The 266479-nt window shown below is 47.0% G+C and overlaps 4 protein-coding genes and 1 pseudogene across 4 annotated transcripts; 4 read left to right on the forward strand and 1 right to left on the reverse strand.

The window, feature by feature from the left end:
- The first annotated feature begins 76787 nt into the window (after positions 1-76787).
- Positions 76788-87370, forward strand: Aldh1b1 (aldehyde dehydrogenase 1 family member B1). The gene is made up of 2 exons (XM_027930940.2): positions 76788-76891; positions 84582-87370. Exon 2 carries the CDS (start codon positions 84592-84594, stop codon positions 86143-86145), a length of 1554 nt encoding a protein of 517 aa, XP_027786741.1. The 5' UTR covers positions 76788-76891; positions 84582-84591; the 3' UTR covers positions 86146-87370.
- Positions 87371-93978: 6608 nt separating this feature from the next.
- Igfbpl1 (insulin like growth factor binding protein like 1) lies at positions 93979-119044 on the reverse strand. The gene is made up of 5 exons (XM_027930812.3): positions 118360-119044; positions 101840-101949; positions 101019-101129; positions 98598-98751; positions 93979-95863 (listed from the first exon to the last, which is right to left on the reverse strand). Exons 1-4 carry the CDS (start codon positions 118802-118804, stop codon positions 98602-98604), a joined length of 816 nt encoding a protein of 271 aa, XP_027786613.2. The 5' UTR covers positions 118805-119044; the 3' UTR covers positions 93979-95863; positions 98598-98601.
- Positions 119045-131479: 12435 nt separating this feature from the next.
- On the forward strand, positions 131480-173839 carry LOC114089277 (stimulated by retinoic acid gene 6 protein-like). Its single transcript, XM_027931079.2, has 18 exons — positions 131480-131633; positions 145594-145669; positions 146826-146926; positions 150329-150459; positions 152588-152708; positions 154167-154212; positions 155119-155247; positions 157060-157130; positions 158380-158491; positions 161016-161169; positions 166054-166129; positions 168268-168349; positions 168483-168531; positions 168956-169073; positions 170102-170221; positions 171913-172076; positions 172802-172948; positions 173525-173839. The coding sequence occupies exons 1-18, from the start codon at positions 131614-131616 to the stop codon at positions 173671-173673; spliced, it is 1866 nt and encodes a 621-aa protein (XP_027786880.2). The 5' UTR covers positions 131480-131613; the 3' UTR covers positions 173674-173839.
- Positions 173840-176035: 2196 nt separating this feature from the next.
- On the forward strand, positions 176036-178093 carry LOC114089119 (epsin-1-like; annotated as a pseudogene).
- Positions 178094-181616: 3523 nt separating this feature from the next.
- Ccdc180 (coiled-coil domain containing 180) lies at positions 181617-243586 on the forward strand. Its single transcript, XM_034635963.2, has 37 exons — positions 181617-181685; positions 183042-183232; positions 186664-186752; positions 188157-188266; positions 189870-189998; positions 190074-190184; positions 190307-190402; positions 192184-192347; positions 192988-193107; positions 195927-196006; positions 197110-197198; positions 198225-198347; positions 200149-200322; positions 202275-202390; positions 203872-203998; positions 205539-205578; positions 205687-206168; positions 207261-207493; positions 210831-211006; positions 212286-212466; positions 213344-213490; positions 215513-215657; positions 215823-215939; positions 218322-218420; positions 220129-220248; positions 221912-222081; positions 222331-222383; positions 222512-222590; positions 224208-224285; positions 228192-228258; positions 229034-229175; positions 237138-237298; positions 237868-238005; positions 238539-238650; positions 241111-241216; positions 242304-242439; positions 243415-243586. The coding sequence occupies exons 1-37, from the start codon at positions 181617-181619 to the stop codon at positions 243544-243546; spliced, it is 4902 nt and encodes a 1633-aa protein (XP_034491854.2). The 3' UTR covers positions 243547-243586.
- Positions 243587-266479: the final 22893 nt, after the last annotated feature.

Raw genomic sequence — 266479 nt, forward strand, 5'->3', positions numbered from 1 at the left:
GTCTCTCAAAGGTTGATGTTCTTAGGGCCATCTTTTTTGTCTGTCCATCCATCCACCCATCCATCCATTCATCCATCCGTCATTTATCTATCATCTATCTATAATATCAGTCTATATCTCCCAATCTTCTCTATCTGTCCACTTCCTGAGTCATCTCGCTCACCCCCCACATCCTCTATTACCCCACATATGTACAGATACTCTCTAGAACTCTGGACTTATTTGTCCACCTTCCTACATAACTTTTACACTTAACCTCCTGCAGAGATTTTTCTCACATGGTGAATCAAGAAGCAGGCAGTGTCTGGCATTGACGTAGCTCAAGCATGTCGGAGCTAAGTGTCTGTGGTCCTCTTGGCTTTTCCCTTATGGTTGCATAAGGAATAGTGCTGGCCATCCCATCTGCCTTCCAAACAGGAAGAAAGGGGACATGGAGAAGTGAAGAAAAAGCCCTGGTGGTGTAGGAACCTCTTCTAGAATGCTCCAAGAAGTTCCACCCATCAGCTTCCTGGTCCATCACCTGCTGGGTGGGTGAGTCTCCTGTCTGCTTAGAGTTTGAGCGGGCATGTTGCTATCCCCATGGTGGAAACAATAAGGAACCAGAGGAGACCTCTCCCTAGACCTAACCCTCGACCTCTCCTCTGGCTGCTTCAGGCTTCGCCCACTCCCAACCTTCAGCCCCGCCCCTCTGGGCCGTCCTGGTGAATCCCTGCCCACAGCAGAATGATCTTCCTAATGCAAGACTCTAGTGGGTCAGCCTCACAGGCAGCCTCGCAAGGGATCCGCCCTAGATGCCCGAGAATAGGGTGAAATTCTCAGCCTGGGATTGAAGACCCCAAATTCTGGAGAATTAGTATGATCTCCAGGAACTAAAAGTTATTTTTTGCTGCAATGTTCCTGAGAGATTTCAGCAGCCATCCTGGAGAGGGAAGGGGGGCTGATAATGGGATTTAACAAGCACACACCTTAGCTCCAGACTGCCCAGATAATGAATAGAGAGGATTCTCCAGCTCACTGATTTATATTGTTATGGTTCCTTCCACAGACCAACGGGAGCATCTTTACATCTCCCGACTTCCATATTTGCTGCGGCAAGGAAATCACATTTTTCATGAACCATGGGAATTACTGAACAGGGGTTTAGTTTTATTTGTTGAGGATTGAACCTGGCCACTTCTATCTAGGCTGAGTCCCGCTGTTATGCACAACTTCTCATCCAGAGAGACGCCATGGAGAATAAATCAGGACCAGGACTCAGTGTGACAGCCACAGTCTGGCAGGGCCCCGGGGCTTGGGGGTTAATGGGGTCTCCCGGTAGGGAGGAAACTGCTGCCCGCTGGGCTGAGGAGACGAGGTGAGGCTGAGACTTTGAAAAATGAGTGGAAGAATTTTGTCACTTCATAAAACCAGTGTCAGTGGGTGAATCATAAACCATCCAGGGACTGAGAGGGCCAGCAAGTCCTCCACCAGGGGTGAGCTCTGGGCCTCCTAGCCTGAGGGCTGTGGCTAGGTTTTACAGGGCCATGAACCCGTGAACACGTGTGTAAATTTCTCTGTGCATATGTGATTTCCCTGGGGTTATTTACGGTTCATACCTTTCATTAATTCTCAAAGGTTAGGAACTGCTGATCTGGCTCAACCCTTTTATCATACAGCACAGAAAATTGTGGAGTCTTGGGGAGAGAAGGGATCAGTCACACTCCCCTACTGAAGAAAAGACAAAACTGGGTTTAGGAATCAGGAGACTCAGCTTCCTATTAGGATGGACCAGATCTTGGCTGTCTGACCTTGGGCTGGTCACCTCACTTCCCTGAGTGTTTTATTCCATATGCACTTAAGGAGTTGTCGAGGGGGTTGAAAAAGGAGTTCATGAAGCCAGGCATGGTGGCACAAGCCTGTAATCCCAGCAGCTCAGGAGGCTGAGGCAGGAGGATCGAGAGTTCAAAGCCAGTCTAAGCAAATTAGGCGCTAAACAAATCAGTGTGACCCTGTCTCTAAATAAAATATAAAAAAGGACTGAGGATGTGGCTCAGTGGTTAAGTGTCTGTGAGTTAAATCCTGGTAACCCCCTTCCCGCCAAAAAAAAGTTAATGAACTTCAGCACCTACTCACAGTAGTGAGTAATTGATGCTCAATAAATATTCTTTGAATCACTGAGTTATTTTGAACATCATTTTTTTTAACTATCTTCTATTCATTCAACAAATACTTTTTGTGTATGTGTGTGTGGTGATGGGGATTGAACCCAGGGCCTTGTTCATGCAAGGCGAGCACTCTACCAACTGAGCTATATTATAGCCCAGCCCTCAACAAATAGTTGAACAGTGAAGAAACTAAACCACTGTCACTGTTGTCACAGTGAGCTCTGAGAACATGGGTTCAAAAGGTGGGGGAGGGGGAGAATGAGGAAGGGCTTCCCAAAAGAGGCAACAATTAAGCTGAGGCCTGGAAGAGAAGCAGGGGTTGGCCAGGAAAGAGAGAACTTGGGCATCATCTGAGGAATGGCATATGCAAAGGTCCAGGGGTCAAAGAAGTGCAATTCTTCAGGGAGGCCTAGACCAGGTTTGCTGTTTCAGTGGCTGAAGCCACCCTGAAAACAGACACAGCCAACGCCTCTGCATCCCCTTCTCTTACCACCAGTTGATCTTTTAATCCATTTGTTTAGCATTGGCCCCTTTATACATGAACATTTCTCCTCCCTGTCCATCTAGAGGTGTGGCCTCCCTCTAGCTGGCCTCCCAGACTCTCACAGCTCCTTCTCTGTAGAGGAGAGGAGGGTGGATGGGCTAGTGACTTGTCTCGGGTGATGCTGGGATAGAGCCCAGGCGGGGCAGTCTGGAGAGCTCTTGTGAGGCAGACCATCACCGGGTGGCTTGCTGGACGCCCTGGGCCCCTGCCCAGCCAGGGACAGACAGCCTGAGCGGCCACCTCAGAGGTGATTAATGCGTGCCTCTCTTTGGCTGGCCCTGGGTCTGCAGCCAAGTGCTGCTGTCATCTCTTTATTCTTGGGCTCCGCCATTATTGAAAATCAATAAGCCATCCAGGCCGAATGAAGTTCAGCGACTGGGACTGAGTCCATAAATCAAATAAAAACTAAATTATATTTAAAAAGGGAAATAGGCAGAAGAAGCCTGCTTTGGTGGGCAGCTGGAGTGCCTGAGAGTAGGTTATCACCGAGGCGAAGAGAGCAGCGTGACTGGGAGGAAGGGCGTTAGGACAGAAAGGGCCTCTGGGAGCTCCTCACCCAGCCTCCTTGTTTTCCAGATAAGAGGAGGGGAGCCAGACCAATTTCCCTTTGGCCTCACAATGAGAGGAAGAGCTGGCTCCAGAGCCCAGCGTTGGGCCTCCCCAGGGCCCGTGGGTATTTTCCCTCTCCCAACTGGCCTCAAATCAATTAGAAGTGAGCCAAATTGAAGTGAATTTAAGAAGAATGCAAAGAGAAAGGGCTTAGTTTTTCATGCCGTCTAATCTATCAGCCTTTTCCTTTATGATTTCTGCTTTTTATATTAGGCTTTCAATTCCTCAGCAAAGATGTCCATGTTCAGCCAGAGAGCCACCAGAATAGCTCCTGAGCTCACCCAGGGCTGGGAACTGTTCCCGTTCCCCTCAACCAAGGTAGAAAGGCCTCCTCACACACCAGATGCCAACCAGGATCCTCAGAAGTGAAATTCTCACTAGTGAGATCGGATTTATCTAAAGGCTGCTCTGGATGCCTCGAAAGGGTCCAATTGGTTTGTGCTCCAGAATAAACTTCAACAGTATAAAAGGAATAAAATAAAATCCAGCCATCAACAATGTGAAATGTACACTGTGTAACATTCGAGAAAGAAGTTACCACACAGGCAGAGAAGTAGGAAAATACAGGCTATGACCACATGCAAAACTAATTAATAAGATTAAACGGAGAAATGACCGAGGGGACAGAATTAGCCGACGAGAACATTCAGACAGCCATAATGATCCCTGGGTTCACAGGTTCAGAGGGAAATGTGACCCTGATAAAGAGAAACAGAGGTTTTTAAAATTTAAGACCCAAAAGGACCCAATGTGATATATTTATGCAAGTAATACTACTGAGTCTTGACACTTGAAACATCATGGACAAATCTCGAAAACACTGTGCTCATTACCATTAAGAAATGCTAGAAAAGGTAAATCTATAGTAATAGAAAGCAGATCAGTGGTTGCCTAGGGTGGAGTGTGGGTAATTGTAAAGGGCATAAGAAAACTTTTAGGAGTTATACTTTTATCATAATTGTGGAGGTGATTACAATACCGAATACTTTTGTTGAAGCTCATTTTGTTGGGGGGATAGGGGTGAGGTTATAAAAGGGCAACATGAAGACTTGAAAATGGCAAAACTCGTCAGGATCCCAACTGTGATGATGGATACACCAACCTACACATGACATAACATGGCACGGAACTAAACGCACACATGTGGATAAACACAGTACAGCCGGGGGCATTGGGTGAGAGAGGAGGATGTGCTCACTATCAGTGTATCCCAGCTGTGATTTTATATTACAGTGTTAAAACAAGTTAGCATTAGGAGAGACTGGGTAAAGGGTACCTGGGACCTTTCTGTAATATTTCTCCCAACCGCTTGCAGATTTACAATTACCTTAATAAAAATTTCAATGAACAACTCACCCTCTTATACAAAGAGAATTGCTAAATTTTTGAGTGCAAATCATTCCTCAATGAAACTGATTTTAAAAATATTATTTATGGTCCTATAAAATGAAATTATGTTTCTCCTCATAACCTGTTCTTCCCTGTCTTTAAGAGGACTTTTGCAGCTGGGTGCAATGACAAAAATAATGTGGCCTGTAATCCCAGCGGCTTGGGATACTGAGGCAGGAGGATCACGAGTTCAGAGCCAGCCTCAGCAATTTAGCGAGGTGCTAGGCAACTCAGTGAGGCCCTGTCTCTAAATAAAATACAAAACAGGGCTGGGCATGTGGGTCAGTGGTAAGTGTCCCTAAGTCCAATCCCTGGTACCCCCACCCCCAAAAAGAGGACTTTTGAAACATTGATATGGACTATTATAAATTAGGGATGTGTAGGAGATCTTTTGTGGTACTAAAGATTGAATCCAGGGTCTCATGCTTGCTAGTGACTATGTAGGTCACTGCAAGGGGGTGCACAGGAGCATCCTTCCCAACCCTCCCTGCTGCCAGGGCCTCTGACCAGCCAAGTCCATGAAGCTGCCTTGATCAGGGCCATTGATATGAAAATGTAGAACCCTTGAAAAATCCTCTCCTGGCCATGAACTGGGGCTCTATCACTGATCTACAACCCCAGAGCCCCTGGGGATGCATTTTATTTTATTTTGAGACTGGTCTAGGCTGGCCTGAAACTCGCAAACCCTCTGCCTCAGCCTCCTGAGCAGCTGGAATTACAGGCAGGTGCTACCACACCCAGCTCTGTATGTTTTGTTTTATTTTTTCTTTAACTCACAGTGAAAAATGATGGCTGGTTTTTCTATTATCCAAGGATAACTGGAAAAATTGTGGGATGCACCTAAGTTTTCATCCAAGGAGTGGAGAACCCTTGGACACATCTTGAAACCTTAGTAAAAAAAAAAAATTAAATGAACAACTCATTCTTTATAGGAACTAATTCAAAAGGACAGTGGGGAGAAAGAATGAACTTATTTTCTACTTGTATCCTATTGAATTTGGTCTGTTCAACGAGCCAGCTATGGTTTGTGACACTATGATGAGAAGATGTACTGTCCCATTACTACTTTTGAGAATTTAAAAAATTTTTGTCATGGCCTAACTTATCCCCTTGTAATAGAGATTTATTCTTTCTTAGCTATTCAGTACCTGGACCCCCTTTCTGTGTTTGGCATTAAGCAAGCCCAACACGGACCTTTATTTTCATGAGCTCTGCATCTGCAGATTCAATCAGCTCTGGATTAAAAAAAAAAAAAAGAAATCCTCTGTACTGAACATATACAGACTTTTGAAATCTGGTTATTACTCCCTGAACAATACAGCACAACTGCTATTTACATAGCATTGACATGGTATTAGGTTTTAGAAGTAACCTAGAGATGATTTAAAGTACAGAAGGGTCCATGTAGGTCACTGCACGGAGGTGCACGGGAACATCTTCCCAACCCACCCTGCTGCCAGGGCCTCTGACCAGCTAAGCTCATGCAGCTGCCTTGAGCAGGGTCATTGATATGAAGATGCAGAAGCCTTAAAAAATCCTCTCCTGGCCATGCACTGGGGCAACACTGAGTTTCTGGGAAAAGAGAAGCCGTGACAGTGGCAAGAAACCTGGTGACCACTGCGTAGGTGCCACATCCAGGCACACTGGTGGTGGGTCCTCCCAGGCTGGTTCGGGTGATGAAGTCCTGGCGGCTGCCTGGTCTCCCTTTTCAGTGCCTGCTTTCCAATTCTTATTGAAATTCTTTCTGACAACATCAGTGGAGGAAGACAGACAATAAACATGATAAATAAATTACACAGTACACTTGAAAGTAAGAAATCCTATAAAGAAAAAAGAAGATCAAGTATGAAAAATAGGAAGTTCTGGGGAGCTGAAGCAGAGTGGTCCGGCCTCACCGAGAAGTGACATTGAACAAACTCAGAGGAGGTAGAGAATGGGTCTGTGGCTTTCCAGAGGTCCACAGGAACAAATGCCCCGAGACAGGAAGGTCTGGAGGACCAAAACCCAAAGGAGACACCTGTGGTTAGAGTGGTGAGTGTGCACAGAAGATAAGATCAGGGATGTCACAGGGAGTCAGGCACAGGGGATCCTAGGAGTAATTATAGAGACCTTGATTCTTGCTGAATCACAAGGGTTTTGAGCAAAACCCTGCTGTACTCTGCCTTATGTTTGAAGAGGGCCATTCTGGGCATCCATGAGTAACTGGGTACAGACAGATTAGAGTAGGTGTAAGAAGACTAGGTCATAGGCACTGACCAAGCAAGAGAAGGAGGCAGCTTACACTCAGGTGGTAGGGTCAATAGGATTTGCTGCAAGGAGTCCAAATTGAGTCCCAAGTTCTGGCCCAAACCACTGGCAGATGGAGCTGTGCTTCACAGAGAGGAAGCATGGTGTGCAGGTGGTTTGGGGGAGGTGATGGACGTCAGAAGTTGTAAACAGCTCTCTGTGCTGGACCGAATTGGTCTCTCTACTCCACTACTGCAAAAATTCACATGTTGAAGCCCTAACTCCCAATAGGATTGTATTGGGAAGCAGGGCTTTTAGGAGTGAGGTTCAGGTGAGGTCATGAGGGTGAAGCCCCCGCGATGGCTTTGATGTCCTTATAAAAAGAGATACCACAGGGCTCATCCGTTCTCTCTCTCTCCCCAACATGTGAGGACACAGCAGGGCCCTCACCAGCACCTGGCCATGCAGGTACCTTCATCTCAACTTCCAGTCCCCAGAACTTTGAGAAAGAAGTTTCTCTGGGGTGAGCCACACTCTCTGTAGTTATGGGAGCCTGAGATGACACACACACTTTGACATCCAGGTGGAGATGCTGAGTCGACAGTTCAAATTCCAAGGGTGGGTCTCAGGGGCAACTTGGGGTGTGGATGTGAATTTGGGAATTGCCAACAACTAGACAGTATTAAAGCCCAGAGGGTGTGAACAGGGATGGTGGAGAAGAAACATCCAAAGACCCAGCCCTGGGGCACAGCAGCTCTACCAAGTTGAAGGAAGAAGAGGAGGCAGAAAAGAAGATAGAAATAGCTTCCTGCAAAGGGGAAAGGGCAAGAGTGGTTCCTGGAGACCAAGTGTAGGCAGATGCTCAGTTGTGTCAAGCACTGTGGCAAAGTGGTGGAAGAGGATGAAGAATTTACCATGACCCTTCAAAGCCTTGAAGGTTATTGGCAAGGTCATATCTCGCCAATTACCTCATAGTATGAGGTCTTTCCCCCCAATCTTGTCGGGTGTTGATAGGTCATTGTTGCTTTAGTCCCCACCCTAGAATTTCCATAGCTTAGGGTCGGGCATGCATTAAGTACAAAGATGTTGATGGGGTTGGAGGGACTGAAGGTGGGGCTGCTCCCCAAAGCAGCCCTTGTTAGTGTTGTGTGCCTCTGGATTTGTGCAGGGCTGGCGTGAAGGCTTCCCGTTTGTGTTTCAGGAGATGAACTGCAGGAGGAGTTTCCTCCCTCTGCTTTCCCTGTCTCAGGTGTGTGGACATCCTCTCAAATCCCAGAAATCAGTCTCCTGCCCACCTGGGTCTGCTGAGCTCTTGGGAGGGATGCTGTGACCTCATCATTGTGTTAGTGACCATATGGGTTGGGTGGGAATGTGAAGGGGAGTTCTAACCAGGTGACATTTTAAACTGGAAATCTCACTTAGAAATCTTAGGCTTTTTTTCAGAAAGGCCAGATCACCTCTCTTCAAATTCCTTTGTGTCTGAGACATGGGCTCTGCCGATTTCAGACCTGCTGGCCTCCATCATCGCATGGGCCAATTAATTCCTTATGGTAAATCTCTTAGACAGATGATAGGCAGGCAGGCACATACATAGACAGATGGAAAGACAAACATCTCCTATTGGTTCTCTTTCTCTAGAGAATCCTGACTAGTACCATGAGCAAAAATAAAAGACCCAGGGACTCTGTCAGTGGGGCACTGCCACGTGGCCTGGGTACCATAGGGCTCCTTGGCTCACTGCCACAGGTGGCCATACACCTTGGCCTCTCAGCTTCTGGTTTTCTATCTCATCAATGAGAGTTGGACTGGATGATCCCCAAGGGCCCTTTCAATTTGAATATTCCAAGTGCCCTCAGATGCTGGGCTGTACTGAGAAGAGAACAGAAAGATGCATTTCCACCTTCCAGATTCATGATGGGCTGTGTCCACTCCATCCCCCACCCCCACCCCTGAAAAAGATAACAGCGGATGCAGGCAAGGATGTGGGGAACTAATCAGGAGAAGGCGTTCTAAGCAGAGGGAACATGTGCAAAGGCACTGTGGTGGCACTTGCCATTTGTCTTCAAGGAAGAAAGGGGGCTCTGGGTGGTAGGATCAGTAGACTGTAGAAGGAGGGATTTTAACATGGTGCAGCCCTTCGTGGTTTCTGAAACCCTTTCACACCCTCCACATAACCATCTCATACAAGCAATATTTGTACGTTTATTTTACAGAAAATGAAACTGAGGCTCTAGGGCCACACTGCTGGAATTCAACAGGGCTGATATTTGTGGGGGGTTTTGCAAAGGTGAGAATAGAACCTAGGGCCTCTTTTACACCAGCAAATGCTTGCTCTACGGCTGAGCGCTTCCCCATACCACGGAGCCTTGGAGGCTGCATAACTGAGCACATCCGGTCACCGATTTTGCATTATCCTAATGACAAATGAGTATGTAATTCATTAGCCCAGCCACACTGTCATTCTGATTCCACAGTCAAAGTGAGGGAAAAACCAATCCATCACTATTTGATCCGAGGTGTTTTTATTTTGATCCCCCTCCCGTGGCCCCCTGGGAGAGCCTGGAAAAGAGCGTGTTTTGATTCTAACAGCGCTGTGTACATCCGTGCCAGCCTGCCTGTGCACAAGGTGAAGGGGAGATTATAACTTCATTCTCGCTTGGGGGCAACTGGTTATGTCTGGAAACATTTTGAACATCCCATAAAGCTCATTTCTTTTGCAAATGAGCCAGATAACACAGAGCACTTCAAAGTGAAATTCCGTTGGGCTTTCCATCTGGCTGGCCTCTGGGGGAATGCAAAGTTGTGGGCTGCCTTTGTTAATCAGGTCCTAGGAGTTAGGATTTTATGCTGAAATACAAATAACCATGCATTTGTGGGGAACAAAGCCAAGATATGATCTCAACTACATTTGGATTGAAATTTCCCACCTCCTGCTAACACTCTCCACTATCCACCCAGAGAGCAGGGAACATTCTCTTGCTCCCAGCTGTGCCCCTTCACCTCTGCACCTAGGAAGGCAGGAGAGGTTAGGCATAGCCTGCTCACCCTCCTTGGAAGGCTGTGCACTCTTCGCTAGCATCCTTGTCCTTTGAGACTTGCTGCCCCCTCTGTGCGTACTCACAGGTCTCCAGAGCACAGGTCCCTGGAGAATCCTGCAGAGCAGCTCAGCCCACTCCACCCTGCTCCTAGTGGAGAGGCCGGACAGCTCAAGGTCCCATTTCCAGACTCCTGGGTGGCTGAGTCGTGGGTGTAGGGTAGGTGCCATGCATTGGGTAGATTGAAGGAGTTAGAAGTCAACAGTGATGAAGATGGCTTTTCCTGTGAGCTAGATCACAGAGCCATGAGGTTTCCTGCAGCTGTGTTCCCCGTGCGATCTCTAGCTTCCCGCTCTCCAGAGCCTTCAGCAGCAGCGGCAGCAACAGTAGCTGTCCTACTTTGGTATAGGCAGCACCCTCATGGTGCTCTCAGAGGCGATAGCAACCTGTGGGCGTCCTGGTGTCCTGAGTGGGTGATCCATGTTGTCCTGGGAGCTCCTGGTGAGCTGGCAGCCCAATCCAACCTTCTCACAGCCTGGGCAGCACCCAACATCCTGGTAATGCCCTTCCTGCCCAGTGCCCCAGCAGTGTGGCTCCCTGGCTGAACCTCTGGACCTACCTTTCTCAGCTTTGATGGAAATTTGGTTCTCTCCTAAATACTTCTCAAGATTTTTTTTTTGTCTTAAGATGTTTAGGGCAGGGAATTTGCCTGTCCTGAATTTTTGTCTCTGTTTCAAAGTTCTATAATAGCATCCACTCAGCCACCTCTGGTTACTCCTTCACCATGGGAATTAGACAGAGTTCTTTTGGGAAATAGAACCAATAGGACGTGCCCATGCACGCGCACATACAAGTAGCACACAGGTGGTCCCCAACACAGGGTGGTTTGACCTATGGTTGTCAGTTTGACAATAGCGTGGATGTGGTTAGCATTCGGTAGAAGTCATACTTTCAATTTTGAAATTTTTTTTCCTGGGCTAGCCATATGCAGTACAATGTTCTTTCTCGATGCTGGGCAGTGGTAATGACCTCCGCTCGCAGCCAGCAATCACAAGGGGAAATAACCAAGACTCTCCGTACTGTGTTCTGTGTACTGTGTTACTGAGCCATGAAGACTGGTCCATCAAGGTCTCCAATACATTTCCAGATTCACCATATTTTCAACCCATGGTGGATTTACTGCATTGTAACCCTATTGTGAATTGGAGAAAGATGGGGCGGGGGAATGTCATGCATGTGTAAAGAAAGAGAGAGATTTTAAGGACTTGGCTAGCCCTTTCCTGGCTGGGTCCCACAGAGACTGCTCAGCCTGGCTGTAAGACTGTCCCCAGCAGCTCCCTCTAGCTCTGGTGGACTGAAGTGTCTGCTGTGCAGAACCCTGAACTATCACCACCCTGGGTTAGGGAAGGATCAAGGGACTGGTTGTCTATGGGACATGGCTCCAGAGAGGGCCAGAGTCACCATCAAAGGGCTGTCCCTGGGGTGGGCCGAGCAGAGGGCCGTTCTGTCCACTTCTCCTGGAGACTCCCTGCCCCCCACCTGCTGTGCCGCCCTGTCAGGACAGTGCAGCCTTCACGGTGCTGGTGGCGGCTGTTGACCTCAGCTGGTGCTGCCGGGCTGGTGCAATGTCGGTGGGTATGCGAAGGGGGAGGGGCTGCCCTCACCCTATCCCACTGCAATTGGCTTGGCACCACTGAGAGTAAGAAGGGTGTCCCTTACCCACCACCTGCACCCCAGCAGGTTTGTCATCTTCAGAGAAGCTCCTCTCCCTTAGACCAGTTTCTGACCCTGTTGCTCCTCTGGCCATCACAAGAATTGTTGAGAGTCTCAAGGAGAAAATGGAGAGTGAGCAGAGGTCTGGCCTTCTCGTATCTTCTTTGAGAACCAGGGTACTGGGTTGAAGGGCACAGGTTTGGAGCCAGACCTGGGTTTGAATCCTGGGATGCCCAGAATGTGTGTGGTTCTCTCTGGGCCTCAGCTGCTTGGATTGACAGCGGCTGGCCAATGCCCACCTGCCAAGACCGTTTTGTGGATAGAGTGAGAAGGTCTTAAAGGAGGACTCTGCTATGCACACCCACAGCCTGGACCCACAGGAGCACTGGGGTGGACCAGGAGGCACCCAACACTGGGATTGCATCAGACAAAGCATGTGGAAGTCACTGTGTGGCACTTGGCATACAGTAGGTACTTGGCACTGAATGGGCAGAGGATATGCAGCAGAGAGAACCACACCAGGCAGCCAGGCTCCCTGCCTCTCAGGCTGGGCTTGTTCCTCTGCTGGCCCTCGGGTACCTTGCCAATGTCAGCACTATGGAAGTCTCTGGCATTCCACCCTCACTTTTTCCTCTACCCAGCGGTGGGACCTCAGGCAAGTCATAGCTCAGGCCTCTGTCTCCCTTCGGCCACCCACAGCTTATGACTCTCAAATGTCAGCCTCTCAGGTATCTGGTGCCCTGGTCTCCTGGGCATAAATCATGAGGAAACTCACCCATGGCCTCAGAGTCCTGCTGACCTTTATGCATGCTAGCCCCGTGGTACTTGACCTTAGCAGAGCCTTGACTGAGCATGTTCTGTCTAAATTACCTCTCAGAAACCTAATTCCCAGGTTGAGCAGAAATCTATGCAAAAAGCCCAAGGATGTGGCTTGATCGTGGAGGCAGTGAACATAGACACCATCCACAGCTCTTCTCCCCACCTGTGTCTGACTCCTGGCTCCTTAAGCCACCAAGCGAGCAGCCACACATCCATGCAGAAGCATCCTTTCTCCAGCTTGCTACGACGTGAGCTTGGGACTTCCGGCCACCCCCACACCCACATTGTTTCAGAGGCACTGTGGGGTTGTGCCATAGTTAGGAATAATGCATTTAATATAACCCACAAAAAGAGCCGGGAGCACGTCTTGGGTCCCCAGCGTTGGAGCAGACATCTCTCTCATGGATGCCTGGCTTCAACTGCTTCACTTTCCAACAGCTGCTCTGGCATAGCAGGAACACGCCGACTGGCAGGAGGTCAAAGATGAGCTGAAGGACTTCCAGGCGCAAAGGACAAAAGACTCCAACATGTGAAGGGGGGTGAGCCGAGCTCCCCAGCAGCTGACTGAATGACCTGCCTGTTCAGCTGTGGGCACGTGGGGAGATAGAGGGGGCTGTCGCCTCCCAGCCTGGGCACTGGAACTTTCTGGGCCTTGATATGATCTTTTGCTGGTTCACAGTCAGCAGCCAGGGGCTGATCACAGATCCTGGGGGCCGGGAGTGAGAGGGACTCATCTGCTCCGACTCCTTGGCTTCAGACACTGAGGCTCAGCAAGGAAGACACTTGACTTCAAATGTCAGTGTCCAAAGGCTGAGCCCGGGAGACTGGAAGATAAATAACGCAAGGACCATCTGCCCAGCCCAGCTTCTCTCAAGACAGCACCCAGCTCCAGCGTCTGGTGACAGCGTGAAGGCCCAGAGGAGGTGTCACTTCTCCTGATGGCATCTTGAATATGACAAACCCCAGAAGGAAATCCGCAACCCCTCCCTCCCTCTGTCCTTCCCTCGTCCCTTTCTCCTTCCTTTCCTTCCTCCTCTTTCCCTCCCTCCCAAACTTCTCTCTCTTTTTCTTTCTTCCTATCTTAAAAAAAAAAAAGCCAAATCATTTCAAAAATATCCAACCTCAAGAATTGCCCGAGACATCTGGACCTCTTTAAAAGTTATTACAATTTCAATAAATAAGACGTATTTTAAAATATGTAAAACTGAGATTCCATTTTGTTAAGATCAGTCACTCATTAAAGAGCCTTTAAGATCATTTCTATATTATGACTTTTTTTTTTAAACCAAGGTAAATTTCTGATTTTAGTTAGATCATTTCCATATGGTTCTCCATAATTACATTCATTTGATGCTTTCTGAAGTCTCATAAATATCACTGAAAATATTCATCCCTTTCTGTGAGCTCAGGGAAGCCCATATTCAGGATGCATTGAGCAAGTACATATTCAGGGAAGAGGACAAGGAGTGAGGAAGCCAAGACACCATGTCGCACAACTCAGAGGTCCCTGGATTCCAAGACTTACACTCCCAGCCATTCTATTTCTTTAGCAAATTAGAAAGTTCTAATCACCCTGCACCCACACCCTGTGGTCTGAACCCATGGGAGCGTCTAAGGAGCCAGACACAGGGTGGGTCAGAACTGTCCTGCCTGACCTGGTGGACCCAATGCCCGCCCTCAGCTTCCCAACCAATGAGCTCAGACCTGGTGGTCTCTGGCCTTCAGTGACAACATGTGAATAGAGTAGGGATGAGCCAAGCTCTTTATGGAAGCTCTCAGCCCTGACACTCTCAGCTGCCAGACTCAAAAGGCAAAGCAACACCAGAGCTTTCCGCTCCGTCAGCCGTCAGCCGAGCAGGTGGCCCGCTTGCTGGGCCTCGGTGGCTCCTCCTGCACTCTCGCTTGGTTGGCGATGTCGGAGGATGGCTTGGGAAGCAGCTCCAGCAGACTGGCCTCACAGATGAATTCCCCACTGCCGTGCCAATGGGAAGCCAGCAGAGGCGGGTGGCCAGGGTGGACAGCTCGGGAGGCGGAGCAGGTGGCCTTGGCACAGCAGGTCTGGGCGAGTGGCGTCTGGGTGTTGTTCTGGGGGCTGTCAGGCGGTTGGAGAACGAGCAGGGAATGCAGGCATGATGTGCTCAGCCATGATGGGGAACCATGGTGGGGGGGGTGCGTGTCAGGCAGGCTCTGGGGGGCCCTGGGATTGCTGCCCGTGCCCTGGACAGTAGGCAATGCAGTTAAATAGTCAGGGGCCAAGCTCTGTGTGCAGAGGGGGGCTGGCCTGCCAGACAGGAGGGGATGAATGACAGGAGGTCACCTGCCCGAGGACAAGGAGGCAAGGGGGGGAGACAAGCCCTGAGTGGAAAGGGAAGGACTCAGGGTTGTATCAAGGCCCGTCCCAGTGACCCTGCCCATGTTCTCATCCCTCTCTGGGCCTTGTTTTCCCAGGCAATGTGAAGGGGGTGACTGCCCCCACCCCGTTCTGTCCTATCCACAGGAATCCTGTGAGAAAGCAAAATAATAAGCCAGAAAATGGATGCCCAAGGGCTTATGAATGGCCAGGGCTGGGCTGAGCCTCTCCATCCTCCCTGGATGCCAGCCTGTGGTCACTCCATACATCTTTATGACAGAATTTAGTAGAGGCAATAAGTTGGGAAGTGGTGGCTGTACTTCCATACCACTCACCTGGAAAAAAAATTATGAAAGACTTTAAAATGGGAAAAAAAGAGAAAAGACCGCTGGACGTACTTGTAGAACACTTTTGGAGTTATCTGCTCCTCTCATTGTTTCTGAGCTAACTCACAACTTCATAAATCATAGAGAACCAATAACAGTGCAAATGATTCCTGTCCATAGAAATGCAAATGAATTTTGTCCATTGATTGATTATTGCTGCGTAGATATTGACTACTTTCGTACCTAGTTCGAGATCCTTGACTGCCTTTGTGTGCAGTTCTGTTTGAACTGATCAAAACAGATGATGGGTTTGCTCATTCATTAAGTGAGTTAATAAAGTATTTGACCCACATTCATGTTATATTTGTATGAGAATCGTCCTCTCCGTTTTCTAATGCTGCAAAACAAATCATAACAAGTTTATCAGCTTAAAACAACACTCATTTTTCAGTTCATAGCTCTGTAGGGCAGAAGTCCAAGCAGGACATGACTGGATCATCCATTCTGGTCTGAGTCTGCACTGCAGACTGGAGTCTTTGGGGAAAAAGATTGACTTCTGAGCTCATTCAGGTTGTTGGCCAAATTCAACTCTTGGAGGCTGTAGGGCCAAGATCCTTGTTTTCTCTCTAGCTGACAGCTGTGGCCACACTCAGCAACTAGAGGCCACCCCTGTCCAGCAGCCATTCATAGCAGCACTTTGCTTTCTTCCTGGCCAGATGGACTGTGTCTCAGTGGCTTCTTCCTCTGTGGTCAGCCACCCTAAGAAAATGCTCTGATTTTGAGGGATTAGCTGATAAAGTCAGGGCCACCCAGAATCATCTCTCTTTTTGCCATATAACATAGCACAATTACAGGAGTGATATACCATATTCATAGACTCCACCACACTCCTCAGGAGGACATTATGTAAGGGTGAGGGTTACCGAGGGTTACCTTACAAGTCTGGCTACCACAGTCATGACTTTACCCTTAATAAAATCCTTTAAGACAATTTACACAAAACCTGAAAGATCTTTAAAAACGAGAACAGGCTGGTGGAGACTATGAAAGGGGTAAAGCCCTCTGCTATAGGTCACCTCTTGGTGCTGCCATTGACTTAAGCCTTTACTTATTTTAAAGGTCAGCTTGACTATAGTCAATTTTTGACTGTGTTGAGTTTGGCTGTCTCTTCAACCAGATTTGGAAAAACAGTCCCTAGTCTTACTCATGTCTTACCTGTTTTGTAGCCCTAAAAGCAAGCTCTAGTGAGTGGTTTGTGGTCAGCGTGGGTATTAGGCTGTTTTCTGTTGCTGTGACAAAAATACCCGGAGCTGAGTATTGTATAAAGTAAAAAGTTTTAGCTATAGTTTTGGAGGCTAAAATTTCTAGATTGAGTGGCCCCATCTGTTCAGCCCCTGATGAAGGCCTTATTAGAAGGGTCACGACATGGTGGGGAAGCAAAGAGGAAACTGACCATGTGTAGAAGGAGTCCAGCACCCAAAGTGGACTTACTTTGTAACAACCCACTCTCAGGAGAACTCACTCACTCCAGGAGACCAGCATAGTCCCTTCTGTGAGCTGTACTCCATGTGACCTATTCACCTTCCACTAGGCCCTACCTCTTACAGTTTCCATCACCTCTCATATCACCCCACTGGGAGCCAAGCTCCTAGCACTAAACCCCAGGGGGGGCGGGGGCAAACTTTACCCATATCCAAGCCATAGCAGGATATACTATAAAATATTTTATATTATAGTTAATATAAAAATGAAACTAACAGAAGAGTATCTTGAAGAAAGGGATCCAGAGAGTTTCCAACAATGATCACAGTATTGGTCAAATCATGATACTGATCATTAGACCACATTCCCAGAAATGGGACAGAGTGATTCTGATTCCTGTTTGCTATGACAGTTCAACTTCAGGGTGAGCAGAGAACATGATAGAGCCACTGAATTTTCTATCTGATTTACTCTGTGGCCTCTGCCTCAGACTCTCTGTTGGAGGAAACTCTGGAACCCCTCCCCCATCCCATCTTTGCCTCTGAGCTTTAGCATATGCTGTTCCTTTTGCTTGGCATTTTCCTTCTCTTTAACCTCCACAAAGAGACTTCTATTCATTCTTTAACAACCAGCTCAAATGTCACGTCTTCTGAGAAAACTTCCTTCAGAGGCATCACAGCATAGCAGTGGAAATGGGCTTTGAATGGCTGTTGGAATTTTGCTTCTGCTCTTTCCAAGCTGTGCAGCTCCAGACAAATTACAAACATGCTCTGAGTCTTTCCTCATCTGTGAAATGAGTGCAATGCAATCCTTGATGGTAGAGCCCTTCTCAGTGACTGACACACAGAGTAATTACCTGCTCAGAGACCATGTGTGTGTGCTTGCCACGTGCTGAGCACTGCTAAATGCTTTATATGCACCTTTTCATTCAGTTTGCCCAATGACCCAATAAATTATCATCCCATTCTTCAGATTAAGAAGCTGAGATTTGCAGCTATTATGAAGACAAACAACAATAAGTGTTGGCGAGGATGTGGGGAAAATGGTACACTCATACACTGCTGGTGGGACAGCAAATTGGTGCAGCCAATATGGAAAGCAGTATGGAGAACCCTTGGAAAAGTGAGAATGGAACCACCATTTGACCCAGCTATCCCTCTCCTTGCTCTATACCCAAAGAACTTAACAGCACACTACAGGGACACAGCACTTCAATGTTTATAGCAGCATAATTCACAATAGCTAAACTGTGGAATCAACTTAGATGCCCTTCAATAGATGAATGGATTAAAAATGTGGCATATATACACAATGGAATATTACTCAGCAATAAAAGAGTATAAAATCATGGCATTTGCAGGTAAATGGATGGAGTTAGAGAAAATAATGCTAAGTGAAGTTAGCCAATCCCCAAAAAACGAATGCTGAATATTTTCTCGGATATAAGAAGGCTGATTCATAGTGGGGTAGGGAGGGGGAGCATGGGAGGAAAACTCTAGATAGGGCAGAGGGGTGGGAAGGGGAGGGAGGGAGCATGGGGTTAAAAATGATGGTAGAATGTGATGATCATTATCATCCAAAGTACTTGTATGAAGACACGAATTGGTGTGAATATACTTTGTATACAACCAGACACATGAAAAATTGTGCTCTATATTGTAATAAGAATTGTAATGCTCTTTGCTGACATATATAAATAAAAAAATTAATTAAAAAACAAAGAAGCTGAGATTTAAGAGGCTGAACCCAGTCTTATCTGTCCCAAAGCTTGTGCTCTTAACCGTGATGCCATATTGGTTTTTAGAAGTCACACAAGCAATTGTCTTCTGCCTGTCTTCCCCACCATGCCCACCTCTGGACTATCACAATTGCACGCCCCTTCTCTGTGTCCCCATATATCCAGTATCACTGTATGACCACGAAAGACACAGTGTCAGTTCTTTCCATATGTTTCTGTCTCCTCCAGCCCCCAGCATGGAATCTGACCCAGAGCTAGCATAGAGCACCTGTTGTGCAAATGAATTAATGAGTCATCTTGAGGTTTGTTTGTTTTTTGTTTGTTTGTTTTAGTAAGTGATCAGAGTAAGATTTATACAATGAAATGACTCAGAGTCACACTTTAAAAAGAGAGTCAGGACTGCCCCTTCCACTCCTCTCTCCCCTCCTATCATGGCTGTATCTCAGCCGAAGCTACAGGCCCCATAGGAATCCAGCAACAGGCAGATGAAAACATCAAGGCCGCCCAGCTTCACGCCAGACCCTGGAATTTAATTTAACTGCTACAGACAGTGGCGTTGACATGCTCCGGGGCTCCCAGAGCAGCCTGGGGACAGCTGGGAACGGCTGTGAAGGGTCTGATTCACACCTCCGAGTCCCAGGGGAACCGCAGAGGCAGGTTCCTGGAAACCATTCCAGGCAACAGCTCTCAGCTTGGGAGGGTGGCTGTGGTCACCCAAGGAGCCCCTGTGGAGCCCAGGGATTCCCCCAAAGGCACAGGCCTTCCCAGCTTTGATGAGCAGCCTTCAGGACGTTAAGGACACAAGTGACTGCTGCATTCAGGGCTTGAGGGCACCCTCTGCCCTCTCCCACTCCTCGGGGTGCAAAGCCACAGCTGAGGGGAGACAGGGCATCCAAGGGCTCCTGCCAGCTCTAGATACCGTCCCCACTTTGTCATTTCTATATTAAATTCTGGCTTTTTCATATTAAACAGTGACTATTTTTAGATTAAACTATGACTCTTCCATATTAAACTCTGATTCCACCAGCAGATAGTTCAGTGACAAAAACAACTTTTAAAGCGAAACAAATACGGAACACATTTTTTTGTGATCTTTTTAATAATTTTCTATTAGCAGCCGAGTTTCGCCCTGACCTCATTTCATTTATCGGTTAAAATTACACTTTCTAATTCACCATGCGTTTTGGTTTATAGGCCGAAGAAGCACTTTGGAGCTTTTCTCTCTACCTGGGCCTGGGAATCACATTTTCTGTGCTTGCTTATTTGACAGCACAATGAACTCCCGTCAATTCGATGAAATGGAAAGACGTGTTTGTTTATTGAGTACTTATGGTAGCCAGGGCTCTAGGGTGAGTGATTCCTGGAGAAAGAGTTATGTTAGGAAGCAAATGTAGCCTCCAGTAACTCGTGATTAACTAAAGAGTGAAATCATTAACAGATCATTAAAAACAAGGTTGTAAAATGAAAATAAGGAAAGGAAGAATGAAAGAAAAGGTTTAACTACATAAATATCTGAAATGTCAGGGAGGCAAAAGACATCATCAATAAAACTAAAGTGCAAAATGACCAATTCGAGAAGAGCATTTTCCACATTTACTACGTATTAAAGGTTAATCTTGTTAGTGTATAAAGAACTTTCTACAACTCAATTAAAAAGGAAAAAAAAAAAAAAAACAACCTCATGGTAAATGTGAAGACTTGAACTAGAAATTCCCTTAAAAGACACCATGCTGAAACTAATGAAGAAACACAGAGTAAGACAACAAGAATATATTTTCATTTATCAGATTAGCAAGATACTGCTAAAGATTAATAAAACTTAATGTTATAAGGGAAATATATATTCACTTGGGAAGAGGGTAAATTGGGACACCGTTTTAAAGGCGATTTGGCAGACTCTTATCAAAGACTAAAATGTGAATCTCCATTGACCCAGACATTCCATTTCTAGAAATTTATTCTGCAGACTTCCTCATTAAACTGCACAAAGATACACACGTTCAAGGTTGTTCGCTGCCAGCTGTTTCTGCAAGTGGGAAATTTGAAACATATGTCCAGTAAAAGATGTGCTAGATGAATTAAAATACAGTCATAAAAGGTAAAGTGTCTATGTTAAGAAGGATTGATATGGAAAGATAACAAAGTATATTAAGTGAAAAAGCAAGAAACTGGATAGTATGTATAACATATTCACAATTATGCAAAAAGCTGAGACATAGGTATGTATACATATGCCTACGGAGGCATATGCATTTAGAAGGTCTGGAAGGACAGACACTATGGCAGTGGTTGTTTTTGAGGAGCTACAATCTTGAATGGCTCTCAAGATTTACTATGTGTATCTCTTTTTTGTTTGAATTATTTATAATGAGAGGAATTACAAAAGTTTCAAAGAATGTGCTCTAACTTGCTTTGCTGATTCCTGTCTCCTAAGCCTCTTCCCAGACACCGTTTGGCTCACCATGTTGATTTGCTGGGCAAAGACTGGTGGGTGCTGCCCCATGGTCCCCCGGAAGACTCCTAGTTGTCTAGTTCATGTGATAAGTTGATTATGAAGAACACAGGAGGAATTGTGGGGAGGGAGCTGGGAGGAGGAGAGTGGTTGTGGACCTGTCCAGGGAGGTGCCCGGAGACACTGATGGAAATGGTCGGCAGACAGGTGATTGTCACGCTTAAAGTCTGGGAGGAGCTCTTGGGAGTCCTCAGCTTGTAGGTGACCACTAAGGATGGAAGACAGAGAGGTATACAGCAAGAGGAGAGGATGCCTCTCGATGGGTACTTTAGAGCCACACTGGCCATCTTTCTGTGCCTCCAATTCATCCAACTTAGGCATTTATATAATTTGAGACTTTATGTTTTTCGCATCCATTTTTCTTTTATCACTGGGTAATGACCACGGTTAACCCTAGTAGTGCTTTTGACACTAATTTTGTCTAAATATCTATGCTGCCTTTCTTTTGGTCAATATTTGCCTAGAATAGATAGCATAGGGCCTACAAGAATTTCAATCTAAGAATGTCTGTTGTCTCATCAGATAGTTTATTCTATTTATATATATTGTTTCTATATATCCAAATATGTGAATTTATATTATCTTATTTAAGGCTTTTCCTTAAAGCCTTTTCCATGAATTATTTTTCCTTCTATCCATGCTATCCATGGGATTGAGTTTTCTTTTATTACATGTTTGCCTGTCAATCATTCAGAGATAACACATACTGTTTGTATTGATAAACCTTGAATTTTTTTTTTTTTTTTTGGTACCAGGAATTGAACCCATGGGGCACTTAACCACTGAGCCACATCCCCAGTCCTATTTTGTAATTTATTAGAGACAGGGTCTCACTGAGTTGCTTAGGGCCTTATTAAGTTGCTGAGGCTGGCTTTGAACTCACGATTCTCCTGCCTCAGCCTCCCAAGCTGCTGCGCCTGGCTCCTTGATTTTTTTAATATGCATATTGGATAAAATTAATCACTGTATCTTCTTTTCAGAACTTGGTTCTATCCCGCCCCTCCCATTTTATAGTTGTCTGGCACCTTATAAGAGGTACCTTATAAGGTGCTCCAGATTATAATTAGCATCGCATCCATTCAGTGCAGGTTTAGATTTAACTGCACATTTACTCTTTTGTTTCTGACACAGCTTCTTACATTCTACTTCTCTTTTCTAGGTTTAAATTTCTTTTTCTTGAAATATATTCTAGCATAATTCTTGCAGAAAGGGTTTATCGGAAGTAACTCTTAGTGTTTCTCTGAAAATGCTTTTATTTCAACCTCTTTTGCAGTCTAATTAGTTTTAGGTTTGGGGGGGATTTTTTTTTCTTTGTTTGTTTGTTTGCTTATTTTTAGTGGATGGGTGTGTTACAGAATTGTAGAATGATCCCAGACAAACAGGAGTTGTGGTAGTTCATTACCACTAGATCTGCCTTATAAGAAATGCGACAGAAGGTTCTTCAAGTAAAAAGAAAGGAAGGCTGACAACATGAAGCAGAGGAAAGTATAAAACTCACTGCAAAGGTAAGAATGTAGTCAAACTCAGAATAATACTACAGGGGCGCTGCAAAAAGAAATCCTTTTAACAGTATAAATGCTAAAAGACAAAGGATTAAAAATAATTATAGCTATAATAATTTGTTAATGGATATATGACATACAAAAAGTATAAATTGTAATATCAAAAATAAAACATAAGGGGGAAGTAAAAACAGAGATTTTGGTCAAAATTAAGTGGTTGATAGTTTAAACTGTCAAAATTATAATATATTTATGTAAGTCTCATGTCACTCACAAGAAAAAAAAAACCTGTAGTAGATATGCAAAGGAAAAAGAACCAAAACATACTACTACAAAGAAAAATCATCAAATCATAAAGGAGGACAGCAGGAGAGGAAGAAGGAACTACCACAGTCAGAAAGCAACTAACAGATGTCAGTAATACAGTCTTACCTCTCAACAATTATTTTAAACATAAATGGGTTAAATTCTCAAATCAAAAGAAAAAGTGACTTTGACTGGTTAAAAAAAAAAAAAAAGCAAAGACCAAGATTCAGCTTCATGCTGCCTCAAGGGATTTACTTAACCCCCAATCCTGTGATTGGAGCCAGGGCTTCACACAGGCTGCACAAGCACTCAACCACTGAGCTACATCCACAGCTGAGAGATTGACTTTAGATTTAAGATGATCATAGGCTAAAAGTGAAGGTATAAAAAAAATTACTACATGTAAACTAATCATCAAATAGCAGAGATGGCTATACTTTTTTTTATATCTTTATTTTATTTGTTCATTTTTATGTGGTGCTGGGGATCAAACCAAGTGTCTCATGCATTCTAGGCAAGTGCTCTGCCACTGAGCCACAGCCCCGGCCCAAGATGGTAATACTTATATTAGACAAAATAGACTTAAGTAAAAAACTGTCATAAGAGACAAAGAAGGTTATTATATAATGATAAAGGAATCCATTCATCTAAAGGATATGGCAATATAAATAAATATGTACCCAAATATCATAGCAAATATTAGCAGAACTGAAGGGAGAAATAGACTGTACTGCATTAGTTGTAGGGAACTTTAACATCCCACTTTCAAGAATGGACACATCTCCCAGACAGACTTGAACAACACACCACCCTGGCAGACACACACGGAGCTCTCCATCCAACGACAACAGAAGATCCGTTTTCTCTCTTGCACACACAAAACATGCTCCAGGATAGATCATATGTCAGGCCACAAAACAAGTCTTAGCAAAATTAAGAAAACCGAAATCACATCCAGTATCTTTTTTGATCACAATGATATAAAACGAGGAACAATAGGGAAAAAGTGGAAAATTCCCGAGTGTGTAGGAATTAAGCCACATACTTCTGAACAACCCAATGGGTCAAAGAAAAAAAATCAAAAGGAAAATAAAAAGGTAACTTCAGACACCAAAGTTTATAGGATGCAGCAAAAACAATTTAAAGAGTGAAGTTTTTAGGGATAAAAGAAGGGAGCTGGAGGCATCCCACTACCTACTACAAAGCTACAGTTATCAAAACAGCATGACTGTGGCCCTGACAAACACATAGACCAAGGGTACAGAATAGAGAGTCCAGAAATAAATCCACACATTTCTGGTCAATTCATTTTTGACAAAGGTGTCAAGAGCACACAATGGGGAAAGGGCAGTCTCTTCAACAAATGGTGTTGGAAAAACTGGATGCCCACATGCAGAAGAGTGAAATTGAACCCTTAGCTCACATCATGTTAAAAAATAAATTCAAAATGGATTAGAGACTTAAATGTAAGGCCTGAAACTATAAAACTACCCAAAGAAAACTTCTTTTATTCCGTGGGTGGGGGGCAGGTAGTAGTAGTACTGGAGATTGAACTCGGGAGTGCTTTACCACTGAGCCACATCCTCAGCCCTTTTTATTTTTTATTTTGAGACAGGGTCTTGTAAGTTGCTGGGGCTGGCCTTGTGATGCTCCTGCCTCAGCCTCCAGAGAGACTGGGTTTACAAGTGTGCACCACCACACCCAGACAGAAAAAGACTCTTAACATTGTCTGGGAAATTATTTTTTGAATGGAAGTCCCAAAGCCCAGGTAATAAAAATAAAAATGGGCAAATGGGGGGCTGGAGATGTGGCTCAAGCGGTAACGCGCTCTCCTGGCATGCATGGGGCACTGGGTTCGATCCTCAGCACCACATAAAATAAAATAAAGATGTTGTGTCCACCGAAAACTGAAAAATAAATATTAAAAAATATTCTCTCTCTCTTTCTCTCTCCCACTCTCTCTCCTCTCTCTCTTAAAAAAAATGGGCAAATGGGACTGAATCAAATTTAAAAACTTCTATACAGCCAAAGAAACTATTAACAGAGAGAGGAGACAACCCACTGGATGGGAAAAAAATATTTGCAAATTATACATCATTAAGGAGTTAACATCCAAATATATATAGGAAACCCAGACAATTGAATAGCTAGGGCCAGGCATGGTGGAACAAGCCTGCAATCCCAGCAACTCAGGAGGCTGAGACAGGAGGATCGCAAGTTCAAAGCCAGCCTCAGAAATGGCAAGGCACTAAGCAACTCAGTGAGACCCTGTCTCTAAATTAAATACAAAATAGGGCTGGGGATGTGGCTCACTGGTCAAGTGCCCCTGAGTTCAATCCTAGGTACCAAAAAAATTTTTTAAATGGGCCAAGGGCTAGGGTAGTGGCTCTGTGGTAGAGCACTGGCCTAGCACATGTGAGGCACTGGGTTTGATCCTCAGCACCACATAAAAATAAATAAAATAAAGGTATTGTGTCCACCTACAACTAAAAAAAAAAATTAAAAAGTGGACAAAGGACTTAAATCAAAAGACAAAGAGTGACTCTAAAGAAGCCATAAAAAGACCAACAGTCACATGAAAAAATGCTCAGCATCACTAACCATCAGGGAAATGCAAATTAAGAGTACAATGAGGTATCACCTCACACCTGTTAGAATGGCTGTTATCCAAAAGACAAAGATGACAGGTGTTGGTGAGGATGTGGAGAAAAGGGAACTCTGGGACCCTGGGACTGCATTGAACCCACCTGGACAATCTCAGATAATCTTCCCATTTTGAAGTCCTTAACCCTAACCACATCTGCAAAGTCTCTTTTGTCACATAAGGTAACAAGTTCCCAGGCTCCAGGGATTAGAGTGTGGACCCCTGCCAGGGGCCATGCTCCTGCCCAGCTCAGTAAGTATTCTAGCCACTCAAATGAGTCCAGATAAAGCGCACGGGAGCGGTCAGGGAAGAAGGTCCAGGTGTTCCCCAGAAGGAAAGGGAGGGGAAAGCCCAGAGCCAGATGCTGCCGGAGTGCATTTGGAGAATGCAAGCAGTTCGGTGGTGGGTGAACAAGGGGGCGGGGTTGAGATGAGGGCAAAGATGGTTTATAGGCATCTTAGGAGGGCCTTGAACCCCAGGTGCGGGCATTCTCTCTCTAGGCACAGGCTCTGAGCAGGATGCAGGTGGAGATGCGCACAATCCTGAAAAGTAAGCGTGGCGGCAGGATTGGACGAGGGGTGCCCGTGGTGCCTCGTGACACCAGTCAACCCACTGAATTGGTCTGTGAGGAGCTGGGGGCTAGGGCAAGAGTGGGCACACGTCAGCTTCTGTCCTTATGTTTTCTCTCTTCAGGTCTCTAAAGCCAACATTCCGTAAGAGCCCCCTGGGCTGCATGTTGAGGGAAGCAGTGGTTGGAAGACAGAGTAGATCACTGTAGAAGGAGGAGTCTCACTTTGCCCCTCCACCACAGAGGGGAAGGGAGCAGACCCCTGGCAGCCGTGGCACTTGGCTATTAAGAACCTGAAGGTAGGGGGGGCTGGGGATGTGGCTCAGAGGTAGCATGCCTAGCATGCCTGAGGCACTGGGTTCAATCCTCAGCACCACATAAAAGTGAAATAAAGGTATCACATCCACTAAAAAATAAAAACTAAGAACCAACAAGCCTGGACGGGAAAAAACCAGCGAGGCTGCCGCGTCCTATTCCAGAGTGTTTAGAAACCTTCTCAAGACGATGGGGGTGACACCTTGGACGCCAGGGAAGCGGCCTTGGCTCTGGAGAGTAACCTAAATCAAGCCATTTTGGATCTTTGTGCTTTGGGTTCTACCCACACAGACCCACATCTCCCTGACTTTCTGGAGAACCACTTCCTTGATGAGGAGGTGAAGCTTATCAAGAAGATGGGGGGCCACTCGACTAACCTCCTAGTCTCTGGTGGGCCCCCAGGCTGGCCTGGGCAAGTGTCTCTTTGAAGGACTCGCCCGCAAGTGTGACTAGAGGCCTGGGGCCTAGTGGCCTTTGATGGGGCTCCATGGCATCTACAGGCATCAGGACTTTGGCCTGAGCCTCTCCCTCTAACCCCTGGGCAGCTTTTTAACCACCGTGGAGCCCCTCCCAAGCCTTGGACCTAATAAAAATAAAGCTTTTTTTCCAGCAAAAATATAAATAAATAGATGTTAAAAGAACCTGGGAGTCTGGGGCTGGACTGTGGCTCAGTGATAGAGCACTTGCCTAGCATGTGTGACACACACTGGGTTCCCATCCTCAGCACCACATAAAAGTAAATGAACAAAATAAAGGTGTTGTGTCCATCTACAACTAAAAAAAAATTCAAAAAAAAAAATGACCTAGGAGTCTGCCTTCCAAGACTGGACCATATGATGATGAAGGACATTTAGAGTTGTTCATTGGCAGGGATCCATCCATGGACAGTCATCCCTGGCCAGACTGAGACTGAGTCCTCCACCCTGCTTCATGACCTTCTGCAGCTGCTCCATGCCTGCTCATTTTCCAAACACGTTCCTCTAGCTTCCCATTAATTCTGTAAACCCAATTATCCTTCCAATAGATTCTTTAAAATAGATTTTTGCTAAAGCCTAGTTTATTTTGCTTGCAATGGGGAACTTAGATGGAGTCGGTGACTCTTGCGATAAGCCTGGGTCAAACTAAAGAGTCCACCCCAACTCCTAAAGGACCCAGATTCTCTAGAGAAGGACATGGGCACCAACTGAGGATGCAGACCGACCTCTGAGTTTCTCATCATCCAGAGACACTGGTTCTCATCAGCCCAGGTACCAACAATGAAGATGTCCCTTCACCCCCTGCACCCAAGTCCTTGCCGGGGCATCTTGTTGCAAGATGCAGGCATGAGTTTGTGAATCAATTGCAAATAGCACCTGCACGAGTGTTATGGTTTAGATGTAAGGGGTCCCCCAAAAGCTCACATGTGAAAAGAAGCTTCAGAGGAGAAATGATTGGGTTATAAGAGTCTTAACCCCGTTAGTGAATTAATCCCCTGATAGGGTTCAACTGAGTGGCAACTGAAGTAATAGGGTGTGGCTGGAGGAGGTGGACATTGGGGTGAGGCTTTGGGGTGTATCTTTGTATCTGGCAAGTGGAGACCTCTCTCTCTGCTTCCTGACCGTGATGTGTGCTGCTTCTCCCCACCATCCTCTTCCACCATGATGTTTAGCCTCAATTCGAGCCCCAAGGAATGGAGCCAGCCCTCTATGGACTAAGATCTCTGGCACCTTGAGCCCTTTACAGTTGTTCTGATCAGGTCTTTTAGTCACAGCAGCCAAAAAGCCGGCTAAAACAACAAGCCTTGTTGTAAGCCACTGGTACACCTGAGACAGTCTAAGGGTCGTCCTCTGCTCAGAGAATGGTCCCTGAGTTAAGGTCCCCAGGCTAGGCTTTCTTAGCCCATCTGCCCTACAAAATGTGTGTTCTCTTCCAAGTTGGAGTCACGTGCCCTCATCTTTGGAGGTTGCACTTGGGGTGCTGCTTGGGCACAGAGTATTGTCACCCCTGAGCCGCTCTAGTGATTAACAGATCACCTTCCTGAGCCTCAGCATCCTTCTCCAGACAACAGGAGAAATAAAACTGTATCTCGAGAGGATTGTGACACTCAGATGATCTAATGGATTTTTATTTTTTAAAAAGCATTTTTGAAAAGAGTAAAGAGCTAATACAGGCACTTGAAAGTAAAAGTATGCCATTCAATGTTCTGCAATAGGAAACCAAGTAACAAATTTTCCTTCTGTGACTTAGTTCGGGGTGAGGGGAACTATTGTTGCAAAAAAAGTGATCCATGTGGTCCCCGCTCTCAGAAATGAAAGACGATAGCTCTAGTAGCCAGAGCTCCTTTATAGGCAGTGATGGAAACCCAAGTTGAAGTGGTGCAAGTCAGAAGGGGGATTTATTGGCGCATGCATCCGGGAGAGGGCAGGGGCCAGGCTGGGCTCAGCAGTGCCGGGAGCCAGGGATCAATCCATCCATCGACACCTCTGTCACTCGGTCCTCCAGCTCTTGCTCTGTGTCTCTCTGCATATTGGTTTCGTTCTCTCCATCTGCAGAGGTGTTCTCCGCATGTGGGGGAGGAGCGAGTCAGGGTTTCCAACTCTCCAGACTCTTCAGCTGAGTAACCGTAGAAGAAAAGGAATCTTCCCATCCATCCAGCTGAAAACCAAAAACTCAGATTTGTCAGTCTAGACCAAAGTTTTTAGCCAGGGAAACAATATTTGATGTGTGACAGAGTGAAAATAGTCTCCTGATATCCATTCTCCCCTTCATGCTGGAACCTCTGTTTCTGAGATGGGCACAGCGTCATCCAGTTAACGCATTCCCTAGGCTCTCTTGCAATTAGGTGTGGCCAACTTGTGTCCAAGTTCTGATCAATGAGATGTAAGTAAAAATATCCTGGAAACTCTTAAAAGGGAAAGACTGCTCTTTTCTCTTCTCTCTTACTTTGTTATTACTTGGCATGTGGGTGTGATGGCTAGAGCTCCAGCAGCTATCCTGTACCATGAAGTGGCTTTGATGATAGAGGCTACATACAGAGGAAGAATAAGACCAAACAAGCCTGGGTCCCTGATGCCATGTCTGTTCCCTACCAACCTTGAACTGCCTCCTCTATACAGCTTTATGTGAGAGAAAAAAAAATACTTTTATCTAGTTTATTGTGGAGTCTTTATTTGCAGCCCAATCTAATCTTAAGTGATAAATAAGTCAGGTTAGAGGGAGAGTAACTTAGATAGAAGAGGCTGGGGGAGAAAACGTCCCATGGAACACAAAGTCATAGCTGTCAGATAGCCTAGTGTCTCCCTTTCTGCGGTGACTGAGGGATCTCTCCACAGCTGTGGGAGTCTGCTGTCCAGGCTCCCCGCAGCCTCATTCTGAGATGTCCTCTTTTCAATTCTTTGGTTAATGCCAGTCCTTACAAAAGTAGGCAGGGTGTAAAACAGAATCCACCTTTTCAACCATGTGCTCAGGAAGCCCTGCTCCCCTGAGGGGCTCTGGTGTGGCCCTGAGCCTGGGAGACGCTGCCTCCTCCCTTCTTCGAGACTCACAGGAGCACACTAAAGGCTCTGAGAAGTCTTTCCATTAAAGAAACCTGATTCTTTCACACAGCTTTTCCCATGTCATTTTGCTATAGAAAACACCTTCCTCTTCACTAACACCTATCCCACAGGGAAAGATGTTTTGGGAAATGCTGGATTAGGTCAGCCATGTAAAAGCAGTGGCCGTGACCGCGGATGATGTGTGGGAGCAAGTGACGTCACTGCACCCTCCAGGCCTGAGGACCCGCTTAGTGCCTTGGTGTCGGTTCTACCTGGAACGTGAAGTCCTAGCTGTGGCCACGGTGGGACCGTGACCTCTTTGGTCCTGGACCCTGTGTTCCAGTGTTCACAAAGTCAGTCCACTCGCTTTGTCTTTTCATCTATGGGAAAGCTGGGGGCCGTGCTGAGCTTGTTGTTCATAGGATGAGCAACCAAGAGAAAGCCCTCCCGCTGGTTGCTCCTGCAGACCCAGCCCAGGGTGGGGCTGAGGGAGGCAGACGGCCACCTAAGACCTTCGCATCATGCTCTCTGTGGTCTTGGCCAGACGGAAGCCAGAGCCCCCTGGATTATCATCTCCAACCACCATAGAAACGCCAACCCTGCTCTGGGGTGGAGTGGCCGGCAGGCCATGGCTGTGTCTTACAGATGGGCACCAGCAGATGCCCTGGGCCTGCCGGGCTGGGGGTCCTGGGTCCTCGTCCTGCCAGCTGCTGGGAGGAGATTTCCAGCTCTGCTTTTCCCTGTCTGGGAGCACAACTCTGGCTGGAGCCTCCCCCACAAACTGACAGACCGAGGGCTGCCAAGGAGAGGGACTGAGGACCAAGTGAGGGAGAGAAATCCCCGAGGCCCGTCTGCGGGGAGAGCCCCCTTCCCTTCTGTCACGGAGACAGGCGGCAGCAGGCGCCTTCTGCTCTTCTTCCCAATCAAACTTCTCCTCCTGCTGCTCCCAGATATCCAGATCCTTGGGATCTGTCTCATTGTACCATGGACTGGCCTTAAAACCAGAAGGCCTGCAGAGGAGGGCCCTGGATTGTGGGGCGGTTGCAAGGAAGTCCCTTCCCTTCCTGGACCATGGGGGTGTGAGTTCTTAGGGGGAAATGGGTGAGAGCCAGTGGGGCACATGGCTGGGGGTGGGGAGGGGCTTACAGGCAGTTTTAAAGGTCTCCCCCTCCCTCACTTCCAGCTTATTTTAATTCTCCCAAAGCAACTTTCCTACCCCCAGGTCTTTCTTAAATATAACTTGATGCATCGAGCCAGCGGGACTTTCACGACGTCCACATCTAAAATGGAGCTTCACGTAAGCAGGACAGAATCCTGACGTAGGCAATTCTGGAATCCATTTTCGGTAGTGCAAGAAGTCCATCCTTGGAGAGGAGCTCTGTGATCTGTGCTTTCCAGGGGGACTAGGGAGTGGGTTTTGTTTTGTATTTTGTTTCTCCAGGAACCTGTTCCTATCATAGTTCTGTGAAAGATTATCCTGGACCAGGTACAATTCACTGCCTTTCGCTATGGGGATTACTGGAACAAAGAGAAGCCAATTCCCAAACTGGACTGACTTCATATGCTGCAGAGAGAGAGGAAGAGCCTAGAGAGAGGAAGGGAGGGAGGAGAGAGGGGGCGAGGGAGAGTGGGAGCCAGCCGGCGAGACTGAACCAACAGTGAGCGGGGAGGATGGGGAAGACAGAGTGATTGGTTTTCAGATCTGTCCTGAACCTCTAAATTTTATTCATAGAAATCAGAGCCAGTCTGGGCTGTGAACGCAGCAGGTCATAAAACCACCGGCTGGCTTTTCCTGAGCTCTTAGGCCGAGCAGGGCTCACAGGCTGTAGGGAGATCAAACCCTGTTTGCATACAAGGACTCGCTTTCTCCTTTCTTGATAATAAAATCCAGAAATGGACTCGGAGTGGGTTTCAGTGTTCCTGTTGCCCAGGATGCCCACTGCTCTCAGTTGCCTCTGGGGATCCCTCCTCCCCAGCACAGCACAGCCTAATTCCTCAAATGCAAATGTGACCAGAGGCCTCGGGATCAAAGCCTTGTCCCTCTGACTGCCACAAAAAGTGAATCCCACCCTTGAGTAAGGTTCCCTCTGTGCTCTCAGCAGACCCAGAAGAGAGTGGCTATCTCTTTGGCCCAGTCTCCATCAGGAGGCCTCCTGGGAAGAAGGCCCCTAAACTTGAACGCAGCCAAATCCCTGACTGAGACACAACTTCAGGGGTCCCACGTGTGCTTATTCATCAGCCCCCCATATAAGCTGGAACATCCAGACTCCTCAGGGAACCCAGACAGGCCCAGACACTTTGAAGTCACTTAATGTTCAATGCATGTTACCATAGTAAAGGCTCTGAGGAGTCCTGCATGGAACCGCACACTTAACATTGTTTAACTAAGTGATTTTTATGCTTAACTGACTCTGGGCCACTTTCCCATTATCCCTGAGTGTGCTGGAAGCATCCCCTGCCATGCCCAGACCCGACAGGATCCCCAGAGGATAAAGGGAGTGTCTGATTCAGCTTTGGGTCTGCAGAACTTACCCTGGACCTGGACAAGATTCATGTGGACTAATAAATGAACGAATCAATGGATAAATGAACGAATTAATGAAATCATCTTTTTTTTTTTTTTGCCCAGGCTAAACCTGGCAATATTAACTGCATGCCACTCTTTTCCAGAGCAATGAAGTCTGTGGCCAGGGCACAGCCTTGTTAAGACCAAGCTCCTCCCCCCAGTATTTATACCAGTTATAAACTGGCAGGCCTTGAACCAGATCTGTCTAACATATGTGTTTGGCTTGGCTGGCACAGGGCTCATTGTTTCTCATGCCTGCTGCTGGGGCCTGGGCTCTGCTGCAGCCAGATTCGGCCTCTCCCTCACCTGCCCCAGCTTCCCTCCACATTCACGTCACCTGCTAAGCTCCTGAAGGCTTTGAGTTTGCCATCCCATGTTTAAATCTTCTTGGGAAGCTGCTTTTCACTACGATCATGAACATCTCTCAAGTTTGTTTAGAAGTGGATTTTCTCAGGTGAGAATCATGCAGACCACTTGACGCTTGACACCCATTTGCCATGAAATGCCTATGGGGCCACGTGCGGCCCAGGTCCTGGTACATTTGAGGCCACCCCTGAGCCAATACGGAAAAGCAGGGAAGCTGGTCTTGACCTTGAGTTCGTCTTCCCAGAGCTTCTAAATGTCGGTGGGAATCAGAGACATCAGGAGCTTGAGCAAACCCATGTTTGCACAAGGTCAGGCTCCACCTCCAGGGGCTCTGGGTGGGCAGGTCTGCCAAGGGGCCCAGAAGTTACTTTCCTGAATGAGTCCCTGGCTGATGGCTCAGGGACCACACTTTGAGACCTGCTGCTTTACATTTACAAAGCCCCTTCAGAATCATCATTATATTAGACCCCGGCAACCAGCCTAGGAGGTGAACAGGGCAGGAATGACGGCTCACAGGTGACAACTCAGAGAGGTTAATTGATAACTCAAGGGCACACAGCTTGACATGAACAGAAGAGGTCTTCAAACTTCCTGCAGGTGAGGATGCAGATGAAAGAGGTCCAACATCAGACTTGGGACTCGGGAATTGGACAGGTGACCCACAGAGCTAGCGTCTCAGGATGCTACTGTCGGCAGAGAGAAGAGAGGAGCTGACAGCCTCCCTTGGTCCCTCTCAGCTCTGGGACTCCACTGCGGCTCCATGTGGACAAGAAGGGAGAGGGTCCAGAAGAGCCCATGCACGCCACCCCCCCCACCAACTTTGGCCCCCATACTTGTCCCAGGCAAGGAAGGAGGGGAACAGAGAGTCCCGCTTCCTCAGAGCGAAGACGCCCCTCACTCCATTCTCCGTGTAGCCGCAGAGGAGGAGTGAGAGACGGGCACAGACTGCGGGATCTGGGAGGGAAGGGGGAGCACGGACCATATGGAGCAAGAGTGACAGAATTTGGCAGTGCAGCCTCCACAGATGGGCCTGCTTACGTCCAGACGCAAGCTGAGGCCAAGGCCTGAATCATCTCTCTAGCAATTTCTTGTTTCCAAACACGTCTTTTGAAGAATGCGGGGATGCTCTGTGCATGTATCAGAAACCCCTGCTGGGAGCAGACAGACAGACAGACAACAGAAAAGAAGGGAGGTGGGACAGAGGGGAACTTGAGTGGGGTGAAAGTCCAGGAAGCCGAGGGGGGTGCTGTGGTTGGGTAGCATGGAAGAGAGGTGGCAGCAAGGGCGTAACCTATGCTTCTCGGGGGGTCCTACAACCCTAGAATGGAGTCAGTGTCACCAGCCACCCCCATGTCCAGGAGGCAGGACTGAGATAACGGAGGTGAGGACTTGCTCAAGGCTCCTGCCTGGTGAGTGGGACGTGACTCACGAATGGACGTGACTCACACCCTGTGCCGAGAGCTAAGATCCTTGACTCAGTCCCCTGGGTGGTCCTTCTGCCCTAGCACCTCGGCATGGCCTTTTAGTAGGTTACTGGGACCTGGCAAGTGCTCCCCAGGATGCTCCTGCTTCATGATGAAGTCTGAGCGGCTCTACCTGACGTTTCAGGCCCTGCAAGCGAGGCTCTAGCCCCCCTTCCACCCTCATGTTCACCCCTCTCCCACATGGCCCAAATCAGGAGAGTCACTGTCCCCGAGCATCTCAGTGCTGCCTGGCCTTGGGCGCCGGCATGGATGCCCTCCAGCCATGCCACCCTGCGGTTCTTCTGTGTGGTCTTTTCTCCTTGTGTCTTCTCTCCTTGTTTAACGATCTGGTCCTCAAGGTCATGCTCTTCCTCCTCCTGGCCCTCCCCTGCACCGTAAAGAATATCCTCACACATGACGTGGGTACCAGCTGGAGAGTGCTTCCCGTGGCCAGGCGTCATGGGGTGGAGACTAGCTCCATGCCAGACCAGCCCAGAGAAGGAAGGGGCCTGCCCAATATCACACATCTGGCTGTCACAGCAGCAGAGACTAAATCCAGGTTTCCGGCCCCCAGGTCTGGGTTCTTTCTGCTGTGTCCTGGCCCTTGTGAGGTGGGCAGAGCCAGTATTCACGGTGCCCGGTCCTCCAGCTGAGTCAGAACTGTAATAAGAACAGCATGAATCTAGAGGGCCATTTTGGGGGGAGGTTTTGTTTCAGTTTTAAGTAGTCTACTATGTGCCAGCACATGTTGGGCAATTCGAATTTTCCTCTAGTTCTCCCAATAGCCCCATTTTACAGATGAGAAAACCCAGGGCAGACTGGTTTACTTGGCTATCCCAGGCCACCAGACCTATCCACTGAGAAGTCAGATGAGAACTGTGTTCCCCAAGTCCTTCACCAAGGTAGTCATAGTGACAAAAAATGCTTCCCATGGACACAGCAGTTTACAGAGCTCTTGCCCTCTGCCTTTGTGTCTGACCGTCCTCAATCCCTTGGGCTGAGTATTATTAGCCCATTTATACAGATGGGAACATGGAGAGTCGAGCAAGGAGTGGGCCAGCTCACATCACAGATGTGTGAGTCTTCCATTGCTGTGTACCCAATCACCCTAAGACTAGGTGCTTCCAGAAGCAGCCCTGTCCTTCAGAGGTCTCCAGCTAATGGGGGAGAATGTTGTGCCTGTGGTAGATGCCACATTAAGACCCACAATGCTCAGTGCCATGAGACAGGGACAGGGTGACCGATCAGGGAACCCACTCTCAGGGAATTGAAGACAATGAAACAGGCTGGACCAAGGCATAGGAGTTTACCCATGCAGCCCCGAGCCCAGGAGGACCTGGGGAGGGAGAAGGAGGACAGAGGAAGCAGCTCTGGGAAGGCGGGTTTGGGAGAGGCGGTGACCAGGGCTCTGGCTGCAGGTGGGTGCTGCCCTGGAGGCCCCAAGAAAGGAGGGTGGGGAGGGCAGAGGATGGCGAAGGGAAGCGGGGACGGCGGGGGAGGCATCGGAAGATGATGGAAGGTTTTCATAACGGACGAGCTGTGATGACTGCCGGGCCTGAGAGGTCAGAGGGTCCTGGTCACCGCCTGCCAGGACCTCCCCGTTTACATTATGTCTGGTCCTGATCCTTTATATTACATTTCCGGATCACCCACTCATAAATCCTCCTCCTGCCTGGGGCCGGGAGCCCTCGAACAGAGAGCAGCTTTGATTTACAGACAGGACTGGCAGGAAAGGGGGAGCAAGACTACCCGGAGAAGAGCACGGGCTTCCCTGGGGGCAGCACTGTAATTAAAACAGAGCCATTGCCCTTCCTGAGAGCCTTCCTGGAGCACGCTGGGAGGGCAAGATTGCTGACCACCACCTGGGCATTGGTGCATGGGCCACACGTTACCCAGAACCAGGAGGAAGGGTCCCAACTCAGATGCACACCCATGGCTCCAGCCAGCTGTCCACAGGGGTCCACAGCAATCCCCACCTGCTAGGAGCATGTCCTGCCATCTCCATTAGCTGGAGACCTCTGAAGGACAGGGCTGCTTCTGGAAGCTGCCATGCTTCTGCCACCCCCTTGGCACCGGGCCAGTGCTCACTGGTGATGGAATGATGGGTGGAGAGGGCCCTGGGAGAACGGCCCTTGAGGGGAAAGGACGGTGCTCCCCTTCACCCCTCCTGTGAAGCTCGGTAGCTCCATGTCTTGGCTCCCACCCACCACTGCCTCCTTCTCTCTTCCTGGAAGTCGCTCCCAGGTCAGCACCCAGCTCTGCCACGTGCAGCATGCTCCAGGCACCTGCTCTAAGCCCCATATGTGCTTGGGAGACAAGGAAGGACGCAGAAGGCAACAGAGGCTCGCCCAGAGCGAAGCCATCGTCCCCGACACACATGGGACCGCAGTAAACGCCACCTCCCACTCTCCCGCTGTCTATCTGACCCAGCGTGGGTGACCTTGGGGTCATCTCTGATTGCTTCTCCTTCAGCCTTTTGCCATCAGTGCCACGTGCGATGAGTTCTTCCATCTGTTGAAAGTAGTTTTCACACGCGCACACGTGTCCCCCTAACAGCCACTGCCCAGTCTGGCCACCAGATATCTCCTGCTGGTGTCCCTGCCTTCACCTCACCTGCTGATCCTATTCTCCACTCCAGTGATCAGTGTCATCATCCTTATTAAGTCACTCCCCTATTCCAAAATATGTCCTGGCTCCCCATTGGGTAAGAGACCAAGGTCACACTCCTCAGCCCTGAGTCTACCATCCTGTGGGCCCCACTTCCCCAGCTGTCCACCTACACTCTGAGGGCCACTCACACAGGGTCCCCAGACCCAGAGTTGTTCCAGTCCTTTCCTGTTGGTCATGCGGTTTTCCACTGGGGACGATTTTCTCCCTCATCTCTGCCTGCCTAGCCCACTGTCCTGCAGGACAGCTCAAAGGCCACATCTCCACAAAGCCCTTTCTGACCACCTTCCGGAAGGCCTCCCAGCTGCCCCTTCCCGGGGCCAGGGCTGACTCAACTTCCAGAGGCTGCTTAGGAAAGACGTCTCTGTCCGGCCACCCCTCCCTCTGGGCCACCCCTCCCTCTCGCGGCTGCTTCCTGGGTGCAGGGACAGCCTCAGTTCCCCCTTCCAAGCCCACCTCCTGCTGCCGCTTTGCAGAGAAGACAAAGACAAAGGCGTCCCTGGGGGAGGGGAGGTGCCTGACAGCTCTGTCCCAGCAGGCTGTGCTCCAGGGAGGTTCTCACCAGAAGGCCCCTGCTGGGCCTGAGCCAGGGGGTGTTTGCAGGCCCAGGGGCCCGTGTGTATGTTGGGGGGCGGGGACTTGGCAGCAGCCTGTGTGGCTTCTGATAGCTCTAGTTCTGGTTCCCTGATGTCTTTGTTTGGAATCCCTGGGCCACTGCTCACCAGGAGACCGGGAGGGTGGGGCAGCTCAGAGGCAGGGCAAAGGGGCCCCAGGAGACCCACTCCCTCCTTTACAGGGAAACCTGGGCAAAGGAAAGGGCCCTTTTGTGATAGTGCATCCTCCACTAGGGGCACCGCTGGCCATGTCCCTGGACTGCCCACTCTGAGACCTCTAAGGCCTCTCCACCTGTGTTATTATAACTCCTTATAGGAGAGGAAACCGAGGCTCCTTGGACTCTGGCTCCTGCTGGTCAGTCTTTCCCTGTCCCTGGTCCTGCATCCCCAGCCTCTCTCGCCCTCTGGACTGCTCCTTCTCTTCAAACAGTCCCCTGAAGTCCGCCTCCCCCTCCCTCCCATCCCTAGTGCTGTCCCCACCAAGGACACCCCTAGGGTGGAATTCAAAGCCCACAGCCCTCCTCCTGGGCACCCATTCCCTGTCATCCCCGCCACCATTCCAATCTCTCACTCATCCAGCTCCAAGGGACAGCCCAGTTTCCATTACCACCTCTGAGTGACCTTGGGTGTGACCTTTACCCTAGTGTCTCCTCACCTGAAATGAATGCAGTGGTATCTATCTCCCAGCAGGTGGGTGACTGATGAACCTAAGTGCTCAGAGCAGGGCCAGAAATGGGACAGATCTGCGGAATGTGGCTTGTACAAGAGGGCTACCCCGGCATCTGAGTAAGTGTCACAGCCACAGTGGCTTCTGCCCCACAGACCTTTCCTTGTGTTGACTCACCTTCCCAAGGCAGCCCTGGGTCTCCTTGCCAGGATCCTCCTAAATACCATCCCCTAAATGCCACAGACCCCTCCTACCCCTCCTCCTGCTTGGGCATCTCAGCCACAGGTCGCTTCTGTAGCTTCACCCCACTGCATCTCTCTGCTGGGCCCTTCTTGGTCCTCTCAAACACCTCCACCCCACCCTCTCCAACAGCCGAGAGGCCAGAGGTGGCAAATTCCCAAAGGTCACAACCTGCATGATTCCATTTATGTAGCATCTTTGAAACGATGATATTTTAGGGGTGGGGAAGACATTGGTGGTTGCTGGGAAGAGTGCTGGACTGGAGGTAGGGATCATTATAAAAGGGTATATTCGTTTCCTATCGCTTCTTTAATGAATCAACACACACTTTAGTGGCTTAAGACAACACAAATTTATTCTCTCACAGTTCTGGAGATCAGAAGATCAAAATCGGTCTCACTGGGCTAAGGGCAAGGTGTTGGCAGGGCTGGTTCCTTCTGGAAACTCCAGGGAGACCCCACTTCAGCGCCTCTTCCAGCTTCTGGAGGCTGCCTGCATCCTCGTGGCCCTTCCCACGTCACTTAGGCTCTCGTAGTTTTCATCACCTTCTTGCCTACCTCTTACAAGAGCTCTCGTGGGCCAGGTGTGGTGGCACACGCCTGTAATCCCAGCGGCTCAGGAGTCTGAGACAGGAGGATCACGAGTTCAAAGCCAGCCTCAGCAACTCAGCAAGACCCTAACCTTACAAAAAATATAAAATAGGGCTGGGGATGTGGCTCAGTGGCCAAGTTCAATTCCTGGTTACCCCCGCCCCCCCCCCCCAAAAAAAAGAGCCCTCATGATCACATTCAGGACTGGTTACTTCCATAACCCAGGATAATCTCTCCATCTCAAGAATCCTTAATTTACTCACAAATGCAAAGTTCCGATTGCCATATAAAGTCACTCATAGATTGCAGCAACTGGGACATGGCTCTCTAGTGGGATGGTGGTGGCTGTGTTATTTAGCCCACCATAAGGACAACACAGGGACCATTGTGGTGTTGGAACAGTTTGGTGTCTTTGGCTGTGGTGTGAGATACACAGACCTTCACGGGGTAAAACTGTATAGAACTTAATATACACACTTGAGAACACATGAAACTGGTGAAATTTGAGTAAGAGTTTGTGGTTATATCAATATCAGTTATCCTGGTTGTGATATTATGCTCTAGTTTCGAAAAACATCATTATGGGCAGGGGGTGGGGGGGCGGGGGTGGGGGAAACAGTTGCATTATTCATGCAACTGGATGTAATTTGCAGCTATCTCAATAAACATTTCAATTATTAAGAAAGTGCTTAAGCAAGGCTATGGTAGACACCATGTGGTTCTCTCTCAATGCACCTTCCTTGGAGTCTCCTGTCCTGACCATGCTGGGAGGGCGGGCTCTCAGCGGTCAGGTGTCAGGAGGTGAGCTTACTCTCTGGGCTGCAGGAGGCTGAGCTGGGAGGCTGAGCTTGGCACCCGTTGGGCCCATTAGAGCTCATTCCAGAATTGGGACGCCCTGTCGATGTTATGGTTGTGTCACACATAAATATGACACTTTGGGGGTCCATGTTCCAACCTGCAGAGGGAAGAGTGGAGGACACGCAGTCACAGACAGGTGGTCACAGCCCCTGTGCAGATAGAAGCAGATGTGTGGGCTGGACTCAGCAAATGTCCAGCTTCCTGTCAGCTTTCCACAGCCTGCTTCAGTCCTCTCCAGGGGTATGAAATGATCCAGCCTTGGATTTCATGAGATTGTTTGCATCCTGGTACCAGATCCCGTCTCCTGTCCCCTAGCCTCCAGATTTCTGTGATTTACAACCAGGACTCTGAGCCACACGCATTGTCCCAAACTCCAGGTCCCTGTGCCATCCCTTCAGGGCTCAACCCAGAGGATGGAAAAGTTCTTTTAAAATCTTTGACGTTAAACCTCACTCCGGCCCCGAGCCTGTCTGGCAGCACTTGTCAGTGTAGTCTATACCGAGAGGGGCCTGTCAGCTGCCCCAAAGGCTCTGAGCTTTTCTCCTGTTAACTAGCATCCCCCACAGCAGGCACACAGTAGGTGCTTGACACCTGTTGGTGGGACCAGGAGGAAGCTGTCCTGAGCATCCTTAGTCTGGCCAAGGACAGTCTGAGAAAATTGGGTGAGCCCCAAAACCTGTCACATCTTAGAGAAAAGGAGAGTGAGAAGAGCCCAAGTCAGCTCCCCCAGGCAACCAGGAAACAATTTGCAAGATGGAATTCAACAAGCAATGCCAACAAGATCATAATGACCGTATTTATGGGAGACTGTGGAGGCCCGTCCGCGGGTTTTCATTATCGTGTGTACAAATGTGATCGTCCCGCGCGCCCGCCTCCCGCTCCAGGCGGCAGCTGTTGGCTGGTGCATGGTAATTTGATGTAAATTGCCCCCAAATATGGTAATTCCCTCCTCTGCCAGGGGAGTTTGAAGTCACAGACCTGGAGAGGTTGGCAGCAGATGTTCTCTTACTGCTCTGCTGACTGCTGGCGTGGTGGGAAGAGGGCAGCGGACCCAGAGACGGCCACTTCCCCACCTCCGCCCTGCACGCCGATGGTCCACCTGCGCAGAGCACTGGCCTCTGGGAGCCTCTGGGAGCCACAGCTGTAAAATAGGCATCATGTCCTCCCTACTTTCTTTGAGGAAGCGGAGAAAATATGCCCAGAGCAGCCAGGATGGTGCTTTCATCAATATTATTCTTGGGGACCTCAATAGCACCAGTTATGGGGGCCGTTGTCAGTGACCAGCATCGTGCTGTGGTCCTCAATGATGGGCACAAAGCAGAAAGAATAAGATGATTACAATAAATAATAAAAGTGAATGGCTGGGAGGGAACATCTGATGGACAGACTGAGGTTTAAGGTCCTTCGAGGCTGAGAGCTCATTGGAGTTTGTAACAAAAACATCAATACCTCAATATGCAAACGAGGAAAAGGTACAGACAATTCATTCCAGGGCAAGACAAATAGTGCCCACAAGGAAAGATGTGTTTTTCTTTTTAAATCAATCGTGAAAGACATCACATTAAAACAACCTTAAGATGACTTTATTCCCACAAAACAGGAAAAATATTACAAAGAGAATACCTGGTGCAGGTCATGTTTCCAATGGAAGCGAAATACCCTGGTAGTGAGGTGGCAGCCGCCTGGCATGGACATTTTCTAAGGCTAACTAACAGCTTGTACCAAGACTTGAATCAAGGTAAATGGGCCAGGCAGCTCACTATTGTGAATTTCTCCCAAAGAAATTTTCAATAGAAGGGAAAAGGCAAATGAACAAAGATGCTGTGAAGACATTTGAAAAACAGGGTAAGCCAAGAGTGATGGTGTAGGCCTGTCACCCCCGCAGCTTGGGAGGCTGAGGCAGGAGGATTGCAAGGTCAAGGCCAGCCTCAGCAACTTCGTGAGGCCCTAAACAATTTAGTGAGACCCTATCTCAAAAAGTAAAATCGGCTGGGGATGTGGTTAAGTGGTCCTGGATTCAGTCCCTGATACCAATAAATAAATAAATATTAAATAAATAAATAAAAGAAAAAGCATGTACCATCCATTGATGGTGGGTAGTGAAGCAGTCATGGGGCTTCTACCTGAAATATTCCTGAACCACTTGGAGGGGCACACCACATGGAATCAGGCTTATGGATTTTTTTATTATTATTATTATTTAAAAAGAGAGAACAAAGGCTATTTATAACATGGTGGAGGCCGCCTGCCCGTGTGCCTTGTGTGAGACAAGGAGGGCGTCCATGCAAAGAGGAGACACGGGGCTGGGGCTGGGGCTGGGGCTCAGCGGTAGCACACTTGCCTGGCATGTGTGAGGCACTGGGTTCGATCCTTAGCACAACATATAAACAAATAAGTAAAATAAAGATCTATCAACAATTTAATTTTTTTTAATTGAAAAAAAAGAGGAGACACTAGGAGCGGCAGAGTGTTCTGCACAGAGGGAGGCTCCCCTGACTCATGAGATTTCTGCCTTTCAGTCACAAAAGGTCATCACAGAGCAGCAGCCCATGGCCTTCGAAGGACTCTGAAATGTGAGCCTAGGGTGTGGGGGAAACTCATCTCAGAGAAGCTCCTTCTTGTGCTCAGAGCCTTCAGGCCGTGGCAGGGCTGGCTGGTGAGGTAGTGAGCTCCCAGGGTCTGGGGGTATGCAAGCACAGGCTGGAGTGGAGTGTGGCTGGGCAGCGGGAATAGATGTCACCTAAGATGGCAAGGTGACCCTGGTAGCAGGCTTACTCACATCAGCCCCTCTAGGCAAACATCCCCCAAAGAGAAACAAGGCAAGTCTATTTATTCATGAAATTCAGGGAAGGAAAGAAGGAAGCAGAAGAGAAAGAAGGAATGGGAGGTCAGGAAGTAGAGGATGGACGGAGGAGGAAGAGGGTGGCTGGAGGGGGAGGGGCAGCAGGGCCTGTCACAGCTAAGCAGGGACCTAATCCCTCCGTAAACACTGGTAGGAACTTCTCTTCCTAATTGAAAAGCCCATGTGGGCTGATTAATCCAGTCCATGTTAATGAGACCAAAACACATTAAAGCAGGTATTGATTCCAGTCGTCCCCACGCCAGGGCTGAGGACACCAGGGGGAGGGTATTGACGGGAGTGTGGCTGGGGTCGATCCTGGCCCGTGGCTGGCATCTTGCTGCTCGTGGGCTCAAACCATTCAGTCCCAGTCCCAGTCACACACCGAGGTCTGCAGGAGTTTCATGGGGGACAGTGCACCCTCTGTCACTCCCATAGTCAGGACCAGAGCAAGTGTGGCTGAGAACGAGTCACGCATGTTTCTTTTGCCTGTTTGATGACTTTGAAGAAATCACGACCAAACCAAAGCTGGGCCTTTTGGGAGGGCAGGGGCCAGGCGATGCCCAACCAATTCTTGTCTCCTGCTTGTGACTCGTAACCCCTCCTACAAAAGGGAGAGCCTCTCATCCTCAGCCTTGCTCTTGACAAAAAGTCCCTGTCACACAAGCAATGGAGGCCCCAGAGTCACACAGACCTTGTTTGTGCCTTAGCGTCACTCACCTGGAGACCTCACCTGGTGCCTCAGTTTCTCTGCCCCCAGTATCACTGTCCCTCTCAAGGGCTTCCAGATAGTCCCTTCTCTTTTTTTGTTTTTCTTTCTTTGTTTTTGTCGAGGGGTGTACCTGGGATTGAACACAGGGCACTGGACCACTGAGTCACATCCCCAGCCCTATTTTGTGTTTTATTTAGAGACAGGGTCTCACTAACCTTGCTTCACGCCTTGCCGTTCCTGAGGCTGGCTTTGAACTCATGATCCTCCTGCCTCAGCCTCCCGAGCTGCTGGGATTAGAGAATATTCTTTCTAATATACAGTCCTGGTCCGGTGAAAGAGCGGAGGCCCACGTAGCCCTCCTCTGCTCTCAAAGAAGAGATTTGCAGTGAGTTTGCATTCAAGCCAGACGTAGCCCTCCTCTGCTCTCAAAGAAGAGATTTGCAGTGAGTTTGCATTCAAGCCAGACACCTCGCCTGGCTGTTTTCAGGAGGCTGAAGGGGTTGAAATGTCTGTTTTCCCCAAGGCAAGTTGAAAGAGCTGGCCTCTGACAAGGTAGTAATACATCTGTGTTTACAAGAGAGATAAGGGGGATCTGGCAGCTCTGGGCCTCTGTGGCCACCTCTCAAAGGTGTCACCTCCAAAGATGGTCAGAGGTGGAGCCTCAGAGGCCAGCAGCCTGCACCTGGCCACGGCCCTGGGTGCTGGGCTCTTCAGGATTCCATCTCTTGGGCCCCGACCTTGGCGTGTGTAACAGACTCTGGAAGGAGGCCTGGCCTGTTGAATGGTTGCTTAATGGATGAAGCTCATTTCCTCTGGGCCTTTCTATGACGCTCAGCTGTCACAGAGACAGAACGTTTAACATGGACTTGCTGTTTCCATGTCCTGAATGACCATGTGGCCCTCCTCCTCCTCCTCCTCCTCCTCCTCCTCCTCCTCCTCCTCTTCTTTGAGACCTTTCCCTAGGCCCAACTTGCTAGTTTCATGTGTCCGGTTCCCACCCTCCTGCATCCATGCAGATCCCAGATCAAAGCTCCTGTTGTTCCCAAACAACAGGCTTCTTTGCTCTGAGCCTTTACCTAGAATGTTCCTCTGGCAGAATGTCCCTCCCTGACCTTCCCTGCTTGTCCTGTAAGATCCTGCCTCTTCCCTGTCTAGGCAGACAGAACTGGCACCTCCTCTCTGAGCAGCCTTTGAGGCCAGCACTTAAACAAGTGGAGGATGCCCTATCAGGCTGTAAGGGCCCTGAGACGGGGCAGGGGCTCAGCCTGGTGCCCTTTGGGAGGGATGGTCAGGGAATGCTGGGTGGATCTCCAAGTCCGGCAGGGGTGAGACTTGATTCTTGCTTGCAGATGGTACAGAGGGAGAAGACAAAGCTGTCATTCTCCTGAGTGTGTCCCTTTTCCACACCACCTCCCATGCTCTTGGGTGACACCAGCAATGAGCCGTGTGGAGAGGCTCTGGCATGCAGCTGTCAGGGTGGGCTTGGAGGCCCTGTTCCCACAGTGGGCTCTGGGCACGGACGGCCCTGTTAGCCAGACAGCCTGTCCTGGCAACTGGACAGTGTCATCAGCAAAGGCCCAGGGCTTGGTCCCCAGATGGCTTGTTCGAGGGCCCTGTGTGGATAAGAAGATGGGAAGGAAGGAAGAATGCCAGCAGGAACCCCAAGGCCCTGGGTTTTTATGGAAGTGGAAAAACACTGAAGGGCTCATGAGGGATTTCTTAGTCTGGATCTGTCTGTGGTTTACAGCTGGGCTCTGGGATGGCTGGTCCAGCCCCGTTTCCAGGTCTTTGGGCAGCAGGGACCCAACTCAGCCCCGACACGCTGATCCCACCCCTTCCACCACCTTCCTCCAACCCTGCTTGGGCTGCTTCTTCTGGAGGTAGGGAAAGGCTGTCCACCCAGACCACCTGCTGTGCAGCCAAGCAGAGGGGCAGGAGAGGACATGGGGGACAGCACTTTATAAGACAAAGCCCAGAGTTCCAGGGAAGGAGTGGGTTCAGACTAAGATGGGTACAGACCCTGAGGGACAACCGGGCACTTCCAGAGAGCTTTTCCTTTCAGACGATGAAGATTTCATGAGAAAACTGAAAAACCCAAGAAGTCTGTCTCTGACCATGCCATTCTCTTCGTCCAACTGTCTCCTGAAGAGAAATAAATCCAGACCAAAGCCAAACTGAACCACCTGCAACAGGAAGCTGAAAATAGAGGGGAGATGAATTTGGAATCAGCCCTTATCCCTGGATGCATCCTCCACCATAATATGGGCCAGAAAGAAGGACGCTCTGTGCCCTGCGAAACTGTCCAGTCTCAGGACTCAGGTGCCATCTACCCATTTAGAGATAAGGAAAGCAAGGCTCAGAGAGTTGAAGTCACCTGCCCAAGGTCACACAGCCAGTGGCTGAATTGGGCTTTAAATTAAGTCCATCTGGCTGATCACTGTGCTATACAATCTCCGGCTGGCACTGGTCTGCTTGTAAGCATGTCCCCTGTAGTGGAGTCCCCCTTCAAGGGCAAGAGCTCTGTGGCAGAGCTCAGGCACAGGGCAGGAAATGGTGGTGGGATGGAATTAACTGCATTTCCACCAGAGCCCACCCGACACTTGAAGTTGATGGACAGGTGATCCCCATTTGGGCCCTGGTGTGTATCATCTCAGCAGTGGCTCTTGGGGAGTTGGGCAGACAGGCAGAGTGTTTCAGTCCCAGCAGGAGGCACAAGGGCAGACTCTTAGAAGGAATTAATAATATCCAAGGAATTCCACTGGAACAGTGGGGGGGAATAAAGGTTCTTCAAAGAGGGCCTAATAGCAAATTTTCTGGATTTTCCAGCTAATTTGAAGGTACCTACTTGGAACATTTTCTTGTCAAAAAAGATTTTAAAATACATTCATTCAGTGTGACATGATAATTGGGCCTGGCTGCCTGATGAATGCCTTTTATCTATTCCTGAGCTATTGTTCCCTGGGATCGAGCTGATGGGCTGGAACGGGCACTTTGTTAAATGCACAAATAGAGTCACTTGCAATGATTCCGGTCACAGGAGGCAGCGGGGTCTCGGAGGTGCAGCGGAGGGGTGGTGATGATGAAGTGTCAGGGAAGGAAGGAACCTGGGAGGTCAGCAAAGGCAAGTTCCTCATGGTCCACCTGGGGAGACCCAGGTCCAAGGAGGAGCGGGGACCTGCCCAGTGTCGCTGAACATGGAGGTGGCAGAGGCGGGACTTGGACCTGCGTGTCCTGAGTGGGCTCCATTCCTGCCCCCCCCCCCCCCCCGCCTCCTGAGGATTGTGAAGAGAGAGAGAGAGAGAGAGCGACAGTGTGGTCCGCACAAAGCCACCCACGCTCACGGGATCCTCCCGCGCCCTCTCCTCTGCTTCCTGGCAGGGCTTGGCTGGCAGACTGGGCTGCATTTCTTTTTTTTTTTTTTTTTTTGGGCTGCATTTCTGACATCTGACTTTTCTCAGCGATGCCATGCTGCTATCAAATCAGCTCTTTTCTCTCTCTCGCCCCATTTTTTAATGTTTTCCTTTATTTTAATGCCTTTGTCTTATCAAAGGCAAATTTCCAGCACTGGCCATCTGATAATCATTTGCAAAGGCTCCATCTTGCTTTATCTCCCTTTCTGAGAAGCAAGGACTTGTTTGGATTTATTATTCTTCAACTTTACATGATTTTTTTTTTTTGGCTTATCTTGATTTTTCTATTGAAATTGCATCAGATTTTTTTTTTTTTTAAACAGATCTCTTTTAGAGTGGCTGGGAGCCTTCCATATGTTAATGAGGTGTTTGCAAAACTGTAGCTTAGGTTTTCTGCTTTGTCAGAGCAGGGCTACTATTTTTCTCTTAAGAGACCCTGTGTATTATCTGAAATGCCGTTCATTAACATTTAAGGAATAAAACAGTTCCGTGGAGATTAAGAAGTTGACATTTCCATTGTTTTCCTTAGAAAACAACACAATGTTAATCATCCCTTCAGGGACTGCCTTTCCCACAAAAAGTGAGACAACAAAGACCCAGGCTAGGAGCACATGTATGTGCACATGTGTTGGTTGTTATGATGTGTCTGTCCGTCTGCCTTTTCACGCTTAGGTCTCTGTATCTGAATGCGTATTTATGACACTGTGCACGTGGCTATGATTGTCTGCCAACGTGTAACTGGCCATATGCATGTCTGAGCGAATGGTCTGAGTGTGTGTGTGTGTGTGTATGTGTGTGAATCTGTGTGGATCTGTGTGTGCCTCTGAAGGAATCTACTGCATATGGCCATGTGACTGTGTTCATGAGTATGTTTGCACACGTGCTAGTGTGTATATACACAGATACACAGATGTATGTGGGTGTGCATGCTATGTGGGTGATTTGTGAGTTTGTGCTTGCCCCTGTGTCTGGATGTCAGCACCGAGTGTGGCTGTGTCTTTGTCCCTGTTTCTCTGCTTGTTTGCTGGCTCTGAAGATGCTCAGGTGTCAGCAGGCAAAGCCTCCTTCATAAACATGTACACAGCACCCTCCAGTGGACGTTGGTGGAAAGACTGCGGCAAACAAAACCAGCCGGGCTCTACGTGGCATGGGGGTGAAATTTTCAGGTGGTCCTTGAGCAAGCAGGGAAGGGCCTTGCTTCTGCAGTCAGCCCGCGCTCACAGAGAGCTTCAGCAGCAATCAGTTGCCTCCTCTGGTTTGGAGACAGAATCACTGGGTTTCCACCTAACCAGGAAGGTGACCCGCACATAATCAGACTGCACACAGGAGCCACCCCACTCAGCGCCACGTTTCTGGGCCCCTAATTTCTCTATGGCCTCTGTTCTGTCCCATGCCCTTGTACCACACCAAGACCCCCTAGTCTGAGAACCAGGGTCCCTTCACCTGAGAAGCTGTGTTGGTCTCCTGTTGCTCTTGTAGCACAGACTGCCCTGACCTTAGTGGAAGTCCGACATCTCAAGTGGGTCTGCAGGGCTGGTGCCTCTCCTGATTCCCTCGTTCCCTTAGAAGAACCCTCGGAATTATATCTGGCTCACCTGGACAATCCAGGATGATGTCCCCATCTCAAAATCCTTCCTTCACTCCATCTGCAGCCTCTCTTGCCTTGGAGGGTAACATGCACGGGGCTGGTTACTATGACTATATAATAAGTGAGGCCAGTGCTAGAGTCTGGATCTCGAGTGTCTCCAAAGGCCGGTGTGTTAAAGGTGTGGTTCCCAGCCCGTGGCACTTTGGGAGGTGGTGGGGCCTAGTGGAAGGAAGTTAGGTCATTGGGAGTGTGCCCTTAAGAGGGACATTGGGACCCTGGTCCCTTCCTCTGGCTTTGTTTTGCATCTCAGTTGGCAAACAGGCCTCCTCTGCCATGTGCTCCCACCCTGATGTACGATGCTGCCACAGACCCAAAGCAACAGTAAACTTTTCCTCCTTTTAAGTTGATTATCTCAGATATTCTGTCACAGTGACAGAAAGCTAGCCCAGCCAGTAAGGTTAGATCATGTGCCCAAATCACACAGCTGGGAAGTGGAAAAGACAGATTTTTAACCCAGAATTTACAAACTTTGAAAACATGTTCTCCTCCCCTAGAGGACATTTTTACAAGGACCAAATCCCCACTTTACAAATGAGAAAATGAAACCTAGAGGCAGAACATTTGATGATAATTTGATATATATCAATCAATGTCTTGAGAAAAATGTGGGCTTAGGAAGAACCAAGTAGTCATGGATGATCCAGGGTATAAAAAGTTTTTAAAAGTCAGGTGTGTTGAGGTTTTCCACACCATAAAATGGGTGCCCAGTTCTGTGGCTGCCACTACAGTTAGGAAACCGCATGTTTCCATCAGCTCCAATGCTACCTCCAGACTCTTCAAACTCCTCCACCTCCCACCTCTGCAATCTAGGCACATTTTATTCTCTTTAGTTTTGCTTTTCCTAGAATGTCAAAAATGGAAGCATAGATGGTCTTTTAGATCTTTTTTAATGGAGTCATGATTTACATAAAATAAACCAGCCATCATTTACATATAATATTCACATATAACGCATGTGTGATAAATACATGCTTTGGGAGTGTAGAGTTCTGAGAGTCTTCACACATGATCATGTAACCATCACCACAATCAAGACACAGAACTATCCTCGTTTTGGTGGGGGGTGAGTGGAGGTACTGGGAATTGAACCCAGGAGACCTTTACCACTGACCTACATCTCCAACCCTTTTTTTGTTTTATTTTTTGAGACAGAGTCTCACTAAGTTGCTCAGGGTCTTGCTAAGATGCCCAGGCTGGGCTTGAACTTGTGATCCTCCTGCTTCCTGAGTCACTGGAATTACAGAGATGCACCTGGATTTTTTGAATTTTTTATTGGTCCATAATAATTACTCACAAAAGTGGGATGCATTGTGCCGTGTTTGTACACAGACATAAGACCCGGGACTATTCTATTACCACAAGAAATTCTCTCTTACAGTGTTGCTCTGAGCACTCTTCTCATCCTGGCAAGTAAATGATCTGTTTTCTGTTCCTATAATTGCATCTTTTCCAGGAGGCCACCTAGATAAGATCATACAGTCAGTCCCTATTTGAGTCTGCCTTCTCTCTCTCTCCATAATGTATTTGAGACTTCTCCATGTCCTTGCATCTCTATAGGTCATTCCTTTCTCTCCCAGAACAGTGTCCCATCACATGAAAGCCCTGCAGTTTGTGTGTCCGCTTGAAAGACTGACTACTTCCCAATGTGGCAATTATGAACTATCTGCTGTATGCAGTGCTTTGATAATATTTTGCTAAGGATTTTTGCATCTATATTCATGAGGAATTTTAGTAGTTTCCCCGTTTTTTTTTTTTTCTCTTTTGATATCAAGAAAGAATTGGGCTTCGAAAATGATTGAGAAGTGTTTCCGCCTCTTCTATTTTCTGTAAAAGTTTGTGTGGAATTGGTATTATTTCTTCCTTAAATAACTTGGTATTTGAATTCACAATGCAGCCATCAAAGTCTGGGGTTTCCTTTGTTAGAGGGTTTTCGGTTTGGAATTCAATTTATTTAACATGTATAGGGCGATTCTTGTTATTGACTTCTTGAGTGAAGCTTTGGTAGTTTGTGTCTTCCAAAGAATTTTTCTGTTTCATCTAAGCTATTAAATTCATGCTAACATTGAGGAGAAATCAGTGCTGGATTAACCAAACACATGAGTGAACGGCTCACCTAAGGAGATCACAGAGAACAGAAATCCTGGGTTAGAAATGGTCAAAACGTCGTGCAAAACCTTATGTTTTTTGAAAAGGTAGATCAAAAGATAGACCATAATTGAAAAGTACAATTATGCATGAAGATGTAAAGCAAATTCTTAATATAAAATATTGGAAATCACACAAGTGAAAAAGTAAATATGGTATATTCACTTGATAGAATACCTATTATTTAAACAGTATAAAAATACGCATAGCAAAATCTAGGAAGAAATACAACAAGAGTATAATAGTTATTTTTTGAGGCTTGAGTCTATCATATGGAGTCCTTTTCTCTTCTTTTCACAATCCTTTAACTTTCCTGTGTAATAGTTTTTTAAATATTTATTTATTTAGGTGTAGATGGACACAACACAATGCCTTTTTTTTTTTTTTATGTGGTGCTGAGGATTGAACCTGTGTCCCGCCCATGCTAGGTTCTCGCTCCACCACTGAGCCACAATCCCAGCCCCTCCTGTGTAATATTTTTAATGGGGAAAACCTATTAGGAAAAACCAGCAATTTCTTCCACCTCTAATGGGACACATTAGAGTCCCTCTAAAAAAGAAGCAATGGCCAGGCACGGTGGCACACAACTGGAATCCCAATGACTCGGGACTCAGTATCACCTCTGGCCATTGACACTCTGCCCCTTTGGTCTTTTCTGGGGCTCCACCACCCCATCCCTACAGGCCCACCATGAGCACTACCACCCACAGCTCCCTTCTTCTTGGAGACACCCCCCCCCCATGGGCATCCCCCTCCCATGGACGTCAACCCTGTAGGGAGAGTTTGAGACACTGATCCCTGGAAGGAAGGCTCTGTGACACTGCATCGTCCTCACCGGTGCCACCTCTAGGACTCAGGGCCTCTCTGGGTCACTAGATTAGACCCCTGGAGCTGGAACCTTGGCCAGGCCCTGACTGATCAGTATGAATCAAGAGGGAGGAGGGGTGTGGGGGAGGGGATAGAGGGCGGGGAAGGGAAGAGGAAGGAGAGGAAGAGGAGAAGGGATGGGAGAGGAAGGAGAGGAAGAGAAGGAGGGGAAGCGGAAGGGGAGATGAGGAAGAAGAGGAGGCGGACAGAGGAGAGAAAGAAACTCGTGGGAGGAGGAAGAGGGAGGCGGGGTAAAGGAGGGTAAGGGACAGGAATGGTCCCTAGAGAGTTAGGTGACAGTGCTCCTGTCCTTTCCCTGGGGCTATAGGAAGCCCATCCACAGGAGATGTCTGGGCCTGGACTTCCTCCTAGGATTATCCTTCCTCCCAGTGTGATGGCTGCGTCTCCAGAATCAGGCCCAGGACAGTTACATCTTCCTGAGCTCAGTGTTCCCAGTGCCATAAAAACAGTGCTGTCTCCAGCTGAGCCTAGCCCTGCACAGCAGTGGACACTGACTGGGCTTTACCATGACCTTGCTGCCTCACCTTTCATCCCAGGACAGAGTCACTGAAAAAGGATCCTTGTCCTTTTACCTGGGCTATTTTTGCTAGAGGCTGTTCCCCGTAGTGTGGAAACCAGGGGGTCTTGCTCACAGGGTGTCTCCTAATCCCCTGGCCTGGGCAGGGAGACCCCAACTCTGTATCCCCTGCTCCACGCTTTCCTGCTCCAGGGCCCCTAGGAGAGTTCGTTACATAATTTGCAGCGTCCTGTGCAAAATGAAAATGTGGCATCCCTCATGGAAAAAGTAGGAAAAAAGTAGTTAAAGAAGCATTAAAAGCACTTTAAAAAGAGTAGAAAAGCACTATTGAAAAAGTACTAAAGTATAAAGTTTTCCTTTTAAAATATTTTATTTTGCTGGGCTGGGGTTGTGACTCAGTGGCAGAGCACTTGCCTAGCACTTGTGTGAGGCACTGGGTTCAATTCTCAGCACTGCATATAAATAAATGAATAAAGGTCCAAAAACAACTAAAAAATTTTTTTAAATATCTTATTTTTAATGTGATCTTTAAATGCAACTTATATGTAGAGTTGATATAAGTATTTAAATTAAAGATGTAATTTATTTTGCATATCATAGTTATGTGTAATATTTAATTTACAATCTCTATAGAGAGCAGATGTAAATAATTGTTGGATGGGTGGATTGGTAGAAAGTCAGTTTATTTTTTTGTCGGTGGTACCAGGGATTGAACCCAGGGGCACTCTACCCACTGAATTTCATCCCCAACCCTTTTTACTTTTTATTTTGAGATAGGGCCTCGCACTAAGTTGCTGAGTTTGGCCACAAACTTGTGATCCTCTTGCCTCAGTTTCCCAAGTCCCTGGGATTATTGGCATGCAACACTGCTCCGCTGCCCCCTTCTAACTTGTTAATGCCCATTGGTCACCTTGAGGATGTCCTTTAGAATGCTTACCACCTTTATACCAGTGTGTGTGCTCTCTGACAACTGGGAGAACAGGGACCAACCATATCGGTCTTGCTCACTAATCAGATCCCAGCATTTGGCACAGAGCATGGGGGACAGTAGCCCATAGCAGATATGGGTAGAGGAATTTGTAAATGAATAAATGAGTCAAATGAACCAATGCACTTCAGGCAGAGAGAAGGCTGGGCTGTCACACCTCCAGGCAGCCTCTGAGCCTCTCATCACCCAGATGCAGCTTCCCACATTTCCCAGCAGCTGTCAGGCCATCAAAACAGACTCCGGTTTTGAAATAAGAGCAGGAAGTTGAATGTTGAGACTAAACAAAGCAGCAGTCTGAGCCAAACCTGTCTGGAAGCAAGCTGCTCTGCCCTGCCATCAGCCTGACCCCTCAGAACCTGCAGCCAGGTCTGTCCCACAGCCAGCCCTCAGCTTCCAGAACCCACACCCAGCTGGGGGCTTCTGGACACTCACCATGGCTGCCCACATGGCTGGGGCAGACCACTCCACTAACACACTTGATCCTGGTCCTGAGAGTGGAGGTGGAGAGAGGTCTGCATTCAGCAGTGGAATGAGAGGAGGGAGGAAAGGAGACCCTGCCCTCTGGGCATCCATCAGGAGTCCAGGAGCATGGCTTAGTGCTACAGCACCTTACATGTGTCATCTTCCTTACAACTTATTAGAAATCTCAGAGGAGCCAGGCACTGTGGCTCATGCCTATAATCCTAGTGTCTCAGAAGCCTGAGGCAGGAGGATCGTGAGTTCAAAGCCAGCCTCAACATCTTAGCAAGGCCCTAAGCAACTCAGTGAGATGTCTCTAAATAAAATAGAAAAAGGGGCTGGGGATGTGGCTCAGTGGTTAAGTGTCCCTGAGCTCAATCCCAGGACAAAGAGAGAGAGAGAGAGAGAAGTCTCAGAGGGCAAAGGTCACTATTCCCTTTTATAGGTATGGAAAGTGAGGCTCAGAGAGGTTACTAATTTGCCAGGGCCACAAATGTGGCCTGTGGCAGAGCTGATTTGAACCCAGCCCTGTCTGACTTCAGAGCTGAAGCCTCACCTCAAGCTGTGGAAAAGAGGCTGTCGGTCCCAACTCATCTCTCTCACGCATGAGAAAAGTTCTCTCCTCTTCTTCAGTGCACAGAAGACACCACCAGGACAATTCACCCATTTTTTGTTTACTTGTATCTGTAAGGGTAGCATCAGTATGGAGGGAGCAGTGATGAGTTACTAGCTGCCTGCTCCTGGTGTGAACTGCTCCAGGCCATGGGCTCCCCCTCTGCAGTTGGGCTGGCCTGCCTGCAACAGGTGGGGAGAGTGGTCATGTGGGATTCAGGGTCACTTCAGAGGCTTCCCTGACTCACTGTGTTACTGAGCCATATCCCTAGCTCTTTTTTTGAATTAATTTAGAGACAGGATCTCCCTAAATTGCTTAGCACCTCGCTCTTAAGCTGAGGCTGGCTTTGAACTTGCGGTCCTGCCTCAGCCTCCCCACCTCTGTTAAATACAGAGTCCTTACTGCCCAGCTTTGAGTGTGCGGATGGAGAAACTGAGTTCAAGAGCCAGAAGGGGAATGTCCAGGAGCCAGTTAGAAATGTAGCCAGAGGAGTAACATCCGGCTCAGGAACAAATGTGGTTCCCAGCACCACCAGTCTCACCAAGGTCCCCTGTGAAGTGAAGGTTAGGGCAAAGGGGAAGGCGGTGGGGGTGAGAGAGGCAGGTTTTAGAAGGCGCGGATCTTGCTAAAAGGCGCTATGGGCCACCCTGGATACAACTGACTGTCCTCATAAAAGAGGCCCCACACACCCTTATGTCCCCAGCACCCACCCACTTATCTGAAGACCCTGGTGTAAGGAGTGTGGGCAATCTGATCCTACAGCAGGTGGCAGCCTTGTGCCTTCGATAGTTCATGTGCTCTCCCTGGTTCCAACCCTTGCTCTGCCACTGAGCTTGTGGACTTGTGAGTCCTCTTTTGTAAAATGGTGGTTTCTTTGTAGAGTTCATGACTATAATGCACGCAGTACACCTAGACACACCTCGTGCTCATGAAAGAAGAGCCTTTGTTCAGGACTGGAAATGGGCTTCTTGGTGCTCACTCCAGCCACCTCCCAGGGCTGAACTTGAAGCCTCTGATTGGTCTGCACAGTAGAACACCCCCCAGGTGGTTCTAGATTCCCAGATCTAGAACCCAGGAAACCTGGGTCAATTCTAGGTCTGTCTGACATGGGGCCCTCCTGGAGGACCTCGGGGCAGAAGGGAGGAGGCTCATGGTGGGCACGGTGAGCCCGGGCGGGCTTGCCAGTCTGTGACAGATTTGGGAAGGCACAGGACTGGGAAACCAAGGCGGCGGGGTGGGGGGCATGCCTCCTGACCTAGGTCACTGCCAGGAGAGGACTGGGGGGTTGGAAGGCCCAAGGAAAGCTGCTGAAGCAATGACGAGGGACAGAGCGGTCCCTTTGTGAGAGTCCAGGTTCTGTGGGCACAGAAGTGAGCCTTGGGCTGAAGTTGGAACGCCTGGTTTTGATCCCTAGCTCTGTCAGGCGGGCACGGTGACCTGGGCAGATTCCTTTCTGTCTTTGGGTCTCCGTTTCCTCTTTGTAGACTGAGAGCGGATCTCGGAACTCCTCAAGGCTCTTCCCTGGGCCTGCAGCCTCCAGAGGTGGCCCAGCCCACAGCAGGAGCCTGTGAAGTGCTTACAGAAGAGTGAAGCCGCAGCTGGAGGGTGGGGATTAGGGCCAGGCAGGGGGTCGGCTTAATGGAGTCACGCCCTGGGATCTAATGCTGATTAGGCTCCTGATTATTGTATATTTACAGCCCTGTTTCTCTTCACCAGCAATTTGCAGACATTTATGAGTCAATCCTCCTGGTGTTCTGGGGAGGTAAATAAGGAGGGTGAGGCCTGTTTTACCAGCTTTGGGGGTGGGTATGTGGTGGGAGTGGAAACTCACAGACTGCAGTCGTCTGCCTGAGCCAATCCTGTGCTCTCCAGCGAGAGAGATGTCGAGAGTGCTCTGGGCTCATGGGCTGCTGGGTCATCTGAACTCTGTCCACTAGAGAGACTGGAAATGGATGGCCACAGAGAAACACTAAGGCCTGCAAAAGATGTTTGAAATTTGTAGTTAATATTTAAACATGGAACAATTTGGAACAGTGAACTAGCACACAGCTTTGAGGGTGTAATGGATACACCCACCCATGAAAGGGGTAGAAAATTGCTGAAGGAATACTATCCAGCACTGGGCACAACAGCCACCCATGAAGGAATCTCACATGATGCCGAGTAAAAGACTCAAGAAGCAATGCCCTGTGATTCCTGGTTGTAGACTCCCATTTATGCAAAGTGCAAAACCCTGGCTTATCTAATTCAAAGGCAGTCATAGAGCCGGGCACTTGCTGCGCATGCCTGTAATCCCAGCACTTGGGAGGCTGAGGCAGGAGGATTGTGAATTCAAAGCCAGACTCAGAAATTTAGTGAGGCCCTAAGTGACTTAGTGAGACTCTGTCTAAAAATAAAATACATAAAATAAAATAAAAACGGCAGCAATGGTTGCCCTGGGGGTGTGTGAGTGGAGGAGAGGGTGATTGGAAGGGCCCCTGGGACAGGCAGGGGCTTCTGGCTTCTCCATTCTGTCTCTGGACCTGGATGCTGGTCTCACTAGCGTGTTCATTGCAGAAAAATCCTTGAGCTACAGTTTATGATGCACTTTTCTCTATGTTCATCTCACTTCAATGAGAAATTTTTAAACAGCATGAGTGCTTATGGAGATACCTCAGAAAACTTGGAATGGAACCACCATTTGACTCAGCTATCCCACTCCTCGGTTTATACCCAAAGGACTTAAAAGAAATCAGCATACTACAGTGATGCAACTGTTACCGCTGTTGACTGGTGACGAGTTCTTGCTTCCCCAATGTTGAAGAATAACACCAAAGAAGCACGCCGAGGCAAGGTCAGAGTAGAAATTAGAAGTTTATTAAAGGACAGCAGAAAAGACTTCTCCCGGAGGAAGAAGGGGACCCAAGAGGTGGAATCCGTGGAAGGGATGTTGTCTCCCCTTTTTATAGTTCTTTCAGTGATGGAATGTAGGTGGGAAGGCCCGAGGGGTGGGACACAGGTGGGCCAAAGAAGTAATCTGGTCAGGAAGGACTTCTGAGTCAGCACCTTTTTGCTGGGGGCTGTTCATTAACATTTCTTTGAGGTGGACTTTGGCCTAGGGCCTTTTCGGGACTTCATTAACATTCCATGAGTTGTCCTGCGTTTCCCGGAATCATTGCCAGCATGGCCTGCCTCCATTTTAGATTTCACTCGGCATTAGACCCGATTTATCTAACTACACTGACTACCTAACTTTAAATCTGGCTTCACAACCACATCAATATTTATAGCAGCTCAATTCAGAATAGCCAAACCATGAAACCAACCTAGATGCCCTTCACAGAGGAATGGATAACAGAAATGTGATAAATATACACAATGGAATATTACTCAGCCTTAAAGAAGAATGAAATGGTGGCATTTGCAGGTAAATGGATGGAATTAAAGAATATCATGCTAAGTGAAATAAGCCAATCCCCAAAACCCAGAAGCCGAATAAACATTCTCTCATAAGCGGATGCTGATCCATAGTGGGGCAGGGGGACAGGGAAGATTGAAGGAACTTTGGTTCAAGGGGAGTCAGAGGAGGGGTGGGGTTTTGGGATGGGAAGGAGGATAGAAAGAGACAGACATTATCACCCTATATACATGTATGATTACACTAGTGGAGTGACTCTGATCCATGTACAGCCAGAGGAATGAAAGGTTATGCTCCATTTGGGTACAATGTGTCAAATGCATTCTACTGCAAAATAAATAAATAAATAAATAGCCCTGATTTCTGACAACCCAGATGTCCTGCGTCTCTGGAGAATAAGGAGTGCTGCCCACACTGGCCTGGCTGTCTGCAGGAAGCATTCTTCCCTCTGAGAGGTCTGTGAGCTGTCTGCCAGCACTGTCCTCGCCCCTCCTCCCCTCCTGTCACTCAGGCTGGGGCTGGTGCTGTTGATTGTCCCAGTAGCACTGTTTTTCTCAGAGACATATTTCTCTGCACCATCACATCTCTCAAAAACAGGAGGAAGGGCTGGGGTGTAGCTTAATGGTAGAACCCTTGCCTTGCACATGTGAGGCCCTGGTTTCCGACCTCAGCATGTGTTGAGAGCCACAGTTTAGTGGGAATGATGCCTGGCATTTTGCCAGAGGGAATGGTTGAAAGGTGACCCTGCTCCAGGAATAGGGCGGATCCTGCTGGGAATAGGGCGGCTCTGGGATTAGGGTGGATCCTGCTGCCTCGGGCGCCGGCTGCTTTGGAGTTCCCGTTGAGTTCTCACGGGGTTCTGGGAGAATTGGCGCGTGGAGCCTGGTGGAGGGAGTGTGTTCCCGGAAAGTGTGTGTAGAGTGCCGGTGAGAGTTCGGGAATAAAGATTTGCTGTTTGAACCTACAAGGTTTTGTGGCGGCTTGGTTATTTTGTGCCCAGCCAGACTGCGGCATTTGGTGGTCCGTGCGGGGAACGTCTGAAGCTTGGGGGTAAGTGAAATTGCTCGCCCCTGAAGGAGAGCAAAAGAATGGGTGACCATTTCAAAAAACAATGTGTTCTTGTTTTGATTTATTTTGTTTTTATTTCAAGTTGCCTGTCCCTAGAACTTTCTCAGGCAAACTGGGGAAAATGGTTGACTCAAGGTTTGAAGTTGTTCACCCCTGAGGAAGAGAAATTGTTACAGGAAGGAGGCACCCCAGTAAGACCAAGAACAGTTAAGGCATATGTTGATACAATACAAAAATGTAGCCCATGGCTTTTTAAAGACGAGTTATTAAGTATATCACAATGGGACCATCATGGTATCCTGTAAAAAGATTTTTCTTCAACAAGAAAGAGATGGCTAGTTCTGTTCACTACACGTGTCTAAGATCTTGGTTTTTACAGACATCTAATTAATTTACAAAGCTAAAGTGTTGAAACATCAACCACTAAACATAAAATCAAGTACTCTTTACTTATGAAGTTCCCTAAGGTAATATATTTAAACATTATGTGTGTTTTCATAAATTGGTAAATGGAAAAAAAGGTTTAATATTGCTTTGTGTCTGTGTCTTTGCTGAAACAAGGTTACTAAGAGTTAAGATTCTATCAGGTGTAATTTATATACAAAGAGTATAAGAAGTTTCAGTTGGGTTTCAATTATAGTATTATAGTATCATAAAAAACATGAAAGTATTTCATCTTATTAAAATGGAGTAATTTGTCTAAATTCAGAAATTTTATAAGGGTCGTTTCAGAATGTGAATTTTTTAAAAAAGGGTTAATGGCTAGAAAAGAGATATAAGAAGATTCAAGATGTGGAAATATATTTTAATATAAAAGGTTAAAGGAAAAAGAAATGTTTCTAGATGAGATAATCTTTGTGTGGTAAAGTAAAAAGTTATAAAATTTCTAAGTAAGTTACAAAAGGCTTTAAAAGGAGAGCTCATCAAACTATTAAAATGTACTTATTAAAGCAAAAAGAGGGAATTGGGAAGGGGTATATATCCCCCAAAGATAAATTTAAAATAACCCTTTTTACTCTAAACTTTTTAAATTTGGATTCATCAGGGCTTAGTGCTGCGGAAAGGCATATGTGTCCAAAAAATGTACATAAGCCTAAGGTACTTTGGAAGGATACTCTAACAGGACAATGGAAAGGTCCTGACCCAGTGATTGTCTGGAGTCAGGGGTCTGTTTGTGTGTTTCCACAGGGAGAACAGCAGCCGATTTGAATTCCAGAGAGATTAACTAAAGCGATTCCTACAGACCAAAAAGAAGATGATTTGGCTCAAATCCATAACAGCTGATATTCAGAACTCCAGTTTGGCTATCCTTACATCTGCGACAGTGATTCTCTGACACCTGGAGGCTATGAATAATGAACACCATTAAGGCCTATTTCAAATGTAAGAAACCTTAGGGCTTGCTTGTGGAAGTAACAGACTCATATGCAAGTAACAGGAAGAAGGATGGGATATCATAAGAAGAGTCAAACCCAGGTGGTAACCAGGATGCCTTTTTTCAATATCTATTTTATTATTGCCTTTTCCCACATCATGAAGTTTTATTTTATTTTTTGAGCTCATGCAACCTAGATTAATGTTTTTCTGATCAGTTCTATTTTTTGACTGTGGAGTTTTTAAACATTACAATGGAGATTTCACCTGTGTAAAACTACAAGGCCTTTACTATTGTCTTATGTGTTGTATGTTATGTGTGCACACTTCTGTTTTGTGTTGTATGTCTGTATGTGCATATGTCCATATATCATATATGAGGAGCGCTCATGAATAAATGGATCCAAATATTTTTTTTTTTTATTCACGTGATTTAAATGGTTTGATTTAAATTAGGTAAACAGCTGTTGAGGATTGTTTTTAAAGGTGGTTAACAGATCTGTTTGTTTACTTTCACCTTTCCTTTTCATTATATTTAATAATTCTGTTCAGGATAATGTAAATTGTTCAGAAAATTGTTTTCTTAGTGCCTGCTGGAATGTTACATAATTTTTTTTTAGCCACCATTGCCAGAATTCCTATCTTCATCCCAGTGCCGGTGAAGACAAAGATAAAACTAAGCTACAGCTTCTTCGATAGCTATCACAGTAAACTATATAAACTGATGCATCAATGAATAATAACTCAACAAGTAATGCTCAATCAAGAAGTCGATTTACTTTGGGAGGAAATGGACATATTGATGGATTCCTCTGCTTTGAACTGCTTGCAGAACTTGCCTGGACTATGTATCACTTGTTTGCATTATGAACTATCTGTTGGTGCAGCAAATTGTGGTAGTGCTGGGTGTCACCGGTGGTACAATTTTTCCAAAAAGAGCCATCATTTGGCTTGGTGCCGTGGCATTTTGCATCCTCCTCCCTTATGCTTGTGATGGTCTAAAATTTGGGGGCCAACAGAGGTGAGGCAAAGAACCTCACCCCCCCACTGGCACCAAGGCCAAATTTGGGGGCCAACAGAGGTGAGGCAAAGAACCTCACCCCCCACTGGTGCAAAGGCCTATCCACAAGTATGGCTGTATGCTGGGCCGGTAGTCAGTGATGGGTATGATCCAATTGCAATGGTACCAACCTAAGACAGGAGGCTCATGCCTTGAGGTCAGCTCATCCGATGACGGGTAAGGACCATATGTAGTATTAGACAACCTAAGACAGGCATGGTCCCTAAGCCACATGCTTGTTGTTTAATTAAACAGAAGGGGGGAGATGTTGAGAGCCACAGTTTAGTGGGAATGATGCCTGGCATTTTGCCAGAGGGAATGGTTGAAAGGTGACTCTGCTCCGGGAATAGGGCGGCTCCGGGATTAGGGCGGATCCTGCTGCCCCGCTACTTTGGAGTTCCCATTGAGTTCTTGCCGGGTTCCAGGAGAATTGGCGCATGGAGCCTGGTGGAGGGAGTGGGTTCCCGGAAAGTGTGTGTAGAGTGCTGGTGAGAGTTCGGGAATAAAGAGTTGCTGTTTGAACCTACAAGGCTTTGTGGCGGCTCGGTTATTTTGTGCCCAGCCAGACTGCGGCAAGCATGAAGGAAAAATAGGCCAAGAGGGCCACATTCTCCAAGAGACAACCAGAAAGATGATTCTCTTTTTTACCAGCTGGACTAGGTATCATCAACAAATAGAAGTTGTATATATCCAGGTATTGGATCCAACGTTTGATGTTTTGATATATGTATGTGTTGTGGAATGATTGTCTCACTTCCCTTCCTCACATTGTTACCCCCCCAAAAAAAACACTTAAGATCTCCCCTCTTAGCAAATCCCTCTCTTTGTTCTTTTCTTCCCTCCCTCCCTCCCTTCCTCCCTTTCTCCCTTCCTTTTCTTTTTTGCAGTGTTAAGGACTGAACCTAGGGCCTTGTGCTTGCCATATAACACTCTACCACTGATCTACCTCCCAGATCTGTTCTTTTTAAATTTTCCTAAGTTGTCAGGCTGGACTTGACCTTGAGATCTTCCTACCTCAGCTTCCAGAGTTGCTATGATTACAGGCCTGTGCCACGGCACCTGGCTGTAGTTTCAAATATATAATACATTATTGTTAACTGCAGTCAGCATGCTGTGCATCAGGTCTCCAGAACCTACTTATCTTTTTTTGTGTGTGGGGGCGGTTTGAACCCAGGGACACTTGACCACTGTGCCACATCCCTACCCCTATTTTGTATTTTATTTAGAGACAGAGTCTCACTGAGTTGCTTAGCGCCTTGCTTTTGCTGAGGCTGGCTTTGAACTCATGATCCTCCTGCCTCAGCCTCCTGAGCCACTGGGATTATGGGCGTGCACCACTGAGCCCGGCCAGAATTCATTCATTTTGTAACTTCAAGTTTGGACCCTTTGACCAGTATCTCCCCACTTCTCCCACCCCATCCCCTGCTAACCACCATTCTTCTCTGTTTCTGTGAGTTCAACTTTTTCCACATATAAGGGAAATAATGCAGCATTTTTCTTTCTGTGTGATAGTGGATGAATAAGAATTGTGGGTATATATAAACACTGAAATATTATTCAGGAAATTCTGGCATTTGGGACAACAGGGATGAACCAGGAGGACATTATGCCAAGTGAATTAAGCTGGAGAGAAGATCCTTATTTGCAGATGTAAAGAGCAGCCCCCTGGTACACAAGCCCGTGTCACTACCAGCTCACCTGCCAGCCTCTGAACACACTTTGGTTTGCAACCTCTGTTCTACAGTATCCCTGCAGACGGTTTGTCCAGCTTTATTTGCATGCTCTGAAGCCTGGGAGCTCATTCCCTCCCAAGGCAGTGTCTTCCCTCCAGGGTAATTCTGCTGGTTACAAATTACTTTCTCAAGTGGACTTGAAATTGAGGGACTCGTAGATGGTCAAAGACGGACAGGGCCTGGAAGACTTCCAAGCCCAGAAGTCTCACCCTGTTTATCCCCAGAGGCTCCTGTCATTACCCATTGCCTAGAGCTCCTTTCTGGAATAGATTTTGACTCTCAGGTTACATTTATTTCCTTCTCACCTGAGAGGACATATTTCTAAGTGACCGGATCCTCCAAAATGTCTCAATGGGGAACCACTGGTCTAGTCTAGTCCCCTGGCTTTAGCTGACATCTAGGGAGGAGAAGTTACACGTCCAATGTCATATAGCAATTGTTTGGGGAAAACCAGGTCTAGGCTGTATGAGAACCTGCAGCTGAAGGTCAAAGGTGGCACGAGACTCAAGAAGGAGACTGACAGACCCAGGATTGCACAAAGCACAATTTCTTGGGGACTTAAAAGAGAGAATAAGTCTTAGATGGTAGCACCCCAAGGCAAGGGTTTATGTGCTACGTTAGACAAAGGTGGGCTGCAGCCAACCAGAATATACCTAGCCTTTCTAAAATCTGTTAATAATCCATGTCAGTTAAGAAATGTTTAGTACAGTGTTCAGTACAACCCACTCAGCTGACTGTCTTAATGATTTTGTCCCACAGGGCTTGGTAGGTGCGTCAAGGTCACCTGATGGGCAGCATGACTGCTATGACCAAGATGGCTTCAGTCATGTCAAGTTAGATCCTCACAGTGACAAAACCTTAGCAGATATGAGCTCTCTGACTGGCACATCTGACAATTCCCCTCCTCATTTGTCTCAGATTGTTCTCATGTCACCTAAACGTAGCAGACAGCAGATGGGAGAATGACAAGGCAGGGGTGAACTCTGAGGGAGATGAGGAGAGAAAGGTGTCCAGGGCAGTCAGAGGCTCTCAGAGAGGACCAAGGGCAGGCAGGCCAAGTGCCCTGGGTGTGGTGTGGTGGGACAGATGTTGGATGGGGACTGAGAGGGCAGGCAAATAAAGGGATCATCACTCCTTCAAAAAAGCTCTTTAGCAGGCACCGTGGTCCACACTTACAATCCCAGTGGCTCAGGAGGCTGAGACAGGAGGATGGAGAGTTCAAAGCTAGCCTCCCAGCAACTTTTGCAAGGCCCTAAGCAACTCAGCGAGATCCTGTCTCTAAATTATATATATATATATATATATATATATATATATATATATATATATATATATATATATATGAGAGAGAGAGCGCTGGGGATGTGACTCAGTGGTTAAACACCACTGGGTTCAATCCCCAGTGCCAAAAAAAAACCTCTTCATTGCTGCCCATAACTACTGACCCCAACTGCCTGCCCTCCATACTCTCTAAGATCTAATCACTCTTCTCTGCCTAAACCCCTCTTCCCGCCATCCCCTTCTCACCTCCAGGTCTTTTCTCCACTGTCCCTCAGGCTGATGTTCTGTCTGCCCCACCCCCCACCTCCCCAATTCTTCTGCTACTCCTCCCATGTATGTCAGGGAACACATTCTAAGTGGGTCTGTGACCTGTAATGTGCTGGTCACTTTTTAAAGCCGCGGACCTTTTCGTACTTATCATATCTCAAAAGTTGACTCTTTTTATCCATAATTTGCAGACAAGGAAATGATGGCTCAGAAAAAGTTTTAGTAGATTTCAATTTTTTAAGGTCACAAAATACTGTGAAGAAATGAGCCTGAGACCCCAAGTCATCAGGCTTCAAGTTCAAGGTTCTTTCAAATATACTTCAAGATCCTGCTTTTCTTTTGAAAAAAATATTCCCAACCAGAGGACCTTGTATATTTGCAAGGAAAGCATAGCTGTAGGGAAAATGCACCCAAATAGGAAACCGTGGTGACCGTTGCATAATTTTTATTTTCCTCTTCACTGTAATTTTTTTTTCAGTGTAATCTAATTTTTCTACAACAAGCATGAATTACTTCTATAATTAAAGTATGCGGAATACTTCATTGAAAGAACTAAAGATTACAAATACTAGAAAAAATCAGGCTGAGAATATTAATTATATTTAATCATCTGTTGCTGCATAACAAATGATTCCAACTTAGCCCCTTTAAATAGCAGTCTCTGAGGTCAGGAATCTAGGAGTGGCTTGTCTGGGCAGAGCTGGCTGCCCCCTGGGGTTGTGAGCAAGCTGTTGGTCAATACTGTAGCCACCTGAAGTCTCACCTGGGCTGGAGGATGCACTTCTGAGTTCATGGGAATGTCAGCAGCCTGGAAGGAGGTTTCAGCTTCTTGCCATGTGCCCCTCCAAAGTTCACTTGGTATGTATCATGTAATCTCAGATAGGACATGCTCCAACACCATGAGGGACGGAGGTGCTGTTAGTCTATTGCAACTGAACTCTTCTCGGAGCAGTCTCTGATCTCTTGTAGGCTTTTCCCAATAAATCAACTCTCTCTGGTACTGTCTTCAGGCACTTTCTTTGGCTTATCTGCAACCTATCCCACTGCTCTGGCACAACTGGGCTATGGACATGACACAAGTGTCCTTATAGAAAGATGCAGAGGAGGAGTTGACGCAGATAAAGAAAGCAATGTTAAAGTCCAGCAAGACCCTGGGCTGCTGGCTTTGAAGATGGAGGAGGGAGTCAAAAGCAAAGGGATGCAAGAAAAGCAGCTCTAGACACTGAAAAAGGCAAGAAAATAGATCCTCCCCCAAGCCCTGGGAAGGGGCAAGGTCCTGCCCACACCGTAATTTTGGCCCAATGGAAAGTATTTGAGGCTTCTGACTTCCAGATGTGTGTTGTTTTAAACCACAATCTGTGGTGATTTGCTACAGTGGTGATTGCAACGGAATTGCAAATGAATACACTGTTGCATCTACTTGGTACCATCAGCAAAGTTTAGAGCAGGAAATAAACATCGCTGGTTCCAGAGTTGGACCTGCTAGAGATTTTGGGCTTCCTAAGTTTGTTTTGGTACTGAGGATTAAAACAGTAAGCTACTTCCCCAGTTCTTTTTATTTTATTTTTTTATTTTGAGACAGGATCTGGCCAAGTTGCTGAGGCTGGCCTTGAACTTGGATCCTCCTGTCTCAGCCTCCTGAGATGCTGGGATTACAGGCATGCACCATCATATCCAACAGAGCCCATGTTATTAAGGGAGAAAGTATGTAACAGCAGAGCTCAGATTCTCTTGGGAGCATGATGAATTACACTGTTTCCAGTATGTTCAAGTGAGATCCAGTGGAGTTAGACCTCCTGGGGCAGAACCCACCACTTATTTGTGGTCTGAAGTGGAGCAAATTATGCAACCCCATCTTAACTCTGGCATACATCAGAATCACTGGGGCACTTTACATCATACCCACAGCCAGGTCCCAGACATTTCATTCACCACATCTGGATGGGACTTGGGGATCACCTCCCTCAGGTGATTCTAAAATGCAGCTGGGAGAGCATCATCTGCACCTGTCTGAATCTGTTTCCTCCTCTAAGCTGAACTGCTTGGGAGGTCCACTACCCATGGGTGCAATAAGCCTTAAAGGAGGTGATCTGTACAAGCCCTTAACACACAGTAAAACCTCAATAAACATGCATTACCGTTACATTTTAATCTGGACAAATGGATCGTCTTTTCAGCAACCCCTGCTGTATGTTTTCTTAAGTTTCTCAGAATGAGTCAGATGGTTCAGTAGGTCACTGACATGGTGACATTTTCAGGTACACTGAAATCAAGCATTTCAGACCCCAGGGGAACACAAGGCAGGGTCTAGTCAGGAGTCTGTATCCCCCGGGGTTTCTCAGTGTGGTTCCAGAGCCAGCACAGTGCAGGCCATGAGCCAATGTCACCTTGGCATGTATCTTGCTCTTAAGTCACCTTAAGGTGGCAAGAAATGCCCCAAGTGTATTCTGCAATGACAGGCAAACCAGCCTCTTAAAAATCCTCCCTCTGGGTTCTCACAGCTAAGAGCAGAAACTTAGTTTACTATAAACGCCACAGTTTCCTGAAGGGGTGCCCTTGAGTTATTTTAAATAATTACTTTCCTCTTCTATGCTCAGAGGTATCTCTGCTCCTCTGCTAGAGAGAGAGAGGGAGCTGCCTTGCTTCAGAGAGCTTTGGGAAGGGAACCCAGGGGGCTTTGAGCCCAGAGAGCAGGAATCAGGGGAGTAGACAGGGCCAGACCCATGTTTTTGGGGACTGAAGCCAGTACCATTGTGGGAGAGGTACTCTCTTCTGCACCCCATGCTCTATGAAGTAGAGGATGGTAATAATAATTGTAAGAAGGTAATCATTACGTAGGTTTGCACACACCGGTGAAGGAACAGCCTAATACAGCCCACTCACTCCTTAGTCTCCCTCCCGTCATCTGCAATCATTTTGATGCACAGGATCTGAGACACAAGCCTCCACAGGCGCAGGACTGCCTGCTTCTTATCACCCCTCTTCTTTCCTTTCCCTTTTGCTGGAAAACAAGATTGAATGATCTTTTCTTTTTCTCTGGGTGTTGAGATTCAGGAAGGCTGTTCAATAAACACCTCTCTTAAAGGCATTGATCTGTCCCGCAGGCAGGAACTGCACCTCCCAGACTGCAGATACCACAGCTTCCACTGAACCTTGCCCTCTGGGTCCCTCTGCCTTCCCAGGAGCCTCTTCTGCCCTGTACCAGCAGAACCCGAGTCATTGCCACACCCAACACCAGGAGAATAATAAATAAGACAGCAGTGAAAGTGGGCTTTCCCCGTGGGTCCCCTCCTGGATCACACGGTCCTCCCTCCTCCCTGGGGGCTGTCATTCCCCTTTTCTTGGGGGATGTTATTTTTCATATCCTTGAATAGGCAGGAGCCACTGAGCCCAGCCTCAGATCTTCTTGTAAAGGAAGCGTGTTAAGGGGTGGGAGTGGGAAGGTATGTAAAAACGACATCAGTCTGGTGATTTCAAGGTGACTGCTGGTGGTCTGGTCAGTCTCTTGCTCTTAAGTCACCTTAAGGTGGCAAGAAATGGTCCTCAGACTGATGTGGTTGTCATTATTTAATTCATAAATAGCACTGAAAAGTCCACTAAATTATAGGATCCTTAATATATCATATCTCTTCTTGCTTAATCAATTAATTGCAGGGTTGATTCACAGTTATATACAGATTTCCCAGGAACTGGGGAGGCCTAGAGAGAGACTGGTTAGGGAATGACAGGTCTGCAAAAGTATGCAGAACTTCTGAATTCAAAGCTCTTTCCTTGTCCTTCCTTTACGTCTCCTTTCTACCAATTTTATCCCTTCAATCCTACCTCAGAGGAATCCTCTATAGATGGGCTGCTCATCTTGGATGATGCACTCAAGCAGGGATCTTGGGAACCTGATTTGGGGAAGAGACATGACACCACCTCAGTTTTCTCCGCTAGCTTGCCTAATACTTGAAAGCCTGGCACTGATGCCAAGTTTTGTAACCCCAGCAGCACTACAGATGAGCCAATCACAGTGTCCTTATCTGTTGATTAAAGCTGATAACCCTTGTTCTCACAGCAGAGTCCAACAGGTCAGTGGCAGAGCCTCCTAGTTAACCCCAGTGTGTCTTTCCACTGAGTCACAGAAATAGAAGCCCCAGTATTTTGGCCACCCAAAATAAGAACTACATTTCCCAGACTTCCCTGCAGCAATTTGTACCATGTGACTGAACTTTGGCCAATGGGATAAAAGTGAGTTTGGGGGCCCTTCCTTTGAAGCAGTGGGCAATTCCACTTGGCTCTTTTCTCCACCCCTCGCTGCATCCTGCTGCCTAGAAGGTGGGTGTGGTAGCTGTCATTTTGAAGCACCCCACTGCTAGGGATGAAAAGGAGAAACTGGAAAGTGTGCGTATCCTTGAGAATCATGGAGCTAGCTCCCTCGACTGCTAAACACTGGGTTTCTTGTACTTATTTAGAGAAATCAACTACCTTTTGCAGTAAGCTATTGCTATTGGGGTCTTAGGATGTGAACATAATCCTCACTCTCAGCCAGGAGATTTCAGTGAAACCAAATGGTTCTCACCTAACCAAGCCACCCTCCTGCCTTAATGTCCCTCTGGGTCTCCTCAGGGAAACAAACAAACTTGTTAGCGTGACATACCAGGCCTTTGTGGTCTGCCCACCATGTACTACTCCAGTTTAGGCCCTCATGTTAGTCATGCCCCAGGCCCCACCTGGAAGAGCTGCTCCCCGATTTCCAAAGCACCAAGCTTCCTCTCACTCCTGCCATCTGCACCTGCAGCTCTGTCTTCTAGAAATACCATTTCTCTCCCTCATTCAGTTTTCTGAATGAATTCAGTTCCAGCCTCACTTCCTCCAGGGACCTTCGCCGACTGAGTTTTTTGGTTCATTTTGCTCTTTGGTCCCACTTCCTGTTCCCCTGCTCTCTTGGCACCGCTGGGCTTTCTCGAACTGTCAGAGAGAAACTTGCCAGGTTCCATGTCTGTCTGCCTCCCCAGTCTGTGAGCCTCCTGAGGCCGGTGTCTGCCTCATCTCTGGCCTGGCGCAGGGCCTGGCCTAGGCGGGTTGTCAGTCACAGGAGCTGAGTGGAGGCAGGCACTGTGGATGGCAGACGCTTGCTAATGTGGAACCTGCTGCCTGGTGAGGGACAGCGATGAGGAAACTGTCTTTGAACCTGAAGGAGCTGGCTAAAGACAGAGTGGAAGGCAAGGGTGTCCTCAGATGCTACTAACTACCGGTTCCCCCCTCTGGTCACCTTGACATCATCCCTGCTGGATCCCAGAGGCCCTGTGTGTTCCTTGGCAAATCTGCACTGCGAGACATTAGCGGTGGGCAGCATTTCAAGCTGGCTCAATCAGCAAATGTGTGAAGATACACTGGGTCCCTGCCAACACTTTGTACTTCAACCAGCGCTTCCTAATGGCTCCTAACCAGCCGTGATAACAGGCTGGGAAAGTCAGTTAACTGAGTTTCACAAACAACGTGCATTCAGGGTCCAAAGTGTGTGGCTCAAGGTCTCTGCTAACAAAGAACATTATGTAACAGCTGGACAACAACTTACTCGGGTCTGGTCCTCCTGTGGCTCTTTGGTCCTTTTCATATTCCCCTCTTCTTACAATGCAAAGACCCAGCTAAGAGGGAGGAAGTCGCCCAAGGTCACACAGAGGGGCTGGAGAGGGGACTAGGATCCAGATGCTCTGACATCTAGCTTCCTGCCCTTTGTACTGCACCCGTCCATTTGGACATTGCTGTTCAATAATTAACTTTGGATTTACATAATGACAAGGACCCCTTGAGCCCAATCATGATGGTCACAAAGCGGGGGAGATCCATACAGAGCCTCTGAACCAGGAGGACACATTTTACTCATTTGGTAACATCATATTTTCTTAAGCTTCTTATTATGAACAAGTTAAACTATACACACAAATAGGGAGAGGGTATAATGAATCCCTTTGTGCCCATCAGCTGCCAGCTTCAGTAATTAACAACACCTGCTGCTCTTGGTGCCATAACTTGCAGTCTTATTGCCTCTTAGGAGCTAGAAGAGACATACACTGCAACCAGAGTGACCTCTTCAAATCGCAAAGTGGGTGGTGTCACCCTCCCTTCCTTCTTCCTCAAAGCTCTTTAGTAGGATGCTCTGCTCTTGGCATAAAGATGGAGCAGAGCACCCCGCCCCTCCTGCTTGCCACCTGGACAGCTTACCTCTGAACTTCTAAGTGAGATAAAAATATTTTTTCTCTGATTTAAGTCCATAATATTTGGAATTTTCTCTTGCATTGATAATTCTCAAACCTGGCTACACATTGAAATCCAAGGATGAGCTTCAAACAAAACAATCAAATCATAAAACCAGGTTCCACAGCTGGGATCCCTGTTGGCCTGGAGCAGGATGTTAAGGTTTCAATATGAGGTGTCATCCTGCTTCCATCAGGGATGTTCAGAGTTGAAATGACTATATTATGAGGGCTGTAATCTAATCAGTGGATTAATCCATTTTATAGATCAATAACTCGAAAGGCCCGCTGTACTGGGTGGTAACTGTGGACAGGTGCAGAAGGCTGAAGGAAGTAGGTCACTGGGTGTGTGCCTGCCTTTGGGGTTTATGTTGTCCCTGGAAGTGGAGGTGTCTCTTGCTCTGCCTCCTGGCTGTCATGAAGTAAGCAACTTTCCCCCACCATCTCCTTCTGCCATGATGCTCTACCTCATGTCCTGGGCTAGAGCTACGGAATCGGCTGCCATGGACTGAACCTCTGAAACCATGGGCCAAAAGGAACTCTGCCTCTTCTAAGTTGTTCTTGTCAGGTTTATTTGTCACCGAGAGGCAAAGCTGACTAATGCCTAGAGCTCAGGCACCTGAGTTACCTTTTTTTTTTTTTTGGTACTGGGTCTGAACTTAGTCTGAACTCACTCTAATCATTAAGTTACATCCCCATCCCTTCTTTAAAGTTGTTTTTAAATTTGAGACAGGGTCTCACTAAGTTGCTGGCCTCAAACTTGTGATCCTCCTGTCTCAGCCGCCTGAGTTGCTGGATTTCAGGGTGCACCACCACACCTGGCTCCCTGTGTTTCTAAAAGCTTCTCCAGGAGATACTAACGTGCAGTGCAGCTGAGAACCACTGCTCGATTGCATATGTCTGAATTGATTCTGATGGATACATGGCTCAGCTGAAGGTCATCCTCTCCCAAAGGATTCAGGGGGGAACTCAGCGCTTCCTCCTCTGCTTCCACAGCTTGGTGCTTGCTAACCTCTATCATTAGAAGGAGTCTGGCAGTTTATTGCATTCATTTGGCTTGGATCAGCTTCCCCACTGTCCTCTAAGCTCCTCCAGGGTGGAAGCCTGTGAGATTTATGCAGGGTGCCTGACCCACGAGTCAGAGCTCCTATCTGGCCTCTGCATGGTGTAGCCCCTGCCTCTTCCATCACCCCTGGCCCCCTCATTCTTCTGGCTTCTGCCATGCTTGTCTTCTTTCAGTTCCTTGCCTGCACCTCACTCCTCCTGCCTCATGGCCTGTGCATGTGCCTGTCCTTCTACCTGCCTTTTTGACCCCTACTTGTCCTTTAGATCTCACCCTCTACTCATTTCTCAAAGCATGATCTGGACACCAATAGCATTAGCTTCACTGGGGAATGGGCTGGAAATGCAGAACATAGGCAGGTGTGGTGGGGCATGCCTGTAATCCCAGCAGCTCTGGAGGCTGAGGTAGGAGGATCACAGTTTCGAGGCCAGCCTCAGCAACTTAGTGAGGCTTTAAACAATCTAGTGAGACCCTGTCTCAAAATAAAAAATAAAAAGGGCTGGGGATGTGGCTCAGTGGTTAATCCCTGGTACCAAAAAAAAAAAAAAAAAAAAAAAAGAAAGAAAAAAATGAAAAGAAAAAAAGCAGAACATAAGGCACTTACACATAACAAGCTTTAACAAGTTCCCCAGAATATTCAGGATATCACGATGGAAGTTCTCCCTCAAAAGTATGGCTGGGGTGGAGGTCGGAGCAGTGAAGTACTATTTGCAGGGGGAAAAAAAAAAGTGTGATGTTGGGCAAACAAAACAGAAGCTGTCCACTAAAATTATGGTGTGTCTACACAACAGAATGCTGCTGGCCACCCATCCTGCCCTGTGTAGGCCAGGAGCTGCAAACTCAAATGCTTGCGAGGGCTGTGAGTGAGTGAATTAGTGTCTTAGTTTCCTATTACTTAGTGGAACAGATGTTCACAAACTCTGACTTAAAACAATATGAATTAATTATTTTACAGTCCTGGAGTTCGGAAGTTTGAAATATGTCTCACTTGGCTGAAATCTGGGGGTTGGCAGAGCTATGCTCCTCCTGTAGACGTGGGAGAACAGGTCCCCTAGCCTTTTCCAGGTGTTCACATTCTTTGGCTTGTGGCTGCATCACTGCAACCTCATCTTCTATCACCACATCTCCCGATTCCCGATACCCTTTGATCAGTACCCTTGGGACTATATTGGGCCACCCATATACTCCAGAATAACCCCCCACTTCAAGATCACTAGTTGCAAGGTCCCTTTTGCCATGTAAAGTAACATATTGATAGGTATGGTGAAACCAGGTATCAGGGCTTTGGTATCTTTAGGAGGCCATTATTCTGTCTACCACAATCTTGAACGTGACGTGAAGCCAAAGGGAGAGGCCTGTGGGGAACTGGAGAGTGAAGGCCTTATCTAAAGGGGGCAGCTGTTACCCACATCCCTAACTGAGCAGCTCACATGGGAGTGTAGACCTAGTAGGTCAGGTCTTCCAAATTTTCAAAGAAAACTAGGAATGTAAATTTTTAATGTGAAATATCTCGATGTTTAGCCTTAGAAAGCATAGAAGGGAAAACAGTAACGACAAACCCCCCACAACTCTGCGGGGACAATCAGAGCCTGTGAGCTGGCCAGATGCTCGGGTGGCAGCTGCAGCCTCTGATCTGGAGTTTCCTCACCGGGACAGCAGGGGCATCACTGACCTATCCTGTGTCGGTGGGAGGAATGAGTGGCCTACGGGAAGCCCAGGCCTCCCAGGCCCCCAGGGCAGGGTGGGCATTTCCCCTCTGTTTACTGCCCATGGTCTTCCCTTTATAATTTCTCCCTCTGACCTCTACCCAAGTCCCCTCAAACTCCACCCTGTCCTTCCTCCAGGATGGAATGTCCCAGGCCACATGTGGCACAGTCTCCCTCTAGGACTCAGTTCATGCACAGTGTGTAGCTTTTCTCCTTGACCCTAACGGGAGGAGGGAAGCTACCATCAGAGGAGACCTGTCAGGGCTGGGACATCTGCTCTGCTAGATGCTGCATAGTATGTAAACACTCAAGCCCCTGCTGCCCCCCACCACCCCATTATGTCAGCTGGGTCTTCACAGTCTCAATGGTTGTGTGATCAGGAAAACAGAAGCTGCTGTAGGTGTTCTGAGCAGGAAGAGATTTAATACAGGGAATCAGACTTACAGAGGGCTGGAAGGCTGGGGAGGCAAGGGCAGGAAGCCATTTTCAGGACATCTGGAAATGCTGGGATTTATGGGGGAGCCTCCACCAGTGTCCTGCCTATAGCCCAGAACTGGATGCTTCTTATCTGGAGAAACCCAGCTGTACAGATGCCCACACACTTGCCACGGGCCCTGCATCCCTGCTTTGTGTGCTTGTGCAAGAAGCTGGCTCCTAATCTGAACTGGATTCTAATATCCAGTGTGACCTTAGGCAGATCCCTTTCCCTTTCTGGGTCATAGTCTTCTCAGCTATAAAATGGGGTACAGAAGGAGAAAAGAGGAAGATAGGTAGAAAGAGAACAGAGTTTGTAGCCAACACGCAGGGCTGGTTTTGTTTGACAACCTTCAGACTTTGGTCATTTTTAGATGGTGTCAGCTTCCCTCAGGGGCTGAGGAAACAAACATACATTTAGGTTTGGTTTTAAATTCATCTTTACTTTTCGATGCCCAATTCCCTGCAAATCTAGCCAAGTGCATAGTGCTGTGTGATCTTTTTCCATCTTCAGTTCAAATACAGATAATGAGTATACTCAGTGTACAATAAATAGGACAGTTCACGTGTTTTTTGTTTTTTTTTTTTTGAATCTGGCTGATCTGTTCCTCATTCTCAGAGCTGGAATTTTCTTCAGCGATTTCCTAGACATATAAGGTTCTAAAATGCTGAGGAAGAGAAGTAGTTTCCCTTCCCCCATCAGCCTAGTGTAAACACACCCCTGCTACACTGACTTGTTATCTCACTCTTTCCCCTTCAAGCTTTCTATTCAAACACCCACAGTGGCTCCAGCCCCAATATCCATTACAGAGGTTCTGATTTTTTTTTCTCCCTAATTAAAAAGCTGAATCCAACACATTCCTGAAAAGTAGTCAACACTCCGCATCCGATGGAGTCCTAGAATCCCCAAAGACCACTTAGGCCAGCGCTTCCCAAATATGGTTGCACATCAGATGCACATAGGGAGTTTTTTTTAAATTCCCAGGCTCTAACCCATACCTAATAATGGCTGAGGGCAGGGCCAGGTGATGGTTATCCTTTTTTAAAGCTCCCCATGCTATTCGGATGCACAGCTAAACTTGGGAGCCACTTATATAGTCCAGTCCCTATGTGATACTCCCTTCCACAGGCTTCTGCCAAATGGCTTCCTACCCCTCTTTGTCCTCCTCCAGCGATGAAGGGCTCCTTTCCTTTCAAGGCAGCCCTCCTGTCCTTAGCCAGCTCTGCTCCACCAGGAAGTTTTCTCTCTGCTTCACTGTAACTCCCCCTCACTGATCTGGTTTTGCCTTCTAGGATCCCACAAATCCTGTCTGGTTTTGTCCTTCAGAGAGGGTACATCTTGTCCCTCGAGTTGTGAAGGCCAACACCCCAGGTTCTTCTGCTGTTCCTCACAGACACAGCCCCCAGCCTTCCACCGTGGGGGCCACTTCCTGTCTGCCACTGGCCTCTCAGGTCTGCTGCTTTCCAATGCAGTCTGACCACCACAGGATCCATGCTTGACTTGTCATGAACTCACCACCGTCCATCAATAAAGCCTGTCAATGATTGTCCAACTAATCATTAAGTCAATTGACCCCGGAGTGCCATCCGTGCCAAGTGCCCGAGGGGTGTTGACTGTCGATGTCCTATGGGGAAGACAGAAAGGGCTCTGCAAGAGGGTGACATGATTGCTGGGGACCCTCCCCACAAAGGCATGGATATCAAGGTGACAAGATACAAAACATAGGGCCTTAATGAAGGGCTCAGTTCTGCAGCAAGCGCTGTGAACATCCTGAGGAGGATATGGAAAGAAGGATTCCATAGTGATGTGGCTTAATGAAAGAACTGTGGGAGTTAGGTTCAGCGGGAAAATGTCCTGAGCACTCTAAACACTGTATGTGGAGTCATGGGGATTTAAAACAGGGAATTGGTGGAAGGACCAGAGGAAGACCAGGACTGACTCCCAGAACACCTTGGGGGAGACCTGCTAAATCCTCATTACTATCTGAGGCTCCCTGGGGTTATTTGAGCAAGGTACACTCCTGACTCAACCCAGGGGTCAAAGAGCTGAAGCCACAGCTGCCACTCCAGAAACCCAGGGAAAAGACAGGAATTCTTCTGCAGAAAATCCTTACCTTTCTAACATTCTGTGAGTGATGCCCTGAAAGGGCAGGACAATACCCTGCCTGCTCCCCATCCAGCAGTACTGATTGGCAGCCCCTAGTCCACATCCAGAACTCTGAGGAGGTGGCTGAGAAACGCAACTGTTAGCTTTCTGACCTCTCCACCCAGAAGGTGGGTGTATGGCTGTGGAGTGAGAGGCGCTCAGGTTGCCCGTCTTAGCATCCTTTACAGCACTAAGATGGAGAGCAACAGGCTTCAGAAACTTCACCCCTCCAGCGGAACTATATGCCACCTAGCAGAGGATGATGTCATCCGTATCAAGTGATAGGACAAAAGTTCTTGATATAATGCTAAGATTGTTTTAAGCATTAGAATTCACTATATGATTTGATTTTTATTAAAATAATTGCTTTTAAAGATGCAGAGGGAGAAAGACTGGCAAGATGAACCCACCCAACCTTAAGAATGGCTACCTTTGGGTGAAAGGATTACAGGTGATTTCTTTCTTCTTTCATCCTTTTCTGTGTTTCCCAAGTTTTCTACAACCATGTGTGTGTGGTCTTGGGACAAAGAAAATCGACGTTTAAAAAATGCGCAAATATAAAATCTCAAAGGAACCGGGGGGAAAGGGTAAAGAAAATGGAAGTCGCAGTCGCAGTCAGAAATCGGTGAACCCAGGGGGGCGGGGGGAAACAGGGGAGAGGCGAGGCAGAGGAGTGTTAAGGAGAGGCTCGGGGTCGCCATCTAGCCAAGTGCACAGTGCTGGGTGACCTGGGGACGCCCCTCTCTCTCCAAGCTCTATCTTCCCTACCAGATGAGCACTTTGGGAACTGAGACGTGACAACGTGGCCACCAACCCCCGGGAGAAGGAGCTAGGGAGCGCTGGAGTTGTGCGAGCTTCTCGGGGAAGGGAGGCTGGGAAAGGCGGGGCGCAGGCTCCTGGGCGGAGCGGCCCCTGCCCAAGGCGAGCGCCTGGGGCGCAGGAGGAGCTTGTTTGCGGTGGAGCGTCATAGGCCGCCGAGCGGGGGCGTGGAGGCGGGGTCTGCAGCGCGTCCCGGAGGGGCGAGGTACCGGACTTTGGAGAGAGGTCTCATCTGAACCCGGAATTGGTCCTGAACCGGATCCCGAGCCAGTTGCAGGTAGTAAAGCCCTTCCTCCCTCGGCGCCCCGGGGAAACCGCAGCTCCCTGCACCAGGGCTTCCCATCTTGGGCGGCCTTTCTGCTTGGCGCTCACTGCAGGACCCACTTCCCGCCCTCTCTCGCTCTCCTCAGTCTCCGGTTGGCGCTGAACCGGAGGACACCGACCTTCCAAACCTTCCCTGTCACTACGACCCCAACACTCCCGCCCACCAGGCTTACTCCAGCACTGGTCCTCTGGCCATAGCCCAGAAACTGGGACGCGCCCCACCCCCTTCCTCTAGAAGGACTGAGTTAAGTGCTGCCACTGTCCCAGGAAGTCTGGCCCTTAGCTCCGTGGGCGCTTATATAGGGTGACCTATAAGAAAACCCCTGCCTGTACTCGAGGAAATGCATAGCTAGTCCTGCTCTGTGTCCTCAGTGAGTCCCTGAACCTCTCTGATACCCAGCCTTCTTCCAGTATGGGGATCAACATCTGCCGGGATCGCCAAGGAGGTTCAGGGAGGCTTGATGAATTTACAATGAGGAGATGGGCTGGAAACTGTAAAATGAGCTGCACCTGTGAATAGTGAGCTTCCTATTTGGATCTGGAGTCAACTGGCATAGACTCCATCTAGGACCCCGGCATGGGAATAGCCTTGGTGTGGGCAAGAAGTAGTTTGCCAGCCTGCTTAGTATCTCCAAGACCTCCTAGGATGATCCCCCTTTCCTCCCCCTCCCCCTGGGATTCTCCCCTCCCACTGTTGCAAGTTTGCTTCTGTCTCAGCCTGTGGCAGAGCTCAGGGCCCAGGAACTTAGGTGCACCCCTGATAAGTGTGCTGGCTGCTCAGCTGGCCCCCTTCCCACCCCACCAGGGAGGGCTTGCCGGGTGGGCATTGTTTTTTATGGGTTTGGGGACCTGGCTGGAGCCTTGCTTTCCTGAATGAGTTCTTTGTTCCTTGCAGCTGTCAGTGGTGGAGATGGAGTCCGGTGGGGGTCAGGGGATTGCTCAATTGCTTCAACTTATCTAGGAACTTTAGACTCTGTTTAATGTTTATTTAGTGACTCTTATATGCTGCTTAACTTTTACTGAAGTAGTTGTTTTAATAAAGTCTACCTTGTTTTCAGAGTCATAGCCCAGAATACCCAGACTCTTCTTCCCAGCTGCTGCTTAACTGGCAGCACCCTTGGGCAAACTGAGGCTCCGACTGAGACCTGTGCTTGGGGGTTGGGCTAGGTTGGTTTTGGAGGCACTGACAGCTCTGATGTCCTGGGTGGAGTGTGTCTGACTGTCTTATATGCAAGACCCCATTCCATATAACCTCATGGGGCATTTCACATATGAGGTGACATATGAGGTGACATGCAGCAAGTCACTCCCAGAAGGCAAATGTCTCCAAGTTCCTTTCGTTTCTACTAAAGTCTGAGGTCAATTCTTCAATGGCTTTTGTGGGAATCCCCCTGTGTCCTCAGTATATCACTCAGTGACCATCTGTTGAGCAGCTGTTCTGTAGAAAGCATAATTCTAGAAATCAGGGACCCAGCCATGAATGGAACAATAACAAGCCCAAAGCCGTGCCCTCTTTTTGCTTTAATAAGTACATTTTAATAGTTTGATGAGCTCTTTCAACTATGCCTTGTCCCTGTGGATTGTATGGGATTCCTGTTATATGAGTAATGCCAAATGTTGAGCAAAATTGTTTAAAAGAGGTAGAAGTATAACCAGGGGCATTATCTGTTTTTAACTGTTTTGGAACACCCGCAGTGGCAAAATTTTGTAAGCAATGAGCTATAACATCTTTAGTTTTTTCTCCGGCATGAAGGGAGCCCATCAAAAATCCAGAAGAAGTATCAACTGTAACATGCAAATATTTTAATTTTCCAAATTCTGGCAAGTGTGTGACGTCCATCTGCCAAATATGGTTAGGTATCAATCCTCTAGGATTGACTCCAAGATTAACTTGTGGTAAAAAGGTCACACAATTTTGACATTGTTTTATTATTTGTCTAGCTTGTTCCTTAGTTATTTTAAAACGCTTTTGTAAAGTATTAGCATTGACATGGAACCTTTTATGAAAATTTATAGCTTCTTCTAGTGTAGAGAAAATATGTATGTCATGTGTAGTTTTATCTGCTAAATCATTGCCCAAACTAAGGGCTCCAGGCAATCCTGTATGTGCCCTGATATGTCCTATAAAGAATGGATCTTTTCTGTCCCAGATTAGACTTTGTATAGTGGAAAGCAAAGAGAAAACAGTAGAGGAAGGGGAAATCCTACCAGCATCTTCAAGAGATACTATAGCGTTAACTATATACTGACTGTCGGAAAATAAATTAAATACAGAATCTTTAAACATCACAAAAGGTTGTAATACTGCATTAAGCTCTACCTTTTGAGCTGATTTTTTAGGTACTAAAAATGTAAAAGTTTGATCAGGGGTAACTACTGCTGCTGTACCATTATTTGACCCATCAGTGAATATATTTGGAGCATTCATGATAGGTGTTTTTCTTGTCATTTTTGGAAAAATTACAGGATGCAATGACCAAAAAGACAATAAAGGATTAGATGGTAAGTGGTTATCAAATGAAACATTAGATTTGCACATGATTATTGCCCAAGTATTTAACTCATTAGCTAACTCATCAATTTGATTCATAGTATATGGAGTAATAATTTTATTGGGAGAAATTCCAAACACTCCCTTTGCTGCTTTTATTCCTTTGAGTATTAATTGTCCTACAGCCTCAGGATACCTAGTAAGAATAGTGTTAGGAGAATAAGATAAATGTATCCATAATAATGGACCTTCTTGCCAAAATACTCCTGTAGGAATATTTTTTGTTGGTAGTACAATAAATAATAAAGGCAAACTTATATCAATTCTATCCAAATGCATATTTTCCATATATGTTTCAATGATTTTTAATGCCTTTCTTGCTTCAGGCGTTAACATTCAGGGTGAATTTGGATCTGATGGACCTTTTAGGATATCAAATAAAGGTCCCAACTCTCCTGCTGGTATACCTAAATAAGGCCTTATCCAATTTATGTCTCCTAATAACTTTTGAAAGTCATTAAGTGATTTGAGTTGATCTACTCGTATTTGAATTTGTGGTGGACGGACCATGGTTGAGGATAATAGAACTCCTAAATAATTAATTGGAAAATTTAATTGTACTTTATCTATTGCTATCTCTAGATTATAATTTTTTAATAAGTTTGTAAGTGTGGCATAACATTCTAGCAATGTGTTTTTAGCTTTGTGTGCTAATAATACATCATCCATATAGTGAAATATTTGTAGTTCAGGATTTTGATTTCTAAGTGGCTGGATTACTTTGTTAACATAAATTTGACACATAGTTGGGCTGTTAGCCTTCCCTTGAGGGAGTACTTTCCATTCATATCTCTGATCAGGACCTTCATGATTCAGTGCAGGGATAGTAAATGCAAAACGTGGACTATCCTCAGGATGAATTGGAATTGAAAAAAAACAATCTTTAATATCTATAACTAAAACATACCAGGTTTTTGGCAAAGCAGACAACTGAGGAATCCCTGATTGAGCAGGTCCCATAATAACCATCTCATTATTAATGGCTCTTAAATCTTGCACTAATCTCCATTTACCAGATTTCTTTTTGATGACAAAAATGGGAGTATTATGGGGAGATACAGAAGGTTGTATATGTCCTTCCGCTAATTGTTGTTTGACCAGGTCATGGGCTTCTTGTATCTTTTCTTTAGTCAGGGGCCACTGAGGAACCCATACTGGTCTTTCTGATTTCCAAGTAATTTTGATTGTCTCAGTGGCCCTTTCTGAAAATCCAACCCATGTCTGTCTGTTCCTTGATCTATTTGTATTGGTGCTGCTATACCTTGTTCTTGTTTTTCTAATCTTTTTCCTTTCCTAAAACCTTGTCTAGTCATAATAGTGGGTGCATTTTGGTTGATGTTATTTGTTAATGTCAAACCTAATTGATCTAGGACATCTCGTCCCCATAAATTTACGGGAAGATGATCCAATACATATGGCTGTATAGTTCCTTCACATCCTTCAGGATCCTTCCAATCTAATACCATTGCACTTCTATGGGGATTAGTCGCCACTCCTAGGCCTTGAAGCGTTTGAGTGGCTTGTTGTAATGGCCAATGTTTTGGCCATTCTTGATGAGAGATGATGCTAAGGTCTGCACCTGTATCCAGTAGTCCATTAAATTCATGTCCTTGAATATTTAGTTTTAGCATGGGGCGAGAATCTAAATTTAAAGAAAGCATAGCCCAATCTACACCTGTGGAGCCTAATCAGTTGGAACCTCTTTCTACAGTACGACTGGAAAATTTATCATGTAGGCTGGGTATTATTAGTAACTGTGCTATTCTATCTCCTGGTGAAATTACTGATATACCCTTTGGAGAACTGGCTATAATTTTTATTTCACCTTCATAATCGGGATCAATTACCCCAGGACTTATCATAAGTCCTTTTAGAGTAGAAGAGCTGCGTCCCAATAGTAAGCCTACTGTTCCTTTGGGAAGAGGTCCTTTCACCCCTGTGGGAATGATTTGAACTCCCATCTCTGGAGTTCGTACTGCTCTGGCGGAGGCGCAGATGTCCAACCCTGCGCTCCCTCTGGTTTGTCTGATGAGGGATCTGACGGACAATGTGTCCTGGGCACTACCCTGATGGGGTTGCTGGGTTCCTCCAGTGCTCCGTATATTTGTGGTTTTGGGCCCCGGAGCATTGGGCCCCCCTGTCCATTTTTTGGCAATGGAGCCCGATGCCTTTCTCCACGATATCGTGGATAAACACCTGGTCCTTGTTCGTTTTTTGATAATGGAGTACCCTCTATGGTGGTTTGAGAACGGCATTCATTAGCCCAATGTCTCCCTCTACGGCATCGTGGGCAAATACCTGGTATTCTACTCCTTTGATACCTAGTTTTGTTAAATCCTCCTCCAATGGGGCAATTCCTTTTAAAATGTCCTGTTTGTTCACAATTGTAGCATGTTCTTGGCCTGGCATCTAAAGCCTGTTTTACTGCAGCTGCCACAATTTTCCCTTGTTCATTAATGTCTCTGGCATCTAAAGCCTGTTTTACTGCAGCTGCCATGACTTGCTCTTGTTCATTAATGTCTCTACATAATTTAATATATGTGTTTAAATCTTCATGTTTCCATGGTCTAATGATATCTCTGCACCAACGATTCGCTTGCTCATAAGCCAGGTGTTTTAGTAATGGCATTGCTTGTTCTGTATTCCCAAAAACTCTGGTAGCTGTTTGAATAAGCCTATTTACAAATTCAGCATAAGGTTCATTAGCTCCTTGTATTACCTTAGATAATTGACCTTGTAAACCTCCATGTCCTTGTAAAGTCTTCCATGCCTTAATTGCATCTACAGCAATTTGTGCATATACACCAGGATCATATGCAATTTGTTGCTGCTGATCCTCATAAGGTCCCTTTCCTAACAACATATCTAGATTTCTCTGAGGATAACCAGCTGCTGCATTTCGCCTAGCCGTCTCCTTGCAAAATTCCTCATTGGCAACCTTCCATAACAGGTATTGTCCTCCATTTAGCACAGCTTTACACATATTAGCCCAATCTGCTGGCGTCATGTTCAAGTTGTTAATGGATTCGACCATGCTTACAGTGAAGGGTGCTTGAGGACCATAGGTTGTTACAGCCTCTTTTAGCTGCTTCACTGTTTTGAAATTTAAAACATGGTAAACTCGCTGCCCTCCTGCCTCAAATACAGGGCATGTTAATATTTGAGATCTTGTCTCAGGATCCCAACTATCAACTGTAGGGGTTGGGGGCCTCCCAGCATATGGAGGTGGCCTTGTTAGTTGGACATTTACGTCCTCTGGTGATAGAAAGGTGTTAGTAGCAGTCTCCTGTTGTAACTTTCCCCCTGATGGCTTTTTCTGTTTTACACTTTCTTTCTCTGTCTGACTAGCTTGAGAGGCCTTCTCTTTTACTTGAATTTTTTCCTCTGTCTGACTAGTTCGAAAGACCTTCTCTTTTACTTGAATTTTTTCCTCTATCTGACTAGCTCGAGAGACCTTCTCTTTTACTTGAATCAGTATGTCTTCTCCTTCCTCTACCTTTGTCTGAACTGAAGGTTTTGGACTAAGCAAACAAGATACCAACGTCCACAATGGCAATGTGCCAACTGGCAGAGTCCCTGGGCTTTTCTTTTCTATTCTTTTTAAATCTTCACCATGATGGTTCCATTGTGATGTATTTAACAACTCCTCCTTAAAAAGCCATGGGATACATTTTTGTATTGTATCAACGTATGCCCTGACTGCTCTTGATTTTACTGGGATGCCTCCTTCCTCTAACAATTTACTTAACACTCTTTCGGTTTGTTTTTTACTAATTTCTGATCCCATATTTCTACTATAATACAACCCAACAAGATAACACCAAACAAAACCGAGATAGAATGAAATAAAAATGGAACAACAAAAAATCATTATAACCTTTCTCCCTATCTGTTCCTCAGACGCAAATAGTTTTTCCTCAGATGTGAGCGGTTTTTCTTCCGTCTCACTCATCTCCAGGGACAGGCAACTTAAAACAAAAGTGAAGCCAAACAAAAGAAGAATCTTAAAATGGCTACCCATCCTCTCGCCCTGCCCTCAGGGGCGAGCAGTTTACCTTATCACTTACCCTCAGTCGCTCCCCGTGCGAGCCACCAAATGCCGCAGTCTGGCTGGGCACAATCAGGAGCCAGTTGTCAAAAGAAACTAACTTTATTTTTAGAACCACACACGCCAAACAAAACAGCCTCTCAGGAAAAACCCTCAGAGCCCCAACTGCCACCACGGGCTTTCCACAAGCCTCTCTCTCCAACAACACACGCCTCTCTCTCCAACAAGCCTCTCTCCACCTCCCACAATCCTCCTGCTCTTGAGGCCGATTGGCTGGGTCACGTGGGCGGAGCCAAAAAAGTCCCCCAATGAGCAGCTCCGTGGTCTGAAAGGGCAGGGAACAGCCCAATGAGCATCACCGCAGAGGAGCCAATCAGCTAGATGTTGCTGGGGCCGCTGTGAGCCAATCATCAGCCGGCAGCTGGAAGTTTGCTGGCAGCTGGAAGTTTGCTGGGGCCCCTTCGGCTGTGGCTCTCAACACTTTAGTTTCTACTAAAGTCTGAGGTCAATTCTTCAATGGCTTTTGTGGGAATCCCCCTGTGTCCTCAGTATATCACTCAGTGACCATCTGTTGAGCAGCTGTTGTGTAGTAAGCATAATTCTAGAAATCAGGGACCCAGCCATGAATGGAACAGTAACAAGCCCAAAGCCCTGCCCTCGTGGTGAAGGTGAGACAAAATAATAATAATAACATTATGTATGTAAATATAGTGTTTGGTATGTGAGATGGAGAAATGCCAAGCAGGATGCAGGTATAGAGTGTGAGCTGGGAAGAGTGTCGGTTTTGTAAAGGCTGATCAGGGAAGGCCTTGCTAAGCAGATGATGGTATTTGGGCAGAAGAGGCAAGAGAGTGAATCAGAAGAGAGATAGGACATGATGGAACTGGACCAGAGTTCTTCAGGCCCTCGTCCCCCTTAGCAACCCATGTTTTCAGAGGCGATACCCCTTTATGTTATAATCAGAATATGTGAATTGGTGGACCTTTGGGGTGTCCCCTTTGCCCCCTCCCACGTGCTTACCCGGTTCCATCTGTCCCTCTCCAGAGTGGTCAGCATGCTGCGCTTCCTGGTTCCCCGGCTGCTTTGCCTCCAGGGCAGGACTGCCCGGTACTCCTCAGCAGCAGCCCTCCCAAGCCCAATCTCCAACCCAGACATCCGCTACAACCAGCTGTTCATCAACAACGAGTGGCAAGACGCAGTCAGCAAGAAGACCTTCCCCACGGTCAACCCCACCACAGGTGAGGTCATCGGGCACGTGGCTGAAGGGGACAGGGCAGATGTGGACAGGGCAGTGAAAGCAGCCCGTGAGGCCTTCCGCCTGGGTTCCCCGTGGCGCCGCATGGATGCGTCTGAGCGGGGCCGGCTGTTGAACCGCCTGGCGGACCTAGTGGAGCGGGATCGCGTCTACTTGGCCTCCCTGGAGACCTTGGACAACGGGAAGCCTTTCCAAGACTCTTACGCCTTGGACCTGGGTGAGCTCATCAAGGTGTACCGCTACTTTGCTGGCTGGGCCGACAAATGGCATGGGAAGACCATCCCCATGGATGGCGAGCACTTCTGCTTCACCCGGCACGAGCCTGTGGGCGTCTGTGGCCAGATAATACCGTGGAACTTCCCCTTGGTCATGCAGGGCTGGAAGCTGGCCCCGGCCCTGGCCACAGGCAACACCGTGGTCATGAAGGTTGCAGAGCAGACCCCCCTTTCTGCCCTGTACCTGGCCTCCCTCATCAAGGAGGCGGGCTTCCCCCCGGGGGTGGTGAACATCATCACGGGCTACGGCCCAACAGCAGGAGCGGCCATCGCCCAGCACATGGATGTTGACAAAGTTGCCTTCACTGGCTCCACGGAGGTGGGGCACCTGATCCAGAAGGCTGCCGGCGACTCCAACCTCAAGAGAGTCACCCTGGAGCTGGGTGGGAAGAGCCCCAGCATCGTGTTGGCCGATGCCGACATGGGTGACGCCGTGGACCAGTGTCACGAAGCCCTCTTCTTCAACATGGGCCAGTGCTGCTGCGCGGGGTCCCGGACCTTTGTCGAAGAATCCATCTACGATGAGTTTCTCGAGAGAACCGTGGAGAAGGCCAAGCAGAGGAAAGTTGGGAACCCCTTTGAGCTGGACACCCAGCAGGGGCCCCAGGTGGACAAGGAGCAGTTTGAACGAATCCTGGGCTACATCCGGCTGGGCCAGAAGGAGGGGGCAAAACTTCTTTGCGGTGGGGAGCGTTTTGGGGAGCGTGGTTTCTTCATCAAGCCTACGGTCTTTGGTGGGGTGCAGGATGACATGACGATTGCCAAGGAGGAGATCTTTGGGCCCGTGCAGCCCCTGTTCAAGTTCAAGAAGATCGAAGAGGTGATTGAGAGGGCCAACAACACCAGGTATGGCCTGGCTGCTGCCGTGTTCACCAGGGACCTGGACAAGGCCATGTACTTCACCCAGGCCCTGCAGGCTGGGACGGTGTGGGTGAACACCTACAACATCATCACCTGCCACACGCCCTTCGGAGGCTTTAAGGAATCTGGCAATGGGAGGGAGCTGGGGGAGGATGGGCTTAGAGCCTACACGGAGGTGAAGACTGTCACCATCAAGGTTCCCCAGAAAAACTCATGAGAATGCTCACCTCCAGACCCAGCCCAGCCCAGCCGTGCCACAGCTGTCTAGACTGGGCGCTTGCTTCCAATTTTTTTTGGCCCTGGATTCCCTTTATTTGTTCCAAATGAACTGTTAGAAGGAACTCCAACAAATAAAACAACTAAATCAGAGCTGTTCCTTTTAAAGCAGGCTGGAGGCTGGGTTCCACGTCCTTTGCCTCTGCTCCTCAGCCCCTGCACTCTTGGTGGCCCTTGCGTTACTTCTGTGAACCCTTAGGAGTCTCTGGAAGACATTAAAGCCACTCATTGGGTGGACAGTCACTTTTGGTCATTCCTGCTGATCCAGGGACTTTCTGGTAGATGAATCGGTGGATTTGAAAATGGTCTCGTCTCAGAGGATTTGAAGACAATAAGAGTTTTGACCTAGGTGGACAACAAATCTTGGCCCTGTTTTTCATTGACTGAATCTCAAAATGAGGACTTTTTCTTTTCTAAGTTCCAATCCCTGGCTGCTTTGCTTGCTCTTCATTTTATTACTGATTTTCCTTCATGTGAGGAAAAGGGTAGGTGAGGAATGCATTTCTATATAATCACACCTTTAAACTAAACTTGAACACCCCCAATGCCCATTAACTGATGAGTGGATGAACAAAAGGTTTCCATTCCTTTAACTATTCTCCAAACAAAGGAATGAGTGCCAGGCATGGTGGCACACTCCTGTAATCCCAGCTGCTCTGGAGGCTGAGGCAGGAGGATTGCAAGTGCAAGGTCAGCCTGGGCAACTCGGTGAGACCCTGCTTCAATGGGATATAGCTCAGCAGCAGAGCACTTTCCTTGCACATGCTAGGCTCTGGGTTCAATCCCCAATACTGCCCCCTCCCCCTCCAAATGAATTTCTGATACATGCTACAATATAAGTGAACCTTGAAAACATCATGCCGAGTATAAGAGGCCAGACGTGCAAGATAACATGTTATATGATTCCATTTATATGAAGTGTCCAGACCAGGCAAATCCCTATAGATAGAAAGCAGATTAGTGGTTGGATGGGGCTGGGGGAGGAGGGTTGGGCACTAATTGCTTGTGGATATGGGATATCTTTTTGGGAGGATTTGAAAATGTTCTGGAATTAGAAAGTGGTAATAATTGCATAACTTTGAACATGTACTAAAAACAACTGAATTGTACACTTGGTGATATGTTTAATTCCATTTAAAAATTAAAATACACATTCTATTTGCAAATCCTGTGTGTATTCGTGTGTGTGTGTGTGTGTGTTTGTATGTATGTGGATGGATAGATAGATAGATAGACAGACAGATAGATAGATAGCTGTTGAATATTTTAGAGTCCTGGGGCCAGAAGGGACCCAGGTAATTTTCTTGTCTACCCCCTGTCAGGTGCCAAAGTCTATTCCACAGTGTTTCTGTTCTCGTTTTTCATTTTCTCTTGGCTGATCGACAAAGTGCAAATTTGAGACTATAAAGAAAATTTCTAGCTCCTGCCCCGAACAAGCCTATCTCATTTTGAGGCTTCACTGACATTCTCCCCCACCCCCTGTGAAGCCACACCCACCTCAACCCAAGTATAGCACCAGGTCCGTTCCAACACGCTGGATGGAGGTTTCCAGAGCTCCAAGCCTCAGAGTTCACTGTGATGTTGCCAGTCTTGCTGCTTTTCTTCCCAAAGTGAAGGAGTCAAGGTGGACCCGGCCAGCCAGGCCAAAGTCAGAAGCAGAAGGCTGAGCCTGTGTCCCCTTCCGTCTTCCTGGACCACGTTGCTCGGAGATCACCCTGTGTTGAAGTCCACTCGTTCTGTGAGCTGACACCTGGCCCTGGCTTTAACATCCTAGCCTCTGGGGGACTTTATTTTAGTGTCTTCCTGTGGGTTTGGCCTGAAATGGCTTCTTGAGGGCTTAAGGTCTGTTTGGTTCCCTCGTCTCCCTTCCTAGGACCTCCTTCCTATGTCACTTTAGGGTGAGGTGACCCTGACTCTCGGAAGTGCACCTTCCATTCGTTTCTCCTGGAGGCCCTTGGCACCTCTGCAGTACAGTATGGGGACATGGCTGAGGGAGGATGGTGGGCATCTCTAATGGCTAACACAAAAGATCACACCGTTTAACAAATGCTTCCCTGATTCATTACTTCTAGACCAGGGAGGAACTTTGTAGAGGGTGTCCCCTGAGAGGGTGGGATTAGGAAAAGGCAATCTTTAAGATCCCTAATTTCAATCCCTGAAATTCTTTTTACCTTTTTCCTTTCTTTTTTTGAAGTTTTTAAATTTGTTCTTTTTAACTATACGTGACAATAGAATGTATTTTGACATATTATACACACATGGAGTATAACTTCCCATTTTTGTGGTTGTACATGATGTGGAGTTACACTGGTCGTGTACTCATATATGAACATAGGAAAGTAAGGTCTGATTTATTCTACTAGCTTTTCCATTCCCATCTCCCTCCCCTTCCCCCCAACCTCCCTTTTAATCTGGTGGAACACACCCCCCCACCTCTTATGAGTTAGCATCCACATATCAGAACATCCACTCTTTGGTTTTTGAGGATTGGCTTATTTTGCTTAGCATGATAGTGTCCAGTTCCATCCATTTACTGGCAAATGCTATAATTTCATTCTTCTTTATGGCTGAGTAATATTCCATTGTGTATATGTACCACATTTATGTGTTGAAGGGCATCTAGGTTGGTTTCATAACTTAGCTATTATGAATTGAGCTGCTATAAACATTGATGTGGCTGTGTTACTGTAGTATGCTGATTTTAAGTCCTTTGGGTATATATCTATGAGTGGGATAACTGGGTCAACTGGTGGTTCCCTTCCAAGTTTTCTGAGGAAACTCCATACAGCTTTCCAGAGTGGTTGCACCAATTGCAGTCCCACCAGCAACGTATGAGTGTACCTTTTCCCCCCACATCCTTGCCAACATTTATTGTTACTTGTATTCTTGATAATTGCCATTCTGACTAGAGTGAGATGAAATCTCAGTGTAGTTTTAATTTGTATTTCTCTGAATGCTAGAGATGGTGAACATTTTTTCATATTATTTATTGACCAATTGTATTTTTTTTCTGTGAAGTGTCTGTTCAGTTCCTTAGCCCATTTATTGATTGGGTTATTATTATTTTTTTTTGGTGTTAAGTATATGAGTTCTTTATATATCTTGGAGATTAATGTTCTGAGGTGCAGGTGGCAAAGATTTTGTTCCATTCTGTTGGCTCTCTATTCATTCTTGATTGTTTCCTTTGCTGAGAAGAAGCCTTTTAGTTTGATACCATCCCATTTATTGATTCTTGATTTTACTTCTTATGCTTTAGAAGCCTTGTTGAAGAATTCAGTTTGTAAGCTGACATGATGGAGAATTGGACCTACATTTTCTTCTAGCAGGTGCAGGGTCTCTGGTCTAATGCCTAGATCCTTGATCCACTTTGATTTGGGTTTTTTGCAGGGTGAAACTTAGAGGTCTAATTTCATTTTGTTACATATGTATTTCCAGTTTTCCCAGCGCCATTTGTTGAAGAGGCTATCTTTTCTCCAATGTATGTTTATGGTGCCTTTGTCTAGTAGGAGATAACTGTATTTATGTGGGTTTGTCTCTGTATCTTCTATTCTGCACTATTGGTCTTCATATCTGTTTTTGTGTCAATACCATGCCATTTTTGTTACTATAGCTTTGTAGTATAGTTTATGGTCTGGTATTGTGATGCCTCCTGCTTCTCTTGTCTTAGTACGGATTGCTTTGGCTATTCTGGGCCTCTTGTTTTTCCAAGTGAGTTTCGTGATTGTCAAGCCCTGAAATTCTTATTCTGTGGATTCAGATAGATCCCCCTCTTTACTCATTTTACCACTGCTCTGAATGCAGACTTGTGAACTGAACTGGGAGGTTTAACTGGGCATCATCATTCAGTAGGTCATGGCCGTCCAGTCTGAGTGGTGGCTGCTCAGCTCTGGGCCACCCATCCTTTGACACACTTTCCCCAAGCTCACACTCGGTCCAGCACTGTGCTAGGCAGTTCACCTTTATACACCATTGGGACCTTAGAGCTGTCCTGCAAAATCCTGGGTCACCTCCCCGGCTCTCCCCAGATGAGGAAATGGAAGCCGAGAGGTTTAGTAAGCAGCTTGGTTGGGGCCAGTCTCCCATGAGCTTGCCCTGGGATCCAGAATCGGGGCATGCTGAGGAGCCCATTGAATCAAATGGCTAAGCCCCCAAACCCCCAAAGACACCGAACAAGCCCAAATCACCTGGTTTCTTGCTGGATCCCTGAGGGCTGCTGCTCAGTCACACGGATACCTTGATCAGATCTGAGGCCACTTAGGAACTTTAATATGGGTGGGCTCAATTCTGGGCATGAGGCTGACCTCTGGTGGTCACTCTGTTAATTGATTTGCTCAGATCATTTATTATTTAAGGGAAGAAAAGTAAATAAATAAATAAAAAGTCCTGGCTCTAATTGTCAATTGTTGGGGGAAAGAGAATTGAATAAGATAGTCTCTGCCCTGAGGGAGCTCACAGTCCGGCAGGGGAGACGGTTCCAGAACAGGGTGAAAAGTGTAAAGCCAAGTAGAAGTATAGGGGCCAGAAGGTCATGAGAAAAAAATACTATTCATTAAGCACCCAATGATTAGGCTATCCCAATTAATACCCCACTAGCCTCAAGACACATAGGACTATCACTCTACATTTGGAGAACATCAAGCCCTGGAGATGTTTAGCTGGTAACTGGACCAGAACTCCATTCCGGGTCTTTTGCTCCTCTCTATTGCAGCCACAGATTGTCCCCATAGACTTGGGTAGAAGCAGTCTGTGTGCAGGGGCTGGGAACAGAGCCTTGACATAGTTGAGAGTCTCAAGCCACAGGGATCTGTCCATGAGTGAGGAAGACCTTCAAAGGAGACGGAGTCATGTTATAAGCCCCTTTGAAGGCCTCTAGCATATCCTCACCTTGCCTAACCAGAGAGGTGGACAGAGTAAGTGTCCAGGGTCATAAGTCCAGGTAGGACCAGAACATGGCATGAATCACAGGCCTCTTGGCTCCTAACCAAGAATTCTCCCCATGTGTAATAGGTGCCATAACAGATGAACCCCCTGCCCCTTTGAGGGTTCAACACGTCCATGGCTCTTTGTTGATACCCTAATGCAGGAATCTGTTCACACTGCAGTTTTCTAACAGGTTCAGGGGCACAGCTTAACTTCCATCTTGTGGCTGCGCCCTCTACACTGGGTCTTAACCATCTGTATGTGGCATGATCCTAGGAGAAGCTAATAAAAATGATACTTCTTCACCAGACAAAAATGTACATGTGCACATGCACCCCAAATTTTGTACACTTTCAAGGATTTCACAGAACCCGTGAATTCACATCTAGAATTCCAAGCAACCTTTGGGGTTAAGAGGTTAAAAACTTCTCCTTAGGGCCACAGAGACCCATGTCAGCTGGGAGATGGGGAGGAAGGTACAGAAAAGGCACAGTGACTTCTTAGAAGCCATAACCTCTGAACTCCACACCTTAACTGACATTTCAGTGGCAAAAATGACGTGACCCAATGTCCTTGGCACCTGACAATGCGACGCTGTGGAGGGGTTCAGGTTGTAGGGGACAGCACACTGACGGCTCTGCTGCCTGTGGCCACTCTAGGCAGGTGTGTGGGACGGTGACGGGATTCTCTTAGGACGTATTCACAGTCAGTCCTGTCGTGAGCCATTTGATACCCAGCCTTACCCATGATGCTCCTTTCTCCTCCTTTCTTCTTCTCCAAAATCCGTCTGTTTTCGCTTCCTCCAGGCCCTTTGTCTGATCTTCTCAATGAAGCTACCTCAGGCCTTTTGGACTCACAGTGGTCACTGGTCACCTGTCACTTGGTCTTGACCTTAGGCAGCTCTTGCTGGTTAGCATGCCATAAAATGGATCTATTATTATTTTTATAATAATAATAATATATTATTATTATGATTATTATTTTGGTTTGGTCCGGTCCCCCTAGACTGTCTCTCACAGACTCCAAGCACGTCTAGTTTCTCTCCCTGCCCTTTGCCATCTCCTGCAGAATGGTCAGGAGTCCTCAAAGCAGCAGGCCAGTGTAATGATGCTGATCTCCATGGGCTGATGGGGAAACAGAAGCTCAGAGAGTTGAGGGAAGTGACCCAGACCCATAGGTTATGACAGTGCTCCACCTTGGCTCCAGGTCCTCCAACGAATGCCCATTCTTCCCAAGCCACCCTGCCCACACCTTCCGCAGCACAGATCCGGGTCCATGCTTGGTACCATGGGCAGCTTTCCGTGCCAGGGCTGAGACTCCGGAGCATGCAGTGCCTGGGGCACAGCGCGTGCTCTGCAAATGTGTTCGAAGGGTCAGTTCATTCAGGGGAAAGGAGGCTTCCGTCCCCTCCAATTTCCACTCTGCTCAACAGTCAACCTCTCCTTAATATCATGGGTGGGGGGAGATTTAGGCACAGGAAGAGTGGTGGCTGATAAGACAGGTATCTCTATCTCCTGGTACCAGGCACTTCTTAGCCCTGGAGGCAGTCAAGGCTGAACTCCAAGGCAGCCCTGAGCCAGCCGGCGTGGACGAGCCAGCCATCCAGTCCTGCCCTGGGTGATGGGCTCCACGTCCTGAATTCATTAAACTGCAGACACCAGAGTACTGTGATTTCCCTTAATTAATTAAAATATCACATAATAACCATTCTCTGATTTAATGTTCAAGAGGCCCAGGCAAAGGCTGGGAATGAGGAAATTCATTAGAGCAGACTCTGCTGCCGACTGATTCGCTTGTTCTTATTCATTGTCCCTGTATCACCCATCCCTGGGAGAGAGGGGAGAGCAATGTTTTTTAAAGACATAGGAATTAATTTCACCCTGAAACCTGAAGGAAAAATCCACCTTGACTAAAAAACCAGCCGTTTTTTGGTTTAAGGTAAAAAGTGGGTACATTTGGGCAAACACTCACTTAAGGATTATTGCAGACCCTCCTATCCTTACGAGAGTGGACACCCGAAACTATGGAGTGTACCAAAGCCTCCATATACTGTGGGTTTCCTATATGTACAATATATGCCTACAATGTTGAATATAAATTAGGCATAGTAAGCATTAAAACAATAACATAATAAAATAGAACAATAGTGATATGCTATAATAAATGTTATCAGAATGTTTGTTTTCTCTCAGAATATCTTACTGGGCAGCCGGACAGCCAGGCAGCCAGCTTCAAAAAGGCTCTTGGTATGTCGTGGCCCACTGGCACCTGGGCATGTGCCCTCCCTTCCTGGCGTCTCACAGCCTCCAGGCTCCTGGAGAATGCTGCTCAGTGTGTGCCTGGGAGTTGACAGAGTTCACATCAGTGAATGAGCTGGGCGCGGTGGTGCACGCCTGTAATCCCAGCGGCTCGGGAGGCTGAGGCAGGAGGATCACAAGTTCAAAGCCAGACTCAGCAACTTAGTGGGGCTCTTAAGAAACTTAGTGAGACCCTGTCTCTAAATCAGAAAATAAAAAGGGCTGAGGATGTGGCTCAGTGGCAAGTGCCCCTGGGTCCAATCCCTGATACAAAATCATCATAATAAAATTAACTTCAGTGAGTGAATGGAATATTAGAATGCTTGTATAGCTGGACATGCAAATTCAGGGGGCCTTAGAAGAATCCATAGTGTCAGGGGTTTAGGGCTGGTGAAAAATTGCAAGTAAGGGGGGCAGGTATGAAGGGTAAGCAGGGTTGGACTGAAGTAGCTGATGTAAGCAGGGAAAAATAGGACAAGATGCCGGAGAGATGGCTGAGAAGTGTCACTGGGACCTGGAGTAAATCTACAGCCACAACCTAGGACAGAAACCACAAAGACCATCCTTAAAAACATTTATTTTCAGGGTGCAGGAATTGGGACATCATGGCATCTATGAAAATATGGGTAGAAGACAGGCTTGACAGGAGGGCTGGGGGAGGGGATCATGCTTCACGTTCTAGGTCTGAGAAGAGGTCTGGGCTCTCCCAGGTGACAAGCCATTAAGTTGGAAAATTATGTTAATCTGCTTTTTGGGTCCTGGTGAAAATTTCGGACAATACAGCATTTATTATTTTATTTATGTTTGCACGTAGATATATGTTAAATCCAGCCCCATGTGGTCAGGATACTTGGCTTCCACCATGGGGCTCCATCCGCCCTATTTTCTGGGTCTAGATCCTGCTGTCTAATTTTGACAAGGCAAATTTGAGGTGATTCATCTGATTTTGCAGAATGTGCGTGTTGTTAGGTGCATGATATCGTTGGGCTACCTCTCCGGAGCCACTGTGTCCCTATTTCTTCTGACATAATCTCACTAAGTGTCTGGCTGAGTCATCTCTCAGCCACACAGTTCATAGGGAATCAATGGCAGACCCTAGTCACAGTGCAAGGAGGGGAGACGGGCAGGAGGTGCCCAGTGGGGAGGGGATGTGAGCAGGTCCCTTGGCAGCTCCAACACCCCATAGCCAATAGCAGCCAATTCAATCAACTTCAAATCTGACTTCATTCAAAGAAGGGGTCCCGATGTTGCAACGTTTGAAAATCACTCATCTGGTTTCCAGAAGCTTCCCTCCTAGGACCCGGTGTGTCTTTGTCTGTAACAAGGGCGGGACCTTTAATTCCTGCCCTGCTTACCCTCCTAGGGTCAGGATCATGGGTGGGAAGGTGTTTCATGGACTTGAAGGGCTGTCCACAGTGGGAGATCCAAATTCTCATGTTCAGAAATTGTAATCACCTAGAAATATACTGTTTTGGACCAGATAGTAAATATTCCCCTTTTTTCATAAGGAAAAAAAAAGCTTTATCCTTGAGGGAGGTCAACACGTCTCTAAGTAAAATGTGTTGTACTTCACCGTGACTCCACAGGCCAGAGCTGACCCGGCCCCCTTTCAACAAGGTGAGGTTAGAAGCCAGGCCTGCACTGCCACCTACTTAGGGAGGGATGGGCTAACAAGTGGATGGCTTGGTCCCCAAACACCAGCCAAGGGGCTTCTGAGTCCAGAAGACTGTCCATCTAGGACTAAGTCTACTTAGAATTGGAAAAAGGCAGGAGGAGGAGAGCCGTGACAGCTGTACGTCATGCATCTGTATGAGCACACTCTGTTATGAGGCCACGATTTGTTTTTGAAGGAACATTATCTTAAAAAACATGCGAGGACTATACTTCTATCTATCTCTCTATATTTTTTTTTGCATGGGACCATCTTGCTCTAAGATGGAAGGGCTAGAAGGGGCCCTGGTAAGTAATATCTAGTCCAAATGCCACAATCACAGGTGGAGAGACCAAGGTCCAGAGAGGGGAAAGGACCTGTTCAGGTCACGCAGCAGGCCAAGGAGAGCCAGGGCCCTCTTCTCTCCTTCTTATCACACATTAAGTCACAGAGTGCCCACTTATCAGTCACGGACTCTGAGGTAAAGAGTCACAGTGGGCACATGCCTTGTTGTGAGCCCTTTAGAATGACAAATACTATGTGCTTTTCCCTGGGAGGGAACAGTTACAAAAGGATTCATTCCCAAAGTGTAAAAAAAGCTACATGCACCTCTGTTTCCCCACTGTCTGCCCTGCTAAAAACTACATCTGCATATGAATCTAGTTTGCATCCAATTTTAAAAAACATACAAAAGGGGTTATGTACAGAAACAGTTTTTTCCTTAGTCTTCCCAAACAACAAGATCCGTGACTCGACTTCTCCATCATCCCGTGATCAATGTCTCGGAGACCCTGGAAAGAAAAGGGGAGTGGGGATTAGAGAAAAGAAGACTGTTCTGTTACGACCAACCCTGTGTTTATTGGGAAGTGGAGGAAATCATCTTTAAATTCAGTATCCTCAGCACAAAAGGTGCAGATGGAGGGACTGGGAGCCTGAGAAGGGCTTCGTGGGGCTGCCTACCTATCTATTAACTATCTATCTATTATCTGTGTATCTACCAGGAATTGAACCCAAGGGCACTTAACCTCTGAGCCACATCCCAGCCCTTTTCATTTTTTATTTTGAGACAAGGTCTCGCTCAGTTGCTCAGGGCCTCTCTAAGTTGCTGAGGCTGACCTCAAACTTGTGATCCTCCTGCCTTAGCCTCCTGAGTTGCTGAGATTATGGGCGTATGCCACTGCACCTGGCTCTGTGGGGCATTTTAGACCAATGGGTGGATTTTCCAGGGAGGTGACTCCAGCCTGATATGACAGGAGACTTTTCAGCCAATGGAAAATGCCAAGTGGTTGTCTGGTGATTGTGGGAGGCCAAGCTTATGGGTGACTGAGTTACACTCCCCAGCTGGGTGCTGAGGTGCTCAGTCACAGAAATGGGTGTGTCTTGCTACAGCCCCATGGGTGAAGCTATGCTCACCTGTTCCTTTGTAATTAACCCCTTGCCCTATTTAGGATAGAATCTTCCATGGAAGTGCCTTGTGTGTGTCCCCTCCTCTTACTGTGCCCTTGGGTGTGGCCTACCTAATGTCAGTCAACCTGCTGACAGTGGACATCATGAAGATAGACTCAGCCCCCTGAAACCTGACCCCTTGCCTCATTTGAATAGCTTCTCCTCAATAAAAGGGGTCAGGGCGTGTGCGCTCTCTTTCTGTGGACCCTTAAGGTCAAAGGAGCCATCACAGCAACCCCAAAGAAAAAGGTATTTGTGTCTCTTGTGTGGTTATTTCGTGCAGCCCAGTCAGCCCAGTTTAACTAGAGTGACCCCTGAGCCTTTTAGTCGTGAGAACAGAAACCCGGCAGGTGATAGTGAGCTCTGTGCTCCTGGAGGCCTGTGAGCAAGAGTTGCTCCATCCTGCACGGTGTCAAAGGAACACAAAACCTCAAAATGAAACAATGTGTGTATTATCTATATGGCATATATTATTACAATGCATAGAACAACCTATTTTATATAGATGGATAAAATAAAAAGTCAAGTATCAGGAAGGCCTGATTTCCTAACTCTTTGCTGAATTCTTACTTCATGGTTACACTTACACATTTTCTTAGCCATTTCTGGGACCTCTAACTGCCCACAGACACCTGCCCTTGAACCCTAAAGCACTTCCTTCCTTGTTTGCCCCAGTTCTGGATGTTTCTCCTGCCTCAAGCCCGCACAGCTCCCCTGTTCCCTTAGCACTCTTCCTGATACCGTAATAATGTTCACTTTACATTTTTCTGTGCATCCCCTACAGACCTGATGTAAGGCCTTGCACACAGAGTGGGTGCAACAGCAGAGGCCGAAGGCATTGTGTGGCTCAAGCCACAGCCAAATCCTTCTGCTCTTGTCCATTTGGGTTTTATTGGTACTGGATATTTAACTTGGGGTGCTTGACCACTAAGCTCCATCCTCAGCCCTTTTTGCTTTTTATTTGAGTTGGGGTTTTGCTAAGTTTCCCCAGCCAGCCTTGAACTTGTGATCCTCCTACCTCAGCCTCCAAAGGCACTGGGATTACAGGCGAGCATCACTGCACCCAGCAAAATCCTTCTGCTTTTAAGAGACTCTGTCACACTTGTCTCTAATTTTTCCTGCTCTATCCAGACCCTGTTGGTCTGTCTTAGTGATGGAAGCTGTTCATGGCTCTTCTTCCCTCCCTGCATTGTAAGGAGGCAGGATGTGTATCACATCTGAGCAGAAACTTCAAAGGAGACTGTGTGCTTGGCCCAGCTTCTTGCTCGTCCCTTCTGCTGCAGAGTGGACATATTACATGTTGGGGCTGCTCCTCCAGCTGGGTTTGGTTTTTTGGGGGGTGCAGGTACTGGGTGAGGAGACATGGGGTGGAGCCACAGCAAACCCGGATCAGTGGCGTGGAACGTGAGCAAGAGCTAAATGTTTGTGGCTGTGAACCAGCCAGGTTTGGGAGTTGTTATATAGCAAAAGTGGGCTAATTAAAGTGATTCATTTCCCAAGTTCACAGTTGCCTGTAGGCAGGGGACAGATGTGACCCCAGCTGTCACCTGTGTGACTAGGAAGACTAAGCCACCTGGCCAAAAGAGATGCAGCAATCCTGCCTCCCTTCCCCTTCCCCCTGAGAGCCCTTGCTAAGCAGCGTACAGTGCTGGGGCCAGCAAGCAAGCCTGGAGCTGGAGGGCTGTCCCACAAAGTGTCCTGGGAAGAGACAAATGAAGCCTAGCAGCCTTCTCTGCAGGAATGTTTCCACCTGGATGCCGTCACAATGACACTGTCTGCCCTCTCTCAGGGCTCAGTGGAAGTATTCCCTCCAGCCTCAGAAACTGAAAACACCACTGGCTTTTCCATCTCATGGACACCCATCGTGTTCATGGCTCTGGGCATTGCATGCTGGGAAACTCAGAGAGCAACATGTGCAGAACATAACAGGGGGTCCGCCTGCTAATCTTCACACGGCCCTGCTTTCCTCTACTCTCCCCACTTATGTACTGTTCTCTTTATATTACACATCTAATGACTGCCTCCGATCCCTTAGACGTGGGCGTAGGGACACTGCAATGAGTAGAATGTATACATCACCCCATCACAGGAGGCCTGCTGGAGCGGGGGAGAGGGAGCTTCTGTATCTATTCAGATCCAGGACGGTCACTGTGCCGTGGGACCTGGCCTCCCCGACCATGTTGGTCGCATGACACTGGTACACTCCTTCGTCTTCCTTTTTCAGGGGGTTGATCTAGAAATACAACAGACATGTTTAGATAGTTGTATGTAATAGACAAAAATGACTTCCTTTTTTAGTTTTGTTTTTTTTTTTGGGGGGGTGCAGGTACTGGGGATTGAACTCAGGGGCGCTTTGACACTAAGCCACATCTCCAGACCTTTTTATTATTTTGTTTTGAGACAGGATCTCACTAAGTTGCTGAGGCTGGCCTCGAAATTGCAATCCTCCTGCCTCAACCTCCCAAGTTGCTGGGATTACATGCTTGTGCTACTACTGCACATGGCTTCCCTTATTTAGTTCTTTTTTTTTTTTGGTACCAGGAATGGCACTCAGCAACTGAGCCACATCCCCAGCCCTATTATGTGTTTTATTTAGAGACAGTGTCTCACTGAGTTGCTTAGTGCCTTGCTTTTGCTGAGGCTGGCTTTGAACTTGCAATCCTCCTGCCTTAGCCCCCTGAGCACCTGGGATTGCAGGCATGCACCAACGCAACCAGCCCTTATTTAGTTCTTAATGGTATGGCCGAACACTTGCTCCTCTTTAGAATAAGACCAAGCTATTTCTCTTCTTGCTTTGGCTGCCGAAGAGCACACAGTGAAATTCATTCTTCAGGACCCTCTTGAGGAGCATGCTCCCTATTGTGACTCTCATTTTAATGATTCCTTTGCATTGTACATAAGCTACTTGACCCTTTTATTGAAGGTGACATATACAGATTATGAGGAATATACTGCAAACAAAAAGAACCAAAATCTACTGTCCAAAGAAGGACCCCATAGCATGTTCCTTATGTGGGTGACCTTTACAAAACACCACCAGATATAACCTTTCCCCATCTTTCCTTGTAAGAAAATGAGGGAATGTGCACTGCATTCCGAGTCCCTCAGCTAAGTGAAGCATCACCAAACCTCCCAGGGCTATGGAGGATAAGACTTCCTCGGGGAGTGTCCCTAAGTGCTCACCACCAGATCCATAACCGGCTCTCATCTCTTGTGCTTTCTCTTCCAATCACTGCTTCTATCTCTCGCAAACCAGGCTACGCACACCATCCCCCTCTGAACACACCAGTTGAACATTTTCAGCAAGTGTTCGGCCATACCATTAAGAACTAAATAAGGGCTGGTCGCGTTGGCGCATGCCTGCAATCCCAGGTGCTCAGGAGGCTAAGGCGGGAGGATTGCAAGTTCAAAGCCAGCCTCAGCAAAGGCAAGGCACTAAGCAACTCAGTGAGACACTGTCTCTAAATAAAACTAGCATCAGTTTCAGGCCTGCTAAGGTCACAAGAAACTGAGGCTCAGATAGGATAACTGTGACTATTCAACATGGACCCCTAGCTCCTTGCTCCACCAGCCTTTGAAACATATGGCATTCCCTTATTTTAGCAAAAATGCTGCAAGTGACATAATAGAGCCCTGCAGGAGGTCTTGAATGTGCCTCTTCCCTCTATCAGTCACATGGGTGTATTCGTTTCTCAAGGCTGCTGTAACAAACCGTCCTAGGCTCGATGGTTTAAAGCTACACAAATCCATCATCTATAGTTCTGGAAGTCAGAAGCCCAAAAGAGTCTCAGTGAGCTAAAATCAAGGTGTCAGCAGAATTCTTAAGGTCGTAGGGGAAAATCTGCTTCTTTGCTTTGTACAGCTTCTAGAGGACAACAGTGCTCCTTGGTTTGGGGCTCATCCTCCATTTGCAGGGCCAGCACTAGTGGGTACAGTCCTGCACATCACACCACCCTGATGCTGCCTCCCTTGTCCTCATTTAAAGTCTCACCTTTAAGTTGGGCCCATTGGGTAATCTAGCTTACTCCCCTCCCCTTTGTTTTGGGGTTCTGGAGATTAAACCCAGAGCCTCCTGCATGCTAGGCAGATGCTGCACCACTGAGTAATACCCCCCTAGCTTTTTATTTTTTATTTTGAGATAGGGTCTCACTAAATTGCCCAGACTGGCCTTGAACTTGCAGTTCTCCTGCCTTTAGCCTCTTGCATTGCTGGGATGATGGGCATGCCCACTTCCCCTGGCTCCTCATCCCATCTTAAAGTTGGCCATTTAGCAACCCCTCCCCCTCCCTGCACTTTAGGACAAAGACATCTTTTGAGGGCCACAGCAACAGACCTCTTATGCTCTCAGGAGGTACACAGCCTGCCCCACCCACCTCACAGCCACTAGATGGTCTTGTGAGCAATGGATAGAAACAGCTTTGAAAAGGGTAATGTGTTACCCAAGGATCAAGGGTGCTCCATAGGGTGAGTCAGTGGCACCCAATAATCCTAAACACTCACCCAAATCCAGGCTGTGGCCTCATGGTTGGAAGCTCGCACCTGGACAGCTATATTGGCATGGTCCCCAGGTAACTCCTCCAGCACCTCAGTTCCATCAGGGGAGTGTGTGACCTACAGAGCACGCAGAAAACATAAGCAGTGTAGAGAGAGGACTTCTGGATCAGGACACCTCGCAGACATCCTCGCCACCCGCACGCTTGCTCTCACTGTCTAAAAGGCTGAAACCCTAATACAGCTCATTCCTAAATGTGCGTAGAGACAGCACCCCCTGCTGGACATCACCACACATCACCACTAAGGCGGCCGCAGTGGCAGAAGGAATTCTGCTGGTCTTATTACTAAGAGGGCTGCGGAGACAAGGGGACAGAAGACAAAGCTGACTGGTCTTTAGGAAGATCTGGGTTTGGAAGGGGATTGGGGCTTCTGCCATCAGCCAAGCCTGCCAACCACTTAGCTCCATGGTGAAGCAGGGTCTTGGGTCCTAGCAGCTGATGTGGGATAGGTGACAGAACTTTCTGGGCACCTGAGGGACCAAATGGCACAGGAAGGATTGCAATCCCACTCCCTTCTCCGGAGAGAGTGCTGTGGTGAAAGTTTCTGAGGCAGAAAGTGATATACAAAGTACCTTTTCCTAATCCTCTGGCCCCCACACAAAGATATACACACACAAACCACTTAAAGAAAAAATACTTCCCACCCATACCTGCCTGGCAGTTTCCATGTTTGTCTCTCTGGCACAGACACCAACACCAACACACACACACACACACACACACACACACACACACACACAATGACGCACAAGTCTTGGAGAGAAATACCTTCCTCCATGTGATGGCTGGGGTGGGCACGGCCCTCACCTCACAGGACAGGTATGCCTGTGCCCCGGTGACATTGTGAACACTCCGGGGTGGCAGGATGACTGCAGGAGCTGGGAGAAGAAGACAAGGGAACACACCCTTTACCCTGGCAGGTCCCAAGCACCCCACCTCCAACACCACCCTGCCTGCTGAGGGCCTGGCGGGACCCTGCCCTGCGCGAGGGATCATAGATGGGTGCTCTCTTCAGACCTGGAAGGTTCTGCTGCTCTTGTGACCTACTGCCATTGTTTCACCACCAGGAAGCAGGCAACTTCCCAAGCTCAGTGGCAGAGCCTGGGTCTCAGCATACCTCCTCCCCGGCCCCTCCCTGGCTGCCATCTGCTTATTCAGCTACAGGATGGGGGTGGCGGACTCCAAGAGCACCAATGTCACATCACCGACGGCAGAGACTTCAAGCAGATGGGCGTTTCTGTTTCCATGTGCAGGGTGTTCCAAAGGAGAATGCCATGCCCAATGGCTGCCACACCCTGGCGCTGAGCCCTGCCGTCCACTCCAGATGCCTCTGTCTGCATGGGCACCACATAGACACCATGGACTCCCCGGCCCCAAGTGCAGACCTGGAAACCCAGAGGTCAAGGGAGCAGAGGCAGAGCTACTCAGAAAATGGGGCAATGCCACTCTAGGTTGCCATAATATTACAGGGGGAGGGGGAAGGTGGGCTCTCTGGAGGGGACCTGGGAGCACCCTGGCATCAAGTTACAAACTGTTAGTTCATGCTCCACGCCCTGCTTCCTCCTGCCCCTAGCTTCTGCCCCCACTGGGCTGTGTAATACCCAGTCCAGCCTCCTCGGCCTTCAGACCCCCATCCAGCCTCCCCCCAGTGCCCTGCTTTCCCTCCAATGGGATACACCCACCCCCACAGCTCCCTGGGTGGGCATCTCCCCCAGCCCACAGGGCCTGGCTGGGAACTTCACCCAGGACCAGGGGCTGCACCTCTTGGCTCTGCTGAGTCACAGCTGGCCTCGGAGTCCAGGTGTATCTCTGCAGTCTCACTTGTGCCGATGGCCAGCTCAGCACCCTGGCATCCAGCCCAGGTGTCCTGGGCAAGGTGCAAGGTGAAGGCCTGGCCAGTGAAATGCTCTTGGCTCAGGCCTCCTCTTCTGTAAAACGGGGATAACAACTCTGCTCCCAGACTGCTGAGTGGGTCTACCCATGGAATGAGTGACAGAGCGAGACACAGGGGACGGGGCTCAGGTCTGGCCAACTGAGGAGACTAGATGAAGAAATCCCTGGCAAAGAAAAGAACAAATTCGTTCATTCCAGGGCCATCAAACTACAGGGGCTTGGTGACTCAGAGACAACCCTGCTCTCCACAGGCTGCCCTGAGAGGGGACAGGTGCTTGTGCAGTAAAAAAGGAGAACTAAGGGAGAGAGAGAAGCAGGCAGGAGGCTGGGCTGGTGCAGAGATCACCGGAGACCACCTGCCCTCCTCGGAGGCTCTCCTGGTAAAAAAGCTCATCCTTACCTGGAGCTAAACCTGCGTCTTGTAATGGCCACCTGCTGACCCCGGGACTGCCCTCCGGAGCCCACAGACCCTGGGTGCCCCACAGCTCTCCAGGGACTCCCCTCCCCACCCAGGAGGCTCCCCGCCACTCCTCTGCCAGGCCCGACTGCCTGCCCTGTGAAGGACCACCCCAGCCCACGTTTACCCAGGAGCCATGGACTTCTATCCTGCCCCCAGCCACACAGAGTCCCACATCCAGGCTCGCTGGCAGGGACCCCATCTGCGATGACAAAGAGGCTAATTTATTCACATCCTCCTGCCAGCGCCTCCTCAGCCACACAGGCGCTGGGATGCCACCTTCACCAGAGCCCAAACCCGTCCCCAAATGTCTCACTGCGGGAACAAACAGAACCGCCTCTTATTCCAGAGCCCCCAGTAGATTCCAAGGGGACGCTCCATCACCGCGTTTCACTTCCATTCATGTAAAGTCATACATTTTAAATGAGATCTCATCACTCCCTTTCAGGCCTAAATGAATAAACCAGCAAATCACATTTCCTCTTCCTCTCTCCTCGTGTTTGACCCTCCCTCTCTCCAACAACGACAATTAAGGAAGACTGCCTTGGCAATACTGGGTCTGCCTGGATTTCATGGCAGGAAACACCATTTCTTTTTACAAAAGAGACCCCACTCAAAGGAACATTGAACAATTATTTATTCATAAATTTGCATGTACGGACAGGGCATTCTTCTTGGTGCGTGGTTCACAGTTTTGACAAAGGCAGGCAGTCAGGTAACTCCCAAGATCCGCAACCATTCCATTATCTCAAAAAATGCTCTCATGTCGTGCTTTGCCATAATCATCTGCTTTTAATTGTAACATGGTTGGTTTTAAAACTGAAGACATTTTCATCTATAGCAGCTCTTCATAGTCAATAATATTCTCAGTAACAATGGTAATGACGACCGGCTCAATGTGGCATTGCTGTGTGCTGAGGGCTCTTCTTTTACAACCAAGCACTGAGGGGTTCATCTTTCCAGGAATCTTCCCGGTTGCCAGATGGGGGCACTGCTCAAGCTGCCCATATATGTATTTCTTTCTTTCTTTGGTACTGGGGATTGAACCCAGGTCACCTAACCACTGAGCCATATCCCCATTTTTTAATATTTTATTTTGAGATAGGGTCTCACTAAGTTGCTTAGTGCCTTTCTAAGCTATTGAGGCTGGCTTTGAATCTGAGATCCTCCTGCTTCAGCTTTCTGAGTTGCTGGGATAACAGGCTTGTCCCATCGTGCCTGATTCCATTTTAAAGTGAAACATTTGTTATCTGTATGGACTCCATTCTACAATGAGAGATTAGTTATTTAGGGGTTGTGCTAGGGGTTCCCAAAAAGAACCCTCAGGTCCAAAGTTTTACTAGGAGGATTCCTAGGACTCAGCATATGGTCCTACGGATGGCTCTGACTGATTTCAGCAAAGCATAAAAAGCAGATCACCAAAGGGCAATGTTACGACGTGGGGGACCTATGCTCCTAAGAGCTCGTTCCTTGGGTTTGCACTGGACACAGCCATGGACAGAGAAAATGCATTTGATGCACTGTGTGCCCTGAAAGCTCACAAGGGACTGTGCCCTTGCTTGGACAGTCCCAGTCTCCATTATTACCCTAAATGTATGACATGGGGATGCTACAAGAGGCAGGAGGGACAGTGTGCTAGCTGGGACAGAGGAACCCCGCTTTGAATTCTATCTGTACCATTCCCAGTGTCATGATTTGGCCCTTCCCCTTTTTATTTATTTATTTGTTTGTTTATTTAGTAAGTACCAGGAATTGAACCCAGGGGTGTTTAACTACAGAGCCATACCCCCAGCCCTTTTATTTTTTATTTTTGAGACAGGGCCTTGCTAAAAGTTGCTGAGGCTGGCCTCCAACTTGGGATTCTCCTGCCTCAGCTTCCGGAGCCACTGAGATTACAGCTTTCTTTAAAAAGGGCACAGGAGGCCCTTTATCCCCTTGCCCATTCCTTGTGGGCTGCTGTGAGAAGAAAGCATTCCAAGACCCCCACAAACTGTAAAAGTTTACAGAGGGATCCAAAGTTGTGGCCGGCTGTCTTATCTCAGGGGCGGACTCTTCCATGGTGCCTGGCCTGATTGCAACCCTCTGCTGGCTTCTGGTGACAGGGCCCATCAGGGTTCTTCCTGGAGGCACCAGAGGCCATGACCCACAGCCTTCACCCTGGCACCCACACATCCTCTCACCTTACCATTGCCAAAGCCGCCATAATCCCTGAAGAACCAGGACTTTCCTTCCCACCTACTTTTGACAAGAATAACGTGGCCCTTAGGAGGGAGGACGGCACCTGGTCAGCCCAACCTCTGTGCCAGCTTCATCTCTCTAGCTCCTCCTTGCTCAATGCTTCTGTCCTTCTGCTCGTGCTAACAATGGTCCTAGAAATAGGGAGGGCACAAATCCACCCACCCAAAGGCTAACCAGCAGGTAACATGGCTAGCCACCGGGTGCGCATGGTCACAGAGGGCAGTACCATAGTGTGGGCAAATAGAAGCCAGGGAGACTCAAACACTTGGGGACCAGGTGCCGAGCATTCAGGACTGGGCAAGTTGCTAGCCATTTCCTCCCTGTGTGCAAATGAAGAGAGCGTCTGCTGCCACACCCTCTGGGGGGCAGGCAGATAATGGATGTGACCGTGGGGATCTGCAGAGATGAAAGGGATCAATATTATTATTATCGGGTGTGGTGATCTGTCTCCCTAGCCCGTCAATTAAATGGGTCCTCGATGGCTGGAATAAAAGATCTTCTCAAATGCCTCTGAGATTTCTTTAAAGTTAATGGTGCTAGGGAAAGAAAGAATATCAAAAGTCATCCCCCAGGCCTCATCTGCTTGTATTAAGAAGTGCACAACCAAAGAGTTTAATCATCAACGCACTGAGCAGCCCCGGTAATTTATGCTAATAGTCACTATAGGACGTGGAACAGCTTAATCCCGCTCCCTGCAGCCCGTGCCTCAAATCCCCTCCCTTGGCAATGAAAGGCTTTTGAACATGAGGCCCCTTTCTTTGTCCCTCTCACAAAGTGGCATTCGCTGCCTCTTCTGGTTACCTGGTAACACTGCGGCGCCTTGGGTTTCTAAGTGGAGCTGGAATTTCAAGCAAGGTGAATTTTCTGAGATTCAGGATCTCAAGAGCTCACTGCCGCTGCAGGGGCTTCATACACTGCAGGCAAGAGATGGATGGCAGGGAGCCACAAGGAGCCAGGCAAACCTGGGCTGCCTTCAGCTGGGGTAGCCAGGTGGCTCCAGGGAATTCCCTTCTGCATGCCTCAGTTTTCCCTTCTATTAAATGGGAGTGAGCCCTCTCGAATGAAAACAAATTTATTTGCAGAAACGCAGTAAGAAGATGAGTGCGAAAACAATGTCCAACAGGAAAGAATTATTTATACATGAGCCTTTAATCATTGTGTGGATCAAAGGATCACTGTCATTTTTAGGCAGTTTGGGGCATTTCAGAGCACAGAAGGAAAGAGCAGCATTTAAGTCCCCAAACTGTTTCCCACTGGCTCTCAGGGGCATGTGTCAGACACTTTTCCACACTGGGAGGAGCCTAATTAATACTTAATAACGCCTCACTCTGGTCAAGTTAAGGGTGATTTTCTCACCAATATTAAAGCAGAACAGCTCAGCTCCGACTCCTGTTTTCCTTCAACCAGGGTCCCCAGGGGCATTGTTAAAAAGTGCTCCTGCTGTGTCTTCTGAATTAAAGATGGCTTTAGGGCAGCACAGAATGAGGTGTCACAAAAGGAAACATCTCCCTGTCTACACCTTCAGGCCTTACCAAGACACAGGCACGGTGGGGGTGGGGGTGTCCCACAAGCAAGTCAGCACAGAAGGTGACAGGGCACGGGTGTCAGGTCTGACGGTTTATGACACAAATGCTGGTGGGAAGGACAGCTGAGCTCAGGAGCCAGGACGCCTGTCACTGATGAGGTCATGAAAAGCAGCTTCTGAATTGCTCCCGTTTGGCCCCAAGTACATCTTTATTCCTGGGGACTGAGCCTGGGGAGGGCCTCAGAGTCCATAGATCAGAATTGAGAGGCTGTCACATTTACTTGTCATTTGGTAATTTTCAATGAATTAGGGGTATGGGGTTTCCATCTGCCATCTGTCCTTACTCTGGTAACCATGACAACCACCATCTGCCTGACTATCAAGTCCTGTCCTGAAAGAGCAGTGGATAGGGTGTCCCTGGGAGCTAGTCGGCCTTCACTGGACATCCTGGACAAGTCCCCTGCCCTGGTTGGGTCTCAGTCTCCTCTGCATAATAGAAAATTTATTCTACATGTCTTTTAAAGTGTCTTTCTCTTAAGAACAGAATACCACTCTAGGGAGAAATGATCTGAGACCATCAGCACTGGGTGGATTCTGGGGAACCAGGTCAGCATTTCTTACATCTCCTGAATGTGGACTGTTACCTGTCTGCAGACAAAGAGAACTGTCTGTGAATTTAATGCTGAGGAAAGCAGATTATTTAAAAAAAAACAAACTGAAGGACCTCAAGGCCCCAGGCCCAACATTAGGAAATCTAACCCCTGTGCCCTGAAGCTGCAAGATGTTCCCTTACACAACCCCCATGTCAAAACCCCACCAGCAGCACGTAGCACTTCAAGTCTTGCACAATGCTACCACAAGATGTTCCATATAGATAACCCCGGAAAGGCCAAACTTGAGCAAACAGGGTGAAAACAGGAACTAAAAGGACAGGATGCAATTTTATGGTTTTTCCGAGAACATAAAGTGGAAAAACAAGTTTACCCCCCAGGTGACCTAAAGACTGGATTCAGAAGAACCAATAGAACAACTGTTACTGTGCTAAGCTAAAAACTAACCCCCTGCTCCCTATAAAAGATCTGTGCCCTAGAGCCCGGTGGGCCAGTCACCGAAGCTTGGGCTGAGGTTCGACTGTGCACCCGCAGGCGCCTGTGTACGAATAAAACAGCCTCCTGCTTCTTGCAGCCAGTGTCTCGTGTGGTTCATTCCGGGTTTGAGATCTGTGGTTCTTTCATTTTGAAGGTTCCACCGAGATTCAAGATCCCGGTTCCAACCCAGATCCCTATCCGGAGGACACCCGACATCACCGGGAGGTAAGCCGGCCAGCTCGAGCTCTCTGATTTGTTGGTCTAATGTTCAGTGTCTTGCGCAGCGTCTGTAAGACTATGCATAGTCATCCAGTATTTTGAGGCAGCTTGAGAAGGAGTTGACGAACTCAGACTTCTCCCCTGCCACCCTGGGAGACGTCCCAGGGATCAGAGGGGCCCGTTTCTTCGGGGCCCCCAGTGTTTCCGAGGGATACACTGTCTTTGTAGGCAACGGAGAAACACGTACTTCTCCCAGGCCGTCTGATACTTTCGGTTTCCACCGAAGCCGCGCAGCGCTCTTCCTGTTCGGTCTCATCTTTGTGTCTGTGTGTTTGTCTCTTTACTTTCTCTCCACAACTAACATGGGGCACTCACTGACCACCCCTTTGAGAGCCTCACTCTAGATCATTGGCAAGATATTCAAGATCGGGCAAACAACCTGTCCGTGACAATCAAGAAAAAGAAATGGAAAACACTCTGCACCTCAGAATGGCCAACATTCAACACTGGCTGGCCAGCAGAAGGGACTTTTAACATTAATCTTATCTTACAGGTGAAATCCCAAATCTTCACCCACGGTCCTCATGGACACCCCGACCAGGTACCCTACATTGTCACCTGGGAAGATCTGACCTCCAATCCACCCCCTTGGGTGGTTCCTTTCTCTCCACCCAAGCCCCTTGAACCTTCTGCTCCCCTCATCCCAGTTCCCCCTCCCCCTTCTCAAACCTCTCAACTTTACCCCGTTCTTAACAAATCTGAGACCTTAATTAAATCAGGGGCAACGCCAAAGAAGGTTCTGCCGCCAGAAGACTCAACCCTGACTGACCTGCTGACTGACGAGCCTCCTCCTTACCAGCCCCAACCCTTACAAGCCCCTGAACCCGATCAACAATCCTCAGAGGAGGAAAACTACCAGGAGGGCCCAACCGCCAGTGCTCCCCCGGATCCATCTCCCATGGTGGGACGACTCCGGGGACGTCGAGACCACACCGCCTCGGGGGACACCTCTAAAGTCCTCCCCCTGCGACAAACAGGGGGCCCCAACGGCCAATATCAGTACTGGCCTTTCTCTGCCTCTGACCTCTATAACTGGAAAACCCATAACCCTTCCTTTACTAAGGACCCTATAGCACTAACCTCTTTGATTGAATCTATTCTAGTAACTCACCAGCCAACATGGGATGATTGCCAGCAGCTCTTACAGATACTCCTCACTTCAGAGGAGAAACAAAAGGTTCTCTTGGAAGCTCGAAAAAATGTGCCAGGGGACGACGGGCGCCCCACCCAACTCCCAAATTTGATTAACGAAGCTTTTCCTTTAACCCGGCCAAACTGGGACTATGCGACTGAAGCAGGTAGGAACCACCTACGTCTCTATCGCCAGTTACTCATAGCGGGTCTCCATGGAGCAGGGCGACGGCCCACCAATTTGGCTCAGGTAAGACAGACTATCCAGGGGTCAGAGGAAACTCCGACAGCCTTCTTAGAGAGATTAAAAGAGGCTTATCGGAGGTTTACTCCCTTTGATCCTGATAGTGAGGACCAGAAAGGAAACATTTCTATGGCTTTTATTTGGCAGTCCGCCCCAGATATCAGGACTAAATTGCAAAGATTAGATAACCTACAGGATTTTTCTCTAGCAGATTTACTGAAGGAAGCTGAAAAGATATTTAACAAAAGAGAAACTCCAGAAGAACGAGAAGACAGGATTAGAAAGATGCAAGAAGAGGGGCTGGGGATGTGGCTCAAGTGGTAGCGCGCTCGCCTGGCATGCGTGCGGCCCGGGTTCGATCCTCAGCACCACATACAAACAAAGATGTTGTGTCCACCAAAAAATAAATAAATAAATATTTAAAAAAAAAAAAAAAAGAAAGATGCAAGAAGAACGAGACCTTAAACTTAGGGAAGAATCAGATAAGAGAGAGAGAGAAAAAGACCGGAGGCGTAACAGGGAACTGAGTAAGATATTGGCCACTGTAGTTCAGGCAGGACATCAGGGAGACAAGATAAACAGGGACAGGGAACGGAGCAAACCCCGTGTAGACCGAGACCAATGTGCCTACTGCAAGGAAAGAAGACACTGGGTAAAAGACTGCCCAAAGAGACCCCCCAACCCCAGAAGAGGTACAAATCGGACCTCCCAATTGCTAGCCTTAGACGAAGACTAGGGGAGTCAGGGCCAGGAGCTCCCCCCTGAGCCCCGGGTAACTCTGCAAGTAGGGGGGCAACCTGTGACCTTCCTAGTGGATACAGGAGCCCAACACTCGGTGCTGACGCAGGCACCAGGGCCCATGAGCCACAAAACGACATGGGTTCAAGGTGCCACCGGGAGCAAACCATACCGATGGACCACCAAAAGAGAAGTACACCTTGCCACAGGTAAGGTTTCCCATTCGTTTCTACATGTGCCTGATTGTCCGTATCCACTACTAGGAAGAGACTTATTGACCAAGTTGAGAGCCCAAATTTATTTTAAGGATGGGAGTGCCTCCATCACAGGGCCAAATCAGACCCCCTTACATGTATTGACTTTCAAATTGGAAGACGAATATAAACTGTTTGACAAACCTTCTGTACCTATGGAAGATATGAACTATTGGCTTAGTTCTTACCCGGAGGCCTGGGCTGAAACCGGAGGAATGGGAATGGCTAAACAACAATCTCCAATAGTCGTTCACCTAAAAGCCACTGCTACTCCCATTAATATTAAACAATATCCTATGTCAAGGGAGGCCTACCAGGGTATCAAGCCACATATCAAGCGCCTCCTAGACCAAGGCATTCTAACACCTTGCCGGTCGCCCTGGAACACTCCATTGCTGCCCGTCAAAAAGCCGGGAACCAATGATTACCGACCGGTCCAAGACTTAAGGGAAGTTAACAAGAGGGTACAAGATATTCACCCAACAGTGCCAAATCCTTACAATCTCCTCAGCACCTTGCCTCCTACCCATACTTGGTATACTGTTCTGGATCTGAAAGATGCCTTTTTCTGCCTAAGACTGTCTCCCCAAAGTCAGGCTCTTTTTGCATTCGAATGGAAGGATCCTGAGGAAGGAGTCTCTGGACAACTGACCTGGACGAGACTGCCACAAGGATTTAAAAACAGCCCAACACTCTTTGATGAGGCCTTGCATCAAGATTTGGCCGACTTTCTTGTAAGACACCCTTCCTTAATCCTGCTTCAATATGTAGATGACATCTTGCTGGCTGCAGCCTCCAGGGAAGATTGCCTAACAGGTACGGAGGAATTATTGCAAACTTTGGGACTATTGGGGTACCGGGCGTCAGCAAAAAAGGCCCAAATCTGTCAGACAAAAGTTACCTATCTTGGCTATGAACTCCATGATGGTCAACGCTGGTTGACAGCTGCCAGAAAAGAGACTATCTCGAGTATACCAACCCCCCAGAGTCCCAAGCAGCTGCGGGAATTTCTAGGGACCGCCGGTTTCTGTAGACTCTGGATCCCTGGGTTTGCTGAGATAGCAGCCCCCTTGTATCCACTGACTAAACAAGGTAACTCCTTTACCTGGACTAAGGAGCATCAATTGGCATTTAATCACATTAAATTGGCTCTTCTGTCAGCCCCCGCCTTGGGCCTACCGGAGGTTACAAAGCCTTTTGATCTATTTGTAGATGAAAAACAGGGTTATGCAAAAGGGGTTTTAACCCAAAAGCTGGGGCCCTGGAGGCGACCTATAGCCTACCTGTCAAAGAAATCAGATCCAGTGGCAGCAGGATGGCCACCATGCCTCCGGATGATAGCGGCTGTGGCCCTTCTGATTAAGGACGCCACTAAACTGACTCTGGGACAGCCATTAACCCTATTAACCCCTCATGCCATTGAGACCATAATTCGCCAGCCACCCGATCGCTGGATGTCAAACGCCCGACTCACCCATTACCAGTCTCTGTTGTTGGACACTGACCGAATTCAGTTCGGCCCCATGGTGACCCTGAATCCAGCAACCCTCCTGCCGCTCCCAGGAGAAGCCGATCCTCACAACTGCCAGCAGATTCTTGCAGAGACACAGGGGACCCGGCCAGACCTCACAGACCAACCAATGAAAGATGCGGAGCTGGTCTGGTACACGGATGGAAGCAGTTATCTGCTCAATGGAGAACGACGAGCGGGAGTGGCCTTCACCACCGAATCTGAGGTAGTATGGGCGAGTGCACTTCCGGGCGGGACATCAGCTCAGCGGGCAGAACTGATAGCTCTGACTCAAGCCTTGAAGTTGGCAGAGGGGAAGAAACTAAACGTATACACAGACAGCAGATATGCCTTTGCCACGGCTCATATACATGGAGAGATTTACAGGCGCCGGGGATTACTGACCTCAGAGGGAAAAGAAATCAAAAATAAGACTGAAATATTAGCTTTGCTTAAAGCTTTATTTTTGCCTAAAAAGTTAAGTATCATACATTGTCCCGGCCATCAAAAAGGGGATACTCTAGAGGCCAGAGGAAACCGTTTAGCAGATGAGACAGCCAAAAAAGCCGCCCTAGGGCCACAACTTCTGATAATGACTCTATTGCCCCAACGAGCAGACCCACAACGTGATGACCATGAGGAACAATGGGTCTATGAGGACCAAGATTTAAGTGTCATGCATAAACTGGGGGCCACTTACAACCCAGAAGAAAATACCTGGAAATACCAGGGAAAGACTATCATGCCCCTCAAAAATGCAAAACAACTGGCGAAGTCCCTACACAGACTGACACACCTCGGGGCTAAAAAGATGAAAGAGCTCTTAGACCGTGGGGAAGGTACTTTATATCTCCCGAACAGGGATCAACTCCTTCGCCAAATAGCAGAAAATTGTCAAGCATGTGCCCAGGTAAATGCTGGTAAGATCAAAATTGGGTCAGGGGTCCGGATAAAAGGCCATAAACCTGGAACCCATTGGGAAACAGACTTCACTGAAATCAAACCAGGTATATATAGATATAAATATCTTCTAGTTTTTGTTGACACCTTCTCTGGATGGACGGAAGCATTCCCGACTCGGCATGAAACTGCTAAGGTGGTTGCTAAAAAATTATTAAAAGAAATTTTCCCCAGGTATGGAGTACCTGGGACAATTGGGTTGGATAACGGGCCTGCCTTCGTCTCCCAGGTAAGTCAAATGGTGGCCAATACATTGGGGATTAATTAAAAATTGCACTGTGCTTATAGACCCCAAAGTTCAGGACAGGTAGAAAGGATAAATAGAACCATTAAGGAGACTTTAACTAAATTGACGCTTGAAACTGGCACTAGAGACTGGGTACAACTCCTACCTTTAGCCTTGTATCGGGCCCGAAACACCCCAGGCCCACAGGGACTGTGAAATCCTGTACGGTGCCCCACCACCCGCTGTTAACTTTTATGAAACTGAAACCTATGCCTCCCTCACCCCATCTATGCAGACTCATTTACGTGCCTTGCAATTGGTCCAGAACGAGGTCTGGAAGCCTCTAGCCGCAGCATACAAAGAGGAACTTAAAACCCCCTCGCTGCCACATCCCTTCAAGGTCGGAGATACCGTCTGGGTAAGCAGGCACCAGAGCAAGAACCTCGAACCGCGGTGGAAAGGACCCTACACCATTCTGCTGACCACTCCTACTGCAATCAAAGTGGACGGCATCGCTGCTTGGATCCACGCTTCCCACGTGAAGACTGCACATCCACAGGAGTCCGCAGACACCTCTCCGGATCCAGAATGGAAGTTGCAACGCACCCAGAATCCGCTAAAGATAAGACTCACTCGCTGTTGATTTTTCTTGCTTTGTGCTTTGTCTTCCCCATATCAGTTAACCCCAACCAGTCTGTGAGCCAGACATGGCAAGTATTATCGGGGACAGGAAATATAATTTGGGAAAAAACATCCGCAAAATACCTCCTTTGGGCTTGGTGGCCTACCCTAGGGCCTGATCTTTGTCACCTGCTGGCTGGAGCAGGTGACTTTGATATCCCAACTACTGACCCGGCTAAACCAGGTCCGGAAGTGTGCGTCAACAGTGGACGCTGCCCCTGCTCACGTTATCCAGCAGGGTGTAGAGACCCGAGAGCTCGAGCGGCTCTAAGAAAGAAATCCTTCTACGTATGCCCTAGGGACGGGAGAACTAGGTCGCAGGCACGAAAATGTGGGCAACATGAAAGTTACTATTGTAGGTCTTGGGGATGTGAAACTACGGGGGATGCATGGTGGAAGCCAAGCTCATCTTGGGATTTAATACAAGTAAAAAGAGAAAAGGAACATGATCCCCCACTCTCTACCGACTATTGTAAGAGTGTGCCTGGGACAGTCAAAACCTTATGGTACGGGGAAGGGCCATGTACCACATTTGCCTGCAACCCCTTAAACATTACCTTTACTCAGGCAGGCAAAGCATCAAAGGATTGGATAAAAGGAAAACTGTGGGGCCTAAGAATATATCACCAGACTGCCTATGACCCTGGGGTCCTATTCAAAATTAGATTAATAGTAAATGCCAACCCCCAACCAGTAGGCCCTAATAAGGTACTCCGGGATCAACAGACTCCTCCTCCTCCTAAGAGATATAAACCGGCACCCTCAAGGCCAATGCCCCCATCTAATTCCACCTATCCAAACCCCCCCACTCCCCCAATCATGCAGGTTGCCACAAATCCTACACTACCAGGGTCAGGAGAAAGACTGACAGACCTAGTTGAAAGGGGACCAAGCCCTTAATTCCACCCAGCCCAATTTTACTGAGTCCTGCTGAATTTGCCTTCAGGCAAGCCCCCCCTACTATGAAGGGGTGGCTATTAACGGGAGTTTTACCTACAATGCTTCCGCCAGTTGCGACTGGGAAACTTTGCCTGAAGTGATCGGTTCAGGTACATGCCTAGGGGGCTCCTCTATATTAAAAAAAAAATGAACTCTGTGCACGCACTGTAAATGTGTCATCCTCTGATATGTCCAAATACATAGTGCCCTCGCCAGGTCTTTACTGGGCATGTAACACCGGGATTACTCCATGTGTCGCGGTAGCTACCTTTAACCAGTCTAAGGATTTTTGTGTGTTAGTCCAGATCTATCCAAGGCTACTCTATTATTCCACAGAAAAATTTGAGGGACATTTCATGGGCAGGACTCGATTCACCCGAGAGCCTATCAGCATTACCCTGGCAGTTTTGCTGGGGGCAGGAATGTTGGCAGGGGTTGGAACTGGGGCTGCAGCTCTGATTGAAGGCCCAAGACAGCTGGGGGTTCTAGAGGCCGCAATACAACAAGACCTGAGAGCAACAGAAACCTCTGTGACCGCATGGAAAAAATCCTTAACCTCCTTATCAGAGGTAGTATTGCAGAATAGACGAGGTCTAGATTTATTATTCTTAAAGGAAGGAGGACTTTGTGCTGCCTTAAAAGAAAACTGTTGCTTTTACACAGATCACACAGGGGTAGTAAGGGAGTCCATGACAAAACTCAGAGAAAGACTAGATGCAAGAGAAAAGTCCCTGCGAGGCTCCCAAAGTTGGTTTGAAAGCTGGTTTAATCAGTCCCCTTGGTTAACTACTATATTATCCACTGTAGCCGGCCCCTTGATTGTATTGCTGTTGATTTTAACATTTGGACCCTGCATATTTAACAGATTAATGCAGTTTATAAAAAAAAAGACTATCCGTAATCCAAACTATGGTTCTCACGCAGCAATATCAGTTACTCCAACAACATGCTGAGCCATCAGCTGAGATAATGCTGGAATCCGAGCAGATGGGTCAATGGATATAAGATTATATCCATGATATAGAAAAGGGGGAAATGAAGGACCTCAAGGCCCCAGGCCCAACATTAGGAAATCTAGCCCCTGTGCCCTGAAGCTGCAAGATGTTCCCTTACACAACCCCCATGTCAAAACCCCACCAGCAGCACGTAGCACTTCAAGTCTTGCACCATGCTACCACAAGATGTTCCATATAGATAACCCCGGAAGGGCCAAACTTGAGCAAACAGGGTGAAAACAGGAACTGGGTGCTTTTGCACCTGCACAAGCGTCAGATGTGTTTTTCAGATAATCAGTTAAGTGTAACCGATTAGGAAAGAACAGGATGGTTGGGAAAGAACCGGCACGGTTGAGCAAACGGAAGCATACAGTGAAAAATAAGTGGTTTTTATGTGGTTTTCCAGGAACCTATAGTGAAAAACAAGTTTACCCCCCAGGTGACCTAAAGACTGGATTCAGAAGAACCAATAGAATAACTGTTACTGTGCTAAGCTAAAAACTAACCCCCTGTTCCCTATAAAAGATCTGTGCCCTAGAGCCCGGTGGGCCAGTCACCGAAGCTTGGGCTGAGGTTCCACTGTGCACCCGCAGGCGCCTGTGTACGAATAAAACAGCCTCCTGCTTCTTGCAGCCAGTGTCTCGTGTGGTTCATTCCGGGTTTGAGATCTGTGGTTCTTTCAAAACAAACAAAAAACCCAAGTATTAGGCAAGGACAGGACCATTTAAGTACCGCAGGGCAGAAACAAGAGTTTGAGGGAGAAGGGACCTAAACAATAGTTCCCCAGGGGCTGACCTGGCCAGAGAGGAGAAAGAATTGGCCCAAGGCCACTCAGAAAGCCCCCCAGCTCTGTCTTGCACTGGGAGCCCAAGGAGGAATAGCAATGGCCACTTCACTGTCAACTGGGACTACACAGAGCTGCACATGGTCTTTGTTTCCCAGCCAGGAGATTTCCTGCCCCATTTTCAACAAGCCATTGAATCTCCTGGACTTGAGTACATCTACCTGGAATATGTTGGAGAGGTAGGGAATAACACAATATTAGACACTTCTTAAGGCCTGGAAAAAGCTTCACCCAACCCTGAGGCTTCCATCTTGAAGCCTAAGTCATCCACTGACTTAGGCATTTAGCCTGTACTTGGTCTCCAGGTCCAGGCCAGAATTCCTCCCCAGAAGCCTGAAGCCCAGGGTAAGCCACGTTCCTGTGGACTCACCAGCCACAGGCTTACTCACCCTGAACTCTCCACTGCCCTCTCCAGGCAGAGTAGACATGAGTGGTTCCCCAAAACCTCATGGGTGGGTCATGTCGGCACTAAGGCAAAGTGGGCTAGCAGAGCAGGGTGCTTTGCTGGACATTCCTGTATACTAATGTTTTGGTTTATTTCTATTTGATTTTTAAAAATTACACAGAGAAGGTGGGCAATTATAGCACCCAGATATGGTTGTACTGCAATGTTAATGAAGTTTAAGTTTCTAAGTCCCTGGCAATTCATAATTTTCTATTCCTTTTCTTAAAGCAGGACTTTTCCAGTTGTTTGTGTGTTAGACCCACAAAACCTGGGTCTGCCTCTGATTGTGCAATAATCTTTTCAGAGCTTAAGTCTCCAAAGGGCTCAGCTGTTCTGGGTGGCAGCTCCTTTAGGATCCTAGACTGGGCCTCACACAAAACCAGGATCCCTGGTGTTCTGTCCTGATTACTCCCGGGTTCCTGCAAGGAGCTCCACCTCTTCTTCCTCTCCATTCAAACAATCCACCTGGCACAGGACACCTGGGAACACCCAATGAGAAACCCTCTCCCCAGTTCCCAGTTTCCCTGGGACAAAGAGGCCAGCCTGCAAATCACTGTATGAGCAGACACCTAAGTACCAAAGAGGGCAGCACGCTTATCAAAACTTCCTCTCTCTCCAGGGTTGGTGTCTCCAAGCACTTAATAAACCAGCGCAGGATGTGAATTTCTACCCTGGTCTATCTGAACACCAGCAAAATGCGAAATACTGCTCCCCAAGAGGAAATTGAGGCCCCAGGCAGCGAGATCCACGGTTGTGCAGAAGGATCCTTTGCCCCCCATCCTTGAGAATTGGGGTCCCACTTTCTCTACCCGCCAGGGCCCTGGGACGCCAGAAGACTCACCAAACTCGCAGGGGCCGTCGCGTGCCTTATGAAGGTGGCTGGAGTGCGCGCGGAGCGCGTGCCTGGCGCGCAGACGAAGCGCGCATACACTGGGGTAGGAGCGGCCGTCGGAGCCACAGACAGGACCGCGCTGAGCACACACGCAGAGCCCGGTGCCCTCGGGCGCCGCCCCTGCGGTCCGGCTGGCGCACACCAGGCCGGGGCCGCAGCGCGCGCCTGCCCGCCCCCCGCAGCTGGCGCCCTCCGCGCCCAGGCAGCGCGCGCAGCAGCCGCACTCGTCGCGCGCAACGATCCCAGGCTCGGGGCAACGCACGGGCGCGGGGCAGTTCTCTGAGCGGCACGGACCGCACTCCGGGTGCCGACCGCCCGCGTCCCGGAGCCCGAGGCTGGGGACCAGCGGCGGCAGCATAAGCAGCAGCGGGAGTAGCGGCGACAAGCGCAGCATGGCCTGCTCCGAGACGGCAGTGGCGCCTCTGCTTCGCGCTCCGCTTCGTGCGTGCGGCGCAGCCACCCCGCCCGCCCCGCGGCCGCTGATTGGCCGGGTCTGCACCGCGGGGTGTCAGCTGGATGCAGCCCGGACCCCGGACACCAGCAGCGCTGTGGCCTCGCCGGCTGCCCGGGTCTCGGAGCCAAAGGGATATTGCAAGACCAGCTTTCCGACATCCGATTAGACTCTCAGGGAAACCAAGACCCAGTCCGAGCGGGAACTTTCCTGAGGTTGCTGGGGTGGAATCGGCATTGGATGCCCCGGCTTCAGCTGCAATGCTGGCTCCAAATATTACATTACAGGAGGACGCGCTCTTTTATTTTACGTTCAGTATATTTTCAGAATTTTATTTTTAAAAGGGAGTATGTAGTTGAATTTTTCAGATTTTACAAAAAGACGAACGATGAAAACAGGGTTTCTCTCTTATCCTGAATCCCATCCCCTACTCTGGTTTATAAAGGCCAGTCTTGCTATCAGGTTCTTGGATATATAATGTTTTGTGTCTATTAAAACATTTATGATTTATAAGCTCTCTCCTTTAAAATATTTCACAGCTTCCCCACCGTGTATCATCTCTGAAATCCAGCCTCTTGTACAATTGATGGCATGGTTTAATTGGTGGTGTGTGTTTCTTAATGCTACATAAATTCATGACGTATCTTATGGTCATCGGTGACTTCGTTTAGATGAGCTCCAGTGATATATTCTGGAGTTCAAGTGAAAGTAGCCTTTGGGCAGTTAAATTTTGCAGTGTTTGGTTGCACACAATCGGAGTTATTGACACCGGTTGTTTTCTGTTCTTTTGTTACTGCAAACAATGTTCCAATGAAGTCCTGGTGCACAAGTGTCAGGGTGCCTGAGGTCCCCTGGGGAAAGCATGTTGGAGAGATGCAGGTTCTTGCCGTCAGTTATTCCTGCTGCCCCTAAACCTACTCTGATCTGGGCTCTGTGCACCCCCTCTGGCCTTAAGGAAGTCTTGGTTGCTGGAATTTGAGGAGCAGCCAAGTTAAGATGCTGACCAGAGGGAGGAACTTGCTGGCCAGGCTTTCTGGGAAACTTTTCCTGTCCTCACTTGCTACCTCATATTTGCCCTGGGCTGCCTTTTTGTTTGTCTTTTCCTTTCTTTCCTTTGCTGAGCTCCTAGAGTGGAGAAAGCCTCTGGTGCCTGAGAAGACCAGCTATAACACTGTTGGGTGGTGTCCACTTTGCTTCCCAAGCCCAGTTCTTTCCGGGTTTGCACTTTTCCAGGGAGTGTCCATATTCTCAGAAAGGAGCTCCTTTGGAGGACACTTTTTGTGGTAGGCAGAGCAAAGCCACCTGGCCAGTCGACTCTAGTTCTTACTTTATAATCAGCCACCTAGAGTAGAGATGGTCAGGGGCCACAGGAGTGGGAGGAAGCAGTGGTGAGGAATAAAGGTGACCATGTTGCTAACTAAAGTGCCCGGCTCACCTCTCAGTACTTACTAGTGGTTACTTTCCATCGCTGTCTTTACCTGGAATGGCCTTTTAACCGGTTCACACCCCTTGACTTTCTGTGCCCGTCTGTGAATCTCTCCTTGGGAGATATTCATTCTAGGTGAAGATTTCCTCCTGGAGTTGGTCACTACAGCAAAAGCTGGAGCCAGGTGCGGTGATGCACGCCTGTAATCCCAGGAGTTTGGGAGATTGAGGCAGGAGGTTGACGAGTTCAAAGCCAGCCTCAGCATCAGTGAGGCGCTAAGCAACTCAGTGAGACCCTGTCTCTAAATAAAATACAAAATAGGGTTGGGGTTGTGGCTCAGTGGTCAAGTCCCCCTGAGTTCAATCCCTGGTACCCCCCCCCCCCCCCGCCAAAAAAAGTTGAAACAACCTACATGCCCACTGGCAGGCAATGATTAAATAAACTATGGATTATGCAGGCATTAAGGAAGGAGAGGAAGGAGATGTGGTTAGTTGGAATAAAAAGATGTTTATAGTATATCGTTTAATGAAATGGCAATTGTAATGTGTACATCTAGTGTGGTAGCATATTTTTACATATGTGTGTTTGTATGCAAAGAATTTTAAGATGGTTTAATGATGTAAAGGAAACACTTATAATGTTAGTGGAACAGAGCAGGACTGGGAAACAAAAAGATAAATCCTACACTGTATTTCAGGGACATCCTACCTGCTATGTTCAAACTTGAAAATGATTCCTGATTGTCCTAAGAGAAAATAGGTGGCTCCATAGGTAGTGAACTCCCTGTCAATGGAAAAGTTCAAGGATGTCTTAGCTAGAAGCATGGAAAGGGGGTCAAAACCTTAGGAGCTGAGCGAGATGATTTTTAATCTCCTCAAACTAAACCACCATTCCCATAGTACAAAGCCTGACCTGAGAAACAGACCAGACAGAATGTGGCAAATGCAAAGAGCAATGATTGGCCCCCTTTTTATGCAAATATTGAGGGAGCAGTAACTGAATGATGTTATTATTAAGAAATTAATGTATGCTTAATGCGAGTTGGAATATACAATCCCACAGCGGTACATTTACATACCATCTACATTCCTTTTAAATGGTAGGGAGAACATTATGTTTGCATAATGGCGCTGAGAATTAAAGCAAGACTCATTTTCCAACACTAAGCCTGGGGCATCAAAGTCTGAGTATCTGGGTGGAGAAAACATTCCAAAGCTTTGAAGGCAGATCTGCAGTGTCTGGTTTCTTTTTTAAATCACCCACAAACCTATTGCCATCAGATAGTTCTTTCCCTCCCCGAATCCCAAGGTACCTATTAACACTGTGGGCCACACCTGCCAAGCCCTGCAGGATGATGGGAAACAGAAGGGACAATTCTCCCAGCAGGGAAGTGGGTTGAGGTGCCCTATTGTCTGGCAGGTGGTAAGATCCCAGGCATGGGGGCGGGGCAGGGGTGGGGGGTGGAGGCTACTCTGCATGGATGGTGTGACTTCCACCTCTTCTGCTTATGGCCTGGATACAAAGGACCCAGGGAAAACTAGTTAAAGCCCCACTTAGAGTGGATGCGTGCACACCCTGTAGCTTCTGAAGCAAAAGCGAATGTCTCCATTCATTTCTCCAGTTTTGCATGGTGAGAAATGGCGGGAGCCTTTTATCCCTGTCCTTGGGGAGCTTCCAAGAGGAAGAGGACAGGAGTTCAAGTGAGCGGCCTCTCCATGAACAGGCCATGCATTTGAATCTTAAGCTGAACAGACAGGCCACTCAGAAGGCCCTGCTCCAGGCTGAGAGGCCATAAAAATCCACGTCTTCAGACCTCCCATGGGCCACTCCAGAGCAGGGGGAGAGGTGTGTTTCCAGCGGAAAGGCCCCTGAGTGATGGGCAGGGATTGTCAAGGGACAGATTTTGCTTCCATGCAGTGTACAGGGGACATGGCAAGAGGCAGATGGGGAAGACAGGAATTCAGCTGCTGAGCAGCCAAAAAAGAATGACAGGGGACTTTCCCTCCTGCATTAACAACTGTGAAATTTGGACAAAATGAATAAATCTACATGGGCAGGCACTGGACAGTGTTCTGACACAGGGCAGTGGTCCCTGAGAGGGAGGATGGGGCCACATTTCCTTGGGGTCACCCCTGGGGATGCCTTCTAGGCCACAGTGCAGGGAGGTGGGCAAGTGGTCCTCAGGGTTTGGCTTTACAGGGGCATCAGAGTTTTGGCTGCGGAACTGAGATTTGGGGGGTGTAAGACACAAAAGAGGGAGGAGCCATGGAGAGGCAGCACCAGAAGCTTAGACCTTCGCTATCTCTGTATTGCACAAGTACCGGGTGACCTGGTAGGGAGTGGCTACGGGGTCTGAGAGCTTCTGGGGCTCACATACTGCTGAGGGGATGCTGGCAGTCAGGTCCACTCCAAATGGGCTGCCCCAGCCCCACAGGGTCCCTACTCCAAGTTCAAAAACACTCCCATAGGCCAAGTAGCAGACTCCTGCAAAGGTGTTTCAGCCCCAAGGTCCCCTCCTGTGGGCTTCCAAGTTTTAAAAATTCCAACTTTCCCTTTGTTCTAATCTTAGTGGTGGTGACTGTCTCTGCAGTTGCTTACTAAGTTAATACTTTTTTATATTAAGCTCTGCGTGTTCCCTAACTAGGCCCTGAATGACATCTCAATGCCTACCAGAGTGGTCCTGGGAAAGCACCCTCAAACATGAGTCACAGTCAAATAACTACAGAGCTCATCTAGAAATAAGCTCCAATGGTAGTGTAAGTTATTTATTTAAAAAATATAAGAATTATGTTTCTTGTAGCTGCAGGTCAGTATTCCTGAAAATGACAAATACAATTTAAGTATGTGGGCTGCATGATTATAGCATAAGTTGAATTTACAGCCTTGCCAATCTGTTGGGACACTGATTAATGTTACAGAGTGAGATCCACCTAAGTGACCATGGGGGTCTGCATCCACTGGTTCTTGCAATCTTGCATGAAGAATTCAAGTGAGTCACACATAGGAACAGGCAGGAGTTCAATAGAAGAGAAAGGAAAAGGGATCCCCTTAAGGGAGAAAGAGAGTGCATCCTCTCAGAGAATAGAGGGACAGTGTGCCTCTCCTGCCCTTCTGTTTCATCGGAGGTCCCAGGGAGCTTCCAAGAGTCCCACTCAGGTCCACCTCTCCACTTTTGACTGACAGCAGGATTGCGTCAGACTTTCGAGTCCTCACTGTGCATGGTGGTGGGGAGATTTTTACTATTTTAATGACATGCTAAAGATCCAAGGCCCCTCTGGGTTACTTTGTCCCATGCTGACCAGTTCTAATTGGGACTTATCCTTACAGATTTTGTGGTTGGGGGACTTTGCTTCTAGTTATCTGGTCTCCTTGAGTCTTGGAATCTAGTCTGTGTAAAGGTCACAAAAGTTCACCTGCTTCAGGGTAACTTGTATTCTTCTTATTGGTACAGAAAAGTCTTTGAGTCCACATTTCTCCTACAGAGAATATGTTGTTTGCTGAGGAATGTAACATATTCTAATGACTTAAGTGTCACATGAAGTGTCCCATGCTCCACATAACAGGAAAAACTGCAAGTCTGATGTCCACAAGTCAACTGGAATCACCACAGAGGAGAGCGGGGGCCTCTTCATTCTGAGCCTCTCTTGCCTTGGAAGCAGCTTGGGCATCATGTCTGAGAAGATTCACTTTCCTTTGCCTAAGGACCCTGTAAAAAGGTCACCCAGGCAGTTGCCTTGCAAGGAGTACCCTTTCTCCTCAACACCTACGTCTTGTGGCCACTAGATTCCCAAAGGGCATCAGATGTGCTTGAGTAGGGTGGATACAAAGCCTGACCTGAGAAGATAGAGCTTCTATGCCAGAAAGTGTGGCTACTGTAGAAGCCCAAGGAACATGTGCATGAATGGATTCCAATGGCCTTAGAGGGAGGAGGAGGCAATGCAACTCTGTATTAAATCAAATTTATGAATACAAGTGCCCCTTCCAGAAATTCAACATGGTAGCTCTATAGTTTACTTAACTCCTGGAATAAAACTAGGACTCAGTGATGACCTCCATGTAGTGATATTGAGATGCCAGAACTTTCTTGGTGTGTTGTACAGGAAGGAATACTAGGGCTTAAGTAGAAGTTAGGATTGATTTACTGTGGACAATCTGCACGGCCACCCACCCACTACGTTCCCCAAGGGGTCACAGAGGATGTTCCCTTCACTGTGATACTGGGAAATACACAAGTGAGAGGAGCACTAATATCCTTGAAAACCTCCTGGTGGCCACATGAGATAAGAGTTCCCCCACTGAGATGGGCTCTCTGACTCCACTACAGATGATGGGTTCCCAGAATAGCAGGGGCCCAGTGGTAGCAAAATGTGCCAAAGATAGCGGGGCACATATCCCATAATAGGCAGCAGGATCGGGTGGGCGTCCCAGTGTTTTGACCCACAGGGACCTTTGGCATTGACTAGTCATCACCATATCCTTAAGAATGACATAGATGAGCATCCTACTGAAGTGTCCCATGCTCCACATAACAGGAAAAACTGCAAGTCTGGTGTCCACAAGTCAATTGGAATCACCACAGAGGACAGCGGGGGCCTCTCATCTGTTTTTCAGATCTAAACTAGCCCCATTGCATGAAAGGGAATCCAGATCCCCTTAAAGACAGACTCTGTATAAATGTATTCTGTCAAACATCCTGTAAGCTCTTTCCAAGGGGACCACTGACATCTACTACAGTGAGCCACAGTCCGAGTCGGGCTGATGGCACCGAGGGATTGAATTCAAATCCCAGTGACCACCCTGTAGTTACTTCCCCAGCTCCTGAATATACAGACATACCTGGCAACCAGTCTCAACGTGACTTTGACACACAACGTAAGGGCCATTTTGAGAGGCAGGGCCTTGTGGAAGCCCCTGGAACTTTCTCTTTCTACAGATAGTAAAATAGCTTCGACCGTTTCTCCCCCCCCCCCCCCCCCACAAATAATTGAATGAGATGTAATCTTGCCAGCAGGGGGATCCATTTTCTTAGAGGAGAGCCTTCTTTAGAGGGACCTGCCTCTGGCCCTACTCCTTTCAAGGTAATAACGTGCCCTTGTTGTGCTAAGGAGCATCGAGTGCCCTCCCCAGTCAGGGAAAACATTAGAGGTTTTTGGTTTTGTTTTTCTTATTCTCCAAACATCTCCCCTGTTGTGGAGGAGAGCCGGACTCTGTTCATACTGCTGCAGCACACCTCTTAGTTTATAGACTCACTGATTCATGGACTCATCCGTTCTTCATTCCTCAAACTTTTTGAGGCCCAGCCCTGTGTGCAAGTCCTCTGCTAGGCCCCGGGGATGAAGCACAGGGATAAACAGCTCTTGGTCAAGAAGAAAGAACAGAAACACACCAGCTCTATGCTCAAGCTGGTGGCATGAGGAAGCAATTTCAGTGCAGTCAATGTTGCCATAGAAAAATATGGAGGCGGGGGATGTGGTGGTGCACGCCTGTGATCCTCGCAGCTTGGGAGCCTGAAGCAGGAGGACTGGAAGTTCAAAGCCAGCCTCTCAGCAACTTAGTGAGGCCCTAAGCAACTTATTAAGACCCTGTCTCTAAATAAAATATAAAAATGATCTGAGGCTCAGTGGTGCAGCACCCATAGGTTCAATCCCTGGTACCAAAAAACGTATGGGAGTGGGGTTGTCAAAGAAGGCTTTCTGCAGAAGGAGATTTCTAAACTGACTCTCAAAGAGCCAAAAGATGTTGGCCTGGAAAGAGAGTGGAGAGAGGGAACCTGGTGGAGAGCAGTGTGCGGGAAGCCAAGCCATGCAGTTCAGAGAGAGCACAGTGAAATCGGGAAGGAGGAGAAAGCCACACAGCTGCAGTGGCCCAGGGAGTGGGGAGGAGTGGGGGCCAGGCTGGAAGGGTCAGTGAAGACAGGTCCCTAGCTGGGCCCCACCTGCTGGGATTGGAAATGGTGCAACCCCGATTTGGCCACAGTGCATCAGGTCTGTATTGCTGTTTGATAGACTGCCATTTTACAGGAGGGGGAAGAGGCCAGAGAGGATAGGCCTTTGCAGAAAGGTTTTTCTGCTGCTTCTTTCAGCATCTTCCTAGAGCCATCAACCAAATAGCAGTGTCAGTCGTCTGTGGCAAAGCGCCACCTTGTGGCCAATTTCAGAATTACAGATATGGGAATGGTTGTTCCTCAAACATCAATCCGGGCATATTTCCTAATTATTAGGAGTCAGAGTATTGGGATAAACAGCTCTTGGTCAAAAAGAAAGAACAGAAACACATAGTGAAATCACAAAATTCTCAGAGGTATGAGTGTTTATGTCCACCATGCGACCAGCGCACTGGTTTCATTAATGAGGTTCTTGGCATTAAAGTTAGCTAGCGAGATCGAAATAAAACACACAGACTCAGTTACCTTTTTCTATGACCAGGTTCGAGATGGCTCCCCCTCTGGCTTCCACCTCTAACTGCCCGGTAGGGCAGCAGGGATTACTCAGGGCTAGCAGGAGAGAGAGAGAGCGAGCGCTCCAGGGAGTAGCCTTTTATTGGGGAACAAGAAATTCAGGGGAGAATTCCATCCAATGAAGGTTGAGGGGGGCTGCACTCCAAGGTCAGGGTCAGTGATTGGCCCCCAGGGTCAGTGGTCAGTCACACCCCCACACGGACGGGCTCTCTCATCAGGAGAGGGCCGGGAAACTCTGACACAGATTAGCCAGAGCGCCTCAGACCCAAACCGGTAGTTGCCCAGTCACGTGTGAGAATGGCTCTCCACATTTATGCAGCAATGGAGTTGGCAGGGGAGGGGGGATGTCTGAGGTTTCAGAGATGACAACTGAGCTCGCCCAGTAGGCAGAAGGATCTTCAAGGTCACCTGCTGACATCCCCACTAGACCAAGGGGGTAACTGCATCATGGAGTAGGAATGGAGTTGCTCAAGTTTGCTCTCTTAATTTTCTGTAGCTATAACAGAATACCTGAGGCTGGGTAATTTATAGAGAAATGAAGTTTATTTTGGTTCATGGCTCTGGGTCTGGGAAGTCCAAAAGCACAGTGCCAGCAACTTCTTAGCTTCTGCTGAGGACCTTGTGCTGTTCACGTATGGCAGGAAGTGGAAGTGTGAGTGAGTGTGTGTGTGAGAGAGGCAAAACATGGGAGGCACTTGCTTTATAACCAGCAGCTCTGGCAGTAAGAAATCCAGTCCCAAGAGAGTGAAAACTCAAACGTATGAACCCCACTTAATGGTCTAATTGTCTCTTAAAGACCCCACTTCCCAACACCACCACAAAAGCTGAGTACAACGCGTACATTGGAGGGGACGTTTTATATTTAAACGTTAACACCACACAGCCCTTAGCAGAGTGGGATCGAGGACCTAGGTTTCTGGGAGTCCCTGTCCAGAGCTCTTCTTCCTCACATGGTTGGCCTTCCTGTTCCTGGTGTGCTAGAAGTGGCCTTTGCAGGACCTGATCTTCTGCCCCTGTCTGTCCCATGTGGCCCCATCACAGTGATTTGTCACTACCTGCATTCCAGTACAGTTAGCGCTTCCCTGTTCCCTGCATTCCATATGGGTGACATTGCAAAACACTAAAACTCTCCCCAGGGAGGACACTGCACACGCCAGGCCGTTGGCCTACCTGGGAAGAAGGGGCAGGCGTGACCCCAGAGCCTCTGACCTTAGGAGCTGGCCTAGTTCTTGGTGCATAGGGGCTTCCTACAGAGCAATGAAGGAGGAGAGGGGAGGTGGATGGGCCCTGAGTCCCAGTGTCTCTGTAGACTTTTCCAGAGCTGAGTCTTCTCTAGAATCATCTGGAAAGACAACCTGGGGCCAGATCACAAAGACCACTGAATGCCTAGCTAAGGAGCTTGGCTTTATTCTTCCAAGAGGGAGGAGCCAAGCTGGCCTGTGAACAGAGAAGAAATGGGATGGGAATATAAATTAATTTGTTTCTTTTTGATGATTGTTTCTGACATTCATTTTTCTGGTTGTAAAACATACACAGGAAGAACATTGGATTAGGTGAGGATGTTTTGAGCCCCATCTCTGCCACACATCACCTGTGGATTCTAGAACAGTCACTCCTCAGACAGTCTCACCCCTGACAACCACTGCACTGGGTCCTCCAGGCATCTGGGCTCCGTTGAATTTAGTAACTGAGCCCTCTCTATATAGGATAAATAGAGGCCATCCTGAGATAAGCACCCAACATTTGGGAGACAAGCACGGCCTTCATGAGGGGCTGTTGACTTTCCTTCTGTGGCACTGCCCACACTCTGAGCCCTGCTAAATACAGGGGTCAAATATACTAACCTCCTAAACCGGTGTAGTTTGACATCTCTGCCAGCGGGTGGCACTCTTCCATAGCTTCTAGGAAGAGGTCTCTAGTGGAGGGCTGGAAGCTCTGTTCTGCTCAGTGTCCTTTATCACCAAGCCAGGTGAAGTCAGAGTCTTCAAATGCCTCAGTCAAAAAATAGAATCAGTAAACATTGGCTAGAACAAGCAGGGTTCAAAAGGCTTGCATGGGTTTTCATGGGGGAGATAAATGAGATGTTGAAATGTTCTGGAGATAACAGATCAAATTCTGCTTGAATTCAACACTGAAATGCAAAAGCTTGGGAGAAGGAGGGAAATTCACCACGTTGTGGAGTTGTGCTGGGTCTCACGTGTGGAGTGCGACAGCCCCTCAGCACTGGGTCCTCATTACCATGGACGATACTTCCTTGAATGTCAGCATCTGAGAATAAATGTCTTAGCTCTTCTCCATTTTAAAGTGGCTGCCTTCCCAACCTCCCTGGGGAGTTTGTGACAATCAATCATGACTCTCTGTTAATGGTGGAAAGAGAGGAATTGTAGGGTGCTGAGGAAGACCACCGTGATCCCCCAAGACTTGAAAACATTTTGGGCGGCAGAGCCAGGAAGCACTGGCAGAAGGGTGCTCCAGGAAGAGAGAGCATCTCCCTGTGCCTAGGAGGAGAAGAGCTTCAGATTTTTTCTTCTGAGCGACGCAGCAGAAATGCACCATCAACGGACTCTCCGGGTGAAGCCGAGGGCCTGGGCTAGAGGAAGGAGTTCTGCTGTACTCAGTCTTCATGTCTTCTTTCATCTTCCTTGCCTTGTTTTACTTCGAGAAGAAGCATTTACAGAGCCTCTCCTGTGTCCCAGGTGTGCCGACTCACATCTGGTTGTGGTTTCCAAGTCACTAGGATCTGTCGGGGAAGCTGGGACTTGGACACTATCAGCTGTGATGTGACTATACACTTAGCATCCCAAGCAGTTCCTGGCACACAGTAGGTCCCCAAGAATAATAATGTTCCTGGAGTGCTTACCTGGGTGTCAATCACTCTGCTGAGCGTTTTGTATCTTAGCTCATTTCAACCTTGCATGTTGTTAGGGTTTGGATTTGGAACATCCCCACAAAGCTCATTTGTTGAAAGTGTGGTCCCCAAAACAGCAAGGTTCAGAGGTGAGGCTCTTAGGCAATGATTGGATACTGAGGGCTCTGACCTCATAATTTGGTGGATTAATCCATTAATAGCTGGATAAACTACTAGAAGGTGGAAGCAAGTGGAGGGAGTAGATCACTGGGGTCTTGACCTGGGACACACACCCCCGCCCCATTTCCTGGCTGCCCTGAGCTGAGCCACTTTCCTCCACCACGCCCTTCCACCATGACTTTCTGCATCCCCTCAGGCCCATAGCAATGGAGTCAGCCAATTACAGACTGAAATCTTTGGAACCCTGAACCAAAATGAGCTTTTCTTCCTTCAAGTTGTTTATGTCACGTATTTTGGTCACAGTGACACATGCCCATGAAGTAGGTGTAACTCATCCCAGTTAAAACAGGGTCATGATGTAGCTTGCCTATAGTTGCACAATTAAGAAATTGTAGAGTCTTTCCCCAAGTCCACACTCTGAACCACTGCACCATAGTGATCTCCATAAATGTGTCTAAGTGAAAAAACACAGAAGCCCTATATCCAAGATACAAGAGGTGTGTAGACTAAACCCAGATTACACTGTATCGATCAGAAGATATTTCCAGGCAGTTACTATGTCAAGAAAGGACTCAATGAACAAATTTGGTGCTGATGATCAGGGTGGGTGGAGGTGTCTAGGCAGGGTTAAAGGGAAGCAGGTGGGTGCCACAAATGGCCAGGCTTTGTCAGTTAGGGTGTCTGTTCATTGCCTCCAAGGCCCTTTCCTGCTCCCTTGTAGCTGATTCGATCTGGGGTATTATGGTCTGAATTGTGTCTGCTCCAAACTCACTTGCTGGAGTTTTAACTCCCATTACTTTAGAACATGACTGTATTTGGACATCGGATCATTAAAGAGTTATCTCAATTACAACAAGGTCTTATTCTTAACATACAGAACCTGAACCACATGATGCTCACAAGTCCCTCATTCTCTGTGCCACATTAAACAGCCCTATGAGCTATTGCAACAAGAAAGCCCCACACACCGCTGGAGTATTACAAGAAGACTTTGTTTCTTGCTCATGGGCTAGTCTATAGGAGGATGGTCCGTAGGAGGCCTTTTCCTCTACATGGTGAGTCAAGGACCCAGGCTCCTTCAATCTTATGATTTCACTTCCTGTACAGCCCTGGAGTCCAACCAGCAGATGAGGAAAGAGGGGGAAACAGACAGCCTTGCTTCTTGACCACGTCGATCACTTCCCTTCCCAGCCCATGGGTGAAACCTCGTCCTGTGTTAGCTCCTGAGTAGGGTCCAGCCTGGGAAGGTCCCACCCAGCAGCAGCCTTATTTTCTGCACAGGGAGCAGGAAGGCTGGCAGGCGGGCAGCTGGCTCTGCATGCAGGTGAGGTTCAGTTTGAACTTATCTCCAGCTTCTTTCCCCAGCAAACGGGCTGCCTTGTTTCCAAGGGGAACCAGCAAGTCAGGGAGTCGAGTTGACCTGCTGTGAGGCACATTCCTAGTTTATTGCCTATAATAATTTTCATAGCTAGTCTAAGGGGCCACAGCTGCGGGACGAAGCTCTGACAACTGAAGGGCCAGGCGGGGGGTCCCGTAAGGGTCAGCAGTGAGGGGAGGAGAGGCTGCAGGAGAGCAGCTCCCACTTTTGCAATATGAGAAGGAGAGGAAGAGCAGAAGTGAAGCCAGGGTGTTGTGAAACCAGGAAGAGGGCTGCTCTCCTGCTTTCCTTGCTCAGGTAAATATTTGACTGGGTATTTGCCTGTTGGGTGCGGGGAAGAGACTTGGCGAGAACACCAGCCCAGAGGAAGCAGTCATAACCAGGAGCCCCAAGAACAATCCAGAGACCCTTCGTCCGCTAGTGCATCGCCCACCCGGGCTTCAGGTGGCCCGTTACCAGCCAGATGTTCACTGCAAACGCAAGGTGAGTGCCAGGTAATGAGGCGGGACAACTGCGTGTCCCAGGCACCTGTCTTGTATGTTGATTGATGGAAACTGGGAGAAGGCAGGGGTTAGGTAATGTGCAGGCGGGCTGGCGTGGAGGAAAGAAGCAGGGGTAGGTTCCTGGGTCATTCCTTTCATCTTTGGTTCAGAGCCACAGAGTGAGTGAACAGAGACCAGACGTGGAATTAGAGGGTTCTGGGTTCAAATCCCAACTCTGCAGTTTCTGACCCCAGTTTGTTAATCTATTAATCAGGTGGAATAGCCCCCGTAACCGGTGCCCGTGACCAGTCTCTCCATCCCTGGGCTCCTTCCCCCCCAGGCTCTGGCATACACTTCCTACCCTTCACTGTGTATGAGATCAGCCTTTTTGGATTGTTCATATGAATGAGATAATGAGTGCTTGCCTTTAGGTGTCTGTTCCTTTTGCTTAACATGGTATCCTCCCCTGTCTTCTAGGTTGCTCAAATGACAGGACTGCCCTCTTTCTCTGTCCCGATTGTGTTGATGAACCATATTTCTCTACCTGTTCTTTGCTGTTGGACATTTAGGTTGATTCTCTATCTTGGCTCTTGTGAATAGTGTTGCCATCGGCATTGGCTTGCTGTATCTTTTTGACATAGCAATTTCATTTCTTTTGAATATAAACCCAGTAAGTAGTGGGGTTGCTGAATCCTGTGGTTGCTCTATTTTGAATTTTTTGAGGAACCTTCCTATTGTTTCCATAGTGGCTGTGCTGACTTACATTCCCACCAACTGGTGTGAGTTCCTTTTCCTCTTTATCCTTGCCAATATTCGTTTTCTGTTGTATTTGGTTATCGTTGTTGTTTTTGGTGCCAGGGATTGAACTCACGGACCCCCAATCACTGAACCACCTCCCCAGCCTTATTTTGTAGTTTATTTAAAGACAGGGTCTCACTGTGTTGCTTAGGGCCTCCCTGTTGCTGAGGCTGGCTTTGAACCAGCGATCCTCCTGCCTCAGCCTCCTGAGTAACTGGGATCACAGGTGTGCGCCACCTCCCCAGCTTTGTTGTCTTTTTTGTTACTAACTGTTCTGTCAGGAGCGAGGTTAGCCCACGGCGTATGAACACCAAATGGGAAAGATTGGACATCTGCGAAGTCCTGCCCAGATGTGGTGGGAATCAAGAATTCTTACTCTAACGCGGAAATGTTTTAGATCTAAGAAGATATAACCAAAAAAAAAAAAAAAAAAGGACCATCACTGGTGTCACAGAATCTGCTTAGAACATTGGAGACATTTTGTCCTGTAGAGGACAAAAGAGAAAGAAGGAGCCATGAACACCCTGCCAGGCTTAAAAAAGGAGAACCCTTCCGTCCAGACACAATAAAGGAGGGAGGGAGCCCGAGAGGAGTGGGGGGAGAATAGCAGACGGGGCAGGGGGTGGTTCTTGGAGGACAGGTGGACGGAGAGCCCTAAGTGTCAGCTGGAGGGGGGTGGGGGATGCGGAGCAGAGAGTCCGAGGGGACCTGTCCCTTTCTCCTCTCTCTCCAGTGAGGCTCTGCGGCTGGGAGAGAAGGAGGAGCTGTGGGTGTTTAGAAAGGTCCCTCTGAGCCAGGTGGAGCACAGGTGGGAGGTAGCAGGAGGACAGAAGGCCCCGGTGACAGTCTCAGTGAAGAGGAAGGTGGCCTGGACTAAGGCGGAAGCTGTGAGTGTGGACAGATGGGACTGGATTTGGCAGGGAAGGAGGGGAGGTGACTCTGGGCCTCTTTTTGGACGGATGGGTGTGTAGTGTGGCTCTCATGAGGCGAGGACTCCAGAGGAGGAGCAGGCTGGTGGAGTATTCAGTTGGGACAGGTTGGACTGGGGTACCTATGGGACACCCCAAAAGATACCCAGGAGGCAGGCAATTGACCCCGTGATCCGAGCCCAGAGACCTTTCCAGTTGTGCCCTCTGGGCCCTTGGCAGGCCGAGAAGTCAGCACCAGGCCCCCAAGGGCCTCCCTTCGTCCCTCCCAGGACCTCCTCACCATCAAGGTCATCTCTCTGGACATGGTTTAGCTGGTCTGGGTCCTTCTCACAGGGCAGCCTCAGGCCTGAGCGTGTTATTCAGATTGGTCTACCAGTTAAGAGTAGGGGACCCCCGAGGATCCCAGACACGAAGGCATTATCAATATCTTCATGTTCTTTTAGTGCTGAACGGGTTTCCTGTTTCGAAACTGGAAGAAGGGTTCGGATTCCAGCTCTGTCAGTCAGTAGCTGAGTGACTTTGGGCTTTCCTCCACCTCCCCAAAGCCTCAGTTTTCTCGTCTGTGCAGTGGGGGTACATACTGCACAGGTTGTGAGAGGGCTCAGTGGGGTAATAACTGGAAGAAACTGAGCCTAATATGCGGCACCTGGCAAGCGTCCAACAAGCAATAGCTATTATTATGTTTAGTCGGGGAAAAGAAATGAAAATGAGCAACACTCTATTTTACAGTTAAGGATGGTAGGAAGTATGATGGTGCTCACCTGTAATCTCAGTGATCGGGAGGCTGAGGCAGGAAGATCTCAAGTTCAAGGACAGCCTGGGCAACTTGGCAAGACCCTGTCTCAAAATAAAATAAAAAGGGCTGGGGTATAGCTGTGAAGTTACACCCAGGTTTGGTTATTTAAAAAATAGAAGGAGGAGGAGGAGAAGGAGGAGGAGAAGGAGGAGGAGGAGGAGAAGGAGGAGATGGAGGAGGAGGAGGAGGAGATGGAGGAGGAGGAGGAGGAGGAGGAGGAGGAGATGGAGGAGGAGGAGGAGGAGGAGGAGGAGGAGATGGAGGAGAAGGAGGATGAGGAGGAGGAGATGGAGGAGGAGGATGAGGAGGAGGAGATGGAGGAGGAGGATGAGGAGGAGGAGATGGAGGAGGAGGAGGAGGAGGAGATGGAGGAGGAGGAGGAGGAGAAGGAGGAGATGGAGGAGGAGGAGGAGGAGATGGAGGAGGAGGAGGAGATGGAGGAGGAGGAGGAGGAGGAGGAGATGGAGGAGGAGGAGGAGGAGGAGGAGGAGATGGAGGAGGAGGAGATGGAGGAGGAGGAGGAGGAGATGGAGGAGGAGGAGGAGGAGGAGATGGAGGAGGAGGAGGAGGAGGAGGAGGAGAAGGAGGAGGAGGAGGAGAAGGAGGAGATGGAGGAGAAGGAGGAGGAGAAGGAGGAGGAGGAGGAGAAGGAGGAGATGGAGGAGGAGGAGGAGGAGATGGAGGAGGAGGAGGAGGAGGAGATGGAGGAGGAGGAGGAGGAGATGGAGGAGGAGGAGGAGGAGGAGGAGGAGATGGAGGAGGAGATGGAGGAGGAGGAGGAGATGGAGGAGGAGGAGGAGGAGATGGAGGAGGAGGAGGAGGAGGAGGAGGAGGAGGAGATGGAGGAGGAGATGGAGGAGGAGGAGGAGATGGAGGAGGAGGAGGAGGAGATGGAGGAGGAGGAGGAGGAGGAGGAGGAGGAGGAGGAGGAGGAGGAGGAGGAGGAGGAGGAGAAGAAGGAGGAGATGGAGGAGGAGGAGGAGAAGGAGGAGATGGAGGAGGAGGAGGAGAATGGTAGGTAGAAAATGGATTTTTGTGTTTTTCAAGCACCAATATCTTCTTTTCTTTTTTTTTATTGGTTGTTCAAAACATTACAAAGCTCTTGACATATCATATTTCATACATTTGATTCAAGTGGGTTATGAACTCCCATTTTTACCCCGTATACAGATTGCAGAATCACATCGGTTACACATCCACGTTTTTACATATTGCCATACTAGTGACTGTTGTATTCTGCTGCCCTTCCTATCCTCTACTATCCCCACTCCCCTCCCCTCCCATCTTCTCTCTCTACCCCATCTACTGTAATTCATTTCTCTCCCTTGATTTTTTTTCCTTTCCCCTCACATCCTATTATATGTAATTTTGTATAACAATGAGGGTCTCCTTCCATTTCCATGCAATTTCCCTTCTCTCTCCCTTTCCCTCCCACCTCTCGTCCCTGTTTAATAATGTTAATCTTTTTCTCATGCTCTTCCTCCCTGCTCTGTTTTTAGTTGCTCTCCTTATATCAAAGAAGACATTTGGCATTTGTTTTTTAGGGATTGGCTAGCTTCACTTAGCATAATCTGCTCTAATGCCATCCATTTCCCTGCAAATTCCATGATTTTGTCATTTTTTAGTGCTGAGTAATACTCCAGCCACATTTTTTTTTATAAATGCCACATTTTAAAAATCCATTCATCTATTGAAGGGCATCTAAGTTGGTTCCACAGTCTAGCTATTGTGAATTGAAGCACCAATATTTTCTTTCATGGCAGCATTAAATGAGCCTTTTTTGGGGGTGGGGATTGAACTCAGGGGCACTTGACCACTGAGTCCCAGCCCTATTTTGTATTTTATTTAGAGGCAGGGTCTCACTGAGTTGCTTAGTGCCTCACTTTTGCTGAGGCTGACTTTGAACTCGTGATACTCCTGCCTCGGCCTCCCAAGCTGCTGGGATTACAGGCATGGGCCACTGCGCCCATCTATCTGAGCTTTTTAAACATGCATGAAAATACCCCATGCGTGTAGTCCAGAGGAGGGGCACCAACCGGGAGCCAACCGTGCCTCGATGTGCAGTTAACTTAACATGGGTGACGAGGTCAAAGCAAGGAGAAGAGAACACAGGGAGAGGAAAAGGAGGGGCCCTGGGAGAAGATGGGGGATAAAGACAGGGGGTGTGGGGGGCACTGCCATTTTCTCCCTGATTCCCAGAGTCACAGAAAATGACACCCACAGGGACAAACCAAGAAACAGAGCGACGGACTGAGAGTCACACAACAACCTGGGAGACCAAGAGACAGACCTGAGGGGGAGGAAGGAACTGGAAAGAAAACAGAGAAGACAGCCTGCGTTTTATGGTATTTCTGGGCTCCATTTTGTCGTATTTTAAAAACTTAAACTTTTCATTAGGGAAAAGCTCACATGCATTCAGGAGAAGGGAGGATGGTGTGCGGACCCCACATATCAATCACCCAGTTTCGACACCTGTGGACACATGGCCTGTCGTGTTTTGTGACGCCCCACTGCTTTCCCACCCCACTGCCCTGGCATCAGGGGCTTCATTATTTTTAAAATATCTTTTTTAGCTGTAGTTGGTCACAACACCTTTATTTTATTTATTATTTTACGTGGTGCTGAGGATCGAACCCAGGGCCTTGCCCGTGCTAGGCGAGTGCTCTAGCGCTGAGCCCCAGCCCCAGCCCAGGGAATTCATTTTTGAAAGAAGGTCTGCTTTCCCCCGTGGATTCTCACAGCTGTGTCCAGGTGACAGGGTGCGTGAGTCACTCTGTCACCCCTTCTGCTGTTGTCTCATCTTTGTCCTGAGAGAGCTCAGACCACCCTGTCCACAAGAGTCATGGAATCCGATGGCTGGAAGCCGAGGGATTGTGCAGGTTGTCGGAGCTCAAAGCCTGCTCCCTCCCTTGCTAACTTGGACAGGGTTCTTTTCTTTGCCTCGGTTTCCTCATCTGTGAAGTGAGGAGGTGAATAGTACCTTTCTCACAGAGCTGTTGAGGGGGTGAAATTAGTTAAGAAACAACCCTTAAACCATAGCTGGAATTTCAAGGGGTGTCAGCACACCATCTATCTGTTTAAGAAATAGCAGTGAGCCTCTCTCTACTGTGCCCAGGGATTGGGCACTTGGAGATGAGGAGAAGTGTCCCAGCCTTCAAGGAGCTCCTCATCCAATGTGAGACACAGACCCTCCTCACACAGTAGACTGATTGCTGCCACAGTCTGTCCCTCTCAATTCACCAGTGACCAAGCAAACCCAGGGTTTCCTGAGGCTAAGGAGGCACTGCATTGAATAACAGAGTTAGGACCCATTCAATGCAGTTTTCCTGGCCTGGCCTCTTTGTCAGAGGATCAGAGGAGGCCAGTGGATGGGGGCAAAGATGGGGCCATTCTGGGCAAAGGTATGGGAAGTGTGAGATTGGTCATGGGGCCAGGCGTGGGTTGTGCCTTTGGCTACTGGTTAACCAGGTGGGAGATTGCAATCCACTGCATGGTCAGGGGCCAAGAGCAGGGGAGCCCTGGCACTCCCCGCCCTGCTGGTCATGACACACACTGGGGGAGGCTGGGGAGGACAGGAAGGAAGACCGAGGAAGGGCAGAGGTGCTCAGCCTGGAGAAGGGCCCGAAGGCTCTCAGGGGACACAGGCGCAGCAGCCAGCGTCTGCAGAGGCAGAAGCATATCTGGTGGTGTCTCCTTTCAGCTTTGCAAAGGGAGAAACACTTTTTTTTTTTGGTGAGAGCTGCCCACAAGCAGGGAAGGATGGTGGGGAGAGAAGGATTGCTGTTCCTGTCAAGGTCACGAAGGGCATCATGTGACTCTCCTTGTATCTGATCCTCCTGGCACCTTGAAGGGTGGCAGTGGACCTCTTTCCAGGAAGAGAAGAACAAGGTCTAGAGAGGGGCATGGCTCGCCCAGGGCCACACAGCAGTTGTGTGGTGGGACTTGCCCTCAGGTCGGCCTAGCTCCAAAGCCTGCCCTTTCCCCACTGACCCAGTAAGAGGAAGTTGGCCTCGGGAGGTCAAATGGGGCTTCCTGGCTGTCCCATGGGGGATCAGGGGTGCTCAGAGGCAGTCAAACCTCACATGTGGTTGGATTCCAGAGCCCTGGATTCTGATCCTGTGAGCAGGAGCGGTTGGGGGTGTTTTACATCATGGTGGACGGGTTGGCGTGGGGGCAGCTCAGCCACATGCGTGCCATGTGCCTCTCCCTCACCCTCCACCCTCTCCTTCCTCCTTCCCTCCCTCCCTTCCCTCCTTCTTCAAGCACTTGCCTGGATTTGTAATGTACTTTGACTCAAGTCAGAAGCCAGGGGTAGGGGTAGGTGGGGGATGATTCAAGTCCAATTTTGAATAAAACCTGCTTCTAGTTTTTGAAAAATCCCATGCCCTAAAGATGAGAGATGAGACATGAAAACCCCACACGGAACTTGAGGCAGAAGTGCTAATGCTGCAGAGGGGCTGACGGAGGGGAGTGACCCTCCAACCCCCCAAGGGAAGGAGGCGGAGTGTCTCTGGTTGAGGGAGATGAGCCAGGAGGCCTTGGCTCCAGTTCCAGAAAGAAAAGATAAGGCCGAGATGAACTTTCCAAATGACCTCACTTGCTATTTACACATCTGAGCAAATCCTGGAGTTTGGGGACCTGCAGTGCGAAGACACATGCTTGCTGAATGTGTCATGGAGTCAGAGGCCCTTGGGGATGGATGGGCCCCTAGCAGTCATCTGATCAGTTTCTTTCTTTTTTTTTTTCAAACAGCTGGCTGCAACCAAAAGTGGGCTGTCGGGTGAATTCAGTGGTGTAGCATTTTGCAAAATGAAATGGTCAGACCAGAAATGATTTGACTCAGATTAAAAATATCAGAGAGCACCAAGCAGAGGAAGGACATTGTTTTATGAAGATTTATTATATACACACACATACCTGAACCGGGTCATCGCTGTAATTGTGCGTTGTGTGTAACACATAGAAATGTGACTTGTAGTCAAAAATTTTAGAAAGCCTGACCTAGCCCAATCTGTTCATTTTACAGAGTACGAACTTGTACAATAAGGAAGAGTGGCCCAAGAGAGGGGGCTGGCGCGATGGCTTCCTCTGTGCTCCTCACCCTAAACTTGGCTTTCCCCTAATACATTCGTTAATATTGACCCCATCCTCCAGTTTTGGAAATCTCATTCTTCTAGGCCATGCCCAAGGCCAGGGTCACATCTGCCAGCGGTGTGCTGGGAAATGTGTCACACACACTCCCCGAAAGGAAGGTGGCATCCTTACATATAAGTTGATTGTAAGTCATATTTATACAGCAGATATGTCACACAATTCACAAATTATAATAAAATATGCCATGATCTTTATTACATATTCCATCCTGCTGATTCATTTGCCCAGGATGCTTTCCATTGATTTTTGTTGTCCTCTCGTGCCTGTGGCCAGCCTATGTGACCACTGATAGATGAGGGTAGTTTTGACATGAACTTTGGTTGACACTTTTATTTACATTAATGAGTAAGACAAGTGTGAAACAAGGAAGACGTTAGTCAGAATTTTGCTTGTAGTTGACAGGAGCTGCTTCTTTGATGAATGGGATAAAAGTTTTTGAGTCCTAAGAAATATTAAAAAAAATAGATACTTTTTGCTACTCACAGTGTAAAGGCTACAGACATAATATATTTTAAAATCTGCATTATTAACGTGTCTCCATTACTTTATAGACAATCTACAAAACAACAGTCCAACCTCTGGTTGGTAGTGACTGCCAGTTCTCACAGTGTTAGTCCTCCCACGTGACTCACGTCAGGCTGCAAGATGCCCCTGAGTGTGGCCGGGGAGGACACAGGCAATCACCTACCCTGACGCTGTGCTGCTCTCCTCTCCACACAATGTTGGTAAAGAGCCTCCAGTGCACAGGTAATAGGAAAAGGTAGAAAGTAATTAGGAAGGGATGACTTTGGAGTCTTTAGTACTTTTGTGTTTAATATAATTGACTTAAATATAAGTTTCTATAATTTAAATTTGGGGCAGTTGTGGTGTTTAACCCCCTTGCGGAGTTCCTGATCGGGTGACAGTTGGTTCTTCCAATCTGGCTCCAGGCAGCCTCAGCACCACTTCCCAGCTCTGAGGTGGGATTCTGCAGGCTCCTGGGATTCACAAAGAACCCCCAACACAGGGGGTGGGTTACCAGGCATCCCACGGATACCTGCATACACAGACAGACAGACACACACACATAGATACACACACACACGGACACACAGACACACACATGTGGATGCACACCCACCTCTTCCTCCTCCCCTGTCCCTCCTCTGTACCAAGCATCCTTTCTGCTATCCATGAGGTGGTCAGCATCCTGCCCACTGAGCCCACCGAGGGGAACCTGAACTGGTCCTGGGTTGTGTGGCATTCCCTGGTCACTGCCTCTCTCTGGGCCTCAGCTTCCTGAGGGAAGTTTCCACAGAAACATAAGAAAAACATTAATAAACATCTTCTCAGACTCTGCTGAATGGGCTCTGGACTAGACTTGGGGTCACTGACGGGTCAACGGCTGCCTGGACGGCCAGGGAACTCTGGGAACTGGGGCAGGGAGGCGGGTGACTGCAGGGACACTGGCTCTAACCTCGCCTCCTCCTGGTTTTCAGTTCCTCATTTTAAAAAGGGGCTGATTCAGCCTGCCCTGCAAGATTCTTATGAAGATTAAATTAGTTAATACAAAGAGTGGAGTGCCTAGGACAGAGGGACACACAATAGAGTGATGTCAGTCGTCGGGGGCTATCTATCATGGGTTTATCCTATTACTACATGTTAGCACCAGTGGAAGCAGGACTGTGGGGGACCCTCCACCCCCAGGAGACAGTCCACGCTGGGGTGTTGGAGAGAGGAGATGGGAGTACAGGTGACTATGTTCTGGATGTACGAAGAGACATGTCAATTCGCAGCCTGACTCCATAGCTTTATATTCAATTTCTTTAACTTTGATGAAAGATTTGTGCATTTTGCTCTGTCCTAGGGCAAACCTTGCACATGTCACATCACTTACCGCTGATTTCACGGACAGTTTCCCTTCAGAATGGCCTTCCATTCTTTGGGACAGCATTCAGTCCTCCCCACTTGCAAATTCCATGCGTGTTCGTTCTTTGCTACCTACTCTGTGCTAGCCGCTGCTTTACGCCCTAGGATAGATAACACAGCCGTCGAGCCAAACATCTCTGTTGTATTTTAGGTGGAAAATTCAGAAAAGTATTAAGAAAAAGAAAGCAGACGGCCTCCAATCCCACCACCAGAGATGACCACTCTCAACCCGGGAATGTAATGTTTTATAATCTTTACATTTTTTTGGTGAGCAGTGTATCATAAGCACGTTTTTGTCATGCCACTCTCAGTGTTAGGCAGATCTTGTAGAGTGACATCTGGCCACTGCCCAGTAACTTCAATAAGCCCACTGGGGCAACCCTGGGCTCACCAGGAAGCATATGAGAAATGGACTCAGGGGTCTTCTCACTTATGTTGACTCCAACACATGTGAATTCTGTACACCACAGTGACTGCTGGGCTGTGAGGTGAGTCAGGGGATCAGATTCTGCAGCTCTGGACTCCTGGAGAGCTACTTGTAGACCTTGCCTGAACAAACCAGTTGCTAAGACGCTACGAGTCTAACTCCTGACTTAGCCCCTCAATGCAGGAGACAGGCCCAGCAGCAAATCTGTCCAGGCAAGGTCACCCATCAAAAAGAATTAGATGAGTCTCTACATAGTGGCATGAATGATTTCCTTTATTTATTAAATGAAAAATCAAATTTAGTCTGATTCTGGTTTTTTGCTTAAAAAACAAAGTAGGTTATAAACATAATTTTGGAAGGAGAAAAGATTTTCATTTACTACTTTATATACTTGCAAATATATTGAAGGTTTTGCAATGAGCATATGTTACATTTAACATTTTATGCACACATATGAGAGAGGGAGGAAGATAAATTCTCCACACAATGTAGTCTTCTAGTTCATACCTTCAAACCCTTCTCAGATTATGTCCTTAGCTGATGTTTCTTAAAAGTAGAATTTCTGGAAATGGAATTGTTTCTTAAAGACTCTTGGTACATATTGCAAAATGAATCCTCAGAATGTAAATAAATGACCCCCAGTAAATAAATACTAATTGTCTTAACTTTCAATATTGCTGGGTAACTGTTTACGATAGTTCCCAATTTCATAGATCAGGTACCATTTCATCTTAACTTTTTCTTTCATGACTAATTGAATTCTAGATATTTATTTACTTTCATTTTTTACTATTTAATTGACATATAATAATTGTAAGCATTTGTGGTACACAGTGGAAGATTTCCATGCATGTACAACGTGTGGTGATAAATCAGGACAGACAAATCAGTCCCCTCAAACATTTATCAACTGTCTATGAAACATTTATCCTGTATGTTAGGAACATTCAAAATTCTCTCTTCTGTCAGTTCTGAAATATACAACAAACTATTGTTAGCTATAGTCACCCTTCTGTGCAATATAATACTAGAACGGATTCCTCCTATCCTACTGTACTTCGCAGCTGTTAACCTATGTCTCTCTATCCAACTCTGCTCCTTAGACCTAAACTTATAGAATTTTAGCTGCTTTAGCTTTCACATACGAATGGGATTATGCAGCATTGCTCCGTCTGTGCCTGACTTCTAACGTTCCCCAGGCTCATCCATGTAGCTGCATGGCAGGATTTCAGTCTTTTCTGTGGCTGGATGGTACTCCATTGTGTATATGCACCCTATTTTCTTTACCCATTCATCTGCCAGTGGACACCTGGGCTGCTTCCATATCTGGCCCATTTTGAACAGCAGTGCAATGATCTTGGGATTGCAGATGTCTCTGCAATACACTCTGAATTTCCTTCTTTATATTTTGGTGCTGTGGTTGGGACCCAGGGCCTTGTGTGTGCTGGGCAAGTGCTCCACCACGGAGCTACATCCCCAGCCCTGAATTCCTTTCCTTTCGATGTGTCACCAGCCATGGGGTTGCTGAGTCCCATGAGAGTTCTGTATTAGTGTTTGGAGGAACCTGCATACTGTTTTCCCCTCTCAGCTGTACAAATGTGCATTTCCACCAATTCCGTAAAGCCTTCTCTTTCCTCCTCATCCTCGCCAGCATTTGTCATTTGTTGTCTTTTTGATCGTAGCCATTCTAACGAGGGGGGCTAACACCTCACTGTGGTTTGGATCTGAGTTTCCCTGGAAATTAGTGATGTTTAGCACTAATTTACACTTCCGTGTACCTCGTGGCTATTTGTGTGTCTTCTTTGGAGAAATGACAATTCAGATCATTTGTCCATTTTAAATTTTAAGTATTTAAAAATATTTGTGGTTTTTCCTCTGTTGGTGTCTTACTAGTCTTTGGATCTTTTTGTCTTCATGGTGGGTCTTTATTTATCTTCATTTTCTCCTCTTCTTGGTCATTTGTTGGGAAGATTGAATTTTTCTCCCATATATACTTTTTAATATAATGGTTTACATTCTCTATATATATGCTGAGTATTGAACTCAGGGGTGCTTAACCACTGAGCCACATCCCCAGGCCTTTTAAAAAATATTCTATTTAGAGACAGGGTCTCAATAATTTAAGGCCTCGCTAAGTTGCTGAGGCTGGCTTTGAACTCGAGATCCTCCTGCATCAGCCTCCTGAGCAGCTGGGATTACAGGTGTGCGCCATGGTGCCCTGCTGATAATTACTTATTTAGATCTTAACAGTGTTTTACTAACTTCTTTGATGACGGTTGCCTTTAAATCCTTCTCCTTCCGCACAGATCCATTTTGTCTTGTTACCTGGGGATCTTGTCTTACTGCTGTCTTCAGAAGACCCCATTCATCACTGTGCTCTGCTGCCGCCCTGTTCTGCTCCTCCCCCCCCCAATTGCTGTGGGCGTGGAGCCTTCCTGCGTGGCCTACGGTCTGTGGTCATGTTGGGGGGTGCCTTTTCTCTCTGCTAGAGTCCTAATTGCTCCCCACTGTCCAGAGTTTTCTAGCAGTTTCTGTGCCCCCTGGTAGATACCTCTCTTGCTTGGAAACATAACTGCCTGCCTGCCTGCCTTCCGCTTTGAGGGTTCACATGGAATGGGGAGACTGGGGCATGGGCTCAGCGTACCTTCCTAAGAGCAGAAGACCGATGACAGTTCCATGACATTTCTGACAGCTTGAGTCTCACCCACCTCCACCCCACCATTTACTGGAGGTTTTAGAATTATGAGGACTGTGTCACCTCATGGGATCCTGGAGAAGTGCTCTTCCCTGAGGCTTTGGAGGGGACAGTAGTCACTGCCAGGGAAGGAAGCCCAGGAGATGGCCGGGTGGATGCCACAGGGGTCAGGGACGTCAGGAGTAAAGATGCGATAGAGTGGGCTTTGGGGGTGTTGTGAAGTCAGAGCAGCAGAACAGAGTACAGATCAGGTGGTCTTAGTGGGCAACAAGCCAAATTCCTTCCTCTACCCAGAAAGGAAGGAATCCCTCTCACAAAGAAGCCATGAAATTGAGCGCGTAGGTGCATGCCTGTAATCCCGTCTGCTCAGGAGGCTGAGGTGGGAAGGTCTCAAGTTCAAGGCCAGCCTGGGAAAGTTAGGGAGATCCTTTCTCAAAATAAAAAATTAAAAGGGCTGGGGATGTATCTTAGTGGTAAAGCACTTCTGGGTTCCGTCTCCAGTACCAAAAAAGAAAAAACAAGTCATTCCACTATGTCCGTGTGTCTCAGACATGAGCCCCACCACCTGTCCTGCTGACACTGGACCAGAGAGGCCAGTCTGTGGTGTAGTCCAATAGCCTCTCTCCTGCCCCAACAGCCCAACTGGTGCTTCTTGACCTTGACCATGGGAAACTATGTCCATAAACAGATTTTCTGGGAAGCTAGTGATGGTTCAGTCTGAGGTCTCCTTGTTTGTACACTTCCAAGGCTCTGGGAAGGCGGAGGGACTCTAGTTAAGTGTCTACGTGGTCATAGGTTTTCCTTAAAATGTGAAAATGTAAGATCTTTCCGTAGTTATATTTTGTATGTGGTGCTGAGGATCGAACCCGGGCTGCACGCATGCCAGGCGAGTGCGCTACCGCTTGAGCCACATCCCCAGCCCCCTGTAGTTATATTTTAAAAGAACACCCAGATTACATATTTTGGGGCTCACATAACCTGAATCTGTCCCTGCTTGTGTCATCAACAAAAGAAGGAATTCATTTCGGTTACCAAGGAAGTTGAATAAATCATCAAGCTGGAGAGAGAAATATGAAAGAAAATCAATCCATTTAGGGAAGACACACCACAAAGGAGCATCCCTGACTCAGAGAAAGCAAAATTTTAAAAGATCAGGTGGTCTTAGCGGTCAACAAGCCAAACTCCTGTCGGGGATGTTCAAGGCTGAGGAGTCCGTAGCAGTGATGGACGATGTGGTTTTTGGCCCTTTTCCAGAACCAGGCAGCTAAATGGCACCTGCACCAGCTCAGTGGACATGGAGCTCTTTCTCCATTACTCCATCATCCCATCAGTAAGTAAAGACCGGGGAGGGACGAAGAGGGGAGAAGAGTTGGGTGGCTGTGTGACACAGGCCCCTGGAGGGCTGACAGCTCAGGGGAGGGACATCAGCAGAGTTTCTTCTCAAACCTTCATTCAGTTTCTTACATTATACACCAATCTCACAGAAGAAAGATGTAAAGAATTCAACCATCAGCGATATCGGATAGAAGACGGAGCCTGTGCAAAGGCCCTGTGGGGAGAGAGGAGATGGAGAGCGTGAGGAGCTGAGAAGGCCAGGAGTGGGGAGCCCAGGTGGAGGAGTCTGGGGAGCAGGGCAGGGACCAGATAGGCACAGCCCTGTGGGGCTCTCTGTTGAGTTCTGTCATCAATCAGAGGACAAGGGAAATGACCGAGGGGTTTTCAGCGTGAGGGTGGCATGGTCAGATTTGTGTTTTTAAAGCTCACTCTGGTTGCAGTGTGGAGAGGAGGCTGGACTCTCTTGTGGGGCTCAGGGAGGGCAGCTTAGGTCCTCCTAGATGAGGGTGGACAACTTGAGATGTTGGGAGTGAGAGGACCTGCTCATGGGTGGGGGAGGGAGGTTAGAGTGAGCAGAGGTTGAGGATGACTCCTGGGTTTTACTTGCACATCTGGAAGGGTGGTGGCAGCTGCCATTCACTAGTGATGGAAAATTAGAAGAGATCCAGGTTTGGGGTGGATGAAACCACAAGGCAGGGAGAATATCATGAGTTCCATTTAAGACCCACTGAATTTGAGATGCTTCTTACAAAGAAATACCGAATGTGTGCTTGTATAGTTATGAGCTTTGGAACATGAGACATGTTCCATGTATGAGGACATGACCGAATCCACAGAGCAAATCTCTGACAGTCACCACTGCCTTTTCACAGATGAAGAGACCGAGGTTCAGGGAAGTTAAGTCTCCCTTCAAGCCAGTGTGTGGGAGAAACCAGGTTTGAACCCACATCTGTTCAGGGCAACACAAAAGAAAGCTCACTGCAAAACATCCGGTAGCTCAGGGCCACAAAGTCAGACCCCTGACTCTGCAGTGTGAGGTGACAGGGATGCTCTGCATGCTGGGCTCAGCCACACACCCTCTTTCAGTGGGGACACTGAGGCCCAGCTGAAGATGAACAGGTCCCACTGACTCTCCATCTTCTCTTCTACAGCTTTTCATCATTTTGGTCTTGTCCCTCCTACAAAGACGAGAGCATGGTAGACAGACAGACGACACTTCCTACCTCCTGGGGAACCACTTTGGAATCATCGTGTGAGTTGAGTCGGGGTCAGCCCCTACAGCTGGGGGTACTCTGTAGTTGTGACCAACATCAACTTGAGGCCAGGTAGCTCCCAGGATCCATGCACAGTCCTGCGTGTCCCTTCCCCAATCCAAACAACACCCGAGAGATGAGAATCCACTTCTAAGCCATCGCAGCCCTGGGTGCTGAGATCTGCAGGAAGGAGACTAAGAGGACTCAGACTCCTGTGGAAAAGGCCTTCCCACGTGGAAGGTGTGGCCATCTCGGGGAACAGGAGGAAGAGCGTTCCCTGTGACTGGAGGCAGGGAGTCTTCCTGGCGGATGGTGCCATGAGTCATGTGCCAGATCTTGCTGCACCAGGGGAGCTTTCTTTAATTCCCCGCCTCTGTATTTTTTTTTTAATTGGTGCATTGTGACTGTCCATAATGGTGGGATTCATTGTTACGTATTTGTTACATGCACAAAATATAACAATATGACTTGGCCAATATCATTCCCCAGTGTTGGAAAAGTCCACGCCCAGTGCAGGTTTTCAGATGTGCAAGTTGTTGAATTGAATTGCATCCTAATCAAGACGCCACTGGCAGTACTTACAAGCCATGTGAGACTTGGTTTCCCCATCTTTAAAACAGATGGACACCCCTATTCTGCTCATCACAGTGTCAATGTAGAGAGCAAATGAAGAAATACTTTATAAGCTGTGAAGTGCCACAGGCACAGGAAGGGTTATATTTCAGTAAATAACCCCTTTCCACTACTCCACGGATCCCCCTTTGGTTTCCATGTGATGCCCACCACCTTTGTTTTCCTGTTTCCTCTCTACCTTCCACACACCAGGGGAGCTTTCAGGTCCTTTCTAGTTCTGCCATTCTGAGTCACTACATTCCTGATCATATTTTTTCTTGGGTTCTATGTTGCCCCATTATCCCCAACCATTACCATCACCATCACCATCATCATCATCACCACCACCATCATAATTACCATCACCATCACCATCATCACCATTACCAACATCACCATCACCATCATCATCATCACTACCACCATCATAATCACCATCATCATCATCATTACCATCATCACCATCACTATCATCATCACTGTCATGCAGTTAACATTCATTGCACCCTGTTTGTGACCCGGGCCCTAAGCCACTTGCCTTGCATTAGTTTCCTAAACCCTCTTGGCAATATAGCGTCGTGGAGGCCATTATCCTCATACCATGGATAAGAAAACTCAGACTCAGGTTAAATGACTTGTCTAAAGCCATAGAGCTGCAAGTGACAGGAGCTTTAACCCAGACTGGTTTGGTATTTTTTCCATCTCCCAGTGTCAACGTGAGCAGGTTCAAGCTAGGGACACCCCCAGAACTCATCGCTGGGCTCTGGAGAAGGAAGAGGAAGCCAGAATGTCAGGACTGAGGCTGAGGTTGACCCTAGATGCAGAGAGGGAAAAATCCAACCACCAAGTCCAAGGGCACCTCACACCAGCTCTGAGCAGCAGTTAGAGGATTCTGGACACTCCCTGGGACATTTGACCCCTCCTAAAGCACCAGGTGTAAGCCACGCTGGGGGAGGCAAAGCTGAGGTTGATGGGTAAAGATCTCAGACCCCACCCCTGGCATTTGACATGAAGGGGCTGGTGCAGGACTTGGTAAGAAGCAGGAATTCCATAGCAATTGTATTAAACTTCTCTGAATTAAATTGACCAGGGCACATTTGACTTGCTCCTGGCCACTTTCCCATCCTGCTTCTTTTCATGATGTTTGCCTCCATCTTTACTGAACAATAACTCCATGTGCATGTGGCCCTCCACAGATTACCATTTGCTCTCCACAGTGGCACTCTAGTGAGCAGAATAGGGGTGCCCATCTCTGTTTTAAAGATGGGGAAACTGACTCTCCCGTGGCTTATAAGTACTGTCAGTGGCATCTTGATTGGAATGCAATTCGTTCAACAATATGCACATCTGAAAACCTGCACTAGGTATGGACCCTTCTCCAAGGTCCTGGGCTAGGTCCCGCCCCAGAGGAGTTGATAGTTTATAGTTGGAGTTATTTACTCTGGTCTAGACCAAACTCTCCTGGCTGGAAGAGACAGACGTGCATTCAAGCTTAGTTACAGGAAAAGAAAAGAAAAAATTTGAAAATAAAAAATTTCACAGAAACCAGAATGGCCTAATGAGAACTGGTCTCTAGAACTGGGAACCTATGGGAGATTGGCTCTTTGTCTTTCTGTCCCTGTGTCACCAGGGCCCCTCAGCATTATTTTGCTGTATTCCTCTCTGGTAGCTAGGATCTCTGACTTAGGATCTCTGTGTGGCATTGACTCTGATCCCATCATGATGTGACTTTCCAAATTAGGACTTTAACGACCTACTTGCTCATAGCCCAAGGGCCACAAATCCAAATACAAGAACAGGCATCCACCCGGCTCATCCAAAGTCAGGAGGTGACCCTGCCAAGAAGGCATGGTCGTATAGGGAAGGCAAATTTTTCTCTTTACCCTCTTAAGGTGATTCAGCTGGGTCCCAGAATTAAATTGACATAAAAGAGATCCACAGGACAAAAGCATGCACATTGATTTAACATAAATTTTATGTGACACAGGAGCCCTCCCAAGGAAATGAAGGTCCACAGAGGCAGCTAAAGTGGAACATGGATATATTGAATTGGATCCAAAGTAACACATTGTGGAAAAGTAACTAAATGATGTGAAGATTAGAGTTATGTTAATTAGTTCCGAACAGAATTCTCCAATCTCAAATTCTCATCTTTATGATAAGAATGCTATTTTTCTCCTATAGAGAGGGAAATTTCACGTGGGAATTTTACCTCCTGTGTTGAAGTAGCAACATGAAGGTCAGAGTTAATATTCTTGTACCTTCAGGTTTAAAAGTGTATTTAACTCAAAATAATCAATGTGCTAGAGTGGTATAGGCTTAGTTCCTTCAATCACCTGGCACCAATGTGGCCAGAGATACCCAGACCCCATCAGATACACTGAAGAGAGAATTCTCATAGGACATATTTGGGTCCAGGGAAGGTTACCCCAAACCTGTATAGGACACGTTTGTTATTCTACCAAGTCATACAGTCTGTGTCTCATAGACAACATTTGTTCCATTTTGCCTGATGTCATGGATACTAGTGTCCTTGCTGTGTCCCCTACTGAACTTGGAGCTCCTCTAGGGAAAGAAGTTCGTTTTCCTCACTTCAGTCTCCGGAGTCTGTGTCTAGCTGCAGGGCGGGGGACTAGCTCTGAGGGGACCTCCGAGTTGAGTTTCGGTTATAATGAAGAGTTTACTCTCCAATCATCCCTCTTCCAGATGAGATGGCTACTTTGGAAACGATCTGTGGGAGTGTCTCAGAGTCATCTTCTGTCCTCATGAGCTGCTTCTGTTGTCTGCAGGCCTCTGGACTTCGTGGGGACTTTCAGTAACCGGTGGTCCTATGGAATCGCCTTTGGGGCCACAGCCAATAAGATCATGTTCTTGTTCTCAGAAGGCTACCAGCCCCTGCAGGTCCCGCAGTGGGCCCAAGGTACAGGCTGCCTCACTCCTGCTGGGACTTCACCATGGACATTCTTGCTATCAGGGGCCACAGGGGTTCTCTGGGGACAGGGGGTTAACATTGTGAACTGCCGTGTTCTTCCCGGCCTGTGACTCGCCCAGGGTCAAGACCTAGCTCACAAAGCCCTAAACCTGGTTTGTGGGGCTTTCCCCCAGTGAGGTTCAGAGACCCTTTAGACGTGATGTAACAAGGGAGCAGGAAGTGGGATCGTCCCCCCCTACACCCGGCTGCTCTCCTGAGTCCCAGCCTCGCTACCTCTGGTTATCAACAGGCCTGGGATTCCTCCTCAAAGCATGATGTTTGCTCCTTCGGCCACTGGCTCCGCTTCCCATCCACTCCTACCTCCCGCCTCATGCTCCATCCGAAGAAGCGGGTCTAATTTACAGGTTCAGGGATTTCCTAGACAATTCCTGAACCTCTCTGCCCAGCCCATTTCCCTCTCGGGGGCTCTAAGCTTAAAAGATCAAATGCCTACCAGGCTCTCGTCCATCTTCAGAACCCAAACGGCATCTCACTGGACACCTGTCAGAAGTACCCAATTTGAGAAGTTTTAACCAACCCATGAATCCAATGCCAAAATCAAGATAAGGGACCCAGAAGTTTCCTTATTCCCCTTTGTAACCTCTGATTCCCTGTGGCCTCCTGTCACTGCTCTATCTCCAAGAAGCCACCTACCTGCTTATTTTGAATGTCCCAGGATTTTGTATAAATGGAATCATCTGGAATGCCCTTTCTTTTCTTTTTTTTGACCTGGCTTCCTTCACCTAGCATAATTATTTTGCAATTCATACATGTTTAGCGTTCATCAATAGTTCATCTTTTTAAATTGCTGAGCATATTTCACTACCTATCACAGTTGATCCACTGACCTGTTGATGAACATCTGATTTATTTCCACTTGTTGGCTATTGCAAATAAAGCTGCTATAAACATTTGTGTACAAGTCTTAGAATATGTCCATGTTTCCATTTTCTTCAGGTAAATAAATATGAATGGAATGGCTGGGTCATATAGATCATACAGTAGATCATGCTTTTTAAGAAACTATGTAACTGTTTTTTAAAGTCATTGTAACCATTTTTAGATGGCCACCATGGTATGTGAATTCTAGAATTTCTACATCCTTGTCAGCACTTGGTATGGCCAAACTTTATTTTTAGCCATTCTGCGTGGTATGTAACGGCACCTCATGGTGGTACTCCTTTGCATTTTCATAACAATGGGGCTGAGAGTATTTTCATGTGCTTATTTGCTGTTGTTATACCCTCTTTGATAAAGGTTTAATAACAACGATTCTGTCCAAATCACTTAGCTAGTTTTGAAAATTGAGATTTTTGTTTTCTTATTGAATTCAGGGAGTTCTTTATATATTCTAGGTATAAGTCTATTATCCAATATATGAATTGAAAATGTTTTCTCCCATCTCTGGCTTGTACTCTCATCCTCCTAACAGACTTTTGAAAGGCTGACCCCTTTAATTTTGATGAAATCTAATCGACTCTGTTTTTCTTTTATGGATCATGCTTATGGTATCATATAAGAAATTCTTGCCTAAACTAAGGTCATGTAGATTTCTCGTGTTTTTTTTTTTTTTTTTTAACATTTGGAGCTTTGATACCTTTTCTTCTTATGTTCTCGGAGCCTCTCCCAGGACCAGCTCAGAGTAGACACTTGGTACAGGTCCTCCTGCATGAATGGATTCTCCTAAATCCTGTTAGAACATCTCAGAGCTGGGGAGTGGCAGGACCCGTATGCAGAGGGTGTGCTGTAGTGTACACAGCATGTCCCTCTATGTTGCTACTGTGCACTCATGGTACTGTATTCTCGTAGTTTTTGTGAGTGTCTTTCTGTGGTCTGTCTCCACCTGTCATACTGTGAGCTAATCACCTGCAGGGATCGAATCTTCTTCATCTCTTTAGAAAGCCCCCTGCCTGCCCAGAGCAGGACCAGGAAGGGCCTGTTGCAGGAATGACAGGCTCTGCTCCTCCTTGGGTGTAGCCTGGATCTTCTCCACTTACCCCGACTTAGGGTCTGTACAAGCACCGCAGCTTCCCAGGGTGAGGGGGGAGCTCACCGTCTCTGGCCTTTTCTCTGCCAGCTTTTGTGCTTCTGATCGGAGGCTTCGAGGTCGGCCTGTCCTTCTTCCCCTTCTTCGCCTGCCTCTCGTCCGAGTTCCGGCTGACCAGCTCCATCCTGGGCTTCTGCTACTCCCTGCTCTGGTAAGATGGACTCTGCCGCTCCCCTGCACCCCCTGATTCCTTAGGCTGGGGGTGATCTGAGTGCAACCCTTGAAGGACACCTTTGCCCAGAACTGGGACCCAGAGTGGGCAGGGGTGACCTGTCCAGGGTCCCATGAGACCCCCTTCTTGAAATGCACTTGAGAGTTCCAAAGGTCAGAGCAGCATTCTGTCTGCCCCACCTAAGGCTGCTCATTATTAGAATATTCCTAGAAGTCGGGGACTTAAGCTGCCCAAGGTCCCCCTGGGGAAGACGAGAACCCCATTTGATGCTTCTCTTTAACACTATCATGGCTTGTCTCAGGATCCTCAGAGAAAGCGCATGTGCCCTTGCTTGGCATTCAGGGGCACCGAAGCCTGGCCTCTTCCTCCCTCTGCAGTCCCCAGCAGTGTCTAGCACACACCTCCATCCCATGAGACCACACTCCTGCACTCCTGCACCAGCTCACCCTGCAACCACTCTTACATGCCCACCGTGAGCCAGGGGAAGCAAGACAGAGCCGCAGGCCCGTGTTCTGGCCCTTGGTTCATGTGTTCCTGTTCCTGGTGTGGGTCGTCTTCCCCTCACCGGGCTCAGGGGTAGATATGACCTCCTGCTCCATTCACAGTGGCTCCCGCCAGACACCCAGCTGCCTCACCTGCCTGTTGGGCTCCGTGCCCTCAGCACGGGGCACCAGACTGGCACAGAGCTGGCACCAGGGAACACTGTTGACTGAGTAACACCAAGAACGATTCTCCAGCTCCCAGGGGGAGGCTCATTTTCTTGCTTCCAAATCCCTCTAGAACCTGCTAGTGTTTTCCAGGGGGCAGGTCCTCAGGTCCATCAGCCAGGGGTGGCCGGCAGGGCCTCACAAGCAACTGACACACCAGCGGCCACAATCCCAAGTTTGTCAGTGACATGCTTCTTAGACATTTAAATTGAGGGCTTCCAGGGTTCGATGTGGAGCGCTATCCTCCATTAGCCGGTGACAAACCCTGGACAAGGAAACAGGAGCATGGGAATCACTCAGCAGCTTGGCTGCCATAGGGCTGGGGCCCGACCTTGAACGTGACCAGGGGAGTGTGTTGAGCCAGGCTCACAGCTTCAGAGGGGGGTTTACAGACAAGGCCACAGAGAGGCAGAAGGAGCCTCAGCTGCCCAGTCAGGAGATCTGGGTCCGAGTCCTGGCTTGCCCCCGCATCCCTGTGCCCTGGATAGACCTTGTCAACTCTGGACGTCCACGTCCCACCTGAATGATGGGGGATGGGGGATGGGAGGACGAGCTCCCCACATCTTCCAAACACGGTGCCTGAGTGGGGAGGGATACCAGACCTCCCCAGGGGGCAAGGAGTGGGAGACAAGTCCGGGCTGGTGGGATCTGGGCTGTTTTCACAGGAGCTACTGGTGGGGCTGGGCTCAGAGGGAACCCAATGCCCTAAATCCTGTTTCTGTTCCTACAGGTTTGTACTCACTGTTCTTCAAATCTCAGAGTGTCCTCATGGGCAGGTAAGTGTCTGCTGACCTTACCTGTCACATCATCATGGCCTACCTGCTGTGTGACCTTGGACAAGCCTCTGTCACTGTCTGGGCCTCAACTTCCTCATGTGCAAAAAAGGGAGTGGGAACCACTCGTGATGCTTCCATTTGTGTAACACCTTGTGTTCATTCATCAAGGGGTCATCAGGGTGCCTGTTCACAGGCAGGTAGGGGTCCCACAGCAGCCCCACCTGGTGGGGAAGTTCCTCAAACCTATTTTACAGGTGAGGAAACTGAGTCTCAGCACATTAAGTAACTCATAGGAAGCCTAGAGTTGGGAATTGAGGTCAGGTCTGGCTGACTCCAAACCCCATTTCTTTCCATTCCGTGTAGCCTCAGTTTCTCTGTCTATAAAAGGGAGGATTCACCTAGGGGCACCCTTCCGGCTTGGCCATGAGTTGTCCTTCTCAGGGTTGATGGAGGCTGGTTCATGTCTTTAGCCCTGGGGCCCAGAAATGGAGAAAGATGCAAGAGGGCTGCTAGGCCTCCCTCTCTCCTTCCCTGCTCCGGGGCTACTTCTCCCTCTCCCTCTCTTCCTTCCCACCTCGTCCGTCCACCTGGCTAGCTGCCTCTCAGTCTCTCATATTTTTCAAAAAGAACATCTAATTTCCTAATCGGGAAAAACAAAAAAGACATGAACACTGTTTTCATAAAAGAAAACGGGGGTGGAAAGACCCGCAACCCGGGCTGCGGGACTCCAAGTCCAGAGCTTCCCGGAGCATCTCGGCGGGACGGGGACTGGCCGCGAACTTCGGAGCGCGGGGCGGGCGGGCCTTGGTGGGAGCTGCTGGGCCGGCCGAGCCCTCGTCACAGCGCCCCCTGGTGGCCAGGCCCTGCCCCGCAGCAGCCCGCGCCCTTGCTCTGCTTCCCTTGCAGTTTGTGGGGAGGTACGAGACCCTGCTCTTCTACTGGCCCTCGCTGCTGTGCCTGGCTTTCTTGCTGGGCCGCTTCCTGCACATGTTCGTCAAGGCTCTGAAGGCCCACCTGGGCTGGGAGCCCCGCGCGGTGAGTGTACTGGTTGTGTGCACCACAGGTTTAATCCTCACGGCAGCCCTGGGAGGTGGGTACCCTTATAACTTCTCACTTCCTGGATTCAAAACCTTGGACCCAGAGAGGTGAGTTGAGTTGCCTAAGGTAACCCAGCCAATATATGGCAGAGCCAGAATTGGAACCCAGACAGTGGGGTTAGGGAGCCTCTCTCTTAACCCCTGTCATACACAGCCTCTCTGGCTTGGGGTAATTGTCTGTAGCCTAGGGTCATGCTGGGGTAAGATAGGTTCTCCTCTCTCCCCACACCTTCCTGTTGAATCAGAACTTGGGGTTTCTAGTGACACCTGGGACTCACTTGCTGCAGCTTTGGCCTTTTGCATCTCCTGAGTTTGAAGGAGTTGTGAGTAGTTTGTTTTATTTAACTTGAAAATTTCTTGTCATTTGGTTATCTTTTCAAAAGGAATACATGGCAGTCAGGGCAAGCTAGGTTATGCTGTAGTAACGAACAAGCCTCCAGATCTCTGTAGCTTAAAACATTAAGAGCTCATGTCTCACTATTGCTGTGGCCATCAAAGGTGTGCTGGGGGCTTTCTCCCAAGTTCTCTTCGCTCTGTGACCCAGGATGATGGAAGAGCCATCACTGAGAACACTACTGATTGGCACAGATCAGGGAAAGAAAACATAGTGAAGAATGCACTAGCTTTTCAAGTCTCCACCATGATGTCACTTGCCATTCAGACATTTTTGGACAAAGCCATCCTTTGGTCATGCACACCTTCAAGTGGGTGAGAAGACACAACATTATGTATTGTATCTTGAAGGACGTAGAACCAGGGTGTTTGTGGATGGCCGGAAGACTCGGGCAGCTGCCTAAAAATAGCACAAGAAAGAAAGTGACATTAAGGTGCCCTGGCTATGACAAAGAGCTTCAAAATGTTTCACATTTGAATATGGAAGTTAGGTCTTCCTGGATTCCCCTCAAATACAGTTGCTGGTAGAGTGTTTTTTCTAAAATATAAATTTTATCTAAATATATACTTTTTTTTTTCCTGTAGAGAAAAAAGGCCAATTTGGATGCTTTTGCTTAAAATTGGGGGAAAAAAAGGAAGATTTTTTTTTTTTTATCCTGAGAAAATAGCTGTCACTAGTTGGGGGCTTTTCCTGGACAGGCATTGTGCAAGTGCTTTGTAGAGAGTCTCTTCCTGAGTCCCCACCATAACCTTCTGGAAGATATTATTTACTCCATTTGCTAGTGAGGGGCCCAAGAGCAGAGACGAAGCTTGTCTGAGGCACACAAATCCCGATCTCCAGTGGGATCCTAACCAGATCTTTTGGACTCTACCCCAAATCCTGGATATATAAGATCTCCCCTCACAGCACAGAAAATATACACATTTGATCTGTAGAAAAAGTAAGTGACTTTTGTGGGAAGCTCACTGCCCTTGGAGAAACATTTCAAACCAGACCACTAAAATTTCTTTTATTTAAATGCTGAAAAGGTAAGCAATGAGCCAGAGAATCTCCTCTTCATCAACAATGAGAGTGTTAGGATTTGGGGTGCATCTTTCTTAATTCAGGACTTGAACTATGATGGGAAATCGCCAGTGTCTCAGGAAGTCAGTGCTGTGACACAGTGACCCAGTGGCTGGCAGTCAGGGGGCAGGAGGGCTGAGGACAGCAGAGAGAGCCTGATCAACAGGAATCTGATGGAACCCTCCAAGAAACGATGGCTAAATCGCATTCCCAGAGTCCTGCTCTCAAAAGCGATAGCCCCCCAGAGTCCTGAACCCGAACCAGACAGGTGCCTTCCTGTGTCCTTTCCCACAGGAGGAAAAGCCCCTGCTGGAAGCTCATCAGGCCGAGCATGTCAAACAGCTCCTGAGGAAGGCCTGCCCACGGTAAGCCGGCTTCTGCCCTTCACCCCCAGGCTCACTGAGGAGCCCCCGGGGGACAGGCCCTGGGACCGGTGGGATGGCGCTATAGGAGCCAGGGCTCTTGTTGGCTAATTACAGAAAACAACCCCAAGTGAACTATCTGCAAGAAAGGAAATGAGTGGGTTCACACTGCTAAGAAATCGGGAGGGACTCAAATCTAGGGTGTATTGTTTTGTTTTGTTGGTACCAGGGATTGAACTCAGGGACACTCAACCACTGAGCCACATCCCCAGCCCTGTTCTGTACTTTATTTAGAGACAGGGTCTCACTGAGTTGTTGAGTGCCTCACTTTTGCTGAGGCTGGCTTTGAACTTGTGATCCTCCTGCCTCAGCCTTCCACTGGGGATCACAGGTGTGCACTGCTGTGTGCGGCCCTCCAGGGGCTTATTGATATCATCAGAACTAGGTCTCTTTCCCTCACTCTTCTCCCAGCTAGGCTTTCACTGTTTGGGCTTCACAGGTAGGTGGGCTTCCTCTGTGTGGTGCTCCCAGACTTTTAAGTTTATATCCTCCTGACTTGAGCTCAGAAGAAAGAAAAATTTTCCTTTCCAGTTATGCAGACAAAAGTCTCAAACTATCTGAGGATAGTGGCACACACCTGTAATCCCAGCAACTGGGCTGAGGCAGGAAGATCACAAGTTGGAGGCCAGCCTCAGCAACTTAGTGAGACTTTGAGCAATTTAGCAAAATCCCCTGTCTTTAAATCAAAAATAAAAAGGGTTAAAAATGTTGTTCAGTGGTGAACTACTCCTGGTAGCCTCTCCAAAGTCCCCCCCCCCCCACCACCACCACCACTTTTCAAATTGCATTGGCCTGAATTTAGTCTGATCACTCTTCACTGCTAAGAAGCTAGGAATTTGGTCATTTAGCTTAGTAAATTATTGCCCCCCACCCAGAAAACCCCCACAGTCTTTGTAAAGATAAGGGATTATGGGGGCTGGAGTTGTGGCTCAGTGGTAGAGCACTTGTCTAGCATGTGTGAGGCCTTGGGTTCAATTTTCAGCACCACATATAAATAAATGAATAAAATAAAGGTCCATCAACATCTAAAAAATATTTTTAAAAAGATAAGGGATTATGAAAACAGTAAAAACTACTAATGCTCTTTCTGTACCCTAAATTCCAAGACAAAGAGGAGAAGACAGTGCTATTGTTGGAAGAATCGGGTATGTCTTTACCTACGTCTCTTTTCTTGGTGTTTATTCATTCACAGAGAGAGAGAAAAGTCTTGGTTCCAAACCAGGGTATATGACTGGGACCCCTGTTTTCAATTCCCAAGCAGAATGGTTGGAACTATCGTGTTGGCGTTCATCTGCCTGTACCTTGTAAGTAGCTCTGTGGAAATCCTTTTATATTTCATAAATGGAGCAGGGCAGGGGCTGGGTTATGGGGTCTTTGATGCATGGAATCTGTTGAGTAGGTTCCTGAAAAGCTGGGCCAAAATCAAATCTTGGTAAGTCAAGGAAGTACAGGGCTTCAGTGCTCCCATTTTGATCACAAAGGACATGTTTACCCACAGGGTGAATATCACTAAGAAAATGAATCCACACAAATAAAACTGATAGTGGTTACAACTCACGATCCTCTTGCCTCAGCCTCCCAAGCTGCTGGTATTACAGGCATCGTGAGTTCAAAGCCAGCCTGAGGCATGAAGCAACTCAGTGAGACCCTGTGTCTAAGTAAAATACAAAATAGGGCTGGGGATGTGACTCAGTGGCCGAGTGCTCCTGAGTTCAATCCCCGGTATCAATAAATAAATAAATATATAAAAGTGGATAAACTAGAATTGGTTTATGGTACTATATTTTAAAAATGGAATGAAGTTTAAAAGTCTAATTTTAGTTTGCTTTCTTGCCCCCAAAATACTTTTTTAGTTGGAGATGGACACAACACCTTTATTTTATTATTTATTTTTATGTAGTGCCAAGGATTGAAATAAGAGCCTCACACGTGCTAGGCAGGTGCTCTACCACCGAGCCACAGCCCAGCCCCTCACCCCAAATTTTTAAATGTTGACATGATTCTGATTTCAGTGTTTATTAACTGTAGAATCAAAACTTGTGTGGTCAAAGTTATCTGAGGTAAAATGACAGTCAAGAGAGTGTCAAATAGAATAAAAATGGTAAAGGCCAATCATCTTTTGCTCGTCTCTATGTATAGGGATGATCCTTATTTAAATTAATCCTGTGATTAAGTTTTCAAGTGAATGTATTAATTAGGTTATGCTGAAGTGTCCAGTAATCCCCTAAATCTCAGTGGATCAACACTCTACGTTATTTGCCCACACAGCAGTGCTGAGGGGGTATTCAGAGAGCTCGGTCATTCAGGAACCCAGTAATCTTTCATCCTGTGTTCCTGCTTCCTGAGAACCTCATTACCATCTGCATGCCGTCAACAGAAAGGAAGGAGCATGGAGAAATGCCTATGGGAGTTTTTCTCTTTTTTTTTTTTTCTTTTGGTAGCAGAAATGGAACCTAGGGCTGATTAACCACCAGGCCTCATTCCCCAGACTTTTCTTTCCTTTAATTTTGAGACAGGGTTTTGCTAAGTTTCTGAGGCTGGCTTCTAACTTGTAATCATCCTGCCTCAGACTCCTGAGTTGCTGGGATTACAGGTGGGTGCCACTATGTTCAGCTTATAGGAAATTTTCATGGACTGGGTGGCAAGTATCACATGTCCCTTCTAGTCTTCTTCCATTGGCTAGAACTGGCCATGTAGCCACACCTAATATAAGAAGCTAGGAAATGGGTCTAGCTTTGCAACCCAAAGAAGGGAGAATGGATTTCCAGGGACACCTAGAGTTCTCTTCAATATTGAACAACTCCCTAGGAGTTATGGCATTTCTTAAGTGTTCATTGAGCATCTATTGTATGTTCAGCACTGTGCCAAGAATCTCATGTTCTGAGTGATGGATATAAGACATGGTATGGATATATAAGACATCTTCTAGTCTAGGATAAAAAAGTGGATAAGGTGAATGTGCTCTGGAAGTTCAGTGAATTCTTCTAAATTGAGATACTGCTTGTACGTGATAGCATTTGAGCTCCACTTTCAGAGACAAACATGATTTGGTTGGCAGAGAAAAATGGCAGCAGGAGCCATAGAAACAATGTGCGATGATAGGAAGGCAGACTGGTGGGTAAGCACATTTGTATGGAAACACCTTCTCCTATTTGGCTCCTGTCAGGATCAATGAAGGCTAGAGCAATGGGAGTGGTGGTTGTAACGGTCCCCAAGGTCAGCCCTTTGTCCTGCAGGGGCTCAAACCCTGGGAAACAGATTTGGCATCCGTGCAGGTAAAAGAAGATGCAAGGTGCAGTTGGGATAGTAGGCGTGCTCTACCTGGAGACAGTAGGAGCCTCTAGCCACCAGTCCTTCCATATGCATTTTTATATGCAAACCAAACAAAGAAGGCACTTTGCCAGCAGGTTACATAAGTGCGTGCCCACAAGAAGATGTTTTTGATCTGAGCAAAAGTGCTGAATCAGGGTGTTTATGACCTTGACTACACGCTAAAACATAGCTGGCTGGAAGTCTCAGCGAGGGAGCTTAACTGTAGCCATCTGGGCTTGCCCTACACCCTCACTCAAAGTTACCCATTCATTTCACGCTGATCCCATTAATGTTTGAGGAGTTCCTTGGGGCCCAGTCTTGTGTGCTATAAGGTGAGAACAGAGTGGAAAGTTTTCTATCAGCTCCTGTCTCATTCATCTTAAAATAGCCAGGGTCACTTTTGGAAGTTGAAATGCCTGTAAGAGGCTGATTTCAAAACCAAAGGGAGTCCATAAGCTATTCCCCTGTTGAGCCAAACTCAGGTGAGACCTTGAAACCTTTGCTCTGTGTCCCCAGTTCATCATCATTGAGTTCTGCATGTTTGTGTTCGTGAGAGACAAGCTGGATGTGTTTGAAGGCAAGCTGGAGAGTTATATCGCCTTAATGAACGAGACAGGGACCCTGACCCCAGTCATCTTGCAGGTGAAGGAGCTGATCAGTGTCTCCAAAGGTAAAACCATCTGCTACCAACATTCCCGCCACCAGCATGGGAAACCAAGGGAATTTTAAGTGTGGCAGTGCACACTTGTAGTAATATTGCTGTTAGTGTTGAAATCACCTGGCTGAGATGCCTGGCCTTGGAGCAAAATATGCTAGAGTTGATTTGTGCCTCCCTGGGTCAACAGAAAGACACAGGGGTCGGGACACAGAACATTTTGTCAGGATCTCTTTGGGGCTGAACTGAATGTGCCCTGAGAATTTTCTTATCTTAAATAGCCTATTTTTTTCAATTCCAGTGGAAAGAACTAAAATGTTCTTTTATTTTCCACTTGGAAAATAAAATAAAACACCGAGTCTTCACTTTTCTTTAAGATAACATGAAAAGTTCATTCACATTTTTAAAAATTTGCCCGAAGGTCACTTTTTAAAATAGATCTCTTGTTGTAAGTTGGAGGCCAGTGTAGGCAACTTGGTGAGACCCTGTCTCAAGATAAAATTTTAAAAAGCCCTGGATTCAATCTGCAGTATTACATGTGTACACACACACACACAAACAGACTCGAATTTATTTCTTTTGTCCCATTGAAATTTGTATCCTTAGATTAACTGCTCCCTGAGATCTTCCCTCTGCCACTGCCCACCTCTGATAACCTCCATTCTCTACTTCCTGCTTTTATGAATTCAACTTTTTTAAGATTCCATGCGTATGTGACATTATATGATATTTGCCTTAATATCCTCCAGGTTCATCCATGTTGTCAGGATTTTCTTCTTTTTTTTTTTTGGCTGAATAGTGTTCCATTGTATACACAACTTTTTTTTTTAATCCATTCATTAGCTGATGGACACTTAGGTTGAGTCCATATCTTGGCTATTATAAATAATGCTGCCATGAACATGGGAGTGAAGATATCTCTTTGACATACTGACTTTATTTCCTTTGAATATATACATAGTAGTGGCATTGCTAGATCATAAAGTAGTTGTATTTTCAATTTTTTGGAAATTTTTGAAACGGCTTCCCTACTGTTTCCCATAATGGTTGTACTAATTTATGGACCAACCGATAGTATGCAGAATTTCCTATGTCTCCACATCCTTCCCAGCACTTAAGTTATCATTTGTCTTTTTTGATAATATTCATTCTAACAGGTGATATCTCACTGTGGTTTTAATTTACATTCCCTGATAATTAGTGATGAGCAGTTTTTAATATGCCTATTGGCCACTTATATGTCTCCTTTTGAAAGTCCTTTGCCCCTCTATTGTGGGCAACAGAGATGTCACGTCCTCCTATAAAGAAAATTTTCTTTGAAAATGATCCATCCTAATGACGTGTCCATTGTCTGTGGAGGAAGGAGAATTGTCTTCTATTCCAAAATGAGAAAGCACCTGGACAAGGCCTCAGGATCAACTTGTCCTTGCTGCAGGACAAGTTGGAACCCTTCTCTTGGCCTCGGTTTCCTCATCTGCAGAGTGGGGCTTGTAGAGGCTTGCTAAATGGTTTGCAAAAACTTTCAGGACTCTGATATTTAATGGCTAATGTTCCCTAACTCATGAAACAGACGTGGCAAGTGACTTTTCCCCTCCTTTATACTCTTGAGCTGGGAGAGTATCAAAACTTGGGCGAGGAGGGCCTTGATATGAATTACTCTCTTACACCCAGGTATGTCATACATGTTACCTTCCAGGTGGATGCTGAGGCAGGTACTGCTCCTTCCATAGTCCCATAGTTTACTGTTGCCCCTGAACATTTCATTTATCTTCAATGCATATTTATGTTCAGCATGGTGAGATCCTGGGCATAACACAGAGAGCATATGCTACCCTTTAATTTCAGGAATACCCATTCTAAGTCTTATTTATGAAAGTCCCCATTTCTATCTTTGTTCTGAGGAAATTTTTAAGGCAAATCTTAGTTTCCTGGTTTGGGTGCATGGTAATGAAAAATCACCAAGTCACTCATGTTTTGAAATATTTCTTATGTATATGTGTATTCTGAGAATCAACATAAAAATTTCCCTGTACTCTGGTCTCTTCCAGCTTTAAGACAGCGGCCCATGGGGCTGGGATTGTGGCTCAGTGGTAGAGCGCTTGCCCAGCACGGGTGGGACCCAGGTTCGATCCTCAGCACCACATAAAATAAAATGCATTGTGTTGTGTCCATCCACACCAAAAAATAAATATTAAAAAAAAGAGACAGCTGCCTTCTTGTCCCAAGAGACTTTTCACTTGACATTCTTCACCTTTATCTGGGAAGACACAGGCATTGAATTGAAGCAGTGAGGTCAAGTTTGGGTTGCTAGCTGGTGCAAGCCTGCACTCACTCATTCCTCCCAAGAAGGCCTCAGAGTCCCCTGGGGGGCTCAGGATGGTTTACCATATTCTATGGGTTGATTGGGATTTGGGGTATAGCCATTGCCTAGTCTTGGTGATCCAGACACAAAGACTCTTTTGAAACTTGAAATCAGCTCTTATTTTCTTTTCTAAAACGTAACTTTCTGAAGACACAAGTCACATGCTGTGTAATTGGTTTTTTGAATACACAATTCAGTGGTTTTGTTCTCAGGGTTGGGCAACCATTACCAGGATCAAATTCAGGACATTTTTAATCACCTCAGAATGAAATAATGACCCATTTGTAGTCACTCCCACTCCCACCTCCCAACTCTCCCTGTCCTAGACATTCACCAATCCTTTTTCTGTCTCTATGAATTTGTCTTTTCGGAATATGTCAGATAAAAGGAATTTATGTCATTTTTCATGACTGGCTTCTTTCACATAGCATAATGCTTACAAGATTAATCATGCCGTAGCATGTATTTAAACTTTTTATTATTTTTTGTATCTTTTAATTCCTTTTTTATTGTCAATTACTATTTCATTACCTTCCTCCCCTGATTCCTGTGTCCATCCCTCAGATGTTTCCTATTTTGATAAATTCCAACTTATCTACTTTTCTTATATCACTTGTGCTTTGGGTGTCAGAGCTAAGAAACCATTGCATAAATCAAGATCACAAAGATTTTTTTCCTCATATTTTCTTCTAAGTCTTTTATAGTTTTATCTCTTACATGTAGGCCTTTGATCCATTTTGGCTTAATTCTTACATATGGTATGAGATATGCGTTTAGCTTCATTTGTGTGTGTGTGTGTGTGTGTGTGTTTATGTGTGTGTGAATAGCCAATTGTTCCAGCACCATTTGTTGAAGAGCATATTTATTCTTAACTGAATTGTCTTATCATCTGTGTTGATAATAGATTGACTTATAAACTATAATGGTTTATTTTTGATACTCAATTCTATTCCATTGATCCATTTGGTTATCTTTCTGCCAGTTCTACACTACCTTTATTACTGTAGTTTTGTACTAAGTTTGAAATTAGGAATAGTGAATCCTGTAATTTTATTCTTTCTTAAGATTATATTGTCTATTCTTAGTCTCTTCATTGTAAGTGATTTTTTGGATTAGTTGTTAATTAATGCAAAATGGCATTTAGATTTTCATACAGATTAACTTGAATATGTAGATCAATTTTTTAACAATTAATATCCTATATGTGAACATGAAATGTCCTTTCATAAATTTAGATCTTCTTTAATTTCTTTCAAAATCTTTTGTAGTTTGCAGTATACAAGTTGAATATTCTTTCACTATGTTTATTCTTAAGTATGTTATCCTTTTTGATACTATTATAAATGCAATAGTTTTCTTCATTTTCAGATTGTTCATTGTATATAGAAATACAATTGACTTAATGTATTATTCTTGTAACCTGAAAGTTTTGCAGAACTCATTTATTATTTCTACTAATTTTTTGTGTGTATCCCCTAGGATTTCCTGTATATAAGACCATGTCATTTGTGCATAGAGATAGTTTTACTTCTTCCTTTCCAACCAGGATGCATTTTATTTTCTTTTTCTTGACTAATTGCACTGTCTACAACCTCCAGTATAATGCTGACTACAATTGACAAGAGCTGACAATTCGGGCTGGGGTTGTGGCTCAGTTGGGAGAGTGTTTGCCTTGCATGTGTGAGGTACTGGGTTCGATCCTCAGCACCACATAAAAACAAATAAATAAGATAAAGGTATTGTGTCTGTCTACAACTAAATATATTTATTTAAAAAAAAAGAGCTGACATTGCTTATCTTGTGCCTGATGTTGAGGGAAACTTTCAGTCTTTCACCAATAAGTCTGATACTTACTGTGGGTTTTCAGCAGATGCGCTTTATCAGGCTGAGGAAGTTCCCAGCTATTACTAGGTCATTGAGTGTTTTTAATTATAAAGATTGGATTTGCCAAATGCTATTTTTTCCTGTACCTATTGAGGATTAGCTTCTACAGAACCTTTTAAACCAACGCATCACCTTCCTTCCCTGATTCCTACATTCCTCCCTCATTAATGCACAGAATCTCTCTGAAAGCAAGTTAGATTCTAAATATCAAAAACTTGATTAAGGGTGAATGAGTGAATAGCCAAAACCTTTTGATCCCCATTATCCTTGTATCTGGTTGCTGTGTAACCAACGCATCCCCAGAAGTGGCAATTGTAATTCAAACATTAATGTTGTTTTCCATAGACGGAGGCTATCAGTGATGTGTGTACTCCACAATTTTCCCTTCCTTTATTCGCTACAGAGTGAAAAATATAACGCTAAAGGAGAGAATAATGAAGGAAATAAAGTGCATCAAGGTTGTGTGTGGTTAAAATGAAACAGAAAAATGAGTAGAAGTTTATCTATCTATCAAGAAATGTATGGATAAAGGAAATGTATAGATAAAAGAAGCATAATTTTGCTTAGACCTTTTGGGTATGGGATTCTGCTTCTTGAATATTCCATTCTAAGTTTATTTTTCAAGGCCTCTCATCTCCCTTTTCATATTCCAGGAGTCTGGGTGGCTACAATTTTGCCTGCATCTCTCACGAGTGTGAGCTATCTGTTCCATATTTTGGCCTGTTACAGGTAAGAGGACTCTGGGAGTCATTTGTGTGACTTTAGCCAGAATGTTATCACTGACTTCTCAGAACTCTGGAGCGGTACCTGCAATACCAATCTGTGTTTAGGAATTGAATACAATGTCCAGGGTAGCCACATCTTTTGATAGGAAGGAAGAAAAAGTTCAACTATGGATTTGAACTTCTCTGATGAACAGGCATTAAGCTAAAATCCTCATTGAATGTCTCCATTTTTACGCTTTGAGAAAGCTGAGACTCAGCAATTAAATAATATGCCCAAGCAATTAGCAGATGGTTCAGTCTTTCTGGCCACAGAGATGTTTTCTGGCATTTCCATTGGGCATCAGACCTACTCAGCTATTTGAGGTTGATAACTGTGGGCTCCCAACAGGTAAATCTAGATCAAGGGACATCAGTGGAACTTGGGTCAGGTGGACCAGGAGCATCAGTCTCAAGAATGACAGTGCAGGGACAGCAGTGCACAGAGCAGGAGGAGGGGATGGCCTTAAATATGCATAAGCATTTACTTACAGGCGTCAGTTAAAGATAGCATAATTATGCTATCTTTCTCCCCACAAACCCCAAGGCCCATAGAGAGCATCTTTGAAGCATCGTATCTTAAGATTCTCCCCATTTGCCTGCCCAAAGAGACCCAAAGGGCAGGTCTCTTGCAGATGGAGCCCACAAGAATATTCTCCTGGCATGAAGGGACCCAGCTCTCCACCCAGCCCTGCCTTGCTCTCTCTCTCTGCTTTCTTCTCTGTGGACCTGGTGGGTGGTCTACCTGTGGCTGGAGATATTCTGTGAGACCTCTGAGTGTAGGGCAACCACACTGCAAGGCAACCACACTGCAGTGGGGCTGATGGATTTGGAGGAGGGTGGCTCAAGAGGAGGGAGGAGAGGGTATCTGGAGAGAGGAGGTCTGTGTTCCTGTCCAGGCGGCTCCTTGCCTTCCACCGTCCTCCAGGAGGGACGACCCATGCTTTGCCTTCTTATCAGGACAGTGGGGCAGAGGAAATTATGGGTGAGAAAACCCCCTACATACTTCAGGGCACTAGCACTGTGCCAGCATTTTAATTGCTCTTGGCATTATCTATCCTAAGCTACATGTAGACACTTTAAAAAAGTATTATGAAGAACATTTAGTGTAAAAGTAAGTCTTCCTCACACTTGGATTCCTAAGGTCTTACCCCCAAATATCTACTGTTAACTGTTTTCTGTGTATCTTTCTAGAAATTTCTTATGCACAGTACAAATATATGCTCTGTGTGTGTGTGTGTGTGTGTGTGTGTGTTGGTGGTGGTGGTAGTGTACAACTCCAGTGCTACCAAAAAAAAGAAAAAGAAAGTCATACATGCAAATTTGAAATTTCTGGTACTCCTATTTAAAAAGTAAAAAGGGACTAGTTACATCACATATTTAATAATACATTTTATTTATGTCAATATAGCCTAAATATTCTCATTTAAAAATGTAATAATTATGAGAATTATTGACGAGATTCTTCTATTCTTTTTTTTATTCTAAGAGTTTTGAACTTAGTGATCATGAAAAGTGAAAAAAAAAAGTCCTGGAAAAATGCTGGAGGTAAAATGTTAAGTTAAAATAAAAAACAGCACAAACGCAAACGTACCCTGGGACTGTGACAATGTCAGCCTGATCTCTATGTCCAGGGCCAAGGCCTAGAGAAGGACGTGGGAAAGGAAGCAGTCTGTGTGGGTGAGTGGCGCGGGCTGCTGGGCTCTTGTTCCCCTCCGCACTGTTGTAAGGGCAGGCCAGCCACACCACCGGTCTCTGTTTTCACCTGTTCTTTGAATCTCATCACCTAAGTAATAGATATTCCTCGTAGCAAAAAACGACAGCGTAGAAAGCAAACTGAGGAAAATAAAAGCCACCCACAACGCATTGATCAGACTCAGTTGCCATTAGGACTCAGTCATTATAAATCATTTTTACAAAACACATTAAACTTGTAGGTTTGGAAGGCAGATCAGGTGGTGCTGTGAGCTGGTACTGAACGGAGCAGAGTCCAGGCTGCCTGTCCCCCACGTCCTCGGGCCTTTCTGTTTCTGCCCATGGAGCTCATTCATGCAAAAGGAGCCGTGGTTATGGACGTCACTTAATTATTTCACACTTTTTCTCCAGAAAGCACATGAAGAGGCTGTGGGCAGGAGATAAACACTTTCTCCCTTTGCGGTTCCACAATCCTTCCCCGTCTGAGAGTGTGGTAAGTCTGAGTCTGAGCCATGAGCCCAAACCTGCCTCTTTGGGGTGTGGGGAACCTCTGAGACTGGTAAGGGGGTCAGAGGGAACGAAGGTTCTCTCCTGCTCTGAGGTCACTGTTTCCTTCTAAATCTCAGGTGGCCATTGCAAGGTACTCCGGCTGGCAAATAGCTTATATTCTGTGGGGTAAGTGCCACCTGGGACCTGTGCGACCCAACACATGTTTCCTGGGAGGGAGGAGAGGTGAGTGGGAAGCAGCCCTACTTCTGCCCTCAAGGGACCTTCAGGATGGGGGAGAAACACACAGGTCCACCATCCTGTCACCCTCCCCGCCTGTCCTGAACTCACAGGCCATGGATGTTAAGGTCTGCGATCACTAGAGGAGGAAGTGACTAACCCCAGCCAGGACAGGGCTCCGAGGCTCTCTAGGGGAGTCTGCATTTGAACCGCACCTGGCCAGGTGGGAAGAGAAGAGTGGGAAGACAGGGGAGGCCATGCCAGGCAGCAGGAATAGCATCAGCAACCATGCCAGGGCCTCTGGTGGACTGCCGGGAAGACACGGGGGCAGATCATGACCACCCCCAAGTGAGCCTTACTCCCCTGTCCCTAGGCTACCTCATCATCCATGTGATGCAGAGCCTGTGTGGCCTGATGATCATGTATGGCCTGGTGCTTCCTGTCACCCACCACAGGGGCCTGGAGATGCTCCGAAGGCTGGGACTTGGGATGTAAGTGCTGAATGGGTGGTCTGTCCTTCCTGAGTCCTGGGAGCCAATCCCTGGGCCCCTGATCATCTTGGGCCCTCACCTCAACTGACCAGGAACGGAAGCTTCCAGTTTGAAAAAAGCTTTCTCTCCTACCATTACAATGAGCCTTTATAACTCTGTGTGTGTGTGTGTGTGTGTGTGTGTGTGTGTGTGTGTGTGTGTGAGAGAGAGAGGGAGAGAGGGAGAGAGAGAGATGATGTGCATTTTCCATCTGGGAAAACTGAATTCTCAGGAGGTGAGGGAGAAACAGGACAGCATGATGGAAGGAGGCAAGGAATAATCCTGGCTAAATTTTTAGATGTGCTTTGTGACTTGAGGCAAATGCCTCGCCTTCTCTGAGCCTCAGTTTACCCATCTGGAAAACGGTGAATGCTGGTATCCTTGAGCATTTATTATGTGTCTTTCCTCATGTCAGCTCTGTGAGTTTGGTGCTTATGCACAGTCCAGAAAACAGTCACAGAGCAACCAAGTGCTCTATCTAAAGAGAGGGAGGATACAGCATCGGGGGCCCAGGCAATCTGAAACCAAAGGCTTCTAACCATGACCTCACACTGTCACTCAAGAGTGTCAACATAGCATGTGACACTCTGGGGACCTCCCTACCAGAGCCCCATGCGAGTCTGGGGTGGAGCCCACCTTGTGCACATTCCCACAGCTTCTCAGGCTCTTCCCAAGCACCATTTCTTTCTCTCATTCTCAAACTGTCAAGCCACTCACCGGCTGCCACTCCTGGTAAGAAGGGACATCAGTGAGAGCCATGGGTTATGATCTGGAGCCAGAAGCTCTGGCTGTGGGGCCTTGGTAAAGCCACCTCCCACATTTGAGCCTCTGTTCCTCACCTGCACGGTGAGCATAGGATGGCTCCCGAGCATGAAGCATGGAGCTCACACTCTGGGTGGCCAGCCTCTCTCTCCTCCCTATCACTAGACATCTGAGAAGGGCCTAGAAGAGCAGGGAAGGCCACCTCAGGTGCCTGCCCTGTGTTTCAGCCTCACCATCTCCATCATCCTGGGCCTCATGATCCTGCAGATGTGGATTGCCGCCAGCTTCTTCCTGCAGCCCAAGCTGGGCCCAGGGGACAAGCAGAAGCCCTTGGCTCTCAATAACAGGTGAGATGAAGAGGGAATGGGGATGTGGCTGGGCTTAGGCTGTCTCCCAGTCCTTCCCCTTCACCCTTGGCAGGTTCCAGGGCCTCTCTATATTCTGAGAGGTGATTTAGTGGGCAGGGCTGAGCTCTGGAGTCAGAATGCTTGGCCCCCAATCCCGGCTCACCCCTTAGGAGCCCTGTGACCTTGTGTAAGCTTACTAAACATCTCTGAACCTCAGTTTCCCCCTTATAAATCATTTTCAGTATCTTAACAACGTGTTATAAGGTTAAAATGTGTTCAAGTATGGACTTGGAACAATAGTGCCCAGCTCCTGGTGACCCTTGCTGATTCATTCATTTATTGGGGAAACCTGGGCACTGAAGGGAAAGAGAGAATCCCGACACCACCTGCCTAGAAGCTCACAGCCCATCAGAACAGACAGGCACACAGACAGCAAGGGCAGCAGACTCCAGAGGGTACAAAAGGATCGCTAGAGAAACATGGTCAATGGAGGAGGAGAGGCAGAGATGGAGGAGGAGGAGCTGGGGTTGAAGGGTGGGGAGAGGGTGGTAATTGCACTGCAGATGGGAAGTTTGAGTAGGATGGTAGAATTTCTGCACTTATAGTAGAGGGCATGGCCAGCAGCTATCACAGCATGACTGTAGGCAGGAGACCCCAAAAGCAGGGTGTGTTAGGAAACTGAGATTCTAAAACTGTCACCATACAGGGGTCTTAGATGCTGCGCGACAGGAAGGAGACACAAAATGACAAGACCAAGAGATGTCCTCTCTGAGGGGGACCTGACACTCCATCAGCCGCAGTCTGGCTGGGCACAATCAGGAGCCACTTGTCAAAAGAAACTAACTTTATTTTTAGAACCACACACGCCAAACAAAACAGCCTCTCAGGAAAAACCCTCAGAGCCTCAACTGCCACCACCGGCTTTCCACAAGCCTCTCTCTCCAACACAAGCCTCTCTCCACCTCCCACAATCCTCCTGCTTTTGAGGCCGATTGGCTGGGTCACGTGGGCGGAGCCAAAAAAGTCCCCCAATGAGCAGCTCCGTGGTCTGAAAGGGCAGGGAAACAGCCCAATGAGCATCACCGCAGAGGAGCCAATCAGCTAGATGTTGCTGGGGCCGCTGTGAGCCAATCATCAGCCGGCAGCTGGAAGTTTGCTGGGGTCCCTTCGCCTGTGGCTCTCAACAACACTCAGAATGCAAAGTTTGGGTTTTATCCCAGAGACAACAGGAACCATGAGATCCAGTGACCTTCTAGGAGATTTCCTCTGGGGGACTGGAAACAGCTCCAGCTGGGGCAGGTCCTAGTTGCAACAGATGTGGGGGAAGCCCCATTAGCTGGGACAGCCCCTGCACCAGCTGTAGCACCATGAGATTTCCTCACACCCTAAGGATCACATAAAACAAGTATAGTCCCCCCAACCTTTGTCTTGGGTTCTGCCCTGTGCCTTCTGCACTGTCCAGGGCTGGGAGATGGGGACTCAGCTTCCCCTACAGCAGAGTGTGAGAGCACAAGGCTAGAAGGCAGAGTCATAGGATTTGGTTTTGCAGTGCTGGAGATTGAACCCAGGGTTTCATGCATGCAAGGAGCAAGCACTCTACCCCTAAGCTATGCCCCCAGCCCTCAGGGTCTGATGCTGGCTATGGAGGACTCCAGAGCCCGCCTGCCTAGCCATCTTGTTTCTGTGTGCAGGAAAGCCTTCCACAACTTCAACTACTTCCTGTTCTTCTACAACGTGCTGCTGGGCCTGGGCGCCTGCCTCTCCAGGTTGCTCATCAGTTGCGTCCTGGGCACGTGGCTGATTGCGCGCATCGACAGGACCATCATGCAGAGTGGCTATGAGGGAGCAGACATGGGTGAGTGACCAGCCCCTGTTGGCTACCTCCTCTGGGGAGGGCTGGACTTGCATCTTCTTGATGGCTGTTTGGAAAGACAAGACAGGTATGAGAAGCCTGGAGTGGGCACCTTCACTTATGCTCAGAGTTTATCCTCAGTGGAGACTGTAAAGCTGAGCAATAGAAACACATGCTGCCCCATAGTCAGAGGGAGTTCAAGGCTAGTCAATCCTGCCTCTTCAGCAGACATTTCTGGTATAAAGAAAAGGACGATAGTCAGAGGTAGGAAAACTTCTTTCTGAAAGTGAGAAGTTTAATTTATGAATACACAGTCCTGAAAATTTTGAGAAAGCCCACATGTCAGAAACATTATTGTTGTTCATTGGAACTTATTTGATTAAGAAAATGTTCTGTTCAGTCGGACACTCCCAAATCAAAGCCGTTCCTGAAGAAGCAAAGTTTTTGTTCTGCTTTTAGGCCAAGATCACTCAGTCCCTCTGCCCTTCAGGGCCTGTAACCAAGGCTTTCTTGGTTGTTGCTAAGGCTGCTGCTGGCCTCCTGGAGCTTCAAGTTCTCCATGAGGTGAAACAGATTAGGATATGATCTCAAAGCCTCCTTTCAGATCTTTATACCTCATTTTCTAAATTCTCAGCAAAGACTCAGGCACCCGTGGAGCTTATCATTAAAAGAACCAACTGGGCCATGCTGGGAGGTGTGGCCTGGCCTGATCTGCCGCTGGGTTTCAGGGTTCAGCGCGTGGATCGGCATGCTCTATGTGGACCATTATCACACCAACCCCGTGCTCGTCAGCTTTTGCCACATCCTGATCACAGGCCACAGGGAGAGGAAGCTGCAGAAGGCCATCAAATACTGGTGCCTGGACCAATCAGCGGGTAATGTCTCCTGCTTGGACCTCACTGGGTTTGAAGAGCAGGAAATGAACCCCCTGAGGCTCCCTGAGGTCCCTGAGATGCTCCAGGTTTTCTCTTTCCTGCCTCTTTTTCTCTGCACTCTGTGTCCTGGGTGTCCTTCAACCAGGGAGCTTGGGAGGCTTAGCCGACTATGGGACCCACTCAAGCTTTATGTCCTTGTCCTGCTGACTGGCCTCCACCGTTGTTCCTGGAAATGAGCTCTAGTTCTGCTAGTGGAGTCATCCAGATCCCATTTGTTTGAGATTCCAACTCATATTCCAGGCTACATGCCAGACGCCTGCCAAGGTGGGCTTCAGTCAGGGTTATTCTGCTCTAGGGCGCCCCTGTATGTTCATTGCTATTCCAAACACTGTGGGGATCCAGGACCATGGGATGACTCATCTCCCTCATGTCCACACAAGTCCCAAACCAGCTCCTTAACCATACCTCTCACACTCAAGGCAACTCTTCCAAAACCCTTTGAGAACGGCAGAGGCAAACTTCCAACCAACCACCCGCCTCCCATGCTGTGGTCCATCTGCTCTGATTCTATCCTAGGTCCCCGCATCTCAGCTAGGTCCAGGACGAGGTGGCGCCTGCTGCAGACCCTGATCAACAACCCCAGACTCGTCATGCTCAGAAAATCAAAATCAGGACATGGTTCCCAGGAGTTTACCCAGATTCTGTTGACGTGCTCAGAGAGCTGACACTGGCGACCCACATCTGCTCTGAGGCCAGGTCAGGTCGTCTGCTCCTGAGAGAAGGCTCAGACTAACCAGCAGCTGTTCCCTGTGATGGGAGGGGGTGGCACAGGCACTGTCCACGCACATGGCAGACAGCATTGTGGCATGGCCACCTGGACTGAGGGTCGAAGTTTCAGGACTATTTCACTCTTTTATGAAAAAAAAAAGATAAAAAACTAAAGAGAAGTTTGTTGAGCAAACTTTATCCACGGATACTTCTACTATCCACCATTGGTAGGCGACCTTGGGAAGTTACTGTTAAGAAGCCCAAAGCTTGAGTCCAAGGCAGAACTTTGTCACTGAAGAAGGTGGTAAAAGGTTTATATCAGAAAACTCTGATTTCTTAGAACAGAGTGTGGTCCTCAATTCCGTGGGGTCCTCATTGCTTTCTTCTTTCCAGTCTTTAGGGTGGTGGGAGAGAAGGAAACCCGAGCACCTGGCCCCTAATCTGGGAAGATGAGCAGGCACAGAGCACTCGTCCCATGGCAGCTGGGGTGAGGAGTGGATCAGAGCTGACCTGGGCCTTGCTTGCAGGGAAGATGCTCAGACTCTCTCTGACCAGGGTGGGATCACCTGGGTAAACCACCTGTCTGAGGAAGCAGAGACAGGGATGTAGGCAGGCATTTCAGGCAGGGGACACTAAGACCAAAATGGTGTAAGCAGACATGTCCCCGCATGTGTGATGAGGGTGAACTTTGATGCATATGAGGGTGCGGGGTGCCATGGGTTGGTTAGGACCACTCCAAGCACCTACAGATGTCGGGTCAGTAGGCTTGGACATTGGTTTTTGTGCAGAGTCCAGAACTTGCCCAAATTTTTAATGCTCAAGCGTAAAGTATCTGATGACCCAAGATCTGTGTTAAGTTTGATCAACCATTCAAAGTCCCTCATGAGCCTGGGAAAGTGCCCTGAGGACCCCACCAACATCATAGAGGAAAATCCCCATCCACCACATGAGTCCCAGACCATTATTAAGTACGTGGTGTAAACTCAGTCCTGTGGCTAGGTCTATTTGCCAGAGTTCTCTCTTTTAGCTTAATCTCCACAACCAAGCTTTGCCATTCTGCATTTAGCAACAAAAAAACAAGGACTCCCATATCACACTTTGAAGCTGTTTGACATTGGCCAAATTACTTTGCCCTTCTCCATTCACTTTTCTTATCTATAAAAAGAAACCCCATAAGATAATACCCCTAGCAGCCAAAATTATTTTAAGGATAAAGTGAGTTAATAAATACGAACACTCTGAAACTAGTTTCTATCTTATCCTAAACTCTTAAAAGCAAAAGACTTGACTTTGCTATGACTTGAATATGGGTTGTGTCTCCTAAAGGTTCATGTATTAAAGCCTTGTTCTCCAGGGTGGCACCTTTGGTGGAACCTTTAGAAGATGAGGCCTAGTGGGAGGTCCTTAGGTCATCTGGGGTGTGCCTTCAAGGGGACTGTGGGACCTGGGTCTCTTCTCTCTGTTTCTTACCAGATGCAGTGGGTGTCACCATTTGCTCCCACCTTGTTGTGCTGCTTCGTTGGAGGCCTAAGGCAATGGGCCACTTGACTGTGGACTAGAACCTCCAAAAACACGAGCCAAAAGAAACCTCTGTTCTTTATAAGTTAATTATTTTAGATATTTTGTTACAGTAACAGGAAGCTGACTTAAACAGATGTCATTTTCACAGAAAGATATCCAAGTGGCTAACGAGTACAAGAAAAGGTGCTTCATGTTATAACACATCAGAAGACACAAATTAAAACCATGCTGTTATACCACCACATAATGGCTACGATGAAAACTGGTGACACTATCAAGTGTTGAGGAAGATTCAGAGCTACAGGCACTTTTGTGCACTGTGGTTGTGAAAACTGTTATAACCACTTTAAGAAATTCTTTAATGGTTTCCCCTAAAGATATATAGGTACAGACTCTATGACCCAACAATTCCAATCTTAAGTATATGCCCAAGAGAAATATCTACATATGTTCACCATGCAAAAGGATGGTCAAAAACATTATAGTTATAGTCCCAAATTGGGGGGTGGGGGACAATGTGGTTCAATACTAAAAAGGATAAATAAATAAAATGGATTATGTTTTCAAATAATGGAATACTACACAGAAATAAACTATACTCATATTTAAAAATGTATGGAATTCAGGTTGCTTCCCGTCTGCTCCGCAGGCGCCGGGGCGCGGGGCCATGGGCTTGGGGCTCTCCGTGCGTGCGCGTGTGCGCAGCTGAGAGCCTCCGCCACCTGCAGCCGGCGGGAGCCCCGTGACACCGAGCGGGGGCAGGGGGCTGACCGCCATGACTACCCCAGAGCCTCGCGTGAGGGGCCAAGATGCAGCAGTCTGCCAGCATCTGCTGCAGCCTCCATCTGTGAGTTGCCCCATCTCTCCATGCCCCTTGACGCCCCTGACACCACCGCTGGGTGCCAGATGAAGAATATTGTCCACAACTACTCGCAGGCGGAGAGCAAGGTCCATGAGGCCACAAGCAATGATCCCTGGGCCCGTCCAGCTCTCTCCTGTCTGAGATCGCCGACCTCCCCTATAATGTTGTGGCCTTCTCAGAGATCATGAGCATGATCTGGAAGCGGCTCAATGACCAGAGCAAGAACTGGCGTCACGTTTACAAGGCCATGACACTGATGGAATACCTCATCAAGACCGGCTCAGAGCGTGTGTCCCAGCAGTGCATGGAGAACATGTGTGCTGTGCAAACGTGGACCGTGATGGCAAGGACCAGGGCGTGAATGTGAGTGAGAAAGCCAAGCAGCTGGTGGCCCTGCTGCGTGAGGAGGACCGGCTGCAGGAAGAGCGTGCCCATGCACTGAGACCGAGGGGAAGCTTGCACAGACCGCCACAGCCTCCTCAGCAGCAGTGGGCTCCGGGCCAGGCCTGCTCCGCCCGCAGAGCAGTAGGGAGGAGGAGCTGCAGCTCCAGCTGGCCCTGGCCATGAGCAAGGAGGAGGCTGACCAGCCCCCGTCCTGCGCCCCGAGGATGATGTCCAGCTCCAGCTGGCCCTTAGTTTGAGCCAAGAGGAGCACGATAAGGAAGAGCGAATCCGTCGTGGGGACGACCTAAGGCTGCAGATGGCAATGGAGGAGAGCAAGAGGGAGACTGGAGGCAAGGAGGAGTCATCTCTTATGGATCTTGCTGATGTCTTCAGGGCAGACATCACCTCCACCGGCTTCAGACCCATGGGGGCGCCCAGCACCCATGGCTGCCCCCATCCCCACTGCCCCCTGCCTCAGACCCCTGGGGGGGACCTGTTGTCCCTCCAGCTGCTGATCCTTGGGGTGGTCCAGCCCCCACACCAGCCTCTGGGGATCCCTGGAGGCCTGCTGCCCCTGTGGGACCCTCTGTTGACCCTTGGGGTGGGACCCCAGCCTCTGCAGCTGGAGAGGGCCCCATGCCTGACCCATGGGGAAGCTCTGATGGTGGGGCTCCAGTCAGTGGACACCCAGCTTCTGATCCCTGGGCTCCTGCATCTGCATTCTCTGACCCCTGGGGGGGGGTCACCTGCCAAACCTGCCGCAGTCTGGCTGGGCACAAAATCATGAGCCACTCAAGCAGGAACAAACTTTATTTCCAAAACTCCCACTAACGCCCCCCACTCGGCCTTCTCCAGGGGCACACCACACCTACCGGAAATCCCTCCTCTGGAAATCCCTCCTACCGCACTTCCCCAACCAATGGGAACAGTCCGGGAATCCCTGCAAGAGTTCCAAAGTAGCAGGCCGAGGCCGGACAGCAGGGGTCTAATAATATCCAATTGAATACATATCTTAACATAACCATTATCATTTCAATGGCTTGCTGGTGTCACCTTTCAACCAAAAATGTCATGCGTCATTCCTACTTGGCTATGGCTCTCGGCAAAACCCAGCACCAGTGGCACTGCAGCAGCTGGAAGCTTTGATCCAGAGCCTGATGAATTCTCAGACTTCGACTGACTCCGCACAGCCCTGCCAGCCTCTGGGAGTAGCACGGGGGAGCTGGAGCTGCTTGCAGGAGAGGTGCCTGCCAGCAGCCCTGGGCGTCTGACATGAGTGGGGTTGGTGGGTCTCTGGCTGAGACTGTGGGAAGTGCCCCACCTGCCACTGCCCCAACCCCCACACCCCCCACAGGGAAGACGCCAGAATCCTTCCTGGGGCCCAGTGCAGCCCTCATTGATCTGGACTCTTTGGTGAGCCGACCCGGCCCCACTCCTCCAAGAGCCCAGGCTTCCAATCGTCTTCTTGCCAAGTGGAACCTCTCAGCCCTGTGGCCCCAGCCCCTGGAACACCACCCACCTACATCTCTCCCCTTGGTGGGGGCCCTGGTCTGCCCCCAATGATGCCACCTGGTCCCCCAGCACCCAACACTAACCCTTTCCTCCTATAATCCAGGGCAGGAGGCAGACCTGGCCTGGCCGACTTGCCCCCCACTCCTGTTCCCTGGGAGACAGTGTTGTGAGTGCTGTGAAATGGGAGCACTCCCACCCCAGCGCCCTTCCCCCTTCTGGGGCCCACTCACACTAGGCCCTCTTTCCCCATCCCCAACCCATTTCCCCCTGAGAAACTGAACATGGGGGATGGGGAGGGGAGCCAGCCAGAGGAGGACCCCTTTCTGTGGCATTAGAAGAAGGAGGGACAGCTAGGATCCCTTCACCATTCCCCCTCCCTCCAAATTCCTGACCCCCATCAGTGTTTGAGCCTCCTCATTCCCCCCTTTGCATCCCATGGTGAACTCTTGGTGATGATTTGGGGAACTTAGGGAATAAATGGCAATTCTCAAGGGTGTGGCTCCCCTACCCCCCAAAAAATGTATGGAATTCACAAACATAATGAAAGAAGTCCAACATAAAAGAGTCTAATCTGTGTGATCTCTTTTAAATAAACATTTTTAAAAAGAAAAACCAACTTGAGATAAAGTGTTTGATGGCATTGGGGAGGACAGAGAAATGACCTAAGAGGGTACTTAAGGGTGGCTGCTGGAGGGTTGGTAATGTTCTGTTTCTGAGGCTACTGGTTCCTTTCAGATAATTCACTGAGTCCCATACTTTTAGGTATGTATGTTATGTTTGATAGGTGCAGGTTCCACCAGTTGGACAAAAAACTTTTTTTTCTGATTAGTCCCAAATCTACATGGCATGGTGGTTAGTTCAAGAATTTTTGAATTGCAGGGTCTAGATTCATATCTTGAATCCAACTTTTTGGTGGCTCAGAGATCTGAGCCAACTTGCTAATCTGAGCATCTGTTTCTTCATCTGTAAGATGGGTTAATGGTGGTACTCTCTCAGTTATTTGGGGAAATTGAATCTTCTCAATAAGTATTAGCTCTTGGAGTCCCTGTTGTTTGGTTCCTTCTATACACTATGCAAAAGATGGACAAGGGTAGAGGGAAAAGAAGGATGGGCTTCAACTCCACAGACATTTTAAAGAATTATTTTGTTATTTAATTTAATTGTTAATTATACAATTATATTGTTAATTATACAATTTATGGGGCACAGTGTGATATTTTGATATGTATATACAATATATAGTGATCAGATTAGGGTGATTAGCGTATCTATCACCTCAAGCATTTTTTATTACTTTATATTTGGAACATTTTTTCCTAGCTATTTTGAAATATTCAATAAGGTTTCACTATAATCACCCTACTGTACTACATAGAACACTAGAATGTATTTCTCCTCTCTAACTTAATTTTGTACCCCAACCAACCTCAAAAGACATTTTTAAAATGAAGATTGAGAGGGGAAAAAAAATCAGAGATGGAATGGAGGTGCAAGAGAGTGCAGAGCCTCAGGCCAATTTTTCATTCCCTGTCTTTGGCTTCTGGCCCATCCCTAAACATGGGAGGAGACTAAAAAGGTGATCTGTAACTGGTTAGTCTTTCTGGCTAGGACATTGTGGAGTTGGAAGGAAACAGATATGCTAACCAAAAGCCAAGCACAAGCTGGAAGGAAGTGGTGGTGTGTGCCTGTAATCCTCCTGACTCAGGAGTCTGAGGTATGAGCATCACAAATTCAAGACCAGCCCTGGCAACTTGGTGAGACTGTCTCAAAATAAAAAATAAGATGGCTAGAGATGTAGCTCAGTGGTGTAGCACCCTTTCAATCCCCAGATCTGCAAAAAGAAACAAACAAACAGCCACACACATATTTGTACATTTGATTCAAACACAAAAACAAAGGCCCAGAAATTTGGGGATAAAGTATTCTATATTCTTAGCAGTGGGATTATGGATTATTTTTGTTTGTTTGGGTTTTTCCCCCATTGAATTGTTTTCCATTTTTTGCAACAAGTATGTTGTTTAATCGGAACAAAATGCCACACATCATATATCCATGCCTACATATTTAAACCCATGACATTCTGTATAAAAAGGAATAAAGAAAACCAAAATTGCAGATGTGCCAGAAACCAGAACCTGGTTCTGTGTCTGGGCAGGGAAGACAGTGTTTCTGCTGTATAAGGCTCAAGCCAGCAGTGCCTCCTTGGATGGGAAGGAGAAGAGAGACTGCAAATGATTCCTGGACGCTTTCTATTTTATATTGTATTTTCCACACCTTCCCTCAATCACTGACAGTTTTTCTTTTTTCAGCTCAAATGAATTCAATTTTTATTATAATATTTCACCTTGCTAAAATCCCAGACCAAAGAATGAGAACAAAAGGGTTTTCTACTCACTGTTTCTTGATTTCTGGAGCTGGACTGGACAGAACAATCACTTGCCCTAGGAAGTTGGCATAGGGAATATCTATTAGCAGTCTGTGAGGGATCCCTGCCAAAGGAGGGCTTCTCTAAGAAGGAGCTGGCTATCCCATACACACCCCAGGGGAAACTTTGATCACCTTTTGGTCCCAACCACTAATATTTTCAGTTCTGGCCGGGCAAGTTTGAGCCTTGAATTCTCTGAGCCCTGGTTTTTGGTTTTGTTTTGTTTTTGTTTTTAGAAGGAGACAGATTGATCTTTCAGAATCTTTCAGATTTCTTCCCTGCAAAGATTGATTTCAACCAAAGCAAGGAAGAAACGATGGATTTTCTTAACCATGATGGCTCAAAGCCACCTCTCAGATAGTTTTCAGGACGTTTGGTGTACTGCTCAGGACAGCTCTGGGGTATTCTCTTGTACAGAAGAGAGACTGGCGTTCAAAGAAGCAATTGGTGAAGTTTCACGACTCCACTTCGGGCGCTCGGGTTGCTAAGGGCAACCCCTTTCCCAGCGAAAGGCAGCGAGCTGAGCCCGCCCCTCCGTGTTGCCTTGGAGACCCTGGGTGTCCCGCTGCAGTTGCGGCGGGACTCGCCCAGGCGAACCTCAGAGGTGCTTTCAGCAGGTGCGGACGCGGCCAGCACGGGGACAGGGCCTCTTTGCAATCTGGGCTCAGGGGGACGTTCAGGGGCTGCCCGGGCCGCTTGGGGGTCTCGGAAGGGGAGCCGGAGGACCCGGCTGGGTCTTCTGGGCACAGAGTAGCCACCTATTTAGTGTGGCCACAATCAGGCCTTTAGGTCGCCGTCTCCGCGGCTCCTGGAGGCCAGGGTAGGGTCCTGGACCCAAGGACCCCTGGCTCTGGGGTTCCAGCCCCAGCAGACACCTTGGCGCGTTGACTTTTCCCAGAAAATCTCCGTAGGGTGAAGCGCAAGCTGTAACCCCGAACTTTTCTTGTCCCCAAAGTCCCTGTCGGATTGGCGCCTTGCGCGACTGGGAGCGTCTGGGCCCCTCATTGCCTCTCCTTGCCCGTCCCCTCTCTGTTTTGTTTAAAATTTAAACCCCCGAGCTGCCCTCGACCCTCGAGGTGCGATCAGGACTTGCACTTGGGGCGGGCGTGGGTTCCCAACCTCTGGTGGGAGTTGACACCAAGAGCACGTTTCCAGGACGACGGCTTCCGGGCAGGGGCGTCCCGCCAGCAGCCACCATGTCGTCAGTGGGGAAGGTGACCCAGGTTCAGAGCAGCAAAGTCTACCATCAGATCTTCCAGGCCGAGGTAGGACCTGCCCTCCCTCTTTTCACAGCCCTCTTCTCTGTGTTCCTCCAAACTTCCCTCTGCTCCCCTCCAAATTTCTCTTCCTTTAAGGGCTTTCCTGCTTGGGAATCTAATGAATTAGGGCTTTGAAACAGATTTTTTAAAAAATTCTTATTGTATGCATGTATGCATGGGTTATCTATTCTTGAAAATTGGGAAAGATAAAAATAATAAAAATGTAAATTTAAATGACGCAGAAATAGTCTGAATTAACTGGAACCTTTTCTCATGCATAAAAGAATTTTATTTAGAGACTGGGTTTCATTTTGTGTGTTTTGACACCTGCTTTCTCCGCAAAAGTATCTCACAGACCAGTTCCCAAATCCAAGGCATTCCTGAACCTCAGTGGTTCCTAGAAGTTGCCTCACTACTCAGAAATCTCTCATATAGCGACAAAGTCAAGGCCTCTGGATGATGGCACCAGCTGACCAAATTGTGTGTCCTCTCCAATGCAATGCACAGACCAAACAAGACCTGAGGAGAAGCCCATAGACTTCCAACCCTTCCTTCAAAATTATTTAAATGGGATTTTCATTCCTAATTTGAGCCCTAAATGATGCTCTCTGTAGAACCTTTGTAAGTTTCAGGTGTACAAAAAACAAAAACAAAAAAACCACTGCTCCCTGTAAGCGATATGCCATTCTTAACATGTGACATCCTCCCTCCCACCTTGCCATTCATTTTTTAAAAAACATTTTTTTGGTTTTCAATGGACCTTTATTTTATTTATTTATATGAAGAGCTGAGAATCAAACCCAGTGCCTCACATGTGAGAGGCAAGCGCTCTGCCACTGAGCCACACCCCCTATTCATTTGAAATGCTATTCATTTTAAATGCTATTCACTTTAAAACTTGAAATCATGTAATTTGGTTATAATTTTAAATTTAGGCTCTTAATTAATATGTTTAACTATAATCATCTCATAAGCATTTCCTCATGTGACCAAAAATATCCTAAGTCTTATCTTTAATAAACACCCAACAGTCCATCAAAGGGACATACCATGTTTACTTAACCAGTCTCCTCTTATTGGAGAGTTTTGTTTTTCTAATTTATGATGATGATTTAAAAAAGGCTGAGATGTGCATCTTGTGCCTTATTTTAATTTCTTAAAGCGAGCCTTCCCTGAAGTGGCTGGGTGGCTATTGAGGAGGAGGAGGGCCCTCCTGTACAGGGTTTGCAGGGGCCTGGAGCCTCCAGGCCTTCCTGTGGCAGTTCCCAGGGGTCCTTCTAAGGTAGGCACGGTCACCCTGATGGTGCTGAGGGGTCTGCAGCTCTGACTACTTCCCTCATCTGTGGGCTTCCATGGATTCAGGTGCAGCTGGTCCAGTCCCTGGCAGCCTCCAGAAAGCGGTCTGCGGAGCGTTCTGCGACCCCAAAGAGTGGCTCGATACCCATGATGAAAAAGGTGGAGATTCCTGAAGGGGAGATGATGTCTCCTCGGCAGCGGAAGTGGGTGCACAGCCTTCCCAACGACGGGGTTACAGAAAACCCAGTTCTCTACAAGTAAGTCCTGCCTCTCAGGCCACACCCACACACACTGGGGCACCCCATCTTCAAAGACTCTGGAAGAGCTCATGCAAAATGAGTGCGAGGGAGGAAGTCTCCAGTGCCTGCCTGGAATCAGGGAGGCATTAACACCTATTTGGAAGGATTGCTTCTTTCTTTCTTCCCCAGTAATGGTTGAGTGCCTAAGGCCAGGTGCTAGGGAGGAGGATCCCACCTTCATGGAATGGGGAGGCCACTACAGAAACAAATAAGTAAGGTGGGAAAGCCTTCCCTCAGGACAGGTTCAGGAAAGCTCTCTGAGGAGGAGACTCAGTTGAGACCAGAGGGTGAGGAAGGGGAAGGATGGGGGCAAGACACTGAAATGGATGGTCTCGACCCATTCTAGAAAGCAAAAGATGAGTGGACCTGGAGAGAGGGCAGAGGTGGGGCTGAGAGAGGCCTAGCAGGCCACGGTCCATGTGTTGGATTTTATTGCAGTGAGTAGCTGATTTTGTGCGTCCAAGGTCCCTTGGGCAGTATGTTGGAAGAAATTACAGGAAAGAGGCAGGGAGGCCAGAGAGGAAGGCTCATAGTTGTCCTTGTAACTTTGGTGGTGGTTGGGAGAGGGAGAATAGGGGTGGACTTCAGGTGTCTTTGGAGGCAGAACCCCAGGGGGCCTGATGACGGATCTCTGGCCTGAGTGCTGGGTGTGCAGGGAGGTGCAGGGAGGCACTGTAACCTGAGGTGAGGGCAGTATGTGAGGCAGGGGCATCTCACATTCCTTGTGCAATTCCAAGTTTGGAAGTTAAACTTGAGATTCCTAAACATGTCATTTCTGTTAGCTATGATCAGACTTTTCCACTAGGGAAAAGAGGAAAGGAAGACTCCATCTTTCTCCTGGCTTCTTGGGAGAATGAAGCAGGAGCCTCCTCAGGCTTGGCATCAGCCATAAACACCTTCCCTGGCCTGGAACTCAGGCTGGACAGTCTGGTCTCCTCTACCTGCCTTTGTCTCTTTCACCCCCTGTAGGGCAAGTTCTCTGCCCTGACCTGAGCCTCAGCCACCTAACTACCTACAATGGGTGCTCTACTGGCCACTCAGGCCAACACAAGAGGCCAGCCTCTTCCAGCCACATCCCCTGCTGGATGCCTTGGCAGAGATCCAGAGGCATAGGCAGCTGGGACCTGTCCAAGCTCCACCTCTGCTCCCAGGAGGGCCATGTGGCATCCTCACTGTGACTCCAGCTCCCACAGGAGTCTCAGCTGACCTCATCTAGGACCAGGCGTCTCCTGATACCTGCCTCTTTTTCCTCAGGGTTCTTTCTTCCCCAGGGTTCAGCCTAGGGTCACCTGTCGTCCCAGATACAACATCAGTCAGGAGCTCTTGGCACCTGCAGGGTGGTTTCAGAAAGGCACTTCTCATGGGGGTGCTGGCAATGTGCTGTGCTGGCTTCCTGGGACAGCCAGATAAGCCCAGCTCTGTCCTGGACACAGGACCACAGCACAGATCCCTGTAGCTTGGGCAGGAACAGAGGATGGGTTTATAATTTGTCAAAAGGACTAGGGCCACTAACTCCACATTCCAGAGTCTCCCAGGGGTCCCTTGTTCCCTGCCTCTGAGAAATGTCTCCCTCCCTCCCTCCTCTGTCCATATCCTCTGCCTTCACTTTCTCTGCAACCAGCTTGGCCTAGTGGCCAGCTCACCAGCTCACCTTCCTGAGCCTCATCCTTCTTCCCACCCAGCAAAGCTCCCACCCTTCTTCCTGAGCCAGAGCAGCAGGAAAAAAAATCACCCGTCTGTTGGGAGGGCTCCCAGATATAGCAACCCAGCTCACCTGGACCCTCTGGGCAGCCCAGAGACTCACAGCAGCTCTCCTGACCTGCCACACTCCTTTAGGTCCTCTTCCCTGCCACACCCTCCCACTGTTCTCCTTTTACCAGAGAAGAGAGGCCACAGGTCTTTCCTGGTCTCCTGGGCTGCCCCAGCTACCTCCCAGGAGCTGGAGAACAGATAGGGGAGCCTGGCTTCCTGCCATTATCCTCTCCAGCTTTCTCCCTCCCCCCCCACCATCAACCCCACAGTCTTTCACTGACCCTGGCACACAGTGTCCCCTTTCCTAGAAGGGAAGCCTGTCTCAGCCACTGCTTCCCTCCTGTCCTCACATGTCCCTGCCTCCCCCACCCTTCCCTGGAGGCCAAGTGTCGGGGAAGAGCCTCTGCCTGCCCAGATATCCTCAGCCTATGGCAGTCCCGCTCTGGTCTTCCTTTAGCCACTCTTGCAGAGGTCCCCTGGGAATTTCTGTCAACTCTTCTGGGTGATCCTTTGGCAGCCACTCTCTCCTCAGAAACCCCTGGTCTCTGGGCGACCCTCCCTGGTTGCTCCCACTCTTCCTATGAGTCAGGGCTCTTCCTGCCACCAGGGCCAATTCCTCTGGATACTCTTCAAGGATAACTGAGGCCAGGCTCAGTTGAACTGATGAGTGACAGAGCCGGGATGTCCCATCTTCCTCAAACCTCACAGCAGGTGCTTGAAAACTGGGCCAGAGAAGGCCAGTCCACCGGGTTGCTCATTCAGCCTGGCAGGGCCCCAGGTTGGGTGGAGACCAACCCACGGTAGGGGGAACCACTAGTGCAAACCAAGCCCCAAGTCTCCAGGGCAGGAGGCTGAGAAGCCAGAGTTGACAGCAGCTCTTAGGTCCTGTGGGCTCTTATGAGGCTGCTCTGGGCCCCGGACATTGGACTAAAAAGACGAAAAGATCCCTCTTCTTCAGGGTTGGCCTGGGCCCCCATCAGCTGCAGCCCAGGCCCCACGGTTTTCCTCCCTGCCCGGGTCTGAATGAAGACCAGTGCGAAGATGGCTGGAAAATACTGAACCCATGGAGACCCCCAGGGGTAGCAGGGGTCACCAAGAACTTCAGGATCTCTGTGGTGCCTGCCCTGTAGATGGTACATTTAGGAATTTTTATTCCAAAGCTAATGTCACATCCAATCCTATTCTCCAGCTGAGCAGGTTTGTCCAGCTCTCTCCTCAGGCCCAAGCCCGGGGGCCGTGGGGTCATGGGGGTCAGTTCTAGAATACAGGATAAGGATTACTCCAGCTGGCCCAAAGGACGGGCTGCTCAAGGAGAAAACGATGCATGCCGGGAGGTTGCTTGGGCCACTCACACCCCTGCTGACCCCAGTTTTCCCATGTGGAAAATGGCTCAGGTCCACCACCCACCCTTGTACCACCAGAGCTGAAGTAGGCTCTGGGTGGGACCCAGGTTCCCATGTAGAGTCCGACAACGTCTGCTGGCCAAAGATACTTGGCACTTCTCAAGGAACTCTGGAATCAGGGTGGGCGCGGGCCATTGTCGCTGCCTGGGCTCCCTCTGGGGAGTCCCCCATGTGCCAGAGTTGTCCTGGGAGGGATCTGGCAGCGCCTACTCCTCCCCTCTGCTTGTCTCTCAGGGAAAAGGAAATAGCCAGGAAGGAAAAAGTGCAAGAGAATGAGGGAGCCATGGCTGCCCGAGAGGTGCAGGGCCTCATGGACACCATCGGTGAGTCCCCATTCACCTGGAGGGCAAGAGAGAGTCCCTGGGCAGGGGGCGGCTCCTGGGAGCCCCTCTCTGGAAGCCCCTGGTGATCGCACTGTGGTCCTCTGCTCTGTCACCCAGAGGATATTCCCTGAGCATCTTCCCCAAGAGTTCTCCCTGGCTCTGGTGCGCACTTGCTGAGGAAAATCTGGGCTAAAGGAGGCACCTTGCTTGCTGTGATTTCATGGTAGCATGCCCCAAGACCCATTTTCTTCCTCCCTACTCCATTGTTTTAATTTGACTCTATCTCAATATAGAAGCCCTTTGTCTTTGTGATTAAAAAAGTAACAGATGCTCACTGTAACAAAAACAAAACAAAAAAAAAGGAGGGAGATAAAGCAAAAAGTAAAACTGCCCTTCCACAATAGCACCCCTTCCTTAGCCAGGAGAGCTCTCTGTCCTGTTAGCCCATGCAGCATCTGCCTTCCCAGGTAGATACAGGACAGAGTGGAGCATGGAGTAGGAGTTCAGAAGGTCCAAGTCCAGATCCCTGCTCAGCCCTTTACCCCCCCCCCATGCCTGAGTCTCCTGACTTGCAAATGGAGCCTAGTAATAGGACTTACCTCCTGGCTTCACTCCGAATAGTAATCGAGTTAGATCAATGCCTGCTGTGTGGATGGTGCTCTTTGCATGTTTGGTATTATTATCTGTACAGACAATCCCTGATTTACTGTGGTTTACTTACAATGTTTCAATTTCTAGACGCTCAAAAGCACACCCATACAACCATTCCGTTTTTCACTTTCAGGACAGATTTCAATAAATTAACTGAGATATTCAACACTTTGTCAAAAAAAGGCTTTGTATTAGATGATTTCACCCAAGGCTAAGATAAAATGTTCTGAGCACATTTAAGGTAGGCCAGGTTAAGTCATGATGTTTAGTATGCTAGGTGTTTTAAATGCATCATTGACCTGGAATATTTTCAACGTATGATAGGTTTCTCAGGATATAACCCCATTGAAATTTATAAAAACATCTTATATGTATTTGTGTCTTTAAAACTTAAAAAAAAAATGGAACCTTACCATTTGGGAACTTGGCCAGATTATTTATTTATTTATTCATTTATCTATCTATCTATTTAGTGGTGCAGGGATCAAACCCAGGGCCTCACGCCTGCTAGGCCAGCACTCTACCACTGAGCCACACCCCCGCCCCCAGGAAGCCTGAGACCTTGTTCCCTGAAGCATTCATGGATCCCCTTCATCTTTCTTCTTGCTTAAGCCTCAGCCGCACTGCTGGGCTGGCTTTGGGGTCCACCTTCTGAACCCAAGCCTGGCAGTGCAGGTGCTCAGTCTGCCTAGGAGCGCTTCCCTCTCTCTGGAGCTCTGAGGCAGTCTCCTCACCTCTGTTGTGGCTCCACAGTTTCTAAGGAGACCAGCACCATCACCCTTCAAAGGCGACAGGCACAGAAAAAGAGGAACTATGAGAACGCTCTGGCCAACTTTCAGGAGGAGATTGCAGAAATCACCAGGGTAAGACCCGGCACCCCCTCTCCTCTTCTGTTCCAGTGGCATTTCCTAGGCAGATTTGACCTCCCTCCCCCTCCCCAGCTGGGAGGTCTTCAGTGGCTCAGCAAGACACAGAAGTAGATGGACTCATAGTGGCCATGGGTGAGTGACTTGGTAGGAGTGCCTGTTGTGAGCTCTCAACTCTTGGAAAAATCCCCACTACTCCATTTTAAAGTAAAAAAGAGCTTGCATTACATAGCACATAAGGGACCAAATTGGAACTGCTCTCCAGGTCTGTGTTCATTTAGACCAGTTGATGAGAGACCTGATTGGTTGCCCCCACTGACAGCCCACCGCTGCTCGCCCCTGATACACTTCCACTCTGGGTTCTGTTCCTCTCCAGACCACACTGGTGCCTGGAATGTTCCTGAAATGATCCCAGCCTTTGCCCACCCCCCCCTTTTTGGGTAGTACCAGGGATTGAACTCAGGGGCACTCGACCACTGAGCCACATCCCCAGCCCTATTTTGCATTTTATTTAAAGACAGGGTCTCACTGAGTTGCTTAGCACCTCACTTTTGCTGAGGTTGGCTTTGAACTCACATTCCTCCTGCCTCAGCCTCCCTAGCTGCTGGGATTACAGGCCTGTACCACCATGCCTGACACCTTTGCTCTTCTGATTCCTCTCTGAGCCCTGGGTTTCCACTCACTCCCATCTCCCTGAGTCTTCTCTGATTCATGTTACCCTATCCTGAATTCTGAATACTGACTGTCCCCAAAACACAAAAAACAGGCTCCCTCTTTCAGTCATCTTTTTCACTGATGTGATTAAAAGACCCACAATTTTAGGGGAGGAAAAGTTTATTTAAGAGCTCATAGTTTCAGAGGTCTTAGTCCATTAAAGGGCGGCTCCTTTCCTTGTTGGCTCAAGGTGAGGCAGGATATCATGGTGGAAGAGTGTGGCAGAGGAAAGCAGCTCACATGATGATCAGAAGCAGAGAGACTCCACTCTCCAGATACAAAATATATATATACCCCACAGCCACATCCTCAATGAACACCTCCTCCAGCCACCCCCCACCTGCCTCCGGTCACCACTCAGTTAATCCCATCAGGGATCGATTCACTGATTAGGTTAAGGCTATAACCAATTTCTCCTTCAAACCTTCTTGCATTATCTCACACGTGAGCTTTTGAGGAACACCACACCTCAACCATGACACTCCACCAGCCATGTTCTCAGAACATCCCACCTCGATGCCAGCGCTGCTTTCACCATGTGCTCCATGAGCCTTGGTTTCCCTGCTTGAAGTAAATTTGGCATTCTTTCATTTGGTCCTTCCTCAGTTCATGTTTGGTGAGTGCCAGCCTTGGGCCAGGCCTGATGTCAGCACCCACCTCACCAGCCGTGATGAGAAGGTGGGCTGAGCACTGGCAGAGCGCCTGGTGAACAGCGTGGTGCTGTAGTCCTGTGTGCATGAGTTGATTATAACCCCCAACTCCTCAGGACCAGGCAGTCATGATCATTTGTGAGATGGGACTGTGCCTGGCATGGCACCCCCATTACAAGAATTGTCCTTTCATCCCTGGGGGATGTTGATGCCGTCACCCTCCTGGCCTGTTGCAGGAAATGGAACCTCCGATCTTAGAGACAGGGAAACTGTTTTTGAACAAGCTGTCCCAGTCTGACAAAAACATCAACCATCTCTTCAAAAAGATAGAAAACGACAACAGCCTTGAGGACTACACCATGCAAGTAGGGGTCCCTTTGTAGCTGGGTCTCCCCCTGCCCCACTCTGCAGCTCCCAGCCTGACTCAGCTCCTTGTGCAGACCCTGTTGGAACTGTGGGATGAGGTGGCCCACGTGTTCGTGCTCCAGAAACAGGAGATTAAGGCACTGGATGAAGCGCTGCTGTCCCTCGAGGTCTCCAGAGGCGATAAGGTAAGTTGGCAGCAAATAGGCTCCTTGGTGACACTCACTTGCAGGGTTTAAGGGCCCTCCTTCCCTTTTCTGTTAGTGCTCAGGGAAGTGGGAGTCACTAACTGGCACCTTGTCCTCCCCAGCTGAAGAGTGTGTTGAGGAAATATGTGGAAATCATAGAGAAAACGTCCTACCTCATGCAGCCCGACGTGTACAGGCTCATAGATAAGGAGGCCACGGTGAGTGGGTTTCCCAGGTGGAAACCAGCCCATGGGAGAAGGATTAGGACCTCAGTTCCCCAAGCTTTGTGTCTCAGGAGTGGTGGGGCTCTCATCTGTGACATTTCCAAGTAATGCAGGTGGGCTGCTTGCGATGGGAATTGAGGCTCTGTGATTGTAAGCACTTTCATGGAAACCTTTGCGAAGTACATTTTCTGTTTCCCTACCATCTTAAAGCAGGCATGCCTAACATGGGCCATGATTCTGAGCTCTGAAGATTCTAGCTGGCACTTTCTGGGCCGAGTTTGAGCCACAGTGTGCAGTGGCATGGGGGCCACACTATAGAGTCATCATCTTGGGATGTCGTGGTCCCAGAGCCATCTCCACCCTCGGGAGCAACCCCAACCTGCTGTTTGGTTTTTCTAGCTGTCACCTGTCCTCTTACCACCAGCAGTGTCTGTTGCTCAACCATGCCTACCTCTTAACTCTGGCCCCTCACCCCCAGCGGCCTCAGCTGCTGCCCTTGGTGGTGGAAAATAAGCAATTCAGGGTTGTTTGCGGTGTCTCCAAAGTCAGAGAAAAGCCCAAGGTCTCTTCTTCTTGCTGACCAGAGGTACATTTTGCTACTGTGGGTCTCCTGGGCTTTCCAGATAACAGCCTCCAGGCAGCACAGCATCCTGAAGAGAGCCCATGTTCAGAATCACAGATGGGTCCAGCCTGGCTCCTATCTCTGGTGCACTGGACAAAGCACAAGAGGAAGGGACACAGACTTCCCTCTCCACTGCCCATTGTGGAAGCTCTTGAAATGGCTCAGGCCCTGTGCCCAAAAGATCCTCATCCATAAAATGGGCATAATGTTACTTAATGCCAGGACTTTGGGGATAATTACTTTGGATGATGCAGGAGAGTTCAGTGGTGGTAGCTTTCTTTGATAAGTGAGCAGCTCCTAAATTTTAGATACTATGTGTGTCAGGAGAGTTGGAGTCTTCAGTGTCCAGATCATGCCTGAGTTCCACTTTCCTGTGCTTATTCTTCTCACTGTAACAGCCAGTGTCCGCTGCTTGCTCTGTATGCATTTATTTCATCTAATTTCACAAAATCCCCGTGTTGTAAATAGCTCTATCCCCACAGCGTAACTGCAGGCCTAGGGATGAGCTCCACCAAAAAGCAGCGATGGCTTTTGCCCATTGAGCCTGGTAGAGCCTCACCTCCCTAGAAGGCTTTGGGAAATGTGTGGCAGCATCTGGGACTCTACTTGTGCCTGGGAGGAATGGGGGAAGCTACTCTCATTTGAGGGATAGGGCTGCCAAAGGGCAGAAGAGTGCCACATAGTGAAGGCTTGTCCCTACTCCCGTGCCAAGGCACTCAAGTGAGAGTCACTTGGAGAATCACCAAAGAACGTCTGACTCCTGCTTCAGTGGGTCCCTGTTCTCAAAGCAGCCACACGTGGCTTGTTCCTGATGGCAAGAGCACTCTGCTTTTGGAACAAATTTGTAAAAAGCAGTGACCACTTACAGCCCACTAGAGCACCCACTCCTTCCACCTTCTTTAACAACGAACCCAATGTGTTCTGAAAGCTGGGTTGAAGTTCATGGTTAAGGCTTCAGGGAAGATCCCTGTCACTGTCTGTGGCTGCTTCCTTGCCTGCTGACACCTTGGTGGTACTCAGACCTGCCCTACCCCACTCAGGCCTGGCCTGCACCTCCCCGGTCCCCTCCCACCTCTCCCTGTCCCTTTAACTGAGACTTGCTCTGACCTGAAGCGTTCCATCCCACCCTTGCCTTGCCTGCCTGTGACCACAGGTCATGAACTATGCCCTGCTGGGCAACCAGAGGGCCATCGCCCAACTGTCCCTGAACCTGATGGAGGCCACCCTGCAGAAGGAGCTTGACAGTCGCTACCGCTGGCAGTGCCTGGTGGACACCTGGAAGGCTCTCAAGAAGGAGACCCTGATGGAGAGCTTCAGGTTGGCGATGCCAGCGCTGCCCGCTGTTCTTCCCCAGCTCACAGGGGCCCACAGGCTGGCGGCAGCTCCCGCCCATTTCATCATTGTTTGGAAGTGCTTCTCAAAAAGTTAAGAGTAAAGATCCCGCCCCACAGTGAGGAGCACAGCTCATACCTGGGCACAGTTTCTCCCAGACATTTTTAGACCCATGTAGCATACGCAGCTTTAGAGCTTACTTTCTTGTGAACATTATTTTGCGAGCATTTTCTGAGCTCAGCACGAATTGTTGGAAAACATTCGCCCGATTTCTGTACACTTCCCAATTTTCCTTATTATTCACAACTTGGGATACTGGGCTTGGGACAGAGATGGGCAGGGACTTGCCCAAGGTCACAGAGCAGGCGGCAGCAGTCAGGATTCCCAACAGACAAGCTTGCTGATCCTATGCTGTTGGTGGCAGAACTTCAGTGGCATCCCTGCCCGCCTTTCTCCTCCCGCTGACTTCCTCCGCTCCTCAGTGTCCCAGAGGGGAGGCTGAGGTGGGCAGAGAAGGGCAGGGTGCTGGGCTCTGAGTGTTCTTGCCATGAGTCTCTTCCCTTCTCGCCCCTGGCCTCCCCTCCTCTCTCTCCTCTCCATGGTGCCAACCTGTCTGGCTGCCCAGAGAGTTCATGGCCAGTGAGGATATCCAGTCTCCTCCGGTGGTGAAGAAAGAGCTGGAGGAAATGCTGACCGCCCAGGAGGTCCTGCAGCAAAAGCGGCTGAAGCACCTCTGCACCATCTGGTAGAGCCTGGAGGGAGGGGTCACTTGGAAAGGCACCTTTCGGTGTCCTGTGGGGAGATAGTATGTCCTTAGCCTGTCCCCTGCAGGTCCTCCAGAACAGGCCATTTCCTGGTTCTCTGGTACTGGCGCTGGATACTCAGCCTCATGGCAAGAGTGAACACAGCTCATTTGCTGCAGAAAGCAGCTCTGGGTGGCCATGCCAAAGAGCTTGACGCGAGGCAGTGTCCAGGAGTGAGGGAGGAGCAGGGCATGCAGGCCTGGGGAGCCAGGGTAATTGGTTGGACCTTGACCTGAGGCAGTTTGGAATCCTGGGTCAGAAGAGTCTTACACTGGAGGCCCTGGAAGTCAGTGAGGAGACTACAGCCATCAGATAGGGACCCATTAGAGGCTGTGGACACTCCCTCCAGATGTGGATCCACCAACTCTGATCCAATAATAAAGCTGTTCAGCCCACTGAATGTTCTAGATCCTAGAAGCCCACTATCCAGGGAGTCTGTAGCCTCCGCCATCAGAAGCAAGATGGAACTTGCAGGGTCCTGCAGAGTGGAGACTTTGATGTGGGGAAAAGGTTCCCCCGCTCCTGGGCTCTTCAGTCATCCCTCCTGCTCTGGTAGTCATGGAACACAAGTTCTTCTAGTCTCCTCTCCCTAGCTCCTAAGTTTCCTAGGAAGTAAATGACTTTAGGACCGCACTGGGCTTGAGCCAGAGGATTTCCTCCAGGAAGATGGCTCCTGCCCCACGTGCAGCTACATTTTGATCCGGGTATAAAGTCGATAAGGTGGATACAAATCCCAGAGGCAGCAAAAGTGATTGTGTTGTTTCCTATAATTTAACTTAGTTCTGATTCTGAGCCCTGGTTCTTTAAGTTAGGGAAAACTTGGTTTGGGGTCCCATCCCTTGAATTCTAGAATCTCGTGCAGTTCCAGGGCTAGTGTTGGGATGAATGGTCCTCGGCCCAGATCCACCCAGATGCTGCTGGGCCCCTCCTGCCTCCAGACAGTTGGATTTTGCTGTTTCCTGAGCCCTCATGCTCGGGCAGCTTTTCTCTCCAGGGCCTTGGGTCTTGAGGCTGTCCCCACATTGCCACCAGGTTGCCATTGCCAGGCACCCTTCAGCCCTGCTGTGCCTGCACTTGCCCCCACCCTTTTCTGTTGAGTGGAGAAGACAGCTGGTTCCCAGCACAATCCTTGTCCCCCAGGCTCACACCCCTCAAACACTTGTCCCATGTGTGGGCTCTCCTAAGAACTTAGGCATTCAAAAACAAAATCCAGGGGGATTTCCAGGCTGCTTCCCCCTCAGACCTGCCAAACCTCTCCCACAGGCTGCAATTGTGGGGCTGTCTGGCTACCTGTCTGGAGGGCAGAGATGGGGCCCAACACAAGGGGGAAGAAGCATCTGTGGACACTCCGGGCTGCAGCTCAGGGGCACTGTGTAACGGCCATGTCTGCAGGTGGAACTGGGCCGTTTGACCTCACCTGCAAGGAGTAGGGGCAACTCTGTAAATCAGATGCAGTGTGGGTGGTGGCAGGACCAAGTGGGTCCTTCACAGTGAGGGTACATAGACAAGTGAGGTCAGGACATGATTCAAGTGTCCAGAAGTGTGAACAGCGAATGCCAGGCTTGAGCACACAAGTCTAAAGAAAGTGGCAAAGCCTTTATCACAGAATCTCAGTGAACATCAGCAGGGAAGGCTTGGTTTGTGGTCCATCTGTGCACGGGGGACTTGAAAGTAAACTGTAGATGACCCCTGTGCCCCCTACAGAAGTTGTCCCAAGGAACTGCCTTGTAGGCAGCATGGAGAGTCCCAAACCCCATCCCAACCCATAGCTGCAGGCCCTTCCTCCAGAGTTCCCCATAGCCTGGGGTGGGGTGGTCCTCACTGCTGCACACACAGCCCTGGGGGAGGCATGTGGCCCTGATGACAGAGCGGGGGACATCTAGCTGAGATTCTCCAGGGTCTCCAGAGGGAGTTATCCAAAGGCCTGGGGGGAGCCCCATGGATTTTCTTGGCCCCAATAAAATACATGTGCATATTATTTAGAAATAATCATTCAAAAAAATAAAATTTGTATTTTGGAGTCATGTTAGCTTAACAGAAAAGTTACAATGACAGCAGCGCACAGGATTTCTAATCCTTACTCACCAAGTTTCCCCTAAAGTTGTCACCACAGCAACAGAGGGCAAAGAGGGGTACAGCTCTTCCTCAGCCTCTTCCTGTTCTGTTTGCTGACCATCCCATTAGCCAAAGCCAATCCAGACAGGCCCAGATTCCAGGGCTGCAGAAGGAGGCTCCACCTCCCAAGGGGAGGAGCCAACAACATGGTGGTGGGGGGAGGGGGGTTCAATCTGCCACATTGGCTTTAGACTTTACAGGAGGATTCACAGTTTTTTAAGATGGTTTCCTACTGTTGAGTATGAAGATTTTTTAGAAAAATCATTATTATAGGTTTTTATAGGTACTACTGTTTTTAATTGATGCAAAACTTAAGGGCTTAATCTTAATGCATAAACCTTGTAGGTTTTTATATTGTTAACCCACATTCGGTTCCTAGAGGCAGGCTTCCTTGGTCAAGTCATTTGAACAGTTGTTTTTTTTTTTTTTCCCTCACTGGGAAAATTCAACTTCATTTTCTAAGAAAGAAACTCATATTAACATTGAAAGACCTTTGTGTAAGTTAGGTTTTGGGTACCAGGAAGTCCCCAGCAGGTCCTTTGTCCCTTCAGTATTCAGTTGATAATACATCTTTCAAAGACACTACCCATTGTGGCAGAAAGCCTTTTAGTGTGCAGGGCTGACTTGTCCTACCTTCCCTCCCCAGTAACCTCCTGCCCCCCAATTACAACATGGCTCAGCTGACTGAGTGGCATTCTTCTCTCAACGCCCTGAACCAGGAACTTGGTGAGTGAAGTTTGTAGGAATCTCTCAGATCTCTCCGGAACTCTCTTCAACTAGTGGCTTTTTACTCTGTTCAACTAGTGGCTTTGTCGTAGCTCTACCAGTCAGTCATTAATCTGAGAGGAAGTGGGTGGCACCTCCATCCTGGGAAGGAGGGAAGGGAATAGTGCACTCTGATGACCAGAAAGCCCCCTCCACCCCTCCCAGGACCTTCTGGACTCACTGCCCCGCCCACAGCCTCCATGCGCCACACTCTGACCCCTGGCCTCTGATCCAAACATGGAGAATAGAGATAGCTCCCATGATCACCTCTGACAGCAGCTCCTGGGAGTGTGAGGGCTTGCATTAGAAAGCGAGGCTAACGGCCAGCACTGCTCCATCCCAACTGTGTGACCTTCAGGAAGTCCAGGCCTCCTGTGTCCTCACGGTCCTCCTCTGTAAAATGGGAATTTTAAGAGGAATAATAACGGCCCTTCCCTACTGGGGCTGACATCCAGTCGGGATTGGGTTCCTGGCAGACCCAGAGGGTACTCAGTCATAAAGGGAATGTTCTAAAATGCTCTAGAACAAGGGTCACCACACTACAGCCCAAGGGCGGGCTGCCTGTTTCTTAATAAGTTTCACTGGGACACAGTCATGCTCTTTGGTCAGCTTGCTGTGTCTGACTGCTTTTGTGCTGTGACAGCAGAAACCTCAGAACGGCAGCAATAAAACTATTTACTCTCTAGTCATTTGTGGAAAAAGTTTGTCAAGCCTCACTGTAGATGATCTATAATAATTTGACCATTTCCTTTGAGGCTCACAGCAGCCCAGTGAGGTCAGTGGTGTCATTGTCCTCCAGTGATAGAGAAGGACTCTCTCGGTCACATGCATTCAGAACACATAGACATGAGCTCCTTATGTGAGGTTCTTATCCTAGGAACTCTGTGAGGACAGAGATACCAGCCCCTGATCTGAATTGGGACCACCTGCCAATCTGTACCTAAATCAGCTTTACAGAGGAGGCCTTTGCTGCAGAGAGCTGCCTCCTGTGCAGAGGGGACTCTTTTCATTTCCCTCTTCCTCCTGGAAGAATGACTGACCTATTTTGTTTTCTGCACGTGGAGACAACTACCACATGGACTGCATGATGCGGATCCGCTTGCTGTACGAGAAGAGCTGGCAGGAGTGCCTGGCCTGTGTGCAGAAATGCAAGGTGGGCACCTCTTTCTGCAGACCTGGGAAGAGGAACTACATGTGCTGATGCTGGGGCCTGATGTGTCCCTCCTTAGCCTTCTCACCCCTCCCCCACACCCTTCAGCCTTGATCTAGGCTCTTGTTCCTTCCTCCCAGTCCCAGGTACCCACTCACCTCTGAGCATTCTGATGCTGTTCCCTCTGCCTGAACTCCCCACCTGCCCCTGCCATCCCTTAGGGCTTAGCTTGGTGCCATCTTCTCCAGGAAGCCCATGTAAGCGGGAGTTGTGAACTTTCAGGCCACCTCCTGCTTTACCCTCGACCGCGTCCCTAGTAGCACAAGATCTGTTCATTATTGGAGGTTGCACCTTGCGGGTTATTGCAATGTCCCTTTCATAAGAGGGTGCTGCCCCGTCTTTTTCCCAGGCCACGCATACTTCATGACAAGGTGAGACAGTGAGTTCACTCCCTAATCTCTTCAGGCCAGTGACTGGTTTTCTGAGGTAGGGGAAATATTTCGCAAAAATATCCCCTTTTTGAGTATCCTTTTATGCAACAGAATTTATTCCAAGCAGAGGAGAAAGAAAGAAGTTTAAACTAGAATCAGATAATAAAAAAGAACAATGGCATTGAAGTTTGCATTTCGATGCCAACAACTCCAGGAAACCAATACCTAAAAGAATTTGAAAACATACGTTCTATTGTGAGAAGAACTGTTCTTGATTATTTCTCCTTGGAATTTCCATGTTTAAATTCTTTAAATAATCTAAATAGTAATCATTGGATAAGAAACAACAACAACAACAAAAATCCCCATCTTCCCTCCTTGGTAAGTTTAGGTGAAAAAAAAGCCTAGTTATTTTGTAGAGCACCCAAGCCCTGAGGACCCTACCTGCTGCCCCCTTTGCACCTCTGACAGTTTTTCTCTGTCACCCAACAGAGGGAGCCCACGTCTGATTTGCAGCCCATGGGGCCCCTGTAGGATGCAGTTCTGCCTGGGGGTCTGCGGCCCTAAGCCAGGCTCACCTTGATCTCCCTCACTCCAGAAGCAGCTGCTGGACTGCAAGTCCTTCACTGAGGAAGAGGCGGAGAGCCTGGTGAACCCGACCTTCTTCCAGATGGTGGGAGAGCTCCAGAGCAAGGTGGAGGGGAAGCTGGAGCTCCTGGATGTGCGTGGCTCACAGGGCGGGGAGGTAGGGAGTGTCGCCCTGGGGCACCAGGCTGTAAGGAGAGTAGAAATCTGGGGACTTCCAACTGTGTGTCCCTCCTATGTCTGTTATAGAAGTCATAGGCCAGAGGCCAGACTCAGGGGTTCCAATCATCCAGGTCCTGCCACTTGCCCCCTAAAACAAGCAAAACTGGTAACAGTGAAAAGCAGGAAAGAAATTTTAATCAATATGGCCCCATTGGAAAGACAAAGTGAGATCGAGTGTCTCGGTTTTGTCTTCTGGGTGCTGACATGAGCTTCAGGTTTAAACAGAAAGAATTGGCGGGGATGAGAGGTAATGCATAATTAAACAGTCAGGTCTGACTATGGTCTGACTGATCATTATCTCAGTTCTGGTTCTGTAAGGTGGCTCTGGAGAGGTCCTTATCACTTGAGGGGACAGTCTCCATTTGCTGCTCAAGATGTTTATTGATCAGACCAGTGATCCTAGAAAGGACAATTGGGTTCCCATGGGATGGGTGCTCCTGCCAAGGGGGGCAGTCTCAGGGTAGGGTGATGTGTCTGCAAGGCTCTAGTGGCCCTGGAAGGTGTAGGGCAGTGACGGAAGGATTCTAGGCACCACTCCAGGGGTCTGGATCAGGATGCTGTAAATGTCCCTGCAAATCTTGAATGGGACAAAATAAGTTAGGTAAATTTAGGGCTAATAAACTTGTATTACCAGTTTTTAGATGAATATTCCTTAATGACTAATGCACCTGCATGCAGAGCTGAGCAGATCACAAAGTTGAAGTTAATATAGGAGAGAGATGCAAAATGAAGACAGAGATGCCAATCTTTATCCTGCTTTTAGTTACCCATTGAACATCTGTGGGCCTAAGTGTCACTGCTTTTAGCAAGGACAGCCTCTCTTTCGTCCCTATACATGTCCACTCCCTTGCCCTCCCCAGTCTTTCTCATAGCAGACCTCCTCCACTGGCCACTCCAGAAGTATCCCCTGGCCCCTCACAGCTGCCCCTGACATGGGTGCTGCATAGACTCCAGGAAATGATCTCAGGCCATGAGTGCACCTGAGCCCTTGCTGACCCGGGGTGCTGGGGACTGTGGAGGAGTAAGACATTCCCAGCCCCAAGACACTGACAGTCTTGAGCCGAGGTCAGCACATTTTTTTTTTTTTTTTTTTTGTGAAGAACCAGATGGTGCCTATCTTAGGCTTTGCAGGCCATCTGGTCTGTGTCACAGCTTGTAGCTCCATAGCCCCAAGAGGTACACTACAGACATGACAATACAGACACGAATGAGCATGGCTGTGTTCTAAAAACTTTATTGATGGACACTGGGATTTGAATTTCTTAAAATTCTCACATCATTTTTTCTTTTGTTTTCATTTCTTTTGAACTTTTTCAACCATTTAAAGCTGGAAAATCTGTGCTTAGTTCACAGGTCCAAACAAAATAGATGGAGGGTCACACTCAGCATGCAGAAAATAATTTGCCAATCTGTAACCTGGATGGGTACATAAGACATGAATATTATTTTTAAAGTGGGGTTGTTGGTGGTGGTGCATGGGGGTTGAGCAGCAGGTATGGTGTTCAGTGCAGATGAGAACAGTGGTGCCCAGGCGCAGATGGGTATGGCAGGAGGGAGGTACCAGAACTCAGATGTGACCCAGATGTCAAACTTGAAGGATGGTACCCAGACAGTGATATCCAGTCCTTGGAGATATGGAGCTTCATGGACAGGCCTCTTTATGGTCCTGGGCTAGTCAACCCGTAAGGCACCTTTTCTGGGTTGTTTCCCTGCAGAAATCCTTTGAGGCCCTGGCCAAGCAGACCGAGTGGCAGAGCTCAGACCTCTTCAGGTATTTCCATGAGGCTGTGCAGCTATGGGAGATGCACCAGAATATGCTGTCAGAGCAGGAGCTGGAACTTGAGAAGAATATGGAGCAGTATCGGGAGAAGCACAGCCTGGAAAACCAGGTGCCCCCAAGCCCGGGTAACCTCCAATGGGAATGAGGAATGGGCCACACTGCCCCAGGCCAGGCCAGTAAACTCAGTCAGCATTAAGATGCAAAAAAAGAAAAGAAAAACCCACCACAAACAAAAATGAACTCAAAACAGATCCTAGACCCAAATGCAAACCCTTAAGTTGTAAAATGGATGTGGATGGGGAAATTGAGGCTTACCTGGATCCTAGGACTAGATGGGAGGAACAAGGTTGCAGTTGTGTGATGGGTCTTCAGAACCAAGCCTGTCTGTAAGAGAGTGTGCAAGGGAGAGACAGACACGTAGAATCAGGAATACTCTCTGGATGACTAAAATAAGGCAATGATTAAAATATGATTTCATAAATCACAGTTTACTGTCATACAAAGATATTTTTGTCTGCTCACAGTGTTTGAAGAGGAGGAGAATAATGTGGAGAAACCATTGTGTGAATACACACAATAGACCAGGTTCATTCACTACTTTGTGAGTTCCAAAATTATTAACATCTAGTTGCCCAAGTCAGTGGAAGCAGGCCTCTGAGGGAAGTAAAGTCTAGTTGAAGGTTCTCCAAGGGGTTTCTTGGGAGAAACTTGCTTGACACCAACACAGCCGAGATGGTGGTTTCAAAGCTTCAAGGCCTGTGCAGCCTGAGTGCTCACAATGCAGCCCAACTCTTGGGTTATGTGCATTTTGTAGTCCAATAGTTGAGGTCAGCAACTTACATACACAGTCTGATAAGGTGTGATGTTAACTTTCCTGAGGGGTGGGGAGGGCTCCAATTCTCATACATGGTGTCTGATAGGACCTCACATCCTCTCACTGGGGCAAAATACAGCAAAATATATATCATTCACTGTTGCATTCCCGGTGACAGAAACACTCAGGGTCACTCCAGGGGAACTGGGTCATGCAAAACAGCCACACAAGAGACAGAGATACCTTTTCCTTTGGGAGTCCTGTGATGGCTCCTCTGACCTTAAGGGTCCTCAGAAAGAGAGAGAGCCGGCGCATGTGCTGACCCCTTTTATTGAGGAGAAGCCATTCAAATGAGGCAAGGGGTCAGGTTTCAAAGGGCTGAGTCTAGCTTCATGATGTCTGCTGTCAGCAGGTTGACTGACATCTAGGAAGGCCACACGCAAAGGCAGAGCAAGAGAAGGGGACACACAAAGGGCATTTCCATGGAACATTCTATCCCAAACAGGGCAAGGGGTTAATACCACAAAGGAACAGGTGAGCATAGCTCGACCCATGGAGCTGCAGGAAGGCACGCCTACGCATGAAGACACATTTTCTGACATTTTGTGACTTCCAAGATCAGGGCTGCCATCTAGGACCACTTTGATGTGGCCAGATCACAGGAAGAGACGGACAGAGTCTCAACTGATCAGGGAAGGAAAATGCTGGTCACATAGCGCGACGGCCTCCCACAATTCACATAGCAAATTATGTACACGTTAGGTATCATTTCCAAGCTCTATTACATGGGAATGAAGTATGTGTGTCTGACAGTCTCTCTGACCCCCACAGATCAGTTGGTCCCTACCCCCACTGCCCTCACAGTCTAGGAGGTGGTGGAGTGCAGGAGCTGGGGGACAGAATCAGCAAGTGATGTTGAATATGATTGATGACAAAAAGAGGGAGGAGAAGGCACTTGGGAATGTGTAGCCCAGACCTGACCACACTGGGTGGGGATGAGGGACATATTCCTGAAGAGTCCCACCTGAACTGGGTCTTAGGGGAAATAAAATGGGCAAGAACATTTCAGGCACAGAGGGGAGGCCAGAAGTCTATAGCAGAGAGCCAGAGCAGTAATAGATCTGGTTCCCCTTTTGTGGACAAGAAGTCCTGGCCTTCCCCAGCTGCCTAGACCTCAGTTCCAGGGGCAGGGGTTCTGGATGTCACTTACTCATATTTGCTTCCTCTTGTTTTGGGGAGGCTGCCAGGCCCAGGAGGCCAACCTTGATAAGCTCTTGGACCAACTGAGACAGCAAAACCATGAAGAAGCCTTGAAGTTATACCTGGAAAAGGCCAAAACTTTTCTGAAGAGCATGAAATCGAGGTAGGTTGACCAGAATCCAGAAGACAGGTGGGGATGGCTTGGATTCACATTCAGGTCACAGGCAGCCTAAACAGGAGGCTAGGTGTGCCCAGCAAGTTTAAGATAAAAATTATAGTCGTATGCCAGGCCGTGGTGATGCGTGCCTATCATCCCAGCAGCTCAGGAGGCTGAGGCAGGAGGATGGCAAGTTCAAAGCCAGCCTCAGCAACTTAGCCAGGCCCTAAGCAACTTGGTGAGACCCTGTCTCAAAATACAAAGTAATGAAAAGGCTGGGGATGTGGCTCAGTGATTAAGCGCCCCTGGGTTCAATCCTGTGGCTCCAGCATTGGAGATCATCATAGTCCTTTGTAGCTCTGCTTGAAGCCAATACAGAAGCTTCCAGGGAGAGTCTTGGAAAGTTTGTGGAGAGAAGTTTCAAGGCAATGCAGTTTAAGGTCAAGACCTTGGGCCCCTTTTTTAAAAAATTTAAACATGCATGCTCTTTGTGAAAGGGAAAAGAAGTCAACGACTACAAACATACGGATTTCTCCCTCATTCCTGCCCAACTTTTCCTTTTAATGGACATATATGTGGATACAGACACATTTTTAAAATAAAGAATGGATTATATTATGTAAATTGTTGTATAGTTGCAGATGAATTTCAATTTTTAAATGACCACAAAGAACTTATTACTGGGCTGGGGGTGTGGCTCAAGCGGTAGTGCTCTCGCCTGGCATGCGTGCGGCCCGGGTTCGATCCTCCGCACCACATACAAACAAGACGTTGTGTTTGCCAAAAAACTAAAAAATAAATATTAAAAATTCTCTCTCTCTCTCTCTCTCTCTCTCTCTCTCTTTAAAAAAAAGTTAAAAAAAAAGAACTTATCACTACTGGTACTTTGTAATGATTTAACCATCTCACAATTGATTAGCTCTTTTCAGTTGGTTCTGGTTTGTCAGTACAGTATTACCAGCAGTTTTTGTGAACTTCCTTATATCTTTGTGCTTTTGTACAACTAATTCTGTGTAAGGACTATTCACATAAATGAAATTGCACTCCAGTTGATTTCAGTACTTAGATCCAGAAGTATAACTTTGGGCAAGTCAGTGCCTGCTGAGCTTTGGTCTCCTTACCTGAGAAACATAAAATGCTGGGCTTTGGAATGTTTGAGGACTTGGTGGGATAATGTAGGTCAAGTCTGAGGTCAGAGAGAAGACAGTGGACAAGAAAAGGGGATCCACTTGACAAGCAGAAAACTCATTTATTTTCTATATTTTTCTACAAAGAGCATGTATTCCTTCCCCTTATGATCAGAAACATAGTAAAACAAATCAAGGACTGTTTCTGTGAAAGGGATCCCCGCACACATAACAGCTCTGTGCAGAGCTAATTGCCAGATCACCGCCCACCTTGTTGGGGTCAAGGGCATGGCTCCTGGCTGGGATCAGCCGAGCTCCCCTTAGACTGTGGTCTCACCTTCCTCCCTCCCTCCCTCCCAGGTATGAGTGTTTTCATGGCATCCTGACCAAGGAAGTGATGGAGTATCCAGTGGTCGTACTGAAAGAACTCAACTCCTACAGCTCCACCCTCAGCCAACATTTCTTTGTTCGTGAAATCTTTGAGCAGGTATGGAGAGGGAAACGATACCCCTGGCCTCTCATGAAGAAGCAAAGGGGAGAGGAAGCCTCTCAGTCTGGACTTCCCAATCTTTGGAAGTCATGCCTAACACTGCAGAGTGCAAATCCATGTCTGGACGGCAAAGAGAGAGAGGCGGAAGGCGTCTCTACAGGGACCATCTCTTTCTGAGTTTAAAAGAGGTTGACAGGCTCCTGGGTTGCATGGACTTACAAAGAAAAGGCTAATTTATATGGCAGTCCCAACCTACTCACGCTGACCTCACCAACTCTGCAGACCCAGCTTACTATTCCTAGGTGACCAGGGACACCCTCTCCACCTTCTGCCCTGAATCCTACTGGCTCCCCACTCACAGCCCTCTCTCTTCCTGCTCCCTGTGCTGGGATTTTCTGTCTCTTGGGTCCCAAACCCATCCCATACTCCCAGTTCACTACCAGGGCAAGGATCCTACCTGCTCTCAACCGAACTCTGTCTCTCCTTCCTCCTGCGCTGCCACCTCTTCTCTGAATTCATTTATTCTTAGTTACTATTGAATCCAAGAGTCCAGAACACCCAATCAGAATGTGTTTCCTGAAGGGTGTGTTTTATTCAACTCTGATTTCCCCTTAGCCCTGGGTCTTGCGCATAATTTAGGCACAGTAAATGCTGCGGGTAAGCTCATACAGCCCTGGGAGGGGTTGTTTTGAATACTCCAGAGTGGCTCCCCCCCCATCTCCAGCCAGAGTCCTTCCTGTCAGAGTGAAGCTAAACTGGCTGAATGTTTCCCACAGGTATGGGGTACCCGGCTCTTCTGCAGAAGGGATGGATCCCTGTTCAGATTGCTAACAAATGTTCCCCACGTCACCTGGGTTGAGGCGGAGGCTCAGCCTGTAGGAGGGCAAGTTCATTGTCTGCCCTTTGAGATGGTTCTGTTGCCTGAGTAAAGGTGTGGACACCATTATGATCCCCATTTCACTGGAGAGGACACAGAGCACACAGGGTTTAAGGCACTTGACCAAGGCCACTCTGCTTGTAAGGAGCTGGGATTCTAATCCAGACCTGCAAACTCCACAGCTCACACCATCGTCCATAAAACAGCATGTCCACAGCTTCACCCAGAGTTTGTGAAACAGGAAATGGTAGGTTAACAATGAGACTCCCAGACCACGGAGACCAGGCTTATCCTGTCCGTCTCCGTTCAGCTCCCAGAGCAGATTCTTTCTCCCTTGTTTGCACCCTTCAGCTCACATTTTTCTTCCCTTTTCTCTAGATCACTACCAAAATATGTCAGAATGAGCTTTTATTTCATTACTTCCCAATGTGCGCTGTAAAGGGTTGTTAGCCTGCATGAAATCAGGGGAAATCTTGTTCCCTGGGTTGGAAACGCCCTCATTACCCCAGTGAATGGAGCTGGTCAAGGCCTGCATCAAACCTTGATGGGGAGGGGGAAAGAAGAATTGCTTTTACTTGAAAGAAAAGTGACACTCTTAGAAGTGGCACTCTGAAGAAAGGCAGTGCTGTTCCTTCAGTGACTCACGTTTTTTCCTTGTAGAACTTGGCTGGGGAAGTCATTTTCAAGTTCAGGAAACCAGGTAACACTTTTACATTTTGAGTCCCTGTGCTCCTGTGGGCTGGGAAACCCAGTCCAGCCACACTGGGTGACCCGTCTCTCCTTGTGCTTTGGTGTCGGACATCAACAGAAAAACACGAATTGTACTTCCTGAAGAAAATGAAGAAACTGAAGAAAAGACACAGGGCCCAAGTGGAAATGTACAGAAGTGAGGAGAGCCTAAGCAGAGGGTCAATTTCTATGAGGCCTGCAGAGGAGATGGAAGAAGAAAGAGGTCAGGACCGGGAGTCCTCCACAAAGAGTCAGGACCAGGAGTCCTCCACAGAAGAGAGTGGGCTGAGCCAGCAGGACAGATCTGCATCCGGTGACCAGATGTACGAGTCCAGAGAGGACTCTCCGCAAGGATTAGAAGAAATGAAGGTTGACAGGGAGAACTCCTCAAAACCCTCCCTGAACCAGGAAAGTGTGGGGGCCCAAGAAGAGGAGGAGGAGGAAGAGGAGGAAGAGGAAGCAGGGGAGAGCGAGGAAGAGGAGGCAAAGGGAAAAGAGGAGGAGGAGAACAAAGCGGAGGAGGCGGCAAAGGAAGAACAAGAGAGATTGTCTGTGTGTGAGGTAGGCCAGCAGCTGGTTCTTTCTTGGGAAGGAGAAACTGTGCTGAGTTCACTCTGGGTGAACCTCTCATATAGACTGGGGTCCCCCTGACCTGGTCTCCATAGAGGTGCATGTAAATAACTAGAAAAGTTCTGGGCTGTACAACTATAATGCAATAATAATAATAATAATAGGTGGGGAGAATATATAAAACTAAAACAAAACTAAACAAAAATATGTGCTGGGCCAGGCACAGTGGTGCAAGCCTGTAATCCCAGCAGCTCTAGAGGCTGAAGAAGGAGGATTTCAAGTTCAAAGCCAGCTTTAGCAAAAAGCAAGGTGCTGAGCATCTCAGTGAGACCCTGTCTCTAAATAAAATACAAAATAGGGCTGGGAATGTGGCTCAGTGGTCGAGTGCCCCTGAGTTCAATCCCCAAAAAACATAAATCCTTCAAAAAACATAAAGTGCTGGGCCCAGGGTTTCACACTTGTAATCCCAGCTAATTGGGAGGCTGAGGCAGGTTTGAAGCTGATTGCACGTTTGAGGCCAGCCTCAGCAATTTAGCAAGATTCTGTCTCAAAATACAAAATAAAAGGGACTGGGGATGTGGTTCAGTTGGCAAAACGCCACTGGATTCAATTCCCAGCACTCAAACAAAACCAAACAAAACCCTACATATGTATTTTTTCCTTTTAATTGTTGTCAACAGGAATTCAATTCTTCAATCACAGCAATGATTTTTAAAAATTCACCTTCCTCTCCTACATCCCTGCAGCCCACTCTGAAGTCACCCTTCAACTTGGCTTTCTTCTTCCCTCCCTTGCTTCTGTCTTTCTCTGCCCTTCTGATCTGTACAGGTAAACTCAGCCCCTCCTGCTCACCCTGGCCGGTTCACTCTTTCTCACCCTTCTGGGTTCCTGATTTCTCACTCCTTCCTGATTTTTATGTAGAACTTCTCATTTTTAAAAGCATTCTGTGTACATTGGGGGCGGCGGGAGGGTAGGCAATTATAGACATATTTGGTCCAAAGGTGTACAATCTTGCATGTTAGGTGATTGGCACCCTTAAGTCCCTTGGATGATGTGGATTCTGAAGTCTCGTTGCCTCTTTAGGGTGATGCCAAGGAAGACTATCTGGAGGAGTTCTCCTCCGAGGACCTGGAGTCCTTCACAACCTCCAGTGGGAACAAATATTTTGTCTTCGTATCCCTGGAAGAAGAAGAAGAGGAGGGTTATAGGAGGCCCCATTCCACCTTCTCAACCCCATGCTTTGACAACACTTTCCGCACTGAGTTCACAGAAAGAATGATAGTTCCGTCCACACTAATTTTAGAAATTAAGAAACAGTGAGTACAAAACTCTTTGATTCTCATTCTCTTGCTCAGAGATTTATTCACAGGTTAATATAAAAAATAGATTACCTTTAGCTGAAAAAAAATTAAATGTAGGTAACTGAGGAAAACACAATAAAATATGATGAAAGTCCAAGAAATGATTTGCAGGCACAGACCTCCTAGGTGAGCGTGGTCCCCAACCCCTCCCAGCTGCTCTGTGGGCCTGGCCCTCATACACAGAAACAGTTTTCCCTGAAAGATGCTGCTGGGTTCTATAGACATAAACCATAGGTATGAATAGATCATGTATGGTATTTTATGCTGATTCTTTGACAAACTCATGGCAGAAAACAGAACAATGAAGAATAAGGAAATGATCCCTAATCCCCCCACTGGGGAGTGACCTCTTCTAAGTCCCAAGTTTCTGGGCCTTTGTACTAGAAGAACAACAAATCTGAAAGTAAGGCAAAAATCGTAGGTGTATCATTTAATGAATCAAAAGTGGAAATTTGCCTTTGGCTTTTGAATGGTACTTCCATTGCCCTCACGCCTCTACCATGTCATAGGCGGGACTGATCAGCTCAGCTCACGATCCCCTGCCTGGTCCACCTCCCATATTCACAGGTGGCAAGAGGCTGGACATTGGGAGCAGGAGGAGGAAAGTCAGGCCTAGGGCTCTTTCTCCTGTACTTCAGGGTCACCTCATATCTAAAATGTCTCAACTCCAGTGTTATCCTTCTTGCCCACCACGGGTCTTCGCCTTGCCTCTCCAGAGCCCATACGACAAAGATCAACAAGGATCACTCAACAACTATTATTTACTGAGCATGTTTAATTCCCTCAACAACTGGGAGAGAGGGACCGTAATGAACTCCATTTTACAGGTGAAGAAACTAAAGCTCATAAAAAGTTAGTCATTTAGTCACGATCTCCGTGATAGAAAGCAGTTAGATCCAAGACACGAATCTATACCCTATTAATTCCAGAATCTGACACCAACCACTGTACCATTTGACCTTGTAACTAACTAGGAAAAAGTTCTGTGTCCAACTGATGGAATCTGCATATTGAAGAATAATAAATCTGAAACTGGGCAGTCATAAGTGTAGCATTTAATGAATTGTCCAATGACAGCACATGTGTTACCCAGAGCCCACAGAAGCAGAACTGTTACCAACCCACCAGGACACCATCAAATGGGCCCATTTCCAGTCACTGCCCTGTCTTTCCCAAGGATAAATATTTTAACTTCTGAGGTCATTTTACTTGCTTTGGAATTTTACGTAAGGGAAATCATTCAGAACTCATTTTTTTTAAATGCCAGGCTTCTTTCATTATGTTTATAAAAGTCATATAATATCTTTGAATGTGGCTAGAATCCACTTTGTATCTCTGTGTGGTATCCCATTATAAATGCAATTCATTTTAATCCATTTTATTTATCCAGTCTACTGATGCACATTTGGGTCTTTTCCAATTTGAGGATATACCAATAATGCTGCTCTGAACATTCTCATTCAAGTCTTTTTGGTGACCATGTGTCTACATTTCCATATATAACTCATAGAGAAAAGTCCTGAGTCATGGGGTATGTGTAGGTCCATCTTTAGGAGACATGGCCCAAAGGTTGCCATCAAGAGCTTCTGAAAGTGGTCCTAACAGTTTTACAATTTTAAACAAACAACATGTGAGAGTTCCAGTTGCTGCACACCCTCAACAACAGTTGATATTGCCAGTGGTTTTTATTTTATTCCTTCTGGCGTAATTGTAGTGGTGTCTCATTGTTGGTTCAGTTTGCATTTTCCTGGTGAGTCATGATGTTATGCACCTTTTCGTACACTTGTTGGCCATCTGATTATTTTTTTTGTGAAATGCCTAATGAAATCTTTTGTTTATATACTTTGTGATGGGTTGTCTGTCCTTTTTCTTATTAATTTATGGGAGTTTGTTAGATATCTCTGTATTTGCCTTTTATATAATTTCTTACTGTTTTTAACGATGTATTTTTTTTTAAAAAAATTTCGTTTTAGTTGTAGTTGGACACAGTACCTTTATTTTATTTTTATGTGGTGCTGAGGATCGAACTCAGGACCTCGCACATGCTAGGTGAACACTCTACCTCTAAGACACAACTCTAGCCCCTAAAGGCATCTTTTGGTGAACAGAAATTCTTATCTTAAATAAAATCCAATTTATTCATTTTTTTATTAGTTTACCTTGGTCTTCTATGTGAGATCTTTGCTTGCCCCAAGGTCATGAAAAGATTCTCCAATGTTATAAACTAGAGATGTTATTATTTTAAACTTCCATATTTAGATCTAAAGGCTCTGGGAACTGATCTTTTTATGGTGCAGGAGTGGAAATTCTTTTCTTTCCCCTATGGAGAACCAGTTGACCCGGGTCCTTCACAGAGAGACTGTGCTCTCCCCTACTGTCCACCATGCCTCTTTTCTATTTCTCTGTGTCTGTCTTTCCACAATGACTCCCAAACTGCCCGATTACTATAGCTTTATACGAGGTCTTAATATCTGGTAGCTTAAGTCCTCCAACTTCGTTCTGCTCCAAGGTTGTCTTCACAATTCTTGGCCCTTCTATTTTTATATAAATCTTAGAATCAGCTCATCCATTTCCATAAGAAGATACCTGCCGAGATTTTTTTTCTTGCTATTGCATTGAATCAGCAGATAAATTTTGGGAGAACTGGTATCTTAACGGTATGTGTTCGAAAAAACACAGTACATTTTTTAAAGAAAAAATGATAAACTGAGAAACAATATTTGTAATTCACATCACAGTGAACTGGCCTCACCTAGAAATTATTATTTTTTTTAAATAAAGAACAGCTACATAATAGAGAAATGAGCAAAAGATATGAAAGGATATCATACAGAAAAATAAATGATGTCGTCAAACGCATGGACATGTGCTCAGTCTCAATCAAACTATGACAAAATTGTCAAATTCAGAATTTTGACAATACACACTGAGGCTGTGGAGAAACATGAACTATTATTTCTTGCTGGTGGAAATACAGTTCAGCCATAGCTACCAGAACCACAAATGTATTTTAATCTCTGATCCATCAATTCTAGTTCAGGGAATTTATCCTACAGAGTTGCCTCTTCACTTGACATATGTACAAGGTTATTCGTCACAGTGTTCTGATAAGAACGAAAGGTTTGAAATTATCTGAAGTCCTCCAGCAACTGAGTAAATGATGGTCCCTCCACGCAATGAGATAGGAGGTAGTTGGGAAATAAAATGAGGGGCAGCATTGTGTCTCCAAATGGAAAGGTCTCTTACTGGTCATGATTGCTGGGAGGGCTGACCTTGCTGTTTGCTCCCTCAGACTTCGAATTGGCTTCTTTGAACACCTAGAGAAGTGGTTTGACCAATGTGCCCTCAATGCCCGGGTCATCGTGGCCTCCAAGATTGATGAGTTAGATTCGGAGCTGGAGCTACAACTGCACCTGCACCAGCCAAGACTCCAGCACATTGAGAAGGACATCCACAATGTCAGGGCAGGTGTGAACTGTCCCCAGACCCCTCTAGAGTGTCTGCTTTCCTGTGGCCCCGGGTTTGTTAACTGTCCCACTTTGCCCCAAGTAACACTTAGTATGATTCCTCACATCAGGGAAGACATGCATGGGGCCATGGACCTCCCAGGCTTGAAAAGAAAGGGGGTGCTCAGAATCCCCCATCAAGTTGATTTTTTCTCATTTGGGGGGACACAACCCAGGGCCTATGTGCCCTGGGCAAGCATTCTACCACCGAGCTGCTCCCCCAGCCCCTCAAGATTTTTTTATGATCTATTTCTTTCTTCCTTCCTTCTTTCCTTCCTTCCTTCCTTCCAAAGGGTATTAGAGGCTAAAATGAAGAGTGTTGTTCTGTTATAGCTCTTGGATTTCAGATCAGTTACATACCTGCATGGTGAATGTTCTAGAGACAAGTCCATAGCTTAGGAATTAGAATTCTTAGGGTCAATTTCCTTTGGCTGTGTGACTCTGGCCAGGTTACTTGACCTGTCTGTCTTATCCCTCATCTGCAGAAAAGAGTGTTGGAGGTGGTAATTAAGCCTCCTAAAATGGTATAGTGAGGAGTTGTAAGCACTTGGTACAAGACACAGCCTCCGAAATGTGGTGGCCCTTCTTTCCCCCTTATCATTTAACATACTTAAAAAGAAATGCCAGTTCTTTCTTATGTGGTGGACTTTTTTAATGGGGATACACAATTCTAGTAGGATCCTTCAGTGAACCCTGTTGGTTTTTCACTTGAATCATATTCCAAGGTTCACTATAGCCCTTCAGAGCTAGCAGAGATCCCTGACCCAATACCTTCCAAACCCTGCTGCCCAGAGGAGTGAAAGTCCAGTCCAAGTTCTTCCTACTCCACCTTGGAAGCCAGTTTGAATTTGGATCACTGGACTTGAGTATCCACTGATGTCAAGGAACAAACCCAGACTGCCTGGCTTTGTATTGTGTTCCCTGCAGACTCACTCACCTAGAACAGCCCTCCATCCCCCTGTTACCAGGATGATCCTCAAGATCCTCCATCTCCCAGCCTTGTTCCCCCGCAGCCGGGAGCTCCCACTTCCTGGCCCAGCAGAGCCTCCTCTCCAGTGACATCTCCCGATCAGTGCCCATTTCCAACCTGAACCCTGGTGAGGGCAACTGTGGCAGGGCAAGGGACCTAGATTGCCCTGGGAGAGGCAGCCTGTGGACACTGCTCCACGAAAGGAAAGCGCAGAGGTGGCTCTGGTCCCAGAGGACCCCATCCTCATCCTCATCTCCTCATCCTCTTGCAGCTGAGCTCTTGCTTCACCAAGAGCGGTTGGACAGACACTGTGCTGGAGTGACAGAGACGCTCAAGAAGGAGAGGCTGATGTTCTGCCAGTTCCAAGAAGAGCTAAACATGCGGAGCAAAAACTTCCGCCGCAAGATCTACGACATGGAGTACATCTTTTTGAATGCCACCAAAAGCCAAAAGTAAGGAGCTGTGATTCTCCCTCCCAGCTGCCTGGCTCTAGAAGCCCAGCCGGGCTGCTGCTTGAAAGGGAGCAGGAGGCACTCAGGGTCCTGCTTCTGAGCTGATCTCCTCCTAATATTCAGAGTTGAACTCTGGGTATCATCGGGTGGTGGTGGCAGTGAGCAGCCAGGGACAGGAGAGGCTCATACACACAGTAGCACACCAGGTGCCGACACGTGCCCTGAAATGTCAATGGCAGGAAAGACCATTACCCTGTGAGAGAGTCAGGAAGGAATCCCTGCAGGAGGCATCCTGACTTAGGATGGAAAAGGGGGGGAAGGGCTGAGTTCTCCAGAAAAGCAGCATTGGCCAGAAGTAGGGCTACGGTCAGGGCAGAGCAAGGGGCTCCAGGAAGACCACTCGGGGATGTGAGATGGTGGCCTCAGTCAGATCACAGGAAGGACCTTGGCAGGTGTCTAAGCTGTCAAAGGACAGTGAGCTCTGGTGGTTTTTATAAAGAGGACAGCGGCAGGTTGGTCTTTTGAGAGAGCGTGGAGTGGGGGAGCCATCAGGGAGCCGTGATGGAGCAGGTCAGAGAGTCGCTGGACTGGTAGGGCTGGGATTCTTTGACCGGTTTGCTGACAGAGGTCAGAGGGAAGAAGGGAAAGCCCTGTGCTCCCCAGAGTGACACGCCGTGTCCTGCATACATGGGGCATTTTGGAATCCTTCCTAGCGCCCCTTTGTGAATCAGAGAAGCTGGGCGTGGTTTGGTGGCTCCACAGCTGGGCGCTGGGTGGAGCTCGAGCAGCATCCCAGGGTGCCCACCCAAGCCCAGGACATCACCACGTCTCCCAGGCTGGTCACCCGTCTCCACCTGCCCCTTCTCTGTCCCCGCAGGCTGGCCATTCTCAACAGCACACTGCACCGGGAGCTGCTTAGCTATGTGGATGTCATCCAGGTGTCCCTGCGCAGCTTCCGGCAGTACTTGGAGGAGAGTCTGGGCAAACTCCGTTTCACCAACATTGACTACATCAAGCACTGCAGGTGGGAGCCAGCATCAGAGCCCCTGCTGCCACCAGAGCTGCTCTGTGGGGAGGTGATCTTGTGACTCCCTTAACTTTTTATTGTGCCAAAATACGTGTAACTTAAAGTTTGCCATGTTGACCATTTTTAAATGAACCGTTCATTGGCATTAAATGCATTGTTGTGCAACTGTCACCACCAGCCACCTCTAGAACTTTTTACCTTCACAAGACTGAAACTCTGTTAGTCACAGTTTAAACATGAACTCCTCATTCCCTTCCCTGAACATCGGGCCACCAGCATTTGACCTTCCATTTCTGTTGATTTGACTACTCCAGGTACCTCATGTAAGGGGAATCATGCTGTATGTGTCCTTTCGCGTCTGGTATATCTCACTAGCACACATAGCACCTTCAAGTTTTGTTCGTGTTGTAGCACATGTCAAAATTTTCTTTTCAAGGTTGAATAATATTCCATTATGTATTTATGCCACATATTGTTTATCTGGTTGTTTATCAGTCGGCATTTGAGTTGTTTCTACCTCTTGGCTCTTGTGAATTAAGAATTTGAGGAACATTGGTGTACAATCTATTTGAAGTTCTGCTTTCCATCTTTTATATTGCCAGAAGTGGAACTACTGGATCAGATGGTAATTCCTTAATTTTTTTTTTAAATTTCACGATTTTTAAAGGAATCATCATACTATTTTCCACAGCAGCTGCCCCATTTTACATTCCACTAGTAATATACAAAGGCTCCAATTTCTCTACATCCTCACTAACACTTATGGGTATTTTTTATAGTAGATATTTTAATGGATATAAGGTAATATCACATTGTGGTTTTGATTGTATTTTCCTAATGATTATTCTTTACCCATATTTTCCCCCATGATCTTAATTTGTTCCAACATGAAAATAGTCCTGGATTTAGTCTTTGACATTTGTAGCTTAGTTATATTCTTTTTATAAAAAATCCTATTATTATGAAATTAAACATTTTTTACCCATTATAATATAACCAAACACAGAAGCGAAAAATGGAAGCCCTCCAAAAATACAATTTCTATGTGTTATACATAAGCAATGGTTGCTAGTTTTGTACAGAAATGGAATCAGAATCCTGGTACACTTGCTGACTTATGGTTCCCTTCCATTACAAACAAATCATGATAGGCGTCTTCCATGTTGGCATTTGCAAGATGGCATTTATTTATTTAAATATTATTAACATTTTAATGAATATAAATATAGAGCTTTTAAAGAGAATTTGGAAAGTTGCAAAAACTAGAATTATCATTTGACATGTTATGCATCTCTATCCTGAGTAACTTTATCACTCTTTTAGCTTTATTCTTTCTTATTTCTTCCTAGTGTCCTTCCTATTCACTGATGCCCTCTATAACTGTGTTAAATCTCCTGATAAATGTTTTCACTCAGTTTTTAATTTCAATTAGTATAATTTCTACTTCTAGTTTTATTTGAGTCCTTTTTTCAAAACCGGCAGCTCTCTGCTCATATTTTCAAGTTTCTCTTTTAATTTCTTTAAAATCTTGCACTTAGTTATTTATAATTATGTAGGATAAATTCTAATATCTGAGGTCTTTGTGGGGAGTGTTTTCTGTTCTCTGTTGTCTTTCTGGTTCTCATTCATGGCATCTTGTTTCCTTATAAGAGTACTCAATCTGACCAACCAACAAAAGTGGCAAGCCTGCCCCGGGTCACAGGTGTCTCCTCCTGTGCTTGTGCCACCTGCATTTATTTTTTCATGCTCTTGCACCTTTGATCTGAAACCTAGATTAAAAGTGTGTATTGGGCTGGGGTCGTGGCTCAGTGGTAGAATGCTCACCTAGCACACGTGAGGCACTGGGTTCTATCCTCAGCACCACATTAAAAAAATAAATAAATAAAATAAAGATACTGTGTGTCCACCTACAACTAAAAAATAGATATTAAAAAAAGTGTGTATCTACCCTGGTATTTGGGATGGGGTAGAACTTTCAGGTCTGATTGTTGGCTTTTATTTCTCTCCAATTATTATCAGATTATTTTCGGAGGGAGGCAACTTTTCCCCTGAGGAAATGAACTCACTGTGTAATCGTCTGGAGAAGGAAGCTACCCGGATAGAGTATGTCGAAAGTTTGATCATGGTCAACATGGAGAAGATGGAGAACGAGTACCTGGACCAGGTGGGGGAGCCCTGCCTACCCTCCAGACGGGCTTCCAGGACAGCCCATCACAGGTGTCACCTGTGAAGGAAGGGCTATGTTTCTGCCTAAGCAATAATTCAGCCTGTCCCCTCCTCTTCCAGAGTTCAAAGTTCCAGATTAACCCAGCCCCTGCTTTCTTTGTAGGCCAATGATATCATCAACAGATTTGAAAGTAAATTCCATAACCTATCTGTGGACCTTATTTTCATAGAGAAAATCCAGCGATTGATGACAAATCTGCAAGTGAACATCAAGTGCCAGGTAGGACAGATGCATTCTCCATGCAGTGGGTATCACTCGCACCCCCTGCATGCTGAGCGCTGCCCAGGTGCTGGGAGGCCAGTGTGGTATCAGTACTATGGACTTGCGTTTCGGCTGAGAAGGCAGAAATGAAATCTTAGCCCCTACCATTCACTAACTAAGTCATTGTGCACCATACATTGTGCTAATCGGCTTATTTTAATTAGCAGTGATAGTCTTCACAAAAACTCTTAGGAGGCAAGTGCTGTTTTTAATTCCCATTTTAGAGATAAAGCAGCTGAGGCATAGAGCAATTCCATCTTAGGCAGGAAGATGGAGCTCTTAATGGTGGAGCCAAGATGTGAACTCAGGTCTGACTGGCACCAGAGATCCTAGCCTTAACCACAGACAGGCCATCTGTGCTCTAAAGGGGAAAGAGGGGTGTGGGAACTTAGAGGGGAGGATTGAACCTAATCTGGTAAAGTAGGGCTTCCTGAGACTTGAGGAAGCCAGACAAGAGAGTGGAGAACAGAATGTACTGGAGACATGATGGAAAAGTCCTCTGGGGTGCTGGTGCCAAGAGCAACCACAATGAGATTGAACCAGGTGCAGTGGCACATGCCTGTAATCCCAGCGGCTCCGGAGGCTGAGGTAGGAGGATTGCAAGTTGAAAGTCAGCCTCAGCAACTTAGTGAGGCCCTAAGCAACCCAGTGAGACCCTGTCTCTAAATAAAATATGAAAAAAAAGGCTGGGAATGTGGCTTAGGGGTTAAGGGCCCCTGAGTTCAATTCCCAGTACCAAAAAAAAAAAAAAAATGGAATTGAAAGGGAGTAGAGAGCTGAGGCTGGAAAGATCAGCAGGTCAGCAGAGTCCTGGTCAGGCAAAGGGCCAAGGAGGGTTAGATGGGTCTGGGTGCTCAGGAACACATTTGGGAGGGTCACCTGCCTGCTAGCTTCCCAGAGTTGGCAGTGAGCAGGAGTGAGGCAGGGGTATGAGGCTGAGACTGAGAATACCACTATTCTTGGCTGGATGAGGTATCAGCAGGAACATGCTCAATTCCAGAATTGAGAGGCTGTGGAAAAGGTGGGATATGGGTGAACTGGACATGAGGGGCCTGGACCAGCCACCTTGGTCAGCATACCATTCAGGGAACAGTGTTTGAGGACTCACTGGCTAGGACCAGCAGAGCTGAGAAGAACAGGCCTATCTTCTGGGAGTGACAGGTGCATTCCAGTAAAAGAAGCGATGGCTGAGGTCTCAGGCTGTGAAGCAGTCCAGCCTCCTGTCCCTGTCACCCCAGGAGTGGGAATCATACAAGTAACTGGTAAGATTGTGGCCCCAGTAAATGAGCTAACGTCTGCAAAGCTCAAGTTCCCTGGTGCAGAGTGAGTCTTCAGTGAAGTCAGGCCTTGGTGGAGGTCCCCATGCCAGAAGTGGTGGAGAGGGTGCAGCTTTAGAGAACAGGACCCAAGGGCCAGGGCACCCCTGCCCTGTTTAAGGGACACATTCCTAATGGACTTCCTGCTGGTGTTGGCACAGATTCCTTTCTGAGCTGATAATAGGCTGTTCACCATATGTGGGGCTTATGTTTTTAGTAACAAGTATCATAAGTAATATGCATTTCTACCATGCACAATATTAGAAATATAGAACAAATAAATACACCCAGGAGATGATAATCTGTAAGTCTACCACAGAGTCACAACTCCTGTTTAAGATTTGATTTATTGTTAAGACTCTTTCCTATGTGAAAAGGTAGGGGTGTATCCAAGTTGGCTATTATACAACTTCATAAGCTGCATACCCTTTAAATGTCCCTCATAAACACCTTTTGAAGGGTTTCCCTCTTGTGGCTGTGCCTCCACTTTCCCTTGTGTATTTCTTTGGGGACTTGCATGGTGTTCTCTTTTTGTCAGGATGCCAGGACTGAGAGAGAGGCACTAGCCCAGGACACTCAGCCTGTGCCCTTGGGTGCCTCCTGCAAGTTGGAGCCTGGGGTCAGAGCCTGGACATCCCAACGCTCTTTATGCCTTTTGCTGGCTTATGCAGACTGGTGCCGCACTCTGGGGTTCCAGTTTCATTTAAGCCTTATCTTTTTGTTGGAAAAAATTTTTTTAACAGGGCTGGGGCTGTAGCTCAGTGGTAAAGTGCTTGCTTAGTGTGGGTTTGATTCTCAGCACTACATAAAAACAAATAAATAAAATAAACGTTAAACTCTTTAAAATTTTTTTAAATAAAAAATCTGTCTTGATCTGGTTTCTGGTATAACTGTCCATGGTTTCATATTTTTATATTTCATATTTTTGGTGCTTAATCAATTTCTCAGATATACTTTGCTGAACATTTTTTCCAATCACAATATGTATTCTAGAGACGAAATCTTGGAACCTCTGTTTTTCTAGGTGGCAAAGTCCAATTTGCAAGCAGATGGATTAAATTCTTCTCTGAAACAGCTTCAACAACAAATAGAAATTTGTCGAGACCCAAAGGGAGATAAGACAGTGAGTGCTCGCTAGATTCTACTTGGGAATATTTGAGGTGTTATGGTAGAGTCATAAATTTTAAAAAAATAAGCTTAAATCTGGGCACAGGATTTCTCTATTACAAGCAGGGATGTGGTGTGCTGAGTCTTCCTATCAACACTGTGATGGAATCAAGGCAGGAGAAGAAGAGAATTCAGCTGGTATCCCCACCCATGACCAGCCAGGCACATGCACAGAGTCCAATGGGAGCCTGCGTCTGGCTCTGTGGGCCCTGCTCCCCCTGTGATGCCACCAAGCATCCATCTTTAGACTGAAGACTCAGCCTCGCCCCAAGTGAATGACAGAAGCAGGGCTCTACCCTCCCATCAATACTTTTCATTTGAGCTTTCAATTCTTCTTTTGGTCACAGCTGATTCTCTTTATTTAAGCCACGAAAAGTCTGGAAAGAAGCCAAGTTTGGCCCCAGTGTGGTTCTGAGGTTTCCTCGGTCCCTAATCAGCAGATCAGGTCTTTGGACACCTCCACGCTTGTCCTCCTTCCACAAGTGCCCCATTGCACATGTGCCCTGGTCATGCAAGGAACCTCATCTTGGCAGTTCCCCCAGATGCCACCAGAACCAGAGGCCCCCATGGCAGGATCCTGAGTGGGAGACTTCCTCCTCACCCTTTCCTGCCACTTTTCCTCTATCTCAGTGACTGGGAGTTGTGGTTCTGTTGTTGTTCATACTGAAAGAACATTGATTTTTCTCTCTTTACTGCTTATTCTTGCACAGTCATGCATGAGCCTTAAGAAAAGTTCAAAGATGCACCGAGCATAGTGTGCAGGAGAAATGTTCCTCTATTTTTATTTTCTATCAAGATCTCAACCCTGTTATGTACAGTCACGCATGTTTCTGCACATTCGCTAACTTGCACTGTACAACCCACACAATGAGCAAAGTGAGCAAAGTGCTTCCTGTAGTTTGCCCAGGGCTTGCCTGGGCTCCCTTATAAGCCAACCCACTTGGGAGAACGGGTTAACCTGCCACGACCTTTCCACGGGTTCTTTAGGGCAAACTCTGCCTCTCTGCAGAAAATGGTTTAGTCTCTCACATTTCCTCTTCTACCAGGGTGCCAAGGGGGTTTATCCAGCCTCCTGGCCAGGTGGAAAGAACGAGGTTGGGTGTGCAGGTGTTTCTGTGTTGATGGAGAAGTATCGTCTATGTAGCAGTAATTAGGAGTAATTGGGAGGCCTTGGGTATGTAGTGAGGTAAAGATGGCTGAGGGTGCATCCCTGTGCACCTGCAGGGTGCTGCTTCAAGGGGGATGCCTGTTAGATGTTGCCATGGAGATGGCCAGTCTGCCCTCCTGCCCACTTCTACAACTGGACTAAGTGTTTCCTTCTAAACATAGAACTATAGAGCTAAAGGACACCCCAGAGAACATTCCATGACGTCCCTATCTTAGGTGGAGACTGAGTCAAGCAAGTTTAAATCCCTTGCCCAGAGTTGAACCTATGGCAGGGACAGAGCTCTCCAGGTCCCATCAGTAAAGGATTTGCTACCCCAGTGCAGCCACCTGAGAGCCAGCCCGGCACTCCCCGTGCCCCCAGGGTTGGCAAGGGAGGGGTCTTCCTGCAACCCAGAGATGTCCTCTCCAGCCCAGCCCTGTCCCTGCGGTGCCAGTGGAACCCGCCTGCCCTCCGCAGGCTGCCTCCTTAGAGCCTTCGTCTTCTGTGTTCCCTCTAGACGGTAACCGCCGAAGACCTCCTGGGTTTTGTCAGAACTTGGAAAGAACAACTGAGCCAGAGGATTAAGTACCTCAACTGCAGCCTGGCCACGGTGTCAATGTCTCAGGACATCTATGTGGTAGGAGTGGCATGGGGTGGTAGGGGAGTGAGCTGTTGTCAGGTTCCCAGGAGCCCCACAGGCCTTAATGGTGCCTCCCAGACCTCCCCTGGATTTATAGGATGGTGTGGAAAGGTGACGTGCCGTGAAGTCTGATAAGAGTTCCAGTACCAAATGGGTCACTTCCTTGCACTGGTGTCTTAGGAGACCCCTCACCTCCTGGCATCACCACGTGTCTCTATCAGGCCCCTCAAGTTAGCCTGTGCATAGGCTCTTGGGCCAGTCCCATGCCAGCCTCAGCCACTTCCTTTCAACCCACACCACGAACAGCTACCAGCTTCTCCAGTCTCACCCCACCATCTCATCCAAACCCCTGTCTTTTGCCCATCTGGCTAGACATGTCCTCTCATATCCCCATATCAGCCATTTCCTGACCTGCAACCAGACCAAACATCAGAAGAGCTGGTCTGCTGTGTCACTCCCCTGCTCTCAGAGTCAAGTCCATACCCTTTAACAGGATACACAGAATAGCCTCTGTGTCCCCTCCATCCCTCTCCCCCCGCCTAGATATCACTTGCCATAAAATCTTCTCACCCTCTGATCTGGGTGGGGGGGGTCTCCTGCCCTGTAACACCTTCCACTTCCCCATGAGCCCACAGAGCATGTGGCAAGGTTTCCAGGACAGGGGCTCTCTGCCTGAGACAGGAAGCTCTGTGAGGGCAGAGCCTTCGCTCACCTCCCATGAGGATTTGTCCACAAGGAGCACCCAGCCATCAGCCAGGGGAGGTCACAGAGCTGAATGCTGCAAGAACAGAGTGCCTCAGGGTCTCACGCTGCCCAGCTCTGCCACCCTTCCTTCTGTGGGAAGCTTTTCTTACCCTGCAGACTGGGCTAACCATCCATTTGCTCTGTTACTGTGCCTGGCACGACAGAGGCTCCAAGGGTCCAGCCTGGGTCCTTCCTTCAGGGGGCTGGTGGGAGAGGAGACTTGGAGTAAAACGGAGAACAGAAGAAGAACTGAGTGCTCGCAGGGCTGTGGCTGTGGCTCAGAGGTAGAGCACTTGCCTAGCACGTGTGGGGCCCTGGGTTCAAGCCTCAGCACCACATAAAAATAAATAAATAAAATTTAAGGTATTAAAAAAAAAAAAAAAAAGAACTGAGTGCTCGCTATGGGTACTGGTTCCACCCTTGTTCTGAACTGGTCCCAGGATCAGCCTTGCCTTCTTTCACTTCCTCGTCCATTTGTTCCAAAACATCGCCTGGGCACCGCTACGGCAGCCGTGCAGGTCGCACCTCCATCTCACAGAAGATGGTAGAGCTTTTCCTGCAGAGCACTGGTCCCAATTTTGACTAAGCATTTATTTGTTTTAAGTGTGCCTGAACTGTAAGCTCCATTAAGGGCCTTGGTGGCTTTTGCACTTCTGTGTCCCCAGGATACTGGCAGAGCCTTGTGGAGAGCAGGCATTCAGAAAGCACTTCTAAAGGCATGAGTCAGGGAGTGAGTGAATGAGCGCCTTCTAGGGGCGGGACCACCACCATTTGATAGGTGTGAAAACAGGCTCCAGGGGCCTCCAAGTTGCCTCCAGCCACCTCTTGGACAAGGTGACAACAGTGTGAATCAGCCTGCTACCGCCATGGCACCTGGACTGGTCTCCACACACTCAGCCATTTTACTGGCCCACAGGACAGTGTCACGACCGATGCAGAGGAGGAGAGTGACTTCCAGATTTCAGAGATCCCAGAGGAAGAGGCCAAGTTAGGCCTGGTCGCCCCTGAATCCTTTGCACAGCCAAGCCGCTTAGGGAAGGCCATGATTGAAGACCCCGCTGTGACGGTGATCAAGAAGATCCTGCAGTGAGTGCCTATGCCACAGCCTCTGGCTCTGAGCTCTCAGGGGTTGTCTTGGGCTCCTGAACTCTGGGGTTCCCATGGGAGCTCACCCCTGGGAGCCTAAGACCTCAGATAAGGAGCTTCTCCTGGGAGCCTCATTTCCTCATCTGAACTCCTGAGCTCATGATGGAACCTATTGAGGATTGACTGGGGTGTTGCCAGAGCTGTCCTCTTGTCACTTGGAAAAGCTCATGTCATTTCCTTTGGTTTCAGAGTTCCTGACATAAAGTCAATGCACCAGTGTGAGAAAGATCGGTCACAGACAGGTAAAGGCAGACAGACCCGTGGGTCTTGGGACAGCTGGCGGGGGGGGGGGGGCGGGAAGCTGGTTGCAACTGTGGCCCATCTTCATCTCCTGTCCTCTGCTCTTGTTCTGGGCACTTGTCACCCAAAGTCTTGAAGCACCCTCGGTGCCAGCAAGAAAACTTTATAAAGAAGTCCTTGCACAGTGCCAGTGCCACCTCAGCAGCAAGGTAGGGACACAGCTACCCGGAATCTTCCCTTCTCAGGCCCTCGTCTGAGCCCCCAGATAAAGGCCAGAGCCCATCCTGTCATTGTCCCAGACTCTTAGAACTTCCACTGGAGCTCATGCTGTGGGACACCATGGGTCCCGTCATGGACAGAAACTGTCCTGACACTGCCTTTGGTCAGACTTGAGTTCGCCCTGTGGAGGGAGACATGGCTCCCACACACCTCAAACCTAGAGAAATGTGTGGAGTTGGGTGGTAGGTGTCCATGGGACAGAGGCAGATTCTGGCCCTGCCATCATGCAGGGTCATAGTTAACAAGAGGGAAAGTCAGAGCCATGGCTACATAGTTTTCCTACAAAGGTGCAGAAATCCTAGGCCTTGGTACCTTGGTCATGTGCCCTGTCAATGAGACCCTGTAGTGGTCATTAGACTGAGTCTCTGACCACCAGCTCCCACACACAGACTTTTGAAAGGTGGATAACAGAAGCCAAGTGACTCAGCCAAATTTTTGGATCTTTTTTAAGCCCTGACATAATCCTTGGCTTTGAGAAAGTGAGAGTTTTACCTTGACCTCAGACCCAAATTTCTGAGTCTTTATAAACTTGCATGCTGTCTGCAATGTGTGGACAGAGACCAAACAAGTGAGCACAGCAGAGGCTACTGATGAGGAGCTGGCGACAGCAGGAACTGGCCACCGGCAAGTGCAACATGGCAGACTCAAGGGCAGCCAGGGGAGCCGGAAGCCTTACAGTGTAAAACAGGGAAGGCTGCAGATGTGCCTGGCGGGGGGCTGTTGGCATAGAGAAGTCAGAAGCTGTCAGCAGAAAGCAGGGCGTCCTGGGTGGTTGGTCGGGTACAGATTTGTTCTTGGCCACCTGCGGCCTATTGTTACAGCAGGTATCGTTTAGCTTCCTGGGCTGTCACTGGAGATAGCACCCTGACTTGCTGCAATTCTGACTTGCAGCTGACCACCTTCGGGCTGTTTATTGTAGGCAAAGGGCTGATTTCCTGGGCAGGTTGCTGCAGCTATGGGTGGGTGAGAGATCCTTTTTTTTTAAAATATGTGATCCAGCCATCATCTATTTGTATATTCAGTCTCTGAGAGGTTTTAAAATAAAGCCCATATGGGTGCATAGCTTAATTTAAATTTCAGATTAATAATACTTAATTTTCAGTATGAGTATGTCACAAATATTGCATGGGACCTTACATATACTAAAAATTACTCGTTGCTTATATGAAACTCAAGTGTAACTAGCCATACCGTATATTTATGTGCTAAACCTGAAGGTCTCACTGTGAGGCTCAACCTGTTTTTCTTTGGGTTCTCACCTCAGGGAAGGGAGGATGCAAGTTTCTCGGCCCATGACCCTTTGCCCCTTGCCTCTCTTAGTGGTCTTGCCTGGGCATTATTGGTAAAGGCCTTGCCCCCAAATCAGGTTGTGTTCAGAGCAATTGAAAAGTAGAGAATCATCTTGAAAGGCTCAGCCCCAGAAATGAGCCAGGCTGCCCCACAGGCTGGTCCAGCACTTCCAGCACCCCAGGAAGGGCTCCGGAGGCACAGACCTGCCTTTTGTCTGTCCCCAGACTGCAGACAACTCATGCACCTTTGTCCTACAGCATCAGCCGGCATTCCAAGCCCAACAGAAATGACAGAAAGTACCAGGTGCTGGGGGACAAGTCTCCTCCATCAACCAAGTAAGTAATGACACAGTTCCCTTTAATTCCATTTAATTTGTCAGAGGAAAAGAAAAATAAGAAAGAGAAGGGGGAGGCCGATAAAAAGGAAGAGGAAGGGGAGGGGCCAGTTGAAGGTCAAGGTCAGTTTGTCTCAACCCATTCCCTGAAGTTTACTGAGAGACATTTCACCAAAATTTTACATTTTCCAGCTCAGCATTTTATGGTGGCCAGGCAGCAGACACCTTTCAGGTTTGGGGTATTTTTTAGTAATTTTTTCAATGCTACCCACCTCTTCTCCTTTCCTTTACTGTCGTTGATTAAAACAACGGCTTCATTTCAAACAAAACCCAGCATATTATTAAGTTTGGAAAGTTAAAAGTCCTTAGAGAAATTCAAGCTCCACACTGGAGCCTCTATCCCCCATAATCAGTATGGCACGGCCCACCTGTGTCAGCTCTTTCGCCCAGGGGACTGAAGCTGGTGAATCATGCAAAGAAGGATGCTGCTACACCATGTGACCCAGGAACTGCCTGCAAGTCAGCTGCTAGAGCTGCCCTGTGCCCATACACCAAGGACATTTCTGTACCATTACAACCTTGACTCTCTATCTTTTATAGATCTCTGTCATTTGATCACATGTATAGATTCCTGCACCCACCACCACAATCAAGACACAGAATTATTTCATCTGCACAAAGATCTCTTTCTTGCTACTCTTCATGTGCCACCCCTTACCCACTTCCCCTCACTGTCCCAACCCCAAGAACCAGGAATCTGTTCTCCATCCCTATAATTTTGTCACTTTACAGGATATCATATAAACAAATTTATGCAGCATTCGACCTTTTCAGAATGGCTTTTTGGCCTCAGCATAATGCCCTTGAGATATGTCTTGGACCATTTGATTTGCTCTAACCGAATACCTGAGACTGGATAATTTATCAAGAACAGAGGTTTGTTTCTTACAGTTCTGGAGGTTGGGAAGTCCAAGGTTGAGCCTGATCTGGTGAGGGCCTTCTCACTGCATCATTCCATGGCAGGAGGTGGAAGGGCAAGAGAGTATAGGGAGCAGGATTGAGAGAGGAGAGGAAGGGGACTGAAATCATTCTATTCTCAGGAACCCATTCCTATGATAAGTAGCCCACTCCCACAATGCCACCATTAATCTATTCCAGAGGGCAGAGCCCTTATGACCTACTATCTCTTGATGGTCCCACTTCTCAGTACCATTGCACTGAGGATTAGGTTTCTAGCATATGAACTTTGGGAAATACATTCAAACCTCAGCAAGACCCTTCCAAGTTGTCACATGTACCATACATAGTACATGTATGACCCAATAGTATTCCATAATATAAAGACACCACAGATTTTAAAAAATCATAGGTCAAATAGAAAAAAATGAGTATTCATTAAGTCTCTAAAAAAGGAGAGATTTCCCTGTCCTAGTACAATAGTCAGTTGTTCATAAAATAGAATCAGACTAATCCTGTTTGTATCCCCACATTAGGACCCTGGTTAAGTGACTTCTCCACAGCTTCAGTCTTTCCATTTGCAAAGTAGGTAGAAGAGAACCCTCCTCTTAGAGCTGTGGATAAGAGCTAGTGAGTTCCCATGGGTCCCAGGCAGGGTTCCCTTCAGAAACACAGGTTGGCACCCTGAGAAGCACTAATAAAAATCTCAAAATATGGGAAATTTGCAAAAGGAAAAAGAAAAGCAAATAAATACATCACCCTCTTCCCCTACCCCCAAGTAAATTGCTAAGGAAACCTCCGGAACTCAATATGAGCTAGGCATATTGGCACATGCCTGTAATCCCAGTGACTCAGGAGGCTGAGGCAAGAGGATTACAAGTTCCAGGCCAGCCTCAGCATCTTAGTGAGACCCTATCTCAAAAAAAAAAAAAAAAAAAAATAGTAAAAAGCGCTGGGAATGTAGAGCACCCCAGGATTCAATTTTAAGTACCAAAGAAAGAGAGAGAGAGAGAATTCAGTAGGGATGAGGGTAGATTTGAAGAGACCCAGCCCAAAAGAAGAAACAACTAGGAACAAATGTGAAGAAATACAGCCTCACTGGGATGCTAAGCAATGAAAGGGAAGCAAGTCCGCCCCACACTTCCCCACACATCAACTAGAGTTGCCAATACACAGATGGATTTTTGTGGAAGCTGCCAGGGGGTAGAGTGGTTCTTCCTTTGCACTGAGGGTAGGGAGTCAACGGCACAGTATCTTTCTAGAAATCAATTTGGCAAAGTCTAATGGAAGCCATTAAGTCATGCCTTTATACAAATCTTCAGGCCTTTCTCCCAAGGAAATCATTCCACCATGAGGAGAAACTTCTTGCCTGAAGATATCTCATGCAGCATTTTTTTTAGTTGTCAATGGACTTTATTTTGTTTATTTATTTGTGGTGCTGAGAATCGAACCCAGTGCCTCGCACATACTAGGCAACTACTCTACCACTGAGCCTCAACCCAGCCCCCATGCAGCATTTTTTTATGCCAATTGAAAAAGGGGGCGGACCTAAAATTTCAAAATTAGAGGATTGCAAACTGTGATGCATATATACTTGGTGGTGTTCCACAGCCACTTAAGGTGATTTCACAGAATGGGGACACTTACTGTTCAATAAGTGAACAGAACAGAATTTGAAACACTCATAAACCCAATTAGGACTGATTTTAAATAAAATCAGCCGAAGGAAATTCACTAAAATGTTGGGATGGATTTTCCCCTTGTTTTTCGATATATTTCTAATTTTCTTTAAGTATAATGAGTGGATTTTAAAATGAAAGATCAAATTACCTATATGCTTATATTCTAGAAATTGGCAGTGATATATTCATACATGTTACTGTGACACTTTATACAGATCGAGAAACATTAGTGACCTGCAGTTACGTGTACGTAATTCTAGTGCATCCATCCTTTATCTCACTTACTTTCACAACCCTTGACCTAACTGGGCAAGAACATCCATTGGGTCTGTGAAAATTTGCTTATAAAGCCCTGGTGTATACATGTGGGCCTAGTGACTAGAGAGCAGGTCAACGTTTGGTCCTACAGGAAGTCCTGGTCATTTGATTACTATCTGTAAGTCATCATTCTTTCTTCTTTCAAGCAACACTGAGGCCCTGACAGGTGCAGGCACTGCCCTTGCACTGGGATTCCATGATCAACAGAGACAGACAACCACAGTCCATGTTCTCTATCAAAAGATAAACACAGACACATTAAAATATTAACCGGTTTATTTGAACAGACAGCGATGCACAAATCGGGCAGCATCAGACTGCCAAGTGGTTCAGGGCTCCACCAAGGTGGGTGGCAGGGGAAAGCTTTTACAGGAGGGTCACAGAAAGAAGCAAGGCAAAGAAAATATTTGATTAGCTAAACTGGATCATTCCCCCACCAGAAATGAGTTGGCTATTTCTGACTGGTTAAACTTAGATTTCATTTTTCTAGACTATGTATGACTCTTCTTACTGAGTTGGGTTGTGGCTTGCTAATGTAGGAACCCCAGATACTGAGCTTTTTCTGCCTAATAACCTCTCAATTAGTATTTTAAATGCCTAGTAGAATTCCCAGTCTGCTGGGAGAGATGGAATTCAATCAGCCAGCCAAACAAATCAATCCTGAATCCACCTACAGAACTGAAGCACTCTCTGAAAGTATTAGCACTAGGGTTAGGAACTGGCACTGAGCTGGGATCTGAGAAAGAACAGGAACAAATAGGACCAAGAAGAATCATGCAGGTGTTTTTGGAGAGGAATCAGGAGGAGAAGTTCCCAGGGCAGTAGTGATGAATTAATTGCAAGGAGGCCCAGGGCCCAAACAGAGCACTCCAAATGCTATGCTGATTTGGTTCGTCCATGTTGGTATCTTTAGACAAGGAACCTCAGGGGTCTGCCTCTGTGTGTTGCAGGCATTTTAAAGGGATCATCCTGACCCTTCTCTGGGAGAGCAACCACTATCTGCTGACCGTTGTGGAGGTGAGGGCCACTGCTCACTAGCTGGTGCCCATCCAGGAAGCGTGTCCCCAGCTGCCTTTGCCTTTTGCAGTCTGCTGATCACAGGAACTCAGGGGAAATGACAAGAGGATTTCACCCTCCTCTTAACCTCCCCAGCTTCTGTAACCTCCTGTGTCTGACCCCCACCCAGGCCCATTTTCTGGAAGACAAATTTCATTTATTTGGCATTTATTTACTTAATTAGTCACCAAACATTTCTTAGACACCACCTGCACGTCAGGCACTGGGTATGCCAAGAGAAACATGCCCCGCCTCTGTCCCTTAGGTGCCTAGCACCTAGCAGGAGTCCAATGGACATGGCCGGGCACAGGGAGCCAGGGAAGCACTAGGAGCTGGCCCCTGCTCCCATAAACCCACACGGTGTGCTTGTGTTTTATCTTGGCTGTCCCCCACGGGGCAGGGAGTGGTAAAGGGCAGGGCCTCTGGCTCATCCCTCTCTGTGGCCCACAGTCAGGACCCAGCTGGGTGCTTCTAGTAAGTTCCCAACTCAGTCACAACTTGAGACTCCATTGATTTGGGTCTTGAATGACAAACAGGATTTTGCCATTTACTCAGGAAGTAATGAGGGACAGTTATGACCTCAAGTCACACTTTGGGATACAGAGGAAGTGACGGTGGCAGAGGGAAAGCACAACTAGGAGATGTGGAGATGAGGGTGGGCTGACTGATGGAAGAGCCAGGACCAGAGTCCCACAGGGAGGGTCCTCGCCCACGCATGGTCACCTTTCTCTGGCAGGAATATTACCGCAAAGAGAGGCACCCAGTCACCAGGCCTGACTGCATGTATGAAACCTTCGACCAGTGTGCCGACAGCATTGGCAGGAAGATCCTGGAGTACCAGAGCCAGACGAATGAGTACCACAACTCCTGCCTCATGGGTGCGTGTGGGCGAAGGGTGGGCAGGCTGGACGTGGGTATGACACCAACATACTGGGGTTGGGGGCTGGTCCTTGGCCCTGGCCCCTCTCACTTGGAGGTCACCAGGCAGAAGAGGAGCCTCCTGTGGAGGCCAGCCTCTTAGAATTAGGTGGAAACAATGATCAGATTTAACTGGGGTAAAACAACACTAAAAAAAAAAAAAAAAAAAAAAAGAATCGTTTTTCTATAGAAGCATGGAAATTTTTTTTAACCACTAAAAAATACTTTGTTCCTTCCACATTTTTTTTTCTCTTTCTACATTTTTTATTGGTGCATTACAGTTGTACATATTAATGTGATTCGTTGTTACAATTAATAATATAATTTGACCAATATGGCCCCTCAACATTTCCTCCCTCCCTCCCTTCTCCCACCCCAGGGTACCTTTCCTGTACTGATTTCCCTTTGATTTCTATAAGATCCCTGCACCACCCCCGACCTTTCTTCCCCTTTTTTCCTCTCTAGCTTTCACACATGAGAGAAAACATACAACCCTGACCTTTCAAGTTTGGATCATTTTGCTTAACCTAAGGTCTTTAGTTCCATTCATTTTCTTGCAAATGACATAATTTCCTTTTTCTTTATGTCTGAATAAAATTTCATATGTATCTATACCACATTTTCTTTATTCATTCATGTGCTGAAAGACACCTCTACTGGTTCCCTAGTTTGGCTATTTTGAGATGTGCTGCTATAAACATGGGTATGCGTATATCACTGTAGTAAGATGACTTTAATTCTTTAGGATAAATATCAAGGAATGGTGTAGCAGGTCATAGGGTGGTTTCATGCCTAGTCTTTTGAGGCACCTCCATACTGATTTCCATAACGGTTGTACTAATTTACAATTCCATCAACAGTGTAAAAGTGTTCCTTTTTCTCCATATTTTGTCTAAGATGTATTATTATTTGTATTCTTTATGACTGTCATTCTGAGTGGCATGAGATGAACTCTCAGGGTAGTTTCGATTTGCATTTCTCTAATTGTTAATGATGTTGAACATTTTTTCACGTGTGTATTGGCCATTTGTATGTTGTTTTGTTTTGTTTTGTTTGAGAAGTGTCTGATTTATTTGCCCATTTATTAATTAGTTGTTGGGTTTGGATGTTAAGGTTTTTTGAGTTTTTTTTACAAATTCTAGATATAAATATCAGAAGAGTAGTTAGCAAAGATTTTCTCCCATTCTATAATTTATCTCTTTATTTTTTTGTTTCCTTTGCTGTGCAGAAACTTTTTAATTAGATGCCATCCCATTTACTAGCTCTTGGAATTATTTCCTGAGTTTTAGGTGTCCTACTGAGGAAGTCCTTGCCTGTGTCTATATGCTGGAATGTTGACCCTATGTTTTCTTCTAGGAATTGCATAGTTTGGGGTCTAATTCCTAGGTCTTTGGTCCATTTTGAATTGATTTTCATGCAGGGTAAGAGATAAGGGTCTAGTTTCATTCTCTACATATGGTTAACTAGTTTTCCCAGCATCATTTGTTTAAAAGGTTGTTTTTTTCTCCAAAGTGTGGTTAGGTCACCTTTGTCAAGGATCACATGACTGTTAGTGTGTAAGTTTGTCTCTGTGTCTTCTATTCTACCATTGGTCTTTGTGTCCAATTTTATGCCAGTACCATGCAGTTTTTGTGCTTATAGCACTGTAGTATAATTTGAAGTCAGGGATTGTGATGCCCCCAGCATTGCATTTTTGGCTTAGAATTGCTTTGACTATTTTAGGTGTTTTATTCTTCCAAATGAACAATTTTAGGATTGTTCTTTCTAGTTCTGTGAAGAATGTCATTGGTATTTTGATGGTGATTACATTGAATCTATATATTGCTTTGATAGCATGGTCATTTTCACAATATTAATTCTGCCTCTCCATGAACATGGGAAGTCTTTCTATATTCTGAAGTCTTCTTCAATTTCTTTTTTCAATGTTCTATAGTTTTCATTGCAGAGATCTTTTACCTCCTTGGTTAGATTTATTTCTAGTTCTTTCTTTTTTTGTAGTTGTTTGTTTGGTTGGTTTTTTTAGGTTATTGTGAATGAAACTATTTTCCTCATTTCTTCCTCAGCAGATTTTTTTGTTGTTGTTGGTAGGAAAGCTATTGATTTTTTTATGTTGATTTTGTATCCTTCTACTCTGCCAAATCTGTTTATTAGTTCTAGCAATTTTTTGGTGGAATTTTTCTGGATCTTCTAAGTAAAGGATCATATCATCTGCAAACAGTGGTAACTTGACTTCTTCCTTTCCTGATTTTATCGTTTTTATTTCCTTTCCTTGCGTAATTGCTCTAGCTAAAATTTCTAGCACTATATTAAATAGGAGTGGTGAGAATGAACATCCTTGTCTTGTTCTAGATTTTACAGGAAATGCTTTCAGATTTTCCCCATTTACTATGAGCTTGGCTTTGGGTTTTTTATATATAGCCTTTATGATGTTGAAATAGGTTTCTTTTATCCCTAGTTTCTTCAGTGTTTTTTTATCATGAATGGGTGTTTAATTTTGTCAAATGCCTTCTCTACATCTATTGATATGACTAAATGATTTTTGCCCTTAATTCTATTTATGTGATGAATTACATTTATTGATCTGTGTATGTTAAACCATCCTTGCATCTCTGGAATAAAGCCAATTTGATCTTGATATACAATCTTCTGAATATGTTGTTTAACACAATTTGCTGATATTTTATTAAATATTTTTGTATGTAAACTCATTAGGGATATTGGTCTATAGTTTTCTTTCCCTGATGTATCCTTGTCTGGTTTTGATATGTGATATTGACTTCATAGAATGAATTTGGTAGTGTTCCATTCCTTTCTATTTCATGGAATAATTTGGGGAGCATTCGCATTTGTTCTTTAAAGGGCTGGTAGAATTGACCTGAGATTCATCTGGTCCTGAGCTTTTCTTTGTTGGAAGGCATACAATTTTTGGAGTATAAGTTTTCAAAATAGTCTCTCATGATCTGTGGATTTCTGTGATGTCTATTGTGACTTCTCCTTTTTCATCTGTAATTTTATTAATTTAGGTCTTCTCTCTTTCTTTTAGTTGGTTTGGCTAGGAGCTTATCAATCTTGTTTATGTTTTCAAAGAACCAACTCTTCATTGATCCTTTATATTTCTTAATTCTCCATTTCATTGAATTTGACTCTGATCTTAATTATTTCCTTCTTTATGCTGGTTTTGGAATTGGTTTCTTCTTTTTTCAAGGGTCTCAAGATGCATCATTGGGTTATTTATTTGGGATCTTTCTGATTTTCTCATGTGGGCACTAATAGCTATAAACTTTCCTCTTAGAACTGCTTTCATAGTGTCCCAGAAGTTCTGGTATGTTGTATCATATCATATATTCTCATTTGAATATAAGCATTTTTAGTTTCTCCCTTAATTTTTTTCTACTGAACATTCTTTAGTATGTTCAGTAGAAAAAAATCAAGGGAGATTTTTTCTTTATAAATTCTCATGCATTTATAAAGTTTCTATAGGATTTTGTTGTTGGTTTCTAATTTTATTCCATTGCGATTTGATAAGATGCAAGGAATTATATCAATTTTTTGTATTTGTTAAGAGTTGTTTTGTGGCCTAAAATATGGTTTATTTTGGAGAAGTTTCCATGAGCTACTAAGAAAGTGTATTCAGCTGTTGTTGGATGAAATATTCTATAGATGTCTGTTAAACCCACTTAATTTATAATATTTTTCAGGTCCAAAGAGTCTTACTGAGTTTATGTCTGGATGATATATCTAATGGTGAGAGAGGTGTGTTGAAATTACCCAGTATTTTTATACTGGGGTCCATCTGAGGCTTCAATTTGAGTAGTTTCTCTTTTTATGTAATTAGTTTCACTGATGTTTGGGCTCTCATTTGTTTTTCCATCTTGAATCCTCCTGGGTACAGTCTTCTCTGTGCCTGTTTCCCTCATGTTCTGCTAGGTACATGGTAGGTACTTGCCACATGGTAGGCACTTGCTGGGACAGTGTAGCAGTATTTGCTATGACCTGCAGTATGGCCACCTCAAGATGGCTCCACCTCAGCTCTCCATGGCCGGTTGAGAAACACAGGGCACTTTTGCCATACCAGTTCACAGTGCAGCTTCTGGATCATAAGTTCAGGTTGCTTTTTGGTCTCAAGTTTTTCCATACCAAAATATTTCTGTTGTATTTCTCTCCATGTTCTCCCTCCCTCTATGGTGAATGTAAGAAATAAGGTCACCTGACCAAACCCAAAGAATGGACTAAGACACATGAGATATTGCAGTAGTGAGGCTTTTTACTGACAATCTTGCAAGATTAGTGTCTGGGTGAGTAGGCACACTCAGAGCAGTTACAATCACATTTTATACCCTAGTACAGTGTCCCTTCCTCCGCCTGTCCCTCATCCCTCATTGTCTGAGTACTATGGGAGTCTTTCCTAGGTTTTATGGTCTCCTATTTAGTCACCTAGGTCTTATCGTCTCTTATTGGGTTATTTAAAGAAACATACCTTTAGTTGTCCCCATCTCCCTTTGTTCTCCTGAGAAGGGAAGGCCCTTTGGGGGAGTGAGTGCATCGTGGCACATACTGCAGTTTATCTCTGTTGAACAGGCTGGCCCCTTCCCTCTCACTTCCTGTTTGTCAAGGGACTGTGCATTTTTCACACTCTGGCATTAACTGCTTGTAACTTTCCATTCTGTTCTCCCCTACTGCTGCTTTTCTTACATCTCAATTTTACATTTAAAGCTAAAAACCATATTTTGAAAATGGACCACCAGACTTTCTATTTCTCACAGTGAACCAGTGCTGCTACTGTTGCCTGTCTCAACCAGTGGGGCTCCAAAGTTGCCTTTCTTCTTCTTCTTTTTTTTTTTTTTTTTTTAAGAGAGAGTGAGAGAGAATTTTAATATTTATTTATTTTTTTTAGTTTTCGCTGGACACAACATCTTTGTTTGTATGTGGTGCTGAGGATCGAACCCGGGCCGCACGCATGCCAGGCGAGCGTACTACCGCTTGAGCCACATCCCCAGCCCTGCCTTTCTTCTTTAATACACAAATATCTGAGTCTCTAAGATATCCTGACTGTCCAATATTGAATTTTAGAGAAATCCCTTTTATACCCACCTTGCTGAGAAAGAAGACTCCTGCTGCTTGAATCCTAAGCCATGAAACAACTAGGAATTCAGCCTTCCTCTAATCCACCATCTTGATTCTCCTCCCTTCTGCCCTCATTTTTGACAGCTTTAGGGTATATTTCCTTACCAGTACAATTCATCCATGAAGTGTATGATTCAATGGTGTTTGGTTTACTTACAGAGTTGGCAATTGTCACCACCACTATCTCAGAGCCCTTATCAGCCCATCCCCTCTTGAGTCCCTAAGCCATCAACAATTCACTTTCTTTTTTTCCCTTTGCTTTCTTTATTTACCTATTTGGTGTGCTGGGTATTGAACCCAGAGGTGCTTTACCACTGAGCTATATCCCCAGCCATTTTTATTTTTTATTTGGAGATAGGGTCTTACTAAGTTGTTTAGGTCTTCATTAAATTGCTGAGACTGGCCTTGAACTTGCAATCCTCCACCCTCAATCTCCTAAATCACTGGGATTACAGGTATGTGCTACCACGCCTGGTTCATTTTCTATCTCTATGGAGTTCCTCTTCCTGTACTTTCATGTAAATGGGCCCACATGAGCTTCTTTGTGACTGGCTTCTTTCAGTTTTTGTGGTATTTCCAAGGTTCACGCATGTTGTAAATTGTATCAATACTTCCCTTTGTCACTTTTAATGATATTTCACTGTACAGATTACCACATTTGTTTTGCTTTGCTGTGTCATTCCAGAGGCACACTGGGTAGGAAGAGAGGATAACTGAGACCCAGCACTGCCATCTCCTAGCTGTGCTACTTTGGCCAAGTGATCTCACTTCTCTTAGCTTCAGTTCCCTTATCTGTAAGCTGGAGATAGTAACAGCACCCACTGTGAAAGAACTTTTTGAGGATTAATCCCTTGCATGGATTTACCATGTATAGGGAGTGATCTATGGGAGCCCTCATCACTGTGGTTGTAGAATCACTGGAATTGAAAACTAAGACAGTATTTTGTTTCTCCACTCAGACTTTCCCCAAGTGAACTCTTCAAGATCCCATCCTACACGTTCTCTCACTGAAAATGTGTCAAATGCTAGATAAAATATTTGGGGGACAAATGCACAAATGTAAAGTAAGACACACACAAATGAGCTAGTTGTAAAGTAAGAAACACAAAAGCCAAAAATTGAATGGAAATAAGAACTCTGCTTGATAAATTGACAGTAATTCTGCTCACTGCCTTAAAGCATTTGATGACTCCCAGGAAAACTTGAGCATTTTCATGACCTCCAGGGCATTAGGAACAGGAAACAAATCCACAGACTACCCAAGGAGGAAAGTACCATGTAAAACTGGAACTGCACAGGGCTCCACCTGCAGAATACAGTGAATGAGACAAACCAATCCCTTCTTCTAGCAACTAGAAAGAGATTGCATTATCAAAATCCTTGGTACTGGGGTTGGGTCTGTAGCTCAGCAGCAGAGTGCTTCCTAGCATGTGTGAGGCAGTGGGTTTGATCCTCAGCAGCACATAATAATAAATAAATTAAATAAAGGCATTCTGTCCATCTACAATTACAAAAAAAAATTTAAAAAACTCCTTGGTACTGGTGAAGAAAAAGGAAAACCAAAACCAAAAAACCACCTGAGGAAATCCAGAACTGTGCCAGTCCTTATATGGCTTCTAAACCTGTATTTGTGCTTATTTAAACATGAATTCAATATTGTCTTTGTGGATCATTCAAAGGATCTTAACTTTATCTTAGAATCAAATTGAGCTTAATCTGGGTGCAGTGGCACACATCTATAAATCCCAGCGGCTCCGGAGGCTGAGATAGGAGGATCGCAAGTTCAAAGCCAGGCTCAGCAACTTAGTGAGGCCCTGAGCAAATCAGTGAGACCCTGTCTCTAAATAAAATACAAAAATAGGGCTGGGAATGTTGCTCAGTGGTCGAGTGCCCCTGAGTTCAATCCCTGGTACCAAAAAAAAAAAAAAAAAATGAGCTTAGAATGATCATGAGTTGGTTGGTTATATCTAGAATTTGCTTGGTTGAGACCCCTCAAATCCTCTCTAGAAAACCCACCTTCAACTCAGGCCTCAGGATTCCCACAACTAAAATTCCCAGAATAAGAGCTCACCATGATGAACAAACAACAATAACAAAACCCACACAAACACAGGGTCCTTGAGCAGGAAACACAGGAGGCCAGCAGAGACTTAAGTTATTGTACATATCAAACACAGGATATAAAATAATGCAGTTATTAAAGTTAAGTAAAAGAGGGAATTGTAAACATGAGCAAGGAGCAAGAGACTATTAAACTGAGTAAATATAAAAGTGAATCAAATAGAACTTTTAAAAAGGAAAAATTTCAAGTTGAAATTTTATACTTATAAATGATTTTGCCGCCACGTTACGTAGAGCTGAAAGTGAAATTGGTGACTGGAAGGTAGAACCAAAGAAAATGCCCAGAATGCTACACAGAAAGACAAAGAGATGAGAAAAAGGGAAGGGGTGAAGAGATGTGAATGACAGAGGAGGTCTGACATAGGCTGTTTGGAGGTATAGAAAGAGAGGGAGGAGCCTGGGGTCAAGGAGACATTTGAAGAGATGATGGATGAGAATTTGCCAGATGGGTGAAAGACAATGCATTTTAAATGGGTTGAGAAGTCCAAGGAATATAGTGGAGAGTCCTTTGAACTTGTCTTACTAGTATTTTCTGTATTACCTTGACTGCAGGACCACATTGGATACCAAGGTTTTCCCTTTGGGAAACTGCTGTGGGCCTTTTTTGAAAAAGATCACCTCAGCCACTTGGTTCTATGGTGTCCCCTCCCCTGACCCTCTATTCACAATTCCTGCAGAATTACGAGGCCAGATGAGGAGATTTGAGGAGCTGCTGCCCCAGGTGTGTTGGCTGGTGACAGAGGACTTCAAGGAGCAGCACTGGAAAAAGTTTTGCACCTCTGTGGAAAAGATCCAGAAACAATTTGAGGAGCAGAAAGAGCAGTTAGACAAAAGGAAGGTAAGGATCCTAGGACCAACCAGTCCTGCTCCAGAATCAGGAATGCTGGGAGTTCAAAATGGAGGTGGGTCACGGGCAGGGTCAAGCCCAAGGAAAGGAGGTGAGCTAGGTTTGGGATTATTGGATGGGGGCTGAGGGGCAGGAGGCATTGAAAAAATAAGAATTGAGTCAACAACTTCTTCATGGAAGGTGTTCGGTAAATTCTGTGTTGGAGTAAAGGGGAGGGTCTGCTGGGCTTGGTGGAACCATGGTCTTTAAGATCAACAATGACTCTCCACACTGTCCTTGGAGCCATGGGACAGGATTGGTGCTGACTGTATTGGACTAAAGCCTTGACTCTGCTGGGGGGATGCTCAACTCACCCACTCTTCATGGCTTCATTCATGCTCCCATCTTGTCCTCTCTGACTGGTTCCTCTGCCCACCCATGGCCCCTCATACACCCAGATCATAGTCCACATTTGTCTTCCTATGGCCTTAATTGACAGAAGACATAGGCCAGTGACTTCTTGGTCCTGACTTCAAGTCTGGGTCAAAAGCCCTGATGAATTCTGAATTGTTTGATCAAAGGATAGGAATGCCCAGAAGCTCAATCCAAATATTGGACACCCTGCACATTACCAAATAATGGAGTCTCTACACATACTAGAAGAAAAAAGACAGGAAGAGCTGGACCATGTGATCAAGAAGCACAAGGATAATCTTGAGGTCAGTGGTGCCCTTGACTCTCCAGTCCAGGTGCTGAGGGCCACACCACCCTCCAGAAAGATGGTGCCAATAGTCAGCAACAGCCGGTGCAGAGCAAGGCCCTTAGTTGGCACCTGGCCAGAGCAGGCATGAAAGTGGATGGGTTTTGGAGGTGAAATGTCATTACTGGGTGTTTCACTTTGCATTTCTTTGGTTTCTGAATTAATTATTTATAAAATTAGTAATAGTACTTTTTTTTTTCATGATTCATGATCCATGTCTAGTTTTATTTCTTCTTCAGTGAATTGTCTACATGTGTCTCAGTCATTTCTGAATCATTTCTTATCTTCAAGCCCAAGCACCTCTTGAGGGAAGCCTTCTTGCTCAGACACCAGTTAACTCAGACACAGTGGGCATAGTGGCTTTAGGCTTGGCTCAGCAGCAGGATCCCCAAGGCTCCCTAGGTCCTCCTGCTGAGCCAGCCAGCCCTTCCTCAGCTGCCTTGGAGGGAAGTTCTTCTCCCTGCAGCTCTGCGCTCACCATGTTTCCTCCAGGAAGTCACCAGGAGTTGTGGCCACTTTTTCATAATGAGCTTGGCCTCCTTCACCGAGAAGTTCCTGCTGCAGCTGGATGAACTGATCACCATCGATGACATCCAGGTTGCAAGTAAGGGGCACCAACCTTGCATCTCAGCCCTGGGGAGGGGGAGGGCTAGGCTGATGGGCACTGGGGAAGCTGCCTTCCCAGCTCCACCAAGGTGAAAATTTTCTCCATCGAGGGAATGGTTTGATTTTGTGTGTTCATTTGTCTTCATTAAAAATAAACTTTTGACTAAAAAGGCCAAATGCCAGATGCATCAAAGAATATATGTTAAAAATGAAACCCTAACAGGGAGTATTTTCATACTTTGGGGGTTAGGGACACCTTTTCTAAGCACAGTATGAGAACCAGAAGCCATGAAGAAAGCAGCTGGCCCTTCTCTCATGCCAAAACAAAAACAGAAAAGTGTCAAATAGGGAAAGATAAACCTCAAACTGGAAAACTAGTCCTCACAACCTATGAGTCAGGGAATGGGTAACTACCCACGTGGTACAAAGAACTCTCACAGGTCACATTTTTTAAAGAAGCCAAGAAACAAACACACGCATTTCCAAAGAGAAGCATTTCCTATGACCAGTGACAGTAAAAGGCGTGCCACCTAGCTGATGATGAAGAATGCAAACATGGACATTACTGAGATAGGTTTCTCACCAACAGGCTGCCAGAGGCTTAGCCAGCCCAGGGAGGGTGGTCGGAAGCAGAGGCACCAAAAGGACCCTTAGTAGGAGCATTCCTTGATAACTGATCTCTTAAAGAACTCTTGACGCTTCCCGTCAAATCTTGCATGTGCATGCCTTTGACCTAGCGTTCCAATTCTAGGAATTTTCCTGACAAAAATATTTGCACACTTGTCCTAAGACACACATTCAAGAACATTCATCACAGCGCTCTTCAGACGGCAAAACAATTGGAAACAGCACTAGTGTCCATACATAGGGGATTGGAGGTGGGTGACGCACTCTGTGAGGCTGTGACAGTGGGGTAGTAGGTCTGCACTTGCTAACGCCACAGGGCCCACAGGAGGACCTTTCTGGGAGAAAATGAGGGACCAGGATATGTGTATGAGTCCATGTTTGAAAAACATACATGATATCAACATGCATACTCTCAGGTGTTTAAATAAATCTGTGTAAGAGAGACACAGAGAGTCAGAGAGACAGAGTCTGGGAGCTGGGCACAGAACTGCTGCTGAGGCTCTGCAGGGTGGGGCAGTGGGAGGCTCCTAATATCTCTGTCCCCACGGCTAGGTGAGGACGTTTAAACTTTTTGTAATGTACATATTACTTTTATAATGATAAGATTACAATCATGTACTCAAAAGTTATCCATTTGTTGATAGTTATACTTTAAATCTATTCTTTTTCTATTTATTTATTTATTTAGGTACCAGGGGCCCTCGACCACTGAGGCACATCCCCAGCCCTATTCTGTATTTTATTTAGAGACAGGGTCTCACTGAGTTGCTCAGGGCCTCACTAAGTTTCTGAGGCTGGCTTTGAACTTGCGATCTTCCTGCCTCAGCCTTAAAAACCACTGGGATTATAGGCTTTGCACCACCTCACCCAACTTTCTATTTTTAAAAATTATTACAGAGACAATAAGTGTTCTCTACAGTAAAGTTAGAAATTCCATAAAAATTAAGAAGCAAGTGAAGAACCCGTTCCTTCCACTCAGAAATCAGGGCCCTTTGCCCTTGCTGTCCACTCTTCCAGGCCCCTCCTCCATCGGGGTGGGGATGGGTAGAGGGCCTATGAGATGTCCTGACGGAGTCCCTTCAGGTGGACCTTGGCCAGGAAATCCCTGCTTTTCTGCTTCACATGTTGGGTTGCTGCACACTGTGATTTACTAAGCATCATCATGGACTAATTCATCTGCTGCTGTTGAACCTACAATTTTTTATTGCTGCAATTATTCTAAAGAAAACTCCTGTACAGTGTCAGGACTCTGATGGAGTGACAGACGCTTGGCTTACATTTTCTGGGTCAAAATATACACAGCATTTTTGAGGTGCAGGCCACTTTTCAATATCAAAGGTGAGCCTCACTGGGGAAGGCAAGGACCCACAGAGACACTGAGGTTGAAGCCCCATGGAGAACAGGCAGATGAGCTGGCAGCAGACCCCCTAGTGGCACCTTGCACAGTACCACAGAGCTGGACAAAAGCCCTGCACCAGGCCCCCAGGAGGTGCTTGCCTGCTCTTATCTAAGCGTTTTGACTTGGGTGGCCAGGCATAGACCTGTTATCATGGCAGGTGAAGGTGCAGGTTAAAGAGGTGCCCACCTGCCAGCACACTCTCTCTCCGCCGCCCACGTCCCCACCCCACCTCTACACACACAGCCTTCTCTCCCTGTCAAGAATGCACATCCAGGGGCTGGAGATTTAGCTCAGTGGTAAAATGCTTGCCTTGCATGTATGAGGCCCTGGGTTCAATCCCCAGCCCTACTATCTCTAATATCGAGGGGGGAGACCCCTTGGTCTCATGCTGTTGGAGAGCCAATGGTTAGTAACCCACCTCTTTCCTGCCAGGGACCAAGCCCTGCAAGCAGAAAACATCAATCCTCATCCGGAGGAAACTGGCCAGGATGTCCCTGGAGGAAGAGAGTGAGAAGCCCCTGATTGAACGAGGGAGCAGGTGAGAGCCCAGGGCAGCAGGTGGCACCATAAATGGCTGAATCTGCTGGGAGCTGAGCAGCGGAGTGATTAGGGGCACCAGCTGGGAACTTGGACAGACCTGCTAACCTTGGAAAGGCCTTGTGTTCTGAACCTCATTCCTCTGTGAAATGAGCATGGCTGTATACCTCATGTGGCTTCATGAAGAGAAAATTAGACTGTTTGCTAGGAGTTCAAAGACACCAAAATGGCAGAGGCAGAGTACAAGAAAAATACTCCTGGAAGACAAGACAGGGAGATGAGTCATCATGTCCCTGTTTAGAGTGTCCCATTACCATGATGACTTCCACCACCGGTTTGGTATTCTAAAATAACCAATGGGATCAAATGGGGTGAGGTCTTCAATCAGGTTCATATAGGGAAGAGACTGCCTCAGAGCTCAGCATATAAGACACATGTTTCCAGACATGGGGCCTTGAGCCTCTCTCTCTCTCTCTCTCTCTCTCTCTTTCTCTCAATTTTTCTCTCAGCCCATTCCAGTCTACCTTACGGACCTGGGCCCCAGTTGGACACCCCAACGACAATATGACGAGGTTGTCCATGAGTGCCCATGACACATACTGAGAGTTCAACAGCCACTAAAGTATCCCACAGAGGGAGGCCTGCCCCAAGGGCAGGGACATTCCCAGGTTGCTGCTGGCACCATGAACCACTCCAGCTGAATGTTGTGACATGAGCTGTTAAAGTGCCTATCCCCTTTGCCCCGAGAACATGTCTCTGTGAAAGCAAAGAGCTGTGTTCTCAGCAGTGGCCTTTACAGCATAATAAGTGGGCCAGGAACCGGAGATGGCCACCTGGCTGGCATACTGAGGAGGAATCTGAGGCCCAGGAAAGGGGAGTCACTGGAGATGTAGCGTTTCTTCCCCACACAGGACCCAAGACCACGCAGAACTGAAACAGAGAACTTAAAGAAGCACAATGTGAAATCCTCAGTTGGGGCTTCTCTTTTTCTTTTAATTCAGATATTTAAAACCATGATAGTTGTTGAACTCTTGCAACAGGGGTGGTGGCTAGGCTGGAATGGTGAAACCAAGTACTTTTGTTTGTAGGAAGTGGCCAGGAATCAAACCCACCGAAGTCACCATCCAAACCAAGATTCTTGATCGGAAAACATCCTCTATAACCACCTCTAAGACCACCCTGGGCCATCTGGCAGCCGTGGAAGCCCGAGATGCTGTGTACCTGGTGAGATGGGATGGGTAGCTATGTCCCAGGGAGCATGAGGCAGCTTAGTTTGGCTGCCTTGGAAAGGAGGGAACTTCCCACCTCAGGACACCCCAACATTTAGACTGTGGAGTCAACAACACACGTCAGCGAGGCCAGAGCCACAGGTCCCAACACCCATCAATATCCTTTGGCACATGACATGAGGGTCATATCCAGTCTCAGTCCTAGCAGGGGTCTGAGGTGTAAGCCCTGATGCTGTGGGACCCCACCACAGGACATGTCACCCACAATGGGTGTGAGAAAGACTGCAGAGGGACAGTAGAATCAGCTAGGGAACATGGCAGACAGGCACAGAGGTGACGAGACCGTGGATCTGCAGTGGGGCATGGTAGCAGCAGCACTCACAGCCACGGCTACCTTCTGTTCTTGGCATGAGGCATCTCACTGAATCCTCCTGGGAACCCATGAGGGTTAGTGTCCCCATCTCACTAACAAGGACATTGATGCCTAAAAGCACTTGCCCTTCTGTGCCACCGAGTGGCAGAATCAGGATTTGAACCCAGTGCCTGTTAGACCCCTGTGGGGCTGGCCTGATGAGAAGCTGCTCCCAGAGCCCGGCTGCCATGCAAGCCCCAGACAGAGCAATAGCTGTGCCTGCTGAGTTCAGCGAGGGCTGGAGACCCAAAGGGCTCAGCCTCCTGAGGAAGCCAGGATCCCTGTGCTCCAGGGAGCCTCCCTTGCAGGTCAGAGTTTAGTAGGGTAAAGGGCCCAGAGCCAGAAAGACAGGTGTCCTAGTCCATGTTCCGCCCCTTCCTAGCTGAGTGACACCAGCCAAGTCCAGCCTCAGTCTTCTCATCTGTAAAACCAGGAAGACAATTGGACGTATCTGATGGGAGCTCTTTAGGAGCTGCTTGTCACAGGTGACAGTGTTGTCCCAGGGCTGGGAGTGCAGAATCCTCTCTCATGTGGCCACTTCTGCTGCTTTTTCCCCAGAAATATTTAGCATTGTTTGAGGCGGAGCTGAAAAAAATCCAGAATGACCACAATGTCCAGGTGGAGGAGGCCCAGCGCTGGAAGGAGAGCTGGAAGTGCTCCCTGCAAACCATCCACAGCCTCTACACCTGACACCCTCCCCCACCCCCAATAAAGCTTTATTCTGTGCTGGTCAGTGGCTACAGGAGTCAGTTACTTAAAATAGACCCTAAGACTGTGAAGGAAATAACATCCAAAAGCATGCCTGGCACTTCTGTTCATTTCTCCTGAAAGGAGCTCTGCAAAGATAGGGCCCAGCAGTCAGGGCATAAGGTATCAGGGGCCTGCCCGGCCAGTATTGCTGGAAAACACCAAATTCTGCCCCCCAGGCCAGGTCTTGAGGGGCACCTGCATGGGCCTACAGCCAGAGAAAAAAAATGAGATGAGAATTCAGAGCTCAGGATAAACATCCGGAGAGATGTGCTCCACCCAGCACTCACCTTCTCATCCTGCCAGCTGTGGTCTTGGGCCATTGTACGTGACAGGCCTCCCAGGCCTGATAACCTCCCCCTGCGCAGGAAGGGCCCAGTCCTCATCCCCTGCCTCCCCCTGCCTACCAACCAACTTGCCCCTTGCAACCCACCAAGCGCAGTAAAGGGAAGGGTGTGGGGGTGCCCAGGTGAAATCACAGTTGTGGCCTGGATGGGCCTGTCCTGGGCTGCCCTATGTGGCCTTGAGGAACCTCTTGCCAAAGGAGTGAACCCTGAGCCAATTTTTGCAGCAATGGAAAAGACTCTCAATTTGGACTTTCCTGGGGCCAGAGTCTTGGAAAATGGAATATAACAGGAAAATCTCTCTATATCTTAAGGGTCTCTGCCTGAGTCAGCTGCATAGAGATCTGTCTTGAGACTGTGTGTTTCTGGTTACCAGAGTTCTAAGTTCTGTTGGAGTCTATCACCAAGGAAGTAAGGTGACTTCAAGGTTCCATTATGTGGGCCCCTTCCTTCAATATGACCTACTCAAAGGCTTATCTGACTTTAAGGTGACAGACTCCTGGGTCACAGTTTCTGGAGTATAGACATTTTGACTGCTTACCCTCCTCCCCTGTGTCATCTCCTTAATGGATCCATTTCACCACCATTGGGAGGATCTGCATGCACCCGAGGCCCCAGGGCTGAGCAGACAGAATTGGGTTTAGAACCTCTTTTTTCTTATCGGTTCATTGCCTCTCAGAGCCTCCCAGTTTCCTAACCTGCACAGTGGGGATCATAGGAGCATCTGCTGCCTAGGGACATCATCAGGTATGTATAATACTTATAAAACCAAATGTGCAAACTTACAAATGGAAAAATTATAAGAAAGGGTGGTACACAGCGAGCGATCCAACTCAAAACCCGCCTGGGTTCTGCCAGTGTAATACTTGAGGCTACTTCTCCTCTGGGCATCACTTTCCATTCTGTGACATGAGGGGATAGAAAGGAAAGAAAATTCATATACTGTCCAATCAGACCATATGGGTCATCCCAGCCTGCATGGCGGGCAACTTCCACAACAGCTTATAATGCTCCCGCCTCCTGGTGTACATCTGTGTGTAACCACTAAGATGTTTGTGGCTCACTTCTGACAGATACAACATGGCAAAAGTGATGGGATCCCACTCCTGTCTTGGTGAGCTTGGGCTGCTAGGTCAAGGCGCTGACATGGACTGGTTCTGATGAGGTCCCTCTTCTGGGTTGCAGACTGCCAACTTCTCCCTGAGTCTTCAGATAGCAGAAAGAGAACAGAGCTCTCTGGAGTCCCTTTAAAAAGGTTGTGATTCATGAGGGCTCTATATCATAACTTAATTACCTCCTACAGGCCCCACCCAGCTCTTAATCCAGCGCCTTGGGGGTTAGGATTTCAATGTATGACCCTTGGGGGTGACATAAACAGTCTACTGCAACTTCCAAGATTTAATTACACACACACACACACACACACACACACAGCTGCTGTTCCCTTGTACTTGCAATGCCCTATGTTCCTTTCTGCCTCTCCCCCTCTCACCTTCATCTACTCCCCCTCCCCCCTCCCCCCCTTGTTTTTGCTTTGGCATTTGTTCTACTGAATTAATAAAAGGAAAGACTCATAGAGGAAGAAGATGGCGGCGAGGGGAGTGCATTGCCCCCGTGTGCCGCATCACTGTGTGGGAGTATGACGAGTCAGGACGGCTAAAGGCTATCTTGTTAGGAATTTCCAGCAATAGTGGGGTGCTCCGGAACCTGGAGGAAGGATTTCCATCGCACGAGGATCGGCTACGGGGACTCAAACGCGAGAGATTTGTTGCACGGAGGGTAACACTGCTTATTCAGCAAATCGCCCCGCGGCTAGAGTCTGCAGCGCGCGCTGGGAAACGAGGAGACAGCGGCGCAGGGATACAGCGCTGCAGTTTCTGCCAGCCGTGCAAGCGCCGTACTCAGTGCTGAATTCTGGGTTCGAGACAGGGGAAGGAAGCGGTCCATCTCGGTTCTCCACACCGGTCAGACCACAGAGGAGGCCAGCGGCCACCATATTGGAGAGCTGACGTCACCATCCCTGTTTTCGACTGACCGCAGCTCATTCAGCCATAGAACAGGTAATTTCAGGCTGCCATTCGCCTGTGGCTTGCAGACAGATTACTCAGGCTCAGTGCCTGAGTGCTTCTTGGAGCCTGCTCTTATCAGAGCATACACCGAGCACGGAGCGGCCGAGTTCCAGCTCCCGGAGCGGCCCTGGCCCAGGGCTAAGGAGCCCGCGGAAACTGCTTCTCGGTCCGGGTCCTGCTGAGGACCGGTCAGGAATCACCCGTTGCTTTGGTTACCCGAAATGCTGCCATTCGCATAGGATACCAACATGGCAGAGATCTGATGTCATCAGAAAGCGGCGGAGGAGAGAACTTCATCAATACCAGTGGCGACAGAAACAGTTGGTCTCCTGGTAGGGAGGGTGAGGCACAGACACCTGAGTCTCTCTTGATTTGTCCTCGAGCCAGGGGGGAGGAGCCGGGCCACCGCCCGCGCCCGGAGCAGGCCCAGCGGCTCGCCGGCGTGGTGGTCGCGGGACCCCAATTGGAGAGGAGGCGGAGCGGAGCCGCCACCCACGCCCGCAAGGTGGGCAGACCCGCGACCCAGTGGTACACAGGCGTGGTAGGAGGGGCAGGGCAGAGCTGCCGCCCGTGCCTGCAAGGTAAGCAGACCTGCGACAGACTGGCGGGTCAGGCCCAGCGGCCTGCCAGCGTGGTACACACGTCACCCCAACTGGAGTAGGGGCAGAGCAGAGCCTTCGCCTGCGCCCGGATCAGGCCCCACCGGTGTGGTGGTCACGTGACCCCAATTGGAGTGGGGGCGGAGCGGAAACGCCACCCGTGCCCGCAGGGTGAGCAGAACTGCGACCAACCTGCAGATCAGGCCCAGCGGTCCGCAGGCGTGGTAGGAGGGGCAGGGCAGAGCCGCCGCCCACGCCTGCAAGGTAGGCAGATCTGCGACAGACCGGCGGATCAGGCCCAGGAGCCTGCCGGCGTGGTACACATGTCACCCCAATTGGAGTAGGGGCAGAGCAGAGTCGCCGCCCGTGCCAGGAACAGGCCCAGCGACCTGCCGGCATGGTAGTCACGACACCCCAATTGGAGTAGGGGCAGAGCAGAGCCGCCACCCGTGCCCGAAAGGTGGGCAGACCTGCTACCGACCAGCGGGACAGGCCCAGTGGCCTGCCGGTGCGACAGACACGTCACCCCATTTAGAGTAGGGGCAGAGCAGAGCCGCCGCCCGTGCCCGCAAGGTAGGCAGACCTGCGACCGACCGGTGGAACAGACCCAGCGGCCGGCAGGGGTGGTAGGCACGTCACCCCAATTGGAGTAGGAACAGAACAGAGCCTTCGCCCACGCCCGGAACAGGCTCAGCGGTCCGCGGGTGTGGTAGACAAGTCACACCAATTGGAGGGGGGGCAGAGCAGAGCCGCCGTCCGCGCCTGCAGGGTAGGCAGACCTGCAACCGACCAGCGGATCAGGCCCGGTGGCCTGCCGGCGTGGTACACTCGTCACCCCAATTGGAGTAGGGGCAGAACAGAGCCGCCGCCCGCGCCCGGAACAGGCCCAGTGACCTGCCGGCGTGGTAGTCACGACACTCCAATTGGAGTAAGGAGAGAGCAGAGCTGCCGCCCGCGCATGCAAGGTAGGCAGACCGCCGCCAGACCCTGCAAGGGAGACTTTTCAACTATACAAGAGCAATATAAATATATAGGGGAAAAAAAAATTTCAAAAACACAACAGTTTCACCAAGCAGAAAGAAACGCAAGCAGTATGAAAAGACAAGGAAAGAAAGGACCACAAGCAATGCAGGTCAACTCAACTTTAGAAGAGGTAACAGCTGCAGCAGATGGAGTGTCAGATAAAGAATCCAGGATATACATGCTTCAGATGATCTGGAGTATCAAGGAAGACATTAGACAGCAAAATCAGACAATGAAATATCACTTCGACAATGAATTACACAAACAAATCCAGGAAGCAAAGGATCAACTATACAGGGAGATAGAGGTTATAAAAAACAAACAAACAGAAATCCTAGAAATGCAGGAAGCAATAAACCAACTTAAAAACTCAATGGAGAATACTACCAGCAGAGTAGAACACTTAGAAGATAGAACATCAGACAATGAAGACAAAGTATTTCAACTTGAAAAGAACATAGACAGCTCAGCAAGACTGTTAAGAAACCATGAGCAGAACATCCAAGAAATATGGGATAACATTAAGAGACCAAACTTAAGAGTCATTGGGATACAGGAAGGTACAGAACTCCAAACCAAAGGAATGAGCAATCTATTCAATGAAATAATACGAGAAAACTTCCCAGACTTGAAGAATGAGACAGAATCCCAAATCCTAGAAGCCTACAGGACGCCGAATGTGCAAAATCATAAGAGATCCACACCTAGACACATTATAATGAAGATGCCCAACATACAGAATAAGGAGAGAATTTTAAAAGCTACAAGAGAAAGGAAGCAGATTACATTTAGGGGTAAGCCAATCAGGATAACAGCTGATCTTTCAACACAGACTCTGAAAGCTAGAAGATCCTGGAATAACATATTTCAAACACTGAAAGAAAATGGGTTCCAACCAAGAATTGTGTATCCAGTGAAATTAAGCTTCAGGATGGAAGATGAAATTAAAACCTTCCACGATAAACAAAAGTTAAAAGAATTTGCAGCTAGAAAACCATCTCTTCAAAACATCCTCGGCAAAACATTACAGGAAGAGGAAATGGAAAATAACAATGAAAACCAACAGTGGGAGGTAGGACAGTAAAGGGGGCGAAAATAATCAAAGAGGAAAACAAACCATGTTTAGTAACAGAAATAAACAAATATGGCTGGAAGAACAACCCATATCTCAATAATAACCCTAAATGTTAATGGCTTAAACTCACCAATTAAGAGACACAGGCTAGTAGAATGGATCACAAAACAAGACCCAACAATATGCTGCCTACAGGAGATGCATTTGATAGGAAAAGACATACATAGGCTGAAGGTGAAAGGTTGGGAAAAATCATATCACTCATATGGACTTCGGAAACAAGCAGGAGTGTCCATACTCATATCAAATAAAATAGATTTCAAGCCAAAGTTAATCAAAAGGGATAAAGAGGGACACTACATACTGCTTAAGGGAACCATACACCAACAAGACATAACAATCATAAATATATATGCCCCAAACAATGGTGCAGCTATGTTCATCAAACAAACTCTTCTCAAGTTCAAGAGTCTAATAGACCACCATACAATAATCATGGGAGACTTCATCATACCTCTCTCGCCACTGGACAGATCTTCCAAACAAAAGTTGAATAAGGAAACTACAGAACTCAATAACACAATTAATAACCTAGACTTAATTGATATATATAGAATATACCACCCAACATCAAGCAGTTACACTTTTTTCTCAGCAGCACATGGATCCTTCTCAAAAATAGATCATATATTATGTCACAGGGAAACTCTTAGACAATATAAAGGAGTAGAGATAATACCATGCATCTTATCTGATCATAATGGAATGAAACTGAAAATCAACGATAAAAGAAGGAAGGAAAAAGCATACATCACTTGGAGAATGAACAATAGGTTACTGAATGATCAATGGGTTATAGAAGACATCAAGGAGGAAATTAAAAAATTCTTAGAGATAAATGAAAACACAGACACAACATATCGGAATCTATGGGACACATTGAAAGTAGTTCTAAGAGGAAAATTCATTGCTTGGAGTTCATTCCTTAAAAAAAGAAAAAACCAACAAATAAATGATCTCATACTTCATCTCAAAATCCTAGAAAAAGAAGAGCAAAACAACAGCAAAAGAAGTAGAAGGCAAGAAATAATTAAAATCAGAGCTGAAATTAATGAAATCGAAACAAAAGAAACAATTGAAAAAATTGACAAAACTAAAAGTTGGTTCTTTGAAAAAATAAACAAAATAGACAGACCCTTAGCCATGCTAGCGAAGAGAAGAAGAGAGAGAACTCAAATTACTAGCATACGGGATGAAAAAGGCAATATCACAACAGACACTTCAGAAATACAGAAGATAATCAAAAATTATTTTGAATCCTTATACTCCAATAAATTAGAAGATAGTGAAGGCATAGATAAATTTCTTAAGTCATATGATCTGCCTAGATTGAGTCAGGAGGATATAGACAACCTAAACAGACCAATATCAATTGAGGAAATAGAAGAAACCATCAAAAGACTACCAACTAAGAAAAGCCCAGGACCGGATGGGTATACAGCAGAGTTTTACAAAACCTTTAAAGAGGAACTAATACCAATACTTTTCAAGCTACTTCAGGAAATAGAAAAAGAGGGAGAACTTCCAAATTCATTCTACGAGGCCAACATCACCCTGATACCTAAACCAGACAAAGACACTTCAAAGAAAGAAAACTACAGACCAATATCTCTAATGAACCTAGATGCAAAAATCCTCAATAAAATTCTGGCGAATCGGATACAAAAACATATCAAAAAAATTGTGCACCATGATCAAGTAGGATTCATCCCTGGGATGCAAGGCTGGTTAAATATACGGAAATCAATAAATGTTATTCACCACATCAATAGACTTAAAAATAAGAACCATATGATCATCTCGATAGATGCGGAAAAAGCATTTGACAAAGTACAGCATCCCTTTATGTTCAAAACTCTAGAAAAACTAGGGATAACAGGAACATACCTCAATATTGTAAAAGCAATCTATGCTAAGCCTCAGGCTAGCATCATTCTGAATGGAGAAAAATTGAAGGCATTCCCTCTAAAATCTGGAACAAGACAGGGATGCCCTCTCTCTCCACTTCTGTTCAACATAGTTCTCGAAACACTGGCCAGAGCAATTAGACAGACGAAAGAAATTAAAGGCATAAAAATAGGGAAAGACGAACTTAAATTATCACTATTTGCAGATGACATGATTCTATACCTAGCAGACCCAAAAGGGTCTACAAAGAAACTATTAGAGCTAATAAATGAATTCAGCAAAGTGGCAGGATATAAAATCAACACGCATAAATCAAAGGCATTCCTGTATATCAGCGACAAATCCTCTGAAATGGAAATGAGGACAACCACTCCATTCACAATATCTTCAAAAAAAATAAAATACTTGGGAATCAACCTAACAAAAGAGGTGAAAGACTTATACAATGAAAACTACAGAACCCTAAAGAGAGAAATAGAAGAAGATCTTAGAAGATGGAAAAATATACCCTGTTCATGGATAGGCAGAACTAACATCATCAAAATGGCGATATTACCAAAAGTTCTCTATAGGTTCAATGCAATGCCAATCAAAATCCCAACGGCATTTCTTGTAGAAATAGAGAAAGCAATCATGAAATTCATATGGAAAAATAAAAGACCCAGAATAGCAAAAACAATGCTAAGCAGGAAGTGTGAATCAGGCGGTATAGCGATACCAGACTTCAAACTATACTACAGAGCAATAGTAACAAAAACAGCATGGTACTGGTACCAAAACAGGCGGGTGGACCAATGGTACAGAATAGAGGACACAGAAACCAATCCACAAAACTACAACTATCTTATTTTTGATAAAGGGGCTAAAAGCATGCAATGGAGGAAGGATAGCATCTTCAACAAATGGTGCTGGGAAAACTGGAAATCCATATGCAACAAAATGAAACTGAATCCCTTTCTCTCACCATGCACAAAAGTTAATTCAAAATGGATCAAGGAGCTTGATATCAAATCAGAGACACGCCGTCTGATAGAAGAAAAAGTTGGCTACGATCTACAGTCGGTGGGGTCGGGCTCCAAATTCCTCAATAGGACACCCATAGCACAAAAGTTAATAACTAGAATCAACAAATGGGACTTACTCAAACTAATAAGTTTTTTCTCAGCAAAAGAAACAATAAGAGAGGTAAATAGGGAGCCTACACCCTGGGAACAAATCTTTACTCCTCACACTTCAGATAGAGCCTTAATATCCAGAGTATACAAAGAACTCAAAAAATTAGACAATAAGAAAACAAACAACCCAATCAACAAATGGGCCAAGGACCTGAACAGACACTTCTCAGAGGAGGACATACAGTCAATCAACAAGTACATGAAAAAATGCTCACCATCTCTAGCTGTCAGAGAAATGCAAATCAAAACCACCCTAAGATACCATCTCACTCCAGTAAGATTGGCAGCCATTATGAAGTCAAACAACAACAAGTGCTGGCGAGGATGTGGGGAAAAGGGTACACTTGTACATTGCTGGTGGGACTGCAAATTGGTGCAGCCCATTTGGAAAGCAGTATGGAGATTTCTTGGAAAGCTGGGAATGGAGCCACCATTTGACCCAGCTATTCCCCTTCTCGGTCTATTCCCTAAAGACCTAAAAAGAGCATGCTACAGGGACACTGCTACATCGATGTTCATAGCAGCACAATTCACAATAGCAAGACTGTGGAACCAACCTAGATGCCCTTCAATAGACGAATGGATAAAAAAAAAAAATGTGGCATTTATACACAATGGAGTATTACTCTGCATTAAAAAATGACAAAATCATAGAATTTGCAGGGAAATGGATGGCATTAGAGCAGATTATGCTAAGTGAAGCTAGCCAATCCCTAAAAAACAAATGCCTAATGTCTTCTTTGATATAAGGAGAGTAACTAAGAACAGAGTGGGGACGAAGAGCAGGAGAAGAAGATTAACATTAAACAGGGATGAGAGGTGGAAGGGAAAGGGAGAGAGAAGGGGAAATTGCATGGAAATGGAAGGAGACCCTCAGGGTTATACAAAAGTACATACAAGAGGAAGTGAGGGGAAAGGGAAAAATAATACAAGGGGGAGAAATGAATGACAGTAGAGGGGGTAGAGAGAGAAGAGGGGAGGGGAGGGGAGGGGAGGGGGGATAGTAGAGGATAGGAAAGGCAGCAGAACACAACAGACACTAGTATGGCAATATGTAAATCAATGGATGTGTAACTGATGTAATTCTGCAATCTGTATATGGGGTAAAAATGGGAGTTCATAACCCACTTGAATCAAAGTGTGAAATATGATATATCAAGAAATTTGTAATGTTTTGAACAACCAACAATAAAAAATTTAAAAAAAAATAAATAAATAAAAGGAAAGACTCCACCCCCATGCTTTGTTTTTGACCATCTTGGACTCTGGAGATGATCCTTAATAATAGGAGGTGGAGGTTGGACCTGAGGCAGGAGGACATCCAGAATGACCTCAATGATTCTTCTTTCTCTGGCTCCAGTAGCTCCAGTAAAAACCCAGGGGCACCGATAACACAGGATGTTTCACGCCCTCTGGTGGCCAGCATGAGCACTGCAGTCCCAGGCAGGAACACTGGGAGACTGTGCTCCTTCAGCTTCAGGGACAAAGGAGCTGTCTGAAGACTCCCAGGGCAGTGTGAGGGGCCTTGGAAGCCTCCCTTGTCCCCTCTTTGCCTACCCCCTGATGTGTCCCATTCACTCATGAGGCATCCATACCTCCACTAGCACAATGATAACCCCACTTCTAAGTGGGATACCTCAAGGATCCAAAACGACAGCTTTTATCCCTGAACCCAAGACTCAAAATCCAATGCTCTGGCATCTTCTTCCCTGTAGCAAATCTTCATCCATCCAAACTCCCAGGCCTCTTCTCTGAAGGACCTCCAAGGAGGGAAAAGCATTTTCCCAGGATCTGAGAACACGGTTGGCCAATGATGGAGAACTGGGGTGAACAGACACTTTCTGGGCATATGAAACACTTGGCCTTGCCCCCTCCCACCATACCAACTTAACAGGAGGAAACGGGCTCTCTCGCCTGCAGCCCCTATCCACGCTGTTGAGGGGGACTCATCCTACTTACAGCAGTCCAGAGCAATACACTGCAGGACCCCAGTGCTATCTTCTCAAAGTGTCTGAGGACCTTAAAGGATCTTAGGTTCCCTCTTTCCCATGCTCTGGGTCCCCAGGAATGTTGCTAGGAGACTGGATGCCACTGCCCTATTAGCAGAGTTGCTTCCAACCTCCTTCTTTCCTCATGGGAGAGGGTCGAGCACTGGCCTATGAAGCAGAGCCCTCTCTTATTGCCTGGACTCTGCGCATCTCCAGTGGTGGAGGAAAGTCCCTGGCTCTTTCTGGAATTCGGTTTTCCAAATGTATAGTGAAGGGCTGGATGTGAAACCCCATGAGCGTGTGCTTGGTGAGGATGCGGTGTTGTGCTCCATCAACAAGGATGCGGTATTGGGTGAGATGCCCCAGGTGCACCTGGGTGCAGAAGTCTCTCTAACTCAGGCAGGTGCTGGGGGGTCACCACTAGTAACATCCAGGCCTAGAGTCCATGGCCAGTCACACACAAGGGGCTTTGTTTCTGCACCAAGAAGAGAAGTGAGTTCCTGTCTCACCAAACCTATAAGCTCAATACCGAAAACATCCACAGACAAGGTTGATCTCATGTAGCCAGCTCCACACTCCACACCTGCTGGATCCTGTGTCACAAGTTCACCCCTGGAGCCAGGAAGTGATGTAGGTCTCACTTAAGCCCTAGGACAGAGGGTGAGGGAGTAATAGTTCCCCTGCAAAACTCTGAGGAGCTTTTCCCAATAGAAGAGGGCTTGATGTTGGCCAGGCACCAGCACCAATCTCAGAATCATCTCCACATCTGCCTCTGCCACTGTATCCCAGAGAAAGGACCAGTCTTACCAAGGATTCCCTAGTGACCAACTTAGGCTTAGTTTAGTACTAGATATGGTTACCCATCAGTCATGTGTCACATGACAATGGGGACTGTTCTAAGGAATGTGTTAGGTGATTCCATCATTGTGTGACCATCATAGAGTATACTTAGACAAACCTAGATGGTATAAGTTAACTGCTTGATGTGGCGGATTCCTCCTCCTCCTCCTCCTCCTCCTCCTCCTCCTCCTCCTCCTCCTCCTCTTCTTCTTCTTCTTCTTCTTTGCTTGTAGTTATACATGACAGTAGAATGTATTTTGGTAAATTATATATATACATAGATTATAACTTATTCTATTGAGGATCTTTTTCTTATGGTTGTACATGAAATTACCCTGGTCATGCAGTCAAAGACAAGGCCAGGAAAGTTATGTTCAATTAATTCTACTATCCTTCCTATTCCCTACCCCTTCCCTCCCCTTCATTCCCCTTTGTCTAATGCAATGGATTTCTATTCTTCCTCTCCTCACCCTCCCTTGTTTTGGGTTAGCATCCACATATCTGAGAGAACACTCAGCCTTTGGTTTTTTGGGACTGGCTTATTTCACATAGCATGATATTCTTCAGCTCCATCCATTTATTGGTAAAGGCCATTATTTCATTCTTCTTTAAGGCTAAGTAATATTATGTTGTGTATATATACAACCACATTTTCTTTATCCATTCATCTGTTGAAGGGCACATAGTTTGGTTCCATAGCTCCATACTGTTTTTCAGAGTGTTTGCACTAATTTGCAGCCCCACCAACAATGTATGAGAGTACCTTTCTTGCCACATCTTCACCAACATTTATTGTTACTTGTATTCTTTATAATTGCCATTCTGACTAGAGTGAGATGTAATCTCAGTATAGTTTTAATTTGCATTTTTCTTTTTTTTTTAATTTTTTATTGTTGGTTGTTCAAAACATTACATAGTTCTTGATATATCATATTTCACACTTTGATTCAAGTGGGTTATGAGCTCCCATTTTTACCCCATATACAGATTGCAGAATCACATCAGTTACACATCCATTGATTTACATATTGCCATACTAGTGTCTGTTGTGTTCTGCTGCCTTTCCTATCCTCTACTATCCCCCCCTCCCCTCCCCTCCCCTCCCCTCTTCTCTCTCGTAATTTGCATTTTTCTAATGGCTAATGTGGAACATTTTTTCATAAATTTTTTGACCATTTGTATTTCTTCCTCTGTGTAGTGTCTGTTGAGTTCCTTTACCCTTTTATTGATTGAGTTGTTTGTTTTTCTGATATTAAGTTTTTGTATAACCTGGAGATTAATGCCCTATCTGAGGTACAGGTGGTTAAATTTTTTCTCCCATTCTGTAGGATCACTGTTCACATTCTTGTTTCCTTTGCTATGAAGAAGCTTTTCAGTTTGATACCATTCCCATTTACTGACAAGAAGAGTTCAAATTACCCCTATTTGCCAATGACATGATTTTATATTTAGAAGACCCAAAAAACTCTACTAGAAAACTTCTAGAACTTATAAATGTATTCAGCAAAGTAGCAGGGTATAAAATCAACACAAATTAATCAATTTCATTTTTTATACATTGATGATATATCAGCTGAAAGAGAAATCAGGAAAACTGTCCCCTTTACAATAGCCTCAAAAAAATACTTGGGAATCAATCTGACAAAGACCTCTACAGTGAAAACTACAGAATATTAAAGAAAGAAATTGAATAAGGCCTCAGAAAATGGTAAGATCTCCCATATTCTTAGATAGGCAGAATTAATATTATCAAAATACTACCAAAAGCACTATACAGAATTGATGAAATTCACATTAAAATTCCAATGGCATTCTTCATAGAAATAGAAAAAAAGCAAACATGAAATTCATTTGGAAAAAAATAAGAGGCCCAGAATAGCCAAAGCAATCCTCAATGAGAAAAGTGATGCAGGAAGAATCCCAATGCTAGACCTTAAATCATACGCCAGAGTATAGTAACAAAAACATGGCATTGGCACCAAAACAGACATGAAGACCAATGGAACAGAATAGAATACAGAGACACCCACATAAACACAGTTATTTCATACTAGACAAAGGTGTTATAAACACACATTGGAAAAAAGGTAGCTTCTTCAACAAATGGTACTGGGAAAACTGGAAATCCATATATAAGAGACAAAATTGAACCCCATCTCTCATCCTGCACAAAACTCAAAGTGGATCAAGGACCTAGGCATTAGACCAGATACCCTGTGCTTAATAGAAAAAAAAAAAGGCCCAAATCTCTATCATGTTGGCTTAGGAACCAACTTCTCAATAAGACTCTTTGACGTGGCTTCTTGATGCAACCAAGAGATGAGGTAAACACAGGATGAATGAGCTGCTGTCTGTAGCACTGCACACGGTTTTATGGTAAGCTTTTTTTCATGAGTTGAAGGAGTGCAGCCTAAAATAATGATACAAAGTGTGGGACAGTAAATATATAAATTAGTAACCGCCACTGATTATCAACATCAAGGATGAGGTACCATACATGATTATATTGCTATACTTTTTGTAGGACGGGCAATGCAGGTTTGTTTATGCTACAATCACCACAAACATGGGGGTAATCTCTGTTGCACTAGGACATTACAATGTCTGGGACATCACTAGATGATAGGAATTTTTTTTTAGAGAGAGAGAGGGAGAGGGAGAATTTTTTAAATATATATATATATATATTTTTTTTTTTAGTTTTTGGTGGACACAACATCTTTATTTTATTTTTATGTGGTGCTGAGGATTGAACCCAGCGCCCCGCGCATGCCTGGTGAGCGCGTTACCGCTTGAGCCACATCCCCAGCCCATGATAGGAATTTTTCAGCTCCATTATGTAATCTTATGGGACCACTGTCATATATTGGTCCATTGTTGACCAAAACATTGTTATGCAATGCATAACTGTCTGAGAATCCCCAAAGTGACTGTGAGACAAAAAAAAAAAAAAAAGGTATTTCTTTCTTTTTCACATAAAAGAACTCGAGAGAGGCAGATCAAACTGACCTTGACTGACCATTATGAAAGTTCACAGATATCCTTCTGTTCTAGCGTCTCAGTGTGTGGTTTCCATCATCAACATGGTTGATGGCGCTGGTTCCTGGTTCCATCAAAAGTTGCTTGGACCAGTCCCTGGAACCAGCCACCACATCTGCATTTCAGAGCACGGGCAGGGGAAATGGAGGCGGGGCAAAGGCAGCCCTCTCAAAGACACCAGTTCCCTCTGCACAGCCTCCTCCTAAGTCCCCCAGCACACTTCTTCTGGACATAAGGCAGTAGCCATGATCCAATCTGATCCCTCTTAGCTGTGAGAAGAGTTAGAAATTTTATTTTTTTATTTTTTTTTTTTTTTTAAAGAGAGAGAATTTTTTAATCTTTATTTTTTAGTTCTCGGCGGACACAACATCTTTGTATGTGGTGCTCAGGATCGAACCCGGGCCGCAAGCACGCCAGGCGAGCACGCTACCGCTTGAGCCACATCCCCAGCCCCGAGTTAGAAATTTTAAACTTTATTTTGGTGAATTGCTGCCCTGAATAAAACTGTGTCTCTGTATTTATGAATAAGGGGACAAAGAAAACTGTAGAAATTATCTTTCCCTATAGTAAACTCCAAGATGAAGAGGAGATGGAGATATTTTCAGAAGAATTGGGCATTTGTTACCTCTTTTTTCTTGGTTTTTGTTCATTTGTAGAGAGATTGAAACCAATCAAACAACCTGGTTCCAAATACATAAATGGGATCCCTGCAGCCAATTCCCAGGCAGAATTTATGGAACCACAGTGTCCTCTGCTTGCATCTTGTGAATAGAACTGAGAAATTCCTTTCCTAGTTCATGAATGGGACAGGGTCTGGAAGCAGTGAAGCCTTTCAGACAAGCAGCATATTCTTAAAAAGCTGGTTCAACCTGAAGAGACACTTCTCAGAAGATGATGTACAATCAATCAACAAGTACATGGAAAAATGTTCATCATCACTAACAATTAGAGAAATGCAAATCAAAACCACTCTAAGATTTCATCTCACTCCAGTCAGAATGGCAGCTATTATGAACACAAACAACAATAAGTGTTGGCAAGGATGGTGGGACTGCAAATTGGTGCAGCCAATATGGAAAGCAGTATGGAAATTTCTTGGAAAATTGGGAATGGAACCCCTATTTGACCCAGCTATCCCTCTCCCCGGTCTATACCCAAAGGACTTAAAAACAGCATACTATAAGGACACAGCCACATCAATATTTATAGCAGCACAATTCACAATAGCTAAACTGTGGAGCCAACCTAGATGCCCTTCAATAGATGAATGGATTAAAAAATGTGGCACATATACACAATGAAATATTACTCAGCAATAAAAGAGAATAAAATCATGTCATTTGCAGGTAAATGGATGGAGTTACAGAAGATAATGCTAAGTAAAGTTAGCCAATCCCAAAAAACCAAATGCCGAATGTTTTCTTTGATATAAGAAGGCTGATTCATAGTAGGATAGGGAGAGGGAGCATAGGAGGAATAGATGAACTCTAGCTAGGGCAGAGGGTTGGAGGGGAAGGGAGGGGGCATGGGGTTATTAATCATGGTGGAATGTGATGATCATTATTATCCGAAATACAGGTATGAAGACACAAATTGGTGTGAATATACTATGTATACAACCAAAGATATGAAAAATTGTGCTCTATATGTGTAATAAGAATTGTAATGCATTCTGCTGTCATATATATATTTTAAAAAGATGGTTAAAAATTGAATCTCTGTAAATCAAAGGAGGTCAATGCATTGACCCCACCATTTTGACTCCAAGGACTCTTTGTCCTTCATAGCAAATAGTAAAATTAGTTACCCAAAATAAACCTGTCTTATTTTCTACAGGCTGCTTAACAAGGTAGCATAAATTGGGTTGCTTATAAACAATTGAAACATAGTTTTCACAGTTCTGGAAGCTGGAAAGTCCTAGATGAAGCACTAACAAATTCCCTGAGGGTTCACCTCCTAGTTCAAGGACAGCTATCTTCTCACTGTGTCTTCACATGACAGAGGGCCCAGAGGGAGCCTACTGAGGCCTTTTTTATAAGGGCATGAATCCCATTCACCAGGTTTCCACCCTCACAACCTGATGGCCTTCCAAAGGCCCCATCTCCAATTACCATCACTAGTTTTCAACACATGAATTTGGGAAAAACACAAACATCCAGTCTACAGCAACAACTGATAATGACTAAAAGTAGCAGTGTAAAAATTATCGCTGGCTGACATTGAGGAAGAAATGTATTTGACATTTGACATGCATAAGTGGACCCAGGAAAACTGACTTGGTAGATAAAATGATCCCTAGCAGAATTGTGGTCGGTGGATTATGATGTAGTCAAAAATTCAAATAATTAATATAAAAATTTGATACTGATAAAAATGATTTCAGTGAATCAAAAACAAAATGAGTAAACTAGAATAGGCTCACTCTGTGCTATGGCTGTGTGTGTTCCTCAAGGGTTCATGTGTTGGCAGCCTGATGCTTGGGGTGGCGATATTAAGAACTGGTAGGACCTTTAAGAGGTAGGCCTAGTGGAAGGTCCATAGGTCACTGAGGGTGTGCCCTCAGAAAGGATTAATGTAGCTTTTATAGAACTCCAGTTAGTACTCAGTTCCTCTGTCTAGCTTTCTATCTTGCCAAGGGGTCCTTCTTCCTCATATGAGCTCCTGTCATGATGCCATCTGCCATGAAGTAACACAATCAGAAGGTCATCATCAGGACCAGTATCACACTGTTTAAACTTCAGCCTCCAAAACTGTGAGCTTAGAAAACCTCTTTTTTAATAAGATATCCAGCCTCAGATATTTTATTATAGTAATGGAAAATGGAGTAAGACACTGCACTTTGTTTTTCTTCCAATCTCATTTACTTTTTTAAAATACTAAATATGGGCTGGGGTTGTGGCTCAGTGGTAGAGCGCTCACCTAGCATGTGCGAGGCCCTGGGTTTGATCCTCAGCACCACATAAAAATAAATAAACAAAATAAAGATATTGTGTCCAACTAAAAAATAAATATTAAAAAATACTAAATATACTTAATTTTTGGAGCAGTTTTAGGTTTATAGAAAAACTGAACAGATAGTACAGAACTTCCATACAACTCCCTACTCCCACACAGAGTTTACTCTATTGTTAACATCTTTCATTATTGTGGTGTGTACATTAAAATTGATGGTTTTAATATTGGTATGTTATTAACAACTTAAGTCTGTAATTTATATTGGGACTTGGTCTTTGTAATGTATAGTTCAATGCACAATGTCAATGAATCTACCATTATAGTATCTCATAGAAAAGTTTCACTGTTTTAAAAATCTCATGTGTTCATCTACTCTTCCCCACAAGTTCCTGACAACCATTGATCTTTTCACTTTCTTTATAGTTTCACCTTTTATGTAAAGTAATATAGCTGCATTCCTATAGTATGCAACTTTTCAAGCTGACTTCTTTTGCTCAGAAATATGTATTTAAAGTTCCTCCATGTATTTTATGGATGGATATCTCACTTCTTTTTTTTTTTGAGAGAGAATTTTAATATTTATTATTTTTTTTTTTTTAGTTTTCGGTGGACACAACATCTTTGTATGGTGCTGAGAATCGAACCCAGCGCCCTGCGCATGCCAGGTGAGTGCGCTGCCGCTTGAGCCACACCCCTAGCCCTCTCACTTCTTTTTATTTCTGAAATCATATTTTATTATATAGATGGTTAGCTTTCCATTGTTATCTTAAATACCTGAGATAATCAACTTATTAGAAGAAAAGTTTATTTTGGCTCATGGTTTCAAAGGTTCCAGTTCATCATCAGCTGGACCCTGCTTTTATTTATTTTTATTTTTTTATATTATTTACTTATTTAATTTTTTTGCATTACAATTCTTAATACACCATTATACAATAATTTATCATATCTCTGATTATATATAAGGTATGTTGATACCAAATTCACATCTTCATACATGTATTTTGTATAATGATAAGGGTCTCCTTTCATCACCCATGCTATTCCCCTTTTCCCTCCCCTTCCCTCCCACCCCTATTCCCTATATAAAAGTAATCTTCCTCCCTTGCTCTCCCTCACAACCCCATTTTGAGTCACCCCCCCTTATATCAGAGAAGACATTCGAAATTTGTTTTTTGGGGGGGATTGGCTAACTTCACTTCGCATAATCTTCTTTAATGCCATCCATTTCCCTGCAAATGCCATGATCTTATTCTTTTTTATTGCTGAGTAATATTCCATTGTGTATAAATGCCACATTTTTCTTATCCATTCATCCACTGAAGGGCATCTAGATTGGCTCCACAGTTTAACTATTGTGAATTGTGCTGCTATAAACACTGGTCCTTTGGGTATAGTCCGAGAAGAGGAATAGCTGGATCAAATGGTGGTTCCATTCCAAGTTTTCCAAGGAATCTCCATACTGCTTTCTAAATTGGCTGCACCAATTTGCAGTCCCACCAGCAGTGTATGAGTGTACCTTTTTCCCGCATCCTGGCCAGCACTTGTTGTTGTTTGTCTTCATAATGGCTGCCACTCTTACTGGAGTGAGATGGTATCTTAGAGTAGTTTTAATTTGCATTTCTCTGATTGCTAGAGATGGTGAGCATTTTTTCATATATTTGTTGATTGATTGTATATCCTCTTCTGAGAAGTGTCTGTTCAGGTCCTTGGCCCATTTATTGATTGGATTATTTGTTTTTGGGTGCTTATCTTGTTTAGTTCTTTGTATACCCTAGAGATTAGAGCTCTATCTGATGTGTGAGGGGTAAAAATTTGTTCCCAGGATGTAGGCTCCCTATTTACCTCACATATTATTTCTTTTGCTGAGAAAAAACTTTTTAGTTTGAATCCATCCCATTTGTTGATTCTTGGTTTTAATTCTTGTGCTATAGGTGTCTTATTAAGGAAGTTGTGGCCTAGCCCCACGTGATGGAGATTAGGGCCTACTTTTTCTGCTATTAGATACTGAGTCTCTGGTTTAATCCCTAGATCCTTGATCCATTTTGAGTTAACTTTTATGCCTGGTGATAGATAGGGATTCAATTTCATTTTGTTGCATATGGATTTCCAGTTTCCCAGCACCATTTGTTGAAGATGCTAACCTTTCTCTAGTGCATGGTTTTGGCACCTTTGTCTAATATAAGGTAGTTGTAATTTTGTGGGTTAGTCTCTGTGTCCTCTATTCTGTACCATTGGTCTACTAGCCTGTTTTGGTGCCAGTACCATGCTATTTTTGTTACTATTGCTCTGTAGTATAGTTTAAGATTTGGTATAGTGATGCCACCTGCTTCACTCTTCCTGCTTAGAATTGCTTTAGCTATTCTGGGTCTCTTATTTTTCCAGATGAATTTCATGATTGCTTTTTCTATTTCTATGAGGAATGCCATTGGGATTTTGATCAGAATTGCATTGAACCTGTAAAGTGCTTTTGGTAGTATGGTCATTTTAATAATATTAATTCTGCCTATCCATGAGCAAGGTAGATCTTTCCATCTTCTAAGGTCTTCTTCTATTTCTCTCTTTAGGGTTCTATAGTTTTCATTGTAAAGATCTTTTACCTCTTTGGTTAGGTTGATTCCCAAGTATTTTATTTATTTATTTATTTATTTATTGAGGATATTGTGAATGAGGTAGTTTTTCTCATTTCCTTTTCAGAGGATTTGTTACTGATATACAGAAATGCTTTTGATTTATGGGTGTTGATTTTATATCATGCAACTTTGCTGAATTCATTTACTAGTTCTAGAAGTTTCTTGGTAAAGTTTTTTGGGTCTTCTAGGTATAGAATCATCATCAGCAAATAGTGCTAGTTTAAGTTCTTCTTTTCCTATAGTTATTCCTTTAATTTCTTTCATCTTGTCTAATTGCTCTGGCCAGTGTTTCAAGAACTATGTTGAATAGAAGTGGTGAGAGAGGGCATCCCTGTCTTGTTCCAGATTTTAAGGGAATGCCTTCAGTTTTTCTCCATTTAGAATGATGCTGGCCTGAGGTTTAGCATAGATAGCTTTTACAATGTTGAGGTAAGTTCCTGTTATTCCTAGTTTTTCTAGTGTTTTGAACATAAAGGGGTACTATATTTTTGGACCCTGCTTTTAAACCTTTACTGAGGGTACACATCAAGGCAGGAGTGCACAGTGGAGAAAACCCACTCCCCTTGTGGCTGGAAGGTAACAGAGAAGAGGAGAAAGGGTTTGGGTCACCTTTAAGAGCACACTCCAAGCGACCTGAAGACTTCCCACTAGGTCCCTTCTCTTAGAGGTTTCACCACCTCCCAAGGGTGCATGCTGGGGACAAAGACTTTACTACATGGACCTTTGGGAGACAAGATTCAAACTACAGCAGATGTACCACATCTCATGTATCCATTCACTTACTGAAGGATATCTTGGTTGCTTCTGGTTTGGGGGCAACTGTGAAGACAGTGGTAAATATTTGTGTGTAGGTTTTTGTGCAGACATAATTTTTCAAACTGGTTGGGTAAAAACCTAGTAGGACAATGGCTGTATCACATCTTAAGACTATGTTTGGCTTTATACGTCTCTTCTTCCAAAGTGACTGTATCATCTTGCATCCCCACTGGCAAGTGGAATCTCATTGTTTTAATTTGCAATTCCCTAATGACATGATGTTGAACGTCTTTCTGTATGCTTATTTACCATCCATGTATCTTCTTCCATGAAGCCTCTGTCCAGGTCTGATGGCCACTTTTCAATTGTGTCTTTGAATTCTTGTTGAGCTTGCAAAGGTCTGTTTTGTTAGTGAAACACTGTTGAGATATAGTTGCATAGTGTCATTTGCTTTGATAAGAAAGCGAGGGTCTCCAAAGCTGCAGAATACCAAGGTTCTCTACCCAAGTATGTTTCATCTTCTTCCTTCCCATAGAACTTTATGTGTTAATGGATATGTTTATTTGCCTTCTTTGCCGAGGTGTCTCTCTATATCTTTTGCTTGTTTTCAAATTGAATTGTTTTTATTGTTGAGCGATAAGAGTTTTTTGTGTGTTTTGATTTCTTTCATAAGAGCTGTAGTTTTCCTCCCAGAGATCTTGAAAATGTCTCTTTTTCCTTTTAAAGACCATGATATGGTTCTGTGGATGACTAATAACCTATATTCATTGGGGTTAATGCCACTACTTGATCCATTCAATTTAACGCACATTGACATTTGAATTGGACCAGACAGGGCAAGTGAGAAGTTAACAGAAAGACAGGGGAAGTCATGCAAATGTGCCAAGGCAAGAAACTTAAGGGTCTTTAGGTAGGGAGGAAAGTAGTGACCACCATCTCCCTTCTCCTGAAGACTACCTTTTTGTCCACATGATGCAGAACCTCTGTGGCATGGCCATCATGTACAGTCTGGTGTTGCCTGTCATCTGCAACCAAAGCTGTGCACCTGTCTAAGTCCATTCAGGCTGCTATAATGAAATAACATAGACTGGATAGCTTATAAACAACAGAAATTTATTTATCTCCATTCTGGAGATAGGAATGCCCACAAGCTAAGGCACCAACATATTCAGTGTCTGGTGAGAGCTAATTTCTTGGTTTATACTTGGGCAGCATGGTGGAGGAGAGAGAGAGTTGTTGGGGTCACTGAGTTTATGATCTAATCACCTCCCAAAGGACCTACCTTCTAATACTATCACCACAGAGGTTAGGATTTTAGCATATGAATTTTGAGGGGGCACAATTGTTCAATCCATTGCAGCATCCTAAATTTATAATATTCCAGCTTGACACCAATTTAGCTTCAATAGTATATAAAAACTGCTTCTCTATAGCTCAGTCTATATGCTATATAGAGAGAAAAGCTCTGTGTGTGTGTGGGGGGGGGGTAAATATTTTTATCATATAGATGGTATCCCACAGGCCCCTTAACCTCTGTTTACTTTTATTTATTCTTCTTTCTGATCCTTAGACTGGATAATTTTCAAGTTCACAGATCATATTTTCAAGTTCACAGATCCTTTTCTTTACACTTGCTCAAACCTGCTGCCAAATGCCTCCAGTGAAATTTTTATTTCAGTTAGTATTCAGTTTGGGAATTTTAATTTGGTTCTTTTTTATAATTTTTTGGCCTATTTATATTCTTTGTTTATTTATATATCATTTTAATGATTTCCTTTGGCTTTTTCTCCAGGTTTTTCTTTTTTATTAACATGTTTTAGGGTTGATTTAATGTCTTGGCCTAATAATTCCAATATCTGGACTTTCTCAGAGATGATTTCTGTCCAATTCTTTTTTTTTTTTTTTTGTATGAGTGGATAAGGATTTTCTGTTTTGTTTTGTATGTTTTTTTCATTCTTTGTTTAGAATTAGAGATTTTTAACTACTATGTAGTTGCAACTGGAAATATAATTCCCTCACACCTCACAGATTTATGATTTTTATATTTTTAGGGTAGGAGTCATCCCTTTATGACTTTTCCAAACTGTTTTTTTCAACATGTGTTTGTCAATTCTTGTGGTCACTGAAGTTACATTTTCTTTGCAGTCATTCAGTGACCCGAGAAAAATTTTCTTAAATGCCTGTCTCCCCAAGGTGGGAGGACATTTACTGTTTTTTGAAGTCCCCTGAAAGCTGCTTCGGCTCTTGGGGACTGAAATAAATGCTGTCAGCCCCTGTGTTGGCCCCTCAGAAACAAAAAGCAGAAATCAGTACTCAGACCACACAACTCAATATTTGGAGGATGAGATCCTTATTGCTTATCCTGCCCCTAGCAAATCATACTAGGAATGTAAGCTGTCACCCCTAAGGTTG

This window comes from Marmota flaviventris, chromosome 13, assembly GCF_047511675.1.
Source record: "Marmota flaviventris isolate mMarFla1 chromosome 13, mMarFla1.hap1, whole genome shotgun sequence".
NCBI classification, from domain to species: domain Eukaryota; kingdom Metazoa; phylum Chordata; class Mammalia; order Rodentia; family Sciuridae; genus Marmota; species Marmota flaviventris.

Bases quoted from the DNA above. Each gene is read 5' to 3' on its own strand.
- Aldh1b1 (XM_027930940.2), top strand. From the start codon at position 84,592: ATGCTGCGCTTCCTGGTTCCCCGGCTGCTTTGCCTCCAGGGCAGGACT.
- Igfbpl1 (XM_027930812.3), bottom strand. From the start codon at position 118,804: ATGCTGCGCTTGTCGCCGCTACTCCCGCTGCTGCTTATGCTGCCGCCG. The intron at 101,950-118,359 runs GTGAGTCTTCTG...TTCTTCTCCCAG, and splicing joins CGACGGCCCCTGCGAGTTTG to CTCCTGCAGTCATCCTGCCA. The intron at 98,752-101,018 runs GTGAGTGTTTAG...TTGTATTTCTAG, and splicing joins AGGCCACAGCCTGGATTTGG to ATCAACCCCCTGAAAAAGGA.
- LOC114089277 (XM_027931079.2), top strand. From the start codon at position 131,614: ATGTTCACTGCAAACGCAAG. The intron at 157,131-158,379 runs GTAAGCCGGCTT...ATTCATTCACAG, and splicing joins CTGAGGAAGGCCTGCCCACG to AGAGAGAGAAAAGTCTTGGT. The intron at 168,532-168,955 runs GTAAGTGCCACC...CCCTGTCCCTAG, and splicing joins AATAGCTTATATTCTGTGGG to GCTACCTCATCATCCATGTG.
- Ccdc180 (XM_034635963.2), top strand. From the start codon at position 181,617: ATGTCGTCAGTGGGGAAGGTGACCCAGGTTCAGAGCAGCAAAGTCTAC. The intron at 188,267-189,869 runs GTAAGACCCGGC...GGCCTGTTGCAG, and splicing joins AGATTGCAGAAATCACCAGG to GAAATGGAACCTCCGATCTT. The intron at 238,651-241,110 runs GTAAGGGGCACC...CTTTCCTGCCAG, and splicing joins CGATGACATCCAGGTTGCAA to GGACCAAGCCCTGCAAGCAG.